Source organism: Chiroxiphia lanceolata, chromosome 9 (assembly GCF_009829145.1).
Source record: "Chiroxiphia lanceolata isolate bChiLan1 chromosome 9, bChiLan1.pri, whole genome shotgun sequence".
Classification (NCBI taxonomy): Eukaryota; Metazoa; Chordata; class Aves; order Passeriformes; family Pipridae; genus Chiroxiphia; species Chiroxiphia lanceolata.
The window spans coordinates 19,671,060-19,889,468 of NC_045645.1; the positions used below are offsets into that span (position 1 = coordinate 19,671,060).

The 218,409-nt window shown below is 36.7% G+C and overlaps 1 protein-coding gene and 1 long non-coding RNA gene across 3 annotated transcripts; one reads left to right on the top strand and one right to left on the bottom strand.

Annotated features, from left to right (window-relative positions):
* Positions 1-50,726: 50,726 nt before the first annotated feature.
* On the bottom strand, positions 50,727-103,594 carry OLFM3 (olfactomedin 3). 2 transcript variants are annotated; one of them, XM_032696870.1, is made up of 6 exons: positions 103,304-103,594; positions 68,722-68,868; positions 66,158-66,313; positions 62,088-62,307; positions 54,831-54,937; positions 50,727-53,184 (listed from the first exon to the last, which is right to left on the bottom strand). In XM_032696870.1, exons 1-6 carry the CDS (start codon positions 103,370-103,372, stop codon positions 52,507-52,509), a joined length of 1,377 nt encoding a protein of 458 aa, XP_032552761.1. In that variant the 5' UTR covers positions 103,373-103,594; the 3' UTR covers positions 50,727-52,506. The 2 variants fall into 2 exon arrangements, with proteins under 2 accessions (XP_032552761.1, XP_032552762.1); XM_032696871.1 differs by lacking the exon at positions 66,158-66,313 and having other exon boundaries at positions 51,864-53,184; positions 103,304-103,577.
* Positions 103,595-108,548: 4,954 nt separating this feature from the next.
* On the top strand, positions 108,549-180,039 carry LOC116790871. The gene is made up of 5 exons (XR_004358523.1): positions 108,549-108,687; positions 125,264-125,335; positions 149,212-149,269; positions 179,492-179,574; positions 179,950-180,039. It is a non-coding gene; the product is annotated as an uncharacterized LOC116790871 (long non-coding RNA).
* Positions 180,040-218,409: the final 38,370 nt, after the last annotated feature.

Sequence of the window (218,409 nt, forward strand, 5' to 3'; positions counted from 1 at the left end):
CTCGACTTGGTCCCTGAGCAGGTCTATATTCCTTTGAGTTGTTTGTTTGTATATAGTCCTTGGTTTAAAAAATTAAGAAGCAAAACACTTGAGGCTAAAAATAAACCGGTCTTCAGAGAAGGAGCTGTGTGGTTTATTTAATTTATCTTTTAAGAAGGTGGGAATTAGTATGTAAGTGTTGGTGTCTTTCTGGAGTTTGCTGCAGTAGTTGGAGTCTCTTTGAGGCCCTGCTGAATTTGCTGCTCAGTACTTACAACAATAAATGTTGTGAAATGAAGACCTAAGGAGCAATTTAATCACTTAATCAGTCTGATGTTAAATGCTTTCTGAATGGTCTGACAGGCTGGTTGGGCTCAGTTATGTTGGGTGAAGATCCACGTGTGGCAAGATCCACTGTGATTCATCGGGCTGAAGCAGTAGTTTAGTGGTGGGTTTAGATGGTGAGGAGATCGGGTGAAACAGCATTGGATACCAGAGAAGGAAGTCAAGGTGAATCTCATTAGATTTTATTTTCTGTCGATCACTGTTTTGGCCCATCTGCTACTCTTGTAAAAAGAACAGGCTGGCTGCAGATGCTTGTGTTGCTATTATTAACAGAGCAGTGTGATGTGAAGAATTTAGTCAAGTGCAGCAGGACGGATGCCAGTCAGGCTTGGCTTTTTTGGCTTGCTGACATCTTATTGTAAGTGACACTTTCATTAGCTCATTTATTGCACCACTACTTCTATAAATGATGGTCAACTAGGAGAATACATCAGACTGTTTACAAGCAACAGGGTGAGCCAGGATTTTTTAGCCTCCTCCCTCTTTTTGAGGAAAGGTTGACAATCAGTCCCCAGCTAGTATCAGGCTGCTTTGAAACCATTTCCTGTCAGTTCTGAACTGATGTGGCCCCTTGAGGCTTGAGTGGGCACAGGAATTGATGGTACTAATTCTCTAGTGGGGTTTGTTTATGTGTTTGCAGATAAGCTGCTGTTGACTGGTTTTAGGAGTAATTTTATATCTCATGTTTGAATTACCCAGCTTCTTTTTGCCAGAGGCTTTTTTCTGTAGTTAATTATAGGGTTATAATTGCCAATTAAGTGATAAGCCACAAAAGAGCTTGTATTCCTGAACTAGTGGTGCGTGTATTCAGTGTATTGTGCAGCAGAAACAGCACAGAAAGCGACACAGTATGCTTATGGCTGTTCTGTGTAAGACCTATTTTTTTTCTCTTACATATTGTGAATTTAAAAAAAATCACAAGATGTGAAATGGAGGTGGGATTTCTTTGTGGACAGTACAATTAAAAATGATAACAGAAATGGGAAGAGGAGAAGAATGATTTCTGCCTCCCATCCCCAAATTCACCTTCCTTCTTCCCCTGCTCTGAGTCAGTCCTTCCTAGTGGTTTAGTTTCAGTGTGGGCCTGCTGGGGCTCAGTTCTGTTCAAAATACTCTGTTGAAGTGCAGATGCTTTATCATTCTTAGGTTAAATTACAGTGGTGAGAAGTGAAAGTAGTAGAAGCATTGTCTTTAAATCATTCTTTGTTTTCTTTGAAGATCTGTTGCAACAGCTCAGCTGAGATGCTCCAAAATGAATCAAAATTGACCAGCATAAAAAAATCAAGTATCATTTAGCTGAAATGTTAATTCTGTATTTGTTTCTTCTCCAAGACAGGAGAGAAATTTAATTGGAGTACTGCACTGGAGAAACATGGCATTTCTTGATTATGTTCATAGCACAAGTTGCAAAAATAACCTTCCTGTCCTTTAAGTGTTTTAAACTTGAAAATGCGTGTTAATCTGCTTGCTGATCAACAGAGTTGTTTTAGCTTGACAGAAAATGATCAGGGAAAACCTAGTTGTGAGAAACTTGATACAAGTGAGTTGCGTCACAATAACAGGGGGTGGGGTGAAGAGAAGCTACTTTGTCATACAGAAAAGTAGAAGTTTTCTTGTCTGCAGAAAATAAAAATAGGCATGCAACTTTTGCTGAGGTGAAAAGCTTCAGCTTCACTTCATTACTGAGCAAAATCAATCCTAACAAAGTTAACTTTTAGTAAGATATGACCATGGTTCTAGTTTAACAGCCAGCCTTCAAAGGCAGGATACCAGACTAAATACTCTCTCCAGTTTGTGCAGACTGAAGAAGTGTACTTGAAGCAAGTAGTCCAATCACAATGCTAACAATATCCAAATTATCTAGTTATTACAGCTTACTTGAGATATAAATAAATATATGCAAACTTTGTCATCTCCCCATTTTTAGCATTACTCTTTATTCCCATGCTGCTCTGTCTCTGAACTTTCATGAGCTAATTTTCCTTGAAAGGAAGAAAAGGTGGTTTTACAATGAGTTATCAGCAGACTGAGCCCTTTGCTCAGGGAAATGTGGCAATAGTTTCTTTTCCCGTTTTTGCATCTTCTTGAGGTTGTTTTTGTGTGATTGCTAACACAGTCTGTTCACTTGCTTTTCCTCCAGTGATTTGTAAGTGACATTGTATTGAAGATCTGTTATTTGTGTTATGTTTTATATATGATGGATATTTATTCTTTGGCACTCCTAAAACAGGTTTTACTGAGCTCCCAAACTTGCATGAATTATAGTGACGGTAAATCAATCTTTTGGTTTTGTAGTTCTGTGGTCTCTGTTGTCATTCTGTGCTTGCTATTTCAAAGCTTTCATTGTAATTTTCTCCCTCTATTTTTCGGCTGTTACAACATCTGTTTTTCTTAGATGCCAGTCAGGCTGTGGGTAACTGATGTTTCGTGAGCACAAGCTAGTCCTGTGTTTCAGTTCTCGGGTCACTAAGAGTTCGCTCTAAAAATAAGTAACTCACCAGAAAACACACATACATATAGTCACAGAGACACAATGCTGTGGTAGCTCCTTGCTACAAATATCTTCTAGTTATGGCAATATAATTGGTATGTTATTGAAACTGCAACAATAAATGATCATATAACATTGCAGTGGCTAGGCAGTAAGAATTATTATTTTTATATATCAGTATGATTGTGTGCTTAGAAAGTAAAATATAAAAGAAGAAAAGTAATATCTGAGGGTGTGCATCTATGGAGTTTACTGAAGGTGATGAGGATGATATTGCTATGTCACCTATCTTTCTTTATTATGCCTTTTATGAAAAGTAAGGTAAAGGAACCATTTTGGTTTTAGCAATAAATTTAAACTCTGCTTTTGGACTTTATTACCAGTAAACTCGTGATTCTGTGATTTGTTTTTTTTTCTGTTGTGACTAGCCAGAGAAAAGCCTTGCAGAAGTAACTCTAACATCGACATGATACCATCGTGCTTCTGCATGAACCAAGAATTTAACATAGGGTAAAGTCTACAGTTTGACTTAGACTAATGAGGTTCTTTATCTCTTGCACCACTTCGCAATTACAGAATACATCTCTCTTGACAGAGAGAATACTTTTCCTTGGAATTCACCAACATTATTATATGTTTATATATAATTACATTATTATATGTTATTATTATTCACCAACATTACAAAAAAAATCCTTCACTTTCCATTAAACAACATTTGCTAGACAAATGTTTTACTGTGAGATTCCTAGTCTTGTCTAGGTTTTGTGTATCTGCACTCCGTTGAATTCTTGTTAAAGGTAATGCAAAGACATCCAGGTGCTTCAGAAAACAGTTGAGTGAGCATTTGAATAAATCAGGAAGATGGATTTCAAAGGTCATAAGCATGTACCTTTGTTAACTGGGCCACAAAACATCATAGGCTCTTGGGTCTCTGCTAAACATTTCACAGACAGGTAGATAAATACTCTGCATTAGAACAGTTAAATCTGAGTGTGGAAAGCTTAGCACAATTTCGAACAATGAAGTGGTATAATTCCAATTAGATAAGAGTTCCCTATCACCAAGTTCTGAGGCTAGGATTTTAAATCAATATACTGCTGGAACTGAGGGCAAGGCAGGCTTGTGCATTTTAATGTCTTGAGGAACTGGTTTTGAAAGACAGTATTGATGCTACTTACGAAAGAAGTTTAACATAGACAAAATTCTACAATGAGAATGAAAGAGAAATCATAAGTTCTATGACAGCTTAAAAAAAAAAAAAAACTCTGCCATCTTTCCTCTTGTCTCAGACATGTGGTTTTTCTTGCCTTATCAATCATGTTTTCACTATTAATACAGATCACGTGCTTCCTGTGCAGGTGTTGTGCAGTTTGGCCATAAGATTGTTTTCAGGCTAAGAAATTTAGGACTGGGATCTTATCCCATGTCTTTGTATATTTACATGAATCCCAGGTGAGTTTGAATGAACTAAGAAATGTTATCCACCAGATCAGGAAGTAATCTCTATCCAGCTGGGCAGTGCTACAAAAAGGGCTGGTTACTGGAGAATAAGATCCTTTTCTTGTAAGGTGTAATGTTGAAGCTGTTGCCCTCTCTAATAAATGGAAGGCTATAGCCACAACCCCATCATGAGATAATATGAAAATTACTAGAACTTCATTTAGATTATTCCAGTGAGGAAAAATAAAAAAAGTACATGTTATAGGCAAGTTTATACACTCTCTTTTCTAGTGATCCCATCTTATTTCAGTCACTTTGCATGGGATAAACCTGTATGCCCAAAGATGTATCTGGTATTGCAGTCAGCATGAACTTCTGATACAATCACAAATACAAGGAGCTGAAGAGAACTCTAATTTTGCAGTTGACTTTGGTTTACATGTACATGCTCTACTTATGAATATGACTTTTGAAGACTAAGATGATCTGAGCAAGAGCACCTGCAGTAGTGTCCGGTTGCCTGTCACACAGTCACGTGCCTCAGCTCTGCAGAGCAAGGATTCCCATTGCAATTCTGGCATGTGCCATTGGTATAATGAGCAATGAGCATTAAGAGCCTGTTGCATTTGATTTCTTGCTCTGGGATACCACACCACTGTGGGAATCATAGATTTAAAAGCCAACGGGAAACCCTGTGATTGTCTACTCCATCTTGCATGACACAAGCCACAGTGTTTAAAAACTGATGAATTGCACAGGGAGAAAAAAACCCAAGGGCTGCCAAGCTTGATGTTTGTCTTGCTCAGTTGACACACACTGGGTCACTTTCAATGGGCTCATGTCCCTTATGGAATTCCTGGTGCTTTGTTCCTGATGCTTCCTTACCACTTTCTTGAGCCAATGGCTCTGTACTATCTTCAGGCATGTGAAGTGTAATATTATTTTATATTCTTAGTATCTGAAGGGATGAAATAAGTACATGCTTGGTTGGTTTGTCATTTTCAGCTTTCTTGTTTCAAGTCTCATTTTGCCTCTCCTTTGATTCTGGATGTTTTTATTCTGTCAATAAACTGAAGACATAAAAGAATAGTGAGTTGGCATCTGCCGTTGGATGTCAAACAAATTGCCTTGGGGAAGGAAAAGGTTGGTGGCAACAATGATTTTTTCAAAAACTCAAACCTTTGGTGAGTAGTGCTAATATGAAATACTTGAGGATGTTAAGGAAAAAATACTTTTTTTAAAGTTGTACTGCCCTCAAAACCACTTTCCCCCATCAAAAAAACGGTAACCCCACCAAGAACAGAAAGCAAAGTCTTCCACAAAGTCCAAACCATTTTAATATTTTCTATCATCGGATAAAAATAGTGCCTTATTAATTTTGTAGAGGACCTACACAGGTAAGAAGTCAGATGCATAATGCAAATGAGCATAGCATCAGTGAGGTTAAAAGAGAACGATCGCTTCATTCTCCCTTCACATATGATGAACCAGGTGTATGTCTTGGTATAAGCTGCAGAGAGCAAGATGCATTTGGTTGGGATTCAGCTAATGTATCAATACAGAGGAATTATGCACTGATGTCCTTTTTTGATGTGAGTTGATGTAATATCAGTTACTCCAAGAACTATGTTGTTTGTGGTGGGGATTGGTCATGGGCAGAGGACCCCCTCTGAGTGGAACTCGCTCGAGGAGTGGGGCCTCCACTTACCCTTAGAGCAATCTGTCTCAACAAGAATTTTGTTGCAGACTTGAAATGAATCATGATCATGTCTTGGAATCAGGGACAAGTGTGTTGACTAAAGGGAGCTAAAGTTTGTAAATACTGTTGAGTATTGTCAAACAGGCAGCATTTTTTAGCCAAACACTTTCTTCTCTGAGCAGACTGGAAAAGAAATCTCCTGTGCTGAGTAACGATTCTGAAAGGGATTCACTCCAGCAGGGGAACAGATGGCCAGGACTGAGTGGGCTTTAGTGGTGTGAAATGAGGGGTGTGTGCCAGCGAACAGAGCATGGGGAGAGAAGCCGTAAGAGGTGTAGGAAGCATTGGCTGTGTTTAAATGGCCAACAGCTGGAGCTGCATCATGGTTACCTCCTGAAAGGTACTGTTCATATTTCATGAACAGGAATAACTTTCATAGGAAGTTTGTGTTCTAAAGCATAGGAATGTAAAGGAATCGAGGCACCTACAGCTGCCACAAAAGAGTAATAAAGCATTATGTCATTGCCATGAATTGTGAGGAAATTTATTGTACGTTCATAGAACAGTAAGATTTTTTTTTTTGCTGAAAATATCTCCTTACCCAAGAAGAAAACTGCACAAAAAGGTCCTATATTGATGAGAATTAATTTAATTAATTTATTTTAATTTAAAAGTAATTTAATTTTTTATTCCTTAGTTCAATTTTGAGATAGAACATTTTTCTGTAACATACCTTAATATGATTTACCCATATTCATTAACAAAATTTTCAAGTTTTTAAAAGGACTGGATTAAATATTTCAGTTGATCCTTAAAATACATGCTTTGGTTTTTTACTAATATACAAAATTAGCATTTTGTTTCATCTTTGAATGACAATTATTTTACATGTTGAATTCTTAGAAGATTGGGGAAGTTTCCTGGTCTTCCATGTTGATGATGTCTGAAACCCAGAACAATGAATTATTTGATGAATGTATTAATTTAGCAATAAATATATGAACAGTCATGAATACTAAGTAGAGTGGCTTAACATAGCAGTTGCTGGCAGATAAATATTGCAGATACCTGAAAAATCCTATACAGATTCTAGGAACAGATTTGGTTGTTAGGTTTTTTTGACTGTTTGAAAATGGAAAATGTTGTATTGCAGATTAGAGTTAAATTGACAGCTAAATTGGTCAGCTGCAAAACTGGTGTCTTACATTCGGTAATAACAGCAGATAGTATCTTGTCAGTCTGACCGAAGTTAAACACTTTCTCATGGCTATTGCCATCAATTGCAATGCTAAGAATGGCAGAACTGTATTTTTGTGGCTTTGAGTTTCAAGGTAAAGAGAAAAATGAGATGCTGGATGTTATAAATGAGGCTTGGATTAGTTTTCTGCTAATATATTTTATTTGAGTTTTTGCTGTTATTAGTCCTGCTAAGCTTTGAAGTCACTTATTCTGAGTCACAGAATGTTGTAATTTATTTCCATTAATCAACAATACCCATATATATATTTGAGGTCTGAACAATATAAAGGAGTAATGAGGCATGATGTTTACTTTGCATTTTGTAGGAATACTCATCTCTGAAAGAAATGAACTGAAACTTCTCTCAGGGGGTACTTATTAATGCATTTCACTGAATATGCTTTTTTTTTTTTCTTACCTCCCTTAGGAGGAAGCCTTTTTCCTTTGGTCAATTGAGTATGGCACAAGGGTAATAACAAGTCTAATGGATGCTGTAAACCACCACTTTTTAATGCATAATGTAATCGAATCAGAATATAGTGTCTAGACTGATGGAGTCCCTGGTGCTTTAACAACTGAAATTATGATTAGAAAGATCCAGATAATGCTGACTTCTCATACATTAAGCCCCTATTATACAATTTCCTTTCAACAGCATATTCACTTTTACTTTTGAATTATGCAGTGCCATCTTAAACAGTTTAATATTACACTGAAATCAAATTCAAAGCTTCAAGAGGGCTTTATCATTTTTGTGGCAATACGTACAGAATAAATTTGTAGCGGTGCTGTATGACTAATATTTCCTCCAAACAGCTCTCATATCAAATTCTGCATTTAAAAGTGCATTCTGTGGCAGAAAGCTTATTGGAAAGCCAATGCTCCTCTTAGCCATGACTGAACAGAACGTAGAACAGAAACTGGCTTGGCATTGTGTGCCAAGTGTGGATGAGGGGCTTCCACAGGCTCTGGGATAGCTGGGCCCTTTTCCTTTCATCTAAAATGCAAAATCTGAAGATGCTTTTCTAAAGAAGTGGATTGGAGAAGGTGTTCCTAAGGCTCCATAGATCACCTAGCCAGTGAGCTGCACATTACATATGCTGTGCTTTCACACTCACAGAGAAAACTCCTATATTATTATTAGCTGAGAAGTTACTTCACATAGATGGTAAAAATAGAAATTTCTAAGTTTTGTTAGCTTTTCTTGAGGAGATTGAAATAATTAATTTTCAAAATAGCTGAAAATAAAACAGTTATTTCTACTGTCAAACAAAAATTATGTTCAGACAAAGTCATTGCTGAGGTTTTGAATAAATGCAAAGCCGCTCAGGTGGTGTTATTGGTGGTGCTCAGTGGGAGCTGCCTACAGGCTCCCTCCACTGCAATGAGCTCATCCTGCAGCCAAGGGATAAGCACAGAAGTGCCCACCAGGGTTAACTATGAGGTGAACATCCAACTCCTTGATGTACAACAGGTTAGGGTCTCTACAAGAGGTCAAATCTCAAATACAGTAGCCAGAATAGCACAGACTGTGTTGATAAACTTGTTTCTGATGTTTATCTCAAGTATATGAAAGTATGCCAAAAGACAGAATATAATATCTGGGAAATGCCTGGTGAAAACAGGCTAATCCCCATCTCTCTCAGTTCAAAGACTTCAAATAACAATTAGGTAATTAAAATTCTCTCTGTTGTCTTAGAATAGAAGATATGCCTCCTCAGTCTTCATGTAGTTGGTGAAGCTATAGTGTGATGAAAATGAAGTATTGCTGGCTTTTTGCTGGCACTATGGCTTGAGAGAGGTAAAAGACTTCGGATATACATGGTAAGAAGTGCTGTATGTCAAAGGACATCAGTCTGCAGAGTCAGTGTACAGTGTTTAACCTTTGAGAGATGGAGCTAAACTGTGGGGAGTCTTCATGTTTCAGAGCACATAAATTTACAATGAATTCCAGTATGAAAAATCTATTAGCTCTGAGAATGTGGACTTAAACTAGTACCTCTTGGTGTTATGCATTCTTTAAAAATTTGGCATAATGGGGAGAGGCTGAAACTTTGCTTTTTTTATCTTAAACCTTTGAGTCTTTAGCATTTATTTAAGCATTTATTTAAGAAGTTACTTTGATCATCTCAATAGATATGGAACCAAACTTCACTGAAGCAAGCAAGTGAAAGCTGCCAAAAATTGCATGAACATTTGAGATGGCTGCAAATATACAGGGAAATCGAAATGGAAAATGCCATGAAATGTAGATGATGGCTTAATTGTTTTTCATGTCTTAGCATTATCACTTTCCTTCATATCTGATAGGCATATTCTGTTAATGAAATATGTCTATTTGTACACGTAAGAATGCTTTAAGCAGGACTGTGGGCCAAGTAAGATTTTTTTGAAAGTTTTAGAAAGTCCTAAGGATCTCTGTATTGATAACAAAACCAGAAAATTCTGCTGAGCCAGAATTTGTCACAAATAGAGGCTGACAGAAACTGTCCTTTTTTTGACTAAACTGTCTTGGGAATGTGGAGGTCATAATTTTCAGTCTCAAATTCAGAGCTGCTTTTCTAAAAGAATGATACAAAGAGAGATTATGATTCTAGGTAGATGCATGCTCCATTTCTATAGTTAATGCTGTTGAGATTAGCAGGCTACATTTTTCAGAGTTAAATGGAAAGGATAAGTATTAGATATACTCTGGAAATGTTTGTGCTGCACCACTCTATTCATAGACATCTGGAATTCTGTCTTCTAACGCTCTAATTCCAACCATGCTAGATGTCACAGAAATAACACAGAAATATAGAACAAAAAATAAAACACTCCCTTGCTCCAATACAGCAATGGTTTTGAATGAGAGTCTTCATTTTAACTGATGTGAATGATTCAGGCTGCAGAAGCCCTGTGCCCAAAACAATCAGCCAGATAGCTTGGCAAGTGTTCTGACAAATTGCTCTTGCTGGCAATAGTTTTGTAACTTTAAATGAGTATTAACCAAAGCACAGTCTTGATTTTCAAAGTACTAGCTGGAAATAAAGTTTTAACTCCATTGTTTGTTCAGTACACCAAACCCTAGGACTTCAGTGTGATGTGTGTGTACAAATAGATTAAAATCACTGCTTAGTACATTTGGGATTGTAAATCCCTCTCCATGGGCTCAACCACCAGCATCACATAGCACAGATGTTGCCTGTTTTCTTTTCTGCAGAATTGTTATACATTATGGAATATCTTGGGAGTTTTCTTGCTCTTCACAGTGTTTATCCCAAGTTGTTCCAGTTGTAAAATCTTTTTGTTTCTTTTCTCAGCAGCTTTTCTTCCTTTGTAGTAACAAATTTCCCTGAAGTCAGCTGTCACAAGGGTGAGTTTTAACTACAGGGAGATGCATATGCCCTTTGTGAGATTGCTTGCTGCTTTCTACGCCTCTCAAATCTTAAATTGTTAATTAAACACAGGTGGAAAAAGTGAGGCAAATATTCCTTCACATTCATGAAAGACAAACAACCTCATGCATGTGTTGCAATGTATGTGTAATCCCTATTAACCCAATAACCTATGATCCAACATGCTCTTTACATCTTTGTTTTTTCCTGATGGCTCTTACCTGATGTGCTTTGGCAATGGAACATGTTAGGCTTTTCTACAGGAGAGTTTGACTACTAATCCTGACAATTTGGCAAGTTTCCATCTGGGGTGCTGGGTGGGAGATGGGAAACATCTGTAAAGTTTCCCTCCTTTTCTGAAAGAGAGAACAGGACATTTGTTTGTCAAGAGCTAATCCATAACCTCTTTGCTGTTTTGGTGAGACTGATTTTATTTTGCTCTACATTCTAGTAGAGACTCCCAAGTATCTTTTCAAATGTTAACCAATAGAGTTTATCTGCATCACTTCCTGTGGGATGAGATGTGTGAATTAGCACATGCATTTTAACTGCAGGGTTTTTTCCTTCCTCTATTCTAAATTATCTGACATCATATTTGTTTGGAGCTGTACCAGTGCACATGGATATGCACATTGCTTGTGTTGATGGTTCTTTTTAAATATTTTGAGTAACATTTAGGTAACAGGAAATAGTTGAGGGGAGCATAAGCAGGGTATTTTATTAGATTCTGCAGTGTTTTCTGCTGTGTTGATTTTTCTGGTCCCCAGGGACTGCACAGCCATCTCTGTTCTCATGAGAGGGATGCATTTTTGTACATTCTTCCCTGACTGTAGCGATTCTGTAAAGTTAGTATATATTTTCAATCATAAGAAAAATAGGAAGAAAAGAGTGAGGAAAAAACAGAGTGCCAGTATGGATGATGAACTGCTGTCTCTGAAATTCTGTGGGGCACTTGTATGAATGCTGAGTTTATTGTCCTCTAAGAGTCAATGGGCACCAAGCTACCTTCTGCAGTAGGCTGAGAAGCAAAGTTACCTTTAAAGTTCTGCTCAGCAACACGGAGGTTTCTCAAGGTTCACAGCACTGCTCAGACAGCAAACTTACCTTTATAAGTTAATAAAAAGTACAGAAAAACTTTATCTCTGATACTAGTTTTAGAAACCTAATACTAATTTTTTTTAGCATATTGATTTTTGAACAGTAAGGTAGGTCTGTAATATTCCTGTTAACAGAGCTGAGGTTTTGACTCATTGCTGCTGAGATGCCTGATGATAGCATTGCTTAGACAATATAGTAAAAATAATACAGGAGAAAATATGCACAGGGAAATGGAAAAAACCCAACTCTGTCAATCATTTTGAATTATAAGCTGTCTCAGGAGATGGTAAGTAAGTAAGGTGGATTATAAATGTTATTTAAGATTAAATTCATTAGATTAATTTAAAGTTGACCTACATTCTTATTATCTCTTAATCATAGTAATAGAGCAAATGCTATAAGATCATATCCTTCAAGACTTCCTTTGTATTAAGCCTATGAATAGCACCTTTGAAGTTCCCAGCCTTACTCACATAAAAGGTGTTAAGCAACTGTTTAAATATTCTGGTAGACTGTAGCTACAGATTTTCAGCTCAAGCTCTAGAAGTGATTATTGTGCATGGAAAAAATAGTAAATTGCAGGTATGGTTGGTTATGTGTGTCTTTACTCTCTTTTACTTGAATAATGAAGTTTTTTATTCATAAGCTACTTAGTAAAATTTGTAACAACTGACATTCCTAGGGATGACTAATGAGTGAAATTCTTAATATTTTGGAATCTTGCCAAAGAAAGAACTTTTTGTATGTGTATGTATGAATACACACATAGCTCTGGGTGTGTTTTTCAGCTGCACATATGAATTAGTTGGGGTTGTAGGGGTGAGAAGATATTTGCATTTGTGCAGAGCAGGTGTAAATCCTTATACTTACAGTTACAGTTCCAGACTAACAGAGCCCTGAGGTCAGTAAATCTATTTTTCCATCTTGGGTTTCTCTTTAATGATGTTAATTACATGATAGCATGGTGTTTAGTGATAATTGAAACATGATAACAATTAATATAAGCCTGTAGCCCAGATTAATAAATTTAGCTTCTAAATTAGACACCTCCTTCTGAAAATATTCTATTAAGGTTTTCAACTGTACTGGCCAATAGCCAGATTAACACTGATTCATCACATCCTCAGAGTTTGTCTCCATTCTATCTGAGCTGCAGCCAGATTAATTTTTTTACCATTTTGCTTTTCCATTTATTTCTTCAGAGACCAGGACATGCATACTTCTGTTTAGTGTAATCTTTGGTTATGAAAATCAATCCCTATTTGTATGAGAGCTGTAGAAGAACTGCACATTTCTAACTATAAAACAAAGCTATTTGTTTGACTTAACTTATTAATATTCAATTGCATTTATTTTTAAAGTGAATTTGTTCAGTTCCCTAGAATGTGGTACAAAGGCTTCTTTGTAATGTAAATTTGATTTGATTCAAAGTTCTGTAGAAGCCAGATGTATTTGGCAGTGATCTTGGCGTCAGGCATCTTGAAGTTCAACAACAGAGATGACATAAAAGGAAAACTGTTATGCTTGTCTGTGTAGACTGTTTGAAAACATCTTCTGTGGGTGTTGGAACTAGATATATTTAGAACTAGAAGATCTTTAAGGTCCCTTCCAACCCAAGCCTTTCTAGGTTCTAATTCTCTACTGTGTTCCTTTGCAGTGTATTAAGAAGGACATCACATCCTTTCTTACACATTTTAATTAAGACTACAATGTTCTTCAAAAGTTCTGTATTGTCTGACTTCAGCAACCAGTTTTGTTTCACATAAAGCTGTGCCAATATCAAATAGAAGTGACTGAGATGGGAGAGAATTTAATCTGACATTTTTCCCTTTTTCTTTCTGTATTATGTTTTTGAGTAACCTGCATCTCTGAAAGTGTACTCTCTACCACAAAAGCTGATTGGAAGGAGCTAAATTTGAAGTAATTGAATAACAAGAAATTGTAAAGGAAGTAAAAGAGCTGATTTCATTCTTGGGCTCTGCTGTGTCATCAGCCTGAGCTAGAGCAGTCCTAGTGATGCTTATGCTGATCATGTGTGAATGGCACATAATGTATCAGCAAGTAAGTTTGAGGAGCAGAACATTGTACCTGTAAAAAAATTACTATCCTGCCTGAAAAATAGGGTTTGCAGTAGTAGTGGTGCTATTGCTAATCTCTTTGGTGTACAAGTGTAATGCATACCCATATTCAACCACTGTGCCCATATGGGAAACATAAGAGAGTAAGGTACTTTACTACATGGTGCAGGCCATGATCTACTGGGGAAAACTAAATCGTCTTTGGATGATTCTGCTACAGTTCGGCTGGATGCTGCCAGGGCAGGCAAATGCTGAGGAGGAGCAATATCACTGTATTTGGCAAGTTGCTTTAACCATGACTGAACTATAAACTTCCTTTTAGGGAACAGTAGTTATTCCTTCTCTCACCAGTAACAAGTTTAGGGGTGTGGGGGAAAATGCCATCATTATGAGCCTTCCAGAGTCATTTGTAGACCAGATGGTCGGATCCTACGCTGTATCTCTTCCCAGCTTTTCTCCTGCAACTTAGTGTGAGTCCTGATTGTTTCATACTCCCTCCCCCTCACCCATTGGCTTTCCCTTCTCAGCAAATGTAAGGGGTTTTTTTGTTGGTTTGTTTTTTTGTTTGTTTCTCTTTGGTTTTGGTTTTGTTTTGTTTTGTTCTTAGTGTCTATTTCTTTTTCCCAGGCACAGCCATTTTGATAAATTCTACTTTGTAACAATGTCCAGATAAAGTTCCTGAGCACCATAATGTTTGTTTTTAGGAAAAGTGATTTGTGTGGGTTTTTTTGTGCTTTTGCTGCAGTAGCTACCTACAAATACAGTGGGAGAAAATGAGATGTCAGGTTTTTATGGAAAACTCTTTGTCAGATGGAAGATTTACTTCTCAGAAAGATCGATAGCTGAATCCAGTTTAAAAAATAAAACTGAATTCTTTGGGGACAGTAAAGGCTGCCTGTGGCGCTCAGAAAATGGAACTTAGGAATAAGGTTTTTTGAAGGCCTGCACTTGTATTTTGGTTTACACTGAAATGTGTGTTTGCTTGTGACACATCTGGAAAAATACATTTTTATGGGACTGCTGGAGTGTGAGGAGTCTTAAAAAAAAAGAAAATTGGGAAGAAAAGAACATTTATCTTTTAGTTGTGTAATATGAACACATGAGGGTGTTTGATCATGTGATGGTCATATTCTCTCTGCTTAAGTTATCTCCCTTGGGACGGGGCAGAGTCAAATTGAAGTCCTTTTCCCTTTTATGTTAGAATGGACAAAGTACTGAAGATAATGGCTTGGGAGAAATGAGAGGGAAAAAAAAATCTCATATTGAAGAAGAAAAGCAAGTAGAAATGACTTCTCAAATGTCTTAAAAATCAGAGCAAGACGGCCTTTCCAACTACTTGCTTTACGATGTTGCAAGGAGCATATGATTGTTGAGACAATATCCATTGGACACCACATCCAGTTCTACTCTGTCCTACTCAGCAGCCACCTGTGTGATGTTGTTGCAGTGTGTTCACCTATGATAGCAGAAAATACGGGCTAGCTGGAGTTGGTGACTTTTTTCATTTGAAGTTCATTACACTATATGTGCTGTATGGATGTTGCTAGCAAAGCATGTAAATAATTTATTACACCTAAAGAAAAAGATTCTGAAACAAAGACACATGAGGAAAAAATGAGACTTGAAAGCAACAATGAGAAAAGAAATAAGTTATTCTGTAGCAGAATAGATGACATCTAAGGAGGCACTTTTTGCACTAGAACCAAACTGGGTGTAAGTTGGTCTTACTGGTTTAATTAGTTTTTGTATAGGATTTGCATCTATTGCCGATTTGTATTCTTTCTATTAGAAATAGTTGATCTACCCAGAATAGTTATAATATCAATTTAGTTTAAATATTTTTGTTTGTTTGAAAATGGCTATTGATTTCTAGGGATCTATTTGTAATTTAGAGGCACTTGCCAGACAGCTCAGGCAATACATTTGCATGATTAGGTTGTTTGGGAGCTGCTCATTTTGAATTTTTGTGGAGTGTGACTAGTCACTTAACTCATACATTATTGCTTCTGTTCTATTTTTCAGCAGTAAGCTTTTAAAGAGCAGGTGAATAAATGGATGCACAGAAAATGTTTTCATGTGAACCTTGGGTCTTCCTGGGTGCCACATGTGAAAGGTTTTAGGTTTAATATTTCTATGACTAAAGCCAGTACCAAGAACAATGAATAACAGCAAATGAAGCCGCTTATATTTGAGAAAAAAAATACCTGCTTTGATAATTACTCTTGCTTTCCTCAGATGGATGGTGAGATGGGCATGTGAAATGCTTAGTACGAATGTTTGTATCAGTAACCTGTTCCAATATTCCCTATACGTTTGTTTATAACTGTTGTGGAGCCAGCAATGTCTGCTCATTTCCATGTTTTTCTCATGCTTTTTTTCCCTCTCTTGCCTTTGTTATTTTTTCCCCTTTATTTCCTCTTCTTGTCTTGTCCTTTCCTTTTATTCAAATAAAAGCACCTCTCTTCCTCTCAGTCCTTCTCTTCCTGAACAGATATCCCTGTCTTTTCTCCACTGTTCAGCTGTTTTGTGCCTTCTCCACCTAAAGACCTGTAACCAGGGGTTTGATGGGACTTTGCCTGCCCCTACTTTTTTAATACTTACCAGCAGTGCTATTAAAATTGGTGGTATTGAAATGATAATGAAAAAGTTATTTTCACATTAACATTTAATGGCTTTACCATTGGTTTAAAGCAAAACACCAAGCGGTGTGAAATTAGTTAGATTAGATATTAGGAAGAAATTCTTTATGCTGAGGGTGGTGAGGTCCTGAAACAGTTTGCCCAGAGAAGCTGTGGATGCCCCTGACTGGAAGTGATCAAGCCAGGTTGGATGGGGCACTGAGCAACCTGGTCTGGTGGAAGGTGTCCCTGCCCATGACAGGGGAGTGGGAACTAGATGATCTTTAAGATCCCTTCCAACCCATACTGTGATTCTGTGACAGAACATTTTTTAAACAGAATTTCCCAGTTTCCTACCAAAAGAGGACTTAAAAAATTCTCAGGTACTATTTAAATGTTTTCTTTAAATTGCATCTGAAAAAGATGTGTTTATTTCCTTTTGTTTTTCAAGTCTGTTTTATTATCTTTTTCTTAGGCAGACCACACTGACACCTGATTTTTATATCTCCATGTGTAGTACTCCGAGGAGGAAATACTAGACCAGAGCAAAATCTTTCCAACTGCTTGATGAGTTACTTTTGTAGGCCATCCCTATATTTGCTTGTGGATGCTGGCAGAGTGAAGTTGCAGCAGGAGTGTTGTTTATTTGTTCATTTGTGCTAACCATTAGCTTCATTCTATCTAAACTTAGAAAAATAGTTTTTGTTTTCTTGTAGCTACATTCTTTAAATGAATCCCTAATGTTAATACAGCCAATCAGTAATGGACTTGTTTCTAGGAATTAATTGTTGTCAAGAGATTTATTTAAGGTGATATCATATTCACTGGCTTAAGCAACTGATAAAGCTTTTAAAGACAAAGTCCTACTGCTCAGTGTTAGTCTGGGGTTCTGACAGGTAACAAACTTTAATGTCAGCTTTGTGACATTTGCTTTACACAAGTGTTACCACTGAGGTCAGTGGATTAAAAAATAAAAGTGTAGAAACTGTGAACTGTACAGACTTTTGTCTCGAGGGATTGCTTGTTGCAGATGTATGAGGCCATATTTATTCTTTAGTCATGTTTATGGAATTTACTGAATATCATGGGGATAGTACTGGATATACTTCAAATAGGAATTAAAACCATGTATTTTCACTGTCTGAAAAGGAAAAGTCAATTCATTTCTCCAGTGTATTTTGTAAAGAAGTATTAGACAAAGAAAATAATATCCATGCTGTATAGTCTAACTCTGCCCCCGTTTGAGTCAATAGTAAATCTGTTACTGAATTTAATGAGGGTCACTTGGGACAAAACAATGCCAGAAAAAAATAATTATTTTAGGCAATTTAATAAGAAACTGTAATACCATGTTGAAATAAAGCAATTATTTTGGTAGCCACAAATGGAAGTTACTACTTATGTGTTCAGGTTTTAAAATAGGTTTATCTCACTTATGTAAAATTAGGCATCTAATCAAGGGTGGTCATCTGGACCTTCCTTCTGATGTCATAAGGAAGGCGAACAACCCTGAGAGGGTCAAGGCTAATTCTCTTTTCTTCGCCCCAAGAAAATTCCCTTGCAGATGTGTCAATGCTTTTTTCTTTAGCTGCAATCCTAATTTATACGTATGAAAAATTTATCTGTAGTCAATGCAGTCATGATGTTGCAAGGGTCTGCAAGAATATTTAGAGTGCAACTACTGTTTTCAGGCAATTAGTACTGTAAATTGAGGGGTAGTGTTTTACAAATAGTGTTCATTTCAATTATTTTCTTTTGCAAATCCATTTTTTCCTTATAAATAAATATTTCCATTATTTAGTGATTAGCCTATGCAAAAACAATCAAGGTGTATCTGAGAGGGTAAGAAAATGAGCAGTAGAAGACAGTGTTTGTCCTGACACTGTCCAGGCATGGCATGGACCAGTGTGATTGAGCACAGTAAAATATGCTGAAGGGGAAAAAGGTGATTATGTTACACAGGGGTTAGGAATAAACACTTATGTATATACGTGGTTGACAATCCAGTAAGATTGTCAATGTGTGAGACATTAAGTCAGACACTGATGCAAAGCAGAAGTGGGAGAGCATGAGTTACCTTTTCTGACAAGTGAAGTCAGCTGGTGACGAATGCCCTGAGCGCTAGAGGTGCTGTCTCTCTAAAAGTAACCTGCGAGAAATAATTATTAGATGAAAATGGCAGCTGCGACTTCGAAAATAAAATGATTGTGTGCAGGCAGACTCTGGATGAAGTGGCTCTTATAAAGGGAAACCATAGGGGCTAATATTTAAGCTCATAGAGTGAGCTTAGCTATCCTTCCCAAAGCTGCTTCTATCTGTGTGTATTTAAAGGCCCTTCTTTCTTTACTGCCATTTATTACAGGATACTGTAAACAAAAGAAAGAAAGAATAGTATTGAAAATCCATTGTGTTGTTTTTAATAATGTCCTTATTTCTTTGCCCCAAGAAAATTCCCTTGCAGATGTGTCAAGTTTTGTATGACTTTTTTATTAGATCCTTTATGTCTACATTTACAGGATCCTGTGATAAATGTCTGAAGAAATAAGAACATTTTTAAAAACTACACAATTTTTCTTTTCTCCTTTAGAATTTCTTTTTCTCCATGTTGAAAAGATCCTGTGAAAAAAGGCTGTTCAAGGAAACAATGCAACACTATGGATGTATAATATGCATCATAGTGTCAACTTGTATCAATCCGTATCCATACATCTATCATTTGTACTTGTATGTGATTTGTATAACTCTGGGAATCGCAGTGGTAGCTGATTTTAAACAGAAGGAAAAAAACAGAAGGAAAACCAGCCCCTTTTGTTTGTAATGAATACAGCATTCAATAGCAATGAAATGCCTACTGCAGTTCAGTAAAGTTTTTTTTATTTTTATCAAGCAGATAAAGATTAATTTTTGCCATGACAGTCACTGATTACTGCACACTCAAAAGAAGTCTTGTGTAGTGAGATTCTTCCAGTTTATCCTTTCAACTTTTAGCATTTGATTTTAAAACAGCAGAAGTGTGCCATCTCCGACTCCTAGTCAGGTCCTGGTCTGACTGAAGGCTGCTGCCCATGGGTGGGGGAGAATGAAATTCTCCTTTTTCAGCACCGTGTCAATGTATAGTGGATCAACACACAGTATTTATCCTGTCTATGCATGCTAACAATTCTCCAAATAAGCTTGACAGAGCTGTTATAAGTCATAAAATATGAAGAATTAAGGCATTGAGGTGGAGGACACTCAAAACCACCTTATCGTTAAGTGTTTTGTAAAAAACTGACGTAAAAAAATCAAAATGGGCTTTTCAAAAATATCTTTAAACTAAGGGATTTATATGCATGCGTAAATCCTTTCTTGACCTTGTTTGCATCATTTGATATGTGAGCACCTTTGAAAACACAGCTTCAAGACAATTAAGAAGTCACAGGGAAAGTGGACAGATAGAAAATACCAAATGACTCTGAAGTGAGGCAGTGATTAAATTTAAACATATCAGTGTTCCTCTCTTAAAGCTATGCCTTAAATATTTGCTTGAATTTTTTTGTTCAAAGATCTGCTCTGGTACTTCATTATTTGCTATTCAGTGTTCATGGTTTGTTTTTCTCTTGTTTAAACCATTTTAGTCGTCCAACCAGAGCACTAGAAACATTGTTATATAATTAAGTTGGCCAAACATTCTAGCAATATAACAGAGTAGTGTGGTATTAAGGTGAAGATTTTACAAGCTTCCCAAGGATTTTAAATTGTTGACATAAAACACTCAGCAAATGCTTGCAGGTAATGAATGTTTGAATAAAATGATGGTCATTTCCTAGAGAATTTGTGATAAGAGAGGGGACTAAAGTCACAAGAATGTGATTCCCAACGAATAATTCAGTTGGAGCAGAACAAACATTTGAAAGTTTGGTTTCCTTCACATTTCACAAATTTCACATCCTGTCATTTATTTACCAAGAATTATTCTCTTTTAATTAGTTTTCTTGAAATCTTATCAATTTCAAAAACTTAAAAGAATAAATTCCTTGCTTTTCTTTGAAGTTAGTTCTGTGTTTTCATAAGTATGAAAACATAGTTTAATTCATCCTAATGAGGAGAAAACCTATTTATACATCTGCAGAATGAATCTCTGAATATGTTAAATAGTAAATTCTAGAAATACTGCTTCTCAGATTTTTTTGTGGAACAGGGTTGGTGTTAAAATTATAACTTTTTTTGGTGGTCATGAATTATTTGACAACAACTAGAGACACTGGTGTTTTATGGGGAACACAATGTATTCTGTGTATTTTTTGTCTTTTCGGTTTACAAAATACACATGATCACATTACTTAATTTATATTTTCAATTATTTTCAAGGTAATTTTTGATCTGCAGAGAAATGAGGATTCAGTGTTCTCAGACTTCCTAATAATGTATTTGATACCATTAACAGTTATGGAATGGGATTTTTCTTCATAAAAAGTAGGATTTTGGTATAAATTCTTTCATGACATGTTCAAAATAAACTTTGAAAAACATGTTGCCTTTATTTACAAATCATTGTCAGTGTTGCTCCTACACGTTTTCCATTTACTCACAGAAAATAATCACAGAGAGAACATGGATTTAGCTGGTGAGAATTTCAGGCTGTGTGGAAAGTTGTTTGATGTAAACTTCAAATTAGGCTGTTGGCTTTTGACTAGCTTTAGATAAAAAGAAAGGATTTTTTTTTTTTAATTATGAACCAGCTTATCAGAAGAAAAAGGTTCAACTGTTTTCTGTAAGACATATTTAACAAGATTGGTAATGATAAAGAAAATTATGAGATTACTGTATCCTGAAGTATATAAACTATATTTAAAAAAAGATTTGCTTCTTCTGTGTAATATCTGATTTTAATTAGTATGAATTAAGCAACTGCCATAGTGGCAGAACTATATTATTGCTTTGTTTTCTTTTCTGTAAACAAAGAATTGCTTAAATTTTTCCCTCAAGATGACAGCTGCAGTGGTGGAAAGATGGGCAGGCTGCTCAGGTTGTGCCCTAGCACTTGGCAGACAGGTCGGGCTGCACCTTCACATGAGACCCAAGTGCCAGGAAAGGTGTTGGCTCTAAAGAGCCACCAAGTAAGGGCAGGGAATGCTGTAACTGTGTATAAGAAGAGAACAGACTAACATTTGTTCATTAACAAAGACGTGAGACTTCCCGGGACCTTTTCCAAGCTTGGAAATAGCAATTTCTGCTGCTCTTTTCCCCACTGTGATTTTCATCTCAGTTTTGTGGGGTTTTTGGAACAGAACACTTGGGCTGATGAAGAGGTGGAGCAGCTGAGGAAACACTAATTTAAGGGACACCCAATTTTCCTAGCAATAACTTTCCCTAGTGCAGGTCAGTGTATTCCCAGATCTATTTCTCATGTTTTACTGTGCAGAAATAAGAAGCTTACAGAACTTGAGTGGCCTTAAACTTGAGAACTAAAGAATAGGTTCCAACTGGGGTGGGTCCTCATTCTCTGATTTGTCCAGTTGTGATGAGTCACTGTTCTCAGACAAATCAGTACAAAGAATATTATTAGATAGGGTAAAGAAACAATTATTTTCTTCAGAATGTTTGTCCTATGTTTCTATGGATTCCTCTCTATTCTTTTCAGGGCTCCGTGTCTTGAGTTCTAATGTTTTCTAATTGCATATCAAGGAAGTTTGTCACTTTAGCCGAAGGTCTAAAGTAACATCTTGTAGAACTAATTTCAGTTGAACTCACTGAACATTAAAAATCTACTGAGCTTTTCATGAGAGGAGTTCAAGTTGTTATGCAAGACAGAGTCTGATTGGAAAATGTTCCTGGTGGTTTCAGGAAGCTTTCTATTTGCTGCAGCAGATTTTGGATTAAGCATTTGGTATGCAGACATTTTAATGAAGAGATGGTTTTTGTTTTTCCAGTCCCTCGTATGTACCAGTGGGTGGTGAATAATTGAGCTGCACAACATATTAGAAGTTTTCAATACATGCTTGATAACACAAATTTTTATTTCACCAGATACATAATATGCAATTTTGGAGAAGGCAGGGGCTACTGGATACACCAGAATGGTTTGTGAACATGGAAGTAAAAACCTGTGAAGTCTGTACTGCCCGAGGGTTTGCTGAAAAACAGACAAGGAGTTATATTTTGGACTATTCATAGTTTTCAGCATCCTCAGATAAGGTGAAGTAAATGCCTTGATCCTCAAGGAAGAAAATTACGATTTCTATATAATAGCCCAAAGGAAGTCTCCTTATTAATAGTGCTACAGCATGTACCAGTTTGTCCCTTGTCTAATGTGAGTGGCTAATTATTCAAATACTCCATTTTTCTCCAGCTGTTGTCTTCCTGGGTAAACAAATCACTAAATTCAATTGGCTTCCATTTGCACTTCATTGCCTTTTGACAGCAAGCACTCTGTAAAAATGAACTGCCTCAGGGTCTTTATAATCTCCAAGGGAAGAAGAAACAAATGCCTGCATGATTTCTCTAATTTTTTAATATTGGTTTCCACAAAACATAGCACTTAGTTTTGAGTGCAAAACTGTTTTTTCAATAAGCTGTTATCAAGGTTACAGTCATACACTTTTTGTAGGCAGGAAGGTGTAAAGGAGTCTGTCAGTGTTTCAAATCCATTTCTGTTACAATGCAAATTGTCTTCTGAGAAGTGCAAGGTAATTAAAAGATCAAAACAAGGGCAAGAAGTACATAGTTTTCCTTGCATGCAGTATTTCCTTTAGAAATAGCTCAAACCAAGTTAAACAGTGAACAAACTCTGCTGAAATGTATTTGATTTCTTTCTTTCATATTGGGGGGCACCAATCCATTAAAACATATCAATAGCCTTCCTATAGGGAATTATGTAGTGGACTTTCTCAGTCACACTTCTGCTACAAAATATTAACTTGTTAAAAACTTTTTGGCTCATTTTCTTTACATGTCAGGTCGGGATAATTAATTTAGTAAGTAATGGGCATCAAGGACAAGGAATCAAATTTTTTAAGAAGGTTTCAGAATCTTGGGCAAGAAATAGGTACAAGCTAATAGTTTGTTGGGACAGTTACTTTACCTGCCAAACAAATTTTTTTAAAGGTTCCCTAATAAAAGGCAAAAGAAAAAAAAATCCTAAATAAGCTTAACTGTTGAATTACTGCATATTATTTTCCTCTGTACTCCTTTTCCCTTTCACATCACTTTTCATGTGGAAGATTTTATGAAGTAGAAAAAGTAACTTAAAAAACAATGGTTCTTGGATTCAATTTTTTTTCCCTGTATATGCAAGCAGCATGAAAATAAGTGGCAATAAAAGAAGCAATTCAAGGTGCATTGTATTTTGTGCCTTACACCTTTACTGAACTAAAAAGGGTCTCCTCCTAAATTTTGTGACTGTATTGTGCCTGCAGGACTGAGGGTAGGATGGCAACACTATGTCCTCTACTTTGGACATAGTTGCTCTACACTGCAGGAGGATCAGACTTGTGAAGATGTTTTACTGTGTTCTGCAGCACAGAAACTTTGATTTTTTTTTTTTTCTTTCAATTAAATATTTAGAGTGATAAGAATAGCTTAGAAATACTCAACTTGTTTAGTGAATTTTTTTAATCAGACACTAATCAAAAACTCAAGTGCATTTTATCTCTTTTATTTAAAAATGTGAATTAACAAAAATACTTTCACCAAATCTGTCTTTCTTATTAATATTTTGAAGTTATGATTGGAAGTATATGAGATTGTACTCTCATATAATACCAATGCCAAAATTAGTACATCCAGAGCTAACACAAAGCAAATGGCAATTTTCAGAAGCAAACAACGCTGTTCAATCATGCTGGCACCTGTTAGAAATCCATATGTGCTTTCTCTTTATTTGTTCTCTCTGTATAGTGCCTTCATGCTTGGTCTCTCAACTTCCCTTCTGATCGTAAGGCAAGAATTCCCCCTTATTGAGTAGCACATATTTATATAAATGTGACTTCATATACATATATTGAAATATAAGTAAAATATATGTGCATATATGGTTCTTCCCTCACATATGGAGGTTAATTTTGCTGTTGATAAAGTCTGGAGCCAATGGTGGTTTGTGAATTTAATTTCTGGTAGTAGGTTTTAGCATTTGGTTTATGACAAGCATGGCAGAGATGTGAATTGTTTAGTTGCTTCACCTGTTCTTTTGTGCAATCATATCAGGGTTTTTTGAAGGAAATAAGTTAGTGTTTCATGAAAATGTGCAAGAATATATTTAAATAAAGCTCTGTTAGTAAGAATTAATACCATAAAAACACAGTACAATCTCTTCAGCATTTTCAATACTGGAGTAATGTGGGTGGACAGAGTAGGAAAATGTCCTCAAATTTAACTTCTTGAAATGGAAGAGCATTCAAAACCAGAAAAACTGAGAAAGTTGGTAACTTGCTACAAGTATAACCCTTTCTTCTTCAAGAGGAGAAAGTATCCTTTATTGAGGAACCAAATTGGCTGAGGCAGTTTATGAACATCTGTAGGTATTTGGCTCAGCATGTTCCTTCATGGCACCAGGCCCTCTTCCCAGGTTCTGGCTGCCATATCTTTGAGACTATCTCTGATCTTCTGACTAGGCCCTCTATCCAAAGAAAGCCAGGGTAATCCTTGCATTGAAGCTATTCATTAAAGGGACAAAACTGTTATTTTTTAGCAAAGTGCCAAATGGTAGAGAAATACCGTATTGACCAAACCAGGTCAAATTTATGTCTCAACCCAGTTCTAAAAACACTATCAATACCAAAAGGTAGAAGGCAAATGTGAATATTGATAGGAGAGAAATACTGTGCTTTAACCATTCTTGATTTCATTAAATCACAGAATTGAAGACATGGGTTCTCTGGTTTAATTATGCAAGAGGTAGAAAGGAAATTAAAAATGATCTCTTTGGGACCTATTAAAGAAAGGGGGCAGGGAATACCGGGGGCTAATGAGATTGCTGTAGTGTTGGGAAAGGAGCAGAGAAATAGCTGTAATAGGAACTGGCAATATGAGAGCAGAAACAGTTCTTGAATATTTCAAGGCTGCAGTATTCACCCTGGGGAAAATACTCAAGAAGCTAATGGAAACAATAATTCATTAATATTTTATTTAAAATATTTATGAAAGTCCTGTATTTTCAAGTATTTCCAGGCTAATTCTATGAGATGGGAATATAATGAAGCAGAAGAATTAAGGAGAAATAACATAACTGAAGCAAGTTTGCTAATTGAGTTTGATCCAGATTGGCCACTTCAAGCAACATAAAGTGATTGGATTCTTGCTGTAGCTTATTCTTTGCTGCACCATGGGAAATCTCTGCAACTCTATCCAAATGGTCCCATGGTTCAGGGGAGGGGAAGCGCTGTGAGACTCTTGTGTCATGCAAGGCATTTCTGTGACATGTATTTTGACTGAAGCTAACAATTCAGAAGCCTTTGGAGAAGATTGCTGCTAATTGTCAGTGACTAAAATGGGCAGAACCAACTACAGCAAACAAAGTTGCTGAAGTCCTCTGTGCTTTGTCAGCTGCCTGCGTTCTGGAGCACAGTAAGGTTCATATTAAGGAAAGAACGGGAGACATATGTGGTAGAAACGAGCTGTGTGCTTTTTCTCTGTTCTGCTTGTCTCTTCTGTTTTAGAGCAAGCTGTCATAATAATGGCATGGTACATGCACAGCCTTATGTTAACAACTTTCTGGAGATAATACACTATTCCCTTCGGGCAGCCTGCATGCCAGCATTTGGCATATGCACAAAGAAAGGAACTGAGAAAGGGAGAGTGGGTATTTCTGTGATCGGCGAGTATCTGGGAAAGTACAAGACAGCAGACTATTTTATATGGCTTGGTGGTAGCTTGATATTTTTTCACTCTTTTCCTTAGAAGGAGAACCTATTAGACCTCAAATTGTTTTTTAAATACTATTAAAAAGAAGAAGCCCCCTAAAAAAAATCCCAACCCTGCAGAAACAACAAAACGCCCAAACAACAAAAAGAACCCCTCCTCCCAAAAAAACCCCCAGCAACTAAAAAGACCCACCACCAAATCAAATCCAGGGAAAAAATCAACAAACAAACCCAAACCCAAAAAACCCCAGAAATGAAACCCACCTGAAACTGTATCCTGTAGCCTACCTGCTTTGTTAAGGGAGTATTTTATCTCAGTGGGTGTTAGCTGAGGTTGGGAAAAGAGCTCTGGAGAGGTCTAATAGGTGGATGCCCTGAGGCTGCTCCCTGAGTGCCTGGTGCAGGAAGATGAGGCTGTCAGCCCTGCGTGGCACTGCTTGTGCCAGGCATGCTGGCTCAGGGAGCAGTCTGGAGAACGAGGATTGCTCTGTGCCCTGAACCAGCCTCCCTGAAAACCAGGAATGCTGGTGAGCTCATGTGCACAGCAGCCTAGAAACATAATTCATTACGATTTTTTTAGTTTACAGATATGGGTTCCAAAGTATACAGATCAGCTCAAATTTAATTCTGATTTTTAGTTTGTGTAAAGAACAATGGTCATCCAACAAAGTGCTCTTTATACTACAGTCATCATCACACTCTGTTTGGAGTTTGTTTTACTTTAAGGTGAGACATTGAAGACACAGTTCCCAGCATAACTTTGCATCGTAAATATCTTCTATGGATTTGGAGATGGATAGTCTCTGCCTCTCTGACAAGAAAGTGGAGGTTATTTGTTCCACATACTCTGGAAATGGCCTAGCCTTTAATTCCTCTTAGTCAAAGTTTTCAATTTCTAGATAATATTCAAAGTTCCACTGGTTTGTTAGTCTCCAAAATACTCGGTCTATTGGAGTAATAAGAAAAAACTCACTTTTATTGTACCAAACATCCTTCTGCTAGAGGCTCTTGACAGTGTATGAGCAACACTGATCAAACTCAAAGTCAGTAAACCCAGATTATCAAAGACCTTCAGGTTTCTGACATGTCCTTCTTTCAGTGGGAGCTGTGTACCTTCGTGTACCTTTAAAGCTCATTCGATATGAGTGTGCCAAAATATTGGTTTTTAACTTAGGCAAAATATAAACTCTAGCATAACAGATATGCTTAAATGCTATTTGTCAAGATTTTGGGTGGGTCTTAATATCTTTCCTAAATTTCTCTTTTTTTTGGTGTGCTTTGTTTGTTGTTGTTGTTGAACAAGTCTTCAGCAGTTACAACTATTCTTTGTTCTGAACCAAATTACTGGCTCAAGTTTACTTTTTCTAACCAAATTTTAATGAAATATGGTTGAATTGTTCGAGGACTTATTTCATTCTTACTCATTCTTAAACTCAGAGGGAAGTGTATTATTTCAGAATAAATTTAGAAAAAAAGGTGATCAAAACATATTTAGCTGAGACTTTTATGATAATCTTTAATATACAGAGTGCAGGGATTTTTTTGAGAGCTTAAAGTCAAATATTTTATTTTCTCTAGTGTTTGACTCACCCTATTATTAAAATTTTTCTTTACCCACAGACATCTAGAAAGAAAATTATACTTTTTTTTGGTCTGGTTTGATTCTGAGAAATTTAATGTTTCCAGAATAGCAACTCCAGAAATAATAGGTACTAATTAAAAAAAAAAGGGAGGAGAGTGTCCATCAACAGGTAGCAACAGTTTATCCATACAAAAAACATATGTGACAAGCTCTGTGTGTTACTCCGTGTTATGTGTTTTCGTGAGGTTTGCAGTGCTGGGGTTTTGCTGTTTCAGTCCAGATTTATGCTGGTATTATTGACTTCCAAGGTAAAATGTAGCTGAGAATAGAGTGCAAATATAAAAGTTCAGAGTATAGTAGCACCTGTCGATCAGAGTTACAAATGCAGTAAAAGCAGTGTCCTGGTAGAGTTTTAGGCTGCCAGATTCTGTTCTGATAGCTTGTAAGAAAAGGCAATAATGCATCTGTGAAGGTGTGTAACTCCAGTTGCCATGGGAACCTACCTTGGTTTAGGAAGTTCCCAGAGTTGTGTGGTTTAAAATTTCTGTCTCAGCAGTACATCAATATACTATTTTGAATAAATATCTCTTTAAGTAATATCTTGGAAGATGTTAGAATTTCCATAGACATTATTCAGCATAAACTAGTCTCCTGTGATATATTTCTTTTTAGCATACAGTTGTATGCACTGTCAGTTGATCCATCTGAAGGCAAAAAATTTTTGGTTATTTTTTTAAATTTGTTTTTAAAATTAATTTTTATAATTAGTGTTAAATTCTAAGAATTGACCGAGTTGCTACTTTTTGCAGAGCAACTCAAGCTGTTGTTATTTTTGAAGAATTCAAATAAAATGAACCATTTCCTCCAAGTGAAGTAACTAATAAATATGCTTTAAAAACAATTTAGAGGAAATTTTTCCAAGTACTGGTTCCTGAAAGCAATTTTTATAAATAGTTTTTGAAACAAGCCCTTCTGAAGATTCACTTGTGATTTTTGCTCTTTTCCCCAAATCTAGTCCTTATAGGCTTGTGTTTATCTGTAGTGAGATATCAGTTGGTGCTGTGGGTAGAAACACGTTGTGCAGAGATCAGACAGTTTGCTGGGCAAGTCCTCCATCCAGGAACCACAAATTAAATTTCATTAGCTGTGGTTCCACTCTGTATTAATAAGGGGTGACAGATGGTCCTATCATATCCTGAGTTGCTGCATTAACAAGGTGACCTTCACAAAAGATTTGCTAATTTATTATTTTAGAGAAAAACCACGTAAATATAATCCATTAGAAGTGATTACATGCACGCTTTCTCCATTACTTTGCATCATGCTATACATAACACAAAGTAATAGCACAATGTAGAAAAAATGAGTAGTTGAGCATCTCTGATTGCCATTCTGCATTGTCTTTCCCTATATTATTTCTTCATTGTTATTGCAAAAGGAAGTTAGAAATATCAGGAGATAATCACTGGGAAAAATAGAAGTCAAACAGCATGTAGGAGAAAATGCAATCCTGGGGAGTGGGGGAAGTGAGAATGTGATGGCAACTCTGTTTTCCTGACTAGCACAACAGATATTTCACAGTGTGTCCAGCAGTCCACTGAGTTTAGCTCGTGCCATCGTTCTGAAGGCAAAGACAACCGCTGGGCTTGTTCCCTTCCTAATGAAAAGTCTGTACTGAAGATGGACAGTAGTCCGTGTTTTGCCACTGAGTGTAGTTTGAAAATAAGCAGCAAGGGGTTTGTGACATCTAGTGCTTATAAATTCAGCAAACTGTCAAAACAATGGTAATAACTTTGACAAGTTTGAAAGATTTAATTTGCCTGAAGGAAATACATCTGGACAGTCATATCCAGTAGTAGCAGCTGCAACATAGCCTTTCCTCAACAGTTAGACTTCTTGTTAAGATATGACGTCAAAACCTAACGATATAGTAAATTATATTTATTTTAATGGCAAAAAAAGCCTGGCAAAAAATATTTTTTATCTGTTCCCAGCAGTAATATATGGCACAGATGCAGTAACAGGTGCATGGGGATATAAACTATTTGTTAAAATTGCACTAGCAGGCTTGGGTTGAACTGTACAAATAGTTCCATTTCAGCATAATATTCTGAGGAATAAGATACTGCACAGTATGAATACAATAATCAGAATCTGGTCCAAAATCAATATTCACAAGCCTTTAGCTTGAGTTTTCTGGTTGCTGGGATGGACTAGTCTCAGGATTTGGCCTGCCACTTTGTGCTTGGAATTTTGTATTTTCACTTAGGATTATGCATCTGAGGTGTGGCAAGCAGCACTTGTGCATATTTTACAGAAAGTGATATTTGAACACTTTACTTTTGAAAAGAAAAACATTCTTCTGTAGAAATACTTAAGCCTGGTGTGGTTTTATGAACACAAACTTTTCCCCCATAGACTGTGATTAAAAATGCTACAAAGCTGACTTCTGTTGTAGGCATGGTGAAGGTAAGTGGACTGTTTGTAGAACAGGATATTTCCCATCTCAGTTAGGAAAGAACAATCCTGAGCAGGAAGTCTAATGGTGCTCACAATTCATCTCTCTTGAAGGCTTACCCCATGAGCTTCCTTGGGGCTGTACCGGGTCCTACCTGATGAGAAAGATGAAGCTCCTGGATCCTTCTTCATAACTTTGATATCTGATCCCTACTGTGGGAATGCAGCCCAGGCAGAATCCCTAAAAGCTGTACTTTATTCATTAGTCAGTCACTACTTTTGTATTTGTAGAGCAGAGGCAACCTAAAAGTATAGGCTTCAGTCTCTAGAAAATGTTATCTAATCCTCCACAAAGGATTACCAAGAGAAATCTTAATTTCTGGCATTGCTACAAACACTGTGGAAGTGGTCCAAACCTGTATAACCAAATGTTTGTGGTAATCTCTGTACAGGTGCTTTTCCACCTGGGAATGTTTTTGAAAAAAATTTTCTGCCTTATTGCAGCGTCTCTTCAAGAGTGTGAAATGAACTATGGGCTGTTGCACAGGGTCAAGTGCCAGGCAGGGTTTTCATAAACAAATTGGTCCGTTTGAGTCAGAGGTGAAGTGATTCTTTTTCACTGCATCTTTTAAACAACCAATGTTCTATAGATCAGTGTGAAGCACTCACCATTTAGCCCTTTATCATGTTGTACTTAAAAAACGAAATTTTTACGTCCAGGACTACTAATTTACATGTATTCATTATATTAAAAATGAGATTCTAGAAATTGGTTTAATTGAGCAGCTAAGGTTGCCTATTGGTAAAATAAATCCCTATGCAGAAAAAAGGTAGCAGGTTAGCTATCTGGTCTGTTCTTCATCCTTAGAGTATACTGGATTGTAGCAGCCTTTGGCAAGCATAATTTCCCTGGCTTTTGCAGACAAAGTAGAATTTAGAATAGCTTTGAAGCTGCTCTAATTTACATCAGAGAATAAGTATGTTCAGTGTGTCCCTGAAAGGCTTTTTGTTAGTGGGTCAAAATAATCCACTTTTTCCACTCCCAGGACAAAATCTTTTTAAAAATACAATAATTTGAATCTTTTGGGCTTGGTCATAATGGATCTGTCTCAGAAACTCTAAAATTCCTTATAAAAATAAAATATTAAATAATCCTCAAACGTTGTTCTTCCACTTTCATTTTTTCCAAACAAAATACTGCAAGGTCTCTGCATGAATGGTGTATGTTTAAAAGCTGGAAAGCAGATATATTACCATGGTCATCCTAACTGTAAGATACAGGTGAGACTGACCTAGTTTTTCGGTTTGCAGTTCGATTCTGTGCTTTTACCTTTGTAAGCCTCAGAGAGGTAATGACACTCTGGCCTGAATTGTTCAACTGTGTGCACACTTACAAGCATCAGAGAGGGGATGAGACTATCTGCTGGATTGTTTTCCTTTGCTGTGTAAATGACAGTTCACTTATACTTTCGGATCTTGTCTGTAACCTCAAGCCAAGATTTCTCTGATTTTCAAGGCACTATGGGTTTTGGAAATGTCTTTGAATGAATTCAATATATCAGAATTTCTTTTAAGGTCTCCTACTTTGGGCATCCACAGAGGAAGTAGATGAAGTTGCTAATGATTTTCTAACTTAATGATACACTGACATGTCTTATCACTTAGATATATTTGTAGTAAAGTATGACTTTAACTGTGCCTATGACTTCAGCAGGTGAGATACTTGAGTAAGAGAAGATTTAGCAACAGAGGAGAGCTGGCTGAGCCATGATTATAAGCCTGTTAATTTTGGATGGGCTATGCTATATAGCACATGGATTGCTGACTGATTTTCTGTTTCACTAAGAGAAGGAGTGAAAGGAGAAAAAGCTACCAGACAGGATATGTGATCATACCTGCAATCCATATTTTGATCTGTTTTAAAACATTGTAGCTAAAAACATCTTGTGGAATTTTCATACCATTTTTTGCCGGCACCATATTTTCTTTAGCACATTTTAAAATTCTGTAATCTATATCATTCTGACAGGTGCCAAATGTCACAGTAGAAACCCGTTATTGACATGTTTCTGCTGACATTGTGTGGAAGTGTTTTGTCAGCTTCTTTAATTTGCTTGCAAACAAATATTTTTATCAACATTAAGGTGCTGTTATTCATGCTGAGTTGCACCTGCCTTTCCATCCATTTCTGTGCCCACAATATTCATGGACAATTAACTATCCAACAGGCAATTACGATTTTGGGTGTGTTCTGGTTTTCCACTGAAAATTGAGCCGTTGAATCCAATTAAACCAATATTTCAGACTTATCTTTAAATGCTGAGGCCCAGGATGCTGTCTCTTTGCTTACTCTTGATTCTACTCCTTCCTCTATTCCAGAGAGACATGTATCATGCAACAGTACAGCTGCTTAAAGTATGACTAGAGAAATTGCTGTTTCTACTTAACTTCATTCCACTTGTGCAGGACATCCAGAGAAAGAAAAAGCTGCAGAGCTTGCAAACTGTTGAGTGTTTAAGAGATGAGATATGCTCTCATCTTCCTTTGCCTGGAATGAGACATAGGTATGACCAGTCTCTCCAAGGCAGCTTTCTGTGCAGGTATAGTGGAAACGTTATTCACAGAATATTATGCTGAAGAAGTGAACCAATTTTTCTTTGACATTTATTTTTTCAAAACCTGATATATCATCTTCTTTTATGATATTTTTATACCATTTAATAAGTGGAACTCATTACTATTATTAGCTATACAAATTGTGGTATAAAGGACACTAAATAAAGAAATTTGGGGGCAAATTGTAGAGCATTTAAAATCATATTTTAGTGCTAGCTGCTCCCTGCTCCTGATGAGCACACAGGTCTGGTACAGTCCTGTGCTCTGCTGTCAGGTCACTTCATTACAAAGGGAAAAGATTGCTACCTTATAAATAGGCAATCTTCCTCTGTTATGGAATTCTTGGTCCTTGGAGATAAATAAGAAGAATGTAGTGCCAGCATAATAGTAACTCAGAAAATATTTTCCTAAGACAAAACCCAAGTTCTAACATCTTGGAGTTTGTCTGTGTTTCTTCTGTAGTTCTGAAGTTCTTACAGCATCTTTTAATCTTTGGGTTCAAAATTGTTTGCATGTGCAATATATCCTGGCAGGTAATTCAGTTTATTTGCAGTATCATTTAATTTATGATTTATCTAAATACTATTTTAATGTTCCATGGTCAGGATTACAAATTATGGATGTCTTTTCATCTATTGCTTCCTAAATATTTCAGGAGGAAAAGCAAGGATATTTTCTGGTTCATGGATTCTATGCTTGCATTATATTCAGTATTACTTTCCACAGCTAACATATCAAATGTATTTTGATTAAACACCTCATTAGAAAGAAATGAATTGTGTTCTTGGTACTAGAACTGACTCTTATTCTTCATCTGAATCCAGGCTAAAGCTGTCAGATAATGTAGAGAGATATCCAAAAGCAATGAAAACAAATCCATTAGCGTCAAGTATGTGTGTGTTGCTATAACATTATTCCAGCACTAATTATTTCTAATACACAGTAACAAAATGGTATGTCAGTAAGAAGATAGTCTACAGACTATATATAAACTGGATGAGTGATGTGATATATGATATAACTACAGAAATTCAAAAAGGATCTCAAGTTTGAATAAATACAATAGATTGTCCCCACGTGTCCCCAATTTATTGATTAAAGAAGCAGGCAAAGTCCACTGAAGACCTCTTGCAATGCTTAGTATAGGATACAAATTTTTTCTTTATTACCTTAATTCAAGGGACTGGTTAGGTGTATTTTAGCAATATTAATTAATTTTTTTTTCCAGAAGGGTATCTCTTCTAAATGATAGATTTTGCTCCTGTCTTTGCCAATATATGTTAACAAGTGTAATCAGTGTACAGAATACTATACTGAAATTAATGAGGTGATGCTTCCCGAAGAAAGTTGAACATCCACTATTTATGTTCTCAAAATGAAGAAGTCTGTCCTGTAAATTCACATAATTTCAGACAGAAAGAGTTTAGGTTTTACAAAAGGATGGAAATGGAAATTATTTTTTTCCCATTTTACAAGTGAAGTGTGGTGGCAGAGGGAACAAAAGCCCACAAAAATTTTAATATCTAACCTTCAATTGCAAGCAATTGTTATTTGGGAGACTTCCTTGTATATAAGCAGACAGAAGCATATGGTAATCTGAAATTTGTAGGACTAGTTCTCAGCAGTAATTAGCAAAATATCCAAAAGATCTCCACGTGAACCTGAGATGTTTGTTATGCTTATGTAACATCTGCAGGCGTCATTCCCTTGTGCTGTTTCAGCATTTGAAAGAGCTCTTTGTAATCCTCATACATCATAAAAACCATCACCTATTTGCCAGTAAAACACCAGCACAGAGCAGCACAACACAAAGGTGGGGTGAGCACATGGTAACTGGGGTGGAGGGTCAAGTTTAATCCCGTGAGCCTGGTGTTGCAGAGGCTTGTAGGGGGATTCCTGTGAACTCTCGGGTGAACATTTGGAATGTTAAACTTGCAGAGGTTTTGTGACTACAACATCTACACAGAGTTAGGGCTGGGTGGGCTCAGTGCCAACCCACAGCACACTGCCACTTGTCACAGCACTGTAGGTGGGCACATGCTGTCAGAGAGAGGGAGAAGAGCCAGATAACCTGATCACTTGGGCAGTGGGATGGAAACCATCATCTGTTTCCAGCTGCTGCAGGGCTGTAGACCTGCAGGCACTCTTGGATTTTGTCTCCATACACCCTTCGGGTCACTGTCTTGGCAGCAACCACAACACTGTTGCCTTATGAACTTTTAGGAGGAAAAGATGAGTCAGAATCCAACTTTGCCTTGATTTTACTGAGATCTGAATTTACTGCTTTGTGAATAGCTACAGCAGATTAAATACAGAAATATAATCAGTTCCATCTATTTTAATTCAACCCAAATATAATAAAACAGGTATAAATGGAAACGATTGCTTCACTTATCAAGATTCATTACACAGTCAGTGTTTCATCATTTACTGACTTTTTTGAGCACTTAATCAAATGAAATAGCTATGAAATATTCTATAGTAAATTGTTAATGTTTATATTTAGCTGTCCTTTGTTACTGTTTTTTGAAAGCCTTCCACCTTAAGGTTAATTAATTTATTATCTAAAATTCTTTCTACTTTCAAAATAAAAAATATATATAAAAAAATTCAACTCATGATAGTATAGTTGGCAATCTGAATCTGTTCCCAAGATGGAGGAGCTTTTCCTCCTTGTAAATTCAGAAAGACAAGTAATTCAAAACCTTTTGTAACAAAAATCCCATCAGTTTTGAACTGATAGCACAGGTACAAACCTTCAGCCTGATTCGATTTGAAACTGCCTGATAGTAAATGTACAAAATTGGAGGCAAAATTGTTAACAGCTCATGGAGCATGGTTTGAGCTCTTGTCTAAGTAATGATGAAAAATAAAGATGTTTTTTCACCCTGTATTTTTGCATTTATCTGTAAAATATTGCTCTTGGAGTAACTGCAAAGTGAAGAAAATTATTCTGTAATGCCATGTATTTTCAAGATGAGCACAAGACTAGAATTCATAGCTGATTCACTCAATTACTGCTTTCTACAATGTTCTTACCAGTATATAGCTTTCTGGGCACTTAAGAAAACTGAGTAAAATTGGATTTTATGCAAGATGAACCATAAAGGAAAAAAACACACCACCAGCACATGGTTATTGGCCTTCAAAAGCATAAATTGTCAGCTTAACACTTGATGTCTCATGAATGTTCTGATATTTAAAAATTTTTAGAGGATGTCTGAAAAAGTAGCACAATCAGCATGAAATCTATTAAACACTGTTGTAATTACCTTTTACATGTTTCAAATACAGTTCTGGCTCTAATTTTAGGAAAAAATTAATAATATTTGTTCCAAGCACTACAGAATCCCTCTTGATGTACCACTGTCTAAAAAAATAAATTCTGGAACTACTGCTAGTAACATTAATTTCTGCTGGAGAGATTATGCATTCACTCAAATATTTCTTACTCTGTCTCTTTTTTCATATACCCAACAGGGAAGGGAAACGAAAATACAGCTATATCAGCATTGCATCTTCTTATGGGACAAGATCCTGAGCCTGTAAAAGCTGATGGAATTTTTTGCTGCTGTCTTTAGTGAACTAGGCACCTTTTTCACGCCTAATAATTTTCTTTTTTTATTAACTCATACACTTCAAAATATGTAAGAGTTGGCCACATATTTAACATATTCAACTAACAGAAAAATAGATTTGGGTTGAGAGTTGGAGCAGCTTCTCTATTTAGTGGGAATATTTTACATAACTTAAATCTCCCTTTGCAGTTACAGGCTGTTACTTATCCTGCCCACCCCTACTGGTGTGTGACTCCTTATTTTCTCTCATATGGTAAAGAAACCTACCTCTTCTGAAAAGGTCAGGTTTTCTAGATTTCAGTATGTTGTAATGATCTCCCCTTGACTTCATCCAGTTGTTTCTCATCTTCCTCAAGTGGGATGCTGTAAATCAGCTGCAGCATTATAGCCCCTGTGAGTAATTTCCAGAGCTACAAGATTTGGTTCATGCATTTTTGTTATTTTGGCACAGACTGCTTTTCTGTTATCTTTCAAATGTGAATTGGATGAATATTGAGTTTTGTATGCTTAAATAATTACTTTTTTTGGGAAACTTGGATATTAATTTCAGCCTATGCCTTAATAAGCATATGTATGCACATTGAAAATGTACATTTGAGATGTTGTGAATTTGAAATGGAAGTCCATGAGATGTGACAGGTAAATTGGCAGTAAGAATGAAGTTTATTCTCCTTTCTCAATAGGGGAATCAGAACATCAGATGTTCAGTTATTTATTTTATTAGAAAACTAACAGTGCAGTTTTCTTGCCACAGTCCACTCAGGGGAAGTATTTTCATTGACTTATGAGATGTAACTTTAATAATTTCCATCTGCTGCAAAAAAACTTCTGTAAGAGATACATAACTACAATAAACTGTAACTATTTCCACAGATCTGCTTCTGTAGACAAAAGACAATGTGTGTAGTATATCCCAAAAGTTAGGAAGTGTACACGTGGTCTACCCCCACAGCTATAAAATGTAACTATGATTTAAATTCCTGTAAAACAGGTAGACATTTTTGAATTTTGCCACATGTTTATTTTTAATCTATGCTTAATAACGTGCTGTGTTTCACAGAGACTACTGACATCTTCACACTGCTTGATGAGGCATAGCTAAATCTTTCCATGTCTATAAAAAGTGCTTTTATCTTGCAGAACCAGAGATGTGCACAGAGACTGACAGACCTACTCTAGTGACTCTAAACTGATGTTTAGCTGCAGGGAAGTAGGGAACAAAGAGTGTTTTAGTGGCTTTATTGATCTACTGAAATGTGTGTGGAGAGAGAATGACACAAAGCTGTGTGTTGTCCGCTGTCTTCATGGGACAGGAGGAGTGAGAGGCAGTCTCTGGGAGGAGGTGTAGCACTGCACGTGAATGTGGATGTCTGTTCTTCATGAATTTATCTGGTCTCTTTGGCCTTTTGTAGCCCTCAGCTTCTGTGTATGAATGGGAATTGAAGTGAAGGCAGCAGTTACTTTCTCCCTTTTCATCCTCTTGTCCCTTTCTTCTCTGCAATGACATGGGAATTCCAGGTTAAACTGTCCAGCATACACATGTAATACTTCTTGCAGTGTGTAAGGAAGCCTGTCCTGGAGAGGCTCACGATGGCTTAGGGAAACACAACAGGACTTGAAGTAGACTGGAGGTCATGAAGAAAGAAAGAACAGAGGGTGACTTGCCCAATGTCGTCTTCTGTTTGCTCTATGAGGACATGATCACAAAGCACTCCTTGTTCCATAGCCAAGGGAGATACTGGTTCTCCTCTTTGTTATTTTGCAGAAGGGAGTTTTAAACTGCCTAAGTCTCTGTTGCATACTCTGTGTCAAAGCATGGAAATGCAGGAAAGGCACTGTGCAGGTGCAGAAAACCACATTAGTACTGGCAGTCTGGAGTGCAGGGAAATCTCATGAATTGGAAATGAATTTTATTACAGGAAACATTGATTGAGTCTAGATTTATTCTGTTGGGCTTTTTTGTTTGTTTGTTTGTTTTTCATACAGAACACTAATTAGTGGATGAATAAAAAGGAGTTAAAGTAAACACTGCTAAATATTTCCCCTTGCAAATTGATCACTTGGCTTATTGTCTATTGCCAGATATTATGTAGCTAAATAACATTTATTTTCCAGTGTTATTTAGTATTTCATGGAGGGAGGAGTATAGAATAGAGCTTGTGTCTCTGTCTACTCATATAGATACTGTAAGTTTCCTTTTCGTTTTTCCAAAGATGAAAAAAAAATTGTGACACGTCAACTTTTCAAAACATTTTTTCATGTCATCTTCTAAAGAAAGGCAGGTATTTTAACTGCATACAGCTACAGACTTTTCTAGTTCAAAGAAGGGAAAAGAATGGGTACAGTACTTGGCAGTTTTTGCTGACTACTCTTAGTATATTGTTTTTTCTTCACGCTGTGGCAGTTTAAATTTATGTATGGTTGTACTGTCAATGAAGCGTTTATCCATCATATATGCCCTATAAAGGTTAGAGTAGAAAAATGTTCCAGCTTTAGGAGGGGAGGATTAAAAATATTTGTCTGAGCTTAAGTACTGGTGGAAAAAAAAAAAATCTAGATTTGCTGTACTCACAGTCAAAAATATTGTCAACTACAGTTTAATTCAAGTAATTCAGTTAACCAGACCTCTTGTAGAATAAATAAGTTATATTAATGAAATGCATAAATTAATCACAGCCAATGATTTTACAATGCACTGAAGTGAATGAATGGACTTCAGTGTTAGTTAACCTTCACCGTACTTCTCATTTTATGAATATAATTAACTTTACAGTGCACACTTAATTTATTTGTCTTATTTATCCTCATGGTCAGTGATGGTCAAGGTATGGGACTTCAGGTTCTCATGTTTTCATCTATACTGTGATGCTTTCATAGCTATTAGTCATATTTCTCTGCATCTCCAATATTTGAAAAAGGGTTGAATAAATGCTATGATGTGTTTAGCCTACATATCCAATATTTATTTGATAGTTGTAAGATTCTGCATTACTTCCTGGCAGAAACTACAATAGGTAGAAGGATAGGCACAATTCTTTTAATTCAGAAAAAGATGCTAGGCACTAAATATAGGTGGTTTTAAACTATAATACATCTCTGTGGGTGTTCTTTTCAGGTAGTGATTTCCCACCTCATTGAATCCTATGTTGTGTTACATCTTGCTGTTGGGTATGGCATGAAAATTACTTATCCACAGTCAACATGGGGAACAAATTCTGTTCTTTGCTGCATCCTAGTCTTCATTGATTTGCTTTGAAACAGTCTGTAAACTATACAGTTTACTCTATTTTATCACCTCATCATCTTGTCAGCTGCTACACTTTTGTTTTTTAGTAGTGTGAATTTGGAAACTGCTGAAGGAAATGGTCTTAAAGCCAGGTACTTCTAGAACATTATAAGGCAAACACAGGAAGGAAATGCTCTTGAAATCCCACCCATGCAGCAGAGGAAGACTTGTGCAGCCACCACCACTGTATTATTCAAAACAAAATGCTGTTGTAGTGCTGGTACTGAACTGAATATTTTCCAAGGATACTGGATACAAGGATACTTTTCTCCTTAGAGAAAAGAAAGAATAGCACCAAACTCAATATTTTCTTTCCAGAACCCCTGAAGTCATTAGTGTGTGTAGCACACAGTTAGCAACACAAGTTCTGAAGCTCATATCAGACTGTAAAATTATTAAATTAGAAAAAAATTTCTCTAGGTAAGTTTTTTTAATGCATCTTTCTATATGTTTAATGACATCTTTAATTTTCAGAGTGCTCACAGTATTTTGGGGTAAATCTAATATAATCCCTCATTCTGTATTTGTGACTATTATGCAAGTTACAGTAAGAAAAGTGCACATCTCCAGGAGTTTTTCTCATGGTTTGATCTTTCTAAAGTTCTTAAAGGTGCTTATGTGATTTAAAATGGTATTGTCAGTAACTTCTTGATTTAGGGAGATTAAGACTAATTTTTTTAGGAATCATCATTATTTTGTTGCTTAAGAACAAGCCAAGGATGATAGCTGATTAGTTCTTTAACAAACATAATCCCTTATAGCATTCTTTCTATCTACTTATGCACAGAGCTGCTGATGACTGAATGAAAATAGGATTTAGTGGGATTTAATAATATTCTCAGTAGAAAAGCTTAACTGACTATGCAAGTTCTAGTGGGAATTTTCTTGCCCAAAGATATTTTATAAGCATTTAGATACTTTAAAGTGTACAAAATAGAGATCCAACTCTCAAGCACAGAAAGGAAGTCCCATCAAAGTATTATTGTATTTAAATGTAGACCTTTACAGAAGCTGCATACTAAACCCATGAAGAGAAAATATGGGCTTATTTCTTTTAAGGCTTTGAATTGTCTATTCTCTTTCTTGTTATAGACAACATTTAATACAGTCTTTAAATACAGTCCCAGACAACATTTAATACAGTCCCAGTAAAATAGAATGAAACCATCCACAGCTGGTCAGTGATAAAGAGTGATGAAGTAACAATCAGCTGCTGGGCCCTGATCCTCATGCAGTCTGAGCTCCTCCACAGGGTGTGCGTTTGTTATCAGCACTGATCCTGGGAATGCCTTCCCCTTTCCATGGGTGACAGATTTGATGCAGCTGCTGCACCCTGGTGTGACAACACAAATAGAAACTGAGCTGGAAAACTGGCTACTTATATAAGTTTTTTCTTCCGCAAGGTGACTGTGAAGCTGGTGCACCATTTCCCCTCCCCCCCCGAAAGGCCTCAAGGGTTGTGAACAACACAACTGATATGGTCTAGCAACTTCAGCTTCAGTAATGAATTATTAACCTCAGAAAAGCTATTTAGTACCTCTGGAAATTATAGCTGAATGCTAGGATAGCATCTCACACAGTATCGTTGTGATACTGATGAATGGGTTCTATAAAATTGAAATAATAGAAGAATTTTTAGAATATTAATGCAGTAAAAGCCATCTGCCAGATGAGTTATTGAAATAGCAGAAATTGTTTACTTAGTACAAGTTTGGAGATTCTTGAAGATGGTTTACTGAGCCAGAAAATTGTCTCATAAAGTGACTTTTTGTATAGGTGTTTTCTGTAAATTCATGGTTATCTGCTAAATTACATTCCATGTAATTTTATAAGATAGTTTGAAAGGTATTTATCTTGGCCTTTTCTGCTGAAGTTAGATGGATGGGCATTGATCATTTAATCAAGAAAATACTTCCTGAGGGAAGAGTAGCTATTTTAGAAAGAAATCAGATACCTAAGAAATAATCATAAAGGTGTCTTCATATATTCTCTTAGAAATATTTCTGTCCATGGTGTTCTAATATAGTGACTTGGAAACCAAGTAAACAAAGAAAATATTCTCATAGGACTACTATTGCATTTTCAAGGATGAAAAACAAAGAAAAAAAACCCCAGTGAAAACAAGTATTATCTAGGCACACACCCCAGTGACTAAACAGCCAGTCATAAATATGTAGAAGTAAAGGTCAGGTTATCTGGTGGCTAATACCTGTCAGGATTATCTGGCTTGAATTTTTCCAGACTGTTTGGGTTTCTTTAAGCCATACCAAGAGAAGGTGAATCTACTCATTATGCCAGAGATTTGTTTTTCTGTCGGATAAGCATCTGAGCGGGGCAGAGCCACTTGGGAGAATCCCCAGCATGGGGGACAGGTGGAGTTGAGACAATCCCTCTAATGATTCTCTCCTCACCCGAAGAGGTTTACTCAGTCAAATCCATCAGTAGCTCACCGTGATCTCACCTATGTAGCTATTTTAACATGCCTTTTTTTTTAATCAAAGCAATTTTTAAACTAAATAAAGGGAAAGTCAATTTGCTGCCTCCTGCTGTCTCTGGTTCTTGCTTTAACATCTATATTCTGTGTGCCGTGTTAACTTTCCTATAGTCAAGACAGAGGTCTGGAAGAGTCTGTATTTTGTTGAAATTCAATATTGTAATCCAATTTTCTAATTACATCCCAAAAGTACATGGATACTAAATCTTTCTCTTCTGTTCAACTTAATTTCTAATCCAAATCAATGAGTACTGCATTTTTCTACCTCATGAGACACTTATGGCTGTTTTTTCAGTTAATGTGGCAATATCTATCTTGTTGTCTATATTCCCTCCCTCCATTTTTTTTTCCCCCTACTTAACTATAAGTTATTCCATTTATCAATCACACAGCATAACCCACAAACAATTGAATCAGTTCAAACAGGCTGTGAATTGCAGAAGAAAGGTGGAAACAGACAGGAAGAGAAACATGGGAAGCTGTTTAACTGGATTTATTACTACCAAAAAGAAATGTAAAATTATACTCTTTGTGAAAACCTGATTGTAGTCTTGATTCCTGCCAGGTCTCTAACAGTCATTGAAAAAACCAGAAATCACTCCATGATTTTTCTGAGTAAGTTACTTATCCAGTAAACTCACAAAGTTTGATTTTTTCATGTTAAGGACAAATTGTTAAAAATTGATTAAATGTTGGTATCTTATATATACTGCCAAAAAACAGCCCACAGTAACCATTGCTTTTTATCCGCTTTTGTAAAGCACAAAGTTATGAAGTACTCATAACAACTTTCATAAATACATGTATCTTTCTAGATCAGTAATTCTGTAAGTGCAGGAAAGTCCAAATCAATGGGACAATGTTTAAATGTTGACCTTTTTATGTTTCTTGAAGCATTACTGTGTGTTTATTCAGTCTTTATAAGCCTGAATGGAAGAATGAACCCAAAATGCTGACAAATGGTTTAGATCTAAATATGTCAGAGATTCATACAATCAAAGTTTGAGGCTGTACTGAATAATGTGTTACCTGATCTGACCTTTCCTATTTCACAGACCATTGCATTACTCCAATATTGACTCCAGTATTGGCTCTTTGGTGAGTCCAATAGCTTGGGACTGACTGAATCCCAACTGAGGTGAAACTTCTGACTGTTCACAACAGTAACTCAACATTGCTGGGTACAGAAATCTCCTCAGTCAGTTCCTTTACAGCTCCTATTGATATAAAAATGTTTTCTCTTTAGAAATTGTTTCTTCATGCCCCTTTTGAGATTAATGGACAGTATTGTTTATGTTAGAATGGAGACAGAGTATTTATTGAACTGATATTGAACTAATATTTATTGAATTGTACCTAATTACTTGAAATGCTAAAGGCCCTTGCCTGTAACTTTGTGAAACACCTTGTAAAAGGGCTCAGAAATTTTACATGAGTGGACTCACTAATGTCAGTGAAAGATAATTCAGCTGAAAGTATTGATAAGAGGACAGACAAGACCATATGACAGCGGGGCCAATTTCTATTTCAGTATATGTAAAGGTATGCTTATTAAGTGGGTTATTTGGCAGGCCAGAGGAATCCCTATTTAGTAGCAGATGAGTAAGGTATTCCAAAAGAATACAAATTAGAAAAAAAGTCATAAAGAACCCTGATTAGCTTTTCTACCCCTGCTGTAGCTATCTGCTCATTTGTCAAAACTTCTGTAATAAATCTCCCCTATCTTTCTCCCCTAATTCCTGAGAGGCCAGGTGGCAAACATGGGAAAAAATGCCCTGTTCATGAGTTTGTGCCACCAAGTGGACTTGCTAGACAAGGGCATAAAACTTCGGCAAACGACTTACTCTGTTGGACAGGAGCTGTTTACACTGAGATTGTTTTCTCACAAAGCTTGTCACATTGTGCAGTTTGCTTGACTTTATTACAAAGATTCCTTTGATTATTCAGGTGAACATTATGAGATGCATTATGATTTCTTGTGACCATCTGCTGAGAGCTTCCCAGTTTCCATAGGATGAATATACTGCTGTGTGCACTGCATGGTGGTAGCTGCCTGGACACTGGGGGCCATGGCTGTCCCACGATCTCTGGCAGGCTGCAGCCTCTGCAAGGCATCACAGATTTTGTTTCAGGTAGAAGTATCTCCATTCTGGGGAGTCTGTCTAACAAGGAGGTACTTTTCTTATGTTGCAGATTGGATTGTTTTCTGGATGTTATTGCTTCAGTCTGTGTGTGAGCTCTTGCCCAGAGATGCTACATTCTCTCCAGATATGGTTGTAATTATCACATAGAACTCATGTACAGTCATGTATCTGTATTGACATCTGCATGTATGTCTATATTATCTGTAAAATTGGTTCTGTGTTTTTTTCTAAGTGTAATTTGGAAAGGAAAACACAAAACTGAAGTTTATGTAGCTCTTTCATCCATCTGTATGATGCACTGTATATACTGATTTCTAAATTTTATCTTTAAGAGAAGTATCATCCTACACTGTGGCATAAAATATTTCTATTTCCATATGTTTTCCTACTCTTGCTTAGTATGGCAAATAAGCAGTGTTCCATGCTCATTATAGGATTTTAAATTTTTTTTTGAGAGTCAGTTGAATGACATAAGTATCTGTTTTCATATGGTACATAAACATCCAACTCCATAACTACCTAGGCATGTACTGCATATTATTATTCAGTAAATAATAATAAAATCAACTGAGCTGGTATTTATTTGGTATATTCTATTGAAAAACTATAACTGAGTGCTATTAAGCTGGAGCATGAATTGCAAAACACTCAGTTGGGATAATTTTATTTTTTAAAATATATTATTTTTTACAATGTTATTGTCTTTCTGATTAGGAGTTCTGCTGTATATGGTGTCATTTTTCTGCTCTGTATCATGATATTGCATTACTATTAGAACAACAGCATATTAACATTTGCCATAAGAGTGCAGTTTAGTCTTTCAGAGTGTAATTCATTCCTGGGCATAGGGCCAGGATGAGGCCTGTGAATCTTCCAAGTCCTACTTCAGCTCTCAAATCAGTGTCAAAGCATATAAAAATTGTCATGTTTTCCTCCCTCATTTGGCCTGTTGAACACAACTGTTGTTGCATATACTTTGATGAGATTGTGCTCTGAAGTGAAGAGAGCTAGTCCAGAGATGTAAGAACCTAAAATATGTTTAGGCAGATACCCACTGTTCCCCCTGAACGCAGCTGATCTGTGCTGCAGGTCTTGGCAGAGCTCTGCTAAGGGCTATGTGGAAGGTTATGCCCAATCCCTTACACTGCCCTGCTTTGGGAGCAGCTTGGCTTGGATAAAATGCTCTGCACTGTGGCTCATCCTCCTCATTACCAAAGGAAGCTAGTGAAGTGCAGCACTATTGGAGTTACTCTAAGTCAGTTTGTAGACCTTTGCAGGTATGCAAAATAAGAGCAGCATAAAAGTAGTTCCATACAGCACCCTTTGGATTCCTTCTTCATGAAGGGAACATAGAAACTCCTTATAAAGTGACATTTTTTCCACAGAAACCATTAGAGGCTGTTATCCATGACGGGCATTCCATAATTGTGGAATAATCAGCCATCTCTGCAGTATGTGCCCCCTAGTCTGAAACTCTTGAGGTAGCACCTTGCCAATGGGCACAGGCCTCCTTACTTAGACCAAAAAGAAAATAGGAAAAGCCATTAAAAAGCAGTGTAAGAGTGTGGGAACTGAACTTTTGGAACAGATACTTGTTTCTGCAGGAGAGTTAATGAGTGATACACTGACTTGAGAATTGAAAATCAAACGTCAACAGCTGGTGAGCCAAAGAAACTGTTATGCTTCAGCTGAGCAGTTCTCTGTCCAAGATGCTCAGCCTCAACAAAGAGATTTGTAAAAATGTCCTTTCTTTCCTGACAGACTGGGAAATGGTCTAAATTAGTGTCTGTAAATTACCTTGCAGTCCTGAGAAGGTGGCTGCTACAGAAATGTCAGGTGGTGTGTGCTCTTCCTCTGGAATGAGCTACTGTTAGAGCTGCAGTAATGAGTTAAAGCGCTTCTCCTGCATACTTTGCCTCCAAAAGGCACTTGTGCCTAGAAGTGCTGCACTGACAGAGATGATCCTGAGTAACCATTAATCTGTGATGTCCTTCAAGGTGACAGCAAGCCCAATTTTCCCAGATGAGGGAAGCCTAAATAAATGGCCTGTCTGCATGGTGTGACACAGACTTGGAGCTTAACTGAAAAGGCATAAGCACTTTTGACAGCATGCACACTCAATTACTGTGAGGCCTGATTTCCTGGTGATGGAAGTGTTGCTGACCACCTTGAGGGTGTGATCCAGAAGGGAGAAATGGATGTCTAAACCTGCTGTGGACAAAGATGAATTTAATTTAATGTCTCACCATGGCAGATATGAAACAAAATATTTCCTTTAAAATAAATAAATAACAGGGACAAAAGTTTATCTTGGATCTGTTTTAAATTATTTCTGTAGAGTAACCTATGATATACAATCAGTATTGCTTGTAGGCAGTTTTATGGGCACGCTAGAGCTAAATTTTACATAACTGGAAAAATAAATTTACGCCTTCTCCAGATGAAGCTTACTGTGCTATATATTTTCTGTGCAGTTTGAGTTCTGTCTGAACAGTCCTTATTAAACACGCTGCAAGATGAAAAGGGTTGGGGCAGGTTTAGGTGAAGATGAATAAGGTTAGAACCAAGAAAAGAAGAGAAAATGCAAACCAAAATAAGCTGGAGTAGTTTGTGCAAGGGGCTGATACTGTGTGAAGGAAAATGAGTATTTCTGACCCAGTGGATTCTTCCTGTTCAGGTTCACCACAAGAACTGTGTAAATAAGAACTCAAGCTTCCATATAAAGAGCACAGTAAAACAGATTGTGTTTTGAGATGCCAAATCTGACCTGTTAGCTGTCATTTTCATTTGTCTTCGTATACTTTTCTGTGCTGCTGTGGTATATCCCTGCACAATTTTTAGGCAGAATGGTACAGTGGACTCAAAGTTGGGTCAGAATGCAGCTGATCTAAATATTATATGCATTTATAGTGAGCTGTGTTTAAACTCTACCCTTTTTGAAACAAAATCCTGAGGAAACTTTGTTTCACTTGGACTGCTGAAATGTTTCTGCGATGTAATTATTTTAACTGAATGTTCTGAAGCAGTAGATACAGGAAAATTCCAGGGTTCTTCTGCTGATGCTCAGCTGACAAGGGGCATGTGAGTCTAACAGAAATTTCTGATTCTAAAGAAAATGTGAATTTTTTCCCCTGTCTGGATTTCAAAGACAGAGACAAATATACTTGGTCTTTAAGAGGCTGAATACTTTCATGAAAAGCTGGTGCAACTCCTCTTGATATAAAATCAATAAACATGATTTGTATTTTAAGAGTGAGGATTTCCTCCAGTGGTAGTTTCGGAGAAAATGGAGTTTTCATACCTGGGGCCAATCTCTACACTTATGAATAATCCCGGCTGACTTGAATAAGAGCTGCAGAAAGGATGTGTCCCTTGTGTTCATCACCCCTGTGGCCTGTCCGACACAATATGTGCTACACGTGTGAGGGGCTTCTGAAGAAAAAGAGAGATGTGGGAGCATAGAAGTTATCTTAAAATGCTCACTAAATGCACTGAATGACCGCAACTGAAAGTCTAAAGGAGTTCACAGATTATAAGATCGGTAATCAATCATAATACCAAAATAATCAGGTGGATTTTCTATTTGCAGTTTGGGGAAAACTCCTGCACGTGTGTTTTATGAATCTGTGGTCACAACTATTGCATCAGTGTAGTACATCTGTTTTCTAGAGCCCAGCAAAAGTCACACTGTACAAAATAGTCATTTTTGTATAGCTTCCACAACTTGGTGTTGAGTAATTGTCTTTCCTCTGTTTCCCATTAAGTGAATTAAGTAGACACCCCAGTAATAATGATTTTTGCATAACCTAAATGGTCTCTTTTCTGTGGGAGAAATAACCTTATTATTCTATAAGTCTAGGATTAGTTTATTTGCTTGCATATTGATGTGCATGTATATGGTCACATGTGTAAGAATTATTGAGGAAACCTCAGCTTAGAAGACGGGCTTTTGCTTTTAGTTTTGGCAATAATATGGTCTCTATTCTTGGTAGGGAAGTGAGTTTCAGGACTTGGCTTTATGATCTGTGGAAGTTAGTTTGGGTGCTTGAGTCCATTTGAGTGTGAGCTTCTGGTGGGATGCAGTTGCTACAGGATGTCGTGGAGCAGGAGTAGGTCTCCTTGGAATTAGTGTGGTGGGGGAGCTTGTCAGCACAGTGGGGCTGTGATGCAGCTTTGTCCTAAAGCTCTGCAGCTGCAGCCCTTGTTTGTCTTTTGTGGAAAAGATGCCCAAATGCTCAGCAAATGTCAAGGATGTAAGATTTACAGCAGGGAATGCTTGGATGGTTTGTAGAAAGAGATGCTCATCCAAATGATTTCCAAAAAAATATTTTGACTAGCATAAATATCAGTATGTATCAAGACTGTTTCCTGGCAATTCTTGAACTGAGAAAGGATACAATTTACTGTATGAGTAATTTGCTGTGAATGGTTTGTTCACTTCTACTCTAGCATTTTCTAAGCAATTGTTTATTATGACAAATTACCAGGTAACAGGTTTATTCAGGCTGTGGTTTGAAACAAACAGCCTTTGCTGCAGATCCAGCCTGCTGAGCTGAGTGACAGCTAGTGCCCCTGAGCTTGTCTGAAAAGGAATATTCTTATATAAACAATCTGTGATTAAAACCTTGCATCAACCTGTCTCACTCAACTATGTTCTTTTAATTTTTCAAATTGAATGCCATCTTTTGCTAGAAGTGACTACAGTGCTGAGGATGCTCCAGAGAGTCACCCTGCCAGTGGTCTGCTTGGCACACTGTGACAGACCGGGCAGGCTGAACAGCCTGTGTGTGTAATAATAGACTTGATAGTTACTCATGGGCAAGAATTGCCAGATGGGGACTATAAAGGATTATTACTGTTCAGGAAGCTTTCTCTGGGGAGGTTTGTTCTGCCTGTTTTGTCCTGGGGAACAGTAAGTCCATTGCAGGGAGAATGCTGTGGGCTTTGTGGTGTGCATCATCCACATTCTCTAGGCTCCCTCAGGACAGGTGTGCCTGGTGGCTTGGCAGACCTGTGCTCCTGTGCTAGATTTGTGACTGTGTGCATCTCCCTCTACCACCAGCACAGCTTTGTGAAATTTAAGAATTCTGGTTTGGGTGCAAGAGTGACACAGTCCTTTTACATGTTTATCCCTTGAAGCAGGAGGTCACTAAGATATTCAAACAGGCTCTAAAATTAATTTCCTCATGTTTAAGGATAGGGTTTTTTCCCCCTAGAGTATTGATATTGCCTCATAACTAACAGCCTATGCTTCAAGAATAAAACTTGTAGGTTGCTGCTATATTATGAAGATTTTCTTCTTGTGCTGCTCAATTATGAAGGCAAAGATTGTAACACAAATTTGCTTATAGTGAGGCATGGTGTTTTCAGCCTTTTGGGAATATGACTATGGAATTTCCAATTTGGAAAAGATAGGTGATCAACACTGATTCACAGACAAATGAATGCTCCTTAGCAGGAAGCTGTGTTATTTGATAATGCCTCGCTGTGTTTTGTTGTATTGGTGGTATGCAAGCTGTTATATCGTGTTTAAAGTTACCGGAATACAACCTGTTGTTACTAATTTAGAAGGGCAGGATTTATCCAGGTATGACAAACCACCTTTTGAAGGAGCCTTTCCCACCCCTCTTATCCATCCATCTCTAGCACCCTGTTGTAGTAGTGTCTGTTTCTTCCTTTCCTTTGACTAATAGGAGTGTATTACCCTTTAAAAGGCTCGCTAAATGGCACTGAAATCAGGTGAGATTAATCTTCCTGTAAGAACTGTTATCAACCTGTACTAGTGTGTGCATGCTAATTACACAGAATTACATTCTTATAAAGAAATATGATAGTAATCATTTTTTTCAGATGAAGTTATCCTTGCATCATGACTATTAGTCTAGTTTATGATGATACAGTAGAAAGAAGTTTTATTTCCCAATCTAATTACTAATGTTTTTAAGAATGCTGTCTTGGTGAAAAAGTTCTATTTTGTTGAAGTTACTCTGTAGAGAGAAAAAGTTAGGGTTTGCTTTATGGCTTTTGATAAAAATCTGAACATACTTCATTTTCATAAAACATCCCTGTATGACATAAAATATCTTTTTTAATGAGTAGTCATATACACTTTCACACATCACACAGAAGATTTCATTGTCAATACAGGAAAGTTGGTTACAGGAGGGAAATGATTTAATTTGTCTGTTTAGCTGAACTGAGTCTTGAAATTCTGTGTAACTGATTGTAAGGGATAACAGCTATCATTTCAACTAGGCAGGAGGGGGGAGATGGAAACAGGAAAGTAACTTTTCTCTGGTCATGTTGTAATGTAATTTGCTGGTTTTTTTTCCTTTATCAGTTCTTGAAACCTAATTAGCTTCCTTTTTTTTTTTTTGCAACCACTATGAAAAATAAGGCAATTTGTTCAGCTTCATATGGGGGCTTATATTATAAAGCAGATTTGTAAACGTAAACAGACATAATAATGAAAACGTTAATGAAGCTTAAGGTGGTCTTAGCTGACACATTGGTAGAACCAGCAAATAAAATGTCTTCAAAATAGATCTGACTTTTCAATTTCAAAGGATATAAAGAGGAGAATCCCAGATTTTGTGAGCTTCACAAAGCTTCAGCTTTCACTGAATTTTTTGTCTTTTTGCATTTTGTGAGAGCCCAGTAATAAAAAATCTTATTACTAGTGCTTAATAACATTACTTTCTTTCCATTTATGCCAAAAGAGATGAATAGCACCTCATTCCTTTTTTCTCAATATAATGTGCACTCTCCCCACCCCCTAGTTTCTAAATGCGATAGTATAGCAAGCCACACAGCTTTCATAAATATTTGTTTTTAAAGGCATCAGTTTTGACCATAAGTAACAATTCTACTGCTAGCAAAACCCAAACCTCTTTGCAAGAGGTTGGCCTCAGTGTTGTTGCCATTTCCTAGCAAGGGCTACCCAGTGCCACAGTGATCATCCAGGCTTTGTACCTTTTCCTTTGTATTTTCTCCTCGATTATGGTCATCCCAGAGAAGAGTTTTGTCAAAAGATAAATGTTCTTCTATTATGAGTAAGAAGACAGGCAGATTAGGGAAAGCAGCTTGACTTCTAACACTGCTCCTCACTGCCCCAGAACAGCACTCACGCTGTGGACTCACACTCTTGCTGCAGACATGGGCACCAGCCCACTTTCTGCTCCTCTCTTGGAAAGCCCAGATCAGGGAGTGAGCATAAACAAGGGCAATAAAATGGTGGAAGGGAAGAAAGCAGGAGAAAGAGACTAAGGGAGAGAGAAGCCAGCAGTATGAGATAAAAATTGGACAGGGCAAACAGTTGTAAAGCTGAGACGGGTATGAGGCTTCAGTAAGTGCCAGTGGTGAAGAAGAGATCTACCAAGCAAAGCTGAGAACCGGAATCATGCATCTGAGAAGCTACTGATCTTTCTCAGAAATAACAACCTTTTAGCAGATTTTTACCACTTTCAATTGACCATAACCAGAACTGCAATTATTTCAATATATTTTATAAAAAATAGTACTTAGTTTACTTTCACATAAGTGAAGAGATACAATTGCACAATGGTGGTTATAATGGTAGAAATACATACTGTCGATAAAATGTTTGCAAGAGATTTAAAAACATACTGTACAGCACCACATCTGAAATTGGGTGATGGCAAAATGAATCATACTCCATGTCTAAGTAAATTAAGTTACTAAATCTTTCTGAATAAATAAAAAAATACAATGTGCAATATGTGTCTGACACTACCAAAATGCTTCCTGAAGTTAAGCAATAGATTAAAACCAAAAATGAGGTAAAAAAAGACATTCATGCATTTAAGCCAACATTAGTCTCTGACTCTAAAATAAGGCAGATCATAATCTTTTAAAAACTGTCTTTAGCCACTTAAATTCTCTTTAGTGCTTTTCAAGACAAGGTCTTGACAGACCTTGTAGAATCATGAGTTAAGATGCTTTTATTTCCAACAGGTCATTTTAGACAGGCTCAGCCATATTTGAAATGCATTACATAGTAGAAAATGTTGCTTTTCCTTAATGAAGAAAGAAATGTAAATTAAAAGGAACTGAAAGAGATGGATGCTTTTAAAGTTAATCACAAATGAGACTGTTTTGACGGAGGGAGGTAAGGGAAAGAAAATTATGTGTCATCTTCAGTTTTAATGACGTGGAAGAGGGTGACGTTAAACAGGACTTGATGTCCGTTATTCCAGGCATAGAGAGCTCTATCTCTTGCATTGTAGTCAAGCATGGATATATGGAAATACTGATTATGGAAAGGAATGTCTGTATACTCGTAAGTGGAAGTTTTTGTGGAATAAGAATAGTAGACCTTGGCTCCTGTTAAGTGAGAGTTAGTAACATACAAGGTGCCACAGATCATGAAGGATTCTCCAGCGCTTCTCTTTGGGTAGCCTGTGCTCCAGCTCTTCAGCACCTCCAGAGTATCCTGGTTTAGCTGGCTGATGACAATGTTGCCTGCATTCTGGTTGGTGGCATACACAGCCCACAGCCCAATTTCATCTGCCATCAGATCAATATCAGAGAAGCCCCCCCAGGTGTAAGGGTAGACATTGTGAAAGCCAGCATACTCCAGGCTGCGCTGCGCGAGCACCCGCCCCGTGTCAAAGCTGTATTTGATGATGATGTTGCTCTGGTACTTGTTGAAATAGAGGGAGCCATTGTAGACAACGTGGTTGGTGCCTGCCCATTTGAATGGAAGGTTGTATGTCCTTGATTCAGCCCCACTGACAAAGTCTGCAATTGATTTATATTCACGGACAATTTTATTGTTAGTGTAACTATCCATGTACCAGACCTGGAAAGAAAACAAAGATTGGGAGTAAACGTCTGGAACACAATCTGTGGCAGATGAGCGTGATATGGCATGATGGATAAATTGCAGGAAAAGAGGGAAAACGGGTTTTAGATATGCAGCAGGCTATCAAAGTACAATATTGCCCACACTGCTGTTACAAAAGCATGAGGAACTCTTGAATTTCTGAATCAAAACTTACCTATACAGGTGAACTTTAAATATAACTGTTACGAACTACAGTGTCTGCATTTTCAGACAAATTTAATTTTGGATTATTCAGTGTTTGGGTCTCTGCTATATGGGGCTTGCTTAAAGATATTCCCAGAGACTAATAATCTAAGAGAGAGATGGAAAACGGTATGCGAGCTAAACTTGAATTCATACTTAGGAATAAACGTGGTTGAATTTTTTTCAGCTGAATCTCTAATCAATGAAAAATAGTCTGTTCTTAGTAAAGAAAACAAAAACAATAGCAATGAAACCAGTAAAGTTTAGAAACCATTTTTTCTCCTTAAAACAGAATCATAAATTTGTTTTAATGTGCTGTATGCAACTTCCATTCCCCTGTTTTTTCCTTCATGCATTTTGCCTTTTCTCCTTTTAATTTGTCAGAGGACAAATGAAATCCCTACTAAAAAAAAAGAAGAATGATTTCTGGAGGGTTTTTTATGCCAATTTCGAAACTGACATGAACAAAATATTTGTATAAACAGCAGTTCAGCTTCTGGCTGCCCATTACTTGGTGCAAGGAGGGTTTTGCATGGTTTGCGTGCACAAGTAATTTGTGTGCTGCTTGAAGAGGGGGGAATGTGGTGGCTGTCAGGGGAGGGGGTGGCAGGGTGTGCTGGGACAGGACTGCACAGGGAGCAGGTGCTGATGGAGACAAGGACTCATGGGGATGGTTCTGGAGCAACCACTGGCACTCTGATGTATCAGAAGAAACTTTTTCAGGATAAGATGGGGCTGAGTAGAGTTTGCTGCTCTCCTAAAGTTAATTGAGATTTCCAGAGTCAGTAGTAAACCTGTACAGACACAGCAGGCAGGGAAGAGCTGCACACAAATCTTTAGTTATTGCTATTTTTTTTTTTCTATAGTCAAAAAGCTAATGTTGTGGGTCTCATACAAATGAAACTGTGTTTTGACTTCCAAACCCCTTTGGACAGAGCACCTGCTTAAAGCTGTGTCCTATTTTAGGTCCAAACAATAACATAACTTGGATATGATGCAGAAAATGGCCTGAATACAGATTATATGGGGCCTAATCCTGTAAATTTTAACTGTGCTGAATTACAAGTCATGCTCTTGACTAAAAGTGTGGATGTTTGTTTTATAGTACTTGAGTTCTTAAAGACCCAAGCTCCATTAAATATGTTAGGAAATAAAAAGGAAGTGTACTCAGTTCAGAGAGATGTTTGTCATCCCTGAAAAAGCTAAAGGCATAAAGGTGCTTAGCTAACTTTTGTCTTTGGATATTTTTGCACAAACACTGTTACTTTTTCTCTGAAGATGTTTAAGTGTAAAAATGACTGAAGTAGAAGAAACATGCTTGGGAGTGTAACTTCCTAGGGGGAAAATACATTTTTAAGGATTAAAATAAAGCAAGTAAAAAAAAAGGGGGCACAAAGATAGTCAGTGCCTTTACATACTCGGTTATTTTTCTCCGATGCCAACGGATCCGTCATCCAGGCTCCAAATCGGGTTCCGGATATCTTCACTGTAATGGGGCCTGTAATTTTCATCAATTTGCCGCATGCTGAAATTAAAAAAACAAATGCATTAATGCAAATAATTGCACAACTCTCCTTGACATCTGTCAGAGCACAGGACCAATTGCTCTAAACTAAATTGTGGCTCCAGGGGATTCAGACTTATGTTGAAGATGAATTGTCATCTTCGCTGAAGGAACTTTTCCATATCTTCTGAGCTGAAGTGAAGAACACTTAATGATAAATGAAATGAAGACATAATCTTGTCACTTTTGCCTTCAGGAAGTTCAGTGCACAGCTAGGACTGATGGATGTTTCAGTTTTCCATTGACCAGGGTAACAGGGTGGTTAAGGGCACACAGGAAAAAATGAGCTTATACACAAAGCAAACTGTACACAAAGCTTGTGCCTGATTGCCCTGTGGTTGCACACATGTAGCTGTTCCAGGACTGGGGGCTGTGTGAAGAAAGTATGAGAATTACTCAGCAAGCTTGGCTGTATCACTTGGCTTCTAATTCATTAGACTGCCTCATATTAGACTGTCTGGGAGGAAATAATGAAAGTCGATATGATCTTGGATGCTGACCTTCCTAACAATCCAAAAATCTATATTTTAGGGGACATTAATAACATTCTTATTAACAACAAGCTCCTGGTGGAATTACCAAGGATTAATATCACATAGTGGTGTGCAGGTGATTAGGTGAAATACTCTGGTTTTACAGAAAAGATGTTCCATAAGAATGTGAAAAGTGAAATATTTCACTAATTTTTTTAATCTAAAAGTAAGTACTTCTCTGTGCTACATGGTTGTGCTGTACTGTATAACCCTACCTATCTAGAAAATGTGGAAAACAAACTATCTGGTGTTGAGAATGAATTTATTCAGTTCAAAAGAGGGTCACATTAAGCCTAAATTTTCTACTCTCTGTAACTGGCAAGGAGTGTAATGTACCAGTCTGTTTCCCTCACTTAGAATGGGGTTAATGCTATGGTGGCAACTCAGAGGCTGCTCGTGGAGTTTTTGTTCAGAGCCAGGGAAGTGGGGTGTATTGGCAATGAAGATAACTGAATACATGCTGAGACCTCAGTGAGCAGGGTAGGCTGTGTCTATTTTCCAGGTTGATTAAAAGGCACTGTTATTCACAGATCTCAATCTATGGACGTTGTAATATTTTGAAATTTTTTTTGGAATTTCCTATTTTAAAGAATCTTACAGTTTTTTTACAGTTGATTATCATTGTACAGATTTTTTTACTCTGGATTTCTCTGTAGACAGGCTGCTATTATTGTGCACTGAGTGCTCTTATTCTACAGCTATGAACTGCTATTATCTTGAAAGGTACAGGATTATATCCCACGAGGGTGAAGGCTTTTGTTTTTAGATGGTATGTTAGTAAATAGTCTCAGAAAAGGGCATGAGATAAACTCAAACCTTCAGAAAGGATAAGTTTGGAATTTGGAATATTTAATTAGGAATAAAATTATCAGAAAACTAGTAATAAGTAGAAAGAAATTGGAAAAAAATAATTACTGCTGAATTTGTAGTTTTTAAAATAATTAAAATGCAGTGAATGTATGAGTTATAAGGTATACTAATTTCTGCCTTTAAACCACAGTACTTAAATTAGTAGGAAAACATAAGCAAAGAATTTGGAATCTGAAACAACGTTTCTTCTATTAAAAAAAGAAATCCAGGAAGTTAAATGTGGAATCATATATGAGTTGTGAAATTTTGCTTCTGAATGGAGAAAACTTGTGGAAGGGGCCTATGGCAGAGATGTGAGGATGCTCTCAGAGCCCACGTTTGTGTCTGGGCTGGGTAATGCCATGTTGGGGGCATGACAGGGCAGCATGACAGTGTGCCTTGAATTTGCAAACTGTGGCTGGGGGAGCGGGGCGGGGGCCAGGCAGAGCCAGCGCTCAGGGAGTGCAGGCAGAGCATGGGGGGGGGGGGCAGTGGGTCGGGTTCCTCAGCCAGGGCAGGTGTGTGAGAGCTCACAGGTTTGCTCCCCAGCCTGGGTGTGTTTGTGGGTTGTGGGGAGCAGCACAGGCACACACTGAGCTCGAGGCCCCACATCTCCAGCAGAGGTGTAAAAGCAGGTGATGTGTTTGTAGAACGTGCCGGCTGCTGTGAGGGGTGTGCACACAGCTCCGTGGGTGTTTGTGCACGTGATGATCCATATGTGAGTGGGGTTTTTGAGTCTAGCCAGAGAAGGGTGTTGAGAAATTTGTATGTTTAAGTGTCTAGTACTGTGGTTCCTCTGCTGCATTACTCCTATTTATCTGAATGTACAGTTCACTGATTGCCAGTTGAAATGAACCAAGCTGCCTTCCCCTGTGACAAGAGTCAGATGCTTTCAGAGAACAGTCTTTCAAAATGTATTGAGATGCTGTTCAGTGTGAAAAAAAAGATGATATTGTACTTCAGCCACTAAATGATCATCAGTTTGAATCAGGGTGTATTTATGTGATCAATTTCTTATTCTCAAATAACATGTAGTGATCAAGAAAGGAAGACTGTTAGGACAGCTGCTTATAGCTGAGGGGCGGCTGCTGACTGAAAAAGTGACAGTTTCTCTTTTCAGCACAACAAAACAGAGCATCTTGTAAGAGGCATGAGGATTTTTTTCCTCCTGCCCTACAGTATGACCCATCTTTCCTTTTCCTTATTCAGTTAACAGAAACCCATGGATCTGCCTATTTGTGTTATAATTTGATGGAACTGGTACTTAAGACTAAGGAGTAATACTACAAGTATATTTTCTGTATATGGTAAGTTATTCCTATTGTAGTGATAATTCATATCCCATTAGCAGGTTTCTTCTGTAAACCTCAGCAGTACTTGAGGTCTGCTGACCTACTTGCTCACAGCATGTACAGTAAAAAGGAAGCAGCAGAGCTGTCAGTGCCCACCTCTGTCCTGTCACTCCAGCCTCCTTACAGCTGAAAGATCCTTCAGCACAGGAGCTTAATATATAAAGTCTCTGCCAAAATTCTAGTCATTTAAGTCTAGTTGCAGACAGACTTTAATAAAATTATTGACATGATTTTTAAAAACGGGAAAAATATTATTTACAGTTGTTTACCCTCACCCTTACTCCAGCTGCAGATTGTTTCAAAATCTCACTCTTCTGTTAATTTGCAAAATGTTCAGGACCAAGTACATGCATGTCACCTCTTTTGAGTAGTGAGAACTCAAACCAAGCAGTAAGTCCTTTCAGTTCAGAAAGTACTGCTTGAAAGAACAGGACAAGGCCCCAAAGCAAGTCTTGGTTGAATGGTCAACCTTGATAAATTAGCTCACGCTGTTTTAAACTGTTTAAGTCTGCAAAGGTAAATTCTGTAGAAGTAAATTGTCCCAAGTATTCCACAAATCAACATATTTGCTTAAATACTGGTCCTGTGAATACAGAGAACCTATTGCTGAGAGATGATGCAAAGCAACATGACACGTTTCTCTCAAAAAAGTGACTGAGGCCAAATTTTCCTCCTCTTCTCAATGAAATTCCTCTGCCCTTCAGTTCACATTTTACTCTGTCAAACTGTCAGACAGTCCCCTAATGCAGCGATGCTTCCAGTATTGGATCAGAAGAGAATCGAATGAACACAATTATGAAAACCATAAATCTAATTTCTCATTCTTCAAGAGAAAGGCGGTGTTGTTTTCTTCAGTTCTGTCTTTTGGAGCCCTGCCTTCAAATGCGTCCACCCATTTGTTACAGCAGACCTATAAAAATTGGCAGAATTGGAACAATTTATGTGTTGTTCATTATAAAGTAGCAAGTGTGCTGTCTGGGCTGAAGTGTTATTGACTTACTAACATAGTGAAGTAATTTATTCCAGGTGACTATCACAGCATTTTGATGATACATTACTACAGTATGCAGTTTATGAATCTGTTTAACATTGAAATAATTGGTTATAGTGACTTTATAAGGATAATTCTCTTCCAGCTTGCCCAAGCCTGATCTTGCATTTGATAAAGGAATTAAATGAGTGACAACTCTCTCAAGAGTAAAGCTCAATATAATGTCTAACAGTTCACTGACAAAACAAGGCGAGTTTCCTCTGTGGTTTTAAGCACTTCCAACTTTGTGTTCAGTCTAAGAAATTTCCCTTACTCCTCCACCGAAGTTGGTAACAGCTGCTTCTTCTCTACTTAAGTGTAAAACATGTTGATCTAAACCCAGTCTGTATTCTCAGCTGCAGAATGAACCTCTTAATTGTTTGTGTGGCTATACTAAAATTGATCCTGCATGCTGAGGTGTTTTGCTAGGGAATGGTAATACTAATATACTGAAGGGAGGATCATTTATTTAACATTTTTCTGGCATGGCAAGTCTTGGAGTCTGAAATGAAATGAAAATTCCAATTAGTTTTCAGTTGTGGCATTTCTTTAGCTCACTTTGTATGTAGAGAACTAGAACATAGACAAATGGAATGTGAAATGGGAATCACTTCTGGATTATGAATTTTCCATAGCTATGAGGTGGTGGAGAGTTAAAACTAGCCTATGCATTTTTTTTTCCCAGCATGGCTAAAGCCTCCTTGCCACTCTTTCTTCTGTTTTGGTTTATAGCAATATAGCAATTTAATTCCCTGACAGGAGAAGGACCAGATGCTAATAAGAAGGTGGGTCAAATGTATCTTCATACTAGCAAATGTTAAGAAGTTCAGGTACACTAAGAAAAATGGTAGCTTTACTTATTTTTTTTCCCTCCTTTCATAAACACATTATGACAAGAACAGGAGGGTTCCAAGCACACTGTGCAACCTGCACTCTCTTCTAAATGTACATGTCTTACAGGACTGCCAGCAAAGGACCCATATGCACGTAAGTGTACATGAATTTGGGGTGTGTGCAATCACATGCACTTTATTCCTATGCGTTTAGTTGCATGCACCCTTGTAAAGCTTTGTGAACAAATTTCTCATCAGCTTCTTCCTGGATTTTCTCTTATTTCACAAAGAAGCAAATTCCAGCCATCACAACTGTTGTGGTAATCACTAAACCTCACTGAAAATAAGACAACTGCTTACTATATGTTAATGATGTTGACAGTGTTGCCAGTGCAGATGGAAGATCCCTTATAAGTGGCCAGGACAACATAAATAATACATTATATGGCTGAAAAACACCTGCTAGGGAGAAGAATGGAAAATAGCTATTGCACATGCTGATTAGATAATTATATTGTGAAATGCAACAAAATCTGTGAAAATTCCAGCCAGATCCTGTGGCAGCCTGCTGCTGCCATAGGCTTCTGGCTGTCAGATTGGCAGGGACAGTCACAGCTGGACCATCTCCAGCGTGGTGAATGTGGCCAGGAAGAAGGTGTAGGCTCGAAAGCTGTTTTCCCCTTATGCTTCCTGATCTGAACTTTCAGGAGTTACAGCAGGCCTAACTGAAGCTGTTTTTACTTTAAAAGGGACAGGTGAAAAAACCAGCCACTCCATTAGCTGGTGAGCATAAAAGTCGTTTAAGCATCTGAGACTAGGGAGTAATGCCAATAAGGATGAATGAATCTGTGTCAGAGCTTGAAAAAGTCCACTCCCTTTTGATAATGGATATGCTTAATAATTTATTTTATACAAAAATTTTCTCTCTACTGTTAATATACGTAATTTTAATAGGAGTTTTTTCCATTAGGTATGTCAAGAGAAATAGAATATGTTGCAGGAATTCAGGATAGATAGAATGAGAACATACTTAGTAATTTTGTTGTTTAAAATATATCTCACACTGTAGTCACTTCACTAACCAACATTACAAGATGGCATAAAATCAAAGAAAACCAAGATACTCATTAAAGATAAACTGATGATTTTTGGTGTCTAATAACTTACTCTAACCCTCACTATCAGAAAATACTGCCTATTCATAGAAATCGTTTTGCTTGCTGTGGTATTGCAACACAGATATTTTCTCCTGACTGTCTCCTGTCAATGCAGTAATGTGCTATTATCTGTGTGTACTGAAGGGAAAATAGGATCATAAGAAATTTGTGTTTGAAGAGGTATTTCATGTATTTTAGTGCATCATCACTGTGCTATTTCCAGTGTAAAATAAAGAACCTGAAAATAAATAATTTGAGAGGCTAACTTAACCTAGTTTTTTCTCATTCCATTGCATCACAAAAATAAGGAGGCTCTGCTTATCTGTCAGCAAGATATTTAAGGTCATGTGTAGCACTTAAAAGTAAACATCCCACACTTGATAACTGAGACACCCATCACAGGACTGAACCTTGGAATTTCTAGTTTATTGATGTTCAGTGTTAACATACAAAGTGTTTGTTTTTCATAGTGGGGCTGGGTTGTTGCAGTAGCGATCCATTCAGGAGTCTCAGAATGGACGGACAGACTGGGGAAAGGGGAGATTGCATTGTGTTTGTAAGGCAGGTAGGTTCTACTGATCCCTCCTGGGGTAATGGAAATTAAGGCTGACACTTGAAAATGATACTTCAGGCTCTTAGTTTTGGTGGCTGATATTGGGCTAGCACTGGTTTTCAAAGATGCTCAATGTTTGACTTTTTCTAACTAAAGCCAGCATGTGAGCAGCCAAGATGGAGGCTGCCTGATGCAAACCTAGTGCAGTGCTCACTGGGTTTGTTGCTGTGCTTCCTACAGAAATCATCCTTTGTTCCCTTAAATTAGGTGTAATGCTTAATTACATTGAAATGCAAATTGGACAATGGCACATCTCTCTTAGTGCTAATATTACAGGTCTAAACACAGTACAGCCAGAGTGGCCTCTCAAGTTTCATAGCAAAATGACAGGGTTATGATGTGGACATCTCAAAACTGATTCCAGTCTACTTCCCACTAAATTTTTTTTACACTGACATCCCAAGGGTGACTCTAGTAGCAATGTCTGTCTGAGCTTTTTTGATAGAATATTTGTAGCTCTCCAACTAGTTTGCAAAACTCCTAGATTTTGAAATTGCTGCCTGTTATAATTTTCCATCTTAATTCCTTCTGTATACAGTAGGGCAGGTCATTATCTACGATACACTGGCACAAAGTAACTGACCTTAGCTTCAGTTACTCTTGGCTTTTATTAGGGTAGCACAGAGCAGAATATAATGTGTAGTCTTTCATCAAACAAAAATAAGCCCCAAACTTAATCTTTAAGAGAGACAACTAAAAATACACAGCCAAAGAACCAAATTTGCCATGAACTTGTTAACTCACTGAGCTTTTTCATGCAGTCTCGAAGCCTGGTTTCTAAGCTGAGGACGCGCTGGTGTAGTTCGTCATAGTCATAAGCACCAATTTCTTCCTGAATCCCAGTGAGCACAGTAGACAGATTCCTAATTTCCTCCTTGAACTGGGTGATTAATTTGGCATCAGTTTTGTATTGTTCCAGAACTGGGATCAGTGGCAGGAGCTCATCCATCTTTTCTTTCAATTCCTGTTAGAAGCAATCATATGTCTGTTACTGCAGTTTAAAGGAGTTCAATCCCATAATTTCCTTTAATGTAATATTTATGCTTGATTACTGAAGTGACTTGAAAATGATTATTTATTTTAGTTACAGATCTACAATTAGTCTATTTTGAAAGTGTTAGAAACCTCAGACTTAATGGTAGTAAGCAGCAGATAAAATGCATGAGAGAACTGTTTTTCTACTTCAAGGAAAGGATTACCTTCAAGTGGATCTCAACCAAACCTGTTGAAGGTCTGACTTTCCATCTATAGGATATAAACCCTCACTAAGTGTGTCTTTCTTCAGAAGATGGTTAGGCCTAAATGCACAGTAGTGTTCAAGGAGGTCATACCTGGTTTACAGTGCTGTCATACATAGGATGAGCTGTTAATTTCTATTTAATTCTTTAGAAATACTAAATTAATCTTTTTCTCAATGCGTGTTGAGCACTGTTCAGTTCTGTTCCAGACATAGTGATATATGCCTCTTCCTTTTTAAGTAAAAAATCCATGGTTCTTAACTGTGATTTGTATTAGTCATCCTGCTACATCACTAGGTGTCTTCAAACTTCCTCAGTTCTCTCTTTTCTGGACTACCATAAATATTTTTTTGACACATGCAGTTGTTGTTGCATTGCCAATCTTATTCTTAAACACTGATTAAATAAAATAAGGCTCCACTTTGGAATCTCAGATTGCCACTTCCTCAGATTTTTTGCCGTGTCTCATACTTTGAGAATCTGTCTTAGTTTGTAACCAATACTGGCTGCCCATTTTTAATTTCTTAATTATTCTTTTAAATGCGCTAATAATACAGGCTTTATTAAATTTAACCTAATTGTTTGAGGTGTTTTTTTGTTTTGTTATTATTCCATAGAAAACCTCAAAGAACCTGCAGTCAAAAGGTCTTGCTTTATTGAAAAGTAGACAGGTTTGTCCCTGATGTATCATCCGCATGAAGAAATTTGGAAATCTTTTTATAATATGTGGGAACAGCAGGACTTCCATAAGCAAATGCCAGAGAGATATGAGGAGATGCCAAGGTGGACAAAACAAGGCAAAGATGGAAATAAAGCTTTGTTAGATATTAGCATTAGGTGGTAATAGAGATTGGGAACAGTTTAGGACACAGGGGTTATTGAAAGGGTTAAAAAATCAATAGCTGGAGTATTCAGTAGGTTAAAGGGGAAAGCAGAAGAGAACTAAATGGAAGGCCAGGCACCAGAAAGAGGCTGAGCAGCAAATGTGTCAGAGGTTGCTGTGGTCACTGAGGTGTGCAGAGACACACACATTTGTTACACCATTTGTCTCAGAAGATGCAATAAACAGGGTAGGACATTTCCAAAATAAATTACATGATGATGCCAAATGCATTTTTGCTAATGAGATATGAAAGAAGCTGGTAGGCAGGGTCAGCATTTGGGCTGCTTGAAGATCTATCTCTGAATTTTTGCCTCTCAAACCTGTTCAAAGACAGCTTGAGAGTTCTGCAGTATCTCATCACCCAGCTAATATATGCATATTGTCTTAAGAATTTTTTCATATTGGAATTACTACTACCTTGAAATAAAAACTTTCATGTGTACATCTCGCACACAGGTCATCTCAATAGCTGAAAAATTCATTTTAAATTATCAGTAGGTATGTCATTATACAGGGATTTGAGAGTATTAGTTCTGTTGGTTCTGTTCTCAAGGTTATGGTAGCAGAATTACTGAAATGGAAAGGAAGAAGTGAGAAGTCTTTTTGTTTACAGTTCAAATTTTTTTTATTTGTCTGTTTTTATTAAAAGCTTAACCTGAACCTACTTTATGCCTGTTAAAATGAATAGCTTTTTTTCCTCAATGACAAGAGGAGTAAGCTTTGTGAGAGCGAAAACAGAGCTCCAGAAACCAAAGTTCTTGTTACTTCATTTTGAAATCATGAATTTAGGCTTTGGTTCTGTGCGGCAGTGAATGGCCAAAAATCATGGGTAAACCATAATGGAAAAAAAAAAAAAAGGAAAGCTTGTGAAAACTCATGAAGATAAAGTGTCTTTAAGAGAATTAGTGAAGGCAATGAGTTCCTGGTAGGATTTATGCCAGATGAGGAATCATTTGAGCAAACCTGCTGTAACTTTTTGTGGAGAACAGGTACCTCCTGCCTGGTGGAAATGCAGATTTGGCTGAAGTATGACCATATGCTCAATTGTGATCTGGATCAAATTTGTACTCTTTGGTTCTGATCAATATGAAAACATAGCTTTAGAAGATCTCATTTCAGTAAATGATATAAAGTTGGTTTTGGCATTGTCATGATAAAATAAAAAATTATTGTTTTCTCCTGACACTCCTAGCTTGTTGCTACGATGAGTGGTACAAGTACTAATTTGTATTGCAACACCAATAGGTGGTAAATGTATTCTGGCACTTCGAGCCTGCTGATATGAAAGGTTATGCTACATCCAGAATGAATTTCTTTGTCTTGGGAAAGATAAAGCACTGGAATTTTAGTAGATCAAATTTCAGAAAGCCAGCAGCATATTGTATTGTGTTGACCTTTTAAATTATTCTATAACTTGATTGGCTGGAACTCTTTTATACTCCAGGCTAACTGTCAAACTGAAGTTAAATGACTGGCCAATACAAATATCGAATATTTAAAAGGTTAGAGTGCTGGAGTAATCTGCTACCTTTGACATTGTGTATCAGACATTCAAATTTTGATATTTTGTTCCCAAGGAAAACTATAATGAGAATACAGAATATATAATGGTATTATACAAATGTGTTGTTATTGTGGCAACGAGGGGTGAAAGGCAAAAAAGGTGGAGATGTTTCTTCCTACTTGAAAATAAATGGAAGCATATGCTCAAACTCTAAACTAAGAACAATGACCTAATCAATAAAGTTTGGTAGTCAGATCATTAGTGTACTTAATTCCTGACATTGTTAAGACCCATTGGATATTCAGTGTCTCTGAAAAATAAATTAGACCCCATTGGCTATGTAATTATATAGGTATATAACTCTAGCACCAATTAGAAAATTAAGTTAATTTTATATGAACTTTTATAAACACTTCAAAAATATGTATTTAACATAATTTTCATAATGTATTTTCTAGAACGTATTTTGCTGTCTTGCAGTCTCGAAATGTCAGTTTATCAGACTTGCTATTTAAAGACCTTAAATATGCTCTTGTGATGTTTTTTCCTTTAAGAGTACTTCAGGTAGCTTTTTCAGAATACACAATGCTATTCTGTAATCTCTGCAACCCTTCTCTGGATTAGCTTGTGGTTTTTGTTGTCAGTGAAATTCTCTGGAAGTCTTTTTTTAATCACACAAATGTGACTGGGATTGACTGCCCTCCTCCCCATCCCAAATTCAAAACAGCAAACCTTCAGAGATGAAATTAAATCTTAATTATACTGGATAAAAATTACAATAACCAGATTTATTATAGGCTTTCTTCCCTTCAACTGCAGTAAATGTCAAGCAATACTAAAAGCGTAGAACTCTTGTTGTTTGCTATTAATTCCATTAGATCTCCCCATTTATCACTGGAACTTGAATGAATATAAATGTCTCGGTATGACATGCACATTGATACACAAAAAACCAGGAATCTGTTTAAAGTGACATTTCTGTAATGACTTAATTATTAATAGTTCCTCCCTATTACAATTAAATTGATCAGAGCAAAAGATTATCATCATAAAGGAAGATTTATTATGCTTTTCCTTTTAATGATGCTCTTGTATGAGCATTTCAAGCTGAGACCTTAGCAGTCCATGCATTGCTACATAGTACATTGCTTCCAGCAGGCTTCGAAGTTATTGTTAAAATCAAACCTACTTGAAAATGCTTTGTCATTAATGTCTTCCGATCATCTTCAATTTGCCGAAACTTGGCCTTCAGCCCTTTCATTTGTGTTTCCATTTTTAAAACATACTGGAAATCCCTCTGAGTCCGCAGATTTAAAACTTCAATAGATTGAGACATATTCTGAACCTGTTAAAGAAGAACACTCTCTAAATGCACTTTTTGTTGCTTTATTTTTTTCCCCGGTTAAATGTCAGGCAATAAAACGTGCTCGTGTCAGTGCTTTAGTTGTGAGTCATTCATACCACAGTACAGTTCCAAATTCCATAACTACATGACAGTACAAATATTGGGGAACAGGGCAAGACCTTGAAGCCATAAATTATTTGGACTAGTTCTGTGAGGTAAAGAGAGGGAGACCCTTTAAGCACCATTATCGATGGGCTCAAAAAAAAGCTGTCAGGCAATAGAGTCTACTTTGACACCTGTCCAGGTCACTGTTTTTCAGAAAGTGCTATACAGCATTAGTTTCCTCCCAAGCACTTTGGGAGGACAGGACTGAAATTTGGAGATTTTGGTTAGTACGAAGAGCATGCTTTTCATTGCTAGGCAATTATATAATAATTCAATATAAGGAATTCATAAGATTATCCAGAGATAAGCTGGGGTGTGTCAATCATCAAATAGGTGTTTGCTCATAATTCTGTAAATAAGTGTAAAATTAGAAATTTTATCCAATTGTTTCAGCAGTAGGAACCCACAGTTTTTTCAGATGAAAAGTAGAGAATGTTCAGGTAACTTTTGTAGAGTAAGTGACTTTGTAGATATTGTGAGCACTTTTACCACAGTGAGACAACAGTAACTGTCATCTAGAGTAAATTATACATACTTCTAAAAGTTTCTGTTATGAAAGCAATGCTTTTGCCAGCCATAAAAATGATACATTTTCCAAGTGCAGTTGCTGTATTTCAATAACTGTTTTCCCAAACCATGAAAAAACTAGACTGCTGTAAATGTATTAGGCACCATGTTGAAGATCTGGCTCAAAAAAAACAAACAAAAAATTTACCTTCCTAATAACCCAGCAGTATTCCTGCTGTTTGCAAGAATATGTGATGTTTGAATGGATATTCATGTTTGAAACTAATACATGATCTAGAGAATGTGTGGATTCAGAAAATACTCTTAAAAATAGTATACATTAGTTATTGCACAGTCACTATTAGCAGTTCTTAGGATTTTTAATGAAAAAACCAATGTTTCTTGTTTCTTTGCATTTTAATTGTTCAAAGCAGGCAAATAAAGTCCTTTGGGTACTGGAAGAGCTTTGAGCATTTCCATTTGGTAGAAGAAACATTCACACAGAGCCTCTAATTAAAAGACTGCATGGACTTAGTGAAGTAATAATATGCCATTACACATCCATGTCTGCCACAGTTCCAATCATAAGAAAATAGCTTTTAGAGACTAATGATTTAGGTTCTTTTCTGTGGCAGCTCAAAAACTATGTTGTGATCTTAATGCATCTTTTCAGCCCCCACCTCAAAATAATTTTTTTTACCGTTAATATTTTAGTATTTGGGAAATATGCTGGAGCAAAGACTGAAGTCTTCCTTTCTTAAGTAAACAGATAGCATGACAGGAGCTAACTCCTCTTGTGCTGGTTCATCAATGCTCTCTCCATGCAACTCACGCTATGGGCTCTGTCACAACTTCTAAGTGCCTTCTGAAGTTCATGGGAGGGCAGGGAGCAAAAATCTGTGAGCATCTGGCAATATATTAGCACTGGAATCATTTTTCTATAGCTAGAAAAATACTGAAAATTGTATCCTAAAAATATATGTTTAAATCTACATTTTATGTTGCTTTCTGCTGCTGTTGAAACACTCTCTCAAGCCTCAGGTTCTGTACTGCTGTGATACAATAATTATCACCTTGGTTACGTACAGGGAATGCAGAAGACTCATTTGTCTTTTCATGGTTGCACAATTTTTTCTGTTGATGCAAAACACTTCATTGATTTTACTATACATGCAATAGTAGATAATACTGGAATTGATAATACTGGAATTGAGAATTGGGTTGTTGGGGGAAATTTGCACCACCAGAGAATGAATAAATACTAATATCTGAGGAAAAAGCAAATGAAAAAATTAGAACTGTCTTGTCTGCATAGTCTGCTTTCAAGATGCTGTCATGTCTATATCTCATTACTTGTTGGTAAGAGACAAGAAATGACCTTCAGCAGTCCCATATGATTGAAGCTGAAGCTGTAGTTTAAATCCCACAGCAGCGAGCTACTTTGAGGTGGGATTTGTAACTGCTTTTACACAGAAAAATCTGCCCTGGTGTGTAAGGAACTATCTGGGAGGAGTAAACGAGAGAAAAGATGCAACTTGGGTTGCGAAAGGTGTGACGTAAGGAAAACAGACAAATAATGATTGGGGTGAGAACGCTGGTAGGGAATACACTCTGAAGAAATATTTTTATTAAATAACTCTTCAGTAGTTCATTATATATTAACTTTAGAGGGAAAGGAGTAGATTTATGTGGGAAGTTTAATAATCAAGAGGAGGAATTTTTTTTGGAAGACTTACCTTCTCTAGCAGTTGTCTGAGTTGCCTGCTTTTGGCATCTCTTGAACATAGGTTTTGTTCAGGTGCAACAACAGTGCAAATGCAACGGCCATCAGGATCCTGGGCTGAACTATAAACTTGCCACCCTTCCTTGGGACTAATCTGAGTCTGTAACAACAAAATAATAACAATAAAAGGAACTGAGCACATTTTTTTGTTTGAAAAAACACTATCTCAGAATATTTTTGTTTATTTTTGCAATACATGTTTGCAATGAGGTTCCTCCCAGTAAGCAATTATTGCTCTTAACTAATTAGTTTGGTAGTTTCGCAGTTTTGCCGTATCTCACACCTTTGCAGTAGCTGTCTAGAAGTGTCCAGGACACACTGTTTCCAGGGTGGATGAGAACAGTATTTTGCTTGTGATTCAGCATAAACTAGTTGATTCAATTCTTTGCAAAAGGACATTACAGTTTTCATCAGCAGAGAACAAACATGTCCTTTCAGCCTGAATGACTTTTACTTTAGACTAATGGAAACAACAAAGACAGTAAAAGCCCAGCAATCGAGTGCAGTGTGTGACTCAGGCGGGGAACTGGCTCTGCACAGCTCAGATGTGCGTTATGGGTTTGCCCTTAAAGCCGCACCACGTGGGAACTGTTCTCCATCGCTGCACACACACCAGAGGGAAGAGAGGCTTGCTCAGGGTGGCACTGAAAAGTGCCTGGTTAGTTCAGGTGAACGGGGCTCATGGCAAGCATGGCACAGGGAAATTAAGACATTGCACATCCTTTACTGGGACGGGAGAATTCTAGAAATTCCCAAACTGTTGTTTTTTACAGCAACCACGATCGAGAAAGAAAGGCAAAAAAAATCACGTCTGCTTGCAAAGCAGCCTAACACTGCACTGCATTTAAAGTTTGTGTGGGAGTAGGTATCTGTTTAATGGGATGTATAGAAATGGCATAAGAATGAGAGGAAGTGATAAAATTAGAGGATTGAAAAGATTCAAGTGATGGAATTAAAACCGATAGATACAAGAAGTAATTTTTAACTCTTTTTAAATTGTAATATAATGTTGTGCATTATTCTTTCTGATTAATATAGTATTGACTACTGAATTTCATGATACAGATGCTAATGGATGCCATTGAAGTAATTTTGGACACAGTTGGAATCAATTACTATTTACATTATAAAATTGTACTCAGTGTCACCAGAGAAGGTCATTATTCAAACTGGCAAGCTTTGATATTGATGCTTTACTGGCAGCTTAGTGCAGAACGAGTTGTAGAGTTCCTCACCTCAGAAGAGGTGCAATATCTCTATAGACTGAGGTAAGAAAAGAGCACTGACTTCACAAGTGACTCTTCAGAAGTGACTCTTCTGAAGAAGTCATTAAAGCTGACAGTGACCTTCTACTGCAGAGTTAACAGAAAAATCAAAATTGTGTTGTTCCTAAGTTTTGCAAGGAAAAACAGTGTGTCACACTGTAGATGACTTGATGAGCTGAGGGAGCTGAGCCTTTTCAGCCTTGAGAAGGGATAGCTGATAGAGGACCCTATCAGTGTTTCTAAGTATGTGAAGGGAGGGTGTCAAGATGGAACCAGACTCTTCTCCATGGTGCCAAGCAATAGAACAAGAGGCAATATGCAGGAACTGATGCACACATAGACCACCTCAATATGAAGAAGAACCTTCCTGTGCAGTGACCACGCACTAGAACAGATGACCCAGAGAGGTTGTGGTTTCCCTCACTGGAGATATTCCACAACCCTCTGGATGTAATCCTGTGCAATGTATTCTAGGAGAAATTTGAGCAGGGAGATTGGACCAGATGACCCACTGTGGTCCCTTCCAACCTCTCTCTCTTTGACTGTAAAAAGAGAAACTTGCCCTAAGGTTTGCTAGAAAGCTATATCCAGAGTTCAGTGCAAAATTATACTGGTGCTCTCTTCATCTTAATTTTTGTGGCAAAGGGAATCTAGTTTAAGACATGGAGAACAATAAAACAAAACAAAATTACACCTGCAGAGGCAATTTAAATTGTTTTTGAGCAGCTACTAAAATTGTGAGCTTGAACAAGCAAAGACTTTCAAGGATGTAAAACCCTTGTAAAGTGTAAGCTCTATTTACTCCGGTAGTTTCCATGATTTTTTTTGTAGAGCTTATGCCCAAGCAGTGTCGTCATGCAAAAGCATGGAAACAAAATTTTTGTTGAAGTTCTGGAACATATTCAGGACGTAAGAGCTTCTGATTCCTTTAGAAATTAATATAAGTTTATGAAAAATTCTCATATTTGAGCCTTATACCTGCTATGTTTAGATTGGGAGCAACTGATTTTACTGCATTCAAGTAAATTCTCTACAGTGGAGAACGTGTGAGAAAGCAGGATCCTGCACAGTCTGTAGTAAAGCCATTATAATCCAGACTGTGTTATCAAAGGTACTTATATATGCCAGTGACATAATGAGTGTCCCTTTTGGCTTTATCTAAGGGAAAAAAACCCCCAAAACCACTTCATTGATTAACTTAGCAGATATTTTCTTATAGTGTCTAACAAACACTTGATCAAAAAAGGTAGCTGCTATTTGGGAAAATATTTCTCTTAGTGAGAGACTGTCAGGCCCAACAGGAGTGTGTGGTTATTGACTGCCCATGCATAAATAAGCACTTGCATAGTACCAAGCAATTCAGGCTACAGTTCTTTGCAGTATTCTATGGTTCCCTGTACTTGGGGCTTTAGGGTTCCTTCATTAATTAAGATGAGTTAATATCAGTGATTGCGAGAGAGAAAAACAAGCACATGTGTGGAGGTGTACTTTCCTTTTTTTTCTGTTATTTTTTTAGTTTGACATTTAATCCCTCAAGTAGAAACTGCTGTGCCATGCAGAGAAAGAGCCAGAAGGCATAAAAACCTTAAAGGAGATACTGCATCTGCTCTTCAAATGCAGGCTTATTGCTGACAGGCCTTAGTAAACAAACAAGAAAAGAAATAACAAGTGGAGAACAGCAACAGTAAAAACTATGCTAGTTCTTGAAAATCTGGGGAAAACAGAGGAGTCCCTCTAAAGCCCAATATTAACCACTGCCTCGGCAGGCTGCTCTACTATAGGATTACTTCACTTACCTCTAAATGATTTATTTTTTCACTTGCCCTCATATATTCTGCTTAAACTGTTATAGCTACCTCTGATGTTACTATAGTGATAGGGCAAATGGCAGTACTGTACTTAATGTGTTTGCTTAAATATAAACAGTATTTTACAGTTTGTCTTGCGATTTCAATCCTGGGACTAAAACAGAGCTCAAAAGAGGATGCCCTTTACCTGACCCCTTGTCCTTCCAGCTGCAGGGAGGAAACTGGGAGGTTTTGTTCTTTTTTACCTTGTACAATATACACAATTTATGAGCTATGTATGTGCTAGAAGAGAAATTCTGGAGAAGTGTGTGTGCTGCAGTGTTCACTGGAGAAGCTGCCAGCGGGTAACTCTTGACGGCAGTTAAAAACACATCAGTGATGACCCCAGTATTATTGAGCACTTGGAGCACAGAGTCTCTCAACCAGCATCTAAAGTTTAGAGAAAGGCAGCAGATTTACAGGGCTTTTATATGCAAAAATAACCCCATGATTGAAATTCATATTTTCTTTACTTGGCAGATGTTGCCAAGATCATATAATCAAGTTTTTATGATGCTTTCCCCAGCTCTCCTGACACTCCTGCTACCCTTCTCGAAACAAAAAATATTCTTATAACTCCAACTCAAGGAGTGCAAAGAGCATTCCTGAATTAATACTTACGAGGAATTTATATCAGCAGTACCTTGTTGTAGCCAAGGGAAGCATGACAGTTTTACACTACTTGAAATCTGGACATGTCAGTGTAAACACGTATAAACCTGTAGATGTGTATAACTATATATATATATATATATATATATAGTTATAATAGGTAGTGTACCTCTCATAGTTGCAACTTTAAAGTTGGATATAAATGCGATTGTGAACTTTTACTTGTAATATCATACTGTCACAAGATCTAGCAAAATATACTGTAGCTCAGTGAGAACAAGTCACATTTAAGGAAAATAAAATAGAGCTTTTTCTTGTATTCTCATCTTCTTGCTGCTCTAAAAGACAAAAGAATTTTTTCTTACAACATAATTAATTTTGAAGTAGTAATATTTAAAGTCTAAATACAGTGATTTTCTGCAGTAGTGTTTTTCCTGCATGCATATATTCAATTCATGAAATGCTGATTAGTAAATGCATCATTTTTAGTTATAAAAACAAAACTAAGTTCTGAGGATTAAGAACTACTATACAAATAGTTACATTTATATTTTATATAACATACTATTATGTAAACATCTGATTGCAGTTGCAGAAAAAGATACACAGACAAGAGTGTTTTACTAAGCATTTAGGAAAATGACGTTGGAGTTTAATTTATGAATACCAGTATAGTGTTCCCTCTTGTCCAATTAAAGTGTTACTTGAATATTTAGGCTTCTTATGAGTAGTTAATCATAGCTTTTTTGTAAGTTTTCAGTAACAGAGGCTGCTGTATATGAGCATCAATGATACAAAGTGATATTTGTAATTCGTATTATTCCTATTATCAATCTTTCTAAATTCTGGTATCCAACCTCCTGGTACCAATTTGACTTATTATACAGCTATTTTATTTGCTTAACTGTACTCCAATAAAGAAAAATAGGAAAGAATCAGACCCTTTGGATATTGTAGTGAATAGTTAATATGTAACATTATATAGTTTTCAAAAAGAAACCTACTGCCAAATAGAAATTTTCTTTATAATGCAATGCATTTTTCTGGGGCAGTAAGCATAGGAAGAGAAGTGTAGACAAATAAAATGACATTTCTCTAGTCTTTTCAGAATTCCATGCTCAAGATGAAGGCATTTGTTCTTAAATATTTAAGGATGCTATTTTAAAATCTTTCCTTGCATAGAAAGACTGCAACATGCTCACCAGTGTGCACTTTTATGATGCCCATAGAGAAACATGCATTAAGAGATGATAGGAAGATTAGTAGCTTAAAAAGAGATTTACAAAGAGGCAACAAACTGAAGCTTTTGCTGGCACTTTAATACTAATTCAGCAACATATCACAGCTACTTACTAGAGTATCTGAAGTGGTTATTCTGGTGGTATTTAGTCCTACCAGAGATGGGAGAGTTTGGGACATCCAGTTAGAGATCATTGCTATGGTACTGAGAACAGCACCAAGCTTCAGCAGTGGAGGACTCATTGCTGTGGAGCTAATGAGTTTTCATAGTGAGTGATTATCATCCCAGAGCAGGCTGGCAGTGAGAGGCGTGACTGCAGCACACAACATCCACAGCATGAAAGGAGATCAAGCTACCCAGATTTAATCATCCATTAAAAACACTCATATCCTCATTTGCCCTCTTCTTTCTGCTCCAACAAATACTTGTGACTATCTTATTCTGACCACTAAATAAACAATCTTTTCTACGCCAGTAATCACTGCAGTTTCTAGTGGGAGATGGAATGGGTGAATTATCTCTTTATAGGTCCTAGACAGTCGATTAGCCCTTAATTAATTCAGTCCTTGCAGAGTGGTATGTATTCCTGTCTGAAATGCAAAAGCCCAAGCACAAATAACCCCCCACTCCCCATCATTGCTTTGGTAGAAAAATGCTCCAGTTTGTTTCTAAATGGCACTGTACTTATCCATGGAGAATGGGAGAACTCTCAGCCTGCCCATCAAAGCACCAGAACCCTTTCTGGACCTTTCCTGATTTGTTGATCTCTCATAAATTACAAACAGCACTGATGTTATTATTTGCAGAGCTTGTTATTAAGATATTTGTTGTTCATAAAAGAACAACAAAGCAGTAAAGATTCATATTTCTCAGTGTTCTTGTTAGTTTACAAGTTTTTATATCAAGAGTTACTGCATTACTTCCAGCATTGGCAGACTCAGCATGTCTTCATTGCTGCTTGGATAGGATCAGAAGATAAACTGGGGGTTGCACATGTAGCATTTTTGAGGTTTCTTTTGTCTCTGCTGTTAAATCTGTTGTTCTCTCTCTAGTGCTGTAGAATGATCTCCAGGTTCAGTAGCAATTTATCTTATTCATATATTTAGCAAGTGTAGGGGGGGGAAATAAAAAAAGAGTGTAGAAATCATTGTGTCATTGGGACAACATTTTAAGAATTATTTCTAAAAGAAGAAGTGCTGAACAAGGATTTCTAATAGCAATTATTGAAGAGAAAAACTTGCTTAAAAGTTTGCAGAGAGCCAGGCTACTGCATATCCTCAAGAGGTAGTCAGGAACTTTGTTTCTGAATTTGCTTCCAAAAAACTCTGTTTTTTCTTACAGAATGTTGGCAGTTTGTACAAGGGAAACCTGCATGTAGTGAAACTAAGGGGCTGTATTTTTATAGGTGATGTCATTGTGAATGTATTTATTAAAGCTACTAAACCCCTGCAAATGGTTTTTCAGATTCTCAGAGCTCATACACCAATCAAGGCTAGGTATTTCTCTTCCAGCATTCATTCCAAATTATTTCCATAAATCTCTGCAGTTTAAAGACACATGGAAAATTAATTTTTTAAAAAGAAACTGAAAAACCCCATTAAGAGCTATTATATAATCTTATAAGAAGTCTTTCAGTGATAGAAAAAAGAAAGAAAATCTGTGTATCCAAGTATGAAATGTTTTCTGGTAGTTACAGAGTAAGCTGAGCTGTGAAATGCTTCAAATACTCAAAAAAGCCTAATTCACTGGAGAAATGAATTTGAAAACAGCGAAAGAATATGGATTTGTTTATGTAAAGTTTCCACACAGGAACACAGGCTTTTTACTAGTTTCTCTGTATATATAAACATTACAGTAAAAGACCAAAATATGAAAAAAATAATTAAATACTAAACATATTTCAGTTTTATTTACCTGTAGCATATTTAATTCACACACTAGTTTGGTGTACTTTGACTTATTTCACATACTTTATCCAAAAGTCCTGCGACAAACTAGGGCTGTTTTCTCCAGAGAAGTAGAATTGTTTTAGAAATATTACCTTATAGTTACTGATGGTTCTTTTTAAGGGCAGATTGAGAGGTATGTGCCCTGTTTAGAGAATATCCTTTCACCAGCTCATCAATGACATTCGTAAGTCAGGTGTCTCCACCAATAGTAGCAGTATTGAGCAAGGAATTTTTAGTCTGTTGTCCATTCCATGCTTCTACACTAATGCTGTTGAGGTGGCATTCTTCCTGAAGAGGTCTTGGCTATCTACTTCATTTTTCAGGCTTCAGGAATGGAGCTTCTTTGGAATGGAGACATTGCTTTTAGAGAACATTTTCCCGTGTTTTTCACACCTATTCTCTTGTGTTCTGCCATTAGCAATTCCCAAGCATACAGAATAACAAAGTAGTGTGTCTACAGAGGGCTTAACTCATGATGAGAACTGACTGAAATGGGAAGCAGGATGGGCAGTCTGCTTTAGGAAAGTCTGCAGTTAATTGAAACAGCAGGGAAAGCAAATGTGTGGGGGTGGACTAACTGAAATTAAAAGAAAACTTCTAGTGATTTCCTGCCATTTTAATTTTCAATAGCATTTACATTAAATACTCAATACAACCTCATAAGCTTTTCCCTCAAATGTGTGATATGATGATGGATCTAATAGAAGAAAAAGAGCTTTTTTTCTAGAATATAAGCAGGTATCTATTTAGTAGAGAATTACTGGATTTTAGAGAGACTCCTTTTTTCTTCAACAGAGGCTGGAAATCTGAATGCTTTTAGAGGATACTGGGATCCCTTGTCTTGCTGTGAACATCCACATGGCAGGGTGCAATGTTGGATGGTTCTGGGTCTGGAATTTGTTGCAGTTTTGCTGTTCTTAGGAAACTGTAGGGATTGCATATAAGAATTTATGCAGAATTCCTCCTGGAGTAATCCTTATGCTTAATGTATACTTTTGGTTTTCCATCCTTAAAATATGTAATATTCTGTTGAGGATGGGTGAGGTAGGTGAGTGGGCTTTCACTGAGAATAAATTTTAAAAAGTTGAAGGAGCTGAAGCTGAAATTCCTCATGAACGTATATCATATGTAATCTTTGACAGAGCTTGAGCCACGAAAATCAGAAACTTCTGTTGTAATTTAATAAAATAAGCTGGCTCTGACTGCAACTAGATGTCAGAAAACAGAGACCCAAGATACTTAGAATAGAGACCATTTAGACTCCGTGAAAATGGCCAGTATAACTGACCCTTCCTCTGGCTAATGCATGCTTACAGCTCTTGCAGTCAGCATTTACAGACCCTTAAACTGAGGGTTGCCTGTGGACTGTCACATTTAAAAGCCTCAGGTAAATTTGTTCAGTCCCTTTTTAAAATCTCCATGAATCTGCAAGTGAGAAAGAGACAGAAATTAAGACAGTAGAAAAGTGGAATTCCATGTAAAAGGGGAATCTGTGTTTTGGAAAAGTCTTAATGGGCTGTGTCTGTGCTTATGAATACAACAGGGCTGGGGCATGGGGTTGGACATTGGCCCGTAGCAAACCCTATTGTTGGTACCACACCCCCTGATTACCTTTTCCTTTTCTGCCAGGCCATGATTTAGGGTTAGATGGTTTGGGCATGGATGCAGCATTTCGAGAGGGAAAGAAAGTAGTTTTGCTGTGTGGAAAGGAGCTGTACTTCAAGGTCCAGAAAGCATCTCATCTCCATTTTATTTAGTAGCATGGCTGTATTTGCATTTGGCCAAGTGCTGTCTTTGGAACTGAGAGCAAAGAAACCATCTACTGTTTGATTTCTGCTGCATTCTGACAAACTGGTCTTCGTCTATTATGTAAATCAACAGCTTTACATTACAGAAATATTTGGCTTTATCCTCCTGTATTTCCCGATGCAGATAATTATCAAGACTGACTCATGAAAAAGTGAAGTGGAGAGGGTTATCCTGCTGACTTGCCCTTCATCCCATGATGTTTCCTACAGTCTTTGGCAAGTCTCTTAAACTGTCACATCATACTGATTCCCTCTGCTAACACATCGCTGTTATTTCCTCTATAGGGATGAAAAAGAGAAAAATTCTTCAGAAGTCTAACCTAGTGCTCACTCCCAGTGGTCTGAGCCTCACAGGCTATGGTATATATAGATACTAATCAAAAGTTTATAGGTTTAACCAGCATGGCACTTAAAGGCATTTAAAGGCTGGAGCATCCTACTGTTAGGATTTTCTAACAATGGTGGCATTAACACCATTTCCCTCCTGACACATGAAGATCTCTTTCTGGAGGCAGAAAGACTGAGAAGGAAAATTGTGTCTGTTCAGAAAGCACCACATATTTCCCACAAAATCTTCAAAAAATAAGATTTTGTGAACACGTCTCATTTCAAGCAAATCCATTTTTAACGTATACTGCTTCTTGACTCCATCCTGGAAGGACTAGTTTACTTGTAAACAGGGATGAAAGCATACAAGGAGTATAAGTGAATATTGAGAAAATTTCGTGGGCAATCTTTCCTGCAAGACAGAGGAGTTAATCAGAATGCCATGGCCAAATTCCAGAAGTTAACTATGTTCTGTCTAGCAAAATGCTTCCTGCAGTTTCAGTTGGATACTATAGTGTGTTCTTAAGGCTGTAGTGCTTTGAATACAATGAAACAGGTGCTGTGTTTTGCCTCAGAGATGGCTGCATTTTAGCAGTGGGTAAAACAGTCTATGTACGTGCTGCAAAGCATGATCTGAGATCAAAGATGCCATAAAATACTTTAATGTTTAAATAAGGGTTTAGAAAGAAAACACTTGCTATTTTGTAAGGCTGTAACTATCCTGGAAGTTTCTAATTTGAATAATGCTGAGAAGAACTCAGTTCTTGGACTGAGTTGGTCTTGGACTAATAATGGGTGATTTTTCAGTTATTACAGACCATGATTGCAGCAGATGAGGAGATGGTGGGAAATGGCTGGGCTTTGTGTTCCTTTGCAGTCACACAGAGGAATGTCTGATCCCACAGGCTATGGCAGTGAAAGGGAGCAAAGCTTTTACAGCACAGTAAGCAGTTCTGACATCAAACTGATCAATGACTTAGCCCACACAAAAATTCATATTTCAGCTTCCGAACGCAAAGCGTTCTGAAAAAAATATCAGTACACATCATGTCAGATTACACTCATTCTTTAACAGTTGCATTTTATGACCAAAGGAAACAAGATCATTCCCAATTTAGGAGATGACTGGAAATTTTGCAGTTTTGCAGGGTTTAATGAGCTGACAACAGAGGAGTATAAATGACGAAGACTCAGGCGATACCACATCAAAAGCCTTCTGTTTACTGACACTCTCCATAACCTATATTTTTTAAATGGCTTTTCAGCAGTTTAAGGCTATTTTTTATCACTTCCAGAACTTAATCCCTGTGTGCAGTCATAATCCTCTGTTTACAATATCAAAATCAAAAACTATAGACATCACTATTATCTCACAGGAGAAAATTCTGACGTGTGAGGAGTGGGCATCAATGAATAGCTTAGAAGCACAAATTTCATTTAAGAGAAAAAGGTTTCTGTCCACACGAAGTTCAATGCAGGCATTTTCCTTTCTAGCCTGAATTAGGGGAAATTCACTAATTAAGAATCACAAAGTCAGTGAGTCTTTAAAGGACTGCTTAGCAATGTGATTATGAAGAATAAAAATTCATTGGCAAAGCTGGTGAAGTTTTACATAAGCTTTTAGATCTAATTAATAAAAAAGGACCAAGATTTTGATTAATGAAGGCATTTACATAACCTTCAAGATTTGATATTAATTTTACAGGGAGATTTAACTAACTTATTAGCAAAGTGACAGAGAAATTTAATAAAATATTTCTACGAAATCTTGTAATTAATTTCTGCAGCTTGGCTAACAGTGCTACAGAAAGTGAAAGAACTATTTACACAAGGGCAAAAAAAACTTAGGACACACAATTGGTGCTGGAGCTCCTGAAAAGTGTTTTCAATCCAAAAATCTAATTTTAAAAACATGCAGAAACTCACATCAAGGACCACAAAACAAGAAAAGGAAATTTCAATCGAAACGACTGTACAGTTCAGACTATACAGTTCTTTTCTGTATTTTACAGCCCCCTGTCCTGACCAAGCAAAAATTCTGTTCTGATTTTTTGTCTTACATTAGTGTGCTCCTAGCCAAGGTTCATATCTTCTGCTTTTAAAAAGCATCAAGACGTTAAACAGTAACAGTAAAAACTATTAACATGAAACTGGAAAATAGATGGATATATTTTATCCAATTTGTCAAAGTGCAGGTCGTGTTAAGGCAATTAAATAGCAATAAGAAAGCACTAAGGACCATCACTGTTAGCCTTGGAAATCCATTTTAAATTTATAACTAGAATAAATTGATTTAAAATCTATATAAAAAGAGACGGTTTGACAGAAATAGGAAGATGCTGAATGAAAATTCTGCGGAACTCAAAAGTGGGAAACTGAAGAAGCTGCATTTCACCCACGCTTCTTTTTTATTGACTTTTTGCTTTTGATAGACTAACAAATTATTGCTTATTTGTTTTCTTATAAATACAACACAGTCAATCTGTCAAAAATAAGGAGAAAAGTGATTCCAGATGGAACACACCTCAGCCAGTGCTTAGGGAAAATATTTGTCTTTTTTGGAGCCAGCTGGAATGCCACAGGGCTATTTGCAAGAATTCTTTTTTTTCTTTAATATGTAATGCAGGAGAAAAAAAAGTGAAAATACACTCTCTACCATAAAATAAGGCTGCTGTAGGGAAATGTCTGCTGTCTGTGTTCTTATTTCTCATAAGCTCTCTTGTGGTCAAAAGGGAAGGAAAGCAGGTACATTAATGCATGGTTTTAGCAGTGCACCATCAGTAGTAACAAGAAAACTTGCCTAATGGACAGACAGTAACAGATAATTTTAAAGATGTTGGCTTTGTCAATAGAAATAAGCCCCAATAAACCACATATTATCTTGTTGCAGCTTCTCATCTACTTCAGACTGCTTAGGAAACAGAATTCTGTAGATCTTATATTTGATGCAATGGATGACTACTTGAGCCTGAAGACTGTTAATAATACTTTTCAAAATTATCTCTGTTGGGAGCTCTTTTTGTTTTACTACCACACACACGTTTTACAGATAATACAAGACATATCCTGAAGGGTGCTTCAACTTAAATTTATACCACATTTTCCTGGAAGGATTTAAGGGTAGTTTTAAAATAAAGTGCTAAATTTTAGCTCTGGAGTAACTTCATTAAATGACAGTCACTTTGCAAATGGTTTTTGCTCATTATAGTCAAATAATCAAAATCAGTTTAAAGGCAAGGTGTGACTTGCAAGATTTACACAGGAGGTACATAACCGTTCTTTTGGTTTGGATAGATTACCTTTGCTCACGTTGTTAAGTTCTGCACTGGAGTGTGATTTTTGATTCATTGTTCAGCACACTAAGGATACAGATGAGTTATTTCATGAGTTAAAAGGAAATTCAGTAGATAAAGTTAGTGACATGCACATTTTCCATCAGTAGTATGATGAATTAAAAATATTTTGATGAATTTAAAATATTAAATTTATCATTGGAGATTTTGTTTAATGTCTTTGATTCAAAGAGAAACACTTTGGAAAGCTTCCCTTTAATCAGTTGGTAATAGGTGAAAGAGACAAGTCAAAATGACTTTTTGATCCTCAGATCAAATTAATTTGCTTTACATAAATGCAATAGTTTATTAGTAACCTGAATAAATTCTTTTTTCAAAGAATTTAGAATAAATACCAGCTTATATTTTAATTCTTTTGAAAAACTGATAAGAGACTTGAAATATGCTTATTTTGTTTGACAGGTTACTGGATATACCCATACTCTAAAAGCAACACAGCCTGTGGTAATGCTCCAGTGCCTGGGAAAACAGGCTACAAAAACCCACTTATCTTGGGACCTTCAAACAATCTTGTTTTATCCTGAGATCTAACCTAATGTTTGCTGCCTTTCATGTTTGCTTATTGTTAAGTTACATGTCTGAGCTGTACAGAAGCTGTTTGAAGTTCTTGTGTTTCTGATTTTTCCAAACTCCTGGTTTCTTAAGCCATATAAATTGCTGAATTTTTCTCTTAGCAAACCATGTTCTCTGTCTGTTGGTTCAATAAGTGACATAACATCTTCCTAAAAATTTTACATAGCTTATGTACGCACATGGACGTAGCACACTCCCTTAACGTGTATTAGTCTTCTGTGCTACAGTTTGCCTTCTGGATTTAAAACAATTGAGTTCAGAATGAGACTTACAGATATGGATCTTTTTTCAGAAGAACTCTGTAATCTGGCTCCAGATTTTCCATCTTTCCTTGCAAGGTCAAAGACTTTCCTAGGAGTTGTAACTTGAGGGTACTGGTAGTGAGAAACTGAGGTATCAGACTGTAGACTTAGCTTTGCTAAGGTCTAAGCCTTCCTAGTATGGACTTTCCTAGTTGCTCCTTGAGGGTATGATGAATTGCCTATAAATGAATTTTGGACTGTGCATTATGTGCATTATCTATAAGAACAGATGGAAAAACACAAACTAGTATCTCGATCAGTGTTTCTTGATGACTTTCATTCCTATTATGAATTCCCAGAAATACAGGAAATGTTATGGCTAAAAATCCCTTGAGCTGATCATCAGTCTCAGAGACAGAATATATTGGATTTGTAAATAATTCCTTTCAAAATGTAACAAGATAAGATAACACATCAAAGCAAGGAGGCAGAGTGGAGGAGATAGGAAAAAACTGGTTTACATGGAAGATGAGACACTTCAGCTTTTACCTCAGTAGCCTTGTGCTCTAGAGACAACACTGGAAAGCCAAGGCTGAATGTATAAATATTGAATGTACAAGTACCATCTAGATATAAATGCCATTTATGCTTTTTACTCCTTCTGTTTGCACTCTGAGTCTTGGAGGAATCAGTGTTTAATTCAGAAGATATTGTTCCTGCATTGCTGCAAATTTATGTTGTTCTGGACTTGGCAAGGATGCTAGAATCTAATTAAACCAGTATGGGAATGCAGGTTGGGAATCAGTAGATGCAAGAGATTCACAAAAAGACTGGCAAAATCTCTTGCTTTGACTCAAAAGTGAGGTATTAGAAGTCAGATGTATTAAGCAGGGAGCAAGTGGAGTCTCTAGTGCAGCTTGCTTGGCAGTCAAAAGAATGTGATTATAATAGCTTTTTAGTGGGGTGGAAATATCCAATTTCCCCAAGGATCAATCTGGTTTAGCAGTGCAGACTTTCTGACTTCATATTCTAATGCTTACTTCACAAGATGCCTCATTTCTCCTTATGTAATGAATTGGAAACAACACTGTTTCAGAGCACAAAGTGCAAGTACTGCTCCATTAGATAAAAGAATTCTCAAGAACTTTCCAAATAATAAAAGAGAGAAAACTGGCCCTAGAGTCTGCACGTGAAAAATTTCAAGTTTTAAATATTAGAGGCCTGTAAAGAACATAATCAAACATATTATTTATTTGTGAGACCATGTGAGGAAAATAAGAGTGGCTGATATGACTATACAGACCCTTTAAAAATGAAACAGAAACTGAAAGGGCTGACAGTTGAGAATACCAATATCTTGGAAAAGAAAAGCACCCTTGAAGAAGAACGTGGTCTATTACTTAAAGGTGTTACTTATGCATAAGGTGTATCAGCTGCAATGTAACTGTAACATAGTACACTGTCCTGTGCATTATGAATGTAGCCATTAGGATAAAAGCCTTCCAGCATTCATACAGTTACTTTGCTGCACAAAGTCAGTCTTTAGTAATTATGAGGAATCTAAGGCAATTTATAGTCTATACTCATAATGTAATTTAAGCCTTCTGGGTTGGCAAACAGTTGTCTGCAATCTATTGTAAAAGAGGGAAAAAACCCCAACTTCATAGCCTAATACGAGATTAAAGAAGAAAAAAGAGAAGAAGAATACAAATAAAAACAACAGATTAAACCAGAAGGAAATGTATGCAGTAACAGAATAACATGAGATTTAATGGATAATTCTGTCTTAGACTATGGACAGTCAAGAAATCAGAGAGGCAATGGGTGTTTAGGCTTACAGCAATCAATCTGGAACATTATTATTGAAAGCTGAACGAGGTAATACTCTTTATTCCTTATTCTATAGTGACACTTTCTTAAGATTTTTCCTCTGCCTAGCATGGTGTTCCTACTAGGTAACATGCTAACCATCTGCCAAAGAAAACTGCTGTAGCTCAACACTGAGCTGTTTCACAGAGAGAATGAAACACAAGTGTAAGAATGAAGGCTGACATAAATCAAGAAACAGGAGCTTTCTGGGTTTTGTTAGCATGCCTTGGGACTCTAGCTGTCCTGCACTGGTTGAGAAAGGATGTCTGAGCATGGAGTGCTCTGGATTATATGACTCTCTTGCTCTCTGTCTTCTCAGACCTCTGAGACACTTGTTGGCATCGCAGGCTCAGCTCTGGTTTCTGCTAAGATAAGCAGGTACTCCTGGCAACACCAAGGCTGCAGTGATTTATGACCACGTCAGCCCTTCTGTTTTTTTACTGGATATATGTTAGCAGTTCCTGAAAAGCAAACCTGTAATCTTCAGGAAAATGCATCAGAAATGCCAAGCTCTAGTACTGAAATACAAATTTAAGGGAAAAGGACTCATTACATGGGATAGGGCCCCACTCTCCTGGGAATAGCTTAACACCTGCCTGCCCACGGGAAGCAATGAATTAATTCTTTGTTTTGCTTTGCTTGTGTGTGTGGCTTTTGCTTTCCCTGTTAAACTTTATCTCAACCCATGAGTTTTCTGGCCTTTATCCTTCCAATTCTCTCCCCGATCCTGCTGGTGGGGAATTGAGTGAGTGGCTGCGTGGGGCTTGGTTGCTGGCTGGGGCTAAACCATGACACCAAGTCTGATTTAGTTTTACTGAAACACAAAGAAACGTACATATGAATAAAAATTTCTCTAACAAGTACCCAGTGAAACATCTTTCCTTCCAATCAACAACCGAAGAGAATTTTCTGCTATAAACTATTTATTCTGAAATCATGTAAGAAAACCTCATATTTCACCTTATGGAACTTGACTGATTGTTATTTCAGCATTTGTTTTTCCCTACTCATGATACAGATTCATGGATATCCTATAATTAAAGGAATATGCACAAGACTCTGAACATGGGTTCTGCCTCTGCTCTTGAACTAATATATAAATTACTGGTTACTCTTAGGATTTGAAAAGAACCCTTAGGTTTGAGGAACCTGTACTGCACTTTTTAAAGAGTTTTATAAAATATGTTATGAATTTATAAAAATGTGTCGTAATTTCCATCAATTAGTACATTGGTACTTGCAATGTTACATGATCAAATATCATTGACTTCAAAGATATTTGTGTTTTAGTGGGTTTCTGAAACAGGAGCACTGAGGTAAACCTTTCCAGGGAAATGCATCCTGTCCCATACAGAAGGGAAGAGCACTTTCAGAGAATAGAAACACCCGTACTTTCTGAACAAGACCTTGCACAGTGCTGAAGGCAGGAGGCTGAGGTTGTTTTAATGCAACATCCTGTCAGTTGAAATACAAGTGCTCTGAAAAACTTTTCTCAAAAACAGAGGGAAGTCCCTGCTTTGGACTATGTTTCTAAAAAACACAATATGAACTATCATCTTTTGTAACTGAGACAACACTAACAAAAAAGTTCATGAACTGGAAGTGATGTAAAGCCTAAAGGGGAACATAAGGCATTCCAGTTACATTTACAATAATGTTCCTGAACTATAATTTGTGACAGTTGATCAAGCACTAACTTGATCAACTGTTTTCCTTTCTTTTCTGTAGCACCGTATTTAGATCTGTTCAGTCACACCTGCACATTTCATTAGATAGCTCAGTGAGTGGTTACAACTTACGAATGAGAACTCTGTAATGCTCAGATGATAAATTCAGTAAGTGATTTTGAAGACTTTAGAGCAAAAGAGAAGAGCTGCATGGCCTGAAGTTTTTGTTAGTTTGAGACAAATGTTGTTCATTTCACTTTTGAGGAAAGCTCTCGTGACATCATCTGTCAGCATAAAGCACTCAAATTTCAGCTGTATTTCTAGGATGATGCAGGGCTGAGAGTTTGTGATGCAAGTATGTTCAGTTGTTCAGTTTTGGAGAAATGGGTTAAATGTCTTTTTGAGCTTCTGTTTATAGTTTACTTTCTATGATTATGTGATTGTTCTGATGAAAGCAGGGAGCACAAGACTTGTTTCTGGGTGGAGGGAGTGAACTGTGAAGGAGAAAAATTTCTGAAGTAACCAAGAGACTTTTCCTCTTTTCATATGACATTACAAGGTGGAGGGGGGTGGGATTCCCCCCAAATACTGTTAAAATGAGTGATGTTCTTAGAGGGCAGCAGAGTGACAGAAAACAAGCTCTGGTCCACTAAAACCAGTCAAACAGAACAATGGTGGTATCTTAGTACAGATAAGCTATGCCTCTTAGCTTCTCCTCAAATCAGTAATTCATAAGTTTTTAATCTTTTTAAGACACTGTTTCATTTATGTCTTTTCTTTATGTTTGTATATGAGCCCAGACTAAGAATTGAGGAGAAGGCACAATGAAGGTTAATGGAGCTCTTGGGTTCAAGTAACTCATATGAAATAGAAATAATTGACTAAGAGGAGGTATAACAAAATCAAATCCAAAAATACTTCATGCAGAGTTCATAAGAGACTAAATAACACTTTCAGATAGCTGCAATGCAATTTTGCCAAAATGAGATAAAACAAATACCAAGTGTCAGAGTGAACAAAGGAAGGGTCCCTCCTGTGTCCCTTTAAAAATATATATTTTTTCTGCATTATTCCTCTAGTGTATAGGGAAGGAATAAGAATGGAAAGAGCAAGAAACATTAAAAACCAAACTGAGCTTTGGACCATTCCTTCACTCCTCCAGTTGATACAGGAGTATATATTCCTGAAATCTCTCATAATTCGAAGTCAAACACACAAACAGAATTCTCTCTCTTATTTTGGTAAACATGTGAAAGCATTATGAACTCAGCACCATATTGTGAGATCAGCTGTGTGACTGCTGAGCAAAATAAGGAAGAATGAGTCCTGTTCTTTTGTTCTTCCCACAGGGAGCTATATAGAATTTCAGGACAGGGAGGAATACAAGAACAATTCTCTTCCCAAGATAATCTGCCACTGCAAATGAGGCAGTGTGACAAGAATAGTAAACACTTTCTTACATTAATAGCAACAATTAACATCTTTGGAGGAAAGGGGGAAACAATTCGCACTGTTCATATAATAGTAAACCCATCTAATGATCATTAAGAATTGGATCCCCAGGGCATAATTTGTAGGTAGATGATCTATATAGATTCCAAAGGCTTTCTTCACAATCCTATAAAGAGAGAAAGAATGGTCTTCGTTCATCTGGAAATGAGTTGTACTCTACGTGCTAGAAAACCTTGAAGGGTTTGGAACACAATTTTCATTAAGGACAGGGAATCAACTTGTGTCAGTTGGCACTTTCGTCTTTTCAGGTTCAGTCAGTAAAGAGCAGACTAATTGTCCAGTGAGGGTTTCCTGACAGGCATACTCTGGAAACTCCATGGGGGTGGAAGCTGTCACAGCAGTGCAGTTAATCAGCCATCTCCTAAGTGCCATAGGAGTTTCTCAGAGGGACTCCACAAAACTGCTTCATATGGGTTAACAGGAGGTTATCCAAGCTCAAGTTCTTTGTTCAACCAAATTTTAATTCACAGAAAGGCACTAAGTATTTAAGTCTGGATCAAGTCTGACTAAATTATTTTCCATTTCATTGTCTTTCAAATTGCTCCTTAATTTCTCTTTGGTAATAATAACGATTTTAATTTAGACAGACACTTTAACCTAAGGCTGTCATAGTATTTTAGTGTGGTCAGTCCAGCCCAGAACAAAGAGGAGTTCTAAAAGCTTGTTACTTTCCATATGATATGAACAATGTGTGTTCCTGTCATGGTTATGAATCTACAGTGAAATTCCTAAAACCCTGGAGTGACAGCAATGGAGGTAGAACTGAATGTGACATCTACTGATTGTAGCTGAATACACCTGTGACAAAATCTAGCCTGTAAGTTGTAGATTTGGAATAATACAAATATAACTCGTGTATGACTCAGTAGCATGTCTATATGCACTTCACAATGTATGGAGAATTTAAGTGCATGTGTGAGACAACCTCAAATAAATGCACTTTGTTTCTAGATTATGTACAATAAATACTAAACACTAGGTGACAACATATTATCTAACCACTAAACATGGTACAGGTAATCATATACTAATAATGTGAGGCCATTGTTATGCAGAACTAAATCCCTAAATTCTTATTCAGTTAGACAGAATAAGGATTAAGGATTTTGCTCCATATTGTCTCTTCGCCAAACATAATTACTTAGTTGCGAGTGTGCACGGTAAAAGAAATCATGTTGTCTGCCACTGTGTACAGAAAGAACAGAACTATTCTCTTTTTCACACTCTGATATTGCACTGTTCTCAAAACAGTCTCTGAAAATTGAGCTGAAAAAAGCAGCATGAATTCAAACTACTATATCTGTGTTTTGCAGATTGCCAGTCCTGGCGTTGGCAAATAATGAAACAGTGTCTGCATGATAACTAATAGAAAAATGATGAGCAAAATCCTTTCCAAATATAAATGATGTTTAGTTCTATAAGCTTTTCTGTGTATGAAATGCAATTCTGAGCATACCTTAAGGTGGTTGTTAGTGGTGACTCTAAGCTTTAAATGTCAGCATATTATGCAATTTACCTGTCTTCTCAAAAAGTAGTGAGTCCCATTGTGTCTTCTGGTATCTAACTAACCCTGACGTGACTGCCTTCGGTGTGGTACCTTGTTTACACCACTGTAAAGGATGTCATGATTTTGTTCTCTGGACATTCCTTTTGCTCATTGGTTCACTGGACATACAGAATGAAGACACTCAGGGTGATTTTTTTTCTTTCCAAGTATAATCAATAAATATCGTTTAGGGGGGAAAAAAAATCTTTATCAACTTCAAGTAACCTGTAATAATGGACATGTCTGCTGGAGTATATGGGTTTATTTGAATATTAAAGTCTTACCAGAACTAAATATGGTGGAGCAGTTTTATTTAGCTAATGATGAACAGGGACTAAATAGAATAACTTTCTTTGTTAAAAATCTTTCAAACAGAGGAGAAAAGGCAATTGAGAATTCCACCACACATAAACCAGCTAAACTTTGCTTCAGCACTAGAATGGGTCCTGAGTCAGCCTGACTGTCACCTCTGGTGACAGTAATGATGTGAAAAATGCCTTGTTATTTCAGCTTAGGATTCCTCTAGTGAGGAGGAGGGAAGGAATAAAATGGGGACAAGGATGTTAAATAAGGGTGGTCAGATTCTGTTTCATCTAACTTTTTAGTGCTGTGCAGGTGTCAGTCCCAGGCACAACCAGTAATTACTGGCTTGGGGATGGCAGGATCAGTCTAGACTCAGTAACATCACAAAATTATAACAAAGAATTTAGTTAGAGTCAGATCCTCAACTGGTATAATTGCCTGTTTGACTTTTGACAGCGCTTAGGGGCTGCAGCATCTCTCAATTAGAAACAGAGACCAGAGATAAAGTAATTTTATGTTATCCTCCTGCACCATATACAAACGGAATGGCCAAAGCAAAAGGGGTACAAGTTCTGGCATCCTAAGTATAATTCTTTTTTGTTCTTTTGAAACATCATGAATCCATAGAATCATCCAAGCAATATGGTGCCTGAAAAGATCCACTGTCGATGGTTCCTCCCTTTAAAGTGCGATCACTTTGTCTGGTATTAATGAAGAAATTAACTCCCATTTATGCTTTCCTGATGCTCATATATGGGAGCTCACAAGTTTCTTTTTTTCCTTTAATGAATCTTTGGAAATGACAGAGCAAAAATATCTAAGAAATCCAAACTATTCTCCCCCCTCCCAGGGAGTAATAGAAAAAGAGTACTGAAATAGGAAAATAAAATAAATTTTTTCCCCAAGAACTTGATTTGGAGTGCAGTGTGATTGTGTTTTTCTGATAAAATGTCTTATAACTCTGCAGCAAGAATAAATAAAAACCGTAGACCAGTTCTGTAGGACAGAGCTTGTAGGATCAGATGCTTCTCTGATGTTCTTTGGCTCTAAGTCACTCCATAGTCTTTGTCACTGTTTCCCTGCTGCAGTGCAGACAGTGTTTGCAACTCCATTGATCCTTGTGCAGAAACACTGGCCTAGGTGTCCTAATGTATTTTAGTTGTACCGCAGACTAACTTAACTACAGCACATTCCTTTTCTAGCTATAGAATAAGGAAATTTATGGTCTTGATATTGTACTATATAAATGCCTTGTGAATCCCATAGTAAAAGTCATGTTATTTACTCTTTCTCATAGGAAGATATATTGTTTCTTCTGCAGTAGTGTATGATATCCTCAAAAGACAAAACTCTGGACACACATCCAGAAGAGGATGGCTTAGCAGTTCCTAGAAAGGCAGTGAAAGATAGTGCAATTCAAAGCAAATTCATACTGAATCTGTTCATAATTGCATTCACAGTAGGCCTACAGAACATAAGCATTGGAGTGTGTTAGGCTCTATCATACTCTCCTGAGAAGTGCTGAGAATGCCATTATAGTTAAAAATAGACTGCACTGTATACTCAATAATAAGGCTAAGCAGATAATTTGATCTAAACAATTTAACAAAATTATCTTCCTCTTTTACTAGAATCAGTTGGCAGAGAGAGTACTATTTTCAGCAACATTTCTATAAATAATTCCTGGTGTGTAGCTATTTTATGAATAATTCACAAGTCTGAAAGCTGAAATTTGAGCTACTTTGGACTGATAAGCCTTAAGTATATTGGTATTTCTTAAGTGAGTATGCAAAATTTGTTACCCTCCATAAATGCAAGTAAAAATATAAACTTGTATTAAAAAATATATTACAGTATTCACTAATGTGCTACTCCATCATTGATTTTGCTTGCTAGAAAAGTAGTATAAACAATTTTTAACCTAGGTTTGTTTAAAAATTGGAATAACTATTTGTGGAAGATTTTATTTCTGTTTTCTTTCCTATCTGCTGAGGGCATTGTGTTAGGAAAGAAAAATATTGAATCATTTGATATTATTCATCCTCATTTCCTTCATAGGCATCTTGTGCTCATGTGCTTGTCTGGGCAGAGATAATCTTTGATGGGCATAAGCTTGCTGACCTTGCCACAGGTGTGGTAACATTCTAATTCACAGCTGGCTGACAGGCAGAGAGAGGTACAACCACAGAGCTTTCTTTAGACACTCAGCAGTATATTTTTTAATGAAATATATCCCAGTCCCAATCTATTTTCATACCGTTAGTCTTATTTTTATTAATAGATCAGTGCCTTTGTGAAAGACAAAACAGTCCTCAAGATATCATCCAACTTTTTCAGATATTTCCATTTTCAGTGTTTCCAGGCTGTTCCCAGTAGAATTCTTTCTTTTATCCTCACACTGTTACATTTGGGTTTCTTATCTTCCCTTTCTAAGCCTATTCTTCCTACTTTTCAGAATATCTAGTACATTTTTCACAATGTGTCCACTATTTAGCACATTCTGCTAAGTCCTTATTACTTTCATCCTTCTTTTCATCACAAGCTCTCACTGTATCACAGCCTTTTCAACTGAAATTGATTCTACACTTTATTCTATAAGGCTGATATCTCACGCATTCAGCATTTATAATGTAGGCACTGTTTCAAATGACACAATTCAGAATTAACAATTTTGGTGCCATTTGACAACTGAAGTTTCAAGGTAAACAGTGCAGGTGGTCTAGCATATAGCTTTGAATTGGATTTAGAGCTCATTTTTAAGAGTCAGCAGTGGCACAGCCTGTATAGACAGTTAGGCACTTAAGGGTTTGTTCCCAAGTTCCCATTACCTCCAGTGTTATATCTGGTCTTTCAGCCAGCTACTCTTCAAGGAAGTTGATCTCCAAGCAGTCTTGTAATTAACAGACACCATGGCACTCATGCTGTGGGATAAACCTTGTCATTTTGTCAGGCAAGAATTCCCCCAACATCAGGGACTGTAGGTCTGGGCACACCTCATGAAAACAGAAGTGCAAAGCCTCACTGACTGGAAATGGGGAGGATGTGCTCTGTTTGGCATGAAGATGTCTCTAACTGGATGCTGTCTAACTGGATGCCACCAATTTTAAAATGTTCTGAACTCAGAGTTCAGCAGAAAATGCAGGGACTCTGAAGTAACATGCCTGATCTGCAAATGTGAATTTTCTGACTGGATATAATTTTTAAAAAGAATTAAAATGAGCAAGTAGATTATTTAAAATATTTCTTCAGATTATGTTTAAGTTGATGGTGGTAGGTATGCTGACCATTAGCTCCTCATGCTACAGTCCATACTTTGTTCAAGCAGACTTATATTAAAAAATGGCCTCCCAAAACAATGAATATATAAAAAAGGCACCTTTAAGCAGTGGTGGGTTCTTCAGCCTCTCTTCACTCCCTGCCATAAAGCATTTTAGTAAAACTGATACTAATTGGAGTAACTGCTCCAGAATTTGGATACATGCCCTTGGAAGTCTAGCTGAAAGTCTTTGCAGTCCAATGAACAAGTTACTAGATCTGTCTGTTATGGACTTTCAAGTAAAATCAAACATATATGATGCATGAACCACAATCGTGAATTCTTGTAATGCTGGGATACTTTCCTTAGGTAAACAGTGCAGTTGGCTTGACATGCTCTTATTTGTAGCTCAGAGGAATTTATTTCAATTACTTTAAAGATAATAATAGAAATAATAAAATTCAGCATATGAAATGATATAGAGGGGACTGGAAGAATCTGTCAAAACTTAGCAAAACTCTTTAAGAATCTCTCAAAACCAAAAGATATCAGGTTCCTGGAAAAAGCAGCCATCCTCTAAAGGCAACTAAATACTGCAAACACAAATGCCTTAGCTGTAAGGGGCACCTGTAAGGAACGTGGCGAGTCAGAAAGCATTCCAAGATTGCAAACAAGGAGTGTGTGGGTACAGAATAACAATGAGCATTTTGGAGAGAGAAGAAAGGAGAAGCCTAAGGACTTTGGTAGTAAATTAGCTAATGATAGCAGATTTTTTTGCAGAGGAAGCAAAAATATTAGAAAAGAAAAATATCACATTTATTAGTTTCATAAAATCTGCCTAAGTTTGGGAAGCTAATGATGGCATGATACAGTAAGTCTTTAGAACTGTAATTGAAATTTATGACAATGGATAAAAAAGAGTGATAATTCAACACAAAAATAGTTACTGGAGGTAGGGGTCCAGACTAATTAGGGAAAATGTAACATCAGTCATTCTTAGGCATCAGAGGCTATTAAAAACAGAAAATCAGAAAATACAAATAGCTTATGTCCACAAATGCTAATGAGAAGGGGGATGTAAGTGTTAGACAATATATACTTGCATATAGTTTGGGAAAATTCTGAAGAAGAAAAGATGCAACCTTGTTTCTATTTAACAGAAAAGCTAGGCAATTAGGGCTTATCAGGCACATTTTTCAATAACTACATCACTATTATCATCCACTTAGAAAGTGATTTGGGAAACCATATAAGAAAACACAAACTGGTCATGTCCCTTGTAAGGAGATGGACTCAATGGCCTAACCAGTCTTAATATTATTTAATTTCTATGGTATTTCTAAATGGGAAAGAGCTATCAGCAAGAGCAATTAATTTTATTCCTGAAAGACACTGGTGAATGTAGTATGAGTGCCAGGAGCATCTGGGTAAATTTTTCTCCTGTATGCACAATAGGGGTAATAGCCATTACTGTAGCTTTCTCACTTGACAAATCTAGAACTGGGCAAATTTGAATAATACAGATTACTGCCAGTATTATATCAAAATCCCATGTGTTTCATTTTCTCAAAAATTTAAAAAACGCTTTTGGTATTGCCTGGTGGCCTTATCAGAGATATCAGGGAAGCCATGTCATTCTGTCGTCTTCTGGTTTTGAAATCTCCAAAGGAAGCATGTCTCTTCACTTCTCATTCAGGGATAATTTCACTGTCTAGTCCGACAAGTAGAGGAACAGATCTGCCTGTACATCCCTCCACACACAGATGATGTTGAAGGAACTGGAAGAGCAGATGTGTAGCATTTGCCTTCTTCCTCGTGCTGCTCTCTGGAGCTCACAGCAGGAGGAGGAAGAGGGGGAAAACTAGCACTGACTGAAGTATAAATAAAGGTATTTTTGGGAGGAGAAACCGTACTTCTCTGGCTGCTCTAAAATTCCTCAATCTAGTCCCTGGTGGCACTCATAAAAGCAAGTTATTGCTTCATGAAATACTTTTAATGACCATCTAGCCAATGCAGTTTTTCATTCTGATTGCTTGAGGTGAGAAAGACCACCTTAGAGAAGGAGCACTTCATATCTAAAAAAGATAAACACTATGGTCTAAATAAATGGAGCATTCTGAGAACACTGATTAAGACAATCTTTCCATTCAAAATTTTCTTCAAATGCACGGTCTTTTTCATTGAGAAACAGAAGGGGAACAAGTATCTGTATAGATCTCTCCGCAGACTGAGGTTGTATTTTGCTGTTTTAAAGAAAGGACATAACATTGCAGCTATTGTGAGTTCTCACAGAATTGCATCAGCAACATCCACTCCAGATAAGGACAACAGCAACCATTTAAACCCAGCAGGGTCCCATATGTAAACATAAGGTCAGTACCTGGAACTTTGGATATGCTTATTTTACTCTATCACTGCAGTGAAGATACTCACATTCATTGACCTGAACTTGAACAGCATATGCATGTGGCTTTAAGAGAAAAAGCAAGTCCAGAGGGCAAAGAAAGATCAGCAAAAGACAACAACTACAGCACAAAAATCTGAACTTGAATTGTGCTGCATAGATTGCTGATCACAGCAAGTAGTATGGAAGGGAAACAAGGTAGAAATGTATTTCTATACCATCTGCTAATATGGAAGTGCTTATTTTAGCAGTGTCTGCAGAACTAGTATAGCAGAAGGTCATTAAAAATTATTTTTATAAACTTCTTATTAAAGAGGATTAGAATGCAAATCAGCTACTTAACCTTGTAAGAGCCACAACTAACAGACTTGTTGATGTCATAAGTGAACCTGTCATATCACAGAATGTGGGAATACGTGATGCATACATAACTTCGGTAGTTTTATATGCAAATTCAGTAGTGGAGTAAAGACACAGCCAATTCTATTATTTACATGCCCTCCTACCTTAGAGGAACTTCTATTCTTTGCTTCTGGTTTCAGGATATTTTTCTGGGCCAGGACACTTCCATAAAACTGGAAACTAATTTTTGTGTGACAGCTTCCAGTTTACTCACCCATCGTTCAGCTACTTTTTTTGTATACCTAGTTTAAGTGCATATGTTCCTAACATGCATACTGCTGAGCTTGTTGAACAGTAATGTCCATATCATTTTCATATCAACATATTAATCACAAAGAAAAGCAAGAGCACTTGCAAAATTTGTGCTGGGCACTGAGGAGGTATCTGAAGTAAGCAGATTCCTGCCTGTTATGGGGCAGGCAAAGGTGGAAGTAGGATTAGCCTTTGGGTTAACGAGTCAGAAGGGAATTGAGGTTTTAAAAAGTCAGAAATATAGGAGACCATAATCTTTGCTTGTGGCTAAAGCTGATCCTCATGGGAGATTGTTAACACACATGTTTTTAGTGTTTTGGTAAGTATGCAGGTATTCAGAGACAGGAGGGAAAACAGGTCAGTGGCAGTCTTTGTATTTAGGTTACTCTGCCTGACATACATCTCTATATTCTTTATGCAAGTGCCCAGCAATACCTGTGATGACAGCAAGCAATACTGATCTGAGACCTCATAAGAAATTCAAACCTGTGACACACCTGCTTTGAACTGAGTGCACGTATCTAAAACTGTATCTACATTTCTTGTACCATCATCCATTCTATCTACTATCTGTTACTATTTGTAACAATAGTTCAATGTTACAACTACACTTTTTTCTATGTATTTTCTTGAAAAAAAAGTCCTGATACCATATATTGAAAATGCAGCCTTACTATAAAAAGGTAGAATAGGTAGGATAATATTTAAGAGATTATACAAAAGGAATAGGAAAAAAATAATTGCAGTAGGGAGGCTGACACTGAAAACCCCCATTTAATATGAATAAGGAAGTATATGATAGGTTTGTGTTCATAATCAGATCAATAATATTTGCTGTCACCACAGGTATTAATGTATTCTAAATGTGCTGAAGTTCATATTTGTGTAAATCTATTTTAAGATTGAAGTCCAAACTCAAATAACATTTACAATATCATATATGGAAAATTATTTAAGTGCTTAGTTGTCTCCTTGAAAGGAGACACACTGAAACGCATTTGGAAGTGTTTTCCTGTAGCATTGGTTCTAAACTAGGGGGCTCATGAAATTCTCTACAAAACTGTTTTTTAATAACATGTCCCAATAATTTAAGAATAATATTCACCATGTTGTGATTGGCCCTTGATTAGAGTTCACTCAGTTCTCACTCTGAACAGAGTTAGTATTTTCCAGTTGTTCTGGCTCCCCCCTTACAGGTTACTTTACAGCTTGCAGAGAAAGCAAACACAATTTCCCAACACCAGAGCAGTGAAAAGGGCTACTTGCTTTCAGAATTTGCTTAAGCTGCTGTTATGAGGACTGTTATACTGACTGATATGCTTTTTGGTGAAATAAGTAAACAGAAACATTAAATCACAGTTCCAAGGATTTGTTCAGTTAGAAGGCAGTGCAGCAGACAGATGACTGTTCTTCAGGGGAATGCAGGATGAAACACATTTGTGTTATCTGGGGCTGCTTTAGGTTAGTTATTTATGTGCTTTAAAAGTCTGAGAAAGGCTCAGAAGAGGCCAGAACAGTAAAGTTTCTCTAATTCTTCCTCAGGAAAAAAGTTTTAAATAAATAGGAGTGCATATTTTATGAGTAATTACATAAAATGTTTTTCTTTCTTGTGAAGACACATAGCTATAGAAGCAGCTGGGTGAGAATTGACAAAATTCCATGTCCACAGGTCTGGTATTAAATAGGCCTTTGGCTATAACTCAAGTTCCAATTTATGATTGTTTACTGACTTATGGAAAATATGCCTGGTTGTTCCTTTTGCCTTTCTGAGAAGTAAACCTCTGTCTGGAAGCTGAAGGCAGCAGATGATAGCATGACAAAAAAGCATATGCTATGTGTGATACCACCATGAAACTCCGAGTAAGAAAATTATTGTGTATGCTCCTCTATCCATTAATACAGTTATCTTCTCAATGTTAACTGCCTGTATCACCAATATTGTGTGCTCTGTGTTTCCTTCCCTAAGCATGGACGTTGTCTGGTGTATTCAATTAATTAATATGAATCAGTCATGTTGTTGGAAAAGGTAGTTCTTAGGAAACTATTTCTGGAAGCTGGCCAGTGAAGAGGACCCCTAGAGATCATCTAGTTTTAGACAACACATACCTCACTAGACAACTGGTACTAACTTTCTTTATCTGATACATCGGTTATTTCCCTACTTACTGAAAAATCTTTTAGCCCTATTCCAAACAGGATGGAATGGGGATAAGCTAATCCATACAGAGGGCCTTGTTGTTTTGCATTCTGGTGTCATGGTGTTTCTTTAAGACAGAATATGAATTTTCTAATTCCAAACAAAACGAAATCTAGACTTAGAAGCTCCTTAATGTCAGGAATTAAAACAATGACAATAAAAATGTTTTTGAAATAGTTTTAAGTGTTCTAGTAAATTGTGCTGCTGATGGAAAGTCAGTTGCTTTTGAGTCACTAATGAAAAAATTGGAAGCTGCAGTTCATGCTTACAGTGAAGTATCCCTGATTTTTGGAAGTAATGCTGTGACATAGGAGGTTGTCTCCAAGATACATTGCTACTGTATTTCTGTTTTTTACTGACCTAGATGACTAAGAATTCTGCTGGCTAAGTTCTTAGGTGGACTCGTTAATGTGGATAGAACCATGTGCTTGGGTCACACGTCTTGGTTTAAAAACATGGGAATAATAGATCTGGTCTGGAAATCTGAAGTAAATCCAAAATTTTCTGAAATTCTGAAAGTAAGAGAAGTTTTTCACTGTTTCTGAATTCTTACTATGAAAAGAATTCTGTATTCAAACCCAGGCACACAAACCTTTCTCTAGGTTTCATCTTAAACAAGAAATCTACTGCCTTGTGGAGTGAAGCAGTACAATGGACTGCTGCTCTTGTGGAAGACGGTCCTTGAGAGGACTTCTCCCAGACTACTGATGCAAAGATTTACAGAAGGCTTTTGAATTTTAACTGGTTTTCTGTGAAGATTCAGTAAGAATGCCTAAGTGATGCCCTGAAGCATTTCTGTCATACTACAGTATTGAAAAAGGGGACTTCAGTGCCCAAAATAGACTGGACTCTCTCTGATGACTCCCTGTTCATTTCTTCATAGGTTCCTTATGAACATTGTGTATTTTAACTTGAAATTTACAACTGTGGTAAATCGTTAGCCAAGCAGAAACACCATTTTTAGAGCTGCTGTTTTAATGTTGTTTTAATAGCTGCAATACTGCATTTCCTGGTCCTGACAGTCCCCTTCCCTGCTTCTTTTCCTTCCTTGCATATTTTATGAATTGATTCTCCTTCACTGGCTTATGACTTGGCCAAATACAGAAGAAACTTGGAAGCCTGGTTACCTGAAGGCAATATGCATCTAATGGAAAAATGATTGTTTCCTGTGAGAATATGTCTGTGTATATACATATATATATATATACATACATATACAATTTTTTTTGAGATTTAGTATAACACATAAAATTGTTTTTTGAGTGTATTTAAAGGAGTAGCAGTCATAATAGTAAGCAGAAGAGGAATCTGTTTTTAAACAGAGAAAAAAAAAGATCTCTTTCCATAGCATCAACAGTTTTAAAAAGCCTTTAAAGACAATGTGATGTCTGATAGCCCCAGGAGAGTTAGCACTCTCCTGCAGATGTCACTCACGTGCGTGTTTTTGCATATTCTCTTCCAATATCTTAATATATGTTACTTAAAATGATGTAGTGAATACCTTTCTGTGATTTTATATAACATAATGGTGGATGTTGACATTGAGTGTAGATGAACAGAAAATATATGAAGCATCCTTTTTCTCCCAGGACTGAAAGGTCGGAAGGCACTGGATTGATCACTGCAGGAAGAACCAGTAGTGTTAACAGTCTGGTGTTTACACATTGACTGAAGTTACTAGAGAGAGAGTGATGTAACTGGAATGACATCTGGGAGAAAGCCCAGGATATATTCACAGTAATAGGATGTTCTTCAATGGCTTTTGAATCACATTGCACAGAAATGGGAGAACAGGCACCAAGTGAGAGTTGACCACATTCAGCAATTAATGATTTAGAGCATTCTTAAATCTTGCAGGCTAAATAATTATGTATGATTTCCATATTGACTGACTACTAATACTGTAGGAAACAGGGTCAATTAATTTCCAAGTAGGTAATGGGATTTCCATTAAATTTTGCGGTGTATTGTAGTCCTGTGAGTCGTATTTCCAATAATAATAGTATATTGTGGTAACCCTTTTTTGTACATAGTATTCTTATAAAATCTTGCAATAGAGATGAATTAATTTGCATTTCTAAGCAGTACTAAAGCAGGGCACTCTTCCTGCTGAAAAGTTCTTGAAATGCAGGGAAAAGAAAGATTTTAGTGGCTATTTGTATAGCCTGACTATGTGGGAAAAATCATAATTTTTAAAATCTAGAAACACAGCCATTCTAAAGATCAAAATGCAAAGTTTAATTAAGCATGCAAAAATAGATGACTGCTTTCAAATTTGCTTTTATTTTTTAGTGTTAATGTTCCCCAAACATCCTGTTATCCCGAGCAATGAACATAAATCATAGTTCCTTTCTGTAACTGTCCCTAATGATACTACACTTAGCTTCCGTTTGGGATTGTACTTGGCACTTGTCTTCTGAAACATTTTTTGCAAAATTCAAATAAAGGAAATGAAACAGATGAAGGATATATAGCCATTATAAAATTTAAAAGCCTGAAGTTCATTAACTGCATTGAAACACGAACAGATTTTTCAGATCTATTTAAATTTTCAAAATTAAACTTAAAAAATGCCATCTAGACTTGGAAACACACTGAGCTTGATTTCTATGCGGAGCAGCTTTACCTGACTGTAAAATGCTTGCTTGGTTATACTACTGTGATTATCAAATGATGGCCAGCAAAGCAACCCTTACAAAAGAAGTCCACATTACATACTGTGAAGGCCATTACAGAAAACTCCAAGTATAGAAAAGCAGCACAGATATGCCATCTAGCAGTAACTCTTAGAAATGTCCTAATCTTGAACAGTTTCTTCTTTCAAGATAATTCTTTCAAGAGTAAGACAAAGGAAAGGCTTTATATTGAAGTTCTTTCCCTTTAGCTGGCTTCCTGCTGAATATCTAGTCACTCTGCTGGAAACAGACCTTTAATGAAATATCATCAATATTTTTTTTTATTTTTCTATGTAAATACAGAGAAAAAATAGAATAAAGTTAACAAATACAACATTTAATAAGTATCTTAAATGGATACTCAGTAATTAGCACTAAGTGTGTTAAAATTTATTGTTAGTGAGCTGTCTTCAATTTGTTAAAGAAACATTTCCTCACCGGGTCAATATTCTATATCGAGGTTATTAGCAAAAAAAAAAGAATTCAAAAGCATGGGCAATAAATTACTGTGGTTGAAATAAAATGTTCATGTTCCAGAGACTGAAGAATTACATATAAATTTTTGTTACATATTTTACCATAAGATGGCGATACTTAAACACTCCACTATTAGTAAATAACGGAGTAAGTTTAGCATAACATCTCTGTCGTAATAGGAGTGCCTGTGGACAGCAGCCTTGAGTCAGTGATGGCCTGGTATTAAAGTAGAGCTTTTTTATTCCCCCAGGCATTATTTTAAAATAATTGATCAGTAAAATGAATTATTACCTGAAAATTATGTGGGACATCAATAGGAAGGTATTGCGTATACTTGAAATGTCTGATGAGATTTATCTCCATAAGCTGAATAGTTTGTGAGTGTCAAGGGCATGTAAAAAGTTGTCTGTCTAATCATGAGCATACTGCACAAAGAAGGAATTTAACATCCCCTTGTTTTCTACAATTAGCTTCATATCATATATTTGCTTCCTAACCTGCAGAGCAGAAAATTAGTCTATTTCAATTTAGCATAAAGCAAGATAAATAATTGAGTACTAGTTCCATTTCTAAAGTGAGAGTTCAGTCAGAACTTGTACTTTTTTGCTAAAAATAGCCTGTAAACATTTTTACAGATATAATTTTTCATAGAAATATGAAATATATTGTTCATAGTCAACAAAATTAATTATGTGCCATGTGGTATCTTTTTTATGCTTAATGTGGTGTAGCATGAATTTGACTTCACTATTTTTTGCTTATGAAAACCCAGTTTAACTCTGATAGATGCCAGATTTTGACTAAGAACTCTAATTTTAATCTAATCTTAAGGACTTTTTAGCTTTTTTTATTCCTGACCCTTGACAAAGTCAAAATAGCCAGTAAAGAACATTTTAATATCCCTGAAAATGTCACACAGAGTGATGAATAAAAGGCCATTTTCACGCCTTCTGCACAGTATGCCAAAGCAAAAAAGGCTGGAAGCAAAGTTTCAAAAGTTAATTTATGCCACTTCATTCCAGTGCCTCATCCTGGTTTTCAGTGCTGGATGGTGATAGACACATAAGATGGAACATTTCTTCCCACTGTTATTTCAGAGCCTGAACTAAAAGAATAATTCTATCAGCTGTTTGTTTCACTAGTGATTCTACTCTTCTGGGGACAGAGTGACACAAATTTTGGTTTTCCTGCTTTCATGCAGTGTCTCTTAAGTATTTAACTTTATAGATCTCACTAAGGGTAAGAGAAGACAGAAAAATAAAGAAAATGAGTAAGAGAAGACAGAAAAATAAAGAAAATGAGTGTGTGGAAACCTGTAATTATAATGTGACCATGTGCTGCTATTTGCACAGATGTGAAACTCCTGTGTGTGCATTGCCTGATTACTCTCTACAGACACAGCAATAGCTGATGCTTTCAAATAGCTCCTATTAAATAGAATTGATATAACTGATTTCTTAGGTAACGTTATTAATTCTCTACCATCTCCTGCTTTTTTAAGTTGTCACTGTATCTTACTGATTGAAAAGTAGTCAGAATACTGCATGCATAAATCAGGTTTTCACTGGCTTCCTTTTTAGGTTCTGTTTTCATGTTTTTAAAGAGGAGCATCTTTTCCACATTGTTAGAAATTCAATTCCCAAATCTTCGTTCGCGAAGCCTAGCCATGAGAAATTCAGTGCATATTTGTATATGATTAATACCTTTATTTTAAAGGAAAAATCTGCCAGAAGAACTGAACATTGCCTCACGTGGTTGTCTGGTACCTCAATGGTATTGTTAAATTGACATTCAGCAACATACAATATAAATTGTGGCAACACGGTACGGACTGCTGCTGGTAATAGACTGCAATACTATAAGAATGTTTTCTCAATGTTCAGAGTTACAAGACTGCACGCCACAAAAAGGAAAATGAGACAAGTTCTACATCTATAAAATACAGCTCTACAGACAGCTGCAGACCTAGGGACTTTCAGTCATTATTGCTCTTAAGTGGTATAGTGCAATTCCGATTTTTTAAATGACTTAATCTAAAATCTCCGTCACAAACCAGGTTGCATGGCTAAAACATATTGTTTGCTTTTATCAGTACTTCAGTATCAGATGTGATCTTTCGGTGACCTGAACACAGCTGAAAATAACGGAACTCTGCAGCAGCCCCGAGCGTGGCTATAGCACTAAATTCGGTGTCTTCACGTGATGCCTCCGGTTCCACTCTAAACAAATTTATTTCCTTTCGGAGGCTGTCGATCTCTGCTCCCAGCGCCTCGCTGCCTCCCCGGCACTGGTGCAGTCACCCAGCGCTATAAACGCCTCCGTGCCTTGGGTGGGACGGATCGCCGCTCGTTCCGGCTGTGCAGCTGCCGGCCTTGGACAGCTGCCGGCCTCGGGCAGGGGGAGCCCGCCCCGCCTGCCCAGCCCGCTCTGCGGCGGGTGCAGCTCCTGCGTGTGGCGGTGCGGGGGTCGCGGGCAGGTGCGGGGGGTGCCCGCTCTGCGCTCCGGGACCGGGGCCGTGGGCGCCGCCGCATCGCACCCGCAGCCCCCTGACCGCGGGCGGCCGCCCCGCCTCGGGCCGGGAATCCCGGGGCCGGGGACAGCCATTCCCGCCACGAGCTCTCCCGCCTGGCCCCTCGGACGGCCAAGGACACGCACCCGCCTCTCCCCGGGGCCGCCCAGCGCATCGCCCGCTACCGCATACGCCGTGTGCGGGTCGGCTCCGCCGCTGCGGGAGAACTTGCCGCCCGGCCGGCTCCTACCTTGGAGGGATCGAGGCCGGCCAGCAAGGACAGCAGCAGGAGGTTGAGGATGCTGGCGGCCGCCCGCATCCTGATCCCGGGGCTGCCTCTCCGCGCCGCTCCTCTCGGTCATTCACTCCGCTCCCGCTGCAGCGACCGCGCCGGCAGCCGCGCTCCCTGCCCGCCCGCCCGAGCCCGACTGGAGGCGGCAGCGGCAGCAGCAGCCGCCCGGGGAACGCTCATTCCGCGGGCAGCCTCGGCGCGGGGAGGGCGGGCGAGGCCGGCGCTGCCCGAGCTGCCAAAGCGGCTCCGCGGCCCCGTCCCACCCCCGCCCCTCCCCTCCGCCCCCGGCCAGCCCACCGCCAAACTTTGGGCCCGGGAGACGGTGGAGCCAGCGCCGCTGGACCGGCACGGGCGGCGGATGTGACATCAGCGCCGCCGGGAGGGACCGGGCGGGGGGCGCTGGGGATGCGGCGGTGGCGGGGCCGGGCCGGGCTGGGCCGGGCCGGGGGCTCAGGGTAGCGGCAGCCGCGGGCTGGGCAGAAGCGCGGTCGGGCTGCAGGAGCGCGGGGTGCCCCATGCGAGGGGGCGGCTCGCCGGACCCCCTCACCCGAACTGCGGGGTTGTCCCCCCTGCAGTGGCCGGCGGGGCTCGTCCCTCTGTGGAGGGCACAGCGTGCGGCCCACACCGCTCTGCGCTGGCTGCGGGCGGGCAGGGGCGGCTCTCGGGAAAGGAGCACCTGGCACCGTGGCAGCGGGAAGGGGCGAGGGTGGGCTGAGGGGGAGAGCCGCCGGGAGAGGGGTTTCCTCAGGGGGATCCCACCGGCTCGCTTCCCCCACTTAGAAAGTTAAGTCAGGACTTGACTGAGCCCTGGTGAGGGGAGAGCCAGCTCTCTGCTCCCGAGGTGGACCTTGGTTTGGCTGAGGTGGGAAAGCCTGTGTAGATGCAGGCTGGTGGAGGTCACTGGTTGAGGAGTCCCTTGAAAGTCTTCCCAAGGACATGTAACATGCAATCAAGTTTCCTTTTCTCTAGATCAGCCAGTACCTTTGCAGTCAGACAACGCTGCTTTGCCAGCCGAGGCTCGGGGTGAGCTCCTCTCTGCCTGTACAGATCAGTTCCCCAGTACAGGCAGGAGTGTGACTCGGCTGCCTCAGGGACGCACATTCAGCACAGCTGATTATGGCCCAAGTGAAAATAACGGAACTATTGTGTTAACACAGGCAAACTATGTTAATGTTTCAATTATTTTTCCCTTAGAAGATTCAAGCTCAAGATCTATGGGCAGGGTAATCTTGCTTATGACATAGCCAAGATTAATACAAAAGTGATTTTCAGCTTTTCAGTTAGTGATTTTTTTGGTCTTAACTAGATTCTCTGGGGTCTACGTTATATGCTTTTTCAGCAGCTAGCACAGAAAGGCCAACACACTTGTGCTTTTTTTCTAGGTGCCATATAATATTAACAAAGATAAAAATGAGCTAAAAATAGCCTTAAAAAGCAAAACATGAGTGTGAGGAAACAACCCTCAAACAAAACCAAACCCCAATCTTGAGAGGGTGTTTTTGTTGAGTGTCTTACTAGGATAAATGTGGACAGGGCATGTTTTTCTCACTGTCTCTGGGTCTATAAGATTGGTTTCTTTTGACTTAAAGAGCTAAGACCACTGCTGAAAGACAAATGGAGCAGAAACTGTTCTGCTTTTAGGCTATCTGAAAACATTGCATGTCCTTGGCGTAGTGTTCCCAGATCAAAATTGCTGATTTTTCTTACAGTGTTTTATTATATATTTGAATTTCTTCTTAGATTAAAATAACTAGATTTGCTTTTGTGAGTGGATTAAAATTTATATTTTATGCTAAGATACCTTAGACATCCCCTTTTGGTCATCAGTATCTTTTACAAAGATACAGTCTTTCATTTCCGTGGAAGGTAGATCTACAAAGTGTGTTTCTTTATGACACGGAAAGGAAATTATAGAATTTATCAATAAGCTTCCATTGACATTTCAGGATCAACAATTGAAAGAGAATCCCCTCTGATACAGACTCTATTGAATTGGCTTCTATGAAGAAAATATAAAAGATAGAGAAAGGAGATTAGTTAATATTTTTTTCTGTAGAAAACATGTAAAAGTTCAATTTTCTATGAAATAACACTAAAAAAAAAAAGCTGCATGTATTCATATGGATTCAATATTAAGTAAGGATACCAAAGCACTGAAAGCTTCAAGTTCTCCAAAGTGAATGGTGTTTTCACAAGAAACAATTTCCTGTGAAAAAAGAACGTAGATTCTAACGCCACAAAGGCAGGTTTGATGGTATTTAGATCTTTTCTAGAGCCCCTCAGTGACTAGTTCTCCAACTTTCCCTACCTTTATTTTCTTCACACTTTTTTTCCCTTCTTTTTTCCTGTCTATCATAGATACGTGTGTATGAAACATTAAATTAATCATAGAATGCAAACTTTGAGGAGCTTCAGTGATGCAATATGTTTTTCCACTTCCTGATGCTGCTTGGAATATCTGTCTTTGAAATCAGTGAAATACGAAGAGTACAGTTAAAAATAAAACCAGTGATTCCCCAGGCCCCTAAAAACATGAGCCTTCAGATCTCCTGAACTCATCAGATACTTTTATGTGTTACAAATTAATAATTTGTTTGATATATGAAAAGGTACCAAAATATATTTCAAAAGGATAGCATAAGATGACCTAATTATTTTCTACTTTATTTTAACAATCTATCAAGAAGAAAACAAATATGTTATAGATTTATTCCTTCCCCCTCTAGCAACCTGACAAGTAATATTTTCTTTGCCAGAAAAGACTATCTGAAGACTGCTGAGAATCACTAGCAATTAGTATCTGAAATAATTGTGTTTGTTAAAGTGTATCTGAAAAAATAAAAAAAAATTCAAGTCCTCATGAGAAGTTTTTATTTCTACTGTATGCCCTGAATTTGCAAGGAAATACCTGATTGTGAAGACCTCTCTCTAACAAAGCTTTTAATCGTCCTTAAAACCTATGAAATTCTGTGTGAGTTGCATTTCTTCTTGAATTCTTTATGTGGAGATGGCTGCAGTCAGGGCGAATACTTAGTTGTGATAGAAAAGAGAAGGGATATCAAAATCTTTCCTGCAGGCATCAGTGACAGACTATTAGCAAAATGGTGGCACACACTGAATACAGCTTGTCTAGATAGCGAAGGATATTCTCAGTGTGTGGCTGAAGTTACAACTATATTTTTTCACACCGTATTGCAAGATGTATTGCTGGCACTTGGAATAAGACAGATACTTGTTCACTTGGGTACACGGAAGTTGATAAATTGGATGTAGGTACCAAATTATATATAAATAAGTTCAAAGTTTTGCAATCTGAGTTTGACAGCTCAAAAATACTGATGGGAGTTATGAGAAAGGACAACATACATGGATACATGGATCTGTAGAAAGATAATCTTTATTTATAGCAGGTGACATCTGAAAACTTTTTAATTGTGGTGCTATCAAGTATTTTTTCTAGACAAGAAAACTTTTCATGAAATCAGTCTTATACTTACACTTAATATTTCATGGGTGCTGAATTTTCTGCTAAGTTAGGAGAGTGGATTTGGAATTTTAGGCATTCTGCTGATTATCAGAATGAAAAGTTTAGGGAATTGGAAAGAGAGAAAAATCCTTGCTGACATTTACAGAGCTGAAATGTCCTTGAAGGAGATAAATGTGTCTTTCATTACAGAAAAGATTTTGATGTCTCAGTGAGACTAAAGAGAGAGGAAAAGATACAACCAAAATTAAACTACCAGTGATACAGAAGCTAACTTTTATGATATGTGTTGTATTTGATTACATGTAAAGAACATAAGAGAAACAAAACGCTTCTAGCGTTGTTAAACCAGATGAATAGAAAAATCAGTAAAATACTAATTAATTTAATGTAGCCATTTGACGGGTGTGTAGATGTTTAATGTAATGCAGGAATATTGCTCACGTGGGACAAAGTTCAGGGCTACTTTTGGCCTTTTAGGTGCTAACGTAATTTTTAGCGCATAATATAGCTGTAGTATTTCCAGATTTACAGTTCAGTTATATTTATATTTAAATCACTGTCTAAATAGAAATGGGAAAATGTAATTAAAGATTACATCAGTGTGAAATGTAGGAATGTCACTTTGTAAAAGTGACGGCATCTATAAATAATGCTTATCTACCAAGGATGCTTTTCATAGAAGACTATGGAACTCTGCTCACAAGCTTTCTGTATTTTCCGCTGCCAATATGGACAGTACGTTACAACACAAACCCAGCAGAGTAGCCTTTAAGTGTATTTTTGGTTATGTGAGACTTTTATAATTTTAAATATCATAAAATTTAAGGATTAAGATTATCTTCTGCAAGATTGAAAAGAAAGTAAGTTTATTCTTGATAAACTTTCTGGTGTTCTTAAAATTGCATGATCATATAGAATAAATGAAACTTGGAGAATTAAGGTTGAACTATGCTTTATTTCAGAATTCTAGTGCAGATAATAAAATCTAGTCAATTGTTTGATAGAAATTGGGGTTGTCTGACAGATTTTTAGAATCAAGAAGGTATGTTTTCTTGATATGAATAATATGATTTTTAAACAGTAAAATACTTAGTTGGCGATATTTAAAATTGACTATTACCTCTTAAAATACATAATTTGCAGCCTGTCAAGTCACAATTGAAGTTGGACTAAGTAGCTGATTAAGTCCTCAGGTAAATCTTAGGAATCCGTAGAATGTTTAATATTAAATATTTCTTCTAATTTATGTATTTTTAATGTACTTTGCAAATACATACTGCAGAAGCAACAAAGAGCAGTATGCTGTATGATGACAAATGTACGAATTTACTTTGATAGTAATTCTCTAAACATTTATATGCAGGCAAAACTAGTTTGTGTCTCATAGCATATATATGAATATTTATTGACCAAAATGTCATAGTAAAGAGGCTGCTTGCAATATTCCAGTGTAACAATATGATGCTTATGGGAATTGAAAGGACCGGAGTGTCCTCAGCTACTGATCATTGGTGAGTTCTCAGGGCTCAGCATCTTGCAGGACTGGGTCTCAAAATAATAAAATAATGAGGCATCATTACTAAAAGCTCAATTGCAATACCAGTCTTTGTCATGATCACTTAAGGTCACAGGTATTAGAAGAAAGATTAGGTCATGATTGTAAATGATGGTTCTAACATTCTTATGGATTTTATGTTCTGTTCCATTTTAAGGTTTTGAACGTTACCATCACACCTGATATTTTTCCCCAAATGAAGAATCACTGTATCTCTGTCTTCCGTGCAGAAATTTCTGCTGGAATGAAGAAAGAAAAGTTTGCATAAGGACTTGTCACAAAGAAAAATGAGTTTAAGAGGTGGGTGTTTTCTGTAGTTAATTGCTTTGATTTTTAATAAGTTTCAGTTTTTAAAAGAACCTGGCAGTGTGGTGCTATTTGCGGTACTATTGCAATATTCATGGTTCTGTCTCATATAGCCAAGGACTTGTTACAGCTTGTGACATAAATGCAGGCACTGTTAGGATGTTTTTTTATAAATTGACACATATTTGATATTTTAATTCCAGCTGGATGTTAGAATATAACTTATCTGGAAAAGTAATTGTTTAGGATGATGCTTATTGGAATTCTCCAGGTGCTTCTTTAAGATTACATTTTAAATACTGATGTAGGTTTACAGCTGTGAAAGGAGTTTGTCAGAATGCTCTCTGAGATCAGGTCAAGCAGGGAGGAAGCTTTTTAAAAGGTAAATGTTAGGAAGAGAAATGTTTTAAGAAGGTGTTTTGGTTTACTGCATACAGTATTTATTATGTTCTAAAGTGTTTCTAAAAAGTAAATTGATAGGTCTCTTGGCAATTATCGGGTGTGGTATCTGCTCTTCTTAATCTCTGAGAAGATTATTCAGGTTATACACTGATTATCATGAGTGACAAGACCTCCAAAATAGCTGCACCCAGGTCTCAAAGCAGTACAAGTGTGCTGACTAAGAGTTACACTGGCTGCACTTAACAGCTCAGCTACTTCTGCATTCCACCTTGTACAGTGTCATTTGTTTTCTATTTTCTCATTACAGTATCAAATTTAGGAGTCTCTAACTTGCCTGTCCAACATATTATCCATTTTTTATCCTATTCCATTTACCCAGTATTACCCCAACTGCTTGAGAGTGGGCTCTAGTATTGTTTTGATTTTACTCCTATCCTGTTGCACAACAGCAACAAAGGGACAGATGAAATAATTCCACTCATTCATAGCTTTGGCTGTGATACTTGGTCAAAATAAATACAGGGTCTCTTCTTTAGAGAAGAGAGTTTATAAAGGTTTTCTTCAATTTTCTGTAGGATATCAGCCCCTTTGTAAATTGTAGAGGGAATAACTGGATTAAATCATCCATAATTGTAATAAAGCTGTGCTCTGGAGCAATATGTCTTGTTTTCTCTCATAGCTCTGCTTTACATTCAGTAATTTTGTTGATCTTTTGGAGGGCTATCCCTCATTTATAACTAGAGTGTCTAAAAAGTGAATCATACCTACAATATCTGACATTCAGGAAGCATGAAAACTATAAATACCACACATTTTAAGACCTAAGGAAACCCTTTTTCACTATTAGGACAGTCATATAGTGTAACAGGTTGCTCAGACAAGGCAGCACCATCTGCATCCTTGGAGGTTTTCTGGACCAGATTGAATAAAACTCTGAGTAACCAAGTCTGACTTCACGGCTGAACATGCTTTGAGCAGCAGTTTGGACTGGAGACATCCTGAGGTCTCTTCCAGCCTGAATTGTCCTATTATCCTGTAACAGTATGAATAGTGGTGATGTGCACAACTGGCTTGTCTCTTTAGCTGTGGGCAGGACTTGGAGCAACCCACCTTATCCCTCAAATATCTGAGAAAATGGAGGTTCTGTATTTCCCATCAGTGTGTATTTTTTGACCAATATGATGTATATCATATGGGTTTATGTGTATATATTGCTATGTAGACTAGTTTGATATAAATTTGATAGAAATTATTCTATTTTCCAATCTGATGGAGTTTTATTGAAAATCAGAAAGAAAAAAATTATGTGGTTTTGGTAGACCTCTGCTTTTTTCCAGAAGCTAGCTGTAGTGTTTGCGTGAATGATATCAAACTTTTTCATAATTAATTTTTTAAAAAAGTCACTTCTCTGTGCTGCGCCCTGACCATTGTTTTGCAGGAACTTCAGCTTATACATTATTACCACTTTTTTTTGTCTCAAGCCAGAGGAGACCTCTTTAAATCAGAGTAATACTGAGGGTTGACAGTGAAATAAATAAGCTGTGAACTTCCTTGCTCACATTTGAACTGCATGAGTGTTCATGTAAATCTAATGATCTTTTTGGATAGAACCTAGCTTCAGCTGCTAGGCAGTGGACTCAAAACCAAAGCTTTAATGAGTTCTCTGAGATAGTCTCCTTTTTAGTTTTAAACCTGAGGATAAAAACCCCCATGAGATACTACCCATTCTCTTACAGAATGCGAACAGTCTTTATTTGACTTGTGAATGAGGGGTTTGGTAACATATTTTTTGGAAGGCAGCACAGCTTTTCTTTCAGAGAGAGTGGTACAAATCCCTTGCTGTCATACTCAGCAGATGGCAGCATGCATGTTGACTGGCTGGGTATCTGCTCAAATCTTTTAGCTGCCATACCATATTGACGAGCAGAGTAATTAATTTGTCAGTGTCTTTAAGGTCAATCACAGTGAAAGCTTTCAGTGTGTTAATATGAAAAACCATATTTACCCTGAGGGCACACTGTCACAGCAGGTAGGAATTAATTGTGAAATTATATAATTTTCTCCCTAGAATACAACTGTGTTCAAAGAAGGAAAGCATATAAAACCAGTAGAGTACAATTCAGGACCCCAGTGTTTAAAACATTAAAATACCAATTTAACATTTCCACACATGCATGTCTGAGTGGTACCAGGATCATGGCCTGGGATTAGGCCATGAAAGGTTATGCAGAAAGTAAAAAAAAAAGGGAAAAAGGACATGACCAAGCAAATGTTTGCATGTGATTATTCAATAGCAATACTGATGTCATTTGAACGTGGCCAGTTTTGTTTCTAATAGCAGATCAAATGTGGTGTAGATGACATATTATCAAACTCCTGAATATGAGCAATGAAGGCATACAAATTCCCATGTCAGGTAGAAAAAAAAATTTGTTTTTTTCAGTCTACACAGAATATTGCAAGGGTGGTTTTCATTGTAGTGTTCTTATCAGACTTGCAGAAGCAGGAAGAAAGGGCTATGGAATACACAAATCTAGAATGCTATCTGAATTTTTCAGCTATGCTGAATTTTGTCCAGGACTCTTAAAGTGAACTCTTATGGTGAAAAATGGTATAGATTTTTGATTATTGATAAATATTGGAAATATTCTTTTTTAACTGTTCAAGCAGCATTTCCTCTGTTTTTGTGAGTTTGTAGAAACTGAATTTTAAGGCCTGTTGATGGTATTTGTATAGATATGAAGATAAATTGGTATCTCACTGTCTTACATTTATTTAAAAAGGTCAATTGAACATTAGATTCATTTCACAAAAAAGAATCATTGTCATGTGACCTAAAAAAAAAAATCAATCACACAGACTACTATTAAGTTATGAGTGCATATTACTGGGTAATACCAAGTACTGTGTACCTCACAAGAAATCTTCTAAAATTTGTTCAGAAAACTGCGTGAAAATTTCCCAACGAGTAGATATTTTTATCTAGTTACAGATAATTGGCAATAATAGAACATGCTATTTTTGATCACTGATTTAATGAAAAAATTATTCCTTGCAATTTAGGCACTTTCTGAAGCAGCTTAAGTTCCTGATCCTGGAGAGATTTATATGCATAGTTATAAACATGGATAAAGGTTGTAGGAATATCAGCCAGTGAAGTTAATAGGAATGTTGCCTGTCTGTATTTCCATTAGCGTGAAGTGGTGGCATTTATTGTATTTCAGATGAATTGTGTTTGTAGATCTTTGGAAAAGTAGGATCTTAATTTTTTTTTTTTCCTTTTCCCAACTCTCAGAACAAAGTTCTAAACTAACCATTTTTGGTTGCAGATTTTTTGTGTTAAAAATGGATGCAGAAGATATTTGTAACTATAATGTACTTTCCCACTTGGTCTCTCTTGGTTCCAGTTTGGCAGTGCAGTGGCTCAGGTAATTTGCCCATTGATTCACATCTCTCCTTCTCTAGCAGACAATCTAATGCTTAGGTTGGCTCTAGCAGGAGAATTTCTTCAGCCATATTTTTGTGAACATTGCTGTCAGCCAATACAAATATTGTAAGGCTTTATTTTATTATTTCTTTTTTATTCTGAAGCTTCATTTGATGTCTTATTAAAATGTTTGCCAGTTTGGTAAAATCGGTATAACATGGGACTGTTTTAGACCTTACGCTTCTGTAATGGAGAGAAGACTGGAAATTTTATATGGGGATACAGGGATGTGCATAAACTTCGGCTAGGTTTCCAGTAAAGCCAGCAGAGTCATAAAGAAATCACATTGTGTTAACATTCTGTGTCTCATATTGTGGAGACTTCCCTTCTGCACCTATCCTTTGAGAATTTAACTCCTGTAATATAGGATATAGTGTTTCTTTTTCTCGAGTATTTAATTTCTGCAGTTAATATGGAGTGTTAGTCAGGTGGATCTTCTGTAAAAGTCAAGAACAAACTATTATAATATGTTTGACAGGATTTAGGGAATACAATGCATGAATCAGTATTCCTTTTTTTGAACAAGTATATTAGTTTCTTAACTGATTGAGCGAGACTGGGGAGACAGGAAAGCTTTATTCACATAATAACATCTATTTTTCTTCTGTTTGTGTTTAAAGGCAAACATTTGCTTTTTTATGTTTGAGCTTGTTACAAAATGCAGTGTAAAACCACAGCTCAGAATATTAATGTAACATTGCAAGAATGAGATGAAGAAAGAAAAATAATTACCTGTTGACTAGGAAGTCTTTAAAGTCTTTTCACAGAAAGACTTTAAGCGTTAGTTTTGGTTAATTCATTCAGCCAAGAAATCCAACAGTTTGGGCCACTGTAAGCTTTCAGTTTGATTCCATTATAGCTGTCACTCAGCTGTGCTGAGATGCTTACGATTAAATTAGGGATTATTGGTACTGTCCAGGGCAATACTACTGAATATTTTGCATGTAAATCCATAACTGTGGAAATTCAGTTTATCTTATAGAAATGCTCAAAACTGTCCAAATTACTGTAGTCAGTTTTTGTGCATAGACATTCCATACTTTAATGCAGTTAGGCACACTTTCTGAGTGGGCAGAACTGCAAGGTGAACCAGGAAGAGCATAACAGCCTATAAATTTTTAATGGCTTACAAATTTTCTATGTGAATTAGTTATTTGGAAAGTTAGTGAAGTCCTTACTGTGTTAATAAAATATTTTCTTTGGGCATCTGTTGGTTTAATTTAATAACTGCATGCTAGAAATCACAGAGAAGGCACACAGTGGCTCCAGACAAACTTCTGACAGGGGTTGAGATGAACACCTGAATCATTTAGTTGAGAAGGTGCTGTTTCCATCTGCCAAGGAACATGCATGGGATTTCTGTTGCTAAGGTACGAGTCTTAAGTTTAAGAGAATATTAAATAATTGAAAATAATTATCCAGAAGAGGAAAAAGGAAGTGATACTTTTTGAAGAACTGTTTCCACAGTAACAGACCAACAAGGGATGAACTATGTTGAAAAGTGTTTAGGTTGAGTAGCTTGGGTTTTTTGATCTGTCTCCTACCAGGCGAAAAAAGCAAACAGTGTGTTTGCTCCCTCCTTCATCTTCCTCTTGTTTTCTTGAAATTTAATATTGGCTAATTTTATCCAAATATAAGAGAGGATGCGTCAAAGGAGAGGAGATGTGTCAAAGAAATTAATAGTAGAATTTGGTGAAAAAAGTGTTAGTAGTGGTGGTACAGAGGACAGCCCTGCATGAGCATTGCCTGCAGAGAACAGATCTTAGATTTGACTGTTCTGTGTGATTTGCTAGCTGGGTGAGCAGCGTATCTTTGCTTCTGAACCAGTCAGGTGCCAAAGAAATCTCTCATGCATTTGGTATTGAGAAGTCCTTGAACAGGGTGAGCATACTTGGAATGAGAAGCATTCCTATCTTTTATTATACCATCTTCAGATAGGAAAATCTTCAACTGGAGTCGATGACATTGGTTTGATAGTTCGTTGTTAAATAATCCTCTTTCTGTGTACAAATGCTTCGAAAAGGAATATCTGGGATGTACCAGTTTTCAAATTGATCAATACCTGTATGTATACTATATGGGTCTGTAACAAAATATATTAGGATATAGTACTAAATTGTATTATTTTATAGACCTGTAATTAACACTTGAGCTCAAACATTTTTGAGTTATGTGTCAGATAGAGGAGTAACATTACCTCTGAAAGGGCAGACTCACTGGGCTAGCATATGGACATTGCTACTGACATTTCCTTACTTATTAGATTCTATAGGAATGTGATTAGCTATGTTCTAAAATGTAATTTCCCAATTAGTTCTTTGTGTAAATGAAATTACCAGGCCTTCTGCATATTTTGATTGTTCAGAACCACTGAACTAGAGGATCTTGATTTTATTGTTCATCCTTTTAAACAGAGAAAATGTGTTGCCTAACTAGATTGAGAAAATTAATTCTTTGAAATATATTGACATTACTCTAAAAATTAAAAACTGCTTCTTTTGATCAAAGCTCTATAGAAATCTTGCTAAAAGATTTTTAGTGGTCTTGCTTTTTCCAAATTATTAAATGACAGCTTTTAAAAACATGCTAAGGGTTTTAACTTGACTTGAGTCTCCCATTCTGCGAGACTGACTGAAACAAGAAGATCAAAGCAGGATCAAAGGCATTCATATGCCACAAAAATCAGATGGAAACAGTAGATGATTTCTAAGAAGCTTTACCTAAGACAACAAAGATTTGTAAAGATGCCACAGCTCTCCAGGCTACTTAAGGAAGATATTAGAAGTACCTACATAAAATTTTCCTATTTGTCTTTCAGAGCTTCAAAATGTAGTCTTCGGAATAATATATAGTTAGGTTGGTTGAAAAGTTGCATATGAAACTGTTTCTACATGTATTAAAAAAAAGTTATTATAACTTATGTACACACAGAGACAACTAACTAAAACAGTTTTCCTGTTTCTAGTAAACAGTTTTCAGTATTTGTGAGGAAAAAGAGTGTTGTTTGGTAATTAAGAGGACATGAATTAGAAGGAATAATTTCTGTTAGTCTTGATATTTTCTGACCTGACCATTTACAGATTTTTTTAAAAAGTTTGGAGTCCTATCGTAGGCAGCGTTTATACTGCAGATATTTATTAATTATACGCATAGCAGTAGAAGGGGAATGAAGGTAAAAGAAGGGGAAGACTGTGAACAGAGGTATAAAAGGAGGGAAAATGACTAAAACAAAAAATTTAGAGTGACAAAGCAATACAGAAACTGGAACAAATCCAAAACAATTACTTAAATTTTCATAACTTCTTACTACCTGCTCACGCTAAAAAGCCCCAACCTTAAGCACATCCTAAAAGCACATACTTTACTGAATTTGTATTGTTTTGAATTATGTTATACTTTTTGAGTTTCAACTAACTAAAACTGATAATGCAGAAAAACCCAACTCCCATAACACGGTATTTGTAATGTTTCTAATCAACTCTTAATCAGCAAGGACATGTGATACAACCCTCTTGCATAGACACAGTTCTTTTTAAAGCTAAGGCATTTAATAATTACAGATGGTGAACTGAGTTGAAATTTAGGAACCTTTTGACAGTCATCATTAGTTTGCAGTATGCTGTTCCCAAGAGTCTTGGTTTGCTTGTATGCTGACATTTAAGTCACTGTCATTCAGTGTAAATGACATATATAACACGCATAAATGGCTAAGAGAGCTCTATCTGTTGTGTACAGCCTTCAAAATATTTAATGTCATTAACTTTTAGCAGAAGAAAACAACCCCTTAGGATATGGTTGTGGCTTTTTTTTTTTTTAATTGCTCTGATGATGATGATGTATCCCTTATACTTGAAAATATTTTTGCTGGTGTTTTTGTTGTCCTTCTTATATCTTAACATCTGAGTCATAGTCAGAATTGAACGAAGACAGTCTCTTAGGGTACAAAAGCTATTTGAAAAGATGTCTTGAAGAACTCAAACCTGCTGTATTGCTAGCATAGAGTAACATCAGAAAATATGTATGAGCTAAACCTCAGTTGGGCATATCAAAGAATTAGTACAGCTGGCTGGAATTTACCCATGTGTACTTGGCCGATGCAAAGTTTTCTTTGTTCTTACTTTTTACCTGTGGTGCCAAGCTGAATGACTTTTTATTTCCATTTTTAATTGTGTTTATAAAAACTAGTGCAGTTTTGTCTTTTGGTTTCTCTCCTAGGCTTGGACTAGTAGCTATCAAGCTAATATATTGGGAACATTTAGGCTAAGTCTGCCTGATACTGCTAGTTAAAAACAGTGGAGTGCACCTGGATATCATTTTGGGGTTTTTTCAATTAATTTCAGAGGAATAATTGTTGGAAAAATCCCGATTTCCTATAAGCCCTGTGATAAGCTATCTGCATTGTGCTCCATCACAATTTATATGTGGGTGAGGTCAGGCACAATCTAGTTGATGTAGCAGGTGTGCTCTCAGCACCCTTTTTCTAATTTTATATATTGGTGTTGGTATGGTACTCCTTCAGATAACAGTGGTCTAGATCACTGCAAATTAAATAAGAGATTAAATGAAAGCTCCTTATTTGTATCTGCTCTACTATCCAAGTGTGGCATATGGTCTTGTACAGACTAGGAGTAATTTCTGTGCCAGATTAAATACCCTAAATACCAGCAGCGTATGAAAACTAAGCAAAAAGCAGCATCACAAGCAAAATGGAAAGTTAAGCACAAAAGCTATCCATAAGTATAAGCATATAGCATTAGAGTCTTTGTGTTTGCAGACGTGAAAATCCAACTAATTTTTCACTCTTATAGCAATTGAATGGCCCTGTGGCAGCCAAGCTTTAGCTCATGAATCGCTTGCAGCTCTGAAGCAGTTCATATTTCTTACCTGTTCCAACTGTGTTGTATAGGAATCACTGCAGGAATATGCTAGTATAGAATCTGCTAAGTCATATGAATTCCTGTGGGAAAAAATGGGTCAGGAGAAGTGGGGAATCCAGTGTTATTTGGTTGTATTAGACCCAAGTGTAGACTGTGTCTACCCTTGCCCTGTGTATTCTTCTGGGAGGAAGGAAGGGTTCCTTTGGAAGATATCACCTCTTCCTTGGGAACCTTAGGAGGAACGGAGAAGCTCTTACAGTTTCAAATAGTTGAAGATTTTAGCATGTAGGTGTAGGAAGAAGACTATAAAGGACATTGATGTAAGGAGTAGGTAAGGAACATTTTCTCAAACTGTTTTCTCTGAGCTGACAGGATTTTGTAGTGTGGAGAATCAGAATAACGTTGATGATATATACAGTTAAGTTTCTGCACACAAGATGGAGTGTGTACAAAACCTGTGTATACACCCTAGCTTGAGCTCTATCCCACAGTAAGTGTATAGCTTCCACCTTCCTCTTGCTGTAGTATGTGTCTGGGTTTTTTGACAGCTTCAAGTGTTTTAGTCTCACTGGGGAATGGGAAGCCTTTCCCCTTATCTCCCCTTAGTGCAGGTTGGCAGCTTCACACCAACCAAAGCACTGTGCTGTCTGTTGAAAAGGTAGTTTAGAATGCCACAGTTCATCAGGTAACAAGCAGATGGCTGACACAGTTTGGTCAGAAGGGAACTGGAACCTTAATAAGCCACCAGAGCACACTGGTGTTAAAAAGATGCTAAGTATAAGACTTGGGTACAAAGTTTCAAGGGAAGGCTGTGCAGTGTCAGCAGCAGGTAAAGGGACTGATGACAATTCTCTCACCAAGGGAAACAATCGAGACCAGGCCATGATTGGTGCTATATGAGGCAGTGCTGAATTAATAATGTTTTGGCTTAGCTAAATGATCTCTCTTGCATGCTGTCTTTCCTCATGTCTGATTAACAATTTAACTCCAACTACCCTTTGTTTAAAGTAGTGCTCATTGAAGACTGAAATAAGTCAGCTGTGAAAAAAAACATGGAATTAATTTTGATATTATTTGAAGTTTGGAAGACTACTTCTAAAGCTCCATTGAACATTTCAGACATGGAAGTACCATAGCCAAGATATATACCAAAATGTGATAGAAGCTGTGGCTTCATAATTTAACAAGAACACAGTTTTATCTTTATTGTTCTTTATATCCAGACGTGAATGTCTATGAAAGCAGGAGTGCAGGAGTACCTGGGAATTTATTTCCCCTAAACTGCAATATTACAAGCAATTACTTAGGGCTCTAAGTGGACGTGGTAGAGTGTAAGTCAATACACAGACCTTCAGTTCAGAAGATGTGCACTGAAGTACAGCTCAGTTCAGCAGTAGAATGTATTGGATAAACTAGAACTTTTTACACATTCAGTCACTGAGCTGAGAGACCCAGGTTTTACTATTGTGTATGGCAGTACCTTATCAAGCTTCTGATCCTGCGCTATGCACATTAGCTTTATAAGGTTAGGCAAAAAATGATCATTTAAATTGTAATTAGTCTTTCTGATGCTTAGTGGACTTCCACCATTTCTTCTGAGTTTGTGGAATACACTAAATCTCAGTCTTGAAGCTAATAAAATCCTTATCTAATATTCTCGTCAGTTTGATAGTAACCTTCCAGAAGTACAAGCAGCCTAGGAATCCAGGCCACTCTCTAATTCCTATACATTAAAAATGTGAGAGTTTGGAGAGAGTGGGAAAGAAAACAACTTATTGTTGTAAGAAAATAATAACCTGAAAAGAGATATGCCTGGTTTTGTATTCATTGATGGCTCATCTTTAACAGCTCCATAACCATGAAGGAAATAGCTTTCTTTTAAGGCACTATAGAGAGAGTACTGTCTGAAGAGGGCTTATTGCTTCCTATGCTCCATGAAAAGATGTGGCTTTTAATGAAATATGCATAAAAGTAATTTTAGATATGTGACCTACATAATCATACCCATCCTAAGAGGCTAGGGTAGAAAATTATTCTATTCAGAATAATTAAACTCCCCCTTTGTATTATTTCTCATTAATTCAATATTCTTCTAAAAAATAAAGCTCCCACAACAGTTTTAGTAATCAGCTTTTCAGATTTATGAGCTATTTTTATGCTAGTATTGTTCTGTGAGACAAGGCTCCTTGATCAATTGCCAGGTAACTGTTTCAGTCTTTTCCCAACACCCTCCTAATCCAGCACATTCAATTATTTTTAATTGAGTAACTTCATTATTCAAAAAGTCCCCTTGTCATAATTCTGTAAACATTAACAGTATCTTACACAAACAATTATCTAAATATAGTCGTGTTGCTTCCTTCATCCCCGTATCTCTTCTTGTGCAGAAAAAAATAGTTCCCAAGCAAAGAAGGAACATGGTGGAAAAATTAAAGAAGGTTATTATCATTAAAATTATTCCCCAAAATGCAAGACCAGTTGTAATTGGAGGTCCAGGCATAAGACAGCTCTCAGGAAAAATTTTAAGAGGCTTGAAAGTGCTTTCAGTATACTTTTATGAAAAAAACCATGCAGTTCTTCTGCTTGTCTGCAAGGAAATGTTCTATCTCAAGCATTCATAAGTATACACACAATGAAAATGCAAAAGTAAAGAATAAACAGAAGTGATTCAGGTAGTATATTTTTAAATTGAGATAAGGAAAAGATTACAGTGACAGTCTGCTTTAAAGCAGTATGTTTTATGTTACCAAAAATTATGGAATCATTGAAATTAACGTTCATGCATTCTTAGTTGTGTAGTTACAGTGTATCAGCTGCCTTCTTTTTAAAAGAAAAAATGGCTTTCTAAATTCAAGTGTTCTTCCTGAAACAATTATTCCACCAACAGTCACAACAATGCCTCTCCCATTAAACAAAAAGGAATTAAGAGGTGTCTCTGAAAGGATGAAGAGGGACTGAGTGAGGGAAATGGTGTAAGTAACACTGTAGCTGCCTTTTCTACAGAGTGTTCCTGATTCTTACAATGACTCTGAAATGCTTGATGTTCATGACAGAAGAAGGAAGCCACAGAGAAGAGATCTTGTCCCTCTGTAGTGAAAAATTTTTATTTTATGAGTTCTTGTAAGAATCCTCCCACAATAACAACATTCTTATTTTTGCCAAGGGTTACAAAAAAGTATTCACATCATCTGACATGTATATTCAAAGTGTGTTCCCTTGGTTGAAATTTAGACATCCAGTATCTTGCAGCAGCTTAGACAATCTAGCTATAAAAGATACCTGAGCTGCCATTACAGTTTATTTTTAGGTATATATGCCCCGAGGGCCAATCATTATTAGTTCTGGTAACTGTTTCCCTAGTAGTAGCTCGCACAGTAGGCCTCCTAGCACTGCTTTCTGTTCATGACCCATGCTCAAGGCAGTTATCAGTTGCTACTCAGACTTCAGGCAGACCAGCTGTACAGCAGCTGATAGATCAGAAAGAAACTCCACTGATAGGAAGAGGAACCTGCCCAGGACTTCAGTGAGCAGTATGGTGGTACATCACTTTAAGGAATACAGACACCTGCATGGATATTTAGAGCCTCTGTAGTAAGTAACCAGAAGTTGAGGTGTACTAAAGGCAAACTTGTGGAAATCAGCATAAGGAATAACAATCTGTGCCAGTCTGATTTTTTTGTATTTTTTTGGTATGGTCCTCTGTGGGAGCCTTTTTGTATTGGATAGCTGGCCTGCTAAACGGTGTACCTAATTTAAGTATGTAAAATTAGGCAACGTAACTGTCCCCTGGATACCTCCCTGAGCATCCACTGATGGAATACACCATTAAATGCTGAGATCTCATATGAATTAATGTATAGGTTTTCTAGTAATGTTAAGTACAGTTTTACTTTTCATTAATGAACTTCTGTTTAATTCTTATGAAAATGCATCTGAGATACAATCCAAGTAATTCCTGACTAAAGCCTCCATCTTCTTCAGCTGCTTATGAAAACTCCAGTACTGTAGTAAAAATCAAAGGTTGTAACTGTAATGTGCTACATGAAGACGACGTGGATACTAAATTAGCCTTGTAGGTATCTCCAAAATGCAATAGATTAATTAAAAAGCTGCTAAATGTACTCATACTTCACCGTAGGATGTGTAGGATGATGAGGAAAATTTCTAATCTAATACAGAGATGAACCCCAAATACCTTTGACTCTGAAGTTGGCAAATACCATGCAAATGAAGCTTCTGAAGGATATTAATGAAAGCAGGAACAGGGCACCCTGTTTTTGCCTCCCTAGAGAACTAGTACCAATATTCTATGGCTGCTTGTTATAATTTATACTTTTTCTGGAAAATTGGAGTGTTGTGGTACTAACATTAATCCAGACCTTTCAAGTTTTGTGTTTTTTACTAAAGGAGGGTTGGAATTCATAGAAAGTAGATATTATGAAGAAGATGAAAGGCTAAATATGGATTTGACCTTTCATTTGAAAATCCAGGAATGATTGCCAATAGCTAGTTCTTAAGCTTTTGAATCTATCTGCTTGATGAAGCAATTTTATTCCTTCCCTTTTTGAGCACATAGGGTAGGGTTTTGCATATGTCAGGACTATACATTGCTTTACAATATTGTTTTATTGTTAATTGGACTGGAACTGACTCTGAATGCAGATCTTTCCACGTACTCTCCTGTTACCATTTATAAAATAAAGAAATAGTAAACTGTGGGAAAGCGCACTTTTGGACTGGCCCTTTTCAGAGAAGAAGCCATGTGATAAATTTGTGTGTCCATGCTTCTTTTCTCTCAAATACACTTCACTTGCTGCACTTACATGCTGATTATACTACCTCTACCATCTAGTATTAGCTATAGGGAGTATTGAAAATAGCTGTCAGATAAGAATTATAATAAAAAACCCCTTATTTAACTTCACATTTTGCATAAAAAAAGATCGCAGCAGCTGATAATAGAAAACTGCTATTATCATAAATAAATACTCTGTGATGAATATGTAGCATATGTCCTCCATCTAGATTTAAGTACATTTTGTTGTTTATTTCATTTCTTCTTCCTTTGTCTGATTTTCACCGAGATGGTTCTATTTTAAACATGAATGTTATCTTGGCTCAGCTTAAAAACAGTGCCAAAAGGTAATCAAATGTTAATGTAGGTCAACATCATCCCAATAGTCAGCACTGACACAGAGCACTAGATATTTTTGTATGTTCAAGGTCAGCATCAGTTTCTTCCTGTTGTATTGTTCATATTATTCAGTGAAGCACAGGTTTTGCTCATCGTATTTGTAGCGAGATTTTTCTTTTGATACTACCTGCAGACCAAGAGCCTTCTGAGCTGGAGTATTGTTTCAGTTAAATACGTGTTTAACCATTTACAACCTAAATAAAACCACTTTATAATACAACTGCTCTTTCATATAAGTTTTTTAAAATCATTTGATAATTGTTATTTTCTCATAGAGTGTTTGGGAAACACAAGGCAGCAAAATGTCACACAAAATCACAAAGCAGGCCAAGAGTGCATGGATTTATTGGTGTGTTCCTCATAAAATCTGTCACATTGTAAATGATGATTCCCTTACAGTATTCAGCACACAAAACAGTTTTAACACTGTAATAAGTAATTATCTAATTCTACATTTTAAAGCACACCTTGAACAAATTTTAGTTTATAATTATTAAAACAAACAATGCAGACCTGTTAAAAGAATTGAAAGGCTTGCGTTCTTTCCTCTGAACTTTTAACTAAACCCCAAACACTGAAAATACCTGTAACATCAAACATAGAGATTGCCATTAATTACTTCTAAAGAGTCAGTATCCTGTGATTTCTTTGTGAAGAAAAAACCCAGGCCATTTGGTATTTTTAGATTCTTGTGATTGAACATTCTGATTGAACAGAAATGTGCTATTAAATAGCATATGGCAAAGTAAACAATCCCAGAATGCTAGGAGAGATGTTTAAAAGTGGTTAAATTGTCATCATCCTTTTCTAGTTGTTATTGAAATACAGAATGCAGAGCACAGGCACATAAAGCCACTTGGAAAGACAGCTTGTCATACTTCTGGATATATTTGAGAAAATAACACAATTCAGTGAAATGCCATGGAAGATTAACAAATTAATTATGTATAAGTTGACCTCCTGTATCCTTGGGCTCTCGCTGCTATCGCATTGTTTCTCAATGCCACTCTGATACAAATTTAATTGGAAACAGTTCCTTATGCCTGTTTGAGTTTGGGTTTTGTTTTTTTATTTCTGCTGCCGTGCGTGGGGAGGACTCTAAAAGCAGGAAACATGCATTCTCTTTAACAGTTTTTTCTCTGCTTCAAATAGGAAACCTAATTCTAAAGGAATACGGAATGGAGAAACTGCTGACCTTTGTATTGGCATTAGAATTAAACAGAATTCATTTGCAGATTTTTCGAAATAAAGCAACAGCATTCTGTAAACAACATTGATGGAGTGTATTACGTGCAAGAGACCTTTTGGAGAAGAGCAGGTGCAAGAAATAAATATCTGCTCAACTACCCCACCACACTTGCAGTGTAAAGCTTTTTTGCATGTTTTTCTTTAGTGTTTTGGGAGCCATTTAAAAATGAATCAAGTGATGTAGCAAGAGAAAAGCATCAGTAAGCAAAGCTCTGCATTTTCTCCCCTGAAATTCTCTCTTCCCTTTATTTTTTCATTAATTTATTTTATTTTATTCATTTATTCTCTCTATTTCTAATCACTTACTATTCATAACTTGTCATTAAAATATCATTTGCACAGAAGGGTAAACAGGGTCATGATCAACTACAGGCTGCACAGGAAATAGCATAAACAATAGAGCAAACTTTCTGAAACTGTGTGTCCTTCAACTCTTTACTACTTGCTGTGTTCTTCCCTCGCTGTCCTGGAGGTACGCTGAGGGCACTCTTGGCAGCGCACTGTCTGAGACACAAACAGCCACACCGTGTAGCCCCAGATAGGAGTGATAAGTCAGCCTGCTCGTTCTCTTTTCTACCACTGTAGCAAATGGAGTGAGTGCTGTAGAAAGGAACGTGCCTGTGGAAGAACGTGCTCATGAAGTGACCAGAGGTGTGAGGGTGAGAGTGCGAAGAGGCAGGACTTGCTAATTTTTTCCAGAGATTTGCAGCAAGACTGTACTGGTGGTGTACCACAGGACAAATCTGGGGGCTGACTTCATTCTCCAAAGAAACTGCTCTGTGTTGTCACAGTTGCACTTACATTCTCCTTTCCCTTCGTGTTAAAAGCTCTGTCAGTTCAGAAACAAAGCAAGCTGGTGTAAGACAGCAGATATCCTGTATCCTGCAGGTTTAACCTGACCTTTAGAGATTAAATTAACATGCTTTAATCTGTAATATTTTTTCTCTCTTTAAATTCCTTAGACCTGCCTGGTAAAAAAACCCTGTTCCCACAATGTTATTGATGCTTTTCTAAAACAATTATGTAAACTGTTATGTAAAATTTCCACTTTATGCTAAGCCATAAGGCAATAGCTGTGGGGAATAACAGCACAGATGCTTGAATACTGTGAATCCACTGCTTTAGCCTCTGCATTTTGGAGGGAGGTGTGAAGGGAGATAGAGGTGCCCTGGAGTGGGATAGAGAAATGCCTGAGGAGGGAGGTATGATTGTTTAATGGGAAATAGGTGTGCTTTACAACAAAGCTCCTCTGAGTATGGACCCTGGCAGAATGCTTGGTGGCTTTTGCTGTTATGTGGAGTCCCAAAGCACAAGAGACGCTGCTGAATTCTGTTTTGGATTCAGTTGATACTTATATTGCAGGTAGAAGATCAAAACTTACTAAAAAGGTCTCTTACTGACATTTTGAGATTTGACAGAACTGCTGGTAAAAAAGTGAGTATTTTCCTTCTGAATTCTAGAAATGCAAACTTGTAAACTTTGATGAGATGAAAATTTGTTTCTAAGCCTGAAACTTCAGTATTTTCACAATTTATTTTGCAGCAATGTTTTTTTATCTGCTCAGCTGCAAGTGAATATAAGTATCTGCAAGTTAGAGAATAAGAGCGTGAAAGATTGCAGCAATGAGAGTATTTACAGTCTCATAAATCAGGCCACTTTGAAGCTTCAAACAGAACTATACTAGAGTGACATTTAGCAACAATACAGTTTGCCAGTGCTTAGTTTGTAAATTTTATTAATAATTATCACCACTTCAGAGCAGTCAAGTCTTATTTACTTATTAAGCTTATCCTAAATTAATGGTAGTGCCACAGAGCTGTAGATAGTGCTGATGGATTTGGTCCTCAGTCTTAGTCACTGCGGTTGAGATGGTCAGGCCATAGAACTCTTTGCTGAGGGAAGATGGAACCACTGTGGGTAAAACCATTCTTCCCTATTTTTCCTCTCACACTGTTGGTATTTCTGTATTCCTTGCCCATTTTGTTATTGTGTGTTAGACTTAGCTGTGTTACAAAATGCTTATACATGATGACAGTGTATGGTTGTGTTATTTAGAATACCTATGCCTGCAGTCAAGAAAAGCAAATAATAATTATTACCTCCCTAATGTATTTCTGCTTTATGAGTGCAATAAGCATCTGTTCTTGCTACAGCATTGCAGCATTTTTCTTCATTTATTTTCATAGTAAATGTAGTCTGTGAGAAAATTTTCATGTCCTTGCAGTCTTAGCTTTTTTAATGTAAAATTTTTAGATACTTGTTCTGGAAAAAATGGTACTTATTCAGTTTTTGTCAGTGTCTGGGAAGAGCATAGATTTCCAAAGAATCCTCTGCAATAGTGAGAGGAACACTTAATGGTAGGTCTGTGTGGATTCCCTGGGTTCAAGCAGAGAAAGAGCTTCAGTCCTGACAGAAGAAGATATTTCCCCTCCTTTCTAGCACCTGTAAGAAGAGGCTGTTCAGATGAGCTGACTGGGCAGGGCAAAAGAGAAAACTCAGGCCATGAGAGTCAGTGGATGCTGCTAACTTCTCAGTGTAGTTTCGATTCTGAACCTCCTTGTTCAGTAGGTCACAAGAAAATAATGGCCTTTTTGTCTTCTTTCTCCATATTTTTTAGCTATTGTGATCTTGTTAAACTGTGAAGTATTTAATTTTTAGACTCTATGAGCTTGTACTACTTAGTGCCTTACACTACTGAAGTTTTGGACTATATGAAGGCTTTAATTTGCTGGTATGTGGCTTTCTGAGCATCAAAGACGCTATGACTTCACCATGAGCTGGTCTCTTGGCATCTGAATCCTATTTACTAACAGAACAAAGAGCTGCTTTATACCCTAATGAATAATAATAGAAGCTGCTGTAGTATATGTTCCATAGCAAGCAAAAGCTCTGCCTGGATCCATACAAAAAGAGCTCCCCATGAAACAAGTACTTATTTATGGATACAGAGATAAAATTCAGAACCAGGTGCTTATTTTACCTCTGTATATTTCTAATACAGATGTCTCAAAAGATCAGCTCGAGTGGAATAATTTAATACCCTGAAAAAATATGCTGTTGTTTCCTTATTGCGTCTTTCATTGTATCTCCCAAGCAGTGCTCTTATTTAATAAATAAAAACTGCTAGCCTTATACTCATTACTTATTTTACTTAATTGGGTTGTATGTTGCCAAGATTGTAACTGTTTTAACTCTACTTGTTTTTTTCAGTTAACACGTCTCCTAAAGCACGTTGTAAAAATATTTACATGGAAATGTATGGTAAATTATGGAGAAGGCAAAGAAGTAGGAATTTTTTTTCCAGCTTAGACTTTTTCATCTATATCCAATTGAAAGCTTCTTTAAACCATGGAGTATCCTGAACTCTATCACAATTTAAAATGACATCATTTTATATTCTTTGCTTGACAATTGCTAAATGACATCTGGAGCAAGCACAGCTTTGATATCGCCTTCAGACACAAATTTTATGTCTAAGCACATTTTTAGCTCTTCACCTCAGTACTTCCTATGACTAATCCTTGTAGCATTATCTTTTCCTCCCATTTTTTAGTTTTCTTACCTGCCCCCATAATTATTGGCCATTTTTCTGTTTCTCAGCTGGACTCTCTCATATTGTGATTTTTAACACTGTCCTTTGAATAGCAAATTTCTCAAATGTCTTGGTTCATTTTTACTGTCATTGTGTTCTTGGTTTTTAAAATTATGCTTATTTTAGCCTAAAAAAAAAAAAGCTAAAACCGCCAAAAGCTTAAAAAGGCAAATCTAGACAAAATTATAAAGATGCAACAAAATCCCTGTTGCTTTATGTAGCCTAAAAATTCTTCAGTCCTACAGATACCATGGAATCACAAAGGAAAATTTTTTCATGTGTTCTCAGTTTCTTTTTTTTTTCGGGAACCCCCCCCCACCAAACCACTTGGTAGCCACTTCCCAGTTAAAATCAGTTTGTTTTCAGTCACCCTTGGTTACAGTCATATGGAGTGGGTGTGTGTAGATCATAGAATCGTAGCCATAGGGTAGTTTGGTTTGGGAGGGACCTTAAAGATCATCTTGTTCCAACTCCCCTACCATGGCAGGGACACCTTCCACTAGATCAGGTTGCTTAAAGCCCCATCCAGCCTCACCTTCAACACTTTCAAGGCTGGGATATCCAATTCTCTGGGCAACCTGTGCTAGGGCCTCTCCACCCTTGCAGTGAAGAATTTCTTCCTCATACCTGACCTAAACCCGCCTGCTCTCAGTTTAAAGCCATTCCCCCTTGTCCTATCACTACGTGTCCCTGTAGATGTTTAGAACTTTCTGCTTGTTCAATTAACATGACCTCAGATAATCCTGCTGGAAGACGGGAAGGGAACACATCCCCGTGAGCTCATTGCTTACGTGGCAGTGAACTTTATTGCAGGTAAATCTGGCTGAATAATATTCTTTCTTTCCCTGAGCTAATATCTCAAGGTATGGAACTAACCGATTTTGTTGCAAACACAAGCAGGCATTGTCATTGTGTTCTGGTTGTGAATTTCCATATTTTAATCTGACTATACATTTCTCCAAATTTGTGTGGTGTAAGAGAAGTTTAGCGAGAAGTAAAATATGTCAGTGCATGAAAAATATATACTTTATTTTTCTTACTCCTGAGGGCTCACTCACGTTACTGGAGCAGTCGGCTCACTTAAGCACCTTTTCCAATCACAGCTTTATGCCTTTTAGAGAAATGATGGTGTCAGTAAGGAATATGAGTTGTTAAATGCCCTGAAATAGCAAGTAATTTAGGGTGCTAACCAAGAACGTTACAAGGGCAAATATGTCAGCTTATGATATGATATTTCTGGCCAGTGTATTTCCCACTGTATTATGTTGTGTTATAGCTATCCATGTTTATAGATGGGTGTGTTGTTTTTTGTTTATTTTAGAATATTGCAACACTGTCACTGAAGTTGATACGGCAGTGACAACCTACAAATAATTTGTGCTTGTTCAAACAATGTATTATGAAGAAAGGATTGTGGAAGATGATATGAATCATAGTCCATATCCTCACCATAAAAAGAATTGCAGTTATGGGACAATATTGAGTCAGATACTCAATGTTGTGAGATGTTCTGTTTTTGCACTCTGCACCCAGAGCCATCGAATGCAGCAAATCACTGACCAGCTTAAAGATCTACAAATCAGTGTCAGAGCCTATAATTCATTGCAGTGTCCTAAAAGTGAGCTGACAGTTTGTTCTGAAAGGAGTTTTATCCTCTAAGGTAGCGCGGAGTCTTTCTGCTGCGCCTTTTGCAATCGGATATGTCTGTCACGTATTGGCCTCATAAGCCACCAGCGTGCCTGCAGCAAATGTGGATGGTGCCTTCCCAAATCTTCGTTCGCGAAGCCCAGCCATGAAGCCTGGTAGTAATGCTAATGTAGGGAATTACTGGGTCAGACCGACAGTCACGCCTGGAAGGGTCACTGCGGTTTATAATGGCTAAATGCCTTATTCATAAGAAAGTATTAATCTTATTTTCATGCATTTAGGAAGTGTAGGTCCCACTTCCAAGGATGGGGTATCCACAACTTCTTTGGGCAACCTGTTCCAGTGCCTCACAACCCTCACAGTGAAGAATGTCTTCCTAATATCTAATCTAAACCCGCCCTCTTTCAGTTTGAAGCCATTCCAAGTGATGTGAGCTGATTTCTAAGCAATTTGGTTTCTTAGTCACTTGGCTGATAAGGATGACAACGGTGTTGTCAAAGTAACCCTGGTTTTAGCATCTCTGTTTCTTTAAAAAAAAAAAATTAAAAAGAGAGAATTCTATGTATCTCCTTTTTTATTGGGCATATTGCCTGTGGATATAAAGGTATGCTTTTCTAGCTGGCCAAATCAGAATAATAATAATTAAAAAAACCTACTGGTAGCAGAGCAGAGATGTAGCTGCAATATCCAAAATGGTATCAACTCAGGTTACTGCTTGTAAAGGCACTTATCAAGATTTTGTATTCCACTCTCAAAGTTTAAGAAGGGATAAATGGAGCAAGTTAGTAGAAAAATAGTAGATCCATAAAAAATTTACATTCTTATTTACTTTAGTACATCCATCTGGGAAAACCAGATTCATGCTAGTATATTTAGAAAGCAAGCTGGATGAAAAATACCAGTTTCAGAACTGTAACAGAACATCTGAAAATACTGTGCAGAATAAAGATCATTTTTAACAGAACAGAATGATTGCATAAACAGTAAACTGTGGTTGTATGTATGTGAGATATGTGTTAATCTCCCCATTCTTTTAAATACAGTTTTCATGTTATGCCAAGTAATAGCTCAGCTTGCTTTCCCACCAGCAGATTTGGAGTCTCAAGCTGGTGGCTGTGGCAATGTCAGGTTGTGCCAGCTCAAGTTTTGCTTTGGCTGGAGAGCTGTGCACTGTTTATACCGAGGTTGCTTTGAGGTGGTTGACTGGTGTGCCTCTTAATGTGTTGATGACAGCCAACATGCAACTGTTATTCATCTGTAGACAAGCAGTTATTGAATGATAAAGAAATAAAGCCAGGAATAAATACTGTTGCTTTTGTTCAGAGATGCAAAGTAGTATTTTGCTAATGTAATTTTAGTTTTTTGTACTACACTTGTAATCTTTGTTTAGGGGAGGTTATAAATACACCATATGTGTATTAACTTTTACAGATTTTTTATATAAATATGTAAAAAGTCACATGTTGATGAAATATTTAATATTATTAATCCAAGCAAAGCGTTTGATACATCAAATGCAAACACACTTGGCTGGGAGGGGGAAGCAGAACTCTTGAACCAAGTGACCAGATTTGGACTATTAAGACAGGAAATGGGGCAAAAAATTGGAGCATAGATGAGAGATTTTAATTTAAGAAAGCATTTTTCAGGTAAATTTCTGTGAGGGCAGGCTGATATCTAGTTCTCACTAGGTATATTATGGGGCTTTGGTATTCAGCAGTAAATAATAGCAGCCAATCTGTCTTGGGATTTTTCACTCAAGTGGTACTTAGACTTCAGCTAGATAACTGCTAGGTTTTTAGCAAAATCTTTCTAGATAATCTCTAGATTTTTAGTAAAACTTCTGTTTCAAAGGATTCTTTTAAAAACTTCAGTATGTGTCTTTTCATTTTCTGCCATAACACCAAGTCTTTTGAAAAAGCATTGATTTTAGTAGGACTAATTATCAGCTTAAATTCATACATGTGATCCAAGGTGGTGCTGGAGCACAGTCAAATTTATGCAAAGATAATTTTCAGGTAAAGGAAGTTTGGGTTCATTTGCCTGCAGAATATGAAACTTCTTTCCTTTCTGTTATATGGTATTTATCCCTTTGACAAATACTCAAATTATCAGTAGTCCTGGGATTGTCTTTTTGAAGTGATGTCCCATTTTGCATTCTAAGTATTAGCAAGTACTTGTTCCTATCGTGTGACTCATGCACATAATTCTAAAAATTTATTAGTACCACAGAAATGTAATCAGACAAATGTTTCAAAATACCCCTGTGGAGACCGTCCAGAATACTACTGAGTTAGCCACTTGTGTCTGGAATTTTGGGTTCATAGTAGTGGAATGTGGTTTGTGAGTAAAGATCACTCCCTTGGCAGGAAATGCATCTGCTGGTCTCTAGCCTGCCTTCTGAAGCACATCTCCCCTGCTCTTGGTCCAGCAGTCTGAACAGCTGCAGTCAGTGTCATCCAGACACTGACACTCCATCTGTTCTCAAGGAGGTCTGAAACAGATGGTCTTCTCTGAGGAGGGTATGAGTAGGCTGTGTGAAAGCCCAAGGTTGGCACTAAATAGAAGAAATATTAACTGGAATATTAACTGGGATCTCCTTAGCAAGTCCTGATGTTAGTTCAAAACTTCCATTTCTCTCCTCTAAAACAGACAAAGATTACCTAATTTTTGTTAAGAGAGGTAACTAGTGGTCATCTATTTTTCACATATGAGGTATTTTTTAATTTATTGTAAGAACACTAAAGGGAAAATGTGTATTGTGGCTTGGGACCAAATGGTCAGGACAGACTAATTGAGCTTGAATACCAGAACACTTCTAGTCACACAAATATTCACTAAAAAGTGGCAGATCTGCCTGGCTCTGTGGAAGAGACCTCACAGCCCAAGGACAAGGCAGGCAGGTCAGCAGAACAGTTTTGCAAGAGAGGAGGTGGCAGGTCCAGACAGAAAGTCGTCATCCTTCAGTGAAGGTGCAGGGCCATGGGCTGAGGCCCTGAGCCCTTAGGCATGCTGGCAGTCTCTGCTGCCCAGCGTGACCCCAGGTGTGGGAGTGGACAGGGCAGACTGTGTTCCAGTGGGCAGAAATTCCTATGGTGCCTAATGATCACCTGTTGCCATCTGCTGACTCTCTCCAGCTGTCCTTCCAGAAGGGTCCATGCGCCTTGGCAATGCCACAGTGATTAACAGGTGACTTATGGGGGAGTAATTTGAAGTTAAACAAGGTTTAATTAGTCCTAACCTTATGCCAGATAATTGCAACATATAATAAAACTGTTACTCATGTTTGTACGGGTTGGGTTCCCACATGTCGCCTGTCAGTGGCTGGCAGTGCCTGTGTGTGGCAGATGATCAATGCCTTGTCTATCCGTTAGGTTGAGATTTGTCTCATTTTAGTTGACTGGAAGTCTCTCTGCTTGTTTTAGAAACATCCTAGAAAAAGCTAGTTTAAATTGAGTGCTTGACTTTTTTATGCAGACATTGTAGAGGATTAATTCCAACAACTGTTTTGAGTGAACATCCCTTTGACTGTAAGGTTGCTGTTTAAAAACTTCCACCCTTTCCTGAAATGAGCAAAACAGTAAATGTCATTAGCACCACAAGAACCAATTTCAACAAATTATTTCTTGGTGTTCCTAATCTCAAAAGATAACTGTAAAATACTTCCAGTGTACAGAGTCAGTAACTCATTTTCCTTTGCTAGTGTAAGTTAGAATTCCCAGAATAAACGCATGGTATATAGTTTGTTTGCTTTTTAAATAAATGAAAGAGCTATTACGATTTGATATTTTTCTATGTAAATAGCAACTTTAAAACAAATGGTATACATTTAATTCATTTTAATGTGCTTTTGAATAAAATCGTAGACACAGTTTATTAATATATATTCATATTATGCTAATTTGTATCTGATAGGTATCCACTGTTTTCCATGCGTATATTAAATATTCGTCTAAACAGTAGAGTATAATAAAGTTAGTTTTGATGGTGGCATAGGATTCATTCTGAATTTAAGAAGTTACTGTTTCTCTGCTTTCTGAATGTCTGCTTTGTGGAACTGGTGTTGAGGTGTTTTTACCCCCTGCTTCTCAGCTCCTGTGGGATGTCAGTGCTATAACTTAATGAAAGTTCTAGCACTTCCTCTCACTTGATTCAACAACTCTGGTATGAAAAATTCTCACTTCAGGGTTTCTCTATAGTTTTATCAAAGTAGAAAAAGAGACACTTATTATTAAATTAAAAGTCTGAAAAATATCCTGTTCCTTAAAACTACTTTTTAAGAGCAGGATTCATCCTAGTCAAACAGTTATTTTATATCTAATAAAAAATGATAAAGTCTTATTTTTGCTGGGAAGCCCCTGCTGTAAGATGTATCCAGTAATGCAACCCCCCCCCCCCCCCGCCCCCCCCCCCCCGTAAGATTGGAAGAAACAATTATGAGGGTAACAAGGCTGAGGAAGTTGAAATAGTGCTTGCAGGTGCTTGAACTCTTTCAGGATTTGACTAGAGGTAGCCAAGTAAATGCCTGTACCTAAATGATGTGCCAGGCCCAGCTGTGTCATGACCATAAGGGAAGTGATCAATGATACTTGAGGTGTGTTAGAGCCCGGTATAACTGCACTGAAGAGTGAGTAGCAATTGACTGTAGACTGAAAGGCTGTAGTGACAACACTGCATTCACATGTGGATTTTTTTGAGACTGCAGTGTAAATTCTTCCTGAAAAAAAGAAAAACTCCTTCTGCCTTTTAGGTAAAGATGGGTTTGTCCGTGGCAAAGTCACTTTGAAATAAGTGACTTGGATTCCTGAATCATTGTAAAATTCTTCAAATTCCAGCTTTCCTGTGCTAATATACTGGACAGTTATAGAAAATTGTATTTTCTGGTAGTCATTACATCTCTAGTTGTTTTATTTCATTGCTGGAAAAAGTGATATTAGCTGACTCCTCATTCAATACCTTAACACATTTTAAAGCTGTTAGCATTGTTTAGGTTTAATCAAGAATACAAGGGATTTTTGAATCTTTTGATGCACTTCCTATGGATTGTATACACAGTAACTTATAACTTTCATGGGTGTTTTTGCCTGTGCAATTTTTAATTTTTTTTAACTATTATTATTTACTCTTCTCTGGCTGTTGACGTTATTTTGAATTCTACTTTATTTATCCTGCAGCAACTTAGGGTAGGTATTAAATCGTGTATTTCACTAGGAATAAATAAAAGCACACCACTGCTACCACTATAAACTGAAAGCATGTGTGCAGCATTCTCACAGTGATACGTATGTAAAATGCCCCAGAGTTGTTTTCTGAGACCTTCATAAGATTAATTAGCATAAATTGACATCTGAGGATCTTTCTGACTTCCTGAACTATGAGAGAGGCGATACAGAGACAGCATCTTTACAAAGGTACCATAAATCTTAGTGGATCACATCTTCCACAGAGAAAAAGAAAGTCTTATTCTAAGAAGTAATTCTAACAGAATGGTTAACCTTTCTTGGGTGCATATAAAAGTAAATAATTCAATTTAATACGAGTCCATGGAAAATATTTGCTTATCTCTGTGGTTACTAACTTAAGATTTGTCTGGGAGAGTCAAACTGATAAATAATATATAAATAAATATAAATGCATCCTCTTAATGGTTTTCAGAGTGTTTGGAACTGATCAGCATTCTGTTCAAATTGAAACAGTGAATTGTTCAATTTACTGTTATTTTTCACATTTTGTGCTTTGTGTATCTGTGACTTGAATTTCACTTGAAATTACTTAAGATTATGGCTCGGTATCTTTCTTGAAGATGTCCTTATTACCCTCTTCTTGGAAAGTCTGGAGACATTTTATCTCCTAAATTCCTGTGTTAGGTTTAATTCTGTCCTTTACACCTTTAAAAATGTCAGAATTGACAGTAGTTGAAAGTAGTGCATAGAACTGGACTCTTCAGGAGCTATAAATAAAGTTAAGGCCTTGATACTTGGTTTTTTTCTGTAGGTATAAACCATGATAGTTTCTCTACACTGATGTAAAGCATCTGACATTATCAGTGGATAAGTGGTTGTATGTCAGCTTTTGACAAAAATGTAATGGACAGACATGTTCAGACGAGCTTAAAGATCCTGCTCTCTTCCTGATGTTCTAGAGGAACATAGCCCATAAGAGAAAACCCCCCACAGATGCTCAGTAGAAATAGATCTGTATACTTCTGGAATTTGACACAAAACACCATCAGCTGAACTTCTCTTTTTAAATCCTTTCCAATAGAAATAATTCACAGTTTTATTTGGAAGGAAGTGGGCCATGGCTCTGTTTGTATCTGCAGTCTGCATTACTTTTGTTTGCTTGTAAATGAATGCTGACAGACCTTAGCCAAAATGGTAAATGTTCGCCAGTACTGTTTAGACTAACAGTCTAAATGAGAGCCTGAGAGCTCTCAGCATCCACCAGGCGTGTAATTAACCACTCAGCAGCCGCCTACCACCACTTACTCAGCTTTTACATAGCACTAGTGAAAAGGTTAATTGTCAGGGTTCTTGTATTAAAACATGGGCACAGAAGGCACTCTGCTGTGGGGGGTGGCCCACTCTGGTGCCGTTACCATTAGCTGGGTAGAGGATGGGACTGCTGGGTGACCAACAAAGAGAGGGCAGTGGGCAAATACCAAAGTGTGCCTCAGCTCACAGCCCAAACTGGTGGGACAGACACAGTGTGGGTGAGGAAATGTACCTGTGAGCAAAGTGACTGCTGGGAGGAAGGGAGTGCACTGAAGACAAAGTAAAAGGAGAAGAATGGGATGAAGGGGTAGAGTGGCAGTGAAGTGAATAGGGACAGAGAAAAGGAGAAAAGAAGCTCAGAACAGCCAATTACAAAATGTGGGGAGAGAGAACTGAGGCATAATTGTAGAGGCTCTTAGTGTCTGCTGTTGTTGTAGGGCTGTTTCTGCACCTGTTATTTTCAATGTATCGTTACTTCCCCCAAAGCATGTACAGCAAGAGCTTTTAGGGTGCCTGAAGTAGATGAAGGATTTTCCTTTGTCATTTAGCTTTTTGCTATTCAGAGTTGTTCATGCTAAAACTGGATTAACGATAAGTTATCCCATGAAATTTTACTCTGCATTATACCGGTATAAATCAGATGTTGCTAACTCCAAATTACTTTTGTTTGTTTGTTTGTTTGGTTTGGTTTGGTTTTTTCTTTTTTTGTTTTTTGTTTTTTTTTCTTCTTTTACCTGCATGAATGTCTGACAGTAGCCAGACCAAATTTTCTAAACAAAGTTTAGCCCATCAGTTCCTAGGAGAAGTGCTTTGAATTGCTGCTTGGGGCTACAGTAAATTCCTGTGTTTGTACTAGCAGTTACAGTATGGATAAAATTACTGCAAATGGGCCTTCAAATGCAATGTCAGAAAGTGATGTGATGCTCAGGATTTTGATGGAGGAAAATAGTTGAATGTGAAAAACAATGAACCATCTTTAATCAATTTATCTCTCATTTTAACACCAGAGTCTGGAATTCAATAAACCAGTACTGAATAATTTAATGGGCACCAGAAACAATGATAATTTGATTTTTACTTTCTAGGATGCAGTGAACCTATCAAGTACATCACAGAACAATGGAAAATTTTGTAAGACAAAAATAATTATAGTGTTCATGTAGCAAGCAGAATACATGCCATTATCTGAACTGTTCATATTTTATTTAAATTCATGATGAACTTTAGAGAAAAAGTAGCAGTTTACAGGAGGGAACTGTGACATGGTTCATCAAAGAGATGAGGAAAGTACACTGAACCCTCCCATTGTGAAAGTTCAGTAAAAGATCTGTCTTATACTTTAGCAGGAAAGGGGCAAGACATGGATGGAACAGTGTGAACATTCAGTCAGTGTAGTCTGACACAACTACAGAACTACTGCCAGACAGGCATCAGACTGAACTAGGTGGACAGGCATTTTATCATTTTTATTCATTATTTACCCAAATTCTTTCCTACTTCTGAAAGGCAGAGGAATAGCAAAGGAGATGATGTACTGAGTCCTGTGCAGGAGTCGGTGGCGGATGCTCAGCGTGTTGTGAACCACTGTCTGGACTGCCTAGTGAATCAAGGTAAGTCATTCAATTTTTGTCTTATGTAAACTCATTCTCTACCTTTTTCACATTAGTCACTGGGTATTTCAAAAGGTAATGGGAATGTCAGAGGAGTTAACCTTCATTGTTCAGAGGATGTACCCAATTTCAGAAGTAAAGGATTGGCCTCTTTTCTGCTCCGTTAGCTTCACTGGTATCACAAGGACAATGTGATTATTAACTCAGCTCAGTGGGGAAGACCAGCTGTACTCCATTTTGCACTTTCTCTGCTTCATATCTGTAAGGAACGGGAATGTATCAGAAGACTTTACCATTATAAATATACTAGACAGGTATGAGACTGCCCAGAGACTAACAATTTAGTATCTAGTAATTTTTCATGAATTCAAAATTTTTTTTCCCCCAAACTGAGATTGTCTCCTTGGTAAGCACATGCTATTGTAGGTTGCAGAATATTTCATTGCAATGAAATGGAGTGTGAACATATTTTTAATTTCTACTGTATCAATAAGCTAGTGCTATAGTACTTTAGTGCTTAAACTAACTTACTACTTTAGTGCTTTTAGTCCTTTAAGTACTCTGTTGTATCTAATCTTCAAGTTTAATCAAGAAAGAGATGGTAAAGCTTGTATTTGACCCCGTTCCCCCCCCTCAGCTATACTGCACCCCCTGTCTAATCAATCATTAAAAGGACATTCATGATAGGCTTCAGATGATGGAATGGAAGATGCTGTAAAGTATTTGTACTTGTATGTGAAATAGATATTTCATTCAATATATGATAAACAGTGTGATGGAGAGAGGAAGCACAGTTGTTTTCTTTCTCCTTTTATAAGAGGAAAACTTTAAAACTTTATGCTTGTTTATATTCCATGTGTTCAGCATCATGATGGAACTTTACAGCCTGAACAATATCTGTCTTTTGTGTTAGAAATAATACAAAATGGTGCTCTGCTGTCACTGCTAGGTCATATATGGTCCCATGCCTCTTTTACTGAGTGTACAGTGCTCTGCATGGTGAGATGTAAGAGAAGCAGGTGTGGTTTTCATTCCAAAATGTGGAATTCATAATGCTGATTTCATATGAAGAAGCTATTTTTAGACTGCTGAAAAGACGTCGGAATAACAGGTATTCCTGTAGAATTTTTGAGTATTTCCTTCACTTCACTTACTTGTTCCTCATATTCCCATAGGACACACCCTTCTGAGGCCATTCACACCTGTGTCTTTTGAATGTTATTTTCTCTGAAACTAGAATGTGGTAGCACTCTATTTTTGCCTAATTTTGTCTTTTGAATTTCATATTAATTTAATTCTTCGTTATCCACTGTTTAGGTATTGACAAGATGTGTTGTCTGTCCTTCTTAGCTTAATAGAATTTACATATTTTATAACAAATGCTTCTTCTGTGTTAGAAATTTTGCTGCAGTTGCATATAAAATAGAAAACTGGAATATGATGTTTCTACCCTAAGAAAAGAGAACAGGTACTGGATGATAGTAGAAAGAATAAAATGGATGAAGCATGGAAGTGTAAGAAGATACTAAAATGACTGTTAAAATTCTGAACCTGTACTTTAAAATTGGAAGAGAAAACAAAGGTTCCTAAATAGCACTGTGTAGAGATGTTAATAGCATGAACATGACAGAGTTGTCTTCAAAACCCATCTCAGTTTCTTCAAACTATACAGTGCTTGAAAGAAGAACAAGCTCTGTTTGCTTTGAGAGAGATAGAAAAGGATGGGTCTGCCTTCAAACATTAAAGGAGGCTGAGAATTCTGGCAGAGAAAAGGTAGCATGTAGCAGCAGAGCTAAAAGGAAAATCAGGAACATAAAATGAGTAGATAATTGAAAGCCCAGGATTGTATTTTACAGAGAATGTCTGCATTTTCGAGTGCCTGAGTGGTTAACTCTGGAAAATAATGACTTCAAGTCTAGCTAATTAGTATGCAAAACAGGCTTCTTTTCACCTCTGTCTTATACATTTAGTACCACTCTAACTATCCATCTGTTTCTTTCACATGGTTTTAAACTGTAAGGTCCTGATAATTATTCAGCTTTTCTTACTTTCCCTGGCCAAAGTTTTACGTTTTGGGATTTCCTTCTTCCTCTGTAGGCTATCAGCCAGAAGAGAATAAACCTAGCCAGCAGCTTGGCTGGTGCCAGACCACTAGCTCCCACCTGGTAAATGGCTCAAGCCAATGTTATTTTTACTACTTTGAAGCAGCCTAAATATCTTATTTCTTCCATTGCGCTCTTTGCTATTAATTTTCCCTTAGCAGCCTTGCTTGATTCGACTCCTGGCAGTCAGGTGAATTGATATCAAACTGATAACCTGTGCAGCATATTCCATTTATGAAAGCATTGCATGGCTGCTTAATTCTCCACAGAAGATTTATATGGTGTTCTTGTGTGAAAGGAATTTTAGAGAGATGTAAATCTGTTGTTTATATATGAATGGTGTTCAGTAATGTAAAACAATCGCAATTCTGCACTGTACTGTTTTTGCATTAAATACGTTTTTACTACATTCTATTATTAAACTAAGCACATTCTTGAATTATTTTATTATTGTAGCCTAATTAATACTTCTAGAAGGTACTTTTTATAAAGAAGTATTTAAATGCAAATGCAGTTTTCAGACAAGTGTCCTTTCTTGTGTTTGAACAATGAAACAAAGCAGTGCTTATTACTGATTCACTGGAAGGCTGTCATTTTGCACAGTTCAGTCTGCATGACATAAATCTAAAGAACAAAAGCAAATAAGTGATTTAATAATTCTGGGAGGGACCAAACTTAGCAGTATACCCTACAGTGTCTGTAATGTATAATGGAGTATAGCTGTGTCCCATGCAGTATTAACCTCAGTAGAAAACAAGCCCAAGAAGGCCATATGATAATGACACACATCAATTTTTGATCTGAATATGCTGACCTATTTTCACTTCTGTTGCTGTTACTGCATATTGATTTTTGTTAACTGATCCTGTTCGTATTACTACATCTTACCATATATTCATACATAGCCTTCATTGCTGGGATACGGGAATTATTAAAAATAAAAATTTCTGTGTATTTCAGTAAGCTATAGTGCAAATTTTGTGGATGTTATAAAGGACTTCTCTTTAGTTTTAGAGAGTCACTCCAATAATTTAGGTCTCATGCTTAGCTCTCTGTTAAATATAAACTGTTAATGGAACCTTTCAGTGCTTAAAAATTTTTTCTGGAGTTTATTAATGCATTACTTTTTCAGTGGGGAGCATTTGATTTGGGTTTAGGGAAGTCTTGTTCACCATGAGGACAGTTAAGCAGTAAAGAAGTTTGTCTAGAGAAGCTGTACAGTCTTCATCCTCAGAGATTTTCAAGACCAGATAGGATAAAGCCTTGATCAACCTGGTTTGGTCTAATAAATCATCATACTTTGATACTATATGTGGTTTCTAGCATTAATCTGTTCAACTTAAAATTCCAAAGACCTTACCTTTAGAAAAAGCCTGGTCTGTTAGCTATCCAGCTGCTTTGTACCAATATCCATTGACTATATTGCACAGAATTTCTTGTGACTCTGATAACATATTAAAGTGGTTGGATAGCCTATGACTGCAAAATTACTTAAGTCCTCCTGAGTGCACAGAGATGAGCTGCAAGTGAGAAATCAACATGAAGCAATTGCAAAATGCCCTTGCTGCTTCAGCAAATAATGGTTGTGATCCCAGAGCAAAGTAACTCGTGCCCGATGATGGTGATTTGACTGTGGACTATGACAGTGATTCACATGTCTAGACAGGAGAACCACTGTTCAGCTGAATGAGAAGGATATGAGAATAAATTATATACATAGATATGTGTATGTATGGGGTATGATTATAGATTACTTGCTGGAGAAGTACAACATATGGTTGTATCATGGTACTCATGATCAAGCCATATAATACTACATGCTGTATCTGGTGTACCACAACCAGTGGACTTCCTCTCTGCCACTGTGTATTCTAACTCCTGTGACATCTCAAAGTCTAGATCTCTCTGTAATAATTTTCATTTGCTATAGGCCAGGAGGATCTTCCCCCTCAGCAATCTTTTGTATCTGTCAAGATAAATCATTCGTTGCTCTTCCAGAAGTAAAAGCAGAAAAATAAGCATAAGATGACTAAAGCCTGCCATTTAAAAAAAAAGACCAGAGTAGGACAGTTTTATTCTTAAATCCCCAGAATTTTTGTTTTGTGAGAAGCTGTGCCTCTGTCGTTGTATGGAACACAGGTAACAAAGATTAAAGACCATCAGCCGTTGTCATGTCAGTACTTTTGACTTGGTTCTTTTTCTCTCCCAGGGCATTCATGTCAGACTGCTTTGAGAAGAATAATTCTTTTTTTTCAGGAAACCAATGGCCCTTCTTTTGCCAAACACTGCCTTTCATATGAAAAATCCTTTCTTTGTGCTTTCCCTTCTTCCATGTAACAATGCTTTTCTGCTGATACATGGTTTCAAAGCATGTTTTTCAAGCATGTTGGTATTCATCCCTTGGTTTGTCTATCTGAGCAGAAAACTTGCTCCTTCTGAGAATAGCCTTAAATCAAATTTAAGTAGAATATTGGAAGGTAGATTGTAATAATCTATTTCTATTTTATTTGTATCCAATTTTATCAACTGTATTTCTATGCAATTGGGAAAGGAAACCTATTCTAGGAGACTCTTACTTATTGTTCTTTCTGCCATTCCCCATCTTTTACCTTTCCATCTTCCACCATTCTGCATTTGCTTTGTCCTTTGTTAATCATATGCTCTTCAATTTCAATAGCACAAATCTGAGGGTATGAGGAAAAATAGTAGGGCTGGACATGGTTTCAGTTTTGGAAATCTATCTCCCTAGGGTCAGATTTTCGGAAAATTCAACAGTTTATAGGAACAGGTTGCTTATTTCTTCATTTTTTTTCTGTACTTTGACTGAGGTCAGAATTTGCACGTACAATTTGAATGTGATTACAGATCAGACTAACTGCATCTGTACTTAAATAATAACAACGTTTCACATATATGGTGTGAAAATCCTTTCTTTTGCATCCTTTTACAACCACATTTGGGGGTTTTTTTTGCCAATATAATATGCAGGCTTGAATTTTAAGAGTATGCAGTCTGTTTCCATATTTATTGAAGCAAAAACTTTTGTGAAACTTTGAATCTTTGATAAGCTTTCTTTTAGCATATATGGGAATTGTGACCCCAGCCTTTTCTTAGGTCTACTTGCATAAATAAAAAGCTTTAATTGGTCATGGAGTTGTAAAAATTTTCACTTTGAAAACTGTCTTTCATAATGACAAAAATGAAAACTTTGAATTCTGTTACTAAGTTACAGGATATATGGGACCATATGGCAAGTCACTGTAAGGTCTATGAGAGATTAATGCTGACATGATAGTCAAGTCCAATTTGACCTATATTCTGTACTAAGTCAAAATCTAGATATTGTCCTAGTGTGATAATTAGGGTGGGCCAGTTTGCATTAATCTCTCAGTTGTTGTTACAATTAATTTTTGTTTTCTCTTTCCCCCCCTTTTATTCTCCCTTTCTTTAAAAACCATAACTTTTATTCTTCAGTAGGAACTTTTCACTAGCTAAGCTGCATTGGAGGAAAAGATTGAGAAGACATCATCTTTTCTCTATCACCCATCATAAAACAGAGGCAAGAGCTTAAACACACACACACACACACATATATTTACGGAATCCAGCAAACTGAAACTCTTAAATGGTAAGTGGGTTGATTTCAAAGCCTTCAAGTGACAGAATATAAGGCTAATGCTCATTACTGAATCTGCTTGACTCTTATCAGCAAACAGAGTGCAACAGTTTTTCATCAAAACAATTTCTAAAAAATCTCTTTTATATTATTCTCAAGAGTCAGAGGGAATATTATACATTCAGAAATCTGGAATGGCACATTATACCTGCTTTGCATGCACATAGCCACATAATCCTTATAAAACAGATATGTCGTGAACCCCTAGATAAACCCCTTAGGAAATATTTGTGAATGTAAAGACCCAATTTGTGTGCATATATGTGGCTTTCAAATGTGATTACTTCATTTCTGATTAATGGGTATCTTTAAGGTGTGATCAAGTGCTTGCAAGGGAGTGTAATGAACAAACATTACTTTTGTGTCTTGTAATTATCTGTAGGTCTGTCATTTCTGGTATTCTCTTCACACACCTAAACTCATGTTCACTTTATTCAGGTTTTTATGTTTGGAAAAGAAAATATTGAAAGATTTCTTGAAACTAAACATTTTTAGAAGAATCGGCAAAGTTGAAAAGCATACGTTCCTACCTTTGAGAGAAATCTCCATGGAATTTATTGTTTGAGCTCACCATCCAAGCCATTTTATTCAGTTCCAGTACTTGTTTTACTAATGTTCCAAAAACCAGTGTTTGTGGCTCTCAGGGAAAAGACAGGCTATTTATTTAATTTGTCAGGTCTGGCATAAATCATAACCCTGTTGCTCTTGATGTTGTACAAACAGAGTTAATAAATGATCCTTGCCCCAGGTGCTTAGGAATTAAGTCAAAGACATCAGATGGTGTGTAGGTATGACAAATAGAAGAGTAAAGAAACCAAATAAATAGTGCTGGTTAGGAAGATAGATTGCTTCCTGGCACATCAGCATCAAGGGGTTTGTAGACTTCCCAGAAAGACTGGGTTTTCATAAAGGATTTAGAGGAGGTGGTGGTGGTGGTGGGGTATTAATACTTTACAGTGTTTATAGGGAAATCCTTGCAAACATGAGAGGGAATATGGAAGAAAAGTCAGAGTTGCTTGTATGGAAGATAAACAGACAAATTAGCTTGTTATACAATTTTAGGGCATAACATTTCACTTGTGACTGAGGGTGAGATGTAGCTTGCTTTGTTAGTGTTTTGCTCTAGCTTTCAGACATATATGGGAAAAAAGTTAGTAGATGGAAGGGTTAACTAAGATACCCTGGAATTACTAGGGGAGATTCCAAAGACCGTTACTGTTATTCTCTTCTGATTTTGACTGACAACACTAAATGCTCAGTGTTAGAACACTCTAGATTTCACTTCAAATTGCTTGAGCAAAGAATGCTGTATTGGGATTTTCCTAGTTCTGATATCAAGATGAGTGTGGTTAATTACTTTAATGAGTAAACAGATATATATGTATATATATACTGAGAGGGACATAAATAGAAAGAGAATAAGCTGACTATTCCATAACAATGCAATAAATTACTTCCTCATACCAATAATGAAAAGGAAGCTGGAAGAGCATCTAAAAATACTGAAGTAAAAATAATTTTAGTTCATCATTTAGAGGAAATTATCCATTGAGAAGTCTGCTAGACTGGCAGTGCCTCAGCCTTCATACCCAAATGCATAGAATGGAGAGACAATTAATGAAGAGATTTTTTTTTTCTCAGATAAAAAGTTTTTTTAATGGTTCTATAGCAACTGTAATCATATAAGAACAGCACTAATTTGAAGCAGAAATCTGAATATATGGGTAGTTTGTGCAAAAGCCTCACATTTGTACTGTAGAACAAACAAAAACCCTAATTAACTACATTTATTTACCAAATAACCAAAAGTAGCCTAAACTTTTAGCTCTGAGAAAATGATATGAAAACAATATAAGGCAACAAGATTAAGAGAACTAACTGAAATCATCCTGATTCAGCAAAGCTGACTGAAGTACTTATATGCTCCATATTAAGCAATCTTTCTATCATAATGTGATCAGACTGAGCTAGATAGGCCTAATCCTTCAGCAACTTGCACTCACCATAAACTGGAAGGAAGAACAAAAATGCTAAGGAGCGTCAGTGGAAAAGGGAAGAAATTACATTATTTCATCAGTAGACAGAGGTTTGTGACAGTTCAACAAGTCAAGATAGACTGAGATGGTGTGGGTAGGAGGAAAAGTTCAGTGTGAAATTTAAGATAAAGTGGTAAGAGTGGTAAGATGAGCTCAGGCAGGGCAGCTTCTGCTTGAGTTGAATTGATCTTGTACAAACAATTTGAAGCAGAAATCAAGTGAATAGACAAGTTCCCAGTGTTTTCATTTGAAAGTATTGGTTCAGTAATGCTGTACTCAGTAAAGTACAAATGTTAGGGCACTTATTAGATACATGACACTGCTCTTGGTTAGATCAGGTTAGTTTGGTTATCAGGGCCAAAATTCTAATAGTGAGTTTTGAGAATATTGGATAGTGGTCTCATTGAAGTCAGTGAATTAATTCTTCCTACTGTGTATCCTGTAATCATTTTAAAGTCACTGACAGCTTTATCCTGTAGCATATGTTTGATGCTGAAAGATTAATCGAATGCTTTTCTGACTTCCCTTTTCAAAATTGTATGTGACAGTGAACATTTTCTTTTTCAATGGTAGGTGATACTCATAGCAATAAGCATCATCTTGAGTAGAGTCAACATCTTTCATATATAAAGTCTGATTCTCTTTCTCATTAAAATTGAATTTGTTAGGCTGGAGTGCCTGATTCAGGTTACTGCATATAAAATTTCATTTTGATAACACAGCTAGCTCATTGCTACCAGGACATGGCTGCGTGATTCATCATCTCTTCCTCTAAAAGACATAGTTACTATTTATATGAAACACTGTGGGGATGGACAGAGGTCTAATTTCACAATAACCTTCTTATTTTTACTTTTCATTTTTACTACTGCATAATCCTAAGAGCAACTAATAGCTAAGTACCCTATAGTAACATAACCTGCTTCCTCCCTCTTGTAACAACTCTCATAAACAGATCAAAAGCTGCACTGGCTTTTTAAACCTTGAGGGAATATAACTTTAATTAATTTGAAAATGTTCTGTAGTTACAGCTTGTTATGACAAGCAGGTTAAGATAAAGACTTGCATTGTACCTAAATAGAAATGATAAACCATTTGAACAAGCAAAAAACAAGCATAAAGTTTCTTTGGAAAAGCCATCAGTGACAAATGTGTAAGTTTATTTTCTTTCTCATAAAGTGGGTTTTTAGTTTGGTACTGTCTTTTATGTCTTGGAAAACAACTTTCTGATGAAGTATTAAGGTAATACATTATGAGAAGACTGTGATCTTTTAAAGAAGTATTCTACTAGTATTAATTATGTCACTGTTACTCTGATGACATATTTTTCATAACCTTGAACTCAACGGGTTGAAGTGAATATTTCATTTGCACCAAAGCTCAGAAAAGCTTCAGTGAGAAAAGATGAGGGAGAAGCTAGAATTTGGGGAAACTGCAATGGGGAAGTGATCTAATAAGGAAGGAATGGTCTGGAGGACTGTGGAAAAAAAAAAAAGAATGACTTGATGTCTGGTGAGAAATGAAAAAAAATAGATTATAAAGTTAAAAAGGTGCTGTTTAAAGAACACAAACCAGAAAAGTTCACACCTGAAAGTGAAGAGGGTGGACATTCATTATTGTCATCATCAGAGAGAAATAAAAGCCAACGCAGTTATTGTATAAGGATTGAATTTTTCTCCCTTCAGGATAAAACAGTATCTATGTCTCTTGATAACACAGATGTTTTCATGTTCTATTGTAATGTTAACCAGTTTGGTGACATTGTAAAATTTAAAACAGTGTTCATGTTTAAGGGCAATTGAACTGCCAGAGACAGTATATAAGACTGCCCCTTAGAAAAGACAGATCAATTTTAACCAACACAATCCCAACTTTGAGTTTAAAATAAAAATACAGTGTCAGTACAGTGTCTCTGGGGAGTTTTGAGAGAGTAGAAGATTGATGGCTAAAAGATACTAAATTGTTCTTTCTTCAGGTTGTCTTTGCTGGAACAGTACATGACTCTGCAAGTGTTTTGAGTGTAGGTAAATGATACAATGTATGGCCAGTCTTTGCGAACGAAGATTTGGGAAAGGTCTTTTACCCTGATACAATGCATTCTTATGCAAAGATACCTGAATTGGTGTTTTTATACACCCAAACACTGTCATTTATTTAGAAAGTTCTGGGAACAGATACACTAACAAGTTTTCACAAGTTGGTTCTGTCCCACAGGTTGCACATTCTTTGCATATTAGTGAGTAATAAATGTTTTTTTCAGTAACATGTAATGATTAACATATAACTATGGATTTATATCTCATATATGTAGTCAAAAAATTATGATGCTTCATGCATAAGTGAACTGTTTGTTTTCTAGGAAAATTAGGAAACAGAGAGTAATGTGGCATAAGAAGAAAACCACTATATTCAGTCAGTTCCTTGCAGTGATTTCTATAAATGAATCTAAAATTCATTCAACTCTTATACTAACCAGCTGTTTGTGGAATGATGCCAAAAGAAAAATGACAAAAAGCCATGTGGATGCCAAAAAATTTCCTCAGGCTGTTCTAAGGTTGAGAAATGCTACTGCTTAATATTTCTTTTTCATGAAGTTCTGTATTAACTGAATTAAAAATTTATCAGCAGATTATAGCACCTTTCTTAAAGGGCAATAGCTGTCCTGTATGATCAACATTTATCCTCCTCGATGTCTAGATCTCTTCTTGCCGTTCTGAAAATTTTAAAAGTACTGGCAGAAATACTGTCAAGGTTGTGTCAGATAAATCCTTGCTCTCCTTCACCCACTGCTTGGAATCTAGAGGTTGTAACCTCAGTTGACTGGAAGAAGAGGACAGTGTCTTGCATGAGGACTTCCATGGTGTAATGGTTTATAGTCTAGGCTTTCCTTCCTGGCAGCCAGGAAGGAAGGAAGGAAGTATTCCATCCTATTCCTTTACGCAGTCAAACATAAATAGACGGAGAGAGAAGCCCCTTCCTCTCTTCTGTTCTGCAAGGTTTGGGGCCAACAAACTCCCGCGGTGGGTCTCACTCCTGTGGGGGAGCTGAGGCCTGGCTGGGCCTACAGGGCCTGTTGTTTCTGCCGATGCGGGGTCGGGCAGCGTGGTGGTGGCGTTTGGCACAATTGTGCTATCTCAAGGAAAGTATTAAGATTTTCTTTGGCTGGTTCTTTATTGAGTGTGTATACCTGTTTTTAGTGGTTTTTTTGTTTTGTCCCTTTCCCCTTTCCTTTGGGGGTGTTGGGGGCTTCTTTCTCATGTGTATATAATCTTTGTAATTGTATATAAATGTAATATATGTGTAAATATATTTATATATTGCTTTAGCTCTCTTATTTCGGGTCTCTTTTTTTTCTCATTTCCTTTGTTTTATTTTTTGGGGGGGTGGGGGCGAAGCTTTTGCTGTGGTGTTGAAGACTTGGCAGGGAGCCAGCTCCAAACCACGACACATGGAGACTCTGCTGAAAAAGTCAGTCTTTTCAGGGATCACATTATTAAATATGTACTTTTTGAGCTGGAAAATAATGTTGCCAGTTAATCACTTAGCAAAGTTTGTGTGAAGGACCCTCACTTGTGAGTCAAATCAGAATCAAAGAATAATCTGTTCTTCCTTATAACAACTGTGAGGTTCTGCAAAATTATTTCACCTAGAATAGGACTTGGACTAAATCCCAGATGAAAATTGCCAGTTTTTATTAGGAAGTCTGAATGTATGGCATGATATGTGATGGACCAGATGCATTTGCAATAATCATTTCAATATGCAGCACTGGCATGGCCTGTTATTCTAGAAGCTTTGGGTCTGGTTGTTTCATACATCTTACTTGTTTCATCTTTTTTTAGACTTGACTCTGTGGCAATGGGGGTTATAACTCTGTAAAATTAGTTAAAGGAGACTCAAAGCCCTGCTTCAATACTGCTTAGGAGCTCAGATGGCCCAGACTCTTGAATGTAGTTCTACAGAGACATATATATATTATTTCACATTATATTTCCAGTATATAGATAATTCATTTATTTGAGAGAAATAAGCACTCACTATTTTCCCTTTTTATGTAAGAATACTTCTGGATCAGAGTTGTTCTCAAAGTTGTACTCTTCAGTCCTGGTACTTCAGTTATCTGAACTTGACAAGTATGTATCATGTCTTCCAGCCTGTAAGCCAAGATTTCCTTCCAAAGGACATCAGGCTATCTGAAACAAAAAGCTCATGTAAGTATCCAGGTCTTACCACAATTTTAAATGCCTGTAATTCTCACAATTTACGTGTTGTGACTTAATGAAGATTTATAATTTATTATAAATTATACTTATTGAAGGTATAATTTAAAGATGATAATTCATGTAAGAAATCTGTCTTTTTCTCCTGTGAGAAACAAAGAAGCTTGATTCTGTGTGAGAAATGGATGGAATCTTTCATGTTTCTGGTTACATACATTTTGAACTGAGGATTTAATGTATGCACTTGAAAAATCCAAAAATTGAAACTTCATACAAATTAAGCAATCTTTTTCAAATTTACTTCCTCCACTGGAATCCTAATAAAAAATTGAAGTCTCTCAAAAATACCACTGAACTGCCCTTTTCTAAAAGCTTTGTCCTTGACTAGATTAATTTTTTTTTGTTGAAAGTTTAACTGGAATGCTGCTACAAATAGCTGTGATTCCAAGGAAATTTAGAAGAGTTATCTTTAAAAGAACATGATTTTTCATAAGGGGCATTTATTACTCATTCAGTTCACAGACTGTAAAATGCTTGTGTTTTTTATTATTATGATTATTTTTAGTGTTTAGAACTCAACTCACCTAAAGTTGTAGAGAGTGGAAGAGATCAAAAATCAAACACTGATTTCATACTGTATATTAAATTATCTAATGGCCACTCAGAATCTGTAATTAACAGAAATAGTTTTAACTGTGTAACGTTGTGTAACGCTGACCTCACATTCTGCCAGCTCTTTTCACAAGCCATTACCTTTGCAATAACAGTGATAATTCACAGTATCCAATGATACTAATGACAAGCAATCTTTTATAATGTATCTGAATATTTTTTTTTTTAGAAAGCACCAGAGAATATTTAGTAGTGCTAGATTATCTCAAGGAAGAGCACGACAAAAAACAATTCTTGGATAAAATTGCAAATATCACATGACACTGCTCTGAAGAGGCTGTTCATAAGACTGCATGTGTATATCTAAATACTGTTGGTTTCTGTTAATTAAAATATGTCTGGTGCAGCTGTTGCTTTCAGTGACAGGATAAATGTCATTCTTCGTATATATGGATGAAATAGAAACTACAGTTTGTCTCATCCTGTGGAAGAGGAAAATTTTCTTCTGATAGTTGAGTAGGACTTGCTTGAAAACCCAAACGGGTGGGGAGTTTTTCAGGTTTTGAGGTTTTTTTAAATTTTTTTTAGTTTATATTGAAAAGAAGTGCACATGCTGGAGTAATTATGCTTTCAGTATTGTGGTTCTGTAATAGAACATACAGTGTAATAATCATACCAATTTTATTGGTGTAATTGTAAGTGACAGATATCTGAGGCTCACAGTCATTTTAGCCTGACATTTGCAATTATTGCAGCAATATTGATGGAAGAGGATTAAGGATCTCTCAGATGCCAAACCCCATTATTTCAACTTTATGTAGAGCTGTCAAGTCCTAATAATTCTGCAGGGATTTAACCATCACAGCGTAAAAAAGCATGCAAAAGGTTTTCATAACAATTTTAAAGCTACTATGGACCATCAAAATGTAAATTATCATAATTTAAAGAATATCTAATTTTATAACTTTCATTTGGCAATTTTAAAATTATGCTCTATATTTTAAGTCACATAGTGGTCAACAGTTAGAAATATCCCTTAAAGAAGTCTTAAAACTGTCTGTTTTTCCTGGTATCTTAGAATTGTGATTCATGAGAGTGCATAGCCCAGTTCAACGAAAATATACCCAATGTGCAATAAAATGGATTGGATAGTTTTTCTTTTCATCTGACATCTTCATGTCAACTATCTGCAGTCTGGTCTTTCAAGTCTTTTCAAAGGGAGATAATTCGTAAAGAGCTTCTGTGATTTATTTTTAAGACAGTTCCATGAAAAATGAGTCATACTCAGTACGTTGCTGAACTCTTTTGTATTATCGTAGGATACTTTAAAATACAATGATTCCATGAAGAATTTATTTTAATCTTTAACCTCTTCTTTTGGAGATTCTGAATACCTACTGTAAAATGCTTTTTTTAAAATCTTACTATGTTCAGGAAACCAACTCCAAGGTTTAGAATCTTGTATGAAAGGAACATATTCTTTGTGTTAGACTTAACTGTTTCTCTTTAATGACCTTTTTTTCCTGACACTTCTGCAAAAGCAGATACTGGAGTGTGCATTGAAGATGACCCTTTGTATCTGTTGACAGACCTCTTAAGCTGAAGACTTTTTCATAATGAAGATTCTATTTCTTTGGTAGCTTAAAGTTTCACAAGAAGTCTACATGAAACTTAGCACTTTGACCAGCACAGTTGTTTCATCTTTATGGATGAAAGAAGTTGATGGTTTTTTGTTCTGTTTTGCTAATTCGATTCAGAGATGTTGCTTTAATTCCACATTTTTAACAATTACTTATAACTGTCTAACAGAGGAGGTGAAAAATGATGTCTTTGTTCAAGAATAGCAACAATGCCAATAGGATTTGCAGTCTGCTTAGAGCTCTTCTGAAGTTAGAACTCTGCTAAAGTCACAGAATTGGAGCAGGCATGCTTGAGGGGAGGGGGTACATAGCCTCACTGATGTGAAAGTGTTTTTAAAGAAATATGTTTTCTAGCTGTATGATGTTTGACCTGGCAAGAGTATTAATCAGAACCCAGGCTGCAGTACTTCCTCATTTTTTTTTTTGTTTGTTTTTTTAATCAATTTTTTAATAAAAATCAGGTTTTCATCTGTTAGTCACCAAGATATACTAGAATTTAGTATATTCCTTCTTGACAGCTCAAAGACCTGTTGGTTTGACTTCTGCGTTTGCTGTGTATGATTACTGTATATCTTATGCTTACTCTTTTTTCCCATTTCAATTTGTAGTTAGCTAGTTTGCCTGGAGCCCAGTAATTTGTTGCTATGACTGTTGGATGCTATCCCATGCTTTGTGTCTTTAATGAGCTCAATAGCTTGTTTTGAGCTTTTGCATCTGGTAAAATAATAAGCATGACATCTCTGTTAGTCACAGCCATGCCTGCAGTGAAGGGCACACTGGGTTTTGGTCTTAAAATAGATTTTTCTTCTATAATCTCTGTGCTCAAGCCTACAATAATTACTGAACAAAATGTTCTTAGACATTTGCCTGAATAGCATCTCAATCAATGGCACTGCTTATGAAGGAGAAAGCTATTTTTGAGACATAAAGAGTCTGTACTCATAAGCTGGCATTTACTTCCATGTAGTTCCAAAATCTAGACCTGACATTTTTGTTTTCATTGTAATTTAATCAATAGGTGTGCTTTGATCAGACAGCTAAAAGTCTGTGCGTGCTCCTTCCCCACAGAACAGCAGGTTGGAAGGACCACTCCCTTTTGTCCTGAAATGAAAGACCATTAGCTCATTGTTATATCAATGGTATTGGGATGGTTTTAAGGAAAACTCACGTAGTTCATCTGTGCAACAGGAAACTGATAGAAACGGGAGTAAAATCCAGGGAGAACCTTCACATGCTGAGTGTAGCAAAGAGATATGGTTTATTTATCCAGAGAATAAGGATAACCTTGCCTTATTAAAATGGGCTTTATCTGTCTAGAATTTTTCCAAGACTTAATTTAGCCTGTTCTGCAAGTTCTCTTCAAGAACCACCCCCCCCAACAGGTAGAGCCTTAGAGCAGGCCAGCGGTTGCACTATGAGTAGCCACAGTGGGAATTGTTTGAAATACTGTCAATTGGTCTTAAATGCTGTAGGAGATGTAGTATCTCCATAGATTAACAACTCATAAAGTCACATGGTCATCTGAACAAGGAGAATGAGTAATTAGAGCACAGTCACACAAATGTTGCTTTGGAGTGACAGGTTAGGGCTGGCTGCTGATCTGAAGGAACTGCCACAGGGCACACTCTCAGTCCGCTGCAAATACAATCAGCATTAGCTGACTACTGCGAGCTGTCCAGGCGTGTGAGCCATTGCTGAACAAAGGATTGTTTCTGATATGTGAGTTATTCCAGAAGGACAAGGGAGTAGCTATATTTTAGCCATAGGGCACAATTTGGTGTTGGGAAACGGTGGAGTTTGGAGGAAACAGCAGCGCTATCCCTGAAACAAGGTATGCAGTGTAAGTATTTGTTTCACAAGAAGTCCAATTCTCTGATAAACACAATCAGGACAGCATGATCAGTATTTAAAAGTTGGATAAAAATGAAAAAAAAACAAACAAACATGACAATTGCAGTCCCTTCCTCCTGACACAGTGAACACTGAGGCCCATGTGGGTTTGTCGAGAGGGAGACAGTTTCATGATTTCTTCCATCAGGTGGAAGAAGTCACCAAAGCATCTTGGCTGTGTTAAGTGAGTTACTGCCTGTGACTCCCAAAGGCATCAAAGTTAGTAAATTGCACTAGATCTCTTACGTTATATTTTTTCTTTCCACTTAAAAATGAAAGCAAAAATAATAATGCAAAAAGATTAACTAGGGAGAGAGTATTACTGTTAATATACTTGACATGCTTACAGGGTCTAAGCCATGCATGTTCACTAGAGGTTTATATATGGATCACAGTCAGAGAGAGAGACAGAAGCATCTGTGAATCTGGCCATGTTTTGCTTCTGAATACTTTGTGGAAATGTTGGCAGTGTAGTGTTTTGAACTAGTGGGAAAACAGAGAAGGCTATAAATTAAAAACATGGTAATCCACAGTGCAGAGTTATGAATGAAGTGTATAAGTTCAAGTTCATCCTTTCTAAAGTCAAACAATTTAAAAAAAAATATTTCAAGGGAAATAGTGTGGTGTCTTCTGTTGTGTTTTGGGTGCAAAATCTATACTGCTATGAGAAGTGAAAATAAAAAAGGAGCTGCTTACTCCATAGTGCTATTTTATAAGACATGTGTATTGACTTAAAATGTAAAACTTATCAAAATAAGCCACACTTCTCATTTGACATTTAGTTTAGAATCCTAAAATCTTATGAGAAACCTTTGGCATCCAAATTCAGCTTTTGCAAATCAGAATTCTTTAGTCCAAGTTGAGTGCTGCATCTGTAAACAGGCAGCTTGAAACTGGCATGACTTGGAAGAAATGGATCCTCTCGGGATGAGGGCATGTAACTGATAGGGCATTTTTGTCCCAAAGGGCTGCTTTACCTGAAACTGTTTAACCTATAGAGAAGTCTGCAGGGTTCTATTTCCTGTAACAGAAAGAGTTTCACCATATAAGAAGTATGATAAAAGCACATTATCGAAGAGGAGGGTCGTGGTTAGTAGAGTCCTCATGATATTTATTTAAAATAGTATAAAATTTAAAAAAAAGCTTGTTGGTCTTAGTTTGTGTGGTAAGTGCCAGTGCTCAGCTGCATTACTTTGATCAGCCTTTTTCCTTTTGCTGTGTTTGCGTGCTGCTTGCCTCTGTTCCCTTGGGAATCCTCAAGAACGGAACCTTGACTCTATGACTTGAAAACAAATATCTAATGTGAAAACAGAAGGTTACTACCATTGAGTTGTTGCTACCCATAAAGCTATACAGAAATGGTAAATACCTCAAGTCTCACTTCTAACTCCGAATATTCCTACTGAGGTTAAAAAGGACCTTTAGATTGTAGATTCTTCTTGGCCTGTTTCATAATTGCTAGTTTTGCTACTTCAGGTATAAAGGTGGGAGTATGCAGAGCTGTGGGATTCAACTTCAGTGACACTTATTTTATGCCTGGCATTTTGCTGGGTGACAGACTGCCAAATGAGATCCCGTTTTCCAAGAATTTGAAAGATTTACAGGAGGTCTTCAGGAACACACTCTAGTGTTCTCTTCTGCACCAAAGTTTACACGTATATTTTCAATCTGTGCATGTAATTCCTACAATACCGGTTATGGATGCATCCAAGAAAGAAAGCATCTGTATGGTTTTCACAGCCCAGCAACTTGAACATATTTTCCTTTTGTAAACCCAAGTTTCATAATGATTGAAAGGGAAGTTAAGTTTGATAAGTGCTGAAGTAAATCTCTAATTGGAGAGGACTTGCTAAATCTCTGCACAGACTATATTCACTTAATTCTAAAGAATAAGGACAACATAGGACATCAAGATTTCTCTGTGTTTTCTTATTTATTTGAGCAAGAAGACATAGGGAATATATAAGCAATATGTTGTTCTTACCCCATAAATTTTCCTTAGGGCAATTTCAAGGATATTTCCCTTAAAAAAGTAGAGGTAAATCTGTAGGAATATTAGTGCTCTTAAAGACACATCTTTACAAATTTATACATTACATTAAACAATATAATTAATATGTCAAGAAATGAAGGTCTTATAATTCTGTAAAAATATTGATATTTCAAACTAAGACTTTGCAACTTCTCTAGTGTTCACATAGAAACCATTGTGTTTTCTGTAGCATAGGAAGCAACAATTGTAGTTTTGTACCAGTATGTACTTTCTTCCAAACTATATATATATATATATGTATAAAATTTTTTTGAAGTGGTTGAATACCTTAATCAAAATTCTGGCATGAAGTCCTACTATCAACCATGGCTAAATTTACAGCAGTTCTAAAGCCAACATGTCAGGATACCTGCAGAGACAATGCATGGATTTAATATTGTTTGCCAGTGGGAATTCCTGGAGCTCAAAGTAATAATGTCTTCTACATTAATGTGCAGTGAAGTGAGTGTAGCATTAATCTTCATAGAAAGTTCAGTTCTCCTGAGAATATGGAAGGGTAATATAAACCATGGTAATAGGAGGAAGGAGGCAGGTAGCATGGGGTTACTTTTATATAATTTCAATCTGGTTAAAGAAAGTCTTAATTTTTTCTCTCTGTCAGCATTCAGGGTGATAGATAACAAGTATCTCAGTGCTGTGAGCATGTGTATATGACTCATACATCTTGGTTGAGTTTGAAATTTTGAGATTCAATTAGTAAAAAGAATTATTAAGTTACTATAGCATCACCTTTTATGCTATTTACGAGAGAATCTGGCTATTTCAAATGCCCTATTTTCCAGAGGCTACATTTCTGCTATGAAAAATGTGCTTTAAGCCGAATCCTAATTCATAATTTGCCACCTGAGAATCAATTATTTTGCAGTACTTACTAATGTAGCAAGAATTTGTTTGATTGTATATAGGGAAAGGGATAGAAAGCTGAGTGACTTCAAACTGGGGCTTACTTGGTAGTACAGAAGTGTCCAAATGGAAATGTACCACTGTGCTTTGTTTTTTCCTTTACAGACATAAAAATCTTTGTATTTGCAAAAATAGTTAATTGTTGCTCCTTTAATGAAATTTGACTTTGACTGTAACTTTCTCCTTTCTTGCTATCAGTTTGATTAGAATCTCATCAACATTATTTTAAGCATGAATTTACTTCAAGATCAAAGGGATGTGGGGTAAGAAGAAATAAATATCCTGACTGTCACTGAACTTTATGTTGCAATGGAAGGTGTGTGTGGGAGAAAGCATGCTGAAGTACAAGAGGGGATTTGATAAAGAGGTCAGAGTCAGCAGGAAGATAGACTGGTGATCTGGTAGGGGAGCTGTGGCCTGCATTCATTATGAAATGTTGTGCAGGAACAGCAAGAGCTTTTTTTCAGATCTGTCAGAAAAGGATTTCTGTCTCTATGGCTAATCCATGTGACAGCCTCAGCTCACACTTTCTGTTAAGGTCAGCTCTCCAAACACTTGGACAAAGCAATACTCCAGGGAGGGAGAAGGAGTAAGATGATGGGGAGACTCTAAAGTTCATGTGTATTCACTGAACTGTGCCTAAACCAGCACGACCTCACCATGCATTGTGTCTGCCCTGCAGCCCAACTACTGTTGCTGTGCAGATCAGGCATATAAATTTACTTGCTCTGCTGAATGCTAGGCATGGTTTGCCACACCCAAGTTTTCTTACATGTCCTTTGTCATTTTAGGAATACTTTCTGGATCAATTCCATTCATTTTTATAGCTGAGGAGACAGGACTCATGTTGTGGTACTTTGTACAGTGGAAATTTCAGTGCCACCAAGGGAACAGGCCTGTTCAATACCTGTTTGCAAATGAGAAGACATTGGATTTCTGACTGCAGTGACATATTGAGGTTTAATTTATGGGTGTTTATGCAGAACTTTTAAATTCCTGGACACACTGCAAGAAATACAGTGCAGCTTTCTTGCTAGGGTCTATTATTGCACACTGGAGCAACCCAGACCCTTACCAAAGGTCCTTGAAGTCAGTGAAACTTGTCAGCTGAACACAGTTCTGGTGGGGAAGTATCTTAGTTATCCTGGACTACAGTGAATAATTACAAAATCACTTCGTCACTCACATCCTACTGAATTTTCAGTAGGAGCAGATAAAATTTTGAGTAAAACATTTTTATCCTGAAAAATGCATACATTATTATAATTTTTTAATAAAATTGTCTGAGAAACTTTAGCTAAAATAAAGGTTGAGTGAAAGAAGAGAAAATAATAATAAACAAAAATAGTTTCTAGCAAAAGTCACTTTTTGAACAAAGTCACTTACTTTGAATAAAATAAGATACCTTTTCAGCTAAAGTATTTTATTTTCTAAATTTTCTTTTTCATTCATAGTTTGTTAGAAAATTTGCGTGGTATTTTATTTTTCCATCAGTATCATAATTCCCCAGAGAAAGAAATTGCTCACAGAAGTCTAAGTTTTAGTTATGTGTATTTGGAAAGGTATTGATATGGGTTTACCTGGACACATAGATACACAAATATTCTTGGACCTGTTACTACCTTGTTGATTTTTCTGTGGCATTGTTCTGCAGTAAGTAGTGGATATTTGTCTTTGCTAATTTTATTCTTTTATCATTGTTTTAGGAAGTATTGCTTTGTTTCAGTAAGTAGATCACTAGATACAAGTGGCTAGATAGAGACATTTCCATTTTAATATTACTAATTCCTTTAAGTGTCCACCTTTTGGTTTTTTCCCAGGCGTGTAAGTAATTTCTTTTACTGTCTGCCTGATCAGTGATATCTGCTCAAAAAAACCCAAACACCCAAAACTTCCTTATTTTCCCAAGCATGAGACATAAATAGCTTTTCTACTTATTAAAATACTTTTAATAGTGTGACAGTTAAAGCCTTATGCTTTCTTGTACTCGAAGTTAGTAGTCCAAAGAGAGTCATGCATCAAGAAAATTTAAAATTCAGTGTCATGGTGGGGAAAAATTACAATCAACTCTACAGCCAACAGGTTGTAGAGTAACTTTTGTCTTCCAAATGAATTCAGAAAGTAAGGGAAGCTTTGCTTAGCTTTACAGAGAGTTTTTTCACCTACACAGTTAATGGAAATAAACGTCACAAATCTTAGGCTCCTACAATTTTCAAATATCTGCACTGGAGTGTAATGGTCAGCACAAATTCACTGAGTTCCCCACACTGCCCGTGGCCCACTCTGCCAGCTGAACCTTAGACAAATGTGACAGGAGCCACTGCTGAGTTTCTCTCAGGGCTTTCCTGATGTTCTCTACTGATGTGGTTAGGGAGCAGGAGTACAGCTTTGATGATCTTATGAGAATGAAACCAAGATGTCTCCCTTATGTAGGGATGCAGGTTCTGATATTCAAAGAAATCACCATCTTCATAATGACTCAGGGCAACTTCAAGCAGGAATGTTGTGCAAAGAGTTACACTGGCAGAGCTGGCAATGGTAACAGGGAAAAATGAAGCAGAAACATCAATATATCAGTTATCTCATGTAGATTGAAGCCTCTTTTTGCAAATTTGCCTTGTGTTTGACACTACTTTTTAATGTTGAATTGAAGAATTGGAGGACTACTTCTGTAATCTTGTCAAATTTTATTAGTTTCTTTTTTTGCAGATGACTGGCAGCTGGCTAAGTAGACCATGATGGTGTTTCTTTGATGCACTGTAAGCTGTATTCAAGTAAAATTTTGGTCAGACTGCTCCAAATTCCCACTGGATTCATCTCCAGTAGACTGAATGCTGGCAATAAATTTTCTTTTCTACTCTTTTCTTCTAAATCAAGGGATGTTGGCCTGAGGACATTTCTGCCTCACAGTTTAGTCACCTTTATTCCTTTCTCTCATGATGTATTTTGTTTTGCCTTAATTTTGAGGATAAGATATGACACAGTGAGAATATTGCCAAAGCTTGTATTTCAGTGATTTACTTCAGTTTTATAGGCTAAAAGGATATAGTGTTTCAAGAATCTCTCACTTCTTAATGTTTTGCCTATCAAAAGAGTACAACACCTTCCAATTTCCTATACAATGAGTTATCCACTATGTACAAAGGCATTACTGGTGTTTCCAGTAGTCTCCTTTCTTGCCTGTTGTTGTTACTGAAATGCTGGTCACCCTTTTTCCTGGCTTGTTATCTAAAAAATTTTAGTAGGTGCTAAGGTAAAATGCTGCAGTTGAGGATCACTGCCCTCCTTTGCTGCAGTGCTTGTATAATTAAGACTTTCCTCTTCATGGGCTTAAATTGGATGAGCAAAGATTACAGTTACTACAGGTACTACATCTGTTCCTTACACAGTGCCACTAACAAAAAAGATGGTTTCAAGATGTGTTCTGTGATATATATATCTATCTATCTATTTACTCAAAAGTTGGGATGGGGATCCAAAAAAAAAGTCTTTGAAAGGAAGAGATTAATCTATTGTAGCCCCAGACAGCAGTGATTTACATTTAAGAATTTATGAGAGCTTTACTCACGTCTTCATTATTTAGTAGAAAAGAAATCCATACCTATTTTTGTAAGTGCTGTATTGACATGTTCTGCAGATGTTTCTAGGGCCCGTCAATACACTATTTCACATTAAATGTATGCCATTTTCAGTATGTATTAGTAAAAAAAAATAATCCGAATGGGACTCCTTCTGTGAGATATATACTATATACATCTCTTCAATCTGTTTCTCTAACCAAGCTTTGAACTCAAAGGGTCAAGGTTAGTGGAAGAACAAAGTAGTAGGGCACCACTGCTACAGTGCTGTGCAATTTAAAGAACATTGAAGTCACTTTAGTGTTTCAGGTCATTCTGCTAGAAGAATAGAGAGAATAGAAAGGCAAAACTGTTTTCCAAGTCCAAGAAAGACTAAATCCCAGAATCAGATCTGTTTCAGGTTGTGGGCTTGAGTTCATAGTCTGTCATTCCTGTAAAAGTCTGGAATGAGAAGTTCTCTTGCCATGATTCCCCAAGCTCCTGAGGGATAAACTTGTGCATTGGCCTTTATCCTTAATCTGGTGTTTTGTATGTTATCAGTCACAAGAACCACATCCTTTTGGATGCTTCTTAAATTGACTCCCAGAAGTTCTTAATGGAAAACAATGGTTCCTGTTTTCAGCTTGTAAACAACTTCAAATTCCCATTCTTGGACCCCTTGCTCTATAAAGGGGCACATCACCAATCTCTAGGAATTTAGTTAAAATCGTGGCTTAATGCACAACATTTTCATTGCTACAAGTTTGCATAAAATTTCACTGTAGTTTTTATGTGCCAGTCAGGTGAACCAAATTAATATCTACTGTTGTGCCATAGTCTTAAAAAAACCCCAAAACCCAAGAAAACAAGCAAAAAGAAAAATGAAAAGGTCAGAATTAATTTGGCTGATGCTGTAACTTGGAAATTTTTCTTTTTTGGCTGGTTTGGCAGGTCTTGACCAAGAAGGATTGAAGTTTCTGTGTTGCAGTCAAGCTATTTAATGTCTTTGGTTTGGTTTCAATGGAAGTTAATAATAGAGCTACAATAATTTGAGACGTGTTCTCGAAACTGAAAGTATAGTTCCCTCCTCTGTGCTTTGGAAAATATTGTGTTACACAACAGGACAGAAAGGATTGATTTTTAAATACCTGGAGAGTCTTCCAAGTCCAGTGTAAACAGCAGAAATTTAGTAATTACAGCTAATTAGTTGACCAGATAACAAAGAGCCGTGGCTCATGCCTCTATGCTATGAGGTTGTGGGTGTTAAAAGTGAACTTGGGAACTCAGTGGGCTGACCTGCAAATTAGTTATGGAATGAATTCAAGTAGAAACTTTCTGTGAAATTGATGCTATTTGGGTCATCAGAATTATGTAAGGATGAGTTTTTCATTGAATTCTGAACTTTTATAGCTTCTATCTTCCATTTCCCAGATCTTCATTTAAATGTACAATATTAATTAATGAAAATTGCTTTTTGAATCATTATTTCAAAGAACTTCTCATTAAAATGAATTTGACAATACAAGTGTTCTACAGGGAACCCATAGTAAATCAAAAAGGGCTTCTCCTGTATTACATATGATGGGCTTCTCATTGTTCAGTAATTTATAGCTGATACAATAGTGATAAATTGACTTTAGTCTTGCAGTGATTCATATGTGCTAAAGTACAGATACCAAGTTAATAGGAAAGTTTAATGAAATACGAATCCTACCTTTCTGAAATGAGTTACTGTCCAGAATTCAGAGCTGCATCTTTTCTTGGTCCAGGTAAGTAAATGGTACCATGTAATTTGAAGAGAATGGGGAAACCTTATCAGGAAGTTTACAGAAGATTTGGATAGTCAGTTAATCTCTATTTACACTCTATTTACACAAGTGTTTGTTTTCCCAGTGCAATATGACAGTATATAAGTTGGTGGTGGTTCTGTGTACTATGATTTTTCTTTGTTGCAAAATAACATTAAAGTTAGTGAATTGATTGATTGTTTCATAAAAACGTACCTCCTTAATTCAATAGATTGGAGCTCTTAGGAGAGAATGAAAGAAAAGGATTTGTCCTTTTAAAAGAGGGTTTGAGATTAACTGGGACTTTGTCAAAGCTAGTTATGTACCTATCTGGATCTAAAAAGAAAAAGTAAAAAGGAGATTAAAATTTTTGTCAAATCGCTCTTTGACCCACAGCATAAAGTTCTAAACTTGTCAGTTTTGCTTGCACAAATAGTAATGGAAGTTGAATTCCAAAGAAATAAGCACAATAATTTGTAAACAATGAAATTTAAATGCAAATTTTGAAGTATTAATTATAGATGTATTTGCATTAATTTATTTATGGAATTCTGTAGGGTTTCTCTGCCTGATTCAGACTAAGTGATGCAGCATCGATTCCTAGAAATGCTTCTGAACAATTCAGAATTACAGCAATTACAATATTTTCTAAATATTTTCAAGAATAATCATCATTGAGAATACTAAAATCACTCACTGATGAGTTCACTTCAGTTTTTTTAAAAGCTGAAAACTAGATGAGATCAATTTTTCTTTGCAGATTGTTTACTTAGCTTTAATATAGGCCATTCATAATGCTTTCTCTTATGATACGTTAAAAAGTAGAATGTTATTTATTTTTGTAATAACTCATTTCTTTACTGTTTGGCACTCTTGTTAGGGAAAGAGTGTCATGACTCTTTAAGTATCAGAAATTGAAATGGGGCTTTTTGCTGAGTCTATTTTTATATTGTTACTGGCGGGCATGTTCTTAATCTTTCTTGTGTTAGGTAGTTACTAATGTCTTCTAGTTTAGCAAAGTCTTTTCAAGTTATTAGTTTGGAGTTTTGGGAAGGACAAAATTGGGAGAAGATACTTAATGGAACCTTATGGAAATGAAATTTTTAAGTAACATGGTTGCTGCTCTGGCATGTAGTTTATGTTTTTTGCTGTCATTTGCTTAAAGAACAACCTGAATCGCTGAATATTTGAAATCTCTGAATATTTGAAGCAATTTTTTTCACAGCTGCAATCATTCCTGTAGAGCAGGCACACACTGCAGCATAGATTTCATCAGGTTCATATAGAACAGACTGTGAAACACCGATAAGGAAAAGTGATTCAATTTTTCCAGTCTCTTCATTGCAGATTGCATTTTTTTGAATTTATGAATATGTAAAGTTATCATGCTGAAATTATTCTAGAATAGGTCCAGTGAGACTTTTACTGAGTAATTCATTTTTCCTGCAAGAAGCTTTTAATGTAGCTTTAGCTTGTATACCTAGTTCTTCAGTACCTTACTTCTTGGATTCCATTTATTTAATTAATTTTCATGGTCTGTGTGTCTCAGATCTCATGATAAAAACCATAAAAAATGTCTGTGTGTGTGGGCAGCTCTCAGCATCACTGAATTACTCGGTCAGCCTCCTGCCCTCAGCCACATTTGAAAGGAAACCTGTAACTAGCAGTCACCAAGAAGAAGGTTCAGAGTACTTTGATTGTCTTTAAGAGAGTGGTAGATTGAAAGGTGCCACATGGATGATACTAAACTACCTTTTCCTGAATCAAGTTAATTCAAACTAATACAGGACCAGCCTGAATAATATCTTCTTGTTTCTCTCTATTACTGTTTCAAGAGAGTCTTTATGTAATATAAAATTATGGCTTTCTGTATGGACATCTATCAATATTTATATTTTTCTACTTAGATTTTTGTGGATTTTTTTCAGTTGGAGATTTTGACTGTCTAGGAATTTCATGTTTCTATTTTTGTTTGTTTGTTTTGGGTTTTTTGTTTTTAATGAAGAAATCTGTAACATAAAACTATTGCAAAATCTGCCATGTTATTCTGTAAAAGGAGTGCAAGTTTGCTAGTAGTTTTTATGCCTCAAAATGCAATCAGAACAACTCATAAGGTGCTTTTCTTGAGAGCTGATTGAGACAAATTGTCTTCTCTAGAGCATGAGTCAGAACGTTTTAAATGAGGCTACTGCTCTGAGTCTTTTAGGGGAAATAATGTTTTTCTTTGAGAAAGTGTAGAAGCCAAGGAAGGTCATTCTTTTAGCTTGGGTACCTAACTCATTTTCCTGAATTGTGTGTTACAAATTCTCCTGGCAGTCTTCTCAAGAAATTGCAACAGTCACCAGTTCCTTTGGGAGTTACAAAACTGCAAAGATTATTCAAGTCCAGGTTGTTCTGGGACAGCAGCAGGTGCCTATGTCCTAAAGACATGGAAATCTATAGGAATACCCTTGGTACATGAAGTATCTTAATTCATAGTGATATTTAAAAAGCTTCAGTTTTGATTGCTAGAAGCTTAATTTTGGAAAAAGCAGTGCTACTACTGATATATGTTTTACTTCACATTCAAGCTGAAACATTTCGTAGAGAGCAATTTTGCTCTTTTTAATATTTTCTGAGCAAAACAGATTGAGGATTCTTTAAAGCTCACTCATTACAGGAAGGAAAACGAATGTGACATTGCAGCAATGCTTGTGATAGTTTTGTATCCCCATGCCATGCATGTTATCAAGTTATATTTGTTAATAATTTTGAAACCTACAATGTAGTAGAAGTATGTACATAATATAATACCAAAAATCAAATCATTACATCTTTCTATGTAGTACAAAAATTAAATCTTCATATTTAATGAATCAGGCACAAATGATTACTGGAAGCAAATGGTCATATGGAGATATTAATCGCTTGATCTAATAACATTTTTTTTCACAAAGCCTTGATTTAAGGCTACAATAGTGGAAAAACCATTCAAAGCTTTTAGAAGACACTCAAGGAAATTTTATATGTCAACTTGAGAATACTCTTGCCTTAGGATCGTAATGCACGGACAATAAAAAGAGGGTTTGTTTTTTTTTTAAAAGAGCATGAAAGAGAAAACATTACCTGACTAACTGCAGGCTGGGGAGAAAAAAATACAGCATTAAAATGCAGATAAAAAGGAATTTTTAAGAATAGAGAGCAGTCAGTAAGGTAATTGACGATAAATTAATTAAATTTATAATTTATAGAATATGTTATTTAACTCCTAAAACATAATGTATATGTGAATAGAATTTAACTTCTTTTGTCCAGTTGTAGGATCTCACTGAATTTCCTTCCAAAGGTCTGAGCTATTTCCAGAAACAGGAAAATTCTTTGGGGAAACACCAGTTAAGTATATCCAAATGCTTCTGGTAATTCTGAAAGCATTCATAGTTTCTGTGTTACGAAGGATAGGTCATGTAAGACAACAACTACAGCAGAAAACTAACACATTTTATTATTTTATTGTTACTGAGCATGCAATATTTTTGGCCATCTTTGAAGCAGAATTAAGTACTGGGTATCTGGAGAGCAAAAACTTTAGTTATCATTCAGAATCCCTTTGATGTGTGGAAATTGAATAGAGAGAGCCTGAGATGACACTGGAGGAATGAGGAAAAACTTTAGGCTCAGTCACACTTTCAGAGCATCAATTGTAAGTAAAAGTGGTAAAATTCTGCTGTGAATCACTCAGAAATCAGAGTGATTGAGCATGGTATAAAGCATTGATTTAGAAATGCATTAAACACATACTTTAGTACTTCTGTGAAATTGTTACCTAACTGTGCAGTTTTATTGGGAGAGTATAACTAGAGATGACCAAAAAAGTGCAGGGAACAGAGCCCAGTACTAAAGTTTTTTCAAAGTTTGAAAAATCCATTATTTGGTCTTCATTGTCTTATCATGAATCCTTAGCTTCCATCAAGCCAGACTGCAGGCAAGGTAATAGAAAGGCTGGAAGTCATTTTGGGTTAAGGAGAGAAAATTTCATTTATTTCATAGACAACTTCTTGTCTTTCTGTAGCTGTAATTAAGGGAAACCCAAATTGCAGATGATACTTTGTTGCAACTGCTTTTTGTCTTCTACTGAATTTTGTTCTAAGCACAACAAGCTGCTGGATGAAAGTGTCATAACAATAGAGTAGAAGGGTGGGTTAGCAAATGGAGAGGACATTTTCTGGCAGAAAAGTGGGAATGGAGAGAAGCAATGTTGATTACTGTTATCCTTTCTTGTAACTAGGTCTCGCAGCACATTCATGCTGTATTTAATTAATATCCTTGATACATTAGCAACTCCTTAATATTGATTAGGAATTTTTCTGCTTCACTGGGGGCATGTTAATACAAATGAAACATTGCAGCATCTGGAGATGAAGATTCTTGCCTCTTTACTGTAAAAATAGGAAGAGTATATCATGTTAAATATTTTTTTCAAGGCAATGCTAACTCCTTGTTCTGAAGTTTTACTGAGCCCTCTACAAAATGCATATTCATGTAGAGGATCTCAGTGTTTCTGCCTGTAAGTGAGTTAAGCACTACTTGCACTGAAATATTTATTCAGAAAACTTGATTAATTTGCCATTAAAAAGGAAATGATCTTCCTTTTTTTTGTGAGATTATTCTGGAAATGTGAGATTACTCTGAAAAGCAGTTAGTTCCATTCTCTGTGCAATGAAGGTGACTCAGTATTCCTTTACAGTGCTAACTGGACGTAGTTCCAGTCCAGAATAGGTTTCTCAGTAAGGATGAGGGCTGTGTGATGAGAAAGTGGCTGTATGCCTGGGCAGCCCTGAAGCCAGATGACAGCTAGGTCCTCTTCTCATAGTATGTGCTGATTTCTTAGCTACTTAAATTTGCTTCAGTGAAATCTAGACCAGCTTATGATTCATGGAGACATTTGGATCTGTTTCTGATTCCATTACTGTGATTGCCCTGCAGACCCATTATGAGTTAAACATTAAAATCTGAATGCTGCTGAATCCTGGTTAGATGAATCTTCATTTTGTAATTATTTCTTTGCCCCAGTGTGTAACAATAACAAATCTTGATCTCTTTAATGGCAGCAGATTTTTGTTTATGAAAAGTTATTCACTACTTACTGTTTCTATATTCAGTCTAATTGAGATGAAAGACTTTGTATATGTAATTACATTCCCCTGAGATTATTCAGGCTAATGGTTTATAGGTAATTTAAGCATTAGATTTGTAGCTTAAACAGGAAATTATTTAATATGATTTGTGTAGTATGGCACAAGCTGTTTTTACAAGTGTATAGTGATGACTGAGATCTAACATTGTCTTTGAAGGCTCCATGGGCCAATTAATATGCTGGTATTTTGGGCTCTATTTTGGTGAGGTTGGGTTGCTGTAGAAAGCAGGACCTCTTGCATTAACAAATACTATGAATGTAGGTCTTAGTCTTTTAAATGGCTATTGGTGAAAAATCGTTGCGAACCATAGTATTTCAGTCACTGAGATCACAGCAGAGTGTTCTTATTTGGATGACTTCAGTAAGCTGTTTCAGAAGGCCTTTGCAGAGATGCCTTGCATTCTTCTCTACTCAGGAAGCTGTGTTTGTCAAACAGTTTCATATGTGATGACTAGTTTTTCTGGTAGAGACTGGATAAAGTGTCATTAAAATAATATTTGTGATGTAATAGTCTCCAAACTGTGTCTGATTTTGTCCTGTTCTTAAATTATTTTTTCCTACCTCTGCATGTGTCAATACAGTTTGCAAAGATAATGTTTTAAGCAAATTCAGTATTTCAGATTCTTTGCATGAATTATTTTGCTTTACATTTTCTTTTGTCTTTAATGCCAATTCTATTAATGGATGTTGTTCTGCAATAGATACTTGTGTATTTAAATATTTTATGGGTGCTATTATTATCCTGTCATGAAATGATTAGTATTCTATATGTCTTTGAAAAAGTATTTTATGTAACATCTTCCAGTCTTTGGTCCTTCTTTGTATAAAATCTAAATTAGAAAATAGTTATAAATTTAGTGGCTTTAAGACAATATGGATTGTGATTGTACTTTGTTATAAATTCATTTTTTAATTCTTAATCATGCTGAGCTTAGACTTCCTATTTATTGACCTAAGTAGGTGAAATAAATAAGTACATTTAAGAACTAGATTGTTCTTGAAATAAAATTGCAATATATTACGTATAATAACTTCTAATTAGTTAGTGCATCTGTTCACCTCTCTGAGCTTCAGTCATCCCTCAGTAGTCAAAGCAAGTTTCTCTTCAGTTGTCCCTTTCTGGAAAGTGGTTGTTTTCCAAGGTGAAATGGATTGTGCTTGATAACAGAAGTGTAATTTTATGTGTCTGTAATACTGTCAAAAAGAATAACCATTAATCTATAATGTCGAAATGATAAAATTGCAACAAAGCCTGCTTTAATAGCAGAGTTGCCTAACTCTTGTTGCAATAAGTGCAACAATGCACTATGACAGGTTCTGATTAAAAACTGACTCTGATTAAAAACAGGTTCTGATTGATCAATCCCATTTCTCACTTTCTGCTGTGGGCAGTCATGGGATTTACTGAAACACCTCACATTTCTTATTTCTGATTTTTCTAGAGAGAAACAGTGCCATGAAAAAATTGGTCAGTATACTTGTATTTACAAAAATGACTGTAAAATTCATTGGAATTGATGGATAAAGATAAAATCCTTTTCTATGCCACTTTTGCTCTTTTTGCATCACTTACACTACACAAGTGCTTAGAAAAATAATCAATTCAGTTAATGCAATTTTTTTCCCCTAACCCAGGACCATTATCTTCCATATTAGGAAAAATAGCATGTAAATGAAAAAAATTGCTGAGCATTTACCTAAGGTACTGTGTTTGTAACAAAAAGGGTCCTCTTTTTTATTGTTTGCACTTTTTCCTTTTTCTGTCCACTCCCTCCAGCCTGCCAAAGGGTATTAATTCTGTTTCCCATGTCTACACATGAATCAGACTGGCCTCTACTTTACTGTGAAGTCTATTCTGCAGGGTGATGTTCAGATAACTCTAAATGATTAAATGAAATAATTTAACAATTCACAGCACAGTAATTAATTTTTAAAAAGGAACGCGCTAAATATTGTTGGATAGTTGCTGTCACTGCAATATTCTGAGAGTAATTTGATTTGTTTATTGACATCCCTTTCCTCTGTACATTGCTCTTATTTTTATGCCTTCCGCTTTTGCTGGTGTACATGTTCACAGTCTCAGTTTAAGCTTATGCATTCATTCTGAGGGAAATTCAGTGACAGAAGAGGTATTGGAATTGGAGGCTCCTGAGCCCTCTCCATGACCTACCATGCTTTCTTTTAATCTCCTGAAATGTTTCAAATAGGACAGGGAACCATACAATTTTAAACCCTTGGACCCTACAATACATTTAATATATTTTCTGTGATATTTTTATGTCTTAGGATTGCTCTCTGCATTTTTTTATGTCTTATCCCAGGATATGTGCAGAGTGATTTTACCTTGAGATAGAAGGTTGGTACAAAGTCTTTATGCTCGCTGGATGTAGAGGGGGCAAGAGATCCTATGGCTTGATGAGGAAGACTGCTTTTATATATAGGAAAAAGTGTGGTGCAGATAGAACTGTCTGGGGAGACCATATGGGGCCCTGAGATGTGATCCAGTAACTGTGTCATTGATCTAAATGACTAAAGCAGCACTTCTGCCCTGGGTTTTAAGGGGGAATTCAGATATCCTCCCTCTGCACATGTGCTCTCTGGGCTCTCTGGGACAGTGGTGTATCTCACCCTTAGCTAGCTATCGAGATGCTTTCGTGTCCTCAGAGCTTTAAACTCATGATGAGCATTGTTGCTTGAGAAATGATGCGTTATTATTTCTATTAGGTTCAGTGAAGTACGTGTTAACAGGTTTGCTCAAGAGACTATCTCCTTGAAAAAACCATGCCACTGAGAAGAAAAGAACCTTCTGTAAAAAGGTACAAAAGCTGCTGATGTCTCTGCTTGGTCAGGTTAAATTTATTATTAGCAATTACTTGGTTCTTCGTAAAGCCCAAGTGACAAATAAATGAATACTGAGGACAAGGAATGAAAATGTAGTTATATGAATTCATTATAAACAAAGACATTAATCCATTTTTTACTTTTAGTCATTTTAGAAAAAAAAATTTTTACTAACATTTAATGGTCTACCAAAAATATTATTGTGGATGAAAGCTAAGATTTTCTTGCCTTGATTTTCATAAAATAAAGTCAGTATACCCACTTTCTGATTAAAGATCTGCTATTTTTCAGACAGTGATGACAAGAAAAAATGCTTTTTGTTCGGATTTAGGAGGAATAGGAAAAACTATACTACTATGTGAGCATCCAGCTGAAATACCATTGTCTAAGAGCTCCAAAGTTTAGTTATACATACTCCCCATATCCATTTAGTCTTAGATTTATGAAGAAATAATACTATTCTGCTGAAGTTCTTGCTTAGGTTCAGAGATTGCACTGAGTGATATTTAAATCAATTTTTATTTATTGTCTCAGTGCCATTTCTGAAAACAAAGCTGTATTGTCGTGCTATTAAAAAATCACTTTCTCCTACCCCTGCTGTTCTGCTTTACAGTCTCCACCGTGTTCTGCCACCTCCCAGGGCAAATGTAACAGCTGCTGCACTGTTTGCTTCTTCTTGTTTAGTATTAATGTATTTAGGATTATGGACTTTGTTGCTGCCTTAATGAGGTTTAAAAAAGAAAATCAGAACATCAGCTGACTAACAGAATGGAGGATTTTGCACCTGTGTGAATGATATTAAATTGATAGTCACAAAAAAAAGAAAAATAATTCCCCTTTTCTTCAGAAAGCTTTTCTCTCTGTTGGTAAAATGACACTTAGGAATGGTAACACTTAGGAATGGCTAGAAGATTAAAAAAATAACTACTCACCCTAAATCAAAACAAAGCATAGATGTGATTTGCAGAGCTTTTAGTACTGGCTGTTCCCCTGCCTATGGACTGCATCTTTAAAAGGAAGGATGTCTGTTCCCTCGTTGCTGAGGCAGCAGTGTACGCTGTTCTGTACAGTGGAGATTGATCTTACACCAGTTTTTACTGCTGTTTCTCTTGTGGTCCTCCAGCTTCTCACTTGCATTCATTCTGTGATTGACCTGGGACACAGAAGTTGTTTGTTTGTTTTCTCTGCATAACTTTATTTTACTTTGTTTGCATTAACATAGTTGCTAGTGTTAGAAGCAGGCTGGGGAAAGGAAGGCATGTTTATGACAAGACCATTGGCCTTGTTTTTATTTGATGGAACTTGTAGCTAAAATCAGATCTGTCACTGATCTCAGCACTTTACTTAAAGCTGCCTGGCTTTCTTCACCACTGTTTTCATCCTCAGAATTGTAAATCAATACCCTTTGATCTAAACATAAAAGCCTGGGAGGGTTATGTTGCAGATATCTTCCCATGTGCCTTGATTCATTCAGTTCTATTGCTAAATCTAGTCTAAGGAAATCAAAAGCAATACTGAATTGACAATCAACCCTACCAGAAAGTAATTTCTCAGAAAGTTTGAAACAAACTTTACATTGTACTGGTCCATTTTTAGTATTCCACTTAGCATATGCAAGTAGCTTTTTGAAAGCAGTACATAGTAGCTGAAATAGGAACTTTAAATGCTTTTTCCTTTATTAAAATTTGAATTTTCTGAGGAATACTAAAAAAAAAAATCAAAAGAATATGGAGTAATACATCTCAAATTGCTGAAGATTTTGAGGAACAGACATGTTTTGTCAACTGTACCAATTTTCACCATATGGAGTAAACTGTAACTAAACTAAAATACAGTTGCCTTCAGTTTTTGCAAAAATCCATTCTGTAAGCTTTTCAGTGTCTTGTTAGTTCACTTCTACAGATACACTGAGTGGTATGTCTCTTTTGGTTGCTATTTCATAGTTGTTTTCTCCAAGATGCCAGGAATCCTCAATGTCTATTAATCAGCTCTTACAAAGCTATACTTTCTTTTAAATGATTCTATGAGGCAATAATATGATTTGGATTCAGAATTTTGCAACATATTGGAGAATTAAAATGTGTGGGAAACAGAAAATTGTTGTTTTGGTCGAGTTTAAAATAAATAGCAGTATCTCTGCCATGGAGACTAACCTGAGGTGACTTCATGAAAAAGGAAAGCTTTTTACTGTGTAACTTATGTTATAATCTGGTGATTAGTCATTAAATAACTCATGTCTCCAGCATTCGAGCAATAACTGCTGTTATGTCTGGGAACTCAGCTCCTTTGACAGAAGGATATCTTATTTCTGGATGTTTGCCATATAGGGACAACTCATCCATTACAAATGGTTTGTTTGTGACACTTTCCTAATATTTTCAGCTGTGAAAGCTTTGATATGGCCTGCTGTAGTAACAGCTTATCCTGAGGAATGTGGGTATATGGGAAAAATTTTACTGTCACAAAAATACTTCACACAAAAAGAAACCTGGCATGACTAGTGAAGCCTACTGTCTACTCAGGATTTATCTGAGTATAACCGAAAGATGATTTTGACCTACTGTTTTAGACTTTTATTTATTAAAATAATCCTTTTTAGATGCTACCTAGCTTTGTGTTTGCTAGTTAAGGTAGAATTTAAGTATAATCACAGCTAGCATTTATGGGACAAAACTTTTCATGGAGAAAAGTCAATGAAATTACACTGGGGAAAATAAGATTGAAAGTGAATGGACAACTGTTACAAACACATTCTCCTGTGCAAGTCCTACAACAGTTAGTATGTGATCATCTGCTGCAAAACAGCAATTAATGAAGCTTGGTAGAAACGTGCTTTTAAAGTACTGATCTACCTGGGGGGAAAAAAGCTATTTCAGTTAATTGCATCTTTGCAATTGGAATTTACTGAAAAGCATGGCAATTTAACATACATATAGAAGTGGTTAGATTTTCCACTCTCAACAGAGAGAGATTTCCCATTTAAAAGTTAAAATAATGAAATATTTCTGAGATAACCTGACTTTTGCATATTCTGTAACAGTAGGACCTAAAACCAGTCCAAATCATTTTGTCTGAAATTATCAATCCAATTTTGAACTTTCATTCCAACTAAGAACGAGAGTTCTAAAAGGTTCTAATAAGGATTTTTCTAGTTTTATTTTATTAACTTCTAAACACAAAGTGAATTTTAGATATTTCTTGGTTTTTATCTTGACAGCTGGTGATTGGGAACTGAAGCACCCATATTGAGAAAATCTTGGTCTAAAACTCAACAGGTGTTCCTTGGCCTTGGAGGAAAGAATGTGTTTTCCTACCAAGAAGTGTGTAATGAACCATCACCACTCTTTATTTTTCTAGGATTTTTTTTTTTAAATTTTTATAAGAAAAATGCTTTGAGAAACACAAGGAGGAAAAACCCCCAACAGAAATAAATACACTCTATTTTCCCATTGTACGTGTATTTCACAGTATTTTGTTGCAGTAAAAAACCTCTACCTTGATTCTTCCTGTTTCCAAAGGAATGCTGACATTCTCTTTGATTTTAATCTTAGCAGCAATGTGAACACTGGGTGTTTCTGGCAGTTGTGTTCTTTCTGTGACAGGTCTGTGGATTAAACTACCCAATTAAGCAGGGAGGTGGGTTTAGTTGATTTTTTTCTTTAGATGAACGCAATTTAAAAATACAGAGGTTTTCAAAATGTCATTTCCTGATTAGTGCCCTGTTATATTAATATCGCTGTGGTGTGTACTTGCTATGTCTACTGAATACAAGTATATTAGGAGTCAATAAAATGGCACCTGTTTTATAGCAACAAAGAAAAACAAATACCTTAAGGCAGACCCTTGGTTTCTATAGGGCACGTTCTCATCTTGCAAACTCTTTATAAAACCAGAGTGAGGATTTTAATAAGAACTTCATATGAGGAGGGCATATTGAACAATAATTCAGTGTGCACCCAGAAGAAGAATATCTCAGCAAGGAGGAGTCAAATGGAACTTCTAAAAGCAGCTGTATCTTTTTCATGTGTGAAATGCATGAACAAATAATTTTCCTAGGTGTGTTAGGTTTACAGGATATTGTGCTGAACTTACGTGAGTAATGACAATGCAGTCTAACCTCGATGCCAAGATATATGAGGTTTTAATGCAAATTCATGTTAAATAGATAAGAGGCATAGATACAGGACAGGAGCTGCTATTTCTTTCAGGTGTCTGTAATTGAAGTTGCTATGGCATCATTCTGCTACTGTTGTTGTATAGAAGTTGGTATCTTCAGCCATTTTCAATGTCAAGGATGCTGAATTTCTTTAAATAGGTGGCAGTGAACACCTGAAGTAACGCTCCAGAAGCTGATCATTGTTCACTGCTGGAAGAAGAGAGTCTGGAGAACATTTTGAACAGTTTTGATTTACAGCAAAATTTGCAATCTGTCTTCTGAATTGCCATCATTGTAGAGTAAGAGTGATACTTTGATGTCTTGTTATCATCATGCAGTGTGGGCAAACTATGTATACTGGTAAGAGAGAGATACATAGAGGGAACCTATGCAGTCTTTAAAATTCTCAAATATTCTGCACTGAAATGTCTCGTTACTTCTCTGCTTAATAACAGTTGCTTTTGCCCTTGCTGCTCACTTCACATGGGTTCCTATACTGTGAAAGAAGAAAGTATCTAATACAGAACTGTGAGATTAAAGTGCAAAAATTCTTACATATTTTTGTTCTCCTTTATCAGTCTGAAATAACTAGTGCTAGAAGAGGAGGGAATTTAAAAGCTTTGCTAGTTCTCCTTTTTAGTACACTAACCCAGGGTCTTCACATTAATTTCAAGTGAGAGTTTTATCACCTAATTGCCTTTTGCTACCAGCTGGACATCTAGTCAGAACTAAGCGCTTAGGAGAACCTGTGAGGTTTTGAGTTGCTTTAGGTGTTACTCCACCAGTCTGAGATGCCTGTCACGAGCAGACTGCGTCATTGCCCAGAGGAAGTTCTCACCACTGACTGTAATGGGAACTTTCCAAGCTGGGGAGGAAAGCTGCCTGATCCCTGCCTAATGTTAGAGAAGATTAAATTTACCTGTGGAATTAAAACAAAGTCTTTAGTCAACTTGTTTATAACTGCTCTTTATAGCTGAAAATGATGCTCAGGTATGAAATACACCTAAGTAGAGACTTCAGGTATATTTATATATTTACTGGTGACCTTGGAAATTCCAGAAATTCCTCAGGGATTCATTTATTGGGACCAATTATACATTCTGACATGTTAATCAGTATTCCCACTGTAGTCACAGGACCATGTTGTCCTGAATATAAATGCATGACTATCACTCTCACCCAACATAATTCTCATGGTTTTCCACTTCTCCGTGTAATGTAGTTGAGTTTGTAGAGTTTGTGAAATTTTTTTCATGGCTGTAGGGTTGTTAAACTAACAGATAACAGGAGAAGAAGGCCTATGATCCCAACTCTAAAGCAAGTCATGCTCCTTAGTGGTAATAGGTTATATGAATTTTCCAGCTTTCCTAAGGAAAGGGAGGAATGGCTTTCAAAAAATTGAAAAAAAAAATGTAATTGCTTGGGAATTGTTTTGGAGAGGTAGAGGGAGAGATTAATGGTTAAATATGTTTGGATGCTTGAGAAATAACCTTTTCCCATCTTGGATACTGTGGAAGGTGGTACATTGTGTGCTTTAGTAGGTGGGAGACGAATTTTACACTTTTTTTTTCCTTAATTTGTCATTTTTCCTATTTCTAGCTTTTGAATTTTATTAAAAGCAAGAACAAAAAAAAATCGCTATATATTTTCTTCCTGAAGAATTACGAAGGTGGTTTTTGAACTTTTTTGGCTTGCATAAATCTTCATTAGTTAAACAGCAATAGATGGTTGCCTAATAGCTAGCCTGCAGTTTTCTGATGAACATAGTTCACACGGTAGCTTTTCAAGCTGCAAGATGAGATCCAGTATATAATCGATATGTATATCTACACACAAATGCATGTATTTATATAAGCTAGGTTAAAAGAGGGTAATTTTAAACTATGCAGAAATACTTTAGTAAGACTGATTTTTTCAATTCTTTGTATGAGTATAGCCATCCTATCTAAGACAGCAAATTCTAAAAATCTCACAGACTTTCAGAGGGCCCCCACTCTTCTCTTGCTTGCCCCCACCACTTGCTTTCCTTGGAATGTACAGTAGTCTATCCATGACGAGCAGGAGTAGCTCACTCTGCATCTTCCCAGCAATGACAGCATCCCCTGACTGCTTCACACCTCAGAATCTGACACTTCCTAAATCTGGTTTTGTCTTTTCTTGAATGAAGGTCCCAAATCTTTCTTCAGATGGTCTTCTGATACCTAATGAGGTTTTCATTTTCCCGTAGGTGAAATGGGACTCTTAGGATGACTCTTCCTGTTGTCAGAGATACCTTATTATTATTTGTATTAGTTATGCTTTCTCAGTTCAGTTTGGAGAAATTACCATCTGTCAGGCATAAAGATATAACAACTGTCTGATATTTATACTTTCGGACTAATTCTAGGAAACAGTGACAAAAAGTTCAAAAAGGAGCCATAGCTCTGCTTACAACACAGAAATCTAGTGCTGTTGGTGATGTTCTGCCAGTGGGTATGAGAGTAGGAATTAGTAGACCTGAGGTAAACAGAGCAATGCAAATCTCAAGGGCTTCTGAAACACAGAATATGCAAGCACGATTTTGAAAACACACATTGCTGCTTCCTCTCAACACCATCCACCTTACCTCTCTTCAGCTTCTAAAAATCAATTTGATGTAACTGCCTCTAGTTTGAAATTAGCATGATTTAACCTGTGATACAGGAAAAACCTTTCTCCACGGAAAAGGCCCTAATGGGAAATCTAATGATAGCATATTCCCCAAGGAAGGCTGCAACCTTAGACTGTGTCCCTGTACGAGGGAAAGCGAACAACTGCAATATTCTATGTATAAAATGTGTGCGTGTGCATGCGTATGACGACATGACACAATGCTTTGTGGCAGCTTATTTTATTCTGGGTTCTTCACATGACAGATGAAATGATTTCTGTAATTATTCTTAGGTATAAGACCCAAAGTCAGTTCTGTTAATACTTGGACTGTTTGGCATAAAATACATTTAGGTATCTCATTTAAACATCCCTCTGGAAAAAAAGCTCTGGAAATCAGAAGTGATTGAATGGATGAGCTGTAACTGTATTGCTTCTAGGCCCAGTATAAAGGCAAGTGTAACAGGCTGATTTTCATTTCAAATGTTTCATTTGCAGGGAAGTTTCATCCCAAGGCTTACATAACTAGACTTGCTTTCCTTGTAGCTGAATTAGCTCTTGTTTTACTTCTAAGTTAAATTAAGATCATTGCCATTTTATGTTAAGGAGTAGGAGAAAAATGAAATGTATCCTTACTTTAGCACAAAATGGTATGTTAACCATAACCAGTGTTAAAATACTACTTGTCATTACAAGTCTTTATCACTGCTTATGACTAGAAATAGGTGAATTATATAATTTGACGTACCCCTGAGGAAATTATTGTATCTATGCCTTATTTTAAAATAATTGATAGGTTAATAATTTGATGTGAATATAGAGTATTTTAAAAATACATAATATAATTAGGAAATTCAGGAATAAAAATATATGTAGTCTCCTAAAGCCTGAAGAGGCTTTGCTGCATCTCTATTTGTTGTGTAGCAATAATGCAGTTTTTATTATTGATTTAGAGAAAACACTGCTTAACTTTGGTGAAATTTTTTCGCTCTTTCTGAACAGTCAGTGTGACTTTTGTCATACGTTTTTAGGTTTCCAGCTGGGCTGGTTTCCTTTCATTGCAAGATTGAAGTCAGTCAGTTTGTCTCCAGGATTACTGAATGGTTGAACCCACCTCAGTGGTGTAGGGTCAGCAGAACAACAGTTTTACAACTTACATGCTTGAGAGGGAGTATGTCCAGAAAAATTCACTCAAGTCATGTATCAAAGGTGCCAGCGCAGCTGGTGGCTTTATTTCTCAGGAAAGCAGAGAGAGATGGAAGGGCATGAGGGGAGATTTTATTGATTGCTTTCTGGAAAAATTATTCTATGAACTACTCTTGAAAAGAATGTAATTTGCTTGAGGTGTAACAGGAATAGTATGAAAAGCACTGGGAGAAGTACTTTCCTGATTTATATGGATATAAAATAATGCCGTTCTCTCAGAGCCAGAACTTGTATCAGGAGCTCCACGAATGTCACTACAGATGAATGTGACTTCATGTGTTTGATAATGATACGGGTAACTTTTGAATGATCTATTGGAAGGAAAACTGGGAGAGAGATTTTTACTTCTCAATGAACTCATGTTCATGTAATAACAAAGAAGTTATCATTTTTGTTCTGGCCTGTCTTTGCTTAGGCATACCTTGTACTAGCTTGCTGGAGTGGTGGTCAGCATCTATATTCTTGAGACAAAAAGAGTATAGAGGCTTGGAGTTAGCATGGATGTTGCAGAAATCTGGACCCTTCAGAAGCACTGGATGTATTTCATTATGATTGTCTTCAGGAGAGTCTTATAAAAATGCCAAGCTTTGGTGGGTTTATTTGTCTGACATACACTATGTCATACTCCTGACTTGTGTTGTCTGCCCATCTGAACACTTGAAATCATCTTGAACCTGATCAATCAATTGATGAATTGCCAATGGAGCTAAGCAGATATATAATGCAGAAGAGAACTAGGCCTTTAAGTTATTTTATCTTTTGTCTCAGTGTAAGCGTATTGAAAGGACTGTTCTGTATGGTAAATGCTGACTTCCTAACTTTTAAAATACAAAATATTGTGTCATCAGTAGAAGTCTCCAGGAGAGGTCATAAAGGTATTTTATTCTGTTTAGCTAATTTAGGCTAAAATTTTACACAGGCAAATAATTAACTGTGGGATGTAATGCTCTGACTGACTTACAAGACTGCTTTCTTTCCCATTTCTGTGATGAAAGCCTTGAAAATCTACTAGTGCATATTATAATACTTTTAACCTGTACTGTAATGTTGACTGTTTTAAGATCTGAAGCCAAAAGCATTATCCTCCTTAGAACTGTTCAACTACCAGTTTCAAGTTTATCAGTTTTTCCACATGAAATTCTTTGGATATAACTGCCAATCTGTGATTCAGATCATCTCCCACAAGTGAAAGCAGCTAAAATAAAATAAAATAAAAAAATCTCAGTTTACAAATTATTATATTTTTTATATATGTATTTGCCATTTTTCATTACTATAAAAATCTGATAAATGAATTCAACTTGATAATTAAAATTTATATAAATGTTTGTAGAAGACTAATCTTACATATTTAAGGAAATAAAAACAATTTTTAAGAAAACAAAACATGAAAAGAACTTGATGTTCCTGCATGTGACAGGTGAAAGGTCTAAGATCTGAGGAAATTGGATGTCACTCAGTTACTATCAATGCTCATTGCTCCCTATCACACCACAAAAGAACATAGTTAAGTTTTCTGAGTTACAGATTCTTATTGTACAGCCATACACTGACATAATTTCATACTAGCATTAATGTAAAATATTTGTAAAACAATCTTGTTGCTGGAAAACACTGCTTCAGTAGTCAAAGTAATGGAGTCAGGCTCTGAATTTTATTTTGATTCACTGTATTGTTTCTTAAAGTACTTGCAGACTGTATTTGTATTTTTGTGTGCAAAATTCACGAATGTGTTTACAAAAGGTGAATTGTTTTATCTTCCTCCAGACTAAGAAGAGAGCCATATAATTTGAAGTTCACAAAGATGGCGATCAACAAGCCAGCAGAATTATAGATGGAGCTGTTCTGTGGTGAGTAAACCGAGGCTTTCATACATTGAGCTTCTTGTGTGAAGATTCTGTGGCACACTCCTCAAATAAGTAGAAATTACAAAGTAGCAGTTATTGATTGAAACCTCAAAGAATTACTCCTACAAAAATAGCATTAAAAATGAAATAGTTATTACTGTTTCACTACTTCAGCTAAAATATTACATTCTAGTACGGACCTTTATTTTTTTTTGGTTTGATCAGCATTCTCACATTTTGCTGTCACTTTGTGACATCTAATGCTATACGTTGTAGTTGTTTCATCAAACAATATCACAAAGCACTTTTGATTGCTGAAAAACCTCCTGCTCCTTGACAACCTTATATCTGAATATCCCATTGCTGCTCTGTTTGCAGTTATGTACTACTGAGTGGCACTTCAGGCATTGACTGTGTAGGGACCTGACTGTCTTCATCTATTCTGGTCACATTTGGCAAAGGTGTAAAGCCCATTCTTGCCAAAATCAGATCAATTCTCACTAGAGACTGTAACTGGCTGGCAGTGAGGATGCTCCTCGATGCAGCCCGTGGCCAAACAGCTGAGAGAGAAATGCTGCCGACAGCAGGATTCTTCCCACAGGGCTCAACTCTTGGCGACAGCTGAACCAAATGTAGGGGTTCTAAACTGCTCCTCTGCTCTCCTGATATGCATAGTCACCACAGTTCTAGAAAAGCAAACCCCAAGTATCTGGAAGTGAATGTTAAAATACTGAGCTTTGTTTCTATGAATTTAGTCTTTTTTGGGCAGACTGTACAGAGGAAGAAATAAAAAGGAAACGAAAATTTAGGAACTTCTTTTCAAAATTGTCTGTCATAGACTGTTTTACTGAGGCCTTGAGGAGTAACAGGGCTGAATTTGTGTAGTGGAATAAAGGGAAATCATTCATCTGAAAGTTACTTCGTGTGCTGATACCAGATTTTATAGCTGATAAATTGATTTAAGGATCTCTTGATAGTTGCGGAGAAAAAAAAAAAACAACCAGAAATTCCAGTGAGATTTCCCTGCTTAAATACTTTTGAAACAATATACTGGTGGCTAGCATGGAAATGATGGCTGGAAAAACTGTTGCCCAAGTGAAGACCTCTTCCTAATTCTCCTTCAAAAAGGAAGAAAGTTTGAAGCTCCAGAATTTTTCTATAACATACAGAACTTCTCTTAATGGATTAGCCACACTGTTTTGTGTGGCTTTTTTCCCTCTTAACTGTGCAGGAAAATGTGCTTTGCTATGTAGAAGCATTGAGTGACTACCTCTCTCCCCCTGGGAATAAACAGAAGACTTTATAGCAAGTAGATTTTGCTTCTTGTAGTTGTAATGAACCACAGAGGGCTTGTCAGTAAAATTGATCTGTGTATATATATTTTATGCACATCTTGTTAATATATGTTTGTCTATAATATTTATATATGCTATACATATGTATATGTTCAGTACACACATGTGTATTGATATTTTATGTATGTATAGTTATATATGCGCATGTATGAGAGAGAAGTCAAGAAGTGGTCTTTAAGCTCTGTGGAAGAAATAGGAGATAGTGCTGTTATTTCCAATATGTGTCTCTTGGGAATTATCATTTAGCATGACTGTTGGATAGTAATGGCTCTTTTCAATGTTTGCCCACTTCTTCAAGCAATGATATGACCATTGTTAGATTTATTAAATTCTTTCTTCTGTTTTTTATCTTCTGCCCAAAGTTTGTTGTCCCATTCAGATAGCTTTTAACTGGTACTTTCTGAATTCATTCGCACTCAGTTCAAAGGTTTTTGTATTTCTCTGGCAATGGTGCCTAAAATGAAGAGATCCAGCACACCTTGTGATTGAGCATGCTGCCAACACAACAGATGGATGTGATTGTTGGCAGCCAAGAAGCCTTATGAAACATCGGTGTCAAATCATTAGAGACAGCATTTTTAACTCAAAAATATCTGTTAGATGTTCTGGGTTTATGCACATGATGGAGCATAATCTAATCAGGTTGACTGAGTTATTTTAAATTTTAAAATACAATGCTTGAGTGTATAGTTTGAGTGTTACCTGTGTAACCTTCAGCTGTTATTTTCCAGTGTCTTCAGGATTTATATTTACTTTGCCCTGAAAAAAATTCATGTTAGGGAATAAGATCAAAGGACTAATACCTGTGCTGGCTTCTTAGACCACATGGTGTGTGATGTGATAAGATACCTGTATCATGTCATATATCCTGATCCTTTGCACACATCTAGATTGTGTGTAATTAATTGCGGGGATTAATTTACTTTTCTATTTTAGTGTCACATATATTACTGCATTCAACTTGTATTCTTTTATTTTAGCTAATATAATTATGCTGAGATAGGGTGACATTTTTGAGATATAACTGACCTACTAATCTTTTTCCCTCCTTTCCTGCCCTACATGGACACAAAATATTAACAGGTATAAAACACAGATGGTTAGATATTTAGAAGATCCCATTGGATGCTTATCTGTATCCCTTAGTTCATACTAATCTCTGAAATCAGAGGTTATTATGTTTAACTCATGTTAAACCATACTGGTTTTATTAGGGTTTTGTGACTCTAAATCAAGTAAGTGCTTTAAAATGGTTACTCTAAATAACAAGCAGTAGATTTCCTTTTTTGAAAACGATTGTTTGGTTATCTTGTTGAGTATGAAATGCATGACAAAGTACTTGGGATCCTCTGGTTCATTATACTGCTCAGCATAATCCCATAAAACCAAGTTCCTGTTTTATTTTATTAACATGTTAAGTTCCTTCTGTTGATTTAGTTGTAAGAGAGCTTTCTGTATCAGAAAATGAGGGGTGTGATGGTATGTGGAAACTTGTGGCATGTAATTTATCTTCATATAGTGTTCACATCCAGATAAATGAAAGAGGGAATGTTTTTATCATGAAATAGAAACAAGGTGTTCTAGAAGGAAGATTCACAGCTTATAAAATCACTGTAATATGGTAATTTGGCACATTAAGTCCAATCCCATTAATCATTTTTAGCTAAACACAGATATTTCTACTTCATATTTAAAATTAATGTCTGAGAATAATTTTTTTAAACCTGAGATAGTTTCATTCCAGACTGTATTATCCTCTGAAATCCAAAGCACTATTAACAGAGACAGGCAAGCCAGTAGATAGCAGATAGAAGAGTTACTCAAAGCAGGCAGTTACACATTCTTATCATAAATGTGCTGAGATGACAGTAGAGAATGTGCATGAGGAATTTAATGGAATTTTCTAGTAAATTCATAGTGGCCTTCATCTTAAAGTTCAAGAAGGCTTCTGAGTTTGCATTTATTCTGGTTCTCAAGCATACTTAAGGATGCCTGGAGGTGAGAAATCACAAACGCTTAACACTATATGAATATAAACTACAAAGAGAGAGAGAATAATTTATAATGCAGTGTCAGTGTTTCTGATTTTAAAACACCATCATGTCAACCTTTTTTTCTCCTATCATAATAAAAAGATATGTATTAGTCCACAAGACAGTTTTGCTTTAATTCAGGTTTCATTTTATGTTTTGTTTATTCTGCAGCTATCTAGATATTTTCATACCAGATATGATAATGAATTTATATTTTGGGTGAAATGTATACTCAACATTTTAAAAAATTATAATATATGCATTTTATAACCATCCGAAGTGGCAGATTCTAAGATGGCATAGTACAAAACTTCGCTAATAGCCATGGAGTCATGTAAATCTGTAATATTCTTGCCTAATCTATAAAGTAAGTCCAAATGTAGGATATTTTTTATATTAGAATTGAACCATGATGAAACCACATCATTATTAATCATGTTTTGGTTACTAGAGGCTCAGCTTGTCCCACTTCTTCAAATATATAGAGAATTAGAGTTTGGTATGGGAACAAGAGGGGCCACCCTCAAACTGAGCAAGAAGTGACAATACATATCAATGTACACATCTATACCCCAGGGATACTGCAGGAGAAGAAGGGGAATTACTGGGAAGAAAATTCATCCTGTGCATTTCCAGGACTGACTACAATTAATAAGTATAGGCACTTGCACTCAGAACTATGGTAAGGTATTGGATAGTTCTGAAAGTCAGGCCAGCCTGTGACTGCAAACTTTAGGAGCAGTATGCCTGCTGTTGCAATTATAAGTATCTTTCAGGAAATCAAGGAAAGGCTTTAAGACTTGTTCCTTGGCAAATGTCTTCAAAAGAAACACCTCTACTGCATTTCAGCTGTCACAGTGCTGGCCAATGCACACACTATTTTCAGATGCACTGTGATAGCATATGCTCCCTCTCTTACTGGAATAATTTTATTTGATTTCAAGAAAAGCAGCAGAATGGAGCAGGTTGAAATGATGTTCCTGTTTGAAAGTGGCAGAGCAATATGTCAGTGTTCTGTAGGATGCTGTCTCTCAAATAAAAGAGAGTTTAATTTCCCTTATCCCCCCATAATAAAACACAGTTCTTTTAAGTTAGAAAATAATTTAGATAAGTTTGTTAATTTTCTATATGACTTTTAGGTGATGGGTCAAAAAGTGCTAATTTTAGTGGAAAGATTGAGTCTGCATCAGCAGATCTTAAAATGCTCAGATGCATCTTTTAATTCATGCAAGGTGCTGACAGATGAAGTGAGGTAAGGAAGTGGTGGTGTAAAGCAGTGCAAGGTACTGCATGGGATATGGATATAATTCAGAGTAAGCCATAGATTCAAAAGGTGCTGCCAGGCTAAGAAAGAGTATCTGGAATAGATTTAATATATGAATGTTGAACTGCAGATAAAAATGAGCTAGAATAAGGTGAGAATTCAGAAAGGGGCTATTACACTAATCTAAGACCTGAAGGTGGCATGTGATGCTTGGAAACAACTTTTTAGGCTGCGGTGAAAAAATATCACTGAACTACAGATAAGTGATTAGAGCTGGGTTTTTGTTAAGGTTCAGGTGGCAGGGTCATCAAGCTGGAGAAAAGTTTATCTCGAAATGGTTTGCCTGTGCTTGATATTGATGATGAGGGGTCACTGACAGCTGGTGGGACTGAGGGCTTGTACAGGGCAAAGGATAACGTGTTGAGAATGGGCTGCTTACCCAGCCTGACCGCTGAAGCTGGTAACAGTACTAGCTACAGACTTCTGATGAGGCATGTTCTGGGAGCAGGGCAGTGAGAGGTGCTTCACTTCTTTTTGCAGTTGTTCATAAAGGTGATGCATAGTTGTCTTGCCCAGGGTTGTATATTCTTTGTAAAATGAAGATATGACTGCTCAGATATACACACAGTTATCCATGTGTAACAGCTGTTTTCACCGATACAGAAATTAAACACGTTCAACTGTGATTCCTAACATGTAATATTAAGTTCAGCCCTTATTTTAATCAGTAGGCATGCAGAAAGAAAATAACTTAAAAGGCTGCAGCGCTGGCATGCAGCATGGGGGCTGTTACAAAAGGAGATTGTGAAAGTGAAGAAAAGTTGAAGAAATCAGGGAAGAGAGAGAAATCAGAGATGACTGTGTTTACCCCTTTCAATTTGAAACCATTTGATTTTCAGGGCTCCAGTTTTGTAAATCACATTAGCATCTGCTTAACCTTAATCACAGTTATAGTCCCTTTTTATTTCAGTGTATTTGCATAAGTAAAGTTAAGCATGTGCAAGAATCTACAAAAGTAAAACAAAGGTAGGTAAGATATTTGTATTCTTTCACCCAGTTATATTCTAATGCTGCATGTCCAAATCCAAATGAAATAACACACAGGAACACCATGTTAGTGATAAGCATTCTAATTCTGAGTTTCCCACTAGGATTTAAATTAGAATCTGGTTTGCAGACAGCCAGGCTACATTCTGAAGGCAAGTCTTGCTGTAATTGCACTGGCTCTGATTTGTTTTCTAAACCACCTGTTTCTCTAGTTGTGCTTATTTTAGGAAATAAAGCTTATGTTGGACAGGAAGTGATCTGAAATCTTACAAAATATCCTCTGTATCTGTAAGCATTTAGGGCAAATTAACTATTTTGAAAGAACACAAGTACAGCAGGAGTAGAAATGTAATATTTAAATTGGACAGGACTTGTTCATTGGAAAACCTGTCACATATTTACCTGAATTTTCCTGTGACTTGCTAGCTACTTTTATACACTACTAGGAAGGTCTGCCCTGTGGTAGAGATTGTCTCTGCCTTAGTGCTTACCAAAAGCTTGGCCATGGTAGTAGTTCAGTAGGAGAGATCATTGCTTGGTATAATCACACCACTTTTGTGTCATTCTGTGATCTCTCTTTCAACCTTTCTTGCTTCTGTTGAGACTTATTCCTAAAAAAGACAGACACTGGGATGGGGGGTGTTATAAAAAAGCACTTTTAGGTACAGTGAGAAGCACATCAGCTACTTGAACAGGTGAGGTGAGCTAATGTCTTACAGTGGGGCACCAGATCATGGTAGACTTCTGTCTGAGAGCTGGTGGGAGACACTGCTTAGACTGGGAAACTTCACAGTACTTCATGGCTTCTGAGGCTTCCAGCTCCTGATGGCATTCCAAGTTCTAATGCAGTCTGTAACATTAGATTATCACCTGTTCACTGGTCTCCATCTCCTCTCCTCTTATACCTGCATTCCGGTTTCCAGAGAAAATAAGTCTGAATATCAAAGGCAGATTGAAGTCATGTTGTCCTCACACCAGCAGCAGCCCTTGCTTTCTAAATGTTCAAGTCTTGTTACTGGGGTTAAACTTCACTTTTCATCCTCTTGGGATTGATAGAAAACTGAACTTTGTCCTGGGGAAACCAAGTTTTCCTTTCTTGAAGTGGTAACTGTGATATTATGGCAACTAATTTTGATAGAAGAAGTCCAGGTTCATTTTTCAGTTTTGACCGAAGATGTTCATCTGCCTGGCATGTGGTTCTTGAGGATGCCTGAACCATCATGATGGGATAGAGAAAAAGGAGCAAGTGAGAAGGTGAGGAATCTTTCATGCTGTTGAAATTGTTCCCCGAATAGTGGTACATACCTAGTGGTGGTACAACAAAAAGTTGAAGGCCAAACCCAGGAATTTAACATTTTTAGAAATGCTTCTAATCATGTCTAATCCTTTCATATCCCTTGGAACAGCATTACGAAAATGAATTCAAACTAGGAACAGCTTATGAAAATTAATTCAAGCAAGGCATATATGTGAAAAGCTGCTGAGCAATGCTACTGAAACTAAGTTACATTTAGGTATTCAAATCTTTGGAGGCCTGTACAATGAAAAACTGATGTTTCTGTCTAGTATGAGTACCTTCAACGTTAAAGGAAACTTCTGTGGAGATTTCAGGATAATTTGGGAGCTGGGCTCCCAGTTTTAATATAAATATTTCTGCAGTTTCTTTTCTTAAACCTTGCCTCTCTCTTTTCAACTGTAATGCCAGTAAGGACAGAGGAATCTACACTGTGAAATCTGTGAGAGTTCTGTTTTTAGCTTCACTGGGAGGTAGAACACAGCCTATCATCCTCTACTTCAACTATGGTAAAGATTTCTGAATCCAAATTCCTGAAACTGCAATTATGTATAGAACATTTTTGTGCCATTACTTCTAGATTAGTGCATTTTTATTTAAAAGAGAAAGAGATTTTTAAAGTCATACTGCTGAACTAATTAAAAATAATGCAAACAGAGTTGTCCCATGAGGTTGATTTTGAACCAGAAAACAAAGTATGCTGATTATTACTGAATAACTGATAAGAAAGAGACTATAACACACATCCCCACACACCCCCATTTTTAATGCTTAAGACTGAGCCTTAAATTGTAGTTGTTCTCATGGAGGTTTCCTGGAGTATGTGTGCTGAGGAAATGAAATTCTCACCTTCTCCTAAAGCCGTATCTCTTCTATCAGTATGGGGAAGAGTTTTGGGACTGACTTACGCCTACATCCCTCACTTGTGAATTATTATATCATAACTGGAATGGTCAGAATTGCTGCCTGGGTTAAGTTTAGTTAACCCAAATATACAGCAAAATATGAATGTCATATTATACTTTCCTATAATTTGCTTAATTTCATTGTGTGGGATTAACACTGATGAATCTCATATAGTGTTTCTTTACGGTGAGATGTGGTTTTTCTAAATGTGTCTTAAAGAAATACCTGTATTCCAGACTAATTAAAAACAATAGTTCTCCTAAGTAGGAAGTATTCCTATTGAAAGATCAAACTATTTTTGTAAGAGTGCTTCTCTGAAACATACTGAATGTAATGTATTCTTCTCAGGATAACAGCACAGTTAAGTGTGCAGATTCTTATTATCTTGCCTATATTTGTATTCAGAACATTGGGAAGTGTGTCAAGAATTTGTTGCTCAGGGAGTACATACTTGAAACCTTCGAATCTTAAATATGATTCATGATATATTGTATGTGCCATAGGTTGGTAATATGGTAATATTTCTCTGACTGATGTTTAGATGCTTCCATTAAGTGAATTGATGTCTAATTCTCACTCTTGATAACATTGTTCAGTCATTATTTAGTGCTGCAAGATGTGGAGAACATGGTGATTTATGCAAGGAGAACCCTGTGGGATTGAGTGTATTTTAAGCAGAGCTTTGGTCTTGGGCTGGACCTCAGCTTGTGAGTGAATGTCATATTGAATGAACATTATAATCACAAAAAACCCCCACCTTTTTCATGCTAGAAAGTCTTTAATCAAATCCCACTAATTCTGAATTTATTAAAACTCTAGAGGTTAGGGAACTTTTCCAGAAGATTAAGAGCTGGTGAGCGGACAAATATATTATAACATATGTATTGAAAAATCTTTCAGTTTGGAGAGCTGCAGTAATTTTAGCAGATTTGTGGTACTACACAGTTGAGGAAAAGTGGTCTTTGGGATTGTTCTTGTATATGCCTGTGGTTTGACAATTCCTTCTGTAATTTGGAAGTTTAATGCTATTATTAGAAAATAAAATCTCTTATTCCTCTTGGAAGTGTGGCACCACATGTGACATTTTAAAGAGAAGTCATATCCGTGTGATCAAGTGGGACAGAAGAGGAGGCGATCAGAGAGTGGTACCAAATATGGGTGAGGTAGTAGGAAGCATTATATATGTTTGCTTGCAGCAGCCAGGTGAACAGAACACAAGTGCAAGGCACCACATGCATCACTTCTTTCTTATCACTTCCTTTGGGCTTTCTTGTCTTCAGAGCACCTGTGCTTTGAACAAAGGCTCCTGCCAGTCTTTTTGCTTCTTGCTGTACTGATTCAGGGCACCTACTAACAGTTGTTTGCTACTCATTAGGATGAATCACCATGGTAATAACCAGCAGCCAGATAAAAGACTGGGAGCCGCAAGGGTGAAGCTGACATTGTCTTAAGTTCACTCAGTTTTTACATAGCAAACTACATGCAAATAAAGTAAGTCTTTAAAGGGGCATCACCTTTATAGCCATTTTTGTCTCTGTGACCTTTTTAGATCCATAGTATCTCTTCCCTGAGCCAGTGCCCAGTCTGCTCTGGGGGACACAGTCAGTGTCCCTCCCTGGCAGCCCTTCAGTGTGTCAGAAGCCTGTAGAGAATGAAGTTGAGAAACTCACAGCTTCATTTCTCACTAGTTTAATGAGGTTAGTGATAGACTTTGAAAGAGATCACTTGATTGATTCCTTGGCAAGCAGCCATTGCAGAATTCCTCATTAGGATGTCTCATTCAATCTCTCATAAATTATGGTGATCAAACAGCCCAAGCCTGTTGAGGACTGTAAAGAAAAGAAATCAACTTTTAAATTTGTTTAGGGCAGAGTAAAATGAGCAATGTAGCAAAGGGCTATTTGATTTATATTTAGATACTGGTAGTTCTTATTCGTATATTGTTTAGGTCCATGATTTTTGTTGCTGCATGTATGGTACAGCAGAGTTTAAGAACATTTTTTTTTTTTAGAGGGATGTGGAGATGGAATTTGGTAAAATTAAAAAGCACGGGATAAAATAATACCTTATATTAGATCTTTCTCTCTTTCTCTCCATTTTACATTAAAATAAATATATATTATAAGAAATAAAGTATAGCTGGGCAATTTCAGTTGTTTGCATTTCCTGAATACTTCATATCTCACCATAGCACTGCAACCTAAGAGTTGAAGATACTATCCATGGTGTAAGAAGTCACTGACTATCCAGTTAAGAGCATAAACCTGTGAAAATCAGGGTATCTCAGCTGTTTGAAAGTTTGGAACATGTGCAAATATTGCTGTAGCTCTCACTGTTTGCCTGTGGGCAGTTTGTTGAAGTTGCACATAGTTGGTTGTCTCGTTTGTTCAAGCGGATTGTCTCCCTGTGGAGATGCAAAACAGCTAACACCAGATTTATTATAGGAATGCTCAAAAAAATATTGTAAACAGATCTTTTCCACTGCATTTATCCACCGCTTAGGGTGGAGAAGGAGAATACTGAGGTAAAGTAATTCTAAAAATCTTGTACAAATAATTCCTAATGTTAATTTAAAATTTATTGGACTGCCATTCTTGTCCACAAGCTGGATGGCTACCAAAGTGTAGAAAGGTCATACAAGAGGAATTCAGTCATCTATCCCTGTCTTATGCTCTTACCTAAGGGTACCTAACTTCCTCATCTGCCCATTGGTAAAAACAAAATGCAAGGCTGAATGTTACTGTGGTTTTCACTGATACTACCTTCTAAAAGTAAATGGTAAATGCCTGTTGGCTTCATTACAGTTGCAGTCCCCCACACTTCATGAATATTCATTAAAAGAGCAAGATTATTCATGGCAAGTAAACATAGAGAGGAGATAATATAAAAATCAAAACACACAGGTGAAATTTCACTGCTGTCACCAACAGAATTACCATGGAAACTCTCTTATTATATTTTTAAAATGTTTTAATCATTGTTTCCTTTTTCAGTTAAAATTGTTCCATTTTCTAAAGGCAGATTTTTTAAAAGATATAAAGCATTTGTCTGGGAAACCATTTGAGGCTGAGAGAGAATAATTGAAGATTATATATAGTGAGCTGTTAGACTCCTTTTACACTACAAGCAATTCCCAGTGAAGTAAAGACATTTAAGTGGGGTGTGGGTTGTTTATTTTTTTTTATTTCTCTTGGTGGTTCTCTCTCTTAGAATGTATTATTTAACTGATCTGTTTGATTTCATATAAAGAGTAGCAAAAATATCAAAACAACAATGTCATCATGTGTATCTCCAGAAAGGACAGAGTAGAAAAACAACAGAGGTATTGTGTATTAAAAGAAGTAAATTGCATGCTGTTTTTCTGGTGTACCTTTCTAAACCCATTACATCTCTAGCTTTTGATGCCCCCAAAGGACAGTAGAGTTTCTCTTTTGCTCTCTAACCCCTCACAAGATGTCGATGTCTGGGTCAGATATAATTGATTTACGATTCATGGCTGACACTTAACTGGCTCTTCAAATGCCATTGTTCAAATACCCAGTAGAGGAATGAGAGTCACTGTATTAGGTAAATGTACTTTATGAAAAGGTGCAACAATTAATTTATATGTTTAAACTTTTTGTTGTTTTCCTCCTGAGTTCCTTGCTGTTCTTTTATGCCTACCTAAAATCATGATAAAATATGGCAGTTACTATTAGTATTTTTAGCAGGTAATGTGGCTGCAGCCTCAACAGCTGAAAATACCTGCTCTGAAGAGTTTAAAAGCCGTAATGAAATGCAGTTAATGCTTCAGAGCTCTGTCATATTTTTATCCCTACAGAATAAAGGTCAGGGAAAAAAACTATTAGGAAAAAGAACTAATAGTTCTCCTCTGTCACTGACACCATTTGGATTACAGGTGGCCAGGAGACATCAGGAAAACTGAGAGAGTCCACCAGCTCTGTTTTGCAGCATTGAGGACTGAATGTACTTTATAGCACGTAATGCCCTTTACTGCTAAAAAGAGAAAATTCACTGAATGAAGTTATGGTTATAGCCTTATGTTCAGTTTATCCAGGACTAGAAAGTTGGTTGAGTGGGACTTTACATTAATTGTTTAGATTTGGAAAATGTGGGGCATTTCAGTAACAACTTAGTTTAGTGTAAACTCAGCTCTTTTCCCTCCCACAAGCTTTGAATAAGCCATGCTTTTAATTCTGTTTTATGAACAAAAAAGGTGTTGATTCGTGGTTTATGCCCCTTATCTCTACCCTAGTACACCTCAGCAGAGAAGTGGTAAGTGGTTCCTTGATAATAAACAGATTTGACAAGGTTTAGTGTGGGGATTTTGGCACTTTTTTGTATGTTTTTTGGCTTTAATCAACTCTTAAGAAACATAGAGAGTCAAAGACAAGCTTTTATTTACTAATCCCTCCCATGATCCATTTGAAATGGAACTGTTTGAAGTGTTACTGCAGTGCTACTTCGTAAAAACTCATTGTGTGTGTGTTTTGAAGCCAGCTACCTTTTTTCTTATCTATATTAATCTTTGTTTATGCACCACCTTCCAATATGTGATATACCAGTATGTGGCTAATCCTAAATGAATGTTTGTATCTCCTCCAAGTAGTATAAATAAGACAATTCAGTTTTGGTTTTGTCTGTCTCTTATATAACCTCAACCATTTTTTCTACTATTTTGAAGTACTTATTTTTCTCTGTGACATTCAAGAACAAAAGATAGGTCTTTCCATGCTTCACTGCGCAGCTTTTAGGTTTATCTTCATACTTTTGATGGACAGTTACTATACTTTACTGATCCATACTTCACGGTTGTCATTAAGCATACATGGAACTGAAATACTTTGTCCTCTAAAATAGCGTTTTCTTTATATTTTTAGTGAAAATTAAACAAGGGGATGCTACACTGTTGTTTTTGTTCAGTAGAGAAACAGGCTGTCACTAGAGAGTAGTTAAATCGTGTTTTTCTGGCTGACCGTAATGCAAGAAATATTGAGATATCCAGCCAGTCTTGCACGGGTGTTAACTTACATTTTGATTCTGATCAAATCATCTAAATACCTGCATTACTAAAAATTTTCACCCTCAGAAGAGCTAGCCCTCTGTAACTGGGCATATACTGCCTGTCCTGGCTGTGAATGACTATGTCAAAATGTGATTTGTAGAACACAGCTGCAGAACTGCTGGTATTTCTCTTTCAAGTGAGGAAGGGATTCCATTTCTGTAGTAATTTTGTTGAAAGCCACAGCATTTAAATTTTCTTAATTTGCTACTATGTCACCACTGGTTTGTTCTAGAAGAAGTCTGTGACAATGTAGGTTGTTCCGCCTTCAGAAATCTCCTCCCTTTTCACCGATCTTCTGTTACAAGATAAAGCAAAGCAATATATCTTCCTTTGTGTCAATCACCACTTTTCTGTTCTTGAAATAAATCACTCTTGTTAACCTTAGGTTCATTTCCTTCTCTTCCTGGCTTATCTGTTCTAATGTTCATTCTCAAGTGTAACTACAAAAAATAAATTGAAGAAATGAAAGTAAAGATGGAATGAGATACTACAACTGTGTGATGATTCCTAATTGCAGCTTTCATTATGCTAATAGTAAGTATTGTTAAATCACATGGTGCATAGATAGCTTCATCCTCACTATTAATATAGTGTGCTTTCTGTTTTGCAAGTCATTCTGAACAATTAACTATACTTTTTTTTATAAAAGAAGAAAAATCAATATTCTAGTGTGCTTCTTTGCAGATAATTGATTCCAGTGAAACAAAGGCCCTAGGTACGAGGTTTTACTTTCTTATTTAAAAGACTTAAAGGCAAAATTAGTATTAATCACTATTAAACTCTCAAAATTGCTATAGAACTACTACTTATCTAAAAGGGAAATAAGTGTACATCTATTTTATAAATGGTTAATAGTCATTTTAACACTAAAATGCACTCTAATTTTCTGGGGAAACTCACTCTTACATTGTTAAAACAGCACTATGAGTTTGTCATATGTAACAAACATTTCCTCATACAGTTCTCAATAATGTAGATATTTCTGTTCTGTATCATGACAATGGTTTAAAGAAACACGTTAGGGTTGATGCTTTGTCTCCATCTGAAACAGCAAAGCCAGTCAATTAATACAAAGTATAGCAAGCTGACTGTCTCTGTGGCTGGTACAAATGGCGAAGATAATCCCACCAATAATTTTTTTTTTTTTCATAGATGCATAAAAATAATAACAAAGATTTTTTCAGAGATTTATCTGGATACCTTTATTATCAATTATACAATCAAATACACAATAAAAACTCTTCTCATTATGAAATAATTTTCTCTGTATTTCTGCTTTTTCTCAAAGTATGTCTTCCATGACAAATGGTGCAAATAGATGTACTTTGGTGAATGCCGTGGAAGAGTACAGACTTGCTTTGGATATGAGGAGGTTTGTAAAGAGTTTTATCAGCACCCTTAACTGGCTAAGAGCATTCCAAGGGGAGGGAAGAGTTTCTTCCTCACCGCTAGTGTTTAGTAGTTACTTATCTGTCTTGAGGAATGGCAGCTAATAGTACAAACGTCAGGGGGCAGTGGTAGAAAGGTCTGCCTTGCTAAGCTGCTTGTTGTTGGCGGTACTGATGTTACTGGGAAATATCCTGCAATTTCCTTCGGGAGTAGAATTATCTGGTTTTGAAAGATTGGCATAAAGGCATCGAAATAGTGGGTGTCTTTGTGGGTAACAAGTGTGAGACAGCAGGTAACAGAGCTCCACGTGTGCTGCGTGTGGGGAGGTGGCTGTGTTTGCTGTACCCAACAGAGGGGAATGCTGCAGCTGCCTGGAGACCAAAAGGGTGTTTAGTTCCACTAATAAGTCTGGTCTGGGGACCTTGGCCTATGGCTAGACCTGTATGTGTGCAATATATAAATAAGAAATCAGAAGTACTATTCATCACAGCCTTCTCATTTGTCTGCCTGTCTTTTAATTTTCACTGTATCTCCTGTCTTCCCCCCTGTTCCCCCCAGGCTTTATTGCTTATATGTTCAATCAGTACATCAAATATTAAAGATATAGACTGAGATAAATAAAATCATTCATGCTGTCTGTGTTTGCTTGGCATCAATAGCCAGCTAAATAATACTATTCTGAGAACTTTGTTAACATCAGTTGATAAAGCTTCTGTGTGCAGCAGAGCCTTGATGGGTTAGATTGCTCTGTGTGAGGTGAAGGCTTTTCGATCTGGGAGCCAGAAAGAATCACACCAGTTTCAACTCCACCTAAAATAAGAAAAACTTCTACTTTGGAGAAATAGCAAAGGACAAGATCAGAAAGAAAAGATGGGAACACTGAAGAGTTGATCCGACGATATCACAGGCATTTAAAAAAACAAGTGAATATTATGGAAATTGTGCTGACTCTCACATCATCTGATTAGATGTGTTAGGTTTATTCAGACTGCAGTGAACAAATTGAGAAATTAAGAGGACAAATTGAAATGGGTTAGTTGTTCTTTAATGAAAGAAATATGCTTAGATCAAAGTAAAAACTGAAAAGGCAAGCTAAAAGGTTAGCCATACATTAATAATTCAACATTCCTTGAGATTACTTTCATCATAGTAATTTCAGAAAGAGCCATAGTCTGTGGCTCTGTGTTTATCCATGAATCTGTGTGCAGTCTTTAAGTAGGAGTAGAGCATTTTGGTCAGTTTGGCCCTTCTGCTGGCTGCAGGAGGCAGTTCATTAAAAATTGCAGGGCTTCAGAAAGAGTTCTAGAGCTTTCGGGGGAGGCTGCTAGTCAGGGAAGATTAGTTTGAGGGGTTTAGCTAAGTAAGATACTAGTAGTCTGCCTGGAAGTGGTCCCTGGAAAGAAAAATTAGGTGAGGGGGGCAGCAGAAAAGCTTATGAACAGAGAACAGCCTCAAGGCTAACCTAGAATTTATCTTTTTTTATTAGTTGTGCTGTTACACTGGTGGTATGATGCATACAAGAAAATAAATTAACAGTGTTTGTATGATGACAAAGGTGACTGTATTTTGGGAGACTAAGTGTACCTTGCTTTCTTGGATTATTGTGGAAAGTTACATATTTTCATATGACAGTGGCTCTGTGTGTGTGTACACAGTTCATGGTATAATGTACAGATGTTTAATATATAAATGTTAAGTAATAATTTAAATGTGGTCATAATACAAAAAAAATGGTTCATTTTTCTCACTACAGCTAATGGTTATGGCATATTAAGTGCTGTATTCTTACTTTCACCAGTTTGGTTCATAAACCAGCAGTTTCCCCACATGCAGATGAGTTTTAACCATGAGTTATCATTTGCTGTTTCCAAACTGTCAGAGCTTTAAGTGAGCACAAATTTTAGTTTGAAGAAGTTTAACCAACTTTAAAAAAATATACAGAAGAAATCTCTGAAAATAATCAGAATACGTGCCTGTGCTTTTGTGTCCAAATGTCCATATTTTGGTTCGATAAAGAGTTAATATATTAGACAGCTGTCCAGAGCATTCAGAGCAGTTTAAAAGGTTTAATGAATCTGTTTTCCCACCATTAAACTTACTGTGAACCCACGGGCAATACTGAAGTTGGGTTTTTTGTGAATTTACTGTTTTGATTTGGTTTTGTTGTTTGGTTTTTTTTGGCATAAATTAGTGTGGGTTTTTCAGATAGTTGTTGCATTGGAAATCACGTGACCATTTCCAGCTCTAAAATTGAAATGGCAATAGCAAAGAGCCAGGCAGACGAGGTTTACAAATATCTAGCCAGGGCAAAAACTTGCACATCCAGCTTTGGGAAAATGCAACAAAAATCTTTGCTTGTTTACAAACACAGCTTTAATTTTGGCAAGGAGGTTGTTTGCATGCTTGCATTCTATATTCCAGTAACAATATCTTTCATCAGTTTTGGTTGGTGTTAAGTGTTTCCCTTGGGTTTGTTTGAATTATCATGCTTTAAGATTTTATTTTTTTAGGCAAGGTATTTGATCAGATTGCTATGTTTTCAACAGGTATGTTGTACTTCTAACCTGCAAATACACACAGTGCAAACTTGGAAGACTGTAGACTTGGAAGAAAATTCTGAGAGAGAATAAAACTGCAAAACAGGCAGAAATGTTTAAACCTTGACGTATTATTAAATGAGATGCAAATGGTATTTGTGCAGTGCTAACAGAGAGATCTCGAACAATGGTTTATGGACTTTCACATAATTATCATTGCAGTGGATTCTTTTTTCCCTCTATTGAGTGCAGCTCTTTTATTTCTTTCATCCCACATAGGACTCTTCCTCTGAGTGTGGTTTGGTGAGTCATTGCATATTATGTTTCAATCAGAGAACATGGCATGCTAAGAAAAAAGAAAAATAATTCAAAGAAAGACACACAAAAAATTTGAAAACCAAATTCTTTTAATCAAAATTTTGTCTGCTTTTGCAATAAGAAAGATCAACAGTAACTTGGTAAGAAATGCTGTGCTTGTGTTTGTTTTTGAAGACCATCATAATCAATATTAATTTTGGAGCATATCATTGATGATCAGAAATGATCAACAAGATGACTGACTTCTTAATTGTCTGGCTTTAGAATAAGGTATTGTAGGCAGCTGGCCCCAAGGCTTGTATTAGTTTCTTTTCTTCCTTTTCACTAGGGTAGATTTCTAGTGGCTTTTAATCTTTTTCTTAGCACCACATACATCTCTTTTCCTCTCAAGTGGATTACTTCAGCTGTACAAGGGGTTCTTCCTTCAGGTTTTTCCCTACACAGAGGATATCACTTGTTCTGAATATTCTAAAATAGGTAATACATGATCTGTTCAAGTCAATTTATTAAATCCTAGAAAGAAATCTTTCAAGGACTCTATAAACAATTCAGAAAATATTGGTTTGGTTTTTTTTTTAACTGTGTAATCTTCCTTTCCATTTAATAACCAGCCCATTTTTAAATAGTTAATACTTTACAGTTACTCTGTGTTTGAGGGCTCTAAAATGTATTTCTTTTTCAGCATTGGCTGAAATTTTGCTGAAGGGTTGCAATAGTGTGTGAGTCATTGCAGAAGTGCTTCAATGTGCTTGAATATGCAATATATACAAAGTCCTGGTGGGATTTGTAAATTATTGCTATAGAACAACTATATGCAGAATAAGTGGTAGAAAAAGAAAAGCTAAGATCAGGACAACTGGAAGAAAAGGGTGCTGTGGAGATCCTAATACTTTCTACCACATCACCTGAATTTATAAGCTCTCCAAATGCCTTGCAAATCTCATGAGGGAGTGTGTGTACATTGTATGTGCAAGTGATCTACATTGCCACTACTATCCATTACTGTTGACATCCCTGTGAGGTAACAAAATGTGTTTAATTAAGGTAGTGATCATCAACCACTGCAGACCAGGAATGCCAGATGGTATGTACCAGATGGCACAACCCTGATGGTAGGTGTCTTAAAAATACCCAGCTCAAAAAGATGGGTGAAACATCAGTGACAGTGTTAGAAGGATACAATGCCCCTGAGCAAGTACTCCCACTACCATTTGAATAAGTATATCTTGGTTTGCATCTTATCGCAAAATTTGGAAAAGCCAATTAATTTTCCTCCTATTTCTTACAGAAGTGTAATCTCCTGTATGGTATAAAGAAGAGGGTATACAGCACCAAGCTTTCCTGCCTTCAGTACATTAAAATTACACACAGGTTCAGTTACCTCAATAATTTAGGACTTTTGATTGTTTAATTGGCAGGGAAACATTTCCAACACTTATGTGCTAGATTATTGTGCTAGATTAGGTGGAGTGATAGCACAGATGAAGACAAGATAGTGAGGTTGACAAAAGGGACTAATAAATCATTAGACTCTTAACAAAGTAATAATTGCTTTAAGTGGTAAACCCAAAAGCTTAATTATCCTTGGATGTTCTGATCAATATTGCCAAAACCAGCTGTTTCAGGTTGCTTAAGTATAATGCCACAGCTGAGGTTGTTGGTACAAAACTGAAACAAATATCATTTCACATAAGATAAAGATGGAAACATACAGAATTCTTGAAAATAAGTTTTTTCCTTAAGTTTAGGAAAAAATACAGTTAATTCTCATTGTGACCAAGTTCTTAAAACTGGTGAGCAACAATAAAGACAGAAGGACTGAGTAGGTAGATGTTTGTTCAGTTTTTTGAAAGGAAGAAGGAAAGTGAGTTGAAGAGTTTTGGATCTTTGTTGAAGAGCTGTGGATGTTTGTATCCAAACAAACTTTACAGTTATGTTCTGAGGGAGCTGATGCCATGTCTTTTTATTGCATGTCATCGTGTAGCTTTGCTGCAGAGGTGAACACTTCATCTGAGCAGTCTCTTTCGTATTTGCTGAGCTGTTGCTGAGCTCTCAACATCTGAAATTCTCAGCATGAAGCCTGTAGTAGAACAAGACTATAGCTACATAAATTCCTCCAGTATTTGTTAATGTTACCTGTTTATCCATCATTTTCTTCCTCCCATTTCATTTGGAAGTGACAGTCCCTGTTCTTAAGTTCCAATTTAATTATTTTACAATGTCAGCATTAAATGCATGCCCAGTCAACCCTAAAAGCATAACATAATACTAACCATTAAAAATTAGACTGCATTTCTGTTTTGGCTTTTCTAATTCTTGCAGACACTAGGAGTTTCAAACTATATTAATTATGCTTACGCTAATTGCAGCAGAATTGCATGTTTCTGATGTTGCTTGAGTTTACTCAATATTGAAGCTCCCTCACTTAAGCTTTCCCAGATAATTTAAATAATGTTGGATTAGAATATCAATGTCTTTCTTCTGTTTTCTGTTTTCTTTAGGATTGATCAGAGAGTGATTTTGATCATTATTAATTGACCCCCAAAAACATCTTCCCACCAAGAAATTTGCAGTTGTTTTGCAGTGTGAATCAGGTGATATTATTTTCATGAATTCACTTTTCATTTTTATTACCATGGAGTTCACCATAGAACTTTAGAGACATCTGTAGTGCAACTGTTAGTATAGTGGACTAGATTTCAATGAGAAGAGGTCAATTCAACATCTGCCTTTCTTATTTTGCCTACGCAGTAATGCCCACCATTCTGCTACTTCAGAAATCTCTGGAGTGTAACATAAGCTGAGATTTAATGACTTGGAACCTGCTGTTTCAACTGATACTCTGACAGCTGCTAACCTGCTGGAGCTTATGCAAGACTTTTTTTTTTTTTTTTAATCCTTCACAGAGAATGGCTATGCTGGCAGCAGGTTTTACGTGCCAGTATAACATATTTTCTGAAGTGAAGGTTCCGATAGGAAAAAATGGTGAGATGTGCAGAGCTGAGAAAGTCTTGAGTACCTGACAAGAAAGTACTCACCCAGCTTGTTCATTTTATTATCATCGACATGAAGTGTTCCTTAATGTGAACTAGGATGTTAAAAAGCATAAAGATCAGCTGAAATAGTATTTGTAACATGCTTCTATTGTCTTTTCTAGCTGTATAGACACAGCCTCCCAAAACCATTTGATTTAATGGAAATCAGGCATCTTCAGATCACTGATGTGAAAATTAAATGTACATTTCTAACTACAAGTGGTCTCGAGACTGTTGCAGCCTGTATGATATCACCAAAACATTTTTAATCACTGGTGGCAAGCTTCAAGGTAAAACTAGGTGATAGAGCAATTTCTTGAAATAAGAGACCCACCAGAGTTTAAACTATCTTATTAAAGTGTGCCTCGGTGTTTTCGTTAATGCTGCTTTCAGCTCCTTCTAGGCTTCACTGGTTTTCTGGGAGCCATTTCTCTTCCTATGACACTTATTAATGCTTTCTGAGGACAAATGTGTGACATGCATCAGGAAAACTGATTGATTTTGTAACTGCAGTCATAAAGCATGTCCCACGCTCCAGTGAGTTACAGGGAGCAGACAGTGAGAAGTTACCATGAATGCCAGCATATCAGAGTTGGATCTTGGTTCCATAAGTCTCATCCCATATATGCCCATGTGAACTGTAGGAAATTACACTGATGCTACTCTGCTGTTACCGTGATCTGGTTGTTGTGGCTTTTTCTGTCAGTGCATGGTGTTCTTAAGTAAGGGGATGGTTCTCTGTTAGAGTAGCTCAGCTGAATGCTGCAATAGAAGAGTTTAAACTGTTTTTAGTTAATGTGATTTTAAAAAATCACATTTTTTAATGTGAGTTTCACTGCTCAGTAAAAGCAGGGCATAGGCTATATGTAGGATGCTTGAAAATAGTGGGTTTAGTTCATTCCATCCATTATGGAATATTTAAATCAGTGAAAAGTTCTGCTTAAGAGATTTTGCAGTCTTTTTAGTAGAGAAGATTCTGGGTTTGGGGCTGCAGTCACTGAATGTTAATGCAATAGTTAAAATGAATACATTAAGTAAGCATGGTCAAAACATTGTATCTGGCTTTATACATTCAACTAACTAGTATATCAATTAAAAGTGATTGATTTGTTTTTATTGCAGAGCACTTAGAATAATTTGTCTTTTCCTAGTATTTCATAGTTAGGGTACTTTCTCTTTGACTATAGTTCATTCAATAAATTTCAGTACAAGTGGTTTATTTAGAAATAAAAAGCTGTGTTCCCCACCAGAGCACTTTTCTGTGGAAACTAATGTGGGCTCCTATTGTGGAAAGCGTGTGATTGGCTTTCATGAATTTGGATTTTTCACCTGACCAAACTCAGACTCTCTGGAAAATGGAGCAGCATCTGCAGGTGCCTTCCACAGACTGTCTTTGGAAACTTGAGTTAAAATTAGTCTCTCAATGCCTGATGTTCTTGGACAAAATCAGGAGGCCAGAAATTACAAGCATATGAGTCACAGATCTTTCTAAATTATAAAAGTCAAGGCCGGATTAATTCCCTGTCTAGTTGACAAAAACCAAGGATTTTTTTTAATGCAAACTTTCATATGCAACCACTATAATTTTAAAATCTTATCAACTCACTGTGAAAATAAAATGGAAAGGTTACATCATATTTGAATCTACCATAAACAATTTTAAAGCTGAGATACATCGGTACTGTGTAGTATAATATCTATTTACTATCTAGTTTCTGCCTCTTGACCCTTTATTTGACACATCCATGTGTAGATAGCTTCGCTGCACACAGGAGGATTTGAGAGAAGCTAGACTGAGTTAAAGTGTATATGTCTTTCATTTTGCTGTAGGATACTGCTTTATCAATGTGGTGAAAAGGCCCTTTTGGGTTTTGTCACTATTGTGACATTTTGTCACCAGTAGAGTATTTTTTTAGAAGCTGCTGTATTAGCTATATCTCCTTAAAAATGTAGAGAATTGTGTGGGACTGTCATGAGTTTTGCTCTTTGGTTTCTCATTATAGACCCTCTCCTGGAACTATTACTTGAGAACTGGTTTAGCATTTACTCTGAATTGACCATAACATCGAGCACATGTTATCGTACTCCTCTCATGGATCCCTTTCCTTTGCACTAAGTCTACTGGTCACATGCCTTTGAGGTGAATTTGCTCTGCTTGTAGGTTTGTTAGAAAACTGTTAATTTTATCAGTGGATTTCTGTCGTGACGAGGGAAGAATGAGACGCTCAATATGAGAATCAGCAAACTTCGTTTATTGATCACTACTAACAGCTTAATATACACTTTATAATTAGCTCATACATATTGCAAAAGCTAAGCTCATTATTGGTTCTGCTTAAATGTTGACCTCATTCCTTACTCCCTAACATTGTTGACACTTAGATGTTAATTCTGTCTCTTACTCCTTTCCTTTGTTGACACAGGTGGCTTTCAGTTGCTTTTTGTTTTGCTAATCACAGTGTCCTGTTTACCAGCCAACTAACACGTACAAGGGCACTGTAACCTCGTTATCTCAGATCTTCTCACGGGCCTAGACAGGCCGTGTTCTATACTCTAACAGCTCATCCATAGCTTTAGCTATATCCATATGTCCCTGTCTTGCTAGCCAGCCCTCTACAGATTTCTGTCAGATCTGTGAGCGGTACCAACTTATCTTGTTGTCTGCATGATCATTAATTAGATCCAGTACAAGAAAAACAGTGGGAGAGCAAGGTCAGGGGTAAGTAAACCTCAGTTACTCTAGATTAGCATTAATATGAAAGTGTAAGATTTCCCCCCCCCCCCCCCCAGGTAACCCAGGTAACTGTGCAGTCCAGCATGGCCGCTCATGCTGCTTTATCATTATTCCCCTTGTAACATCAAGAACATCAATTTGCAGGCAATTTTCTTATTACTATAAACTGAAAAAACCCTTGTCTTTGTTTTTTGAGGGAATTTTTTGGTCATTCAGGCTCTAACAAAGAAGGCCAAACATTCTATAACCAGTATTGCTAGAGTCTGATTTATAATAGTGTGGGATGTAGTTCTATAAGTAACATAAAAAAGATAACCCTGTTTTGTAGGCTCAGTGTATGTGGGGTTATAATACAATCTTTTATGTCTGTGTATCTGATCAAATCTTTCTATTTATCTGTTTCTTGAACCTGGTGAGCTGATGTGAGATTTTTAATGTTGTTTATTCTAACAAATAGTTGAAACTTGAAATGTGAACGGAGCTTCTTGTCACTTGTAATCTGGTAACAACAGTTAGTGATGGTTCTGATCTAGCTGAAGTAGCTAATAGTATTCGTACCAAATACTACTATTATTAGAATGAATGATGACAGTAGCAGAAAATGTATTATTCTCCAACTATTAACTGTAGTATATTGGAACTTACTGCAAATACTCAAATGAATGGTGACCACATATTTCTTAAGTTTCATGGAAGACCCAGTAATACTAATAATGTATTATTCCAATATGCTTGTAATCTTGGGAAAATGAAATATTTTTCCTTATGTTCTACAATGATACATTGAAAAAAACCCCCAACTTCCAAGAATCTTTCAAAAGACTTGAAAATGCATTTCAGTAGAAAATGATGTAGCTGTTACATTGATGGTGTGAACCAGTGATGTCCAGAAATAATCTTCCCGTAAATCACTGTCAAATATCATGTGTAGGTTCTGTTCTCTCCCTTAACCTGTAAATTTAAGTAAAGATGTAAGTTTTCAGTAAATATGTGTGTCCCTTTTTATTGTAATTTACATTCCAGATAGGTTTCAGCAAGGTTGATGTTGAGGAAATGCTTTTATCAGGTAACAAGGCAAATTAACCCTTTATTCTGGGTTAAAAAAAGTGGGGATTTGGATACCTTTCTGGTCAATGTAATCTCTAAATTACCCTAGATCCAAAAAATCTACTGATTTTTTCACTATTCACACTTGAGGGGGTTCATCACTCATTGCAGTTAATTTTGAAATGCAGTCCCAAAGGCCTGAAAATTTGCAAGTTTTGCCCCTAATTTTGACTGTAATCATGAAAGATGCCAGACAGTGCAAAATCTAGGTGTTGCAGAATCCTAACCAATTTCTGTTTATTGTGTTCGAAGACTGTAATTCCTGGCAGCCCTTGTATGACCTTTCCCAAAATTGCTGCCATTTTTTGTTGTAGAAAGAATTTAACAAATGTGGTAAGCCTCCAGACACACAGTGATTTGCCAACTGAATCCTTCTCTGCAAGGTTAACACCTGTCACTGCTTCCCAGTGCAGAGGTTTACAACACTGTATCACCTCGGCCATGAAACCCTGTCCAAAGATTTTCTGGCCATACTCATACGCTTTGAATTGCTCTTACCGTCTCACTTTCTGGAGCTGCTCTGTGATAAACTAGCTTCCACAGAACAACTCCATGCGAGACATATTTTGCTCCTTCTGATAATCCAAACAACAAAATTACCTTTCAAATTAGACAGTTACAGGATCACCCTAGAAATCTCCTTGGGCTACATATTACCCCAAACATGCTGACAAATCTTAAAATGTGCTCTGGTGTTTTTCCAGTTTTTGGTTTTTCACTGACCTGGAAACTCTATGTGTGTGCTCCTATTTCTTGTAGTTTTTCTTTGACATGAAAAACATTGACATTTTCAGACTGTTTCTTATAGTGAAAATGCACTATAAATATTGTCCTTGATGTCCTTTCTGATCCAAGCTTGTTTCTTCTGCAGATTATCTAATTTTCTTGCAGCTGTGGAACATGCACTAAACCTGCTCATTCAGTGAAAAAGCCAGGGAATTGCTGAAATCCTTGTCAGGTTACATTGCTTCAATCTGTGCAGCACATATAAACCAATTTCCCTGCATTCTTTTAACCCTTGCCAAGTCAAGTTCATTATGATTTTTTGATGCAGCTCATCTTCAGGAATTGATTCGCTTCCTTTTCCATTGGCAAAGGAGTGGACTTTTGCAAACCACACTGACTTTGTGGATAGGTGACTGTTGAATTTCTGCAGCGTCAGCAAGTGTTTTCTTTAGTATTTGCAGGATCCATAAGATTGCACAGTAGGTTTATACTTGCCATGCCTTTATTAATTTCCATTCTATTACATAAAACTGCCATAATTTTCCTAACTGGCAGTGCGATGGTGGTGTTGGATTGGGTAGCCTGGTATTTGAGGAAAGGTTTTTCAGAGAGAAAGGATTAGAGAGTTTTGCACTTTACAATCTGAGCCACTTATGGATGGGCTGGAATCATAGTGTCCCTTTTTATGGCTTTCCTAGGATCATAGAACCATTTAGTTTGGAAAAGACCCTTAAGATCATCAATTCCAACCATTAACCTGATGCTACCAAGACTTTGCAACACTTTTACAGTATCTCTCTATTAGAACTATGATTTGATCTTTACAGATGGCTCATAGTACCTGGCTTACACACACTGGGAATGTGGGAGACCACTCTTGAACGGCTGAGTTCATATTAAGCAGAAGTAGATTGTCACTGGTTTGAAATAAGTAATGTTTTGATTTTGTGAAGAAGCTACACTCTCTGGTGAAGACTTAAAATGTCAAATTTATGCCTCAGATGAATTATTAAATCTGTACTGCTAGCAACTGGAAAGTTACAGTTTCAAGGGAAATAGAGGAAGTGTAAATAAGCAAGTAAACAAAATACTCAAAATACTTTTTTTAAAAAAGAAATATCACCCAAAATTGTTCTCCTTTAATTTTCCTACTCCCTGCAAGACTCTTCTGACTGCTACAAGTCAAAATACTTCTGGTTTCTCCATATGTGAAAAGAAAAAAAGCTTTTCTTTTGCAAACCAACCATATGACCAAGAATTGATTTTTTTTCTTTTGTTTGTTTGCTTTTTTCCCCTTCTAGTCCCAAAAGCCTGAGATTCTTTTTCCTTCATTCAGAAGGTAGTGGGCTGTGTGTCTCAAAGACGCTAGGGTTTGCAAATTAACAGGTGCATCTTTGCAAAAATCTTTATGCATTCAGGGCTGTATTTAACATGATCCTGTCATTTAAATCAAGATTAGAGCCCTTTTACACAGGAAAATTCAGAGAATTGTTGAAGCAACTGTTAAGCTTTTTCTGTCTAAGCCCTTTGGTCTTTGTGGTATTTTATGGTATTCTGATAAATATCAGACTAGGAAAACATTCACTCAAGGGAGAAAAAGGTCAGAGAGTCTTATGATTGAACAGATTAACAAAAGTGTGATAAGGTTTTGATATATAGAACAAACCATTTAATCATCAATGATATTCTCTTTTTAAGTGACTAATTGTGATTGAAAAATTTCAAGCCCTCATTTGCAACTACTGGGCGTTCACCATATTGTTCATCTTATCCCTGTGCTAAGAATAACCAGGAGTGCTCATATTGGGACTGATATTCCAGTTTGCTCAGCAAAAATAATAGAGCATAGGATTGAAAATTACAGCAAATGGTCTAATTGGAAAATTTCAGTAGGACTAAAGAAAACATTTTAATTTAAGCATGTATTATTGAAATGTTCCTCTGATTATGATCAGATTTAATCACAGGATTACATGTGTTGAAAATCCGGGACCTGGAAATGGCATGTAAATTTATCCCCTTATTCCTCTTTACACAATTCCTTTTCGGTTTTGGGTTGCAGCCACATGCTTTCCAAGGGACTTTATTTAGGCATCTATGATGAAGCCCAGATAACTATGTGGAATGTCTTATAATGCTGTAAGTTTCTGTGAGGAAGATAGTAAATAACTTATATAACTTAAATAACACATATTTGTTGCAAATATTAATTAATCTTCTTATTAAATAACTAATTTTCTTTTTGCTTTAACATTCCTGGGCAAATTGTACTGTAGGCTGTTGCTACTACATAGAGAATATTTGCTAATATTTTGACTGAGAACATTTAAATTAAATGGTCTTTTTAGTACACTATTTTAACTGAATGTTATTACAATTTATACAAAGTCACGTCTCTTTGAATTATGGAAATCCCTTGATTCCAGTAGCAGGGTGGCACATATCCTATTTATGCCACTGTCATAGTAAAACTGTTCTGGATTTTTTATTTGTTCATTTAATATACATTAACTATCCCAGCTAAAAATCATAATTTCTTTCACACAAGAGATTAATTAGAACTTAAAAATTAATTGCCCATTACCCAGACTGATGCTGTGTCTTTGCTGGCATGATAAACACTATGGTTTTCAAAGCATATTTTGTTTTTTTAACCTTTGTAACATCAACTGCTATTGATTAAAACAGGCTGGCACTGCCAACTATCATACAGTGTAGTGTAACAGCAGAGGATTATCAGGAACATCATTAGTCCCCAGCAATCAAACACACAAGCATACAAACTTACACCACTGTCTCTTAAAACACAGTTAATTTGTCTGTGTTTTCCTAAGAGCAATTAACAGCAGGCAGGAGTTTTAATGAAATAAGCTGGTGCTTCCCACAGGGACTATTTGTGATAAACTTTACTGTGTAGCAACAGCTTCAAAGTGTTTACATTAAGACATGATTAATAACAAAGCTGTTAAGCTACACATTAGGTAAAATACAGACCCAAATTAAGGGATATTTCTAATTAATTAATTAATTGGATTCATTGGTATATTCCCTGCCTAAATATATTTTTGGAGAGGAGGCTGGTGGGACTTACCTCTCTTAAAATTTTTTGGTGCAAAATCAACAGGATTCAAGTCACTTCTTGTACAAATGTTGTTTTCAACAGTGTAACAGTCTGGTGAAGTGGGATTGTATTGAAACATTTAGAAGTTTCTGTTAGTGTCTGTTTATGAGATATTTGGAGCTGTAGAAGTGAGCTGTTAAAGAAATTAATCAACTTTGTTAAACTGGGTGTTAAACATGCCAGTGGAAATCAAGTTTTGGGAGTTTGTTATAAAATCTACCAGAAGTATAATAATCATATTCCTGATTTCTGCATGACTGAGTATCAAATCAAACATACTTGTTTAAAAAAACCCAAAGCCAAATAACAAATTTAACTGATAATTATAGTTTTATCAAATACAAAATTTCCGATTTTACTTTTGCTGGCACTTTTATTCCAGGTGTGTTTGAGCTAAACAAAACCCTTGAGATGACAGCCTATGATTTTTCACTGTTTTGATTTAAGTGAGTAATATGCAATATAAATCATTTTATTTTACACAAGAAAAACCAACTAGACTGGGAGCTGTTATAAAAGTGGGATTAAAAAATCTGCAGGAACTCTTTAGGTGAAATAATTATCCAAAACATGGGAAACATATTTAAGAAACTTATGCTCAAAAGTGAGGTTTTTAGAAGCAAAACCACCACTTGAAATCAATGAGATTTATGCTTCTAAGGAATGTAAGTTCTTATGAAAATCTGTGGCACGATGAAATAAATCCCATGATTTTTAAAAATGTAGTATAATTGTTCTGCAAGACTCTTGGATGTTCTATAAATTGTAGCATGATATAATTTCTCAATTACTGGTATCATTGAATTCAAACTGGTACTTGACTTGGCTTGTTTTAAAATATTGTTGCAATTAAAATTCCCTTACTTCTGTTTCAGTAACCTTGTTTCTTGGATGTCAGCCTTCTGACTGAGGGTGCCTTGATGGTTTAGCAGATTATTTGCCCTGCTGTTCACAGCACGCTGTCTTTAATCTGATTCACTGTGGCAAGTTTTGAAATCAGAAACAGTTGTGCTTACGTCTCCCGACTGAATAAACTAAATCTGCTGTTTTGATTGCACTTGTCTTACTGCAGTCCTTTAAAAGTGTGACACATTAAGCAATATATGTACTGCCTTCATTATGAACCCCCCCCAATCAACATAATCAAAGAGTAATCAAAATTTACATACGGTGTCTTTCCAAATCAGAATTAATTCTCTTATTTTGGATTCACAGTTTTTTCTTTATGGAATGCTTAAGCATCGCATTTACATGAGGAAAATCCGTTTAATGATATTTGGAGTTGTTTCTATTGTATTCATTAGGCATTCACTTGTTTTTAGGAAGGAGCTCTAACAGGGCCCGTTATTCAGTGCAGAGACCAAGCAGGGCAGCGTGAATGGGAAGTGTAAGTGAAGTAGCATTTGTGCTCTGCACTGAGTTATACAGAACAAGGAAATAATTTGGCCAGGATGCAAAAATACATTGTATTAATGTAGACATACTAATGTATGTACTAATGCATAGTCCAGTGTACTAATTGCCACTGATTTCTAATGAAATTAACTTAAAAATTACAACAGTGGTGCTTTTTTTACTGAAGTTGTCCATTACTTTATTTCCTCTGCTACTTCAGACCGTTAGGAAAAAAAAAAAAAGCTTAATTTAGAAAAAGTCATGAGATAATTTATATATATAAAACTTTATTGATCCTAATACTGGGCCCAAGATTTGGTGACCTGATTTTTTCATAGAAAGAAGGATGTAATATTTGTTTTGGTGGACAAGACCTTAATTTTAGATTTTCTTGGGAAAATTTGGATGGTTCCCTCTACTAGGACAGGTTAGGTGAAGAAAGGGCTTGAACTCATTAGATGATTTTATCTATTAATTAACCCTTCAGACCTAGAAAGGTTTCAAATATCAATTCAAATGACTCATATGAAGCTCTGCTTCCTTAAAGATCCCACATTTTCCTCTCATAATGAGTCTTACACACAGCAGTCAAGTCTCTTCTCAAGCTTTTGGTAAGATAAATATACCAATTGCTTTATAAGGCACTTTAAAAACAATATTCTTGTTGAGGCTACCTTCTTCTTTCTAATGTATTCTGTTTTCTAATAATTGTTTTGGTAAAGCAATTGTAAGGGAGATTTTACTCCTTCCAAATAAATCCAGCTGAATAATTTGCTCTTCTCTAGCCTTGAGTTAAGCCTTAATTCCAAAGCTATTATAATGCTGCTATAACAGCACTAAAATTTTTTATCATCTGAGTCAATTATTGATGTAAACATTTGTACCTGCTGGATAAGACTGTAATTTGGAAAAAGATAGGGTGATTTTGTGAATAGAATAAGATGTCCTAAATATGAAGGGAAACTAAATTTTTTTTAAAGATAGTGAATCTGAAAATTTGTTCTGTTTCAGTTTATGCCCTGGTGAATGTAGCACCAAAGAATTCACACTGCATCTTTCTGTGTCTAATTGAAAGGTTACATCTGTTAGGAAATAGTGAAAAATTGGTTTCCCTGCCAACAGGTACAGCAGACAATTTAGTAGAAGACCAGGTATTGTAAGATAAACACGTATCTGATGTGGTATCTCAAGGGCTCCTTTAGTTACCTCTTGGCCAAAGAGCTCCAGTAATACAGGACTCATCTGCATTGCCCAAGTGCTAGCGTGCCGCAGTCAACCAAACCTTCCTTCTGGCATCGTGCATGGACAGCACCATGCCAGTTAGCATCAGAAAGCACAAGTCTCTATAAGCATGAAGACTGTTCCAGCTACAGAAATGGAGTGATTTTAGATACTTCACTGCCATAAAATTTAAACACATGAAAATCCCCACAACATTTTCATGTAGTTTGTTTTGTATTAGAAACAAAGGGCAGTTCTGGAGAGCCTGGATTAAACTGTGGACATTACCATTTCTAAATGTAGTAAATATTTTAAAGCAGCCATTGTAATCAACCAATGCCAGTATAATTAAGTATGAAGACTGCAAATCATACATTAATTCTTTTTAATTTTCAGCATCACTTTATCAAAAAAAAAGGCAAAACAACCCAACCGCCTCTCAGCACATCTGTTGATATATTATAAACTTGCTATTTATAAAATTTTGGAAAACCACTTGCCTCTGATTACCCTATTTCCATTATATACATATTCAGATGTATAATTATAGCAATTCAAAACCAGTCTGTATATAGTGCAGTATTTAACACAAGACAAGTTTTAATTAGAAATAGAAATACAGGTATTGTGGGGTTTCTATTTTTTTCCTATTTTCTATTTTTAGATATTTCTATTTCTGGATTTTTTTTTTTTACTGTACTGTTACTGTATATTCAGTTTTATTTTCCCCCAATTTCATATATGCCCCAATCTAGAGGGAACCCATGTTTCCTCTTGCCACCTTACCTTCCTTTTGTCATATTGCTCTGTCTATTCATAAAGCTTTCTCCTTGGGTTTTTTTTTCTGAAATCTTTTAGTCGTCTATAGTATTTATTAGCTTAAGGAGCAATCTTTGTTTTCTGTAAGTTGTTGTTAAGATAGCTTTGATACTGTGACCAGTAATGTTCTGTAGTGTATTTGTCACAAACAATGGAGCTTCCTCCTAATAGTTCACAAATACCTTATCCCTTAAATATCACAATGAATCATGGTTAAATGCACAGATTAAATCATACAATATTTCAACAGCACATACTTGCATTTTGTTAGTTTGGTTTGTTTTCATCCAAGTGGAAATGAAGAACTGCAGTTGTGCTGTGTACACTCAAAAATTGTAGCAGAACAAAACTCTCTAATGGAATATATCTACTTCTGAAATTCCTAGTTCCAGCGTGCTTATTCCCTAAATAAACATCATCCTGTGCAGAGAGCTTTTCCCATTGAACTTGTGTGAGTTGACTAAAGCTTTGTTTCAAGTCTCTCTGGAGAGGACTGACACTCCGGTTGCTGACAGAAGAACCCTGCAGATAGCTCGAGGGGATTTCTACATCACTTCAGCTGCAGCTATGATCAGCTTTTTAAAGTTCTCCTTGAAGATAGACTGTAACAGTTTGAAAGGCAAACAATTCTGGTAACTTCTGTGGAAGGGGAGGGGTGGGGGAAACCCAAATAACATCCCCTCCAGCCACCCCCAAGAAACTCCCAGCAGCTAAAGACTTGTCTAGAGGACAATAGGGGAAGTGTTACACTCAAGTTCTAAGTATACACTGAAATAATTACTTGCAACTTAAGCGAAAAATCCTGTGAGTTTTTGTGTTTTTAATTGTGTCTTCTGGGATAGTACTGTCACTGCAGGAATAAAGAGCATAACTTCAGCTATTCTTTCTGATGAGACATTTAGATAACAAAACAGAAAAAAGGAAGGGATTTGGAAAAATATCTCTAAAGATTGGTCAGCACTCTGGGTAAATGACAAGGCCCAGTTGTTAAGTGGGACTCCTTCATTCACAAAAGGTACTTCAGTGGTCATCTGTTAGGGAATTTGAAATTCTTTTGTAATGGCTGCTCAAAATACCGATTTAATTTTCTCCCTTTTATTTTCTTTTATTTTTACATTTTATATATCCCTGGTTTTTATGATCTAAACCCAAATGGATCAAAATGTATGTTCACAGCTTTTTTTTAAATACTTCCAAAATATTAACAAGTTGAGGAGAGAAGGGGAGAGAGAACAGAAACTCACACAAAAGGTGTAAGTAATAGGTAAGGAGGTGGTGAACTGAGTGGGTAAGGAAGGTTGAAACAGAAAACATGGAGAACAGGAGCAGAAGAGCAATGGTACAAAGCAGTTTTTAATGAGGAAATAGAACTGGGCCTATGCCTACCATAAAATTTTATTTTCCTGACCCCAGAATAGAACCAAAGATTCTCAGATTTTCCCGTGTCTGTTCTTGTTAGCAAATTTCTGGGAAGTCCAATGATTGTCCTGTGGAATTCTGGTTTTCATCTGTTAATGAAAGTACGAGATATCATAGTTGTAGAAAGCTGCAGTGAAAAACCATGAGGGATTCAAAGATTTCAGCACTACTTACTATTTGGGTATATATCCTGGTGTCATCCCAGGCATTTTATAATCCTATAAACACGTCATTTCCCAGGAAAGTACTATTCTCCTTTAAAACAATATGACAGTTTCTCATAAAGTGCCTGAACTTGTTATTCTGTGTAGTATGTTTTTTGTCACAGTGTTACCAATTTTCCCTTCTGAGAGGAGGAAAACAAAACAAAACTTCTTCAGGGAGATGGGAACCATCTGCCCCTGTTCCAAAGAACACCGAGGGGATTTCACCACTTATTTGTTTTTTAATCAATGACAGATTGTGCTAAGTCAGGCACCCAGTAATTTAAGAAATGCCAGTTTCTGATTCATAGAGCTTTCTGAAATCTGACTATCTGTTGGCCCATATTATTTTTGAAAACAAGCTCAGTGGATCTTTCCAAAGCAAACCATATGGATGTTTTAGCTGATCAGATATAAATCAAAAATAAACATTTGGGCAGCACGTTTTAAAGGCAATATGTACCAATTAATAAGAAGATAATTATTGCTAATTACTAGAGATGAACAAGAATGGAATTTTATTTTTAGGAAGAAAATCTGTATTTTCTGCAGTTTTCCAAAACTGAATAAACCAATGCATTTTACAGAATGAAATAAACCCCCCAATTGCTCAAAGTCTTTCAGCTCAATACACACAAAAATATTCTACTTTGTGTTTTTATTTTTATATTCAATGTGTTATTCATATTTAGAAGTGTATTTATTTTCAATATATTATTCTTTTTTCTATTTGGTATATTTATACTGAAAGTAATTAACGTTTTCCATGTTAGAGAGGTTAGCTTGACTGACTTAGAGCTTTAGTGCAAGGATGTTGCCATGCTTCTTCCCCAGTTCTCTTTTTGAAATGAAGCATTGCTGAAATTAATGTACCCTGCCAACTGGTTTCCTGTGGTCAGAATGGCATAGCCCATTTAAAAGATTCCCACAAACCCCTGGAATTTGCTGGTAAGTGTGACTTTTTTTCAGTAGGAACCATATGCCAAAGCAGTTCATAGTTTTAATAGTGCAGAAGAAATATCCCACTAAGTTCACTTTGCTGTACATTCTATTTCAATGATATATCTAGTTGTAAAATAGGTTTTCTTTCAAGTATGCAACAAAAGTTTAAGAAAAGTCATTATACATTTAAAATAGATTGTTATCTGGAGTTAAAACACCCTTCCGTTTTCCAGGTTAAATTTATTCTAGGTAGTAAACATTAGTTGCTATTGCCACCTTTTTTTAGTTGTCTTTCTACATGCTGAACCTTCCAGCAGAAACCCAGAGCTCTTCTGATCTTCCATTGGTAGCCTTTCTTTGAGCAAGCTCTCTGTCCTCTTCACCTGTAATACACTCTTTAATTCTGGTAATGCCAGCAGCCTTCCACTTCACTTGTTTCAGAGAGTTCAAATTGAACATGGCTTAACATAATTGTGGTAGTACACTTAATCACTGCACTTATTCAAGGTCCCGCAGCTGTGTTTGCTTTCCCTGCCAATTGCTCCGTACAATTCCAGCAATAAAACATCTTTTCAGGCTTCACTAGTTTTAATACTGGTCAGGGAACTTCTTATGGGAATTTTGTCTTCAGAAGTGTATAGTATTTGGAGTTTCTTAAGACTATTTTGAAGTACTTGCTTACAGATATATTTGAAAACAATTGAAAGGCATGGCTGCATCTTAAAGACATTCAGGGTTGTGTTTCCAGTATTGAAGTTCAGACCTGAAGTTAGAAAACAAGCACTCATATTCTAAGTGAAAGCTCAGATGGAAGTGAAAGCCAAATGAAAGTTTTTCCTTTTCCTGTGTCATCACCATCGATAAATATTCTGTAAGCTCAGATCCTAAGCTCCACCTGTAGAAATTCATTTTGCAGTGAGGTGGCATAACTATAATTAAGGACAGAAATGACTCTGCAATTTGTAATCCAATTCAGGTCCTCGGTGGGTATAAATTATCAGACGTTATCAACTTCAGTGGAGCTGTTCTTATTTATTCTTAGTACCTGCCACACAGTTCATAAGCCTGCCAATACTTGCTGAGGGAAAAGAAAACTTGGCACACTTTCTCCTGGGCTCTTAAGGCTAATGCAATTAAAAAATGTATTGTTTTGCTATTCAAGTAAAGAAATGAGGCTAGGAATACAAAGCAGAGAGTGGAACAGCTGAGTTGGAAGGTGACATTTAAACAAGATCATTTGTTCTGCTGGTTTTGTATTTATAAATTACCATGTATTATTATCTAAAGTAGAAGACTAAAGTTATGATTGTAGGATAAATTCTGCACTCCTGTTGTCAGAGTAATTATTTATCTGCCAACAAGATGCTGTAACAGAATATCACCCACTGCTACTGTCTGGAGTAGCTGTGTTCTTTATGTCTTTTTTTTTTTTTTTTTTTTTTAATGCAACCACTGATTTGATGTCTTTCAGCTTAGCTGAATTTTTTTCTTACTGGTTTAGCATAGCTGCATTTCCCAGGGTACAGGCAATCTTGCACCTTAGATATGCTATATATTTGAAAACTATGTGCTGCAAAGAGATTATCCCGTGAAAATAGATTTATGACTCTACGGACAAAAATTTGAAGATGAGAGTTGTGGGATGATAGCAGTTTGTATAACCCGTATTCCAGAAACCCAGAGCTGCTGTTTGCTAAGGTCATCTTTTGTTCCCTGTAAGCATGTCTCACTCAGGTTTCCATTCAGTTGACAAGGGGCCCTTCATGCCCATCCTATGCCCTTTCTCCTGAGTCACTACGAGCCTGAATCCTTTGTTCCTGGCTGGCAGCAGGAACCACCTGTAAAATGCAGAGTTTGGGGTGTTTCCTGTGGCCTGTGCTCCTTGCATGGACACTCAGAGTAGGTGCCCTGCTTCCTCTGGCCTTTGCTAAATCTTTTGCTTGGGTCTAATATGCTCAAAACATTTTAGGGTGCAGTATTTTTTCTGTGATTATAACAGCCCTCGTCAAACAACAAAGAACAAAGCTTAATCTCATTTTGATTTTTCTCATATGATACTTAGTAATATTATGAGTAAAAATACCTATTACAGAGAAATATTCCAGTAATCCATGTCAAAGAGCTAAATCAGAGTGTGACCTTAGGTGCATTGTAGCAAAAGAACAGGCTGTAAAGCTAAAGCAAATGCAGTCTTGAAACGACTGCAGTCTCTGATACCTGTGCATTAAAGGATGATTGATCTTCTCCTGTCAAAAGAGAATACACTGGGAAGGCCTGTATAAAAAAGTCAATGGCGGCAAGAAGATGGAACATAAGGAAAGCTGGAATAGCTGCTCAATCCATAGCAATGCCATGTATTTAATGTAATTGCCTGAGTGGGAAGAGCAGGATTATAACTAAGAAGCAAAGTCAGATCTAACAACAGGGAAAAGTAAGTCCATTTGTTTCTTGCTGTTCTAAACCATAACTGAATCTTTTGGTTTTGTTTTAAATATAGCTTGCTTTATTTTTAGAGGATTCACAAATCTTAAGGTGTAAGTATATCTCTGCACTGAAAAAACTCAGATTATGTTTACTTTACACTTTTAGGCAATATAAAAAGAAAAGCCTGGTTCTGAAGTACTTTGAAATGAAAACTTCTGCATGCATACAAATCAGTTACATTAGATTCCAGGATTTGAGCTTCATGTGGTCTTAATGCCTAACAACTATTCCTGAGCATCCATAATTATGACTAACCAGTAGAATGACTATGCCCTATGCATGGAAAACAGATTCTCACATATGTTAAAGGAATAGCAATGCATCTGTAAAACAGTGCCTCAGAGTAGTAACTGAGATATTTACTAGCAAAATTTATCTTCCCAAGGGATGTTACCAGACTCAGGTGGGTTTCTAGTTTTTATGAAGTCCAAGGAAATGAGTTGATCACTTCCTGGAAAGGTTAATCACAGAAGTCATTAATTCTTCCTTTTTTTTTTTTCCCTGAGGGGTGAAAACCAAACATAAATAATTTCTCCTGTTAAACATTTTTCTCTTATCATTCAAATCCCTTCAAATTGCTGGAGAGTAAAAGCTCTGTTTTTTCCACAGAACAGGTACAACACGGACAGTTGCAGTGTAAGATTTTGTGAGAACCGTAGGACTAATCTTAGAGGAGATCAAATCTGTTCCTAATTAAACATAATGAAATTCACTTTGAAAATGCTAAAACTCAGAGTACCCTTTTATAGATTTTATTAACATTGAATAAGTAAAAATAAGCTAAATCAAGCATAGTATAAAAGGAAACTACTGTTGGTGCTTCTTGACACCGTGAGATTAAACCGTAATTACCAAATTAAAGTAAGAGTATATCTATATGGCAGTGAGTTGATGCATTCTAAACAGAGCACAGTGGTAGTCAAGGTACCAGATGAATACAATCATTTTTCCAATTTTTCTATAGAAGTGGTAGATAACATTCCATTAACTTTTAAAGAAAACTAAAGAATTTGATTGGAAGCCTTTTTTCCAATTTTTTTCCTAATATCTCAAGGCACAAACAAATGGTCACACTAGTCCACCAACACCTCAGCTGTGGAAGCTGTCGATACACATGCTCATAGCTCTCAGTAAATGGGGGAGAAGATGTAGAATAGTAAGTTTTAGGGGAATAATTAGTCACAAAGATAGCTATGATAAAAGCAAATATGATAGAAGAATGGATAGAGTTAGGCATTTCCAGGAATGTGGGTGCTTTTTTATAAAAGCTCAACATTAAACAAAGAACTTGAGAATAACATTGGCAAAAGAACAAATGGGTATTACTTGGTCACAAATAACTTCAGCCTGCAGATGAAAAAATCTAACATGTGACAGGGATTTATGCCAGAAGAATATGCTTGCACCTTGCTGGAAAAGTAATTAAAACCTTGCTGTTTCTGGGGATTTTGCCTTTTATTCTTTCCATGCTAGGTGCTAAACCTAGAGAGCAGAAGCAATGGTTTCTTAGTGAAGTTTTGTTTGCTGAAAGAACTTGTTTGTGTAGTTATCTTTGCTTTTGACAAACGTTGAACAAACTGAATGGGCAACACTACTTGTCTCCACTAATATAACTCACACCACAGTAAGGCAAAGTTTATGCTGACATCATACAGCAAAAAACCCCATCTGTAATTTTTTTCAAAATGCCTGTGTGAAAACAAAACCTAAATTCCCTTGTGATCAGAAAAAGAACAGTGTCTCTTCTGAGCCTGAGTCAGAAGGTTAGAACATTAGCCTTCATTTCTCATACAAAGGCAAGTGCCAAGCTGTGCAAAGACCTGGTGCAAAGCCAGCTGGCACCAGACACTTCTGACCTGCAGACCTGATGTGGGAACTAGAGAAGCCAGTTCCAGAAAAAAAGCAAAGTACTTGATTTTAAAGGAACTGTATTGAAAATGAATCACAAACCAAACTGCTGCACTATAAATATTTCATGAAAGATATATATAAGTAGTATAATTTTATGTTCCATTAGGAAAGAAAAGATACTTACTGCTGAAATCTCAATAAACCTTATGATGGAAAGAAATAGTAAAACATGGCACAGCCTATTAGGGCTAAATTATCCTTGCACTTTAGATGCTTAATTGAGAGGGAATGCATGTCTTTGTGTGTCTTTTCTGGAAGTAGGTCCTTCAGCAAAAAAATATCAGTGTTTTCTGTTATTTATTAAGTAGTCACTAGCATAAAGCTGTCATTTTCCAAATGTGTTAAGTAGATGCACTTAATTTACCATTCTGTTTCTAAGGAGAGGAATCAACTCTTTAACCTTGTTTATTTTCTGTGGTTACATAAAGGAGTCTGATCATGTCTTATCATGGGTTCTAGCTGCATAATTTCTTAAATATCTCCATTTTGCTTGATACTACTGTGCTTGACTTC

Coding starts and splice junctions, on each gene's coding strand:
- OLFM3 (XM_032696870.1), bottom strand. CDS start 103,372: ATGCGGGCGGCCGCCAGCATCCTCAACCTCCTGCTGCTGTCCTTGCTG. Junction 66,314..68,721: donor TCAGACAACTGCTAGAGAAG/GTAAGTCTTCCA, acceptor CTTCTTTAACAG/GTTCAGAATATGTCTCAATC. Junction 62,308..66,157: donor TAATGACAAAGCATTTTCAA/GTAGGTTTGATT, acceptor TGCTTCTAACAG/GAATTGAAAGAAAAGATGGA.